The sequence below is a fragment of the Bubalus bubalis genome, chromosome 3 (genome assembly GCF_019923935.1).
Source record: "Bubalus bubalis isolate 160015118507 breed Murrah chromosome 3, NDDB_SH_1, whole genome shotgun sequence".
Lineage (NCBI taxonomy): Eukaryota > Metazoa > Chordata > Mammalia > Artiodactyla > Bovidae > Bubalus > Bubalus bubalis.
Window position 1 is genome coordinate 27,742,868 of NC_059159.1, and position 281,061 is coordinate 28,023,928.

Genomic DNA, 281,061 nt, shown 5'->3' on the forward strand with positions numbered 1-281,061 from the left:
CAGATTTTGCCTCCCTACACAGTCAAGGACTCAGGCCCCTGGCTGGCTGGGCTCTTCACAGACTTACACTTCTACCTGGCACCTCCATTCCCAGGTGCTTTTATCTGATGCTTGGACAGGGGTCTTCCCCAGGCGCCTTCAAGAAAGAAGGGGGAAACCTTGAAGGTGCTTTCCCCACTTTGACTTGGTACCCAGTATTTTTCCACTCCAAGCTCACCCCTTCACACCCACCTTGGGTCCCTAGAACCACCAGAGCCTTTTGCTGGGCCTACCCCACTGTGAGATGACCCGCCATATGCTCTGCCCCACCTAGCCTCAACAGGTACACGTTTCCCCAGGGGACAATGGAACAGCTGGAGATGCTTGCATCATTCAACCCAGGAAGTGATTAAAGCTTTCACGGCTCCATTCGGGGCCTGTGGCTCTACTCACCTACTCACACCTCTCAGCTCAGCTCCTGACAGATCGGACCTGCCCTTGTGCCCGTAACCAGAGAAGGCTGTGAGTTCGTAAGGACTTGTGTGATTAGATTAGGCCCACTGGGATCTTATCCTGCCAAAGGTCATTGATCAGTAACTTTCGTTCCATCTGCCAAGCCCCTTTGCTCAGTAAAATGACAAAATCACAGGAGTGGCAGTGGGGCAGACACCCTGGGAGGCAGCTGCCCACTGAGGTTGCTGTGCTTTGTCTGCTGGGCCTTCGGCAGCTCCTTATCCTGTGTCCCAGCTCTCACACCACCTGGGAACATGCTTGCTCACAGCGTGATCGTGATGGCCTGAACAAACAAGTAAATGTTGTGAGCAGTGTTGGATTGATGGGCTCAGCCAGCAGCCATGCTGCAGGGGCTATCCAGCTGGGTGAGCCCAGTCCAGCCGTGCCCCATGAAAGCCCCAGTCTCCTGCCAAGTGTCAGATGACCTAGGGCTCCACTCCTCTACTGAACTGAATGGTTGGTACCTGAGACTCTTAGTGGGATGAGATAGTTTGTGGGCCATCATTTTATACAAAGATTCCAGATGCTTCTCTGTACAGACTGACACTTCCATACCCCATATGCCCTGCCTATCTGTCCTGGTCAGTCTGTATGAACTGACCCCAGGTGGTACATCGGAGACGCCAGTTTGACAACTGTCCTGTCATGACCATTTGTATCCAGACCACATGTAGGTGATCATGCCGGTGAGCATCTTCCTACTCAGGTGAGCATCTTCCTCCAAAGGTAGGGGTGGCATGAAGGAAAATTTACTGGTCAAATCCATACCCATTGTAACATTACTATGTTCTGCCCAGTAGCTCCGTGTATATATTTACCCATGGTTTGACCACCCTGAATGTTACCAATCTTCTCAGTTGTTACCCACCAGACAGCTAACAAGAACAGCAAATAGATTTAGTTTACCTTTTCCAGGTTAGTAATCGTGTTGTCATTGTCCAAGTGGGGGAAAAAAACAAAACCATACCGATCAGTCTAACAGAGACCGGGGCAGCACGTAGAAAGCAGGAGACACACGCAGGGGGCACGCGAGACAAGAGAGGACACGTACGGGAAGCTGACACTCCCAGCAAGGCCGCACGAGCAAAGCACAGGGCTGAATTAGTGCAATATAACAACTTTGGAAAGAAAACTGCTTGGCAATATCTATACAGCTGAGCATACACACACACCCCATATGACACAGCCTGACAGGGATTATGGCTTATGTCCATGAGAAGATGTGCCAGTAGGAAAAAGCTAAAAGAATCAGAGAATTAGAAAGTTCACATCAGTAGTCGAACAGATACGTATATTTTGATATAGTTAAACAATAGTAGGACCTAGCAATGATGATAGGAATGGCTGTTATATGAAATAATGATATAATATGGATGAATTTCACAGACTTAATATGGACTGGAAAGGCTAGATATGAAGAAGTACCTAATGTGTGTTTGCACCGATTGGAGGTCCAGGAACCGCCAAGTCCAGAGACTTCAAGTGTGGTAGGTCCATAGGGTGAGGCTCACAGAGAGAGCACAGAGGGCTTCCTCTCCTTGGAGATGGATGTCTGCAGGCTGTCCTAGCTGGAGTCCTCCTGCCATCTCCTAACTCTCTGCACCCGTCAAGACTCCAGCAGACTACTGCCTCTAAGGGAATGTTGGTGGGAAAACTTGGGTCTCATAATTTCCGTGTTCAAAGAGGAACATGCTTGATCTTATTTATGTGGACCAGCCGATTCCCACTTGTTGCAAAATCATAAAAATTTAAGGATGCATCTGTAGTTGGAAACCACATTTGAGATGACAAGCGTTGAGGGTTGCCTGTAAATACTGATGAATACACAACTAATTGTTGTCAAAAGTTGGATGAAGAGACCACATTGCTGGGACAATGTCAATTGGTGTAAAGAGCTTAGACACACTTTGATTACTTACCTTCCAGAAGTCATTCTTTCTGAACAGCAAACATATTTCTGCGGATGCAGAATTTAGTAAATTATGCAATATAAAGGAAAATGAATAAGCTTAAAATTGTTAATTGCACTAAGATATTCATTTTGGATTGTTGTTTATTCTATCCAATATAATCCTCCTGGACCTCCCATAAAATTAATTTTGAGTGGATTTTTGTTGATTTTCCACCCCACTTCGAAGAACAGCTGTGTCCTCTAATACCTCATTGCTGAGAAAGAGCAGAAAGTCTGAATGCTATAGATACTGAAGACTCAGCACATTCATTAAGGGTGGATGAGTGTGTGCAGCTCTTGGAGTTAACCAAATGCTCAAGAAGCAACGACACAAGCAAACCTTGAGTTTACTTGTCCACAGACCGAGCAACACTAGCTAGTGACTAATGACTTCCTGCCCTCTGCTGGCTCCAATTGGAATCCCTCGTTTAGGTGTATTCCAGGAAAAAGACTTCAGGATGGAATTTTTATGGATTTTTCCTCTTAGACAGAAACAAGCAAAAACAAAATAAAAATATGACCATTCTTAATGTATGCTGCTGCTGCTGCTGCTAAGTCGCTTCAGTCGTGTCCGACTGTGGGACCCCATAGGCGGCAGCCCACCAGGCTCCGCCGTCCCTGGGATTCTCCAGGCAAGAACACTGGAGTGGGTTGCCATTTCTTTCTCCAGTGCGTGAAAGTGAAGCCGCTCAGTCGTGTCCGACTCTTCGCAACCCCATGGACTGCAGCCTACCAGGCTCCTCCGTCCATGGGATTTTCCAGGCAAGAGTACTGGAGTGGGGTGCCATTGCCTTCTCCGTTCTTAATGTATATCCTTAGTCAAATAATCATAGAGCAAGAAGCATTCTGATCCCATACGAGATGTCAGATCTACATTGTTTTGCCCTTCACGTCACTTGAAGTCACATGAATCCAAGGCTCATGATTGACAGGAGCTCATAATGGCATCTTAGGTGGCCATGACCTCCTCATGCCAATGTGCCCCACACAGAGGAACTCTATTCAAAGTCAGAGAAAAAAGACAGAAACAATGCTGTCTGCCTCTCTGTTCCACTGGCTCTGCCTCTCTCTCTGAACCTACATCTCTGTGTGTGTGTGTGTGTGTGTGACACTGTACCTACATCTGTGTGTGGGTGACTGTACCTACATCTGTGTGTGTGGCTGTACCTACAACTGTGTGCGGCTGTACCTACATCTGTGTGTGGGCGGCTGTACCTATATCCGTGTGTGTGTTAGAGACTGTACCTACATATACGTGTGTGGCTGTACCTACATATGTGTGTGTGGTTGTATGTACAGATGTGTGTTTGCATGCCTGCCTGTCTGGGTGTCTGCCTCACTTTCTGTTAGTTTGCCTGTACCTCTCTATCCATAATCCTGCCTGTCTTCTTCTCTGTGTTGTCCATATAGCTTTCTGTCTCTTGTTGATATGTCTGTGAATGTGTCCATCTTTCTGATTCTATCTCCTTGTCCATCTATCTATCAGGCTGCATGTTTTTTGGTCTGTCACTTTATCTGTCTCTGTCTGTCTTTTTTTTCCTCACTGAGCTCTCCCAGGTGTGTGCAATGCATATACTGATAAAGCCCCCTCTTTGATGGGCAGGACACGTGGACTGGAAACCTTTCCTTGTCAACTTGTTCCTCCAGAGCCAGGGACTCCTATTCTCTGAGCCCAAACCTACCAGGTCCTAACCCCTCACCTGCTCCCACAGGCAACCCATGCCCTGAGCTCTAGCCCCACAGACTCAGCATGTCCGCATGTGTGACTGTGAGGATCCTTCACGTTGGTGCATGCTTTGGGAGCGGCACATACTGTCGTGTGTGTATGTTCAGTGCACGTGTGTTTGTGTACATTTCAGGTGTCTGTGCGTGTGTATGTGTGGGTCTATGTGAATGTGGTTATGTGCGTGTGTTGGTAGGAGGCCTCGTCACCCTTTCGAGTATTTTCCAGGTAGTCAGTCAGTTCACAAAGAAAAGTTGTCCCTGTCTGCAGAAACAGCTCCCATCTTGGCCGGGGCGCCCCACACCACACCTTCCACATGTGCTGTGGACCCTCCCCACGGAGCCTGTGGGCAGTGAGGAGAGGCCAGAGATCTCGGAGGTTACCACTGCTGTGCACAGAGGAATAGGCCATGAATGGCCTCCTGGGGTGCGCAGTACACTGCCTGGGCAGCAGCACCGCTCCAGAGCCCAACCTGGGCTGCCCTGACCCAGGGCTGTAGTGCCCAAGCTCCCACCTCAGTAGAACAGCCCCAGCCTCAACGCTGAAGAAGCACTGACCCAAGAAGGGAAGGGAAGCGTCTTTCCACATCATTCCTCGTGTTCCAGAAAAAGAGGTTTCAGGGAGGGGCTGCGGCTGGCAGGTCACTCAGGGAGCACAGAGCCAGGATCCAGGTGACTGGCCCACTCTTCATACAGCCAAGCCTTCTGCCTGCTGGAGCAGGCTTCCTGCGGGCCCATCAGGGCCAGGGAGCCCAGGCCACCCAGACCCAAAGCCCAGGGGACTCTAAAGTCTTGCCCAGGTACAGAAGGGCAAGAGGCTCAGGGGACCAGGGAGGTGCTAACTATAATCGTCCAGGTCGGAGATGACAGTGGCCTGGACTGGGTGGAGGCAGTGCGATGGAGAAATGCACTGGGGCTCAAAACAAATTCTAAATATTTAAAAGGTCAGGGTGTTGCACCAGAGTGGAGTTGGGGTGGGGGGCGCAGGGGGGATCCAAAACAGTGCAGAGATCTGGCTTGAGCAGTGAGAGGCCAGTGCACTCCTGCTTGTCCTTGAACCTCAGCATCCTCATCTGTAAAGTGCTGTTGAAAGTCTGCATTCCAACCATCTTTGGAGTCACTCATCACTGAGTTCTCTCGTGTGTATGTGTGATATGTATACTGATAAACTTCTGCTTGTTTTTCCCTTATTCCTCTTTTATTAGTCCAATTTGCAGGATCCAAGCTGAAGAATGTGGGAAGATAGAGGGGAAAACCATCTTTTTCCTCTCCTACATCAGAGAGGGGCTACCTTGGCTTGGCACCTCTGTAGGGAACACCAGGCCACCTAATCTCACACTCAGGAAGGGTTATAACTGTGTGAGAGCCAGGGTGGGTGGTCAACTCACAAACATCTGGGGCTTCATCTCCCAGGCAGAAAAACAGTGGTTCTCAGGGTAAGGCAACCCAACAGCTTGACATCACCTGGGAACTTGTTAGAAATACACATTTGGGGACTGCCAAGGGCTGGATGGATCAGAACTCACAGTGGTATGAGCTTAAAGAAGTTCTGGGAGATTCTGATGTAGCCCACAGCCTGTTTTCATGGCCCTCCAGCCAAGAATAGTTTTGCATTTTTTAATAATGGTGGGGTGGGGGAGAGCAGGGAGTGGAGTCAAAGAGTAATAGTCTGTGCCATGTGAAAAATATATGGAATTCAGATATCAGTGCCCATACATGAGGCATTATTTGAACAGTAATAATAATGGCTTTGCTGTCAGGCTAACGGAGCCATGCTGCTCCCAGCGACCTCGTAGCCACGAAGCCTACAGTATATTCTCTCGGACCTCTGCAGGAGGAGTATCCTTGCCCTGCCCCACAGCAGCAAGCCTGCCTCCAAACCACTGGATCGCAGGGCTAGAAGCCAGGCCTGCACGCCCACCCAGGCTCAGGGACTGTACCTGGGTGAGAAGCATGGACAGCTCTGTGTTCTCACCTCTAATGAAAAGTGACCGCATCCTCTTCTTTTACATGGAGGCAATTCTGCCACCTGCAGAATGGTGGGGGTGGGGGATGTGGGGAGGTAGGGGTGGGGTTCTTTGCTGGTGACTTTCTGGAACCCCTGACAGTGAGGCTGTGCTCACCTCCAGGAAGCTGGCATCAACAGTTAGTGAGGAAACATGGTTACTGCGTGCAGGTTCAGTCGATAATTCGTATCTGACTCTTTGTGACCCCACGGACTGTAGCCCACCAGGCTCCTCTATCCGTTGGATTCTCCAGGTAAGAATACTGGAGTGGGTTGCCATGCCCTCCTCCAGGGGATCTTCCCGACCTAGGGATTGGGCCTGCATCTCATTGGCAGGCAGATCTTTACCACTAGCACCACCTGGGAAGCCTGTAGTTATTAACATCCCACAAATTTTTTCGTTTGTACTTTGGTAACTGTTCTGCATGAGGATGGGTTCCTTGGCAACCATAGGTTGTTTTATTTTGTGCGCTTCTGAGAAGGACACCACCACACACAAACTGTGCGAGCCTGCAGACACCTCGCAACTGGGCCAACATGGAGGAGGCCTCCTGGACCTACTCCTCAGCCAGCTCCATGGCAAGGCCCTGGGCCCCTCCCAGGACAGGTCAAGAACAACTTCCCGTGGTTCTTTTACATCTTGTGGGAGCAGCCCAAGCTGAGCACCTACAGGGAGCCAGGCACTGGTTACTCTGGGTGCTGGGGCTCCATCGTGAACAAGAGAGGACCAGAGCTCCTGCTCTGGGGAGGCTGTGGCTGCAAGGCCATCACGGAGGGCTGAGGAAGGCTGAGGTCTGGAGAAGGAGGTCCGGCCCCGCATGGGGCCCTGTGTGGTCTTCCCCACCCCAGCCAAACTGTTCCTTTTACTTCTTCCTACGCTCTCACCCCAGGGGCCTTTGCTGGTGCTGACCCCACTCTGGGAAGCCCCTTCCCATATACCTGGGAAACCTCTACTCATCCTTCTGAGCTCAGAGGAAATGCCTCTTCCTTGGACCCACTGGTCCCTCCAACAAGACCTCCCCTGCTTTGTCCTTGGGGCCTGAGCATCCCTCTCACTCAGGGACTGGGCCCCGTGGCAGCGGCTGCAGCAGAGGTGTATCTTGTGCACCACCAGACACCTGTACTGGGGTGAGCCTGGTGCCCCGCTTCTGGGCCGTTGCCCAGTGGATCTCAACTGCCCCTTCTCTGGAGAATCATTCAGGTTAACAGGAGCCACCTGGGCCCAAAGGTGCTGAGAGGCTGTGCCTCCCCATGCGGAGGGGCCACAGTTCACATGCCTGAACCCAGGATCAGGTGGCTGGCCCTCAGCTGCTCCCATGTCTGCCCTTCAGTTCCTCTCCTGTTTCTACTGCTTCCTTCTCCAACCCCCCAGGCCACCCCGCCCCCCCGCCACTGAGTCTCGGCTCATGGATCTATTGCAGGCTCACACCGTTGTCTGTCCCCTGAACCCCTAGAGGGATGTCAGAGGGATGTCAGGAGCTGGGCCTATCCTGCTTCCTCCCAGAGCTCCAATGCCTGGCTGCTGCTGCTGCTGCTAAGTCGCTTCAGTCGTGTCCGACTCTGTGCGACCCCATGGACTGCAGCCTACCAGGCTCCTCCGTCCATGGGATTTTCCAGGCAAGAGTACTGGAGTGGGTTGCCGTTGCCTTCTCCTCCAGTGCCTGGCAATTCATAACGGTGGCAATTCATAAATGCTACCGGAGGAATAGATGGGGCTCCCATTTCTCAAGCAGGGAAACTGAGGCCCAAAGATGGCTGATCATAAACATTTAGGAGGCAGAAGGCCTTTGAGACCCCAGCCCAGCCTTGGGTAAGGACGACTCGTCCTGTGCTGTCTCAGCAGCACTGACAAGAGGGGGCCCAGGGCCCTCAGTTGGCTCAGACTTCCTGGAGCGCCAAGCTCTCCACCCTCCCTACCCTCAGACTGAACTGGTCTCTTCCCAGCATGGCTGGTGGCTGGCCTCTGCCCACACGGGGTTAGGGGGAAGTTGGGAGCGGGGGCAGCAGGCTGGTGAGACTTGAAGGCCCCTCTCTGGGTGGGAAGCCCACAGGACCCGTCCTCCGCCCATCCATCTTCATCAGATGAACACACAAGGAGCACATCTTACTCTGCTCGGGGCACTAAGCCCTCAGCAGTGGGTCGAGATACACCACCCCTGCCCACGGGGAGCCTCTGCAGGGGGCCAGGAAGGACGGGGAGGTGAGTCTAGGGGAAGGGTGAGGGGGTGAGGGATAGGGCGGTCCAGGCAAAGGGAACAGCCCTTGCGCAGGCCCTGGAGTGGGGACAAAAACGTGCTTTCAAGGGACTAAAGGGGGACAGGGTGCCTGGAGCAGAGGAGGGGGATGAGGAGGGCAGGATGAAGGCAGGTTGGATAGACAGGATCCAGTGCAGAAGGAAGCCAGGGAGGGCTCACAGGCAGTGGGTGAAAGCCCAGACTCTGGTTTGGAGACCACTCTGGTCCTGGTGGAGACTGGCCTGTGGGAGGGGGAGGGGGTGTCCTTTGAGGACACTGCTGTGACCTTGATTCCTTGGCACTGAAGGGAAACCCATTTCCAACTTCCTCCTGAGTTGCAGGCCCCCTCAACAAAAGGTGGACTTGGGGAGACCCTCTGGCCAGGCTGTCGGTCCTGACTAGGAGGGCAGTGGCCTCTGTGTCCAATGACCAGACACGAAGGCCACATGGGGCGCTGGGGCTTGAGCCCTAGCTCTGACCCCAGATCAGATAACTACCCTCCCGGTGCCCTTGGGCAATACCCTCAATGACCCAGAACTAACCTCCTCCAGGACAGTAAGCCTGTCCCCTGATCTCAGATTCTCCCTACCCCTCCCTCCACCCATTTTTACCTGTTTCAGGGAAGATTCCAAGATGGACTCATTGCATCCTCTGGGAGGTGGGAAAGAGTAGAGGCAGCTAGTGGGCACAGCCACATATGGATGGGGGCCTGAGGACTTGTGTTCCAACCCAAGGGCACGGTTTCAAGGCTCTTGCTGAATTAACGGGCTCTCTCTTTCACTCTCCAACAGATCTGCAGGCTGGCCGCTGTTAGGAACGCCCTTCTGCACCGATGGGGAGACTGAGGCCAGAGGGGGAAAGGAAGCCACTCTTGACTGGTAAGCAGGTGTGTGGCCTGGGGTTTGACTGGGTCGGGACTGGCCTGAGGGACTCCTGAGTTCCGGCTGGAACCGGGTCCTCCTGCCCAGAGGCCTGGCCTGGCGGTGCTTTGGTGAGAGTTCTCGGGGGTGGGAGTGGGGGGTGGTTGGCAGGGAAGGCCACGACTGGCTTAGCTTCTGGCATTGGGACCCCAGGGAAAGCTCCAGGGCCAGAGGAGGAGAGCACCCGCCCCCCTCATCAAGCCAATCGCCTCTGGGTCCAACCCACGGGAACACGGGCCAAGAAGCCTTCACGGGACCACAGTCCCATCCCCACCCGGCTCCCTCTCCAGCGGCCCAGAATCATGGCGTGGATCTTCACTGACACAGAGGGGTCTCCACTCAGGGAAAGTTTGGGCAAAAGGAAGGATCCTTTCCTTGGGGGCTTCTTCCAACAGAGACCCTTGAGGTGATGATATTCTTAGCCCAGAACAGGCCAACGTGTCCACACTGCAGCCGCACGAGCCTGCCCTCTGCGGCCCTGCTGCCCCCACTTCAACCCCTCTCAGCTCCCCCACACCAGTGGGAGCCAGGCCTGCCTCATTCTGGGGGCTCAGCACACAACAGCCCTGCTCTCGCCAAACCCTTGCAGGAGAAAGGGAAAGGGAGGCACAGGCCTGGGGAGGACCCTGCAGGGGCCCAGGGCCCAGCTGTGGCGGCTGTCTGGCACACTTGGGCCAGGTCACAGCCTGAGGAGCACGCAGGGGTCTGCAAGGAGGCCGCTTCTGTCCTCTCTGTCCTCCTTCATCAGCCTCTGGGGAGCCCCGCGCAGGTCACGGGGTGTTGGGTGGGGGTCGGGGGCAACACGAGGGGCCGTGCGCACCACACCAGGCAGGGCCTCTCAACACACGTCTGCACATGGCGCCGCTCCAGGAGGCTGAGATGAGTGTAGTGTGGTCTAGTCTCATGGCCTACATCTCCAGACGCTCTGTGTTGAAAATAACATGAAAATTCTCCTCGTTTCACCATTTAAAATATATTTGACATCGATTTGACCTTTGCAGGGGCCTCCTTCCCACAAGGTCCCCAGCCCCCACTGGGACCCTATGGGGGCAGGGACTGGGCGGCACAGCACCAGCAGGTATGGCAGGCAGGGGCGCCGTGTTCTGAGAAACACACCTGGGCCTGAGCGGACACGAGCGGTCCGTAGACACACACACCACCCTCGGCGGACAGGCGCAGCTCTGCTGCCGGAGCCTGGCACGTGCATGTACGTGTGTTTGTGGACAGATGCACACAGGCCTCCTAACATGCAGTCACATGAAGATGCTCACCTTTGGAGGTGGCAGACTCATACCCGTGTGGCTGTCACCTTGTGCCAACATGCACAGAAGCCTCACCCTGTCACCCGTGCCCCTTACCTGCCCATGTGGACAGAGTCGGGGTAGAGGGCTGGTGGGACCACAGCTGGGGTCTGTCAGTGCTGTGTGCCCAGCCCCGCAGCCTGGAAACATAGTAACCAACAAACACACAAACAGACCCATGATACACACGGATCATCATACACAGACGCCACCTGCCCGGGTTCACACACATGTGGAGATGGTCGTGGGCACACATCTGCAGAACACTCCCATGCACAGACTCGAGCACTTCCAGGAAAAGCCGTCAGTGGACACACTTCACTGGCACATGGATGAGATGACTCAATATGGGAATTCACGCCTCGGCTCTCACACACTTGGCTCCAGGTCCCTCCCCACATAAGCAGCTTGCTTTCTCTGGGCAGAGGGCGCCTCGGGCAGCTCCAGCCCCCGCACCACCAGGCCCAGGCTGCCAGGAAGCTTCCTGGAAATACCACTGCCAGGGGCTGGGAGCTGAGCAAGTTTGTACCCCCACCTGTACAGCACACGGGCCACATATGACCTACACCTGTGTGCCCACAGACTCCCACACAACACACATGCTCCGCACACACACAGCACATGGCACACGGAACAATCCGTGAGTTCACAACTCCATACCCCACACACAGGCACACACGCCCCAGGCACCACCTGATCCTGCCTCTGCACACACAGCTGCTCCATCTGCCCTCCTGCTTCAAGGGCACTAAAGAGGGAGACTATTTTGGTCTTTAGCACAAGCAATAAATAAATAAATAAATAAACACAGAGGAGGCAAAAAGCAGATAGTGGAGTTTGAAAACACAGCATCTGCCTTTGGTGAGAGATGAAAGGCAGCTCGGAGTGGCCCTCCTGCAGAGTCTGTGACCTGAGCCGTCCAGTGTGAGCCTGGGAGGTGGGCAGGCCTGAGAGGAGGTGCCCCAGACCACTCCAGACAGTTGGGGCCTGGGTGCGGTGAGTGGAGGGCTGGCCCAGCAGGCCTGTGTGCCAGCCCCAAGCAACCAGGGCCATCTGCTACCCTCATGGCTCCCACGGGGACTCCACACCACCCCGCCCCGACTAAGGCTGAAGAAGCCCGGGGCTCAGGGCTGGGAAGGAGAGAGGCCCATCCAGTAGATCTTAAGCGGACGAGCAGCCTCCACCTGCCTGGGATTGACCCTTTTGACTGTTCCTGACTGAAAGTTAGGGTGCAGTGAGGCCAGGGCAGGGCTGTCTGGCTGGGAATGGACAGTTGGTGCCGGGACCCGCATGGCCCCTGACCTTGGGGCAAGCCTCCAGCTGCCTTGGGGTTGAAGGAGGGGAGGGGCTGGAGTCCTAGCACCTCCTGGTCGTGAGTTGTCCCACAGCACCTGGGCAGGTGGGCTGGGGAGATGCCAGCTCTCTAATGACTGAATAGCCCAGTCATATGTGAGCACAGTGCTCTCAGCAGTCCCAGGAAAGGCCCAGGCTCCATCCTGAGGCCTGGCCCCTGACAGCTGCTTTCTCCATCAAGAACAAGCCTGTGCTGGGCAGCTCTTGGGCTGGCAGAGCCAAAAGCCAGTGACAAACAAGGAACCCAAGCCTCTACCCGACCCAGAGGTGTATGCTGATAAGCTCACCTTTCCTAGGACACTCTTGTGTGTTTAGCATCAGGGCACAGCCCGGCTGGGCCCCGCCCGGGCACACCTGCACTGCTTGCCTTGGGAGGGTGGGGTGCCAGGTCAGCCCAACCTCTGCAGACAAAGGAGTATGGTGGAGTTGGGGGCTGCGGAGAGGACACGTGAGTCCAATAAAAACAGTGACAACTGGAGCCAAACTCCCAGGGTCTCTAAGGCACGACTCATGCTGGGGCCCCGTGGGGATGGGGCTGAAACACTTCCTTGGAGTTGGGGAGCCCAGCTCTCCTTCCCATGGAGCCATCCACCCCCACAGTTCTGGGGAAGGGTTAGAGGCCTCTGGGCAGAAAAGGAGAGAGAAGCAAACAGGAGAACCCGGCAGGTCAGGGTTGGGGGCGGTAGGCGGCAGGTCCCATCCCGGCCCTGAGATACGCCTCGCAGGAGGTACAGAGTCAAACTTGAAAGCTCTTCCCAGACTCTTCCTGGCCCTTACCCCCACCCCAGGAACACTGGAAAGCTTCCATTAGGATCATTAACATGGTCTCGGTATTGCCATCACAAATGAAATCCAATTCACTTTGTGAGCACAAAGAATGGGGGTGAGCCCCACGCCTACCCTGCAGGCGGCACCAGCAGGCACACGCGCCGTCTTCACGGAAGAGAGGCCTGCCCAGCATCGGGAACTTGCTGGAAACTCCACTCAGCTACTTGCATCCTAGCAGACTAACAGGATTCTAACTGTCCTTTCTCCCCCCCCAACAAATTATAAAAATCAATCACATGTTAATTTTTTTTTTTTTTTTTGTAAACAGTCTTACTCAAACTAAGATTGAGAAAGCCGAAACTGGTGTTTCTCCCCAAGGTAAAAACCAGTGAGGCACCCTACTGCCTGCTGGCCTTCGCCCTCAGAGGTCGGGTGGCTGGTCAGCCGTCTCTGGACAGGCTGCAGCTCGCTCCTCAGGCAGAAGGCCCTGGCTCCTGCAGCCCAGTGCCCGGAGGCCACCTCCCCACCCCTGGGCCTTCCCCAGCTCCGGAGGCAGCACAAGCCACCCACTCTCCCGCCAACATTCCCAGGCGTTGTAAAGAAACATAAAACATCTAAAACGCTACTGAGTCTGCAACCAGGGCCCAAGCTTATCCTGCTCAGACCCAGAGCCCTCGAGGGGCTCAGGCCTCTCCTTGGCGGGGCAGATGCTGCACCTCGGCCGACCGACGGCAGCTCAGATCTCAGACTCCCGTCTGTAAGGCCGCTGCTCAAGGGCTGTGCCGGCCTGCGGCCTGTCAAAGTCGCGCCTGGCCTGGGGGCCGAGGCTGTCTTGCTCTCCGTCCACCTCGTCCTCCTCGTCGCGGCTCAGGAAGGCCAGCTCATTCTCGTAGCAGAAGGAGTTGGTGCTTGGCAGCAGGAACTTGTTCTCCACTAGGTCCTTGGCACTGCAGCGGGGTGTGGATGGCACCTCGTACGTCTTGTGGAAATGCGAGTAGTCGATCTTGTACTGGTTTTTCTCCTCAAAGAGGACAGGCTCAAAGCGGTGGCCCCACAGGATCTCGTTGGCCAGGTAGGAGCTGCGGGCCTGCGTGGTCATGGCAGTGGCCTCCACCATGCCCTCCAAGATGACAACGATCTCGAAGTCATCCGTTTCCAGGTCCTGCCGGCTGATGCCAAACAGAGGGCTGGCCTCGTCGATCTCGTGCAGGATGGTGATGGGAGACACCAGGAAGATGCGGTCCAGGCCCTTGTCAAAGCCGACATCAATGTCGATCTGGTCCAGCGGGATGTACTCGCCCTCCTCCGTGACCCGGGGCTTGATGAGCTGGGCCCGCACGTGGGCCTCCACAATATGGCTCTTGCGTAGGTTGCCCACGCGCCACATGAGGCAGAGCTTGCCATCACGCAGCGCCACCACCGCATTGTGGCTGAATAGCAGCGTCTGTGCACGCTTCTTGGGCCGCGCCATCTTGGCCATGATGGCGCCAATCATGAAGGAGTCGATGATGCAGCCCACGATGGACTGCGCCACCACCATGAACACCGCCACCGGGCACTCCTCGGTCACGCAGCGCAGCCCGTAGCCAATGGTGGTCTGCGTCTCAATGGAGAAGAGGAAGGCCGCCATGAAGCCATGCACCTGCAGCACGCACGGCGTGCGGCCGTGGGCCTCGGCAGGCTCCAGGTCCCCATGGGCCACAGCAATGACCCAGAAGATGACCCCGAACAGCAACCAGGAGGCGAGGAAGGCCAGCGAGAAGATGAGCAGCATGTAGCGCCAGCGGATGTCCACGCACGTGGTGAACATGTCCGCCAGGTAGCGCTGCGACTTCTCATCCATGTTGGCGAACTCGATGTTGCACTGGCCGTTCTTCTTGACGAAGCGATTCCGGCACCTGCGCCGCGTGTGCACCTTGCCATTGCCGAAGCCGTTGGCGCCCGACATGGTGACCAGGTGCAGCCCGTCCTCCTCTGAAGACACGATGCTGTAGGGGTTTGTGCGGCCGGACGCAGTCATCCAGGAGGTGGGGGCAGCGGACCCCGCTTGACCCCAGACTGGCTCAGGGTTGGGCAGCTCCTGCAACAGAGAGGATGGCAGGGCTGATGGTGGTGCTGGAGCAGTAGCTGCCCCCCAACCTCCACGCCTCCACCCTGGTCCAGCCATGGTTGTGGAGACCCAGCCTCACCCACAACCAGTTCGTGGTCCTCCCTCCCATCTCAGCCAGCTCCCCGCCTGCCTCCAAACTCCCAGCTGCTCCAGACAAGAGCCCTGGGTTCTTCCTCAGTCCCCCCTTTTCCCACCAAGGGCTCTGCTTTCCAATATATTCAGGATTCAGGATCCAGCTCCTTCTTCTACCCTCCTGGCCTGAGTCCTTGAAATCACCCATGAAGACCAGCATGAAAGCCACCATGCTGGCCTTCCTGCTTGGTGCCAGTGCCCACGGCAGCCACCAGGAGTCAGTCCATCTCGTCTCCAGCCTCGCCCTTGCTCGCCCCTGGGCCCACCTGGACACCCTCCTCTAAGCCCTGGCTTTGATGCCTCGGGGGCATCTCCCAGGGCCTCCCTGCACCTGAGAAAACTGTACACCCCCCAGAACCCCCACTCGAATCCCACACGTCCCTCCCTGACCCCATAACACCAGTGACCACAACAACAGCTTGCTCGGGGCTGCACAAGCCATCCCACCACAAGAGCACCAGCTCCCTGAGTACAGGGGTTTGCTGTTTGTTCACGGCAGTTTCACTCTTGGGGCCTGGACCTGGGCCTGATGGACACCCAAAGCTGGACCCACCACCCTCCTGACACTCACACTCTCCCCCAGGTGCCTATTCTCACTGCCCATAAGCTAGGCCTGTGGCCTCCCCATCACCAAAGGTGGCTAGAAGGGGGCCCATGAGTCAGCCTCCAGAGGGGTCACTGACTGCTGACCTCAGCCTGGGGGCCTCTGCCACCCCTGCCTTCCTCAGCTCTAAATAAGAGCCCTCGTCCTCAGCCCACTCAGCACAGCACCTGGTTGGCACACACACTCACACACTGGGTGGTCGGTCCCAGGCCACACCCCACGGCACTGTTCCCATGGCCAGACAAATCCCATTCTAACTGCTGGGGGCAAGCATCCAGGCCCCAGATGCACAGGTAGCCACCCCTCCCCATGGCCCTGCTGGTTCTGGGGCAGCATCTGTAGACGGGAGATCCCAACTCCACTTGGGCCCATGGGTAGGCACAGAGGCCATGTGGCTTTCCGTGTCAGGCACCAAGCGGGAATGGCGTGGCAGGGCACTGATGGACCCCACGCCTCTCCAACTCCAAACCAGTCGCATCATGAGGTCAGAGCCAGATGAGCCTGGGAGCACTTGAATGCCCTGAGATGCTGAGGCCCCAGAGAAGGTCCCAGGGCAACCAAACCAGGAGAAAGGGAATGGAGGTGACAGCCAGGAGGTGGCTAAGTTGGGATCAGCCCTGGTCTGTGGGACGGGGTACAGCCAGAGCCGCAGAGAGGGCACCACCTCTGACCTCTGCTCCAAACACCTGGGAGAAGGTGAAGGTGGATCCCACTCAACCAGCCAGGCTGCAGACCCCTCCCAGGGGCCATCCGGTTGCCAGTGTCACTGGATCCCCAGGTCTGGCAAGTACACAATCCTCCCAGCTCATCCGTCCACAAGGAGAGCAGGCCAGACCTGTCAGCAAACACTCCTGGGTCACTCCTCAGCAGCCCAAGGAGGTAACTACTGTGGCTGTTTCTACTCTCTGGATGGAGTTCCAGAGAGGTCAAATGACTTTCCCAAAATCACATAAGTAGTAAGCAGGAGAGCTGAACTCAGAACTACTTCTGTCTGACACAGTGTCTCCCACCGTGGGGACCCCAGGCTCTGCGGCAGCTCTCCTCACACTGCGATTCTCCCCTACAGCTGCTGCAGCTGACTACCTCACCCTGGGTCTAAGGAGCTGAGGCCTGAGGCTATAATGGTGGGCACTGCTTCTGCCTGAGCCAGGAGGCAAGGAGCTGGCGGTGGGGGTACCCCAGGGACCATGCCTGGAAGACAGCCCAGCCCAAGATTCCTGGGCCTTCCAAGCAGAAGTGACCAGGATGGGGCACTCAGAAGCCGGCAGCATGCCACCGGATTGCAAGGGGCAGGTCTGTGTGGCCGGGAGAACTTGCGGGATGTCCAGCAGGTCACGGCTGCTCCGGGTAAGGTTCTGAGCAGCTTGAGGCCTGTAACGGGGACAGAATCAAAAGAATCAAAGGCCAGGAGAGCCCAGACTGGCACGACTGTTCCCAGCAGCTGGGCAGCCTCACATGGAGGTTGTGACTTGGCCAGCTCCCAGGCAGGTGGCGGGTATCACAGTGACCACTGGCATCTCTGCCTGGGCTGGGTGCCTATGCCCCACCCAGACCTATTTTATTGATGTTTCTCCTAAAACCATAGAGAAAATCCACATTCACAGCCCACTCCCCCACTATTCAGAGCTGGAAACTGGTACTTGGAGCAAAGTCACCCAGGCAAAGACCCCTGGAAGCTAAGGAGCAGAGACATAGCAGACAGCTCTGTGTGCACATGTGTGCATGTGTGTGTGTGCATGAGATGCCAGGGGTGTGGGGAGTCCTCACAGGCACTTGGTGAACACACCACCACCAAGAAAGGCTGAGAAAAAGTCCCACAGTAGGAGCCCTGGCACCACAAACTTGCCAAACATGCAGGGACCCTCCATACACAGAAGGCAAGGTTGCAGGGCTCTGTGGTCTTTAAGGACTCGGTTTAAGAAATGTGGGGGACATCCCTGGCGGTCTAGTGGTTAGGATTCTGCACTTCCACTGCAGGGGACCTAAGTTGGATCCCATCTCTAATCTGGGAACAAACATCCCGAAAGTTGCAGGGCATGGCCAAAAAAAAAAAAAAAAAAGAAAAGTGGGACAATATCCTCAACCAGGGATGTACAGGTCTATCTAGCTCCTGCTCAGCGGGTACATACGGTTAGATTAGACAGACAGGAAGCTAGATTCGCTTTGCTGGAAGAGGCCTTAGCAAGCAAGGCGGCTAGCTCTCCATTTTATAAATGGGAAAACTGAGGCTGAGACTTGTTCCAGGTCACAAAACACCTCATGGGCCAGGAGGAGATACATGATAAAGACAATAGTTAACACCACAGCAGTGGAAGCCCAGGTTGACTGGCAGGGGTCCCAGATGTGGCTAGGAGGGGAAGGGGAGACAGGCACTGGGATCTCCCACCTGAGCCAGGACAGGTAACTACAGTAGCAGAGGTGGAGTGTGAGGCACCCCCAGTGGGCTGGACCCAGAGAGCCCCAAGGGGTGGCAAACCTGTCCTGATGCCAGCGTCTCCAGAGCCGGCATGCCCGCCGGCCACAGCACCCACACACAGAGGCTCTGGTACCCAGCAGACTCATTGCCCCAGCAGGGACTGGGCTGGGAGCTTTTAAGCAGGCAGCTAACACATGACTACCGGTGGAGCCGAGTCATCAGGAGGTGCCTCCGGATGGAGTGGGCCACCCTCTGCCAGGTCCCCTGAGGCTCTGGGCCTCAGGTTTCTGCAGCATCCGAGAGGAGACCAGGGCAAAGCCAAGAAAGCACTGACTAGTTGGGTCAATAGAGGGGCCACTGAGGATGGGCTCAGTGTCCCCCTCCCTGGGAGGATTCCCAGGTGGCAGGACCCCTGCATAGGTGTGAACAGAGTGATCGGTATTTGTCAGGCACTTACTACCTTCAAGGCACTAACAGCTCAAATAGCTCATGTAATCCCTTCTTATGACTTTCTGGGTGAGGAAACTGAAGCTCAGAAAGCTTGAGTCACCTACCCAGGGTCACACAGCCTTTCATAAGTGAGCACCTAGTGTGGGAGGTTGAAGAGAACTCAACTTCCCATCTCCTTATCTCCTCCAAGCCCCAAGGCCAGATTGTGGACATGACACTGTATTCCTAGCCTCAGTCCTCAGGGTTCCTGCAATGCCACGTGGTGATAAGACACAAATAGCCCCTCTCTCAGCACACAAAAGCAGAGGCAAGACTCTTGCAAGCACCCCTGATCTATGGCCATTCAGGCCCCGCTTGGAACATCCAGGGAAGGGGCACTCACTACCTCACGGTCAAGTCCTTACAAGTCCATGGTCAACCGGAAGAATCCTTACAAAGCACTTGTCTCAGGGAAAGCCAGCATGTAACCTACAAACACCTCCTCCCCAGTCCCTGCCCAAGGCAGACATCATTAATCCATCACAGAGCACTTTCTCACTACAGCCTGTGGTGGCCACGCCCTCTTTTCTAATCCAGACAGTATCTATCAGACTCAGCACAAGGGCTTGAAAAATGCAACCCGTCATCCGCGGGTGGGGAGATGCAGGCTCTGAGAAGGATGCCTCACCCAGTCACACAGGGAGCAAGGGGTGTGGGCCAGTCTTGGAGGGTGCACCACAGGGAGAAAGGGCAGCTCAAGGTGCAAAGGTGGGAGAGGGGCATCCCTGGCATGGGGAGGGCAGGCTGGCACCTCAGGGTCCAGTAAGCAGGCTAAGGCTGGTTGGGGAGAGCCCAACACCTCTGCCCTCACAGTCTGCAGTGATGATGGCCATCTCCTGTGCCTGCCCACCTTTCCCAGACACAGTTCTTCCCCTTCCCCAGATGTCACCCCAGGCTACAAACATTTGGAGTCAACACTGTGCAGGCCTTCAGGGTGGGGCCCCTGCCAGGCCCATGTGAGGCCTGAGGAGAGCTGTGTGCTGGTGATGGGCCTGGCTGACGCTCAGCTGTCCCTGGGCCCTCCCCACTTCCAGGCCCACCTGCCCAGTTTCCAGCCACCAGCACCAGTCTTTCTGCCTGTGCAGTGGCAGGCCAGGGAGCAGCTCCCCACTACAAAGAGCACACTTGGGGCGCTTGCTCTACCAAGCTCGCATGGGCCTTCCTCAGGCCTCTGGGCTGCTCCGCAGCAGGGACTCCCAACCCTGAGCCCATCCCCCCCACGCCCTCCCAGCACCGCAGAGCCAACAGGCTCCTCCTCCTCTCCAAAGCTGACCCCCTTCCCCCTACCTACCCCCTCAGTCTCCTTCTTTCCTCACATCCCCCGCACCCTGTGAGGTCACTGGGCAGCCCAACCATTTCCCCAGTCACCCCAGTCAACAAGCCTGGCCTCCTCCCTCCTCTTCAGCCCCCAAATCCACTCCCTCCCCAGGTCCTGTGCATTTTATCTCCTGAATGATCAAAGCCATCCTCCCACTCCTTGCCCACAGACCCCTCCTGTCCAGGCATTGCTATCTGGACACTGCAACAGGCTCCTTATGGATGTTCCTGTGGTGACCCTCGCCCCACGTGGTCCAGTCTCCAAATCACAGCTAATGGGAATGCTGGAAATCCATCAGTTAGGAACCAGTGGAAGCCCACCACTTCCCTGAGGCCCTTTTAGATTCTCTGGCCCTGGGCTTCTTCTGTCAGGACCAGAAGGTGCTTTTCCACCTTGTGTGAGAGTTGGTTTTGCCTTGGCCCCATCTCTGGCCAATCTCAGAAGTCCAGAGAGATTGAGGAAGGCCTGGAACAGAGCAGGCATCCAGTAAATGTTTGCTGCTCAGACAGGACAAAAGAACAAGCTGCTGAACAGAGGCATGGATGAATCAATGAATGAGGAGACCGTTGCATGTACCGATAGGTGGTCAAGCGTGTAGATGGATAAACGGGGCTGACATGTGAATGGATGGATGGAGGATGACTAGAGGGGTGGGTCAGTTAGGTGGGTGAGAAAGGTCTGGATGAGTTGCGTGGATGGATGTTTGAGTGGATTGGTGGATGGACGGATGACTGAGCGGATGGATGGACGGATGGACAGAGTGGGTGGATGGATGTTTGAGTGGATGGATGAATGAGTGGAAGGACAGATGGACAGATGAATCTATGGATGGGTGGGTGGGTTGGTGGATAAATGGATGAATGGGTGACTGGATAGCTGGTAGGGGAGGTGAATGGATGGAAGGATGGCTGGATGGGTTGGGTAGGTGGATGAAGAGTTAGATGGATGGATGATGGATAGAGGGTGGATGAGAGGTCACATAGCTGGGTGGATGGGCAGGTGGGTAAAGAGATGAGTGTCTGGATGGAAGGTGACTGGGTGGACAGGTGCACACCCGTGCCCCAATCTTACCTCTGGAGCCCTATCTTCTAAGTAACGGTGCTCACCAAGCAAGTGACCGTCTTCAAGGCTGCATCAGCTGTGGCTGCCATTGCCCCACCAGCTGGAGAGGCCTCAGCGGCTGGAAGACCCTGAAGGTGACAGAGCACAGTTACCATTCTCCTTGCTGGGGGGAGCTCAACAGTCATAAACTCCCACACAAACCCCCATTTCTGCTTGCTTTCCCAGGATCCCGTGGAAGGTGGAGGACCCTGTGAGTCTGTTCATAACAACCCTTCAGAACCAGAGAAAGGCAGTACGATGCGGGCCCCCAGAGAAAGTGACCGCTGACAGTTACTGAATGCCCATTGCATGCCAGCCACTTGGTAGGCGCTTCACAGACACCAACTCAGGCAAGCCTCACGACGTCAGAAGCCTATGAAGTCGGAGCCGCTGCTGCTCCTGCGGCAGAGACGGGGCACCTCCTCAGTTCAGAGGCCCTCAGGGTGTGGCTTGCGCACCTGGCTCCCTGCAGAGCCTTCAGCACACAACCACAGGCCCCGCTGTGAGCGGACAGCCCCTGCCTTCCTCTTCAGCATGCCATGAGGTCTGGGCAGGGGGCAGGGGGAAGGGGGCATCAGGGAGTCTTTGGAGGCGAGTCCACCTGAGATGTCCTCTGGCCACAGTGCCCATGCAGGCCACTCTCTCGCAGCCACCATTGGCGGGCATCCACAGTCACGTTGGATCTTCCAGCTGGGATTAAAGGAACTGGTGGTGAGTCAGCCCCATATCACAAGCTTTCTCAGGCAACGCCAGTGGTGGGTTTAGAAGCATACAAACCCAGTTTCAGTTGCAACTCTGCCTCTCACCAGCTGTATGACCTTGGCTGAGTCACTTCCTGGCTCGGGGCACCTGCTCATGCTTTTAGGAGGTGGCCTGGCTGGTCTCCCTTCACTCCAGGCTCACCTCAAGACACCCAGCCCTCAGCCCCCTGCTTCCCCATCCTCATGGTTCCCAAAGCAGCAGCCAGGGGCCTTGCCATTGGCCCCTCTAAGAACGATGGAGGCTCGACCCCAGACTCCCAACAGGCAGCTGGACTTTTGAGAGAGGACTAGTTCCAGGGCTTCTGACCTCTTGTCCTTCTCCTGGAGTGGACACCCACTGTGTCTGGCCCTGGGTGCTGGGTTCCTGGCCTCACTGATACTCCAACCTTCACAGCCCACCCTGAGGGATAGATGGGAAAACTGAGGCTGAGCAGGGTGAGGTCACCGAGAGCTGGAACTCTGAGCAGGGGAGATGACATCTGGCCATGGGGAGGGCAGACGAAGGAGCGCCTGCCTCCCACTTGCTGGGGTCATTCGGCCTGCCTTCCCCAGGCTCTCAGCCTCTGCCTCCCTGCTCCCTAAAACGGGCGTTCTCCTGTGAGGGAAGCGAACCAGCTCCAGAAGGAGACAGAGCCTTTGAGCAGAGCAGGGACTTGCCCCGGGTCACAAAGACACAGGGTGAGTGGCAGCTCAGGGACAAAAGCCCAGCACTCCGTCTTCCCCTGCAGCGGCCACGGCCCATGAGACAGATGTGACCCCCAACCCTCGGAGGCTCACTACACATATTCCTGAGGGGGGGTCCACAGTCCTGAACAGGGAAGGTCAGAGCAGGGGCGGGTCTTCAGCTGACGGGGATGACCTGACCTGACAGCGAGACTGTCCCTCAGCCTCCCAGCAAGGGAGGGGAGCCCTCTGCTTTCCCCCCAGGACCATCCTGTCAGTCAGGGGCAGGACCCTTCCCCTTGCTGCTCAGCCTTGCTCCAATGCCATGGGGGAAGTGCCCTGGGCACCAGCCGGGCACCACACGTCTCCACCACCACAGTCACCGTCCTCACCAACGACAGCCTCCCCTGGAGGGTGGGGCTCGGGGACCAGCGAGCCTCAGCCCTGCATTCGAGGCCTGATCACCCCCTAGCTCCCAGTGGGAACTTCCCTGGGCCTCAGGCTTCTCATCTGCAAAATGGGGAGGCTACAAAGAGGGTGTCCAGCACAGCAGATGCACAGTAAGTGCCGGCCGTCCCAGTGTTCTAAGAGGACGACACCCTCCTGTGTGGCCCGGTCTGTTGCTCTCAGGACACACCCAACAGGCACTGAAGCAGGAGAGCCCTGAGCTCTGCAGGGGTTGGGTCTGGCCGCCCTGCCCCCACCCCCAGCTCTGTGCCCAGGGTGTCATCTCTGGCAAGGGTGCCCAGTAAGTGCCGGCTACAGGAACCACAGCGACCACAACCCCTCAGGCCCCTCAGATTCCATGGCCTGGAGACAGGGGCTGGATGCACTGACCACAAGGCTAGGCTGAACCAAGCGGCCAGGAGGGATAAATGTCCACTCTCTGAGCCCCAAGGTGAAGCCAGGGCAGGAAGTTCTGGCCCCCAGTGTGGAAGACAGGTCACGCCAGGCACCAGGAAATACTTCTGAGGGTATTTTTATCTTGAGAACATCCTTCCATGAGGAGTAGGAGCAGAAGGGAGACAGGGTGTCCTTGGCCCCGGGCCCCTGGAAACAGCAGAGGACAGAGACTCCTTGTGCCCTTTGCTAGAGTGGCCATTACAGACACTGCCCCATCCCTGGGCCTCCTTGGGTCCCGGGACCAAGTGGGGCCTGGGGGATCTTGGGATTACTCATGGGGCCCCCAGCTCTGCTCAAACTCACTGTGTGACCTAGGGCAGGCCCCCATCCCTCTCTGGACCTCCCTCTGGGAGGCAAATTTTCCTGAGCGCTCGCTCATTGCTGGACTCAGCTGGGCACGAGGGGCTCTGTGATGGATCAGCAGGGTTTGTCTACAAGGGGCACCTCATCAAGCAGGAAGACAGCGAGCTAGGTAGCAGCCACAACAGGCAGGGTCAGAGACACGGTCAGAACCTTTGGAGGCCAAGGGAGGAATATGACCCAGTCGGGGGCAGGGGACTCCCTGGAGAGGGCCCAGCTCAGACTGACCACGCACTGTCAGGAGCACTTGGGGTCCCAGAGAGCAGGGTGCACATTGGCTCTGCTCCTCACACACTAAGCCTTGGGCAAAGCTCGCCCAACTCTGAACTGTGTTCCTACTACACGTGAGGGGGCTGGCCCTTCCAGCACCTGCATTCAGGATCCTAAAGATCTGGGGCTGAGCAGGGTGGAGAAAGAGACCATAAAAGCAGGGAGACGAGGTGCTGAGTGCCTGTGCACTTCACACTGACGTGTAGAAGCAGAGGTGCCGAGAGGCCCTGCACGTTATTTTAATGAGTTTGGACTTGGCCCCAAGGGCAATGGGCGCCAGAGAAGAGTTTGAAAGTATAAAACCAGAGGCAGTATGGCTTGCATTCCAATCTTGTCTCTGTCCCTTCCTGGATGACCTTGAGCAAGTCATAACTCTCTGAGCCCAGTTTTCTCACCAGTGAGATGGGATGAATAATGTTATCTATTTCATGTGGTCATGATGGGTTTCATCAGGTTAGTACATGGAGCTGGAATACCAGGATATCCTGGTCCCCCTACACCTTCCCACCACCTCATCTCTGAGCCTCTGACTCACCTTGGGAGGGTCACAGGTCCCTCCATGGAGGGCCTGGACTGGACTTCACTCCAAGCAGGAAGGGGAGAGCAGATAGACAGGGTGGGAGGGACCATGTGGTGAGCAAAGGCACCGTGGTGTCTGTTTTCCTTACAGCTGTAATTTATCAATCTTCAACTTAAGTCTCAAACAGTTTCTAAGTGTGCACAGCAGAGCACAGACCTGAGACAAAGGAGCAAGGAATGCCCTGGGATGTGAAAAGCCACGAAACAAAAGGTTGGAAAATTGGCCACTGTAAAAATATTCGTGGTGTTGCTTATTAAAATGCATTATAAGCAAAATGGACGGTAAATAATACGTTTGCTATAGAAAGGGCTGATATACTTAGTGTATAAAGGGTTCTTATAAATCAACAAGAGAAAAGGACACAGTGGGAGTGTGAACCCCCCATCCTCAGTGGGGGGCGTCTCAGGAGTGTCCACACCCAGAGCCTCAGCCTGGGCGGGTCCTCACCTCGGAAAACCCTGCTCTGCGTTTCATCTTTCAAATTCCAAGGATGCCTCCTCTAGGAAGCCTTTCAAGATTTCCCTGGGTCCCCTGCTGCTCCCTGCCAGGTCCTGGCAGCACGTTTCTTAGAACCCTGGAATTGAATGCCTAGCTTCTGCTGAGTGCCCAGCATTGCACCCAAGAACAGTCCAGGTGAGATGGCCCACGTGTCTTTGAGCAAGAAGGAAGTAAGTTGCAGAGAGAAGCATTGTGTCCACCAACACCAGGCCCTGAGCAGCAGATCCAAGCCCTGCACCCATGACCTGGCCTCTGTCCCTCTTCATCCAGCCACCTCCTCCCTAAGGAACCCTCCTGACTGAGGGCCACCTTGTTTCACGGCAGGCTGGGCACAGTGTGAGGCCTTCCAGGCAAAGGTCAGGCAGGACACGGCCTGACTCCTGGCCTCAGTGCCCCGTGGACCTGGACGCTTGCTACGGGAGCAGAGGGACACTTGTTTTCTCAGCTTCCCTCTTCTCCCCATCCTCATCTTGTAAATCTGGCTTTATTTTGGGAACAGAAGATTCACTAGGAAGGCCTGACAGACCTCTGAGGTCCAGGGTTCACCCTGGGATGGGCCGGAAGCTGTGCTCGGAGATCAGGAGACCAGGAAAACAGGGTGGGCTTCTGGAAGACCCATCATTCCACCCAGGATCCTCTGGAGAGCTGGGCTCCAGGAGCACAGCCAAGGCCTTGGGCCTCCGCCTGCTCGACGGACAGGGCATTCACTCCCTCGGCAGACACTGCCTGGGCCTCCACTGTATGCAGACACGGTACTCAGGGCCAAGACTGCGTGTGGGCAAGGCAGACAAAAACCATGCTGGGGAGGAAAGAACCGAGTCATATCTGAAGCAGAGTGGGCACAGGAAGACCTCTCTGAGGGGGCGACACGTGACTTGAGGCCTGTAGGAGGAGACTGCAGTGTTCTTGGAAATATGCGCAAGGACAAAGACCTTGAGGCTGGGATGTTGCTCCATGTGCTCAAGGAACTGGAGGGAGGCAGCGGGGCTGGAGCTGTGTGTGCCGGGGCACCCGAGCCTCCTCTTTCTCATTTGCCAGCAGTAAGAACGATCCACGCCCTAGAAATGGCTTTTGGAGGAAATGCTCCCACATCCTGTCTTGCTCGAGGAGACTGAGGCTCAGGGTGGCAAGGCAGCAAGCTAGAGGGCGTCTGACCCTGTGACCTACACAGCCTCACACTGGCCTCCGCCACAGATGCTTTTCCAACCCTAACAACTGGAACTGTGCACGCACGTGGACACTGACACGTGCTACTTCCATTCACACTATGGTTCCTTCGGATAGTCACAACAGACTGGGGCTCAGAGAGGGTGAGCACCATGCCCAGGGTCACACAGCTGGTCCACCCAGAGCTGGGTAGGAATCACTGGAGTCCAGATTCAGGGCCACGGAAACCAAGACTCGGGCACTGACCACATGTCTGGCCCAGATGTCTCCAGGAAAAACCACAGTTTTCTCCAAAGGGCTCAGGACTGCCTCCTACAGGAAGCTTTCCCCGGCTGCCTCTCCTTCATGGCAAACCAGTACTGTGGGAGGCCAGGGGCTGCAGAGAGCCCAAGACTAGGGGGCAGGGGCCTGGCGTCTGGGCCATATTGGGCCCTGCTGTGCTGCGTGGCTTTGAGCCACTGGCCCTCTCTGAGCCCGTGCCCAGGAAGATGAGGTAGATTGTGGGGGCGGTTTCCCCAAGGGCAGGAAAGGTGGCCCCTGAGAGCCCCAGGAAAAGCTTTCTCCTACTTGGAACTTTTATTTAGCACCAACTGTGTGCACCTTTCAACAATCCTGAGACTCTGCCCCAAGAGGAAGCAACAGGGTCAGAGACAGAATACAGTGCCCCAAGGCTACAGGCTAGTCAGTGCCATCCTCAGGCCGGACATCCTGGAGAGGCCATGCGTACCCAGGGGCTGGGGCCCATGACCAGAAGCCAAGGATGGGGAGGCTGCTCCGCCTTCATCTGCACCGTCAGCGCTGCCAGCGGCCGGGGCTGGGGAGTCCTCCCGCACACGGTCCCGGCCTCGTTGGCTCCGGCCTGCCCTCCTCTACATCTGAGCTACGTGTTTATATGACTAATCTCTGTCTCATTTCCAGATCTGTGAAAGGGACCCAGTTCTGCTGCCTGCCTGGTAGTCTACGCACAGTGCCCAGACCCCAGCCAGCACACAAAGGTATGCACACACATGTGCACACATCCTGCGTGGACAGACGGCCTGGGGTGTGGGTGCGTGTGACTCCAGGAGCGTCAGAGTGTGCACGCACGTGGGCCCAGTTTGTTTCCCCATTAACAGATCTAGAGTGGAGGGTTTGGGAGCAGGCAGTTTACTTGGGAGGTGACCAGAGAAGGACAGCAGCTGGAAGCAGGTGCCGTGGGAGCTGGAGGCTGCAGTGGCCAGGAGACAGGGTGCTGTGGTTCATCACACAGCTGCGTGGCCAGAGGTGGCGCTCATGCAGAGACCAGGGCATGAGGAACAAAGCTCACACAATGACCGGTGCACGTCTACACACCCCTGCTCCTCTGGGAACATCAGCAAAGGGGCCTGGGCTGTGTCCTCACGAGGGCACATCTGTGCCTCCATCACATCAGGGCTGGACACCATGGGGTGAGTCTCCAAGTGTCTGTTCTTGCACACGTGTATCTGTATGTGTGAGCTGTGTGTACACACGTGTGTAGGCGGTGTGACATAGCCATGCACACATGTTCAGGCTACATGCATGTGCATGCACTGAAGTCCCTCACCTGACCCTGGCTGCAGCTGTGGGGTGAAGGATATGGCTGGCCTGGTCACCCTGGTAATGGGACAGGAGCTGGCTAAGCTGGGGCGCCTTGGTTCAAAAGAAGAGAAAAAAAAAATCAAACCACTGAACACAAAGAGGAGCAGGAGGGCTGAGAGGGCCAGGCTTGGCCCAGGCTCCAGTCGCAGCCTGGCCTGTCTGTCCTTGAGCCAGTGAGGGCTGCCAGAGCCAGGACACGAGTGCTCGACCCAGTGGGCAGACAGTCCGTGGTGTGGGGTCCCTTCGGAGACCGGGGAGTCCACCTGGGAAGGCAGCAGGCAGGGACGGGGACTGGGTGGGGCCGCCCTGCAGGTTCACCAGGCCCCAGAAGAGGGCGCTCCAGACGCCAGGCACATCAGGGCCGCTTGGCCAAGCCGCACGCGTCACCCTCTCCCGCCTGTTGAGGCGCTAACTGCACCGCCGCCTTGAGGCCGGGGCACTAACCCGGGTCGTGTGATGATTTATTCACGAGCTCCCGTCCCCTTCCCGTCCCCACGACCAGCTCGTCCGCCTCGCTGCCCTGCCGGCTGGGGAGGGAGGCGGATCCTTGCTCGCAAACATTGCCCGCTATTTATATCTCATCAGACGGAACCAGCCGGGCGCCGCTCCCCGCAGGCAGCCACCCGGCAGCGTCAGGCGGAGTCGAGGTGCGCACACTCCGCTCAGGAGCCTGGGCCAGACCTCCGCTCACAGCTACAGGGGCTTTGCCCTGCCTGCTCACTGCGTCCTGAGAAAGCCCTTTGAGGTAGGGTCTGCTGCTGTCTCCAGCGGGCAGATAAGGAAGCTGAGAGCTAAAGTGGCTTCTCCAAGGCCACACAGCCTATAAGACGGCGAGCTGGGGACGAACCCCCTGCCAGGCCGCCCCCAAACCTGGGCCTTCGCTGCACAGCACAGACCTCCCCAGTTGAGTCCCAGAGGTGGGAGACTCATTACGATTCCTGTTTTACAGAAGAGGAAACTAAGGCTTAGAGAGGTGAGGGGACTTGCCCACGGTCATGCAGCCAGGAAGGGAAGCCAGACATATGACCCTGCCTGGTAATGTGCCCCAGCCCATGCCCTGGTGACCCTCCGGTGCATGCAGGGAGCAACCCCCGGGGGGAGAGAATGGCTCAGCATAGCCAGTCCCCACTGCTACCTGAAGCAGAAGCCATGTGGGGGTCCTTCACCTTGCAAGGTGGCCCTGCCTCAACACCCAGCCCACCTTCCAAACAGCTGTGGAGGCCAGCTTGCCGGGCTCTGGTGCCTCCATGGGCCCAGCTGTCAGCACAGGGACAGTGTGAAGAGGCTTGGCATCCTACTGCTAACCTCTGACCATCACCCTCACAGACAAGGGGCCCCTCACTAGGCCACAGCGGCACTGGATGGGGGATTCCGGGAATCCCTTGCCCATCCCCTAGGCATCCCATAATCTCTGGCTTCTCCTGAGACCCTGGGAACTGAGCCAGCTAGAACTCTGGCTACCGAAAGGCAGTCCAGGCCCCTCTCAGAGCCTCAGTGTCTTCATCTGTAAGACAGGTGCAGACAGGCCCTCTAGAGGGGCTGTGCCCTCGAGACGTGGGGCCAAGTACTGGGCCTTCACAGTCACTGCTCAGCCTGTGGCCACAGAGTAGGCTTTCATGTTGACGTTTGCAAAGCGGGAAGCAGCCCACCTGCAACCCACAGAGCTGCATGGGCTTTGCAGTGTGCCAGTTCTGGGCTCAAATTCCATCTCTGACTACTTGGTTGCATGTCTAGGCACCTGGCAGCCCCTCTGAGCCATGGTCTCCCTGCCTTCCTGCAGGCCTGTCCAGGTGTGTGGCGGACTCCACTCCAGCTTCAGCAAGCGCCTGAGAGCCAAACAGCTCCTCATTCCACTCGACCCCAAAGCCAGGGCAGCAGACACCCGTGAGGGACACCTCCACCTGGGCCTCCCCTCGGGGGCCCATTGAGGGCCCGCAGTGCCCCGGACACAGGGCATAGCCCCTTCCTACTCTCCCCCAGCCAGTCCACAACCCTGCCTGAGTGCCGACTACGTGCAATCCTAGGGATGCAGGTCAGACGAGGCCAGGCCCTGGGCAGGTCACTGGCCTCTCAGGGCCTCGTTCCCCAACTGTACTGTGCGGGCATTCAGATGTGACTGCTTTGAGGACCGACAAGTTCATAAAGAGCCTAGAGAAGAGTGACCACCATCACCATCATGAGCAGCAGCAGCATTTCTGTGCCAGGCAACAGGGGGACAGCAGGAGGGGCCCACTCACTCCAGCACTGGCCATGCTGTGCCTTCATGGTCTGTTTCCAGGCCTGCCAGGCCCCAGGAGTCCTCGAGCATGTCCATGCAGCCCTTTTCTGTGGCCCTAGCACGGCCTAGAAAGAGTTTCTGGAAAGAAGATGAATGCACGTTTTCCGATGGTTTGCCTCTGGCAATGCTGAACCCCAGCAGCTTCCACTGGCAGGGTGCCAGCCACTGGCCAACTTCTGCCTCATCCCTTGGCCTGGGTCTGAGGTCACCCCCTGACCCTCCATGGCCCCTGGGTTTCTTTGTGTCATACAAACCCTGGCCACACTAGGTATACCGAGCTTCTGGATCTGATTCATCGCTGGAGTCACCCAGCAGAATGCTGGGCAGGAGCGAGGGCTGATGTCTGTGTGCAGAACTAGAAATGAGTGTGCACGCCCACCAGGACTTTATCTCGATGCTCTCCCTTAAGCCTCCCAAGAATCTTGCTTTGACATCAGAAGAAACTGAGGCACAGGAAGGTGGCCTCTGAACACTGAAGACCATGTGGGCTGTGATCAGCAATGGCAACAGCCCCCTTGAGCCCTGGTGGCACTCCCAGCCCTGAGCTTAGGGAAGCCACATTCTAGCCCCAAGGTAGGCCTTCAGTGGAGACGTGGAGGCTGGAAGGTGGAGCAGGAGGTATCTGGAGGCTGCATCAGGTCTCTGAGGCCTGCTCTGTATAATGGATTGTAGGGACAAGCCCAGCACCTGGCAGTGGGCACTCAGCCATCAGCTGTGGAAGGAAGGGCAGGGGGTCCTAACTGTCCAGGGTCCACCAGCCTCCTGCCACTCAGGCCTCCACCTCCTATTGATAGGTCACTGGTTCAGGGGTCTCAGGCCCCCAGAGGGGCATTAAAGGTCCTGACACCAGGTTAACAGCCAGCACAGTGATGGCCCCATAAGCAAAGAAGAGGCGCCAGGCCTGGCACAAAGGCAGGGAGTTGCAGAGACTCTGTGCCCATGAGCAAGGGCAGCATGGGGGCGAGGTGAGCAGGCCGGCCCTGAAAGTAGCCAGGGATGTGGGGACAGACCATTTGGGGCCCTGAAGCCGGGCTTCTGAAGGCTACTCTATCAGCCACAGCCAGACTTCTAGACAGAGGCTCAGAGGGGGCACCTCAGGCCCCATAAAGTCCCCAAACCCCTCTGAGCCTCATGCCTTCCTCTGTAAATGGGGTAAGAAGAGCACTGGCACCTGCCAAGGTCACCTCAGGGAAGCCATGCATCAACACCTACAAAAGCCCAAGGCAGCAGAAGCTTCCAGGAGCATGCTTTCCTGAGACCCAGGAGCCCGCCCTCCCTGCAGCTGGGGAGAGGGGTGGAGAGGTGACGGGGTCAGAAAACCCATGAGCTGGGGAGGTGCTGGGACAGAGTGCAGGACGGGGGACAGCAGAAGGCACTGGGACCTAAAAGTTATTGAGGGTCTGAGCACAACACGCAGGGGCCCAAAGCCTCAGGTGCTGCGTACTCGCAGTGGCACGGCTCTCCCTGACCTGCGCCACTGGCTAATCCGTGTCACTGTCACGGTGCACGAGCTCCTCACTCCTGCTTACACGTTCAGACACGTGCCCTCCACAGTCACGGCTCTGCGCAGCCACAGAACACACAGCCAAGCACCCTCCTGCTCACTGGCCATCCATTCACAGCCTGACCCTGTCTACAAGACTGGTCCCAAGCCTACCCTCTGAACCCACTTGCTTGGGCTCTACCCCCTGAGGATGCTGTATTGTAGGAATGGGGACACAGAAAGGAGGGTGGGGGTCCGTGAGACCCTGCACTCCCACAGCACCCGCACCCCAGGCCAAGGGGAGCCAGGTGGCTTGGACTCCCTCCAGATCCAGCCACCAGCATAGTGCTGATGGGAGCTCCTGCCAGCTCCTCAGTGCTGACAGGCTGATTAGGGGGTGGGGGGCCAGCTGGGCCCCTGCCTCCCACTGGAGCAGCTGCAGCCTTTGAGGGGTGCCACAGGAGGGGCTCCTGTCCCCTGCCTGCCTTTCTGCCCTCCCTGCAGCAGGCGGACCCACCCTTCCCTGGGGAGCCTACGCCTGGGGGACTGGGCACTGCAGGGCATACACATGTCCACAACTGTGCCCCTTAAGTGAGCACACACTGAGTGCCTACTGTGTGCCAGGCCTGTGGGACCCAGGGTTCCCATGGCTCCACTTGGGTCTGGAGTGGGCGATGTGACTCTATTGGACTCCCAGCAACACGGGCCTCAGGGGCTCCTCAGTTCACTGCAATCCACTCCTATGAAGGCACACACCAAAAAGACATGAACCCAATTGCAGCCTGACACACCTGACCCGGTGAGCAGCGTCCACCCCAGCCTCTCCCCTCAGGCCCCTACTTGGTTCCTCCCCAAGTCCACATGGATCTCTGCTCAGACGACCCTGCCCTCTCACAGGTTCTCTGGTCACTAACTCAGTCGCCCATGAACATGTGAGGGCCGGGATTCTCTTTTTGCTCAAGAGTGTTTCTTAGAGCAGTTTTAGGTTTACAACAAAATTGAGGGGAGGGAATAGAGAGCTCCATTTACCCCAACCCCGCACATGCACATCCTCCCCGTCATCAGTATTCCTCAATAGAGCAGGACCTTCACTATGACCCATGGCCCTGCCTGGGCCCGTCACCCAGAGTCCACAGGTTACATCAGGACCCGCTCGTGGTGCTGTACAGCCTGTGGGTGTGGACAAACGGACAAAGACTTGTATCTGCCACGACAGTATCACACAGAACAGTTCACTGCCCTAAAAACCCCGTGCTCTGCCTATCCATCTCCCCTTCTCCACCCCTGGCAACCACCAATCTGCCTGTTGTTTCCATAGGTCTGCCTTTTCCAGAACATTTGGTAGCTGGAATCACATGGCACAGCATGCAGCCCTTCAGGACTGGCTTTCATGCATATGGCTAAGTATGCATTTGGGTTCTTCCATCTCTTTTCATGGCTTCAAAGCTCGTTTCTTTTTAGCGCTAAAGGATACTGCACTGTCAGGGTAGACCACAGTTCATTTATCCATAACCTACTGAAGGACATCTTGGTTGCTTCCAGGTTTTAGCAATAACCAATAAGGCTGCTAGAAACATCTGCATGCAGGGTTTTGTATGGATATAAGTTTTCAGCTTCCTTGGGTAAATACCAAAGCGTATCACTGTTGGGTCATACAGTAAAGTATATTTAGTTTTATAAGAAATAGCCAAAGTGTCTTCCAAAGTGACTGTACCATTTGTATTCCATCAGCCGTGATGAGAGTTCCTGTTGCTCCTTCTAAAGGTATGGAGCGGTGTCTCACTGTTGTTTTGACTTACCCTTCCCTGCAGAAAAATGATATAGAGCATTTTTTCATATGTTTACTTGCCATCTGTGTATCTTCTTTTGCTGAGGCATCTGTCCAGGTCTCTGGTCCATTTTTTTCCTATTGTCTGTCATTTGTTCTCTATTGCTGAGTGTTAAAGAGTTTTTGGTTTATTTTGGATAACAGCCCTTGATCAGATGTGTCTTTTGCAAATATTTTCTCCCTGTCTGAAGCTTGCCCTCTCATTCTATTGACATCATCTTTCCCAGAGCATTTAATTTTAATGAAGTCCATCCAGCTTGTCAATTATTCCTTTCATGGATCATGCCTTTGATATTGCATCTGAAAAGCCGTTAACTATACCCAAGGTCATCTTAGTTTTCTCCTACACTGTCTTCTAGGAGTTCCGTAGCTTTGTGCCTTACATTTACATTTATGACCCAGTCTGGTGAAGGGTCATGTGGTCTGTGTCCCGATTACGTCCTTTGCATGTGGACATTCAGTGGTTCCAGCACGGTTTGTTGAAAGACTATCCTTGCTCCACTGTACTGCCTTCGCCCCACTGTCGATAATCTGTTGGCTATGTTTGTGCGTGTCTATTTCTGGGCTCTCTCTTTTGCACCATTGATCTATCTGTCTGTTCCATTGCCAATCCCACACTGTCTTGATTACTGTAGCTTTATAGTAAGTCTTTAAGGCAGTTAGCATCAGGCCTACAACTTTGCTCTTCTCCTTCAATAGTTGGCTGTTCTGGGTCCTTCACTTCTCCACATAAACTTTAGAATTAGTTTGCCGATACCTACTAAATAACTTTCTGGGATTTTGATTGGGATACATTGAACCTATAGATCAAGCTGGGAATAACTGACATCTAACAATATTGAGTCTTCCTATCCATGTACATGGAATATCTCTCCATTTATTTAGCTTTTCTTTGATTTCATTCATCAGAGTTTTGTTGGATTTATATCTAGGTAGTTTCTTTGAGGGCTTCCCCGGTAGCTCAGGTGGTAAAGAATCCACCTGCAATGCAGGAGACCCGGGTTTTATTCCTGGGTCAGGAAGATCCCCCGGAGAAGGGAAAGGCTACCCACTCCAGTATTCATGGGCTTCCCTGGTGGTTCAAAAGGTGAAAAATCAGCCCACAGTGCCGGAGACCCAGGTTCGATCCTGGGTCAGGAAGATTCCCTGGAGGACGGCATGGTAACCCACTCCAGTATTCTTGCCTGGAGAATCCCCATCAATAGAGGAGCCTGGCAGACATGACTGAGCGACTGAGCGCAGCACAGTTTTGTTGTGGGGGTGCTAATACAAATGGTATTGTGATTTTAATTTTAGATTTCACTTGTTTACTGCTGCTGCTGCTGCTGCTGCTGCTAAGTTGCTTCAGAAATGTCCGACTCTGTGCAACCCCAGAGACGGCTCCCCCGTCCCTGGGATTCTCCAGGCAAGAACACTGGAGTGGGTTGCCGTTTCCTTCTCCAATGCATGAAAGTGAAAAGTGAAAGGGAAGTTTCTCAGTCGTGTCTGACTCTTAATGACCCCATGGACTGCAGCCTACCAGGCTCCTCCATCCACGGGATTTTCCAGACAAGAGTACTGGAGTGGGTTGCCATTGATGAAAGTGATTGACTTTTGTACATTAATCTTGTATCCTGCAACCTTGCTTTGCTGCTAAGTCACTTCAGTCATGTCCGACTCTGTGCGACCCCATAGATGGCAGCCCATCAGGCTCCCCTGTCCCTGGGATTCTCCAGGCAAGAACACTGGAGTGGGTTGCCATTTCCTTCTCCAATGCATGAAAGTGAAAAGTGAAAGGAAAGTCGCTCAGTTGTGTCCGACTCTTCACGACCCCATGGACTGCAGCCCACGAGGCTCCTCCATCCATGGGATTCTCCAGGCAAGAGCACTGGAGTGGGGTGCCGTTGCTTTAACTGCTTATTATTAGGTTGGTGCAAAAGTAATTGCAGTTTTGCATTGTTAACCTTCGCCATCTGATATTGGAATACATTCTTAAATAAATGTGGTGATGTTATACATCATTTTAATGTGCATATTTTGCTTTATTTTTTTGCTAATGACTTATTACTTGCTATTTATTTTATATGTAGTTTAGACTATGGAAATGATGTTAGACAAAAAGCAAATTCAAGCAATTTTCTTATTTGAGTTCAAAATGGATGGTAAAGCAGTGGAGACAACTTGCAACATCAACAGTGCATTTGGCCCAGGAGCTGCTAGCAAAGGTACAATGCGGGGATGGTTCAAGAAGTTTTGCAAAGGAGGTGAGAGCCTTGAAGATGAGCATAGTGGCCTGCCATTGCAAGTTGACAACAATCAACTGAGAGCGATCATCAAAGCTGATTCTCTCACAACTGCATGAGAAGTTGCCGGAGAACTCAATGTCAACCATTAACAGTCATTCAGCATCTGAAGCAAATTGGAAAGATGAAAAGCTCAATAAGTGGGTGTCTCATGAGCTGACCAAAACCAAAAAAATTGTTTTGAAGTGCCATCTTCTCTTATTCCATGCAACAACAACAAACCATTTCTATATCAGATTATTGTGACATGTGACAAAAAGTGGATTTTATATGACAACTGGTGATGACCAGCTCAGTGGGTGGACCGATAAGAAGCTCCAAAGCACTTCCCAAAGCCAAATTTGCACTAAAAGAAGGTCACGGTCAGTGTTCGGTGGTCTGCTGCCCATCTGATCCACTACAGCTTTCTGAATCCTGGTGAAACCATTAAATCTGAGAAGTATGCTCAGCAAATCGATGAGATGCACTCAAAACTGCAATGCCTGCAGCCGTACTGGTCAACTGAATGGGCCCAGTTCTTCTCCATGACAATACGAGACTGAATGTCACACAACCAGCGCTTCAAAAGTTAAACAACTTGGGTTACAAAGTTTTGTCTCATCTGCCATATTCACCTGACCTCTTGCCAACCAACTACCACTTCTTAAAGCTTCTCGACAGCTTTCTGCAGGCAAAACACTTCTACAACCAGCAGGAGGCAGAAAATGCTTTCCAAGAGTTCATCTAATCCCAAAACACGGGTTTTTACGCTACAGGAATAAACATACTGATTTCCTTATTTCTCATTGGCAAAAATGTATTGATTGTAATGGTTCCTATTTTGAGTAATCAAGATGTGTTTGAACCTAGTTATAATGATTTAAAATTCACATCTGAAACTGCAATTACATTTGCACCAAATAGTTCCATGGGCTTCCCTGGTGGCTTGGTGGTAAAGAACCTGCCTGTCAGTGCAGGAGATGGAGGAGACAGGGTTCGATCCCTGGGTTGGGAAGATCCCCTGGAGAAGGAAATGACAACCCACTCCAGTAATCTTGCCTGGAGAATCCCATGGACAGAGAAGCCTGGTGGGCTACAGTCCATGGGATCGGGCGCAAAAAGTCGGACACGACCGAAGCAACTTAGCACGGAGCACGGAAATACTTCCTGGAGCTTTTGTGTCAATTTCTTCAGATTTTCTACATAGATGATCATGTCATTTGTGGGTAGAGACAGTTTTATGTCTTCCTTCCCAATCTGTATATCTTTTATTTCCTTTTCTTACCTCCTTAGCCAGGATTTCCAGTAAGATGTTGAAAAGCAGTCATGAGAGACAACTTCCTTGCCTTGTTCCTGATCCTAGTGGGAAGTTTCTCATCGTTCAGTAGGATGTCAGCTCTAGATTTCTGTAGGTGCCTTTAACAAGTTGAGAAAGTTTCCCTCGATTCCTAGTTCACTGAGAATTTGTATTACAAACGGATGTTGGCCGGGCTTTGTTTTCTCCCTTGGTATGTCCTGGTGCTTGGAGGAAGCGTCGGCCCATGGCAGGCCCTCAGTGGTCACCTCTGAATGGAATGGGTGCAGCATGTAGAAAAGGCTCTAGCAGGGAGAGGGAGACACCACAGCGCTGGCCTTGGGTGGGTGAGAGTGGAGGGGCCGAGTGGACATGGAGCACAACAATCCAGTCACAGGGAAGGGATGCAGGCTGGGTGAAGGGGTGCAGGTGGCGGGAGGTGGGAGTTGCAGTGGGAGCAAGTGGAAGACTCCGCTTTGATTTTCTCAGTAATGAGGCGGCCGCACTGTCAGCTGAGAGTCCAGGAGCCCAGAGGGGAGGCAGGGCCCCAGAACCAAGATAGCAGCTTCTGGATGGAGAGGGAGGAGGTGGGTCTGGGACCAGAGGAAGAGAGGGGTCCAGGCAGCACCAGAGCAGCAGAGGGTCATGCCCTTTAAATCTCATCTCCTGCATGTCCAGGAGGGACAGGGTGGGCTCAGGAAGCAGGCGGCAGGGGACCAGGGCACCAGGGATAATTCCGAAGGGCTCTCTAAGTTCCACTGGCTGCACACTCACCCTGCGGGGCACGGGCGCCACCACAGCCTTATGTGGGGCCAGGGCCAGATACCCCTCCCCTGAGGTACCTTCTTTGCTCCACCAGCCCCAGTCCCTGCCAAGGACCTCTACTCAGGCCACGTGAATTCATTTAACTTTGATCCAAAGTGAAGTGGATGGGGGATGGGTTGATGGGCAGCGCAGCACTGCTCCACCCCAAGCAGCTCTGCCGTGCCCTCGCATCCCAGCCTCTCAGCAGCACTCACAGGAAGGTCTGCGGAAAGTCCAACACACCCACCTATGCTGAAGCACAGAATTCAGCCCTGGGAGGGGTCGGGGCTCCTGGGACAAGGGGCTGATGGATAGATGGGAGCCTCATCTTTGCCTAAGGAAAGGATAAAGGAGGCCTGATCCCTACCCTGAGAGCTTTAGCAGGGCCCTGGCCTAAATCTTTCCGTTGCATGAGCCTCTCAGCACAGAGCAATTGCTCAAACAATGACCTGTCTTCCTATCCTAGTTTTGTGGGAGTAAAGATGAGGGAGATTGGACCAGCCCAGGTTCTGTGGCTGAGGTCTCGGGATGGAGGAGGGAAGGTCATTCAGCCCCTCCCCCTCTTGAGCTTCAATATTCCCACTGGTAAAATGGACAGGCCACTGAGAATCCTTCACCCTCTAGGCTTCTGAAATACTCCTAAAACCTGGCATGCAGAATCACATTTGAAAGGGCAGATTTGGCCCTATTTCTCAGAATAGTGAGGCTCAGAAGGGTGAAGCTGCTTGCCTGGAGCCACAAACAGGGCAAGGGGCAGCCCTACTTAAATCCAGGCCAACCTGGCTCATGCCCAACACTGCACCTGGATCCTCAGCCCAGGTCTCAGCCTTCCCTCAAGGGAGAGCCCAGCAGGACCTGTGGCCTTCCCACAGGACCTCATGTCTTTGGAAGGTCCTGGGGCCTCCAGCCTCGGCGCTTCTCCAGCTGGCCGCTTGCCTCCCTTGGTGCCTCATCTCTCAATCCCTGCCCCTCTCCCAGCCAGTACATTTGAGAATCAAATGAGACAAAGTTCGGGAGAGCACTGTGCGCAGTGCCTGGAACCAGAACACAGAGTAAACAGTCATCTTCATTATTATCTTTGGGCGCAGAGTCTCACTGAAACATCAGAGCACTTCCTGAGAAATAAAGGCACCCAGTGACACCATGGGTTGCTGAAGTCACCGCCAAGGCAGGCATTTTGCTGAAGCATCCAAAATATCCTGATGGTCACCAGGAGCCAAGGGAGGGGGCTGAGGACACCCAAGCTCCCGGGGCAGCAACCTCAGGCCAGCAGATCCCAGCAGCTCAACAGCACATCAACCATCTCCAAAGGGATTCTGCCTGGCAGCCTAGGAATGCAGCCAGGACGGGGACACAGGAAGATTGAAACCCAACTTTCTCCCTCCAGGGACAGCAGGCTTGCAGGGAAACCAAGACACCTGAGGAGGCCCTGCAGGCTGCAGGGACAGATGGACTATTAGAAACAAGAGAGGCTGGGCTGCTATGTGAGCTGAGCCTCAGTGTTGGCATCTGGAAATAGGGCAGCTGCTCATCATCCTTGGGTCTAACCATGAGGACCCACCAGGATGAGAAAGGGTGCCACATGTGGCAGGGGCACCGGGAAAGACCTCAACCTGGGGAAGGACAAAGTTTAAGGAAATAAGCACTCAGCAGGATCGAGCAGCAGCCAGGAAGGGAACCATAGAAAGGTATTTCAACAGGAAGAAAAACTCCACTGGCTCTAAAACAAGAAAGGTGCCCATGGAGGCGCTGCAAGGACAGAGTCTCGTCCTTTCTCCGAGGGGCAGGGCAGTGACCACCCTGGAGGGCACATCGCTAGCGGCTCTAAAAGTTGCTAAGGCACAGGCCCTCTGACCCAGCAGGGCTACACGCGAACTTCTTGCTTGCGTGGTCCTGGCACAGGGACCTCACGACCCAGGTGATCACAGCAGTGTTATGTGGGGTGATGAGGCTGCTCACAAACCAGAAATCCAGCCCAATGCACACAATGCAGGTGACTGTAAAACCATTCTGCTCATGGACATGCTGATCAAAGCTGCCAACTACTACACCTCTCCCGTGCATTTCCACTTAGAGTTCCCAGTAGTCTGATGAGGGGGAGGACCATCGATACCTCCCCTTGCAGATGAGCAAATAGAGACACAGAACAGTCAAGAAATCTGCCCAAGGACACACAGCTGGTAAGTAGCACAAGCCAAGCATACTGAATATGCTTCTCTCTCCAAGATACGTTGCTAAAAACTACATATTTTTCTTAAAGGAGAAAAAAATCAGGATGCAGGACAGCATACCCAGGTTGAATGATGGCTCTTCCAAACTACATGTTCACCCAGTACCTGTGAATGTGAGTTCATTTAGGTAAAGAGTCTTTTCAGATATAATTAAGCAAGGGATCTGGAGATGAGATCATCCTGGATCATACACGCTAAGTCACTTCAGTGATGTCTGACTTTGTGTGACCCCATGGACTGTAGCCTGCCAAGCTCCTCTGTCCACAGGATTCTCCAGGCAAGAATACTGGAGTGGACAGCCATGCCCTCCTCCAGGGGATCTTCCCAAGCCAGGGATCAAACCCATGTCTGTTAAGTCTCCTGCATTGATAGACGCGTTCTTTACCACTGAGTCATCAGGGAAAAATGGCCCTAAATCCAATGACAAGTGTCCTCTAGAGAGGAGAGAAGACTCAGGGAGCAGAAGGCCATATGAAGACACATGGCAGGGACATGTCTACCAGCCAAGGAACCCCAGGAGGGCTCAAGGAGGAAGCGACTCTGCCAACGTCTTGAATTCAGACTCTGGCCCTGGAACTGAGAGACAATAGCCTGCTCTGTTTTAAGCCCCCAGTCTGTTTTGACTTGTTACGGAAGAAAGTAGTACAGACTCCACCTGCTGCCCACCATCCCACTTCCATTTTCCCCTTGGGACCTAGCTGACTGATGTCCTCAGGACGGCAGCCCCACGCAGGGCAGTGCAGACATGTCAGCTGTGCAGATTTGTTCATGCCCTCATGTTCCCAGTTCCCAGATGAGCAGACTGAGACCATAGGCTCAGGTCACAGCTCCCAGGGGTGCTGCTCCCCCACCACCCCCTCCACCAGTGTCTGATCTAAGGCCCGCCAGGAGGGCAGCTGAGTCAGGACAGGACCCAGAGCTTGGCCACCTCGCTCTGTAGCCTCAGGGTCAGGGCATCTGCCGCAGGATTGGGGCAAAGCCCACAAGTGCCCCGAGGCTATAGCTGGCAGGGCCAGCAGAGGAAAGGAAGAGGGTGGCTGGGGTCTCCTCTGCTATGAAGCCCCCAGGGAGGGGACAGGCCATTCTGTGGCTGCCCCCAAGGACTTTTGAAGGCATCCCCTCCAATGGTCCTGAAGGCTCCTGGAGCCGGGGTGGGGGTTGGGGGAGACTTGGCCACCCTGGCCAGGCAGGTGCTGCTGACAGCTTGAGGCACAGCGGGCCAAGGTGATGGGCACAGTTAGCCTCCGGCCTGCATGGCAGAGGGGCTGGGGGCAGGGAGCGAGGAGGCTGCCCTGGCTGCCCTGACCGCAGAGCTGGAGCGGAAGGGGGATAAGAAAACAGATTCCCAGACGGAGGCATGATGCTCACATCCACTTCACAAGCAGGACTGCTGAGGCTTGGCGTGAGCACCTGGGCGGTCCTCTCAACTCAGCCTCTCAGACCCTTTCCACGGGGGCCCTCAGTGGGGCCAGGCGGGGACCGTCCTTCTGATTCCTCCAAACCAGGTGACAGGAGTGCTGGTGGCACCCAGCAGGAAACTCAGTGGCGGACTGAGGGTGACCGTCCCCAGCAGAAGCCTGTTTCCCCACCCCCACCACCTCCAGAGCCTCAGAAGAGCAACCTGGCCAGTGCTTCCCCTTCAGGGTCAGGCACGACACCGGCCTCAGCCTCGCATTTGTCCATGCTGGGCCACACAGTCCCTAAGACCCAGAAGGCATGGACAGCCCAGGTCTGCCTGCAGCAGGGTGACCTCCCAGCGGGTGCTAAGCCAGGGCTCCACCCCGGGTCCCTGGAACCAGGATTTCTGAGGGTGGAGCCAGATCTGGATTCTCCAACTGCTGCCCGAGGGAGCTGAGGAAGGAGGTGCCCCAGCAAAGGTCCGACACACCTCCCAGGGCCAAGATACAGCAACTCTGCAATTCCAGGTTCCCTGTCCCAAAGAGGCCATGACCACAACTCAGAGCCCACCGCCTGGGAACTCGGGTGGCTGTGCATTCCTAGATTCCACAGCTAAGATTCCATGGTCCCAAGAATCTGACTTAGCCCTCAAGCCAACACCATCGAAGGAGATAGGATGAAGCCCCAGGGGATGGGGCCCGGGGCACCAGCATGGACAGCAGGGTGGAAGATGAGAAACATGGAAACGGGGATGGGGAGAGAGACACAGGGCGCTGCCGACATGTACTGGTGAAGCACTCGGACAACCCAGAAAGTTCTCTAATGACAGTCACCTCGAGTGCATGTAGCTTCATGGTAGGGGTGAGGGGAAGACAAAGGTTGAGAAAAAGAAATTCATTTCTATCCTTAAAATTTTCTGATGCTTTACCATGAGCATGTAACACTCTTGTCATAAAAAGCTGTGATAATTAGCAGAAGAATATGACAAAGTCTATGCTTCCTTAAGTGTCTGTTCACTTGTTTCATTATCCCCTCAACCGAGACATCAGTTCCCAGGCCCCAGCCCCAGGCACAGGGCATAGCAATGATGCTTGCTGGAGACTTAATTGTCAGAAGAATGAATAATGCTGAATTCTGAGCTCCTCGAGGCCTGTGTCACTAAAACTCACCCATCGGAGACCTCCAGGGCTCTTTGAGAACAGAAAGAGAGCCCAGCAAGGATAGCGAGATCCAAGGGCCCATCACGAGGGTGTCATGTGAGAGGGGCTCCAGGGCCCTGCCTACACCCTGCCTCCACAAGGTCATGGCCCAGGCCCCTGGGAAGCCCCACCTCTGAGCCCTACCTGGCCCCAGATCCCAGCTCCCGCAGGATTCACCAGCATCCATCCTCCTCTGCCCTCCCAGTGACAGTGACCCAGAGAGGCACCTCTGCTCCTGGAAAGAGGCCAGATGAAGCCAGCTCCCCTTGGCACCCCTGGCCCAGCTTGGCCTGGAACCAAGAGCCCAGAGGCACAGGGTCGGGGCAGGGGATGGTGTGACTGCTACCACCCAGAATGCCAGCTGCTGGCAGAGATTTATTTTTACTTTAAGTGCTGGGGAATTGCAGGCTGGAGCAGCCAACTCAGGGGGCTTGGGTTGCAGCTGGAAGGAGAGGAGGTGGGCGGGGAGCCAGGGCACAGCCCCTCCTTGACCTCGGCCATCAGCTGTTCAAACACACACACAGAGCTCAGTACCTCGCTATCTCCACATTCACCCCACTCACCCACCCAGCCCAGCTCTCCAAGGGATGCCTCCAAGATGCTGTGAGGAGGTTTTAGAGGCAGGGGGTCTCAACTGCTGCCCCCAACTCTGCTCCTAGAGAGACCTGCCACCTCCAGCTGGGGCTGTCCCTCTCAGGCCACAGGCTGCCCACTCCCACAGTGAGCATGTCCCACTGTCCTCTCCCCCAGGATGCCCCCACAGTTGGGGACCATGGCCACAGTGAGCGGGTGGGACCAGGCTGTGTCCCAGAGGTGAGTTCAGGAGATGAGCACTCAAGGTACTAACACTCCAAGGGAGACCGACAGGAAACAAGATAAACATGAGGGACCGCTTTGCCCAGGGGAGCAGGAGAGGCAAGACCTGAAGGTGATGAGGGCGGAGTCAAGTGGACATCTGCAGGGGAGTGTTGGGGCAGGAGCTGGCCTGCGTGCTGGAGGTGCAGAGGGGACGGAGCAGGATGACCTGAGGGAAAGAGGAAGCGAAGGCACAAGGAGGACCAGTCTGCAGGGCCCGGTGGGCCAGGATGAGGAGGGTCCAGAGCCCAGACCCTAGGGGCCACGCAAAGAGAGCCACATGTGGTGCTGCCCGACTGAAGGCTAAGTGGGGGCCCAGGGCCCCCACAGCCTCATGCAGCCTTTGCAGCTGCCACTTCAGCAGCTGGGCAGGAAGACGGAGCAGCGGGACACAGGTGGGGTGAGTGGAGGCAGTGGAGTCGGGAGGTGACTCGGCTGCCCTCGCTGGGCCTCAGTTTCCCCACCTGTCCAAGGGGAGGAGGGTATCAGGAGAGGGGCAGTTGTGCCCAGTGTCACTCACAGCAAAAGCCCCAGCACCAGCCCACACCCTCTGCCACGGAGCCCCTCCACTCCACACCCCATTTGTTTTAGGAACCCCCAGAGGCACTCACAGAGGCTCACATTTCACTGTCCCGTCTTGGGCATCTCAGAAGCCTCCCTGCCTGATGCTTTGATCCCACTTCACAGATGACAGACTGAGGCCCAAGAGGAGAAGTGACTCGCCACAGTCAGACCACCGGCTGCGCTTGCCCCAGTTGTCCGCCCCAAAGTCTCTCCCGAAACAAGGAGATCCTTGAGGGCAAGGGCCGGGTCTGCATTTACTCAACACCCATTTATTAAGCACCTTCTGTATGCCAGACACTGCACTGGGGCCACAGCTCAGCAGAGAGCACCAGAGTCTCCACCCCAGGAGCACACTTCCGCTGAGGCTCTGCGGCAGAGAAAGCAGCCCAGACACAGACCCGCTGAACATTTACAGAGCTCCTACTGCATGCGAGGCCTTAAGCAGGCCCTGAGGACACAGCAACCTGGGAGCTGGGATGGCGGGCAGGCAGCAGGCCCTGTAGGGGGCCAGCCCTGGGTGCAGGAGCCGCCACGGTCAGCCTGGCGCAGAGACACATCTGGGCAGGGTATCTGGGGGATGCAGGAAGGTGGGCTCTGGGTCGGAGCCATGTTCCAGTCTCTCCAGGAGCCTCCCTGGGACTCAAAAGCTACTGCCACCCTCTGCACTGGCTGACCATTAGGAAATTAAATGGGCTGGCAGAGTGCTGGGCCCTCAGCCAGTGCCCAGTGAGGGCTCCAATTCTGCTCTCAGCCCCAGATCCTCTGGAAAACCCGCCTGCCTGAGCCTGGCCTCACCCCCACCCCCAACCCCATCCCCACCCCCATGGCTTCTCTGAAGCCTCTGAGCCTCCTGCCCTGCCCGCAGCCCAGTTTCAGGCTGGCTCTCTTTCATCTCTGGCCTTCCCCTGGCTGTCTCCCTACCACACGGCCAAATTCCTCTGGAGCAGCCATCCTGTGGACCAGGCCCACACCCACCACACCTTCCGAGTGGCCAGCCCAGCCTCCACCCCCTTGCTGTCCATGAGTTGCCTCCCCCAGCCCCTCCTCCAGGTCAGCGGTGGTAAGGCTCCAGCTACAGCCCCAGGGGAGGGGCAGGTGTGCCCAGTGTCCCTCACAGCAAAAGCCCCAGCAGGGGCCCAGCAACAGGCACCAGGTGAACCCAGTCAAAGGACAGCCAACCTGAGCTGGGAGCAGCAGGCTGAGTGGGATTCGGGTTGGCCCTGAGGGGGCTCCAGCAGCCTCCAGCCTGGAGCCAGACAATGGCCACAGAGGTTTCTGGGAGTGACAGTGCATTTGCTTCCACCCCAGACACTGTGCCAAGGCTCTGGGTGCCGTGCTTGGTGTTGCCAGCCATGGCCCAGGGCACCTGAGGCCTCGCCAGGCCAGAGGAATCTGCTCACAGCCAAGCCGGTGCCGGTGCTTCACAAGTACAGGGCGCTGCGCTCGCTGTGACCGCTGTTACTGTTACCTCTGCTGTCGCTACTACTTCACTGCCTCAGGGCCGCCAGTGTTCCCTTGTCCTGTTTGGGCAGACTCGAGAGGAGGGGCAGCATGGCCCTGAGACAGGAAACCCAACAGGGCAGCCCTCTGGCCTAGGGAGAGCAAGGTGGAGTTTTATGCTCAAACTCCTGACAAGCTGTGTGGCTCTGGGCAAGATCTTACCCCTCCCTGGGCACCTTTTCCTCCCAGTACAGCACAGTTCACTGAACATCCTTCCACCAGGTACATATCTCAGGGGGTCCCCTCCTGAGCAACCTGAAGCCCGATGAGGGTCTGACATGGCAGTCGGGCATGGGAAGAGGTCCAGGGAGAGACCAGCAAAGTCAGGCTCTGCCCCTTTCACCAAGGGATGGTCCATCCCATTCAGGGCTAGGGAAGGGGCTCTGCTCTACCCTCACCTGGACAGGGGGCACAAGGTAAGGTCCAGGACTGGGAATTCAGATGTGCCAGGTATGCCCCAATCACAGTGGTAAAGTATCTGCCTGCCAGGACAGAAGACCCAGGTTTGATCCCTGGGTTGGGAAGATCCCTTGGAGAAGGAAATGGCAACCCATGCCAGTATTCTTGCCTGGAGAATCCCATGGACAGAGGAACCTGGCAGGCTACAGCCCATGGGGTCACAAAGAGTTGGACATGACTGAGCACACAAACATATACACACACAGGTGTTTGTAAACACCCAGCATTTGTAGAATGCCCAGTGCATGTTCTTAGCGGTACATCAGTAGAGAAGAGGGACCTCCGCTGCTGTCCAGCATACTGGTGCCCCCTTCTTGTCCCCAAGAATGCTCAAACAGGCCCCTCCCCTTTGCACCCTGCTCTCCCTTGGGGTCTTGGCCCCACATGATGGAAGCCCCCTTTCTGGAGCTGCCAAAACCCGGCCGCCTACCTGGAAGGGAGGGGCTGTCCGAAAGTTGAGGGGCAGATTTTGCTGGGGAGTTTCTTTGGGATGGGAATCCAGCACGAGGTGGGGGTGCTCTTCTCACAACGGAGGAAGCATGCCACTGGAAGGCCAGAAAGCCCCACCACTCCATGGGTTGTCCCCTCCCTGGCCCTCCCTGGCCACATGGTGGCGGTCGGGACGGAGACCTGTGATGAGGCACTGCATAGGAGCAAACTAGCACAAGGGGAGGCTGGGGTCTAAGTCGGGCAGCAGCCAGGGCCTGACTGTCCTTTGCACCTAGGGAGAAGGTAAGGGGTAGGCCAGAGGCTACCACCTTCTGGGTTCACACCTTCGAGGAGGCGGCTGCTGATTTCAGCGGCGTGTGGGCGCCTCTGTGCTCCCAGGAAAGGAAGCCTGAAAACCCCAGGCTGTGGGACGGGACATGGATATGGGGGACAGGAGGTCCCCGGAACTTTATTCCAGGGCCCGTCCTGGGCACGGGGGAGCAGAGAAGAAGCGGGCAGTGGTCCCAGGCAGTGCAGTGCTCCGGGAGGATGAGCAGCCCAGGAAACGGGAAGCAGGGTGGCCAGGTCCTAGCAGATTCAGGCCATGGGGAGGCAGAACTAAAGACCACCTCCAAAGAGACACTTGCCTATGCTCTCTCGTTCTGAACACAGGTGTTTAAATATTCACAAGACATGTGCACACTCGTCAGAACAGGCCTCGAATCTCATCTGAAGCCCCACAGGAGCTCTGCACCCAGCTGCTCTCTCCGGGGCCCCTCCCCGCGCCCCAGGACGTCCAGAGCAGACCGCAGCACGGTGAGGGGACCCCGGCCCTGAATCCGCCGGGCTTCTCAGCCAAGCCCCCCCCCCGCCCCCCCGCACCGCGATCAAAGCCGATTTCTAAAAGCAAAGGAAAAAAAAAAAAAGGTGCCCCTGGACTCGCTGGCTAGCTCACTCGCCAGCGGAGAACACCGTTTCCAGAATGTTTTTGCTCCATTAGAGCACAGAAGATGAGAAAGAGAGCCGACTCCAAGGACCCGCAGCCCTTGGGCCTGGGGGCATTTTCCTGGCCGCCAGTAGTCCGCGCTCCCCTCCGCATCCCGACCTCAGTCGGGGGGTCTCCGGAGAAGGTCATGGGTAAGACTGACGCTGCCCACGAAAGTGCCTTCCCACGCTCCCTCCCGAATCTTTTCGTGCAAGTCGTCCAGAAGGGGACCGTGGGCGCCTCAAAGTTTCCCGGAGCGCCCCCAGGACGAAGGTTAGCAAGAAGCGAAGTTCCTTGGTGGCGGTGGCTGGAGACATGGCAGGGGAGAAAAGCTTGCAGTCAGCATTTCCTCCGATAGCTCACCAGGGAGGGGGAGAAAGGGGGGAAAAAGAAAAAAACAGAAAACGAGAGGACGAACCAAGCCCGCCGTCCCACCTGCCCTGCTGCGGCACCCTCTCTTGCTCAGTCGGCCCGGGAGGGGACCGGCGGGGAGCTGGAGCCGAGCCCCCGGGCGCTTACCTCGGTCAGTGCCCTGGACACTGCGCGCTCCGCGTCCTCCGAGCTCCGGGCGGCTGTTCCTGGCCCCGGCAGCCGCCGCGCTGCCTGCATCGCTGCCGCCGCCTCAGGGCAGCCCCCGGGGGCGCTCCATGCTGAGGGGCGCGTCGGTCTGGGCCGCCGATCGCCCCGGTCCAGCCGCGGGTCGGGGGCGCGCGCCTGGACGGCGCCCCCGGTCGCGGGGCGCACGCTCGGGTCGGCGCGGTTGGCTTCCGTCCCTCAGTCCGGCGGCTCGTGCGGCCGATCCAACCCCTCCCCCGCCTGCTGCTATCTGATCCCAGGCTGGGCCCGGCGCGCTCCCCTACGCCCAGGCGCCCCGCGCCTCCACGCCCGCTCCGGCCGCTCGCCCTCAGCTACGGTTCCCCGGGAGGCGGTGGCAGAGGCAAGGCCCGGAGAAGGCGGGGAGAGTGGAATGGAGGGCGAGGAGGCGGCAGGAGACTGAGGCTCGGCGCGCTCCCAGCTCCGCGCCCGGCTGTCACCAGAACCCAGCTCGGCAACAACTCTAACTCTCAGCCTAGAGCACTCCCGCTCTGCGCCGCTCCGCCGCCGCCCCCGCCCACCAGACCCAGGCCTGACCGGGCGTCCCTGGCCCCGGTCCCCCTCCACACACAGACACACCACCAGCCACTTGCGCACTGGAGCGCGCGCGCGAGCGTGCACACGCGCGCGCACACACACACACAGACACACACAGGCGGAGGCATGTCCTCCCAGGGACCCACACAGGTGCATGGCGAAGGCACACACAGCCAAGTACACGAGCTCAGGCGTCTGGATCCACACATGCAGAATGCATGCTGTGACATACATGACGGTTGCAGGTGCACAGGTGCGATAAACACTCATACTTCCACGTGCAGGCTGGTGGCTGCAGGAGGGCACCTGTGCACAGATCTCAACTTGCACATTCCCATGGACTCTTTTCCCGTTGCACACAGGCGTGCACACTCAGACACACATATTTCTCCCTCTTTAATAGAATTTTTCTCCTCATCTTGTGCTCTGCTTGACTCTTCCTGTCTCCTGCTTTCTCTCTGTGCTCCTCCTCCTGCCCTCTTTCTCAGAGGACCTGACCCCCATGTGACCCTCTTCTCTTGCCACCCCTGCCTCTGCCTCTTCCCAGCCTGTTCCCACAGGCCTGCCCTTCAAGCCTCCTGGGGCCTATTGTCTGGGCCTCAGATCTCTCAGCCATTGGCAGGGCCCAGGCCTTTCATCCCCGCACACAGACCTGCCCTGCTGGACCTTGGCCTAAAAGGGAGACCCCATTTTATCACCAGTCTGAACCCTTGCTCAGCTCAGGGGCCACAGATTTGGGCCAAGGAGGTAGGTCTGTGCCCAGAGCAGCAGCCTCAAAGAGCTCTCTGGCCCCCTCAGCCTCCAGCTTCCCCTTTAATGTGAAATATAATTATGTGTCTGCACAGCAGGGAGACTGGCTGCAGGATTCTAACCAAGGAGGATGGCTTTCTGGCCACCGCCCAGATTGCTGGCTGCTCAGACAGAGCGGTCTATAGGCCCCACCAGCCCCAGGCTCCCAGCCCCAGGCAGCTGGTGGTCTGGCCTGGCCAAGGCCACCCAGAAAACTCACCCCAGGCTGTCCAGAGTTGGAGCCACACCAGGTCTTCTGCCCAGCGGTGGCGACAGATCCCCTCACCTCCCCGTGCCTCACTCTCCTCGCCCAGGTCGTGCAGCTACAGTGAGGACTGAGGACCAAGCTCACCCAACACTCTCGGCAGGCTCACGGCGGAACGCTGACCGAGCGCTGGCTCACAACCACACTCCACTGTTACCACGACACTGGCCCTGTTTCACGAGTTCAAAAGTATATCTGCCCCCAGATTGAGCGCCCTTGCCTTGACAGCTTGCAGCGGAGAGAAGGGGCATCCCAGGAGATCCCAGCCACAGCCCCTCCCCCCCGCCCACTGGTACTTGGTGTCCTGGTTTTCTCCTGCTCGGAGACCAGCTCCCTGGGGACCAAAGGCTCTCAGGAAACTTTTCCTCCCTCTCCCTCACGGTGACCGAGGAGGGAAAAGGCTCAGTTCCCCATCCTCCTGTGCCCAGGTTCCCAGAAGACAGGACAGAGTACCACCCTAGGAGGAAGGGGCCCCAAGACATCCAGGGTCCCCAGAGGAGCCAAGACACCCCTCAGCTGGGAGACAGTTCCAGCAAACGGTCTCAGCTGGGGAATAGACAGGAATACCTTGGATCAACTCTGTGTCGAACTCAAGCAGGTCTTGGGACGAGGGCACCCTCAACCCCAAGTACAGAGCCCCCACCCAGAGGGCCAGTCTCAGAGCTACTCAGCTGGATCCCGGGGTCCCAGCCTCCCCCAAAACCTTTATCAGACCCATTTCCCAGAGAAGCTGGCATCTTCCCAAGGTCATCCAGCAGAGGTATAAGCCTGACTCCTCAGGCTCTGCAACTCCCTCCTGACCTGCCTGCCAGGTGGGAACTCAATTCCTAACCCTAATCACACCCACCAGCAGCCTATGGGCCCTTGGCTGGGCAACAAAGGTCACCAGCTTCCCTGGGGAGGCACTCCCATGTCCGGATGCAGGCACTGTCTACCTGTGAACAGAGAGCTCATGGCCCTTCCAGGGCACTGCCCACAGCAGTGGGGGGGCATCACACCTCCTTCTGATGTGGAGGGGGCCAAGCAGGGCCAGGTAGGGGAACTTCGACTCGCCCTGTGAGGCAGGTCACACTTCCTTCTCTGTGAAACAAACCCCCTCCCACAGCTGTGTGAGAAGCCAGTGAGATGAGCAGGAGCTTTGGCTACAGCCAGCCCTTCCCAGCACACCTTACTCTGAAATACTCTCTTCTACTCCAGGGTGGGGCCCAGGCCCTCCCAGCCTTGAGTGGGGCACACAGTAGCTGTTCAAGAAACATTTGCTGAGCCGGGCACTCTCAGAGCCACATACAGGCCAGAAGGGCAAAAAGCCCCTTGGCCCAATTGAGCCACTCCTTTATTTGAGAAGTGTGAGGCCCAGAGACTAGGGGCTGCTCCTGAGGCCACAGAGCCAGGAGGAGCAGGGGTGGGTGAGGAGGGGACCCCACAGGCTAGGGTTTACTGGGCTGAGTGGCCAGCAGGCTCAGAGCTGCCAGCTCCTGTAACACTGGCATCTTAATATGATAATACCAGCGTCAATTAACCAGTGACTGGGATGTGAAACCAGGCAGTGCCTCACTGGTACCTCGCCTGCAGGCTGCCGCCCTGAGGCTCCCAAGTTTCCTCTCAATGTCACAGCCCCAGGAACTGCCTCCTCCCAGGAACCTGCCCAGGTCTGTCCTTCCTCAGCAAGAAACCCTCAAAACATACAAGGGGCTCACGGCCTCCCAGGGCAGGATAGAGAACCAAAGTCCCAGTGCTCCCCACCCTCAACCTCCCTGTTCCCAACACACTGCCTGGCCATCCAGGCCTCAGATGCCACCAGCTTGGTTCTGCTGCTGAGCCCTCCTCCCAGGTTGTTCTTCCTTCAGGGGCACCTCAGGGCACCTCTTGGCGAGGCCCGCCCACAGCCTCCCTTCCCCTGTTTTGCTTTCCTCCCAGCAGGCCACTTTCTGCAGCATCTTGTTTACTGTCGGTCTCCTCCAAGGCATGTCAGCTGTATGAGGGCAGGGAGAACCTGCTCACAGCCCACAGCCCCAGAACAGTAGGAAGGGATTGCCTGGGGAGGATGTGACAGGTGTGCAGGCTGAGGCTAAGGTCCTATGTCAGGGCTGCTGTGGAGACATGACTGCAGGGAGAGGTCCAGAAAGAGACAGCTGGGAGCTCCTGGCCATGCATTCCCCCGTCTCCGGGCACCTGCAGGCCCTGAGCTGACCCTCAGCATCTATCTGATGAGAGCAGAACTCCAGGAACGGAGGGCAGCCCTGGAAACAGGACACTGAGTCCTGCCCAGCCGGTCAGGAAGCAAGGCATTGATCTCAGCCTGGAGCGGGCTGGCTGACGTCTCCCTCCCGCAGGCTCTGCACTCAGCCTCCTCCCCATGCTGCCCCGCGGCTGCAGCTGTCTGGAGGTCAGGGGGCAGCACCAGGGTGAAGGCCACTCCATCCAGTGTTTCCTGTCCGCTGGGCAGGTGCCGTACTGGCTGGGCCACTTGGGAGGCCTCGGTGGTCCACATCCTCCCACTGTTTGGGCCCCTCTGCTTAGAATCTTACCCAGGCCAACCCTGTGCCCTCTGCCACCTGCTTGCTGGAGGGATGGCTGGAACCACAGTGAGCCCAGAAGACAAGTGACCCACGCCTGGCTGTGAGCTTTACTGTGATTGGTTGGGGGTGGACATGTGATTGGAGCCAACCAATGAGAACCAGCCGCAAGACTTTAAATTAGCTGGGTGATGAACTCTGTCCCCAGGGGCAGCTAGGGACACGTTTGCCCCACTGTGGGCTCAGCCGACCTGAGAGGACCCCCTCTCAGAGGAATGCAGAGGTGAGAGTGCAAAAAAACGGACTCCAGACGTGGCCGTGGGAGCCCGTTTAGAGCAATCCCTGGGCTCTGCTCTTAGCATCAAGGGGTTGCTGAGGAGGTAAGCAGTCCAGCAAGGCCTCCACACCACCCCCAGACTTCCCGAACCTCTCTCTCCTCCTCCTTGGCAGAACCGTGGGGGTCCAAGACCTTCTTCCTTCCTCCGGAGGGGCTATGACCTGCAGGTCCAGGCCGACAGAAACAAAGGGCAACAGAGGAGGGGAGGGAAGTCGCTTCAGCTCTCACAGTTAAAAATTGCTTTCCCCAAGGAGGCCTCCCCCTGGGATAATCCACCCAGTGGGCACTGCCTGCGCCCATCGCAGTCTCCACAGGGGCCATCACCCACCTATGGAGCCTCTGCCCCAGGACCAGCCCCCCACCCCTCCCTCCTCAAAAGGGGGCGGGGCTGGAGCTCTCTGCCTCCATCTCCTCTCTTCTGAACTGGGCCTGACTCCGAAATAAAGGTAGATCTGTACGGCCAGACAACGGAGAGTGAATTGGCCAAGCCACCATCTCCGCTTCCTCACCAGCCCCCAGAGGATCAAGAAGCAGAACAGGGCCTATTACGTGATCCTATTTATGTTAAGAACAGCTACAGATAGATTTGCATCAGCCAAGCAAAAATTCTGGAGGTCTGGAGCCTTTTCCCCTCACTCACTTCTGTGTGGAGGCAAATGTCCACCCTGCTTCCTGAGTTCTCTGGGCTCAGGCCAGCCTGGAGGGTCCCTGCCCCTGTGCCACCCCCCACCAGACCCCTCAGCAGGAGCTCAGCCTCCACCCTGAGGAACCAGAGTGGTTTGCACAGTACAACAGGTGGGGTTCAGGGCTGGTCATTTTTGTTTGTTTTTTCTTTTTAATTTTGTGCAGAAAGCATTTATCACTTCAGCATTTTTTAAGTCAAGTTATCTTGTAAATGTAATAAAGTGACAGGGTGGACAAGGCTCCCTGGTGTCCTAAGGTCCCGTCTCAGGGATCAGCCTGGGTGGAAGCGCCTATATAAGGAGCACCCACAGCCTGGGCTCTTAACAGGGGCAGGGCTGGGGTGGAGGGAGGGAGGAGACTCGGCTCCTGCCCTCCCCTCCCATACATCTGTGTCCTCTGCTGTGGAGCAGGTGCGGTGAGACCCAGGTATAGCGCCCAGCACCTGGGTGGCCCTCAGATGCTTCACTGGAAGAGCAGACAGAAGACGCGGCTCTCCTAGCACAGTAGGGGCTTCCTCGGCCTTGCTGGTGCCCCGCCCTCCCAGGCTGGGTCCCATGCCTGCCCCAGGCACCCACAGCCTGCCAGCTGCCCACTCCACATCACTATCCTTCTCCAAGCCTGATTCTCCCTCAGACTGGGGGCTCCTCAAGAGCAGAGGGGACTTCCCCCCTCCCCTTCCCCAAACACATCCCCCTTCCAGCTTGGATATCTCCCTCTCCATTGCATCGGAACCACCTCCAGCCTGGGCCACCTCCCTGCCTGCAGCCAGGCCCTGACATTTCAACCATGGTCTGGCTACCACCGGCCAAGTTAAGAAGACACATCCCTTGATGCTGGGGATTCATCCCACACCCGGGGAGGTGAGGAGCACACAGTTTTGGGGAGTGAGGACCATGCTCTGGTCTGGAAGGACAAGGGTCTGGAAGTGCCAGAAGACGGCACTCAGTAGGTACTCGATAAATACTTGCTGAATGAACCTAATGGGGCAAATTCTTTAAGACACAGTGAAGAAGCACAATGCAGAAGAGACGGGATTGGGTGTCATTAGTGTATGTTGCTTAAGCAGGGTGTGTGCGCACACACAACCTAGACCTTCTGGAAAGACGCCAGGAACTGACTCCCCAGAGGAGGATCAGGAGGTTAGGGACAGGAGGGAGATGCACTGTTCTCTGTGGGTCAGTTGTGCCTTTACACCACCTTCAAGGGACTTCCCTGGTAGTCCAGTGGTTGGCAGTCTGCCTTAGAGTGCTGGGGACATGGGTTCAATCCCTGGTCCAGGAAGATTCCACATGCCGCAGGGCAACTAAGCCTGGGTCAAAACTACTGAAGCCCACATGCCCCGGAGCCCATACTCCACAGCAAAAAGAAGCCACTGCTATGAGAAACTGTGTGCCCACAATTAGAGAGTAGCCCCTGCTCCCTGCAAATAGAGAAAGCCCTCCCACAGCAAGGAAGACCCAGCATAGCCAAAAATAAATAAAATAAAAGCTGGAGGGGAGAAGAGGCTCCACGCTGCCCAGGAGGCTGGTCCAGAGAGCCATCCTGACCCGCCTTCCCCCCACCCCCCACCGCTCCTTCCTGTGAGCTCTCCTTCCGGCTCCAGATTCCCCGTGGAGCTGCCCAACCCCGTCCTGTCTGTGGTGATTAATAAACACTCTGTGATGACCTAAATCTCACAGAAGCTCCTTGGGGACAGCTTCGCCCTGTGCCAGGGGCCAGGCGGAGCTGCTGGCCTGAGGGACGGGAGCGCGTGGTTCCCCAGTGGTCTGTGGGAGCCTGCACACCTGTGCCTACCCTGTTCTCTTGGCCCACTGCTACCCCTACTGGCATCTTGGCCACAGGCTCAGAGCTGGAGGGAACCCTGCCCCCAGACTGGCTCATCCACAGCTGGGGACAGTTAGTACCGCCTCCATTTAAAATCCATTAGCCTAGGGATGGGGAGGACAAACACAGAATCAACTATACATCCTTAGAGCCCAGCCCAGTCCCAGGGAACATCCCTCTGTGAACAGAGGGTTCAGGAATGACTACAGGTTCTGGGGTTAGACAGGCTTGGATTAAAATCCTGATACCATCACTTACAAGCTGAGTAACCTTGGCTGAGTTACTTAACTTCTCTGTGCCTTAGTTTATTCCTCTGCACGATGGGGACCATACTAGTGCCTACCCTGCTGGCACTATGGTAAGAATGTGCTGTGTGTACTTAGTCGCTTCAGTTGTGTCTGACTCTTTGCGACTCTATGGACTGTAACCCACCAGGTTCCTCTATCCATGGAGATTCTCCAGGCAAGGATACTGGAGTGGGTTGCCATGCCCTCCTCCAGGGGATCTTCCCAGCCCCAGAATCAAACCCAGATCTCCCGCATTGCAGGCAGATTCTTTACTGTCTATGCCACCAGGGAAGTGGTAAGGATAAGACACAGAAAAATCACTCACCCAGTGTCTGGCACAGTGCAAGGCCTCCATAAAGACCAGTGATCGTCACTTGTCACCATCCATCACTGGATGTGGCATTATTATTGCTGCTGTTCTTCCTGGCAGAGAGGGTGGGAGCAGGCAAGATGTCAGGGATGGACTTGGGCCCACGTGTTTGAATGGGGAGACTATCACTGTTTTTACCAAGCACAGCTGAAATTTAGCATTTCCTTCAGCTGTAAATTGAAGCAGCAAACCCTGGTATCTGCAGTAGCAGTAGATGAAGTAGTAGTACTTCATCACCAAGAAGAGTCACAGAAGTGCTCATATCCCACTCTTGGGGCTGGGGTTATGGCATTTGTGTTCATCTCTGGCCCCAGAGTGTTGTTGAGATGAAACGTGCCGCTCAGCTTTATCATCGGTGTGCACACACAGCTCACATCTTGCCATATCACAGTGAGCTTTTTAACCTCTGTGATAACTGGCCCCGTGGGGATCCTGGATGTCAGGTGCATTCAGAACTAAGATTCTGAGGAGGTGTCTAAGGCACAGGAAAGGGCCAGAAAGCCCCAGAGAGGCAGCACCACAACTCTGGTCCTGGGCCTATGGCCACACACCTCAGAGCCCCAAGCTCACCCTTCCTTAAGCGCAGCTATCTGCATAAGCTCCAAGCTGAGAGGCACATTTCATCTCAACCACACTTTGGGGCCAGAGATGAACATAAATGCCATAACCCCAGCCCCAAGAGTGGGATATGAGCACTTCTGTGACTCTTCTTGGTGATGAAGTACTACTACTTCCTGCAGGGGGTCAGACCAGAAGGGGATTCTGTGCCCTGGGGTGGGGGCCGGGCAGGTGCTATCCTTGGGGGTGCCCTAAGAGACCTCGTGCTTTCACTGCTGGCCTTGCCATTTCCAAGTCCACCAGGGAGCCGTCTTCCCTAGGTGCAGCTCTCGGTCCCTCCCCAGCATCCGGGCTGAGGCTCCTGACACCCCTGGAAAGCCAGAATCTCCAGCACCCAAAACCAGCACTCAGAAGAGCAGCAAAAGAGATGAGAGGGCCCAGGTTGGGGAAGCTGGGAGGGTGCAGGCATTGTCCACAAGGGGCTCTGTAATGGGGCAGGTAGGTGGCCTGGAGAAAGCAGCCCCTCGTCCAATTCCCAAAGCAGGCAGCTCAGCTGAATATGGGGGCCCAGAACGTGGGCTTCTTGGGGAGGCCCCAAGACCTCAGGATATTTTCAACTCATCCCTGGGTTCAACACACTGAGTTCTCCAGGCAACCTCTCCACCCACATCCCCATTCTCCCTGTGAGAGCATCTTGGCCACTTTGTGTTGAGGGAAACCAAGGTACAGAGACCTCGAGTCTGATATCACACGGCCACGAAGTACTGACTCCAGACTTGAGGTTCACAACACCTGCTGCCCCTTTCCTGAAAGCGTCTCAGGGCTCAGTTTCCCCCCAGTCCTCAGGTGCCTAAAGGCCCAGCATTACAAAATGAATGGGAGCAAGGAGGGCCTTTGGGCAGAGAGAACAGAAAAAAGAAATGGCTGGTGGTGGGACCAGGAAGTAGGCGTGGAATCAAAGTCTCTTGGAGGCCAAAAGTCAGCCTCCTTCTGGCCCATTCTTCCTGCAGAAGAAAGCGCAACTTTTCCTACCGCCAGAGCAGCTCAAAGCTGGGCAGAGCTGCCATTGGAGTGAGTAGTCAGAGCCACATTACAAGAGGTGTGCAAGTAGCCAGGACTCTTCTGTCCTTGAGCAGCAGGCGGGGGCTGCTTCCGTCTGGGTGGGGCTCTGGTCATCGTGTCGTGTGTGTGTGTGTGTGTGTGTGTGTGTGTGTGTGTTCATCGGGACGGGGGCATGTCGAGTTGCGAAGGCAGTGCCCAGAGCTGGGGCACCATTGTCCGGGGATCCCTCCTGAGCCTTCCATCAAACCAGATCTTAGGCACAAAATGCGTGCAGTGAGGAATCCAGAGTTTTGTGTCAGCACATAGCTCACACCAGGTGAGGAGGCATTGCCCCTACCTGGGCCCCCCATCCCGGTTGGGGCCCCTTTCAGCCTTACTGGTCTCAGGGGCTCTGAAGGTTGTGCTCACATTCACCCCCAGCATCATTTGAGGAGGACAGAGGGAGGTTGAGAAAGGATTTTTGTCATTTGTTGTGAGCCCTTAGTAAGTCATTTCACATCTCAGACTCAGCTTTTTTCATCTCTGAAATGGGGGCATAAATGCCTCCCTCACCAAGTAGAAATGGGAATTTAATGAGATTGAGTATGTGAAATGCAGGCGGGGCACAAATGAATCCCTCTGTGCATCATCGCTGCTTCTTCTCATCATCGTTATAACTGTCCTTCTCCTAGCCATCTGTTCACCCACCCATCCTCTCATCGATTGATCCATCCATCCATCTGCCTGTCTATCCAGCCACCTATTGATCCATTCATCTATCCATTGACCCTCCATCTGTCCCTCAGTTCCCTTTCTTAATCATTTACAGCATCAGTTTTTTTAATTCACCTCTCACCTCCATCTAGCGGGGAGGTTGAAGTCAGATGGAGGTGAGAGGTGAATGAAAAAACTGATGCTGTAAATGAGGAAGAAAGGAAACTGAGGGATAGGTAGGTGAATGAGGACTCAGGAGGTGGAGGCTCAGGAGGGCCTCCTCTGGAGCCTGGAGAAATCTTGACCTTTGTCTCCACGGGAGGCGGAGCTGTTACCGCTACTGTCAATAACACTGAACCTCTCTAACACACTCAGTCCTCCATGGAGACCTGAGTGTTCCCATTTCACAGATGGGGAAGTGGAGGCCCATGGGGTGGCTCCTGGGAGCCCCCAGAAATGATTCTCCATCAGGTTCCCATTTCCCAGCCACTGTTCCATTCCCAGACATATTTGTGAAGGCAAATCATGATTTAAAAAATTAGTGTGAGGGGCTCCCCTGGTGGTCCAGTAGCTAAGACTCCACACTCCCAATGCTGGGGGCCCAGGTTCCATCCCTGGTCAGGGAACCAGATCCACATGCTTCAATTAAGAGTTCATCTGCTGCAACTAAGGATCCCGAGTGCCACAACTCCTGGTGCAGCCAAATACATTTCTTTTAATTAATTTGAAATTTAAAATTTAATTCTAAAATGGAATTCAAATGTTCAGCTTTTCGTCACTTACCCTGACTACTTGCCAAGGGCCAGGCTCTGCTGAGGGCTGAGCTCCTGGGGATGACTGATCTCTGGCCGACCACTGTGGAAACCTTCTCGAGGGCCTGTGGGTTGGAGACCCTGATCCTTCCCGGCACAGGTACTTCAAAATTCTGAAATTTCAGTCCAGCCTCCATCCCAGCTGAAGAGATGAGGTAACTGAGGGCCGAGGACATACCAGGGACTCCTGCCAGCAGGTGAGACACATGGGGTGATTTACTGAGGAGAAAAGTTGAACCAAACCAGGAAAAAAATGACATCAAGTTCTCCAGCTGTGAGCAAAAGGAAGATGGTGGTCCAGGGAGCAGGAACCTACCAGGCCTGGTTAAGAATCAAAGCGGCTCAGGGCAGGACCCGGCAGGGCCGGAGGGAGACCATGAGACAAGATGATGAGGACCACTCAGGCCAGGGAGTTGGTACCTTATCAGGAGGGCGAGGGCGGGTGGTGTGGAGAGGCATGGAGGGTGTGAAGCTGGTGGTGACCCAGACAGAGATAAATGTTGGTCTGTCCTTCCCAGGAGGCCCTCCTTTCCACTTAGCATGGTCAAGGAGAAAGGGTCTGTCTGCTTCTGGGATCCTCACCAAGGTGTCCCCCATAGCACGTGGAATTCCTCCATCATGAGTGTATGAGCTTGTGGGGTAAGAGGACCCTCCTGGCCTTGCAACTTTAAGAAACCTCCATTCCTCCCACCCCAGCACCAGCGCCCCCCTACACACATCAACTTTGCTGAGATTTGGGGTCTCTCCTCACCCTGATGGGCTTGATATAAAATAATTGAGCGTGTGTAACAGTTTTTATCCCGTGCTGCTCATTTGCGCCAGTCATGTCCAACTCTTTGTGACCCCATGGACTGTAGCCCACCGTGCTCCTCTGTCCATGGGGATTCTCTAGGTAAGAATACTGGGCTGGATTGCCGTGCCCTTCTCCAGAGGATCTTCCTGACCCAGGGATCGAACCCATATCTCCTGCAGCTCCTGCATTGCAGGCAGATTCTTCACCCACTGAACCACTTCCTGGAGTATCCCAATTACAACACCACTTGACATTCCTCCTCACTTGAAGACCGTCTTCCCCTCCCCCCACCACTCCCTTAGCAAGGCAGGCAGGCGGCCGCCCTCCCACCGCACCCACTCACACTCCTCTCCACCCTGTCCCCCGTGGTTGGCAAAGGCCGATCTGGACCCTTGCTGAACCTCAGCTCCTTCCTGCATGAAGCCCAAAGGGCAGCAGCCCGCATCTCATCAGGGCCTCGGGAGGAGCCGGAAAAGGAATATTACGAAGCACTCAGTGTGGACAGCCTGGGTCACTGGCCAGTCCTGCCACGAGGGACACAGGCAGAGCAGCCTTTCAGGGCCAGCCCTGCAGCCCGCCAACACACTGGGGCCCTGGAGCGGGTCAGACATGGTAGTTTCAGGGGCAGCTGAGTCAGAGTTGGGGGCAGGCTGTTTCAGGCAGAGGTGGAGGTTGACCCAGGGGGCTGAGGCCACAAGGCCAGGAGCCAGTTCTCCTGAGCTTCCTGTCAGTGTCTGAGGCCAAGTGCCCGGAGGCTTCTCATTCTGGTTCTAACTGGGAGCGTCTAATCCTCAGATTTGCAAGGCTTCTAACTCTTGATGACTCGGACTCCAAGCAAGTCCAAGTCTGTAGCCACCCTTCACCCCCACTGCCTGAGGATCACCAAGACACCGGCAAGAGCCACCTCTCAGGCCTCCTTGCTGGCCCCTCTGCAGCCACGTACAGCCAGACGAGACCTTGGAAACGAGCTGGATGGAGTCCAGCACTGCTCTGAGCTTGCCGGCAACTGTCCTGTGCGTAGCAAGAAACCAGACCCCCGGGGTCCTCAGTGCCCCCCATGCCCTCGCCCACCTCTTGCTGTGCTTCTCACTGGCTTCTGGGCTTCCTTCAGCACCCCAAGGCCTTGGCACTTGCTGTCCCTGCTGCCTGGAGCACTCCTCCCCCAGCGCTCCACTTGCCAGGCTCCTTCTTACCATCCGGGCCTCAGCTCAGTGGTGTCCTCCTCGACAGCCCCAGCCCAAGTCCTCAGACCACAGAGGCCCCCCCACTCTTGCTCACGGGAGACCGTGTTTTATATCCTGCACGACACTTTCTTTCAGAAATTGCCCCATTGGTTGCTTTACATGTTTATTTTCCACCCCGCCCTGGGAATATTTGTCCCTTTCACAGCTATGCTCAGGGCCTGGCATACAGTGGATGCTCAATAAATAGAATTACTCTCCCAGTTAGAAAGTATGAGAAGCGGGCAGGAAGCTCAGGAGACCTAGCGTTGGCGAATGAATGAATTCGGTAACTAGGGGAGTCTACGTCTTGTTCTCACACCAAAGGTCTGATAGAACATTACTGGCTGTGAGCTCGGTGGATATTTGTTGACTGCCTACCTGATCTGGCACAGCTGCTCCTGGGTAAAAGGCACTTCACGCACACTGGAGGGAGGACACAGAGGACAGCATACAACCCCTACTTGGTAAAGGGACAGAGGGCAGTTTTTGCTGAGTTGCTGGCCCCACAGCGCACCCCCTCCCTACCTGCCATCACCCCCTGCTCAGAGGTCCAGCCACCAGTTCACACCTGCCAGACTCTTCCTTGCCTTTGTCCTCCTCAGCCCTACACAGGCTAGCCAGCCCTTGAGCAGAGGTGGGGGCCTCTGAGCCTGCAGGGTTAGTGTGGGGGCAGAAGCTCTGCCAGGAAGTGCAGGTCCCCGGCTGGAGTGGGGGTTGGGACGGGGCTAATGGATTGTTAATGGCCAAGCCGCTGCTGCGACCCGACCCGGTGGCCCTCACTTCCCCGGGGGGCTGTTAACAGTGTTAATGGGGCTGACGGGCCCTCCAGAAGCAGCCCTCCCCTCTTGGCCCAAGGTCATCAGGGCTGTTAAGTGGATAAGTAGCAGACAGGGAGGGGAAGAGCAAGCCCTGCTCCTCCACTACCCTGGCACTCAGGGTAGCCTGGGGAGTCTAAAAACCAGCTTGAAACCTGGGGAGAGGACACTGCCCTCCATGCCCCCTCACAAGTGAGAAGACAGAGGCCAGTGCCTGAGTCTGCTTTTGTTCATCCCTCTCCTTTGCCCCTGTGAACATGGCTCATCCCTCCTCTCTGGGCTGCAGGAACCCAGCCACAGACCCTCAGGGACACTTCCAACCCAGGCCAGAGGGGCACCTGAGGGTGACTCAGCAGTGGGGCCCATGGGTTTTCAGGACCAACAGCAGGCGTAAAAGAGGAGAGCAGAGGGAACCTAGTGGGGCCACGAAGCCCAGCCACGCTTGAAGTTTGGGCTCCCACTGTCAGCAGTAGCGGGTGAGCAGGGGATCTCTGTGCTGGGAAGGTTGGAATCAGGTGCCAGAAAAATCCAGGTGCCATGTGAAGAGGAATTTAGGTGGACAAGTGTGACCCAGGGTGGCCACAAGGCAGCCACTGACCATGTCCAGCCAGGGATACTGGCAGTGGAGGTGGGGAGGAGGTTTGGAATTCAGGAGGTGGAACTGCAGAGATTATCAAGGGTCTGGGTATGGGGGAGGGGAAGCAAGGAAGTAAAAGCCCATCCCAGGGCCTTTGGACCTGCTGTTGCCTCTGCCAGGAATGCTCTTCCCCAAACGGATTCTCATTCAGTCCTTCACCTGCTAAGTCTTGGCTCAGCCATGACCTGCTCTGGGAGGCCTTCCCAGACCACTAGATGTTATCCTGCAGTTCCTCCTACCCAGCAGCATGAGCCCTTCTTGCCTGCCTTTTTCTTTTCAATGCACTATGTCCCCCCGATATTTATTAATCCCCAACTTGAATGTCAACTCCTTGAGGACAGGGCCACTGTTCTGCCACCACTGTGCCCCTAGCCCCTTGCACAGGGCCTGGCATTCAGTAGGTGCCCAGTAAGTGTCATAGAATCGGGAAGACTGACAGGGAAGGGGTTTGGGGGGCAGAAGTCAGAGAGCACAGAACTGGCAACCATTCATTCGACAGTATTTGCACAGCACCTACTGTGTGCCAGGCACGGCCCTGAGCACTGAGGGGTGAGCAGATTAGATGATGTGGAGGCAACACTCCCCAGGGAGACAAGAGGCAAACACGCCAGTGCAGCTGTGGGAAATGGGACGGCTCAGGTGTGCGTGGGGCCAGGAAGATGCAGGACATGGGTGTGGGCAGACTGCCCAGGGTTGGCACAGGGGGGACCCTGCCCATCTTCTGCCCGGTGACAGGTGGGGACAGCTCCAGCTTCCTGGCAGTCTTGACGCCCCATGTGATCTGGGGACATTGTCTACCACCTGAGGTCCTCCGGGCCCCTCCCCCCACCTGAAATGGGAGGAACAACCCCCATTCTGCCTTGCGGGCCTCGCACCTCTCGGAACCTCAGTTTGCTCAAGTGCTCGGTGGTGGTAGATGCATGGCTTCTGGCTGTCACCTCAAGCCAGGATACTCGTGCCCCCACCCCAGGAGGGGAGAGGGGCCTGGATGATGGGGGAGGAAGGCAGAGCCCAAGCCCAAAATAGCCTGAGATGGCAGAATGATGGAGGCGGCGCAGGCTGGGCAGCAGAGATGGATGGCTGTGTGCCGGCCATGAATAAAACATCGGGCTCCCTCCACCCTGTGCTCAGTGTTTGTAGGGTCGCCCTGCCCATCCTCCCTGGGTCCTGCCTTCTCCTTTGCCTGCTTGACTCTTCAGCACCAAGAGGGCAAATCGAGGCTCTCACAGGCCAGTTTTGTCCCCTCCTGCCAAGCCAACAGCCTTACTGCACCCTAAACCCACACTCACAGCCACACCTCCCTGACTGGCCTGCAGTGACTCACCTGCCAGGAGCCCCTGCCTCTTTCTCGCCTGCAGGGATAACTCCTCCATCTGGAGGGCCAGACGTCAATCTCTCAGGAAGACTTGCCTAGCCCTGACACAGAGGACCACCCCGTGTGACAGCCAACCGCCTCACCAGGGGTCCCTCCCTCTCCCTCCACCTCTACTCTGCCAGTGCACTCCAAACGCAGTTGACTGGAGGCACCATTTCACCAACAGATTTTCAAAGTCCCCACAAGGGCATGGGGAAGTGGGCATCACATTCATCACTGGCCAAATGGCCACCATGGGGGCCATTCAGACAAGCTTGCCAGAGACCGCTGACCCCCAGGCCTGATGAACACTTTGTTCTTGTTTAGTCACTCAGTCGTGTCCGATTCTTTGTGACCCCATAGACTGCAGCCCACCAGGCTCCTCTCTCCATGGGATTTCCCAGGCAGGAATACTGGAGTGGGTTGCCATTCCCTCCTCCAGGGGATATTCTCGACCCAGGGATCAAATCCATCTCTCCTGCATTGGTAGGAGCCACATGGGAATCCCACTGAAGACATCCTCAAACACATGTGGCACGCCCGATCAAGGACGCTTGCTGCACCGTTTCAGTTCAGTTCAGTTCAGTCATATCTGACTCTATGCAACCCCATGGACTGCAAACGCCAGGCCTCCCTGACCATCACCAACTCCTGAGCGTGCTCAAACTCATGTCCATCAAGTTGGTGATGCCACCCAACCATCTCATACTCTGCCGTCCCCTTCTCTTCCCACCTTCAATCTTGCCCAGCATCAGGGTCTTTTCCAATGAGTCAGCTCTTGGCATCTGGTGACCAAAGTATTGGAGCTTCAGCTTCAGCATCAGTCCTTCCAATGACTATTCAGGACTGATCTCCTTTAGGGTGGACTGGTTGGATCTCCTTGCAGTCCAAGGGACTCTCAAGAGTCTTCTCCAACATCACAGTTCAAAAGCATCAATTCTTCGCTGCACAGCCTTCTTTATGGTCCAACTCTCACATCCATACATGACTACTGGAAAAACCATAGCTTTGACTAGACAGACCTTTTTCAGCTAAGTAATCTTTCTGCTTTTTAATATGCTGTCTAGGTTGGTCATAGTTTTACTTCCAGGAGCAAGTGTCTTTTAATTTCATGGCTGCAGTCACCATCTGCAGTGATTTTGGAGCCCAGGAAAATAAAGTCTGTCACTGTTTCCATTGTTTCCCCATCTGTTTGCAATGAAGTGATGGGACTGGATGCCATGATCTTCATTTTTTGAATGTTGAGTTTTAAGCCAGCTTTTTCACTCTCGTCTTTCACTTTCATCAAGAGGCTCCTTAGTTCCTCTTTGCTTTCTGCCATAAGGGTGGTGTCATCTGCATATCTGAGGTTATTGATATTTCTCCCGGCAGTCTTGATTTCAGCTTGGGCTTCATCCAGCCCAGCATTTCACAAGATGTACTCTGCATAGAAGTTCAATAAGCAGGGTGACAGTATACAGCCTTGATGTACCTCTTTCCCAATTTAGAACCAGTCTATTGTTCCATGTCCAGTTCTAGCTGTTGCTTCTTGACCTGCATACAAATTTTTCAGGAGGCAGGTAAGGTGGTCTTGTATTCCCATCTCTTTAAGAATTTTCCACAGTTTGTTGTGATCCACACAGTCAAAGGCTTTGACGTAGTCAATGAAGCAGAAATAGATGTTTTTCTTGAGCACTCTTGCTTTTTCTATGATCCAACGAATGTTGGCAATTTGATCTCTGATTCCTCTGCCTCTTCTAAATCTAGCTTGAACATCTGGAAGTTCTCAGTTCACGGAATGGACTGTTGAAGCCTAGCTTGGAGAATTTTGAGCATTACTTTGCTAGCGTGTGAGATGAGTGCAATTGTGCAGTAGTTTGAACATTCTTTGGCATTGCCTTTCTTTGGGATTGGAATGAAAACTGACCTTTCCCAGTCCTGTGGCCACTGCTGAGTTTTCCAAATTTGCTGGCATATTGAGTGCAGCACTTTCACAGCATCATCTTTTAGGATTTGAAATGGCTCAGCTGGAATTACATCACCTCTACTAGCTTTGTTCATAGTGATGCTTCATAAGCCCCACTTGACCTCGCACTCCAGGATGTCTGGCTCTAGGTGAGTGATCACACCATCGTAGTTATCTGGGTCATAAAGATCTTTTTGTATAGTTCTTCTGTGCATTCTTGCCACCTCTTCTTAATATCTTCTGCTTCTGTTAAGTTCGTACCATTTCTGTCTTTTATTGTGCCCATCTTTGTATGAGATGTTAGCTTGGTATCTCTAAATTTTCTTGAAGACATCTCTAGTCCTTCCCAGTCTATTGTTTTCCTCTATTTCTTTACATTGATCACTTAGGAAGGCTTTCTTATCTCTCCTTGCTATTCTTTGGAACTCTGCATTCAGATGGATACATCTTTCCTTTTCTCCTTTGCCTTTTACTTCTTTTTTCTCAATCATTTGAAGACCTCCTCAGAAAACCATTTTGCCTTTTTGCATTTTTTTTTCTTGGAGATGGCTTTGATCATAGCCTCCTGTACAATGTCACAAACCTCCATCCATAGTTCTTCAGGAGCTCTGTCTATCAGATATAATCCCTTGAATCTATTTGTCACTTCCACTGTATAATCATAAGGGATTTGATTTAGGTCATACCTGAATAGTCTAGTGGTTTTCCCTACTTTCTTCAATTTAAGTTTGAATTTGCAATAAGGAGTTCATGATCTGGGCCACAGTCAGCTCCCGGTCTTGTTTTTGCTGACCGTATAGAGCTTCTCCATCTTTGGCTGCAAAGAATATAACCAATCTGATTTCAGTATTGACCATCTGGTGATATCGATGTGTAGAGTTGTCTCTTGTGTTGTTGGAAGCGGATGTTTGCTATGACCAGTGCATTCTCTTGGCAAAACTCTGTTAGCCTTTGCCCTGCTTCATTTTGTATTCCAAGGCCAAACTTGACTGTTACTCCAGGTATCTCTGGATACCTGGATACATTCCAGTCCCCTATGACGAAAAAGACTTTTTTTTTTTTTTTTTGGTGTTAGTTCTAGAAGGTCTTGTAGGTCTTCATAGATCCGTTCAATTTCAGCTTCTTCAGCATTACTGGTTGGGGCATAGACTTGGATAATTGTGATATGGTTTGCCTTGGAAATGAACAGAGATCATTCTGTTGTTTTTAAGATTGCACCCAAGTACTGCATTTCAGACTCTTTTGTTGAATGTGAGGGCTACTCCTTTTCTTATAAGGGATTCTTGCCCACAGCAGTAGATGTAATGGTCATCTGAATTAAATTCTCCCATTCTGGTCCATTTTAGCTCGCAGATTCCTAAAATGTCAGTGTTCACTCTTGCCATCTCCTGTTTGACCACTTCCAATTTACCTTGATTCATGGACCTAATATTCCAGGTTCCTATGCAGTATTGCTCTTTACAGCATCAGACTTTACTTCCATCACTAGTCACACCCACAACTGGGTGTTGTTTTTGCTTTGGCCCAGCCTCTTCATGCTTTCCTGAGATATTTCTCTGCTCTTCTCCAGTAGCATATTGAGGCCTGGCTCAGAGGTGGGAGTGACAGGCCCATGGAGGCTCCATGGTGTAATGGTGAGCCCCCTGGACTCTGAGATCCCAGAGGAAACACCATCAGCTGCTCACACCCAATCACACCCCACAGGGCGCCAGCAGCCTGGGTGCTCACAGTGGGATGCTTAAGATTCAAGAAGGTGGAGTAGAAGGATGTGCGCTCATCTTCTCCTGTGAGAACTCCAAGCTCGCACCTCGATGCTGAACAACCATCGACAGGAAAATGTTGGATCCCACCAAAAAAAGATACCCCATGTCCAAGGACAAAGGAGAAGCCCCAGCAAGATGGTAGGAAGGGCAAAAGTGCATTTAGAATCAAACCCCATATTCGCCAGGGGCGCTCGGAGAGCTCAAACAAAACTTTGTGAGCACCAGGGCCCAGAGACCCTACAGAGACTGAGCCAGACCCGCCTTTGAGTGCTTGAGTGTCTCTTGCAGAGGCATGGGTCAGCAGTGGCCTGTCACAGGGACAGGAGCTCTGGCTGCAGCAGACCTGGGAGGCACCGTGTGTGGCATAAATACTCATGGGGGAGGTGGCCATTAGCCCCACCATAGAGCCACCGAGCAGATGACCCACAAACTGGAGAACAATTACATGAAAGAAGTTCTCGCACTGTTGCAAAAGTTCTATGGGCCACAACAGATTCCCCAACCTGGGGATCTGGCAAAGGGAATGAGTACCCCCAGGGAATTTGACTTTGAAGCCCAGTGGATTTGATTACAGAACTTCCACAGGACTGGGAAACAGACTCCTGGAGGGCACAAACAAATCTTTGTGTGCACCAGGACCCAAGAGAAAGGAGCTGTGACCCTACAAAAGACTGAGCCAGACTGGCCTGTTGAGGGTCCAGGAGTCTCCAGCAGAGGTGTGGCTCGACAGTGGCCTGCCACGGGGTCAGGGGCACTGAATACAACAACAGTCCTGGGAGCCATTACCCCTACCATAGTTCAGCCTGAGGCCAAATTACAGGGAGGGAACACAGCCCCACCCATCAACAGAAAATTGGATTAAAGATTTACTGAAAATGGCTCTGCCCATCAGAGCAAGACCCAGATTTCCCCACAGCCAGTCCCTCCCATCAGGAAGCTTCCACAAGCCTCTTATCCTTATCCATCAGAGGGCAGACAGAATGAAAACCACAATCACAGAAAACCAAAGTGATCACATGGATCACAGCCTTATCTAACTCAATGAAACTATGAACCATGTCGTGTAGGGCCACCCACGATGGACGGATCATGGTGGAGAGTTCTGACAAAACGTGGTCCACTGGAGAAGGGAATGGCAAACCACTTCAGCATTCCTGCCTTGAGAACCCCATGAACAGTATGAAAGGGCAAAAAGATATGACACTGAAAGATTACTTCCCCAGGTCAACAGGGGCCCAACATGCCACTGGTGAAGAGCAGCCTGTGTGCAGAACAAAAGGTTGGACAGTCAGGACACCCACCACGGGGCGCTGACGCAAGGGACATCGGCGCACTCAGAGCGTCACAGAGCTGAGACCGTGAGCACGGTGGCTCGATAGCTCTGGCCAGGAAACACTTCTGGAGGTGACACATGAGAGAAAGGCAAGGTGCGGGGCAGCATTCACACATGCTGCCTTTTTCTGTTCAAAATAACCAAAAAACAATTTTGTGTCAATGCTGTGTGTACACAGCAAGGACACATAAGGAACCCAGTGGTCGCCTCTAGAAGGGGCACAAGAAGGGCTGGAGGAGGCTGCTCCCTCAGACTCCGTCCCCATGTGTCTGTTAGGTAGGTAGAATAGGGAAAAGGAGTCCAAAATGGCGGTGGCTAAAGAAGGTCCGAGGACCAGAGTGAAAACTTCAGGCAGAACAAATAGCACTCCTGGCTAAGCCCAATTTGCATAGGGCAGGCCCAGGTAGAGGAAAAAAACATAAAAGGAGGAGCCAAAGCGCTCTCTCATGGACTCTCTCTCCCGCGTGCGTGCTCTCTTCTCTCTCTCTCTCTCTCTCTCTCTCTCTCACTCTCCTGCTATCGTCTAAATAAAATAGAGCTATAACACTGATTTGCCTAAGAGCTGTAGCACGGTTTGTCCAAGACCCAAGAGCTGTGACGTGCCGAGGGCTTTAATGTCCGTCGTTCCAAATCTTTGTTGTGACGAGACAAAGAACCGAGGAACATACACTCCCGTGACATCTATGGTGCCGTGACTTGGATATAACCTGGCTGAAACAACCTCCGCGTGGAAGAGGCCAAGCACAGCAGGAGCCCAACTTGGCGAAGCTCCCATGCTAGAAACGAAGAAACCCAGCGCAGGGGAAGGCCCATCGTGCTAGAAACCGGGACAGCGAAAAACGAACTCGGCAGAAAGCTCACGCGGCCCAGTCTCAGATTCCAGAAGACCTCCGGTTAAGGTAAGAGGTCCTCGCTCCTATGGTTGGACGGACCTTTACAATCTCTCGTTTCTTGTTTCCTCTAACCTCCCGCAAACAGGCGGGCAGCAGGGGGCACAATTGAGGGACTCTGGAGAGGCTGCTCCTCAGTATGTCCCAAAGGCGCTATCTGCTGAGACCCAGTAGCTGTTACACAAGCCGGTGGGGGTTCTTCTGTCCTTTTTCTTCTCTGTGCCAAGGATCAGACCAATGAAACTGTGAGCACCGGTCAGATATTTAGCAAATTTTCCGGCGGGCTATGAAGGGGATTCCTTCGCATGTTTTTCCCACTGCTTTTTCCTCCTGTCCTTCAGCTCTCTCCGGGGACTCAAGCCCGGCCATAACTAATGAAACTCAGGCTCTGATGTCTCATTGCAAAAATTCATTGAGAGACAAAGCGATAAGAGGTAGATTTGTTAGGATCCAGAGAGAAGGCACCCTTCAGGGTGTGAACCATTGCCGAGGGCAAGGGCTGCGGCCATGGTATTAGGCCTGGCTAGGTTTTGTGAGGGGATGGAATTCATATGCTAATGAGTGAGAGGATCATCCCAGCCATTTGGGGAACCACCCACTCCTCCCTCTTTTGACCTTGTGCCTTGGAGCTGTCCTGACACCTCTGGGTCGGTCTGTTGGCTTCTGCCCCCTTCCCTCCTGTTTCATGCTCTTTTCCTGAGCCCCATCCAGACCCATAAGACTGCCTCTACAATCTTCTGGAGAGACAACCAGAAAATAGCTGGCCTTGGGAGGGAAATACTCTATAATATCCAACCCCCTAATCCTACCCAATACTGGTCACACTGGAGATCTTGGGGACGCCCAAACTCCAGTCCGGGGGGTCCCAGGAGGTCATCATGCCTTGACCTGCCTAGGGATCGGTCTTTGAAAGGTTGTCACGTCTCAACCTGTTCAGGGATCCTCTAGTTCCAGGGGTCCCAGGAGGTCATCATGCCTCGACCTGCCCGGGGATTCGATCTCTAGGAGGCTGTCACACCTCAGCCTGCCTAGGGATCTGCACCCTGACCCAGGGACGACTGGCTCTCAGGTTCCAACAGTTCTGGGTAGGATAAGCTTCAGAAAGACTCACCCCTAAGGAAGTCCACCCATGATTACTTGTGGGACTGTGCCCAGTCTCAGCAATAACTCAGGAGCCCAATGAGAACCCCATTGCCTTTCTGGAGAGGCTAAAAGAGGCACTCCAAAAGTTTACAAACCTGGGCTTAGACTCTTAAGTTACAGCAGCTACAACAGCAGGACCCTGCTGCCTCTTTAGATGAGATGGTCCAGACAGCCACCAATACCTTTTATAACAGAGAACAGGAGAAGGAGGCCAAGGCCCAGGAGGAGAGAAAGAAAGAGACAAGGCATGCCCAGATGCTGGCCGCCCTCCAGAGAAGCCCTATGGCAAACCCCGAGTCCTTGAGGGACAAGGCACGAGACAGATGCCTGATCTGTAGACAGGCGGGGCATTGGGCCAAAGAATGTCCAATCTGTGACAAGTCTCCTAGAATGGCTTGCCACAAATGCCATCAACTGGGACATTGGGCGGCACTCTGCCCTCGGGACCCAAGAGTCTCAAGGTCAAGCACCAAGCCTACCCTCACGATGGTTCAAGAGAACTGAAGCGGCCCGCTCCAGCCAGCCCACCTGTCACAGATAAGCATCACGGGGCTGGAGCCAAGGGTGCAACTGGATGTGGCAGGTAGGTCCGAGAATTTCTTGGTTGACACAGGGGCTACCTACTCTGTCTTGATCTCCTACTTTGGAGCCTTCTCTTCCCAAACCTGTACCATTTTGGGTGCTACAGGAAAAGCAACTAGTAAAAGATTCACCCAAGCACTTCTTTGTTGCTGGGATGGGCAAATATTTTCCCACCAGTATCTGGTGGTCCCTGAGTGTCCTACCCCCTTATTCGAAAGAGATATACTCACTAAACTGGGGACCACCCTTGTGATGGGAAGTTTTTCAGCCCCTAGAGCTCTACAGCTCCTGGTTACTACTGAAGAACCGATTACACCTTCAATAGAGAGGGACCAAAAACTATGGGAAGACAAAATTAACCCCCAGGTGTGGGACCAGGGGATTCCTGGACGAGCCCACCAAGCTGAACCGGTCATCATTGTCCTCTGAGATCCCACTCGGTTTCCTAATCGGAAACAATATCCTCTCAAAAGAGAGGCTCGGGAGGGACTATAGCCTTTAATAAATAAATTACTTGCTTGTGGGCTATTGATCCCCACCAGTTCGCCATGTAACACCCCAGTTCTCTCAGTAAAGAAAAAAGACGGAACCTAGCGGCTGGTTCAAGATCTCCGGATCATAAATGAAGTTGTAGTCCCCCTCCATCCCACCCAATCCCTATGTAATCTTGGGAGAAATCCTACCCAGTGCCAAGTGGTTTACAGTCTTGGATCTCATAGATGCATTTTTTTGCATACCACTGGCTAAAGAATCCCAATACCTTTTTGCCTTTGAGTGGGAGGCCCCAGGAGAAAAACACCAACAGATGACTTGGACAGTATTACCTCAGGGGTTCAGAGATAGCCCCCACCTGTTTGGACAGGCCCTTAGCCGGGATCTCCTAGATCTGGACCTGGGACCTAATGGGAAAATATTACAATACGTAGATGACCTACTAATCTGCTCTCCAGGTGAGAAAAGTGCTCAACAACATGCAATTCAGGTTCTAAACTTCTTGGCAGAAAGGGGATATAAAGTCTCCCAAGCTAAGGCACAGATGGTCGAGACAAAGGTCACTTACCTGGGAGTTCAGATTACACACGGGTCCAGGAGGCTGTCCTCTGATCGGGTACAAGGAATCCTCCAGTTGCCCTCCCCCCACGACTCGAAAACAATTGCAAGCTTTCCTGGGGCTAACTGGTTATTGTAGAATCTGGATACCCAATTATGGTCTAATTGCCCAGCCCTTATATGAAAGCTTAAAGGGACGAGATGATTCAATCCCACTGATGGGGGGAACTCCTCAAAAGGAGGCAGAGGCTACACTAAAACAGGCCTTAACTCAGGCACCTGCCTTGAGGTTGCCAGACCCAGAAAAAGCATTCCAACTTTATGTCCATGAAAGTGAGGGAATAGCCTTGGGAGTGTTAACTCAAAGGTTGGGATCTGAGCCCCAGCCTGTAGCTTACTTATCCAAGAGGCTCGATCCAATTTCCCGAGGTTGGCCCCCCTGCCTTCGAAATCTTGCAGCTATTGCAATCATGATAGAAGATGCTTTAAAACTCTCCTTTGGGGGCAAACTAACTATTTTTACCAGCCACCAAGTAAACCAACTCCTAAATGGGAGAGGCCATTTATGGATGTCTGATCAAAGAATCCTTAGATATCAAGTAATGCTGATGGAAAATCCAGGCCTCACTATATCTCCTTGTGAGGTTCTTAACCCAGCCACCCTCCTATATACCCCCGAGGGCTCTCTGCCCTTTCACTCTTGTCTAGAAACCTTGGACCACTGGACAAAACCCCGAGAGGGATTGTCAAAAGATCCTCTGACCAATCCTGAGGAAATCCAGTACACTGATGGAAGCAGCTTTGTCTTGGATGGAAAAAGAAGAGCTGGGTATGCAGTAGTCTCCAATTTTGAGACCATAGAGGCTAAGCCTCTGCCACCAGGTACTTCAGCCCAATTAGCTGAGCTCGTAGCCCTGACTCGAGCTTTAGAGCTGGGAAAAGGAAAAAGAATAGCCATTTACACTGACTCCAAGTATGCCTTTCTGGTGCTACATGCACATGTGGCTGTTTGGAAAGAAAGGGGCCACTTGACCACCCGAGGGCCCCCAATCAAATATGGTGATCAGATTCTTCGACTCTCGGAGGCAGTCCATCTGCCCACTGAGGTTTCAGTCTCCCACTGTAAAGGACACCAAAAAGGGAGCACAGAAGTGGCATGAGGGAACCAAGCAGCTGATCAGGCAGCTAGGAGAGCAGCATTACAGAACCATGACCTAATAGGGATTGCCACCTTAGTTCCACAGACTAATTTGCCAGAAACTCCTTCATATACTGAAGGTGAGACTCTTAAAGCTAAGAGCGAGGGCTTTCAAGAAGATCATATGGGGTGGTTCCAAAAGGAGGGACTCCTTTTTCTGCCTGGAAACCTCCAATGGAAGTTGGTTAACTCCTTACATGCCACTACTCATTTAGGAGAAAAGGCCCTCCACAGATTACTAGAAAGTTCCTTCAGAGGAACAGGCTTCCAAACAACTATAAGACAGGTGGTCTCCTCTTGTCCCACTTGCCAATTAAACAACCCCCAAGGAGCTCGAAAACCCCAGCTGGCCCAGCCCGTCCAACGACATGGGGCCTACCCCAGAGAGGACTGGCAGATGGACTTCACCCAGATGCCAGTTTCTCAAGGGTATTTGTACCTATTAGTTATGATAAATACTAATAGGTATTTATACCTATTAGTTATGATAGATACATTCACAGGATGGATTGAAGGCTTTCCCACCTGGACCGAGAAGGCTGAGAAGGTAGTTAAAAAACTGCTCCATGAAATCATCCCAAGATTTGGTCTGTCCAGGTCATTACAAAGTGACAATGGGACATCATTTACTTCTAAGGTCACCCAAGGGGTCTCGAAAGCATTGGGCATTACTTATTATCTCCATTGTGCCTGGAGGCCTCAATCTTCAGGAAAAGTAGAAAGAGCCAATCAATTCTTAAAATCAGCGATAAAAAAAGATAACCCAGGAGACCTCCCTGGGATGGAAGGAGGCTTTACCAATAGCTCTCCTCTGCACCCGCATTGCCCCTAAGGAATAGGTTGGTCTTAGTCCTTATGAGATGCTATATGGGAGACCTTTTGTTTATGTCAATGACCTCTTCCTAGATCCAGAGGTTCAGACCCTTCAGTCTTATACCATGGCCACTGGGCAATTCCAACAGGATATACGTTTGTGGGGTATGAACCAAGACCCAAAAGATTCTAAAGAGTCACCACTATATGCTCCAGGGACTCAAGTCCTAATTAAAGTCTGAAAAGATGGGTTCCCAAAGGCTCAACTCCAGCCCACATGGAAGGGCCCCTACCCTGTAATACTTTCTACCCCCACAGCAGTCAAGGTACCAGGACATGACTCCTGGATTCACTACTCATGAGTCAAGCCATGGAAGAAAACAGAAGAGGACACTCAATACACCTGTGAACCCCTGGGAGAGCTCAGATACCTATTCAGGACTACCAATGAGTGTCATTCTAATGAACACCCCCAAAATCTGGTTTCTGGGGATAAGATTTCTCAGGATAACTCTAAAGAGCCAACACAGCTTGACAGAAACTGTACTCCAAAACAGACAGGAGATAGATCTTCTGATCCCTGAACAAGGAGGGACTTGAGCCATCCTGGCGATGTGAATTTAAAATTGGCTAATGCCCCTACTAGTCCTTGTTATGCTTTATTGATGATGCTTATGATTATTCCATGTACTGTCAATTGTCTAACCTGTTTTGTCTCTGCCCAGGTCAACAAGCTACAACATGCAGTGCCAATTCAACAAAGATATAAAACTACAGCCGACCACGGAAAATATCACACACCCTTAGACGGACACGGCTATAAGGACTCTGAGGCTTGAGACTAGCAAGAGAGGGGGGCCCAATACCCCTCGCCATCCCAGTTCAGCAGGAAGTAGCTAGAAAGATCTCGACGCCACTATTCCCAAAGAATTGGGCCTCCCATCTCTTGAAGGGGGAATGTTAGGTAGGTAGAATAGGGAAAAGGAGTCCAAAATGGAATGTCACGCAAGTGTATGTTCCTCGGTTTTTTGTCTCGTCACAACAAAGATTTGGAGCAACGGACATTAAAGCCCTCAGCGCGTCACAGCTCTTGGGTCTTGGACAAACCGTGTTACAGCTCTTAGGTAAATCAGTGTTACAGCTCTATTTTATTTAGAAGATAGCAGGAGAGTGAGAGAGAGAGAGAGAGAGAGAGAGACAAAAGAGCGCACGCACGTGGGAGAGAGAGTCCGTGAGAGAGCGCTTTGGCTCCTCCTTTTATATGTTTTTTTCCTCCACCTGGGCCTGCCCTATGCAACTTGGGCTTAGCCAGGAGTGCTGTTTGTTCTGCCTGAAGTTTTCACTCTGGTCCTCGGACCTTCCTTGTCTTTTAGCCACCGCCATTTTGGACTCCTTTTCCCTATTCCACCTACCTAACATGTCCGTTACAAGTTCAACATAGAAATGAAACCCGCTGACCCACTGACCCAGGGACTTTACAACAGCCAGCAAACCCTCCAGAGATAATGAAGATATGTGAAGTTGTGACCTCAGGGCCTGTTTTAGTAGCTAAAAGAGGTGAAATGGCCCAATGTCCAGCAGGAGGGGACAATGTCTAGCACGTGTGAGGCAGGGCTGTGGACCACTACCCACACAGAAGGGCCCAGTGGCACAGCCTGGGATTCCTGACAGGGGCCATCAGCAGCACCAAGCTCCACCCTGTGTGTGCCCACCACCAGTCCTTCCTGCTGGCTCCTCCAGGACATCTGACCGTCACTGTCCCCACCACAGGGCTGGGCACCAGGGAAGGACCCGGCTCAGGCCCCACGACTGGCCCGTCTCCAGGCTGCCGTTCAAGTCACATTAGCTGCCCCCTCTCTGGGCTCAGAGATGGCGCCCTCCATCCCCACATGACCAAACTGGCCCCACAGAAACACACTCCCACCACACCTCCTGGGCTCACACCCACAGGGAGAAACTGGTGAGGGGGACAGACTGGGCCGCGAGGAGCTCCGAAAGGCTAGTCACCCCCACACAACACACCGCACCCCTCCTTCCACAGACAGGGTCCTGTCGGTGCCCTCAGAGGACTCGTAGTCAGTGGCCCCTCGGTTCCTGGGGCCCCACTTTGCGTCTTGCTAGGTGGCCCCAGGCACAATGGACACATTCTATCTGAGTGCTTGGGACTCATTTGGCCCCCGGTTCCAAGCTTCTAGAAAAAGAGCAGAAGAGGAAAGGAACGAGGGGCTGGGAGGGGCTGGGATGGGTTGGAGGCAGAGCACAGCAAGTGCAGGTGCTGTGCGACCCCAGGCCAGTAGCTCAGCCTCCCTGGAAAGCCTCGCTCAGGGAGTGTAATGGGACCTTATGTGCCCAACAGGGCCAGCCCTTTGAGATTCCCAGAGCTTCTGAGCTAAGTCCCTTCCAGTGAGGGCTGGCCTCAGCTACAAGCCCCGGGATGCAGAGTTGAGGCCACAGAACGGGGCCCCACGCACCGGGCCCTAGAAACGGGTGAGCCTAGGGAGTAAACCAGGCCTGAGCGCTGCAAGGCTCTGGGTCCACCGGAGCAAGAATGAGGAGGGCCCTGGGTCCGTCCAGGGCTGGAGCCCCACACAGCTGCTTCCGAGGGACAGGAAAAAGAAGTTAAGGCAGGAAGGGTGGCTGGGCCAGTCCTCTTGCCAAGAAACTGGAGGGCCAGGGTCCCCCTGCCAGCCGCCCTTGCTGCTGTGTGGACGGCACCCAGTCCTGGACGCTGGACCTCAACAGGTATCTGCTGGAGCTGCGGGAGGTCCCTCCCACACAGAGGGGAGGCGCCACTGAGGGACCTCACGGGAGGTGGAGGCATGCTCAGGGCAGGGGGTGGTGCTCAGGCAGGGCGTTCCTCATGACAGCCTTGAGCCCACCCACCGAACTTGCCCTGTCCCCGCCCTCTCCAGGAGGGACAGAAAGTGGTATCATCTGGTGTCTAACACCACCAGACATCATCAGAGGTCTGGCAGCTAGTGTCTGCAGCCTTGACCCCTCACCTGTGGCCTCGAGAGAGCGAGTGTCCTCCAGGAAGCTGGGTCCCATCCTCTCTAAGAGGGGGTCACCCCCGGAATGCCAGCATCATCGAAGTGGGCCGTGAGGCATGGGTGCACCAAGCCCCTCTCTGCCCCACTGGCAGAGCTCTGATGTCCACCAGATGAAGGATACCAACAGGCGGACTCCAGGCTGGGAAGTGGGGCCCCAGAGCACCTGGAGTCCTCGTTCTCATCTCCCTGCAACAGGGCCAGGTCTGAGGCAGCTTCCTCCACCGTGCCCCATCAGGGCTTTTGACTTACTCCACCCCACCCCACCTTGGAAATCTCTTCCTCCAGGCCCCTCGCCCTGTCCAGGTGTCCACTCAGGTGGTGCCTCCTCCGAGAGGCCTTCCCCGACCTTCACTGTCCCATTTCTCTGTGTTATTTTCCCCGACAGTGTTCGTCTCCACCTGGCGTTTGACTAGATCTTTTTCCCCAGCGAGAACATTGCCTCAAGGGCTTCCGAGTGCAGAAGGGGAGCAACCCTTGCCTGCAATCCTGAGCTGCTCACGAGGCCCAAACCTGCCTCTCGGCCCTAGTGGGCAACCCACGTGCACAATGAACTGAAAGTCGCTTAGTCGTGTCTGACTCTTTACAACCCTGTGGACTATACAGTCCATGAAATTCTCCAGGTAAGAATACTGGAGTGGGTAGCTGTTCCCTTCTCCAGGGGATCTTCCCAAGCCAGGAATCGAACCCAGGTCTCCCCATTGCGGGCAGATTCTCTATCAACTGAGCCACCAGGGAAGCGTGCACAGTGAGAGCAGTGGTAAATACAGCCCCTCAGGGGCATCCTCGGCCAGGGCAGGAAGACAGATGCGCTGTTCACCTCGATGTCCACCGAGGGTCCACAGCTGCTCAGAAGGGGTGGGGGTGGTGTGGCCAGCCGCATGGGGCTGGGGCTGTGGAAGGAGGAGAGCCAGGGCCGCAGCCCCACCCATGCTGGCGCCAGGGTCGGGGCAGGGGTCCCTGCGGCTGTGCCGGCAGTCTCCTCCCCCTCTGCCCTGGGGCTTCAGGAGTCTGGGCGAACTCGGCCGGCTGCCAGGGATGCAGAGACCCTGCCTCACACACAGTGGGAGCCTGTCCGGAGTACCAGTCACACCCTGGCCATTGAGCAGCCAGGGTCCCATCCCCAACAAGTGTTGACCCATCCGAGCCGTGCTGCCTCTTGGATGCCTCCTGTTAAGGACAGAAAATGTACGTGAGGTTGGCATCTGCTGCAGACTCTGCCCGAGGTTTGCTCTCATGGGAAGTGTCATGTCCTGCCCCGGATTTTTGAGGAAAACCAATGCCCCAAGAAGAGGGACCATGAATGCCCCACAGCTTGGCTTTCTCCGGAGTGAGCCCCCACCCCTGACCTGGAGACACAGTGAGAGTGTGAGAGCCAGGGCTCAGGGGCCGGGTGGGCCTTGGTGAAATCCCAGCTCAGCCCCTTGTGTCCGGGCCACACTCTGTCTCCCTGTGGGCCTTGACCTCCCTGTCTGTGACCTGGTTCCTCCGAGCCCTGGGCCCCAGGCTACAGCCTCCGGGGTTAAGGGAGGGAAGGAGCAACATACAGCCTGGTGGGAGGACAGAAGGAGGTTAAACCCTCCAAACACCAGGGACTGTAACTCAGAAGTGCCTCTCCAAGGTCTCTGGCCAAAGAAACTGAATCCAGGATTCACACAAAACCATCTATGAAGGTTGAGAACATCACTGCCCACAACAGCCAAAGCGGGGAACAAACCAGGTGACCATACAAAAGGTGGTCCATGCAGTCAAATAGTACTCCACCCCAGGAGGACGACCCTGGAGGTAATTATGCCAAGTGAAACAAAGGACAAAGACCATGACTCCACCTACACAAAGTGTCCAGAACAGGCACATTCACAGACGAGGGCTGCAGGGGTGCTGGGTGCCCACTGACACACACAGGGTGCTGCTTCTGGGGGTGAAGACGCCCTGCAACTAGAGCGTAGAGCCGACCACAGAGCACCGTGAGTATACACAGCACCCCTGAGCTGTGCACTTTGGCTAATTCTAGGTCACATGGCTTTTACCTCAATAAAAAGAGGGGAGTCACCAGGGCCAGGGCAGGACCACAAGCAGCCACAACAGGTGACAGTGAGCAGAGAGGGTCTGGGCACGTGTGCCTCCAGCCACCTGCCAGCAGTGTGACCTTGGCCACATCCCTTCTCTGAGCCCCCGTGTCTCCACCTGGCAGAGGAGGAGAACGCACCAGCTCGGGGGCCGTGAGGAGGGCCGGTGGCACGTCTGGAGTGGGCCTGCTGCCCCATGACCACCACCAGCAAGGGCCACAGGCACCCTCCCCATTGGCGGAGAGCTGAGCCACGCAGCCGTCCCTCTGTGTCCCTGGTCAGCTGGTGTCTCGTCCCTGGGCCTTGCCCACCCATCTCTGAAGGGACTGGACACCAGCCGTCTATGGAGCCCCAGCCCTAGGACCTTTCTGTTCCTGGAACTCCACAGGGTGGGCAGTGGGGATTAGGCAACAGGGGGTTCAGATCCCAGCTCCCCGCTGCCCAGCCCTCCACCCTCAGGATCACGGTCTGAGGCTCCATGCCTATATCTCCCCATCTGTAAATGTGGGGTAACTATAAACACTCTGTGGGATGCAGGGAGACTTGACTGAGTCCTGCCTCAAGGCACAGGCTCTGCAGGAGTGAGTCAGGCACCCGGGCTTAGGGCCCTCATTCTTCAGGTGAAGAGACAGAGGGTCAAGCTGGAGCGTGGAGAGGGGGCTACAGACTGGGCTGCTCCACACTAGGTGGGCTAAGCCCAGGTTCCCCAAGAGTAGACACTCAGGCTGGCTGTGCCAAGAGGGGCGGCCAGGAAGGAAGGGGGCTGAACGGGGTGGCAGGGGTGGGTGGGGGAGCCGGCTCTCATATGTGCACTTGGACGCACACACGCACGCACACACACACACACACACACACACACACACACATACAGGCAGGAAGAGCTGCCCAGAGGGACGGGTAGGTGGCCTGTGTCGGGTGGATTCAGCCCTACCAACCACGCTTTATAAATTTTGCATCATCTCAGCTATGAATAGATTCCTCCACAGCAAGACAGACAGTTCAAAGGGAAGAGAAGGGCCTGTGGCGGGTTAGAGGGGTGGCAAGACGCACTGAACCCCTGCCTCGAGCTCTGGAGCTGTGGCTGGCGGGAGTGGGGGAGGACCGGAGGAGGGGTACAAGGGAGCCGGAGGACAGAAAGGGCCAGGTGTGTCGGGCCCAGGAGGACACGACTCAGGTGGGCACGCTGAGGCCTGGGCCTGGGGTGAGCTGGGCCCGTGGTGAGTGTGGGAAGGGGCCCAGTGAGCTGATAGGGTCAGGTGAGTGGACCCCAGGGCGTGGGGTCTGGGAGTGTGGGTGGGGTGGCTTCAACAGCCACTTCAGGGCTGGAGGACTTGGGGAAAGAGGCAAGACTTCTCTGTGCCAGTTTCCCAGTAATAAATGTGTGATAACACCGCAGCTGGTGGGGAAGGTGCACCCTCTGGGCCCCTGCCCAGGGCTCAAGCCCAGCCCTACCGCCCACCAGCCATGGAAGTGGCTCCCTGCAGAGTGGCCCTGTGTGCTTGGAGAACCACCCTGGCACAGAGTCACAGCAGCACCCGTTTACCACCACAGTATTCTGGTTGTTGAAACGTGAGGGGCCCATCACCCGTAAAGTAACTGCTGGGCAGTCCCACCGGCCACAAGGGTGTCACTCCAATATGTCTGGGGCCCCTGTCTGGTTCCCACTGGGCCATCGCCAGCTGAGACCAGGGGACTTAGTGAGGGGAGGCTCGCCGCTGGCAGGCCACACCCCATGGGGCTCTGTGGGCAGCACGGCCTCATTCACTGCCCACGTTCCCAGTTCAGGGACCTCAGGCCATCGTTTGACCCTGCACTGGGGAGCAGGCTTATAAACTGAGGAGTGTAGCCCACCTCATGGGGCTTCTGTGGGAACCGACACCCCGAACCTCATCCGGGCCAGTTACGAACATGACTCTGACAGCCGGCTTCACCCAGACACACGCACGCCAGGTGCTGTCAAACGCTCACTCCCCACTTCGAACGGCTCCTCACCCGAGGCAGATGCTGAGAGTGTCCCATCTGACTGACGGGAAACAGAGGCCGTGGGAAGCGAGCGGCCTGCCTCAGACATGGACTCATCCTCAACGCTCCATCACAACGCTCAGTCCTGGCTCTTCACTTAGGCCCTAGGATGCCCATCCTCTCCCCATGCCCTTGGCAGTTGATGGGTCTGAGGCCAGCAGAGTGAGGCCTGGTCCAGCTGGCCCTCTGTCCGCCGGCTGGGGAGGTGAGTCCCAGGCCTCCTCCTTCCTCCACAGAGTAGCACTCATGCTCCAGCACTGAGCAAGGCGAAGTGCAGGAAGTCCTGGGCAAGAGCCACCTGAGACTCCTCCTTGCCTGAGACCGACGGGATGATGAGGCTCCAGAGAGCCAGGGCCCACGAGGCCTGTGGGCGGCCAAGGCCCCGCTGAGCAGGGGAGTCTGGGGCTGGTTGTCCCCACAGCCTCCCATCTGCCAGAGCCCTGCCAGCCAAGCAGAGGAGTCCCCAAGGAAGCAGATTGGGGAGTTGACCTTCCCCGAGGAGAAATATGGCTTCACCAGGCCCTCAAAGTCCCCCTCCCAGAGCACCCACCAGCTAAAGGCCCTGGGCCTGGATGGCTCCCCTCCTGGTAGCTTGGACCCCAGACTCTTCAGAGTCTCAGTCACCCAGGACCCCCCTGGCTCCCCACTTCCAGCAACATGTCCCATCACCCAGATGTTGGGTGGCATGGCCCCACGGCCCTGAGGTCAGTGGCTCACCTACTGAATCACTGGGGTCAAAGCCCGTTGGCCGAGGACCAATCTCGAGCTAAGTGACCTCAGCTGCCCGGGCGTCACCTAATAGTCCAGAGCCAACAAGACCATCACGAGTACCTGTGGTGAACAACAAGCCCCAAATCAGCACTTTTGAGCCAAATAAGCCCATTAGAGCTTGTGCCCCAGACCCACCTCCATGACCTCATTTCTGCATTGGATCAGAACTTCCCTTGACTTCTCACACCTTTTGCATCCTCGTCTGACCATGTCTGCCTCTTCAGCAATCAGAGCTTCTGAGAGCAGAAACTGAGTTTGATTTCTCTCTGTGGACCCAGAAACACCTGACATGGGGCCTGGGAGCTCAGAACTTGTTTACTGATTGAATGCATGATGGCTTTTGACCACATGTAAATTGCAACTAAGGTCACAGATACCCCGTGGTGACCTCTATCGAGAGACGAACTCTATTCCCTGTCACTTTGCATCTTGAGCTTGGCAGCAGTAGGAGGACAGGCAGAGGTGATGCCAAGACCAAGACCAGGTCTCTAACAAGTTTGTAGACTTCTGCCTGGGCTGGCCTGCTGACAGGTACAGGGCCTCTTGGAAGTGAGGCCCAGTCATCCCACCTGAGTTGGCTAACAGTGAGCAAGCCCGCTGGAGAACAGCTGAGTTCAACCCAAATCACCAACCCAAAGATGGTGAGCAAAATAAAAGTGTCATTTTGTAGCCTGCATTTAGGGGATGTTTGTTACAGGGCAATAGTTAACTGATACACATCATATCCCCACTTCACAGATGAGGAGATTTGAGGTTGCAGTGGGCCAAAGCTCCAGGCCTCATCTCCATCTGCAAAGGGGCATCCTACCCACCATCCGTCACTAGGAAGTCAGGGGACACAGGCAGAGGGGACAAAAAGTGCACACCTTCAGGATGGACGACTGTGACAGTCCCGCCAGCACTCTGACAGCTCATTGATTCAGATGCGTCGTTACACACAAACTCACACCAAGGGCGCCTTCTCACTCCTCCTGACATTTTGCGCCAACAGCTCATGGGTTGAGGGGCAGCTTGGCCCCACCAGAAAAGAGTACAAGGACCAGCATCAGCCCCCTCTGCACTGACTCTGGGCCCACAAGGATGGGTCTTCTCCTCCATCTGAGAGTTGGCTGTGGCCTGCGTGGGGGCAAAGGGAAGGTGAGGAGGGGACTCAGAGCTCCCTTGTTTCCTGCAGGCATGCACCTGCAGCCCCAACCACACCAGGCTGACCAGCACTCTCTGCACTTGCCACATCTTCTGCCTGATGCAGCCTTTCCTCCTTCCTTGCCAGCCCATGGCCAACTCCTGGACAACCTGCAGAGCCCAGCCACATTAATCTCCTCCTGGCCCTGCTCACTGTCCCTGATTCTAAGAAGGATCCATCTCTCTGTGTTCAGCCCAGCCCCGGGCCCTGAGTTAAAATGGTCAGTGAGACACATCTTTTCTACCAGCATCCCTCCAGCCATGCTGCCCACTCCCTGTCCTCCAGCCCTACACGGGCCAGGTCCCAGCAGAGACTTGACCCCAATTAAGATAAAAATTAGAGGAGATAAAACTCAGGCACCAGCTCTGACAACACTTCTCCGGGAAAATGCATTTCCCAGGTACCATGTCCATTGCAGGCATCTCAAACCCAGTCAGCCACGGTTCTGAGTCACTGCATGAGGACTAGTGATGGGGTGGGGGTGCAGTTGGGGGAAGGGGATGGGAAGGGTGGGGCGAGGGAAGGGTGGCGGGGGAGGGGGGGCAGGGGTTCCACCTCAGACTGCAAATCAAATGCTATGTGGATGGGGCTCTGGAATTTGCATTTTAACAAACTTTGCCCTCTCTGGCACATGACTCCTACCCATGGGAAGGAAACAGGGGTTTATACTGGGTCCCAGAGCCCCCTAGGATTCACAGGTGACCTGGCACAAGAGGTACAGGGTCCCCCACTGTGAACCAGTTTCTATCCTGTTTTACATAGTGGGGCTTGTGAGTATGTTCCATTTTTTTCCTCAATGGGTTTGTTAACTCCTCCCATACTGTGTGGGTGGGAGTGTAATTAGGACAAGCCCCATGGAAGCTGTCTGGCAGCATCTGCACAGCATCTGGCAGCATAGCCTGTGACCCAGCGGTGCACTCTTGGGTGTGAACCCCCAGGAAACGAATCCACTGGAAGATACACTACGGCATTCTTGCCGCTTCGTTCAGAATCGCCCTAAACTGAAGCGACCCATCAAGAGGAGGAAGGGTAAACACATCATGCATATCCACACGGAGGCACGCAGCACAGCAGCCATGGAGACCTGCCACGGGGACCAGCCATGGGGAGCTGCCACGGGGAGCTGCCACGGGGACCTTTACTCAGAGAGAAGGGATCCAAACACAGAGCCACACACATGCCTCCAAATGAACCAGACGGTTCTGGGCAATGCTGTCGGAGCAGGGCTGCTTGTGGGGTGCCGGGCCTGACCAGTGGCCACATGGCAGATGCATAAACACACTCAGGAATTTTATTTAAGGGGAATCATGAAGAACGGAGAAGGCAATGGCAGCCCACTCCAGTACTCTTGCCTGGAAAATTCCATGGACGGAGGAGCCTGGTAGGCTGCAGTCCATGGGGTCGCTAAGAGTCGGACACGACTGAGCGACTTCACTTTCACTTTTCACTTTCATTCATTGGAGAAGGAAATGGCAACCCACTCCAGTGTTCTTGCCTGGAGAATCCCAGGGATGGGGGAGCCTGGTGGGCTGCCGTCTCTGGGGTTGCACAGAGTCGGACACGACTGAAGCGACTTAGCAGCAGCAGCAGCATGAAGAAAGGTTGACAAAATGAGCCTACTTAACCCTGCCACCGAGGGACACCTGCCCCAGGGGCCTTCGGATCCAGGCTTGCTCTAGTTCAGCCCCTCACCGGCCTCACGGCTTTGGACCTCCTGCTCACCCCACAGAGCTCGCAGACCCACGTCAGGCCGAGTCAGCCACTGGAAAGGGACACCACTGTCCTCCGAGGGGACCCCAGGCCCTGCTGCTGCCCTCCAGCCACAGCTACCCCCAGCCCTGCTGGTCTGGACACCCAGCGAGCTGCTCTTTCCATTCCTCACCATGGGCCCCTTGCACCTGCCCAGCCAGGACCGCTGTCCCCAGCCTCATCGACTTCACATCACCTCCGGGTGGGGGAGGGCCCGGCCCTAGGAAAGCTCCCCCGCCTCATTCCTCTCATGACTGGTTAGGGTGGTTGTGTCTCTGGTGTCTGTTCACCACCCCCACCCACCCAGCCGACTCCCTGGGGCAGGTCAGGTTTGGGGCCATGTCCATAGACAGCCTGCTCACTGTGGGTCTGGTGGACATGCGCTGGATGAGTGACTGAGTGAATCAGTGGATGCACAGCCCCCCTCTGTGCCTGAAACAGGGCGGGAAGGCAGGCAGGCAGGGAATGGGGAGGGTCCTGGAGCAGAGGCAGCGATGGCAGGGCGAGGGTATGGGGCCAGGCCTCAGACTGGGATCCATGGACTTAGGGCCCCGGAACCAGCCTCACCCTCAGGGTCTTGGCAAGGAGCATGGCCCGGCGCTGCCCACCTAAGCTCAGAACTCTGCACTGCACCCTCCAGAAGGGAGCCGCCCTGAGGGGGTGCTCACTGCAAGTGGCACAAAAGTGCTCAGAACAGAGCTGGCTGCACAAGTGTCAGTGCTTCTGAGTACTTGCTGTGACCTGGCCGTGGTCATGCTGGCGTCCACCCCTGAGGCAACACTGTGGTGCCATTTCGCAGATGAGGAAACTGAGGCACAGGGAGGTAACGTGACTCCCAAGGAGGAGCCTGTATTGCAGCTGAGTCCTCATTCCAGAGCCCAGGGCTCCATTCCCAGGCCCTTCAGCCCCCAGCTCTGCACCACACACAGTGTGACCTTGGCCATGTCACCACCCTCTGGGCTCATCCTCTCCACCACCACTCTCTCAGGAGGCCCGGCAGCCCTTTCATCCTCCCTGATGGCAGACCAATGCTGACTTCCAGCTCCGGCCAGCAAGGCTGAAAATATACCCACATGACGTTTCCATTGAGTTTCTCTTACGTATGGGCTAAGGCCTGCCCGGGCTGCTTCAAACTCTGACTCCAGAGACCTCAGAGAAGGTGCAGGCTCTGGTGGAGCCAGGCCAGGAGACACCGCCCCCTGCAGCCCAGTGGGACCACCTCACCTTCTCCCCACCCAGAGTCCCCTGCACGTTTCCCTGGGCACATGTGCACCGGGCCCCTCCAGCCCCCACCCCGTGGCCTACGGGCACCACACACTCGGAGTGTCAGTCGGTGATGGCGAGGGTGCAGGGCCGTGCGCTGCTGTGTCCGAATTTGTGCTCTGGGCGGGGCCTCCGTGGAGACACCAGTTGAGTGGTCAGCACGCTCACCAGAAGCTGGATATCTGAGTCAGAGGTCTTCAGAGGTGCCCAGGCCAGGAGCTGCGCTTTCTACAGTGTTAGAGGTGGGACCAAAGTTTCTGGAAGGGATGCATCCAGTGCACCTGCCGACCCACCCCCAGGTGAGTTCTCCCCAGGGTCCTGCCTGGGGCAAAACAGAAGTGCTGTGGCCATGGGGGCCCTACCCTCTGCACACACACACACTCACCTGATCTGCATCTACTTACAGGGAGGTCCCCGGCAAACCCATGCTGACCCTCTCTGAGCCAGCTCCCTCCTCCCCAGTATCTGAACCCAGACCTTATTCCAGCCATGCTCTCTGATACAGGAGCCTCTCACCACATCTAGCTATTTAAATTTAAATTAATTAAAAGTTAAATAAAAATTCAGTTCTGCAGTCTCACTAGCTGCATGCAAGAGCTCGGTAGGAATAGCTTGGTAGGGACATGAGGCCAGTGGCCTCCATGCTGGGCAGCACAGATCCAGAACATTTCCATCTTTGCAGAAGGTTGTCAGCTCTAGAGGATGAATCTAGATGGGGCTAACCTGGTCACAGAGTCCCAGTGCCAGTGGCTGAACAGGGAGACATAAAGGAAGGCTGAGAAAGATGATCCTCCTGGCACAAAGGAACAGACCTGGGAGGAGTGGACACTTTACACACTGGTTACCCGCTTCTCTGCAGCTTTTGAAGGTCATGGTGAAAGGATGTGAAGGCTGGAGCTGAGGCAGCCTTTTTGTAGCTATAAGGCTACAGTCACCAGTCACTAGCAGAGCGAGGATAGGGTCACTGTCCTCATGGAGCTGTACCCCAGACCCAAAAAGTACCTGGCAAGTTGCAGACACTCAATATTTGGCAAAAAAAAAAAAAAAAAAAAGAATAGCTGCTTCATTTATCTCCCCATCTTGTCCTGCACGTGGTGCAGGTTTAGCTCCTCCCCTTGCCCTGCACGTGGTGCACGCTTACACCAAAGCTTGTGAAAAAGTGGAGAAATTCAAATGTCCACCCCTACCTCACACCATCCACCCACATACAGTCCTAGTCAATTAAAGGATCAAATACAAAAGCAAAGCATTCACATTTTTATTTCTTTCTTTAAAATTCCATGTGGATGGTCTATGCATGCAACAGAATGTTATTCAGCCTTAAAAAGGAAGCAAATCCTGACACTTGCTGCAACATGAGCGAATCTTGAGGACGTTATGCTAAGTGGAATTAAGCCAGTCACAAAAATACAAATAATACTCTATGCACAGGAGGCACCTGGAATTGTCAAGTTCATAGGGAGAGAAAGCAGAATGGCAGATGCCAGGGCCTGGGGGCAGAGTGGGGAGTTGTTTTTGTTCAGGACAGAGTTCAACATGAAGAGTTCTGGGGACTGGCTGCACAACAACATGGCTGTACTTAACAGGAATGAACTGTGCACATAAAAACGGCTAAGACAGTAGTATTATCTAACATGCCTTTTGCCACAGTTTTAAAACTTTTGAATGACATGTGGGATAGATACAGACAGAATGGAGATACAAGATGACTGTCCAATTGAAGCCAGAACACTTGGATGGGCCCCAGAGGGCCCACAGCCATCTGAAGAAATAGAGCTTCACAGTCCCTCTGAAGCCCTGAACGCTCCTGTCCAGCTTCACCCCGTCCCTTAGAGGAAACTGCCCTGCAGACGCCGGGATCACTATGTTGCTCACCTTTACACTTTCGCCAGATGTGTTCCTAAACAAAAGGTAGTTCAGTTTTGTTCAGTTATAACATCTACATAAATAAAAATAAATAAAGCACATGTATATCTCTTCTGAGACTTCTTTTTCTCTTGGTTCTTTTTGGGGTGGGCATTTTTATTCCTATTATTTGTTAAACTTGCATTTGTGTAACAGACTCTTTAGTATGTCTTACAGGCTTCATGGTTAAAAATAAATAGATACAGTGCTAAATGTAAAGAATGAAGCTCTTTTTTGGAAAGTGGGGGGGTGGGGATCTTGGTGACTCTTTTTATCATCTTCAGCTGAGGAGGGACTCTCTAAGCATCACACAGAGACAGTCACAAAGGAATAGGCGGACGTGTTGGATGACAAAACAGCTCAAAAACGTCTGTGGATTTTAAAAAATGCCTGAAGCAGAGCTAAAAGGCAAAATGAAAACTGTGAAAAGTATTCACAGCATAAGGCAGGAGAGATTAACATCACCACTTTATGAAGGGCTCTTCCAAATCTGCCAAGAAGAAATGAACATGCTCCCACATGCTGGTCCTGATACAAGCTGGTGCACGGTTTCAGAACGTAATATGTATTGATACATATCAAAAATCAGAAAAAATGTTTATACCCTTTAACCTAGTAATCCCATGTTTAGGACACAACCAGAGAGGTGTACCACCATCACATAGACGATGTCCTTCACAATCTTATCCGTAATTAGGAAAAAATGCAAAGGCCCTAAATGCTAACCAACTGGGATGCTTTGAATTATCAAAACCACTGAAATCCTGTTTCAGAAAAATGTTTCCTTCAGCAGGGAAATATGAATGATACACGAGTTAACTGTAAAGGCAGGTTATACTCTGATGGGTGGCTTATCAGGACACGAAAATGGTACAGTCACTTGAGAACACAGCTTGGCAGCTTCTTCTGGGGTCAAATATACATTTGCACACAACCCAGAAATTCTACTCTAAGGGATTTACCCAAGAGAAAGGAAAACATGACCACAAAAATTTGGGCACAAATGTTCATAACAGCTTCACTCACAGCAGCCCAAACCTGGAAAGAACCCAAAATGTCCCTCCACGGGGAGGCAGAGCCACACACACTGTGGAGGGCTGTTCAGCAACAAAAACAGCAGAGTCTCGGGAAAACCTCAAAAGCATCATGTTAAGTGAATGAAGCCAGACACAACAGGCTACGTACAGTGGGATTCCATTTATACAGCTTTCTGGAAAAGGCAAAGCCATCATGTCAAGAAGCAACTAGCCTTTGCCAGGAGCCGGTTGCAGGACTGGAGGCTGACTACCAAGCAGCCAGAGAGGATTTGAGAAGAAGGAAGTGCTGTTTGTTGCTTTGGTGGAGGTCATGGTTACACAGCTGGCAATCTTTCTCAAACTCATCAAGCTGTAACTTAAAATTGGGAGATTTTATTTTCTATAAACTGTGCTTCAGTGAAGCTGATTGTTAGCTTTAAAAAAGAATGTTCTAAAAGAATATGGTTGGCAAGGCCTCAGTGTTGTGTAAAAATGCAGTAAGCACTTGCGTTGGTTAAGACAGACCAGGATATGCCAGGAAGACAAAACCCCACAATCTTGGGGGTTTACGCACACTCATGTCCCGGCCTAGACCAAGCAGGACGATGGCCACGCCACTCTCTCCCGCATGCTGACCCCAGCAGCACTGGCAGCCTCCACCCTTCACTCAGAACCTGCAGAGTTTCTGTCCAGAAGGAAACGAATCAAGGGGCTCCAGCTCCCACCGTGTCATTCTGAAGTCAATATACATTACTTCCCCTTCTAGCCCATGGCTGAGACAAGTCACATGGCCCCAGCCCAATGGCAAGGGGGGCTGGAGTCACGGACCTCCAGCGAGCAGGCACTGCCTCTGTCCAAATCCTCCAAACGGCCTTCCTCCATCCTCCCTGCATGGAGAGCACACGCCTCGTCCCATCCTGCACGGCCTCCAGCTCAGGGCAGGGGTCTCCAGGGATGGAAAGTAGCTGCTGTCTGGTGGCTCCTCTCACTCCAGAGCCTCATGAACTAAAACAGTGCGTTATCCACCCTCTCCACACACTCGCGATGCAGGTGTCAGACAAGAGCAAGGTTCTGTCTGGAGCCCACCAGGAACACTGTGCAGCCTCATCTCAAGGGCAAGAAGGCTCTCTCTGTGAGTCGTGTCCTTGGGGCCCTCACTCTGCCTTTTGAGGGTGTCCCTCCATCTTTCCTGTCTCATCTTCCTGGCTACATCTGGAGTGACTGCTCTCAGTGCTCGGCACACTCCCTGTCTGTCCCCCAGGAGGGTGAAGGCCCCAAAGCCATCTCATCCCCTTTCAAACAGTGACCAGCAGGGGGGTGGCTACACACACTAGGTGTGTGTGACTGTAACGGGGCAACATGTGAAGAGGCTGCAGAAGACTTGCAACTCTTAACATGAATAACTAAACTCCCCTCCAGGGCAGGGCCCCATATTGAGAAGGAGGTGCTGAGAACAGAAGCCAAAATGAGCAGAAGAGGCACAGGAGGGGCCAAAAACTAGAAATGAAAGGGGTGGGAGAAGCGAGGGAAGAAAGGGAGGGAAGGAGGAAATACAAGACCATTTTTTTTTTAACATGTCATGAAAACAGCAGGAAAGAGTACTAAAGATTGTGAAGCCGCCCCAGTCCTCCTCTCCAAAGTTCTGAAAGTCATTTCAGATAAAAATGAACAACAGAGAAGATTATAGTCAAGTCCCATGCGAAGTTACGGGAGAAATGAGGAAACGAAACAGATAATGAAGGCATTCCAGAAACACAGGCCACAGGACCACAGCCAGAATTTTTTTTTAATGTACCCTAAAACTCTTGCATGTGTCAATAAAAAGTAAGACAGTAATAAAAGATACAAAAGAATAACAAATCAAAATGAGAAGACCTAAGAAAAGATGTGCTAGCATTGAGGAAAGAATTGGGAAGAAAAGATAAAACTCAATTCAGAATGACAACTATTAGTAAACCAGAAGGAACACAACACAGCTAAACACAAGAGATGATGCCTAAGAGAATCAGAAGTTAGAACAGAATAGAAAATTTTAAGCAATAAAAAAGTGGAAGAGATAAACAGGATTCGAGAGAAAGTGACTACGTGGCGAACAGGCAGAAGATAGAACGTGTATAACACAAGTCGCTGAAGAAGGAAACCAAGTGTTTAGTCGAAGACTAAATACTGTAATTTAAAAAAAATGTCCCTGAAATATGTAACAACTGAACATCGTTGAGTATCTGGAAAAACGGATCCAGAACAGCCAACAGAGAGACATGTTGTCCAACATATTCTATGGCTGCCTTTGGGAATTCAAGCAAAAAAAGATGAAGTCGGTTCCCAGGAAATCAGGCTATTGTCAGAGTCTCCAACACAAGCCTTCCTGCCAGCAGCCTCAGAGAGGGGCAGATCCAGCCAAACTGACCTGGAAGTACGACGGTCATAAACAGATCAACAGGCAAGAACTTCAGGACTGTTACTTCCACCTGCCTCCTAAGGACCTGCCAGTAAAGAAGCCTCAAACAACCAAGACCACCAGAGAAACAGCCCTGAGGTCTGACTGTGAGAACTGAACGTGCAAACACGTGAGAATCTACACAGTTAAGACCAATGATGGTTACACTGTGCATGCTGCTCAGTCGTGTCCGACTCTTCGCAACCCCATGGACTAGCCTGCCAGGCTCCTCTGTCCATGGGATTTCACTTGCAAGAACACTGGAGTGGGTTGTCATTTCCTTCTCAAGGGAACCTTCCTGACCCAGGATTCGAATGCGTATCTCTATGTCTCTTGCATTGACAGACGGATTCTTTACCACTTACCACTGTGCCACCTGGGAAGCCCAACGGTTACACCAGATATAGTATATTTGAGGGAAAGTGGGAAGAGCATGTAAAAAATAGAATAAGCTTACTAACTGCCTAGTTAATGTCTGAGTGTAAAAGGCGTGCGTGCGTGCTAAGTTGCTTCAGTCATGTCCAACTCTGTGTGACCCTATGGACTGCAGCCCTCCAGGTTTCTCTGTTCATGGGGATTCTCCAGGCAAGAAACTGGAGTGTGTTGCCATGCCCTCCTCCAGAGGATCTTCCCAACCCAGGGATCAAACCCACATCTCTTACGTCTCCTGCACTGGCAAGCAGGTTCTTTACCCCTACTGCCACCTGGGAAACCCAAGAGTAAAAGGATATTAATTCAAATCAGATACTGTGGAAGACAACTGTAGCAAGTTTCAGTATGGCTCATAGGAGGAAACCAATAACAAAAAAAAGAGAGGACCAAGTGTCACTTACATATATTACTATAAAAGTAACAGCTGGAACAAAAATAGGAACCCTTCTTAAGTACCAAAAAATAAAGTCTGAGTGAGAGAGAAAATAAAAACCACAGTGAAAGACACATTGTTTAAAAGACTTGCACAGGTAGGTGTGAATGTAACATAAAACACCACGCAGAGCTGAAGTTAAACATATTGATCGTTCCATCTTAACTCACCTATTAATAGAAAACATATTTTCAGGTTGGCTTAGAAAGGAAACTCCAGTGCTGGAGGGACAGCCAGAGCCTACAGTCCAGGGAAACCAGGGGAGGGGGCCAGGGCTGTGCACTCAGGTCACCGCGGCTCCTGCTCAAAGCGCGAGTGGAAGAGAGGGTTCTGAAGACCTGCTGCCCCATGACCGCCCCACGGCTGACTGTGTAAACGATTCTGTGAAGACGAGTCCATGCAGGACCCAGCTCGTGGAGGCTTCTTTTCCTCGTGGTGCTGATGGCAGCCCCTTGCTTACATCCAGAGGGAGGACGGGCTGGCCGGGAGGCTCCCCAGCTCAGGGCCTCTGAGGAGCCAGGCTCTGCGGCACGGTTCCCTCAGCACCTCGGGCCCCTCACGCCCATCTGCCACACTCTGCCAGTAGCTGAAGAAGGCCCAGTTCCCCAGAGTCAAGGTGGGAAACGTGAGTTCAAGAATTCGTAGCTGTGTTCACAACTGCAAAGGCCACCAATGGTAAGCCGTTTTCTTAATGATTACATACAAGGGAGAGACCCTCAGTTCAGTTCAGTTCAGTTCAGTCGCTCAGTCATGTCCGACTCTTTGCGACCCCATGAATTGCAGCCAGACCTTCCTGTCCATCACCAATTCCTGGAGTTCACCCAAACTCATGTCCATCAAGTTGGTGTTGCCATCTAGCCATCTCATCCTCTCTCCAGTATCAGGAAGGGTAATTATCATAATCAATTGAAACACATAGAAGATCTTTGGGGTTTCAGGGTTTTTTAATATTTATTTTTATTTATTTATTTATTTGACTAAGCTTGGTCTTAATTGCATCATGTGGGATCTAGTTCCCTGACCAGGGATTGAACCCAGGCCCCCTGTATTGGGAGCATGGAGTCTTCACCACCCAAGCACCAGGGAAATCCCCCCAAAATATCTTTGAATCCATGTGTTTCTAAATGTTGTTTTCATCCCTACTTGATCACCATTGGCAAACTTAACTCAGAAAACTGTTACAGGGACAGGCAAGCATACATCCATGTTGTTGTTCAGTCACTAGGTTGAGTACGACTCTTTTGTGACCCCATGGACTATAGCCTGCCAGGCTCCTCTGTCCATGGGATTTCCCAGGCAAGAATACTGGAGTGGGCTGTCGTTTCCTCTTCCAGGGCATATTCCCAACCCAGGGATCAAACCCGGGTCTCCTGCATTGACAGGTGATTCTTTACCACTGAGCCCCCAGGGAAGCCCAAGCGTACATCCTGCCTTTCCTTTAGAACCCACACCACCAGTGCAAACACTGGGGGAGGGCAACTTTCCCTCCACGAAAGCGTTCAGCTAACAAATGAAGCAGGAATGATAGAATTAGGATGTCACTAGTTTGCAACCTCTAATAAATTAGCGAATCCAGGCGCTGCAAATCAGCAGCTGCTAACACAGCAGAGATGGCAGGACGCTGTACCTCTCCCTGGGGGGAATACAGAGCCCCCGACCTAATGTTCTTGTCCAGTAAATAAATAAAGTCCCAGCTGAATCTGATCAAGTCTCCAGACCTGGCTCCCAACTTACAGGAAATAGAGAGACTGCGGGAAACTCTACGAGTCTAACAACCTGGTTTTCCCAACTAGTTACAAGGAAGAAAAGACGGGGTGAGCCTTTAGAGGAAAGGTATTTAGGAGATACATCAGGCAGAGTGACATGGGGACCTTATTCAGATGCAGATTCAAACCATATTTTGTTCATTCTGACATTGAGGAGACGACTGTAGACTGAGACTGGATATTTGCTGATATTAAGGAATGGCTGTGACGCATGAAGATCTAAACAATGACGCTGTAATTGTCTTTTAAGTCATAACCTTCAGAAATATATTTTGAAACACTTATGGATGAAATTACACAATGTCTGAGATGAACAGGACGACCGCTTGGGAGGGGAAGAAGTGGCAAGGGCAGAGATGAGACCATTCTGGTGTGTGCTGACCACTGCTGAAACTGGGAGCTGGGTGCCTGAAGCCTCATGACCCAACCTAGCATTGTATATGTTTGAACCTGTTGTAATAAAAGGTTTATGCATGTGAATTTTTGCACGATAGAAACTTTTATATATGGGGAAAAAAAGACTGGAAGGATATAAATCAAAATGCTAGCTGCACACTTTAAGCTCATACAATGTTCTATGTCAATTTTATCTCAATGAAAATGAATTCTAAAAAAGTGCTATCTATAAATATTTCTGGCAGATGGGATAATAGATAAATTTGCTCTTTGAATTGCTCAGTATCTTCTAAACTTTCTACAGCGAACACATAGCACTTCAAAAATCTTTGAAAGAAAGACTAAACGAAAGTGGTCCCCCTCCCCCTCCCTGCCCCGGGCTCTGCAGGCAGGTGGGCCACTCAGCACAACCCAGCCAGGAAGCTATTTGGCTCCAAAAGCCGTGGCCTCACGGGCAAATGTGCTTCCCTCTGCCCCAGTCCTCTTCTGGGAATCGTGCCCAGGGAAATCACCTAAATCTGAAATGCCAGCTGACCTGCTACTCAAGGATGTCCACATTACTGGGGTGAAAGCTTGGTATGTATTGGAGGCCACATCCAGCTAGGGGGTACATGGTGAAGAAGGGACCTCATGGCGATGGACCACTAGGCAGCCACCAAAATGGAAACTCATGGACTTGGTGCTGTATGAACCAAGAAAGTACATCTGTATTCCTGGCAGGATTCCGGTTTTGCAAACATATGTGGAAAATGAGTGGAGCCCTCATCAGCCCACGGGACATCCTGTGTGTATTTTAGTTAAGATGCCGTGATCCTGGCCCTTCATGGGGGAATTGGGTTTCTCTGAGATCCTTCAGGGCCCCTCAAACCCAGCCTGGTCTGGCCTGTGTCTCTCATATTCCCTGGTCAGCTCTGTCTTTTGCAACTATCCCCGCTGCTCTTAGACAGCCCTCACCCAGACTGAAGTGGGTCACATGTCCACTCAAAAGTGGACGCGGATAGGTTTCACAGGAGGGGCTCCTTCCACAGACCACTCCTCCTGGCCCATTCCTGTCCCTGCCTTACCAGCCCCCACTGCACTATACAAGCCCTAACCTCCCCTGCACCCCACGGGCTTTCCCTTACAGGAGCGCATTTACTGCTACGGACCCTAAGCATATTTTCTTAAATAGAGACCATTATCTCTGAAGGAAGAATATGGTTGCAGCTTCACAGTAATATTCTGTCCTCCCTGTGTGTCATAGCATGAACAGATTTCCCCTGTTTCTGTCCCCCTCCTCCCAGACCACAGGGCCCCTGGGGTTTAGGTGGGCACTGAGCTGCGTGTGTGGACTACATTTCCCAGCCCCCCTTGCAGTGTGGTGACTATTTGACTAAACTGTTCAACCTGAGGTGAGCCAATAATGCGCATGCCCTTCAAGGGGAGGGAGGTGCCGCTTCTCCCTCTACCTGCTGCTCAGAACAGGGGCTGGTGTCAGGGACCACCTGGAATGGTGCTAACAAAGGCCTCAGACACCCAGGATGGAAGGAACCTAGGCCCTGGGCCATGAAACTGCCCTTTTGCTACAGACCGCTGACCCTCAAACTGTACGAGAGAGAGATGGTTGTCTATCTGCTTTAAACCATCCTTAGTGTGATTTTGTTGGTGTTTTTAATAAGCCGCCATACCTTGATCCTGACCAGTAGACTCATCTGATTAAAATACACCCAAGATACCTAGTGCCAGCAGGTGGTCTAGTCAGATTCTCTCAGAAGCAGAGTCTGAGGCAAGGATTCAGGTTGCACAACCTCGGAAAGGATGCTCTCCCTGCTGAAACCATCGCGGAGCAGGAGCAAGGGGAGTGGGAGAGAGGCCGAGCAGCCCACGAAGGGGGCGTTTCTGTCCTGGCCGCGGCTGGATCCCAGGGAGCTCTGGCCTGTAGATCACGCCTCTGAATCTGCGCTGCTCCAGGCGAGGAGCTACACCCCTGCAGCAGCAGATGGGCGGGGTTGCCCCAGGATGCAGGAGTCGGCTCCCGGGAGCTCGGACTGCGCTCTCAGGGCAGTGCGGGCCCCAAGGCCCGAGGGCCACTCTCTGAAGCAAGTATCAGAAGCAGGTCTCAGCCAGCAGCCAAGCCCAGAACAGCGCAGGGACCAGCATGAGGTCCCTGTAAGGAGGTCTGCAGGCTCTGGCGAGATACCAGCGCTCCACACGCAGGAGGAAGCCCCCCAGGTCTGTTGCAGTTCCCATCCTCTCAGCCTCTACACTCCCCTCATACCGAGGCCCCAGACACTTCTCCGAGACCCTCAGCCAGCCACGACACCTGGGATTCGTTTGCCCAGTGAGCCATGCTGGCACTGGCCCTGAGGAGGCAACAAGTCCCAGCACAGAGCGAGTAAGAAGTGCAGTCACTTGCCCAAGGCCACACAGCTAAAGCGGAGCGACTGAGGGGGTGCGCCAAGAGAGCAGTGTTATGAAAAAGCCCTGAGGGAACCCGGGAGAAGTAGAGTCCAGATTCTGCGGAGAGCCCGGGGCGTCGACGGAGAGGGAGCAGCGGGGCGGGAGGGTCCCTGTGACGACTGCAGGCGTCACTTACCTAGCACATGTACGGACTGAAAACCTGACCTCGGTTAGCGCCTGCATCCCCACCCTTTTTCACAGTGGTACTCCGTGTAGCAGACACAGAGAAGGGTTTAGGTGCAAGGGAATCCTGGACAGTGCCTACTGGGAAGCGAGACAGCGCGTGTTCCCACACAGATCCCCCGGTGCCTGGAGCCGCACCCAGCTGAAGCAGCCAGAGGCAGCGCGGAGGCAGGAAACCTCCCGGGCAGGGATAGCGCGGCACCGGGGCGGGGAGAGGGACCTGTGGGCGGGGTATGGGGGCGTGTCCCGGTTTTTGCGTCATGGTGGGGGCGGGGCTGGATTGGTGGGGTGAGGCTGGTGGGGTAGAGTGGGCGTGGGCGGGGGCGGGGGCGGGGGCGGGGCAGGAAGCCGACTCTGGAAGGATGGAGGGAAGCAGGGAGCTGGGGGGGAACCCTGCAAAGGAGATGACCAATACCTGTGGAAGTGACTTTTGAGGGCTGAATAGGAGTAGGAATTCACCAGCAAAAAGAGGGTGTAGGGAATATGTGTTTTAGGATGGGGTTGACTGTTCAGTACCCAAACCCCTTCTTAGTGGGGAGGAGTCCCTCTGTTCGATTTCCCACTACAGAAGCTGAAAGGACCAGACTTTGGTCTGGTCACTAGACTACTCTTGCCTGGGACTTAGAAGCTTACTATCTGGGGCAATGATGACAACACAGTCCTGACAATATTGGCCTTGATGCCCAGGCCCTTGTAGCCCCTTTGGTACCTGAAAGTTCTCTTGTCTACTCTGTAAGCCCTGAGATTGATCCAAGAAATGCCCCCTTTACTTATGGTGGACAGGCACTTTGTGTTGCTTGCAACCAAGAACTCTGAAGGGAATTCCTGGAGAAAAGACTAAAATGAGCAAGAAAGGAAAGGGAGCAACAGCATGAGTCATCCTGGCCCCCAGGCCCTGCACCTGAGTCCTGCCCTCCTCCCCAAAGCTTTCCTCTCTGAGACCATTGCGATCACACAGGGAGCAGCCTGACCAATCCATTTCACAACAAACAAGTCTGAGCCTTGAGAAAAGTCATGACTTGCCCATAGACAGAGGGGACCAGTCAGCTCCGACAGAGGGTCAGACACCAGCTAGGCTCTGTCCTGGCTCCAGTCAGAGCCTCCAGCGCCCCGAGATGCACAAGCCCATCCCTACCTGTCATAGCAGCCTGTGAAATCTTAACAGTTCCAAGGGCAGACCTTGAAAACAAGATTTAAAAGTCAAGCCCAGGACTTCCCTGGTGGTACAGTGGATTAAGAATCTGCTTCCCAACACAGGGCATGCAGGTTCAATCCCTGGTCCAGAAAGATTCCACACGCCACAGAGCAACCAAAGCCTGTGTGGTGCAGCTACTGAGGCCCATGGGCCTAGAATTGGTGCTCCGCAATGAGAGAAGCCACCGCCATGAGAAGCCCAGAAAAGTAGCCCCTGCTCACTGCAACTAGAGAAAGCCCACGTGCAGCAACAAAGACCCAGCACAACCAATAAATAAATAATTAAAAATTAAAAAAAAAAAGGCAAGCCCATCTCAGCCACAAACATGCATCCCATGGTACCACAAATAATGAGGCTTTGTTTTAAAGGCAACTGTGAGATGGAAAATGAATTTGGAGTCACTGAATACCATGCCTGAGACCCATAATTCACGCTCTGGGCCCAGCCCAAGAGCATTAACTGCATACCTACTGGGTGCCAGGATCGTGATGGACCTTGCGCTCTCCAGCATTTCCTGGAAGCCACCTGCAATCCTGTAAGATCAGCATTACTAGTCAATTTGCAAAGAGGAAACTGAGTCTGAGAGATACTATGCCATCTTCAAGGTCACTGTGCAGGGTGACAGAGTCAAACTCAGTGTATCTGAACCAAGAGCTGAGGGTGGGAAGCCTGGAGCAGAGCTTTGAGGGCAAAAAGGCATGAGAACATTTCAGAAAGGTGCTCCTCTCACTGCTGTTGTTCTTCCCGCTCTGGCTCCAGGGCCTTTGCACAGGCTAGCCCTGGCATGCTCTCTCCACTCCTCACCTATGAGATGCCCAGGCCTCCTGCTGCTGCCTACCCTGTCGGGTGGAGTATTCTGAGGCTGTGGGCTGCCCCCCATGACAAGCACTCAATAAAGGTCCCCCCTCACATGTCCCCTTTTCACTCCACTGAGTAGATTATAATCCTCTAAACTAAATCATGCATTTTCTTTTCTTTTTTTTTAAACCATGCATTTTCAAGGGAAGCAAAAATTGGTTCTTGGAGGACTGAAAAAATAGATGTTACAATTATTTGCAGCCCCATATGACAAAATCTTTTTCATTAGTATTGCATCTCTCATCAGAGAGAAATTAAATAATTTACTTAATTAAAGTGAGTTACTTGTCATTAAGCTTAATTAATTTAAATGATTTAATAATTCAATGCTTCTCCTTAGAGAATGACAATGGGAAGAGAGTGTGAAATGCAGCTTTAAGCTTTTATAAGTCTCCTTATGCTCCGTCTGATGCCTTCTGACCTCAAAGAGGGCAGGCCAGGTCTGTCTAGGTCCACCTATAGCTCCAGTCCTAGAACATTGCTGGCACACAGTAGGTGCTCAGGTGACACCTTCCATGTGCCAAACCCTGCAGAGAATAATCCAGACAAGGCTCTGCTGTAGAAATATGGTGCTGGGCCTCCGTTCCCTGAATCCCGTGGGCAACAGGGAGCCATAGAGGGTTTGGGAGCCAGGAAAAGAAGAACTTCTTGGGCTGGAGCATCCACAACCAGAGATGGCAGCTGCTGCTGTCTCCCAAGCATCTCCTTATCCAAGTCCCGCCATTAAGCCAGTGCAGGACAGAAACAGAGCAGCCCACGACTTCTGCAAGGCTGGAGGGGGTGAATGCAGCTAAACCCAGCTTGGCAGGTGGCTTGATCAGAGTGGGGGGTGGACAGGACTCCTGGGTTACTGAGCTCACTGTCTGGAGGGCCTCAGGCAAGCCTGGACCCTTGCTGAGGCTTTGTGATCTCCAGGAGAACTTGACTGCCCTGGGCCTGAGGATAAACGAGCTGCGATAAACATAGCACAGCTGATGTATATATAGACCCTCCCACCTGGTTTCCAAAAGTATTCAAAACGGCTTTCACAAGAGGCAAAGAAATGAACATTTAGAGTGTGCCAGAGTCTACACATGAGGCTCTGGCATCACAAGCCTCAGGGAGTGGAACCAGGACAAGAAGAATCTGAGATCCCTCCAAGAAGCACGTCTGAATGAGACCGAGCTCCCCATCAGGGGAGGTGTGCAAGCAGAGGTCTCAGCCCCTGGTGAGGGTGTGACTAGGGAGGGATCCCTGCACTGGACAAAGGTTTGGCCAGATGCTCTTAAGTCCCTACTGGGAGAGGAAATGACCCCGGCCCAGCTTTCTCATCCACTGTCTTTACCCTCAAAGCACTCAAGGACACAGCGAATGCAGGGCTGATGGCGGGAGCCACATGCTGGCCCCTTCCCTTTTTCCTGAGCCAGAGCCATCCTGACAGGCTTAAAAACTGGAGGAGGTGGGAGGATAAACCTTACTCACTGCCCTGGGACCACCGTGCTGACAACCGCAGTGATGCAGGCAGCCCCGTCCCCAGACCTTGCCAAGATCCCAGCCCTGGTGTTGCTCCCTGTGTGACCGTGAGCCCATCACATCCCTGCTCTGAGCCCCCCGTCAGTACAACCAGGGATGGCCTTGGTTCTAAGCGTCCTCCCAGGACCCACAGCCTCAAAGAAATAGAAGGGCAGTCCCCAGCCCACCCCTGAGCTGTGGCACAGAACTGGCCGAGCCTGGCTCTCTGGGCCCCACTGCATTGGTTCTGGCATCATTCTGGCACCAGAGGGCAGCTTCCCTGCACCTGCCTCCTCCCTCTGTCATTGCCTGGCCCTCTCCATGCCAGGCTCTGAGCAAGACAGACCCAGCTGGCAAGACAACTCCCAGTGTAGTTGGAGAGCTGCTCAGCAGGCAAGAGTGTGAAGAAAACACAGCAGTGCAAGGGGACACAGCGGCAAGGTGGCCAGGGAGGCCGCTCTGAGAGGACGGCATCTCTGAGGCGAAAAGAGATGTCCAAGTCCAGCCAGGACTGACGGGGCAGAGTGGCACGTTCTGGGCACAGAGAACAGCGAGTTCAAAGGCCCTGAGGCAGGTCTGAGCATGGCGTGGCTGAAGCACAGGGAGCAAGGAGGAGTATGGGGTGTGGGGGCTGGCTGGCATGGGCCACCGGAAGGCGGGGGCCACCGCGAGGCATGGACTGGAGGAGGTGGGAGCCACAGCAGGGCTCTGAGAAGAAGCCAAGCTGATGTCTAAGGAGCAAAGCTGCCTTCCCTCACCTCCAGAAAGGAAGTCACCAAATCCTCCCACAGGGGCCACCTCCTGCTCCCAGCCAGGCCCAGATGCTGGCTTTCAGTGCTGCCTCGTGAGGAGGCTCTCACTGCTGCACCTGAGGCAGACAGTTCATGTGGCTCCACCGTCTGTCTGTCAATCCCCAAGAGACTCATTCATCCCAGGTCTGGGAAGGCCCCTGAGCACCCGGTCTGGTTCCTGTGCCCATGGGCCCCACCCACATGGACAGTGGAAGGAGCCTCCACCTGGCGTGTTCATGGCTGAATAAACCGTCATGTGCTTTGTGAATGTCAGTGACCTGCACGCAGGCTTCTCCCAGCTAGATACGTGGACGCCCTTTGTGAAAGCTGCAGGGTCCCCTCCATAGTATCCGAACCTGTAAACAACCATGTTCAAACCAACGTGAAGAGGAATCTAGGAACTTTGCTTGGCAAACTGTGAACCACTTGCTGGGTAAAAAGTGCTTTGCAACCCTGCGGAGGGCCTTGTTATCGGTCAATTATTACTTTGTAAGCTGTGTTTTATGAACAGCTCTGGGCTTTGTAAACGGCAAAGTCCTTTGGACACTGCAGATGATTTACCAGCTGTAGAGCGCAGTGGAGGACAGGGGAGCCTGGCGCGCTGCAGTCCATGGGGTCGCTAAAGGTCGGACACGACTGAGCGACTGAACAAGAGCGCTGTGAACCCAGAATAGGGGGCACCCCTCCGGGCCTCCGCGTGGGGGACCGGCGCTTGGGCACTCCGGGGCCGAGGGGTAGAAGCCGGGGCTGTGCCGCGCCGCCTGGTGGCTGCGGAGGGAGGAGCACCCCGGGCTGCGCCCGGGGCTCGGGTCGGCTGGACCTGCGCGCGCGCGCGCGCGGTCGTGTGTGTGTGCGCGCGCGGTCGTGTGTGTGCGCGCGCTTGGGGGGGCGCGCGCGCGCACGGAGCCACATTCGCACGCTGGCCGATCCGTCTATGCAGGTATCCACGGGCGCACCTGCAGGACCACGCCCTCAGGCCTTTCTCACGTGTTCATTCATTAGTGTTTCCACTGATCACAGGTGGGGCGCTCCCCGCTCCGCAGCTTCCGGCACTGAGCACACGATAGTGGCGGGTCTAACTAGCCCAGATTAGTACATCGATGGGGCCATGTGCAGGCTGGCCTCCCTGGGGAAGTCACAGGAGTCAGGAGCTGGTAAGCAGAGACCCACAGAAGGTGGGAAGGGGCGTTCTAGGCACAGGGTACAGTCACAAAGACCCCCTCAGGTGAGAACGGCCTCCCCGCCCAGATGGAGCTTGAGGCTGTTAAATGCTGCATCCAGGAGGACTACCCGCAGAGGCTGTCCCAGGCTGAGGCCAACCTTGGGCATGAAAGTCACACTTTGCCTCTGGCTGAACTGAAGATGGGAGGACTGGTGGATAGAGGCAGAGGAAAGAGGGACCCCAGGAGGATCCGTGTCTCCTGTGGGAACATGCCATTTCCCCTAGAGGGCCAGCGAGGCCCTGCTCTCAGATCTTGGTGTGCAGGCCAGAGAAGTCTCCTGAGCAGGATCCTTGCTGCCCAAGATGGGCATGAGGATGAGCCTGTGACCCTTCCCAGCCGAGAAGAGCCAGTCCTTGGGCTTCAGCAGTTCTGGAACACTTTGCTAAGCTGGCAGCAGCTACTGAGTCCTGACATGGCCCCAAGTGGGGAGTACAAAACTGAGACAGAGAAAACAAGTAAGGTGGATTTAAGTTCCACAGGAGATTAACCTGGCTCCCGGATTCCACGGTGCCTGAAGCCAGGCACACTTCCGCTTATGTGAGCAAGTAAATTCCCTTCTACTTCAGTCTGAAGGAAGAGAGTTTCAGCCCAGGCCTCAAGCATCACAGAGTGCGAACCCTGCCAAGGGGGCCATCCTCCAGCTGCCCCACTCCCTCTGCCCCAGAGCCTAGTTCTCCAATCATGAGCTGTGTGATTCTGGACAAGTTACTTCACCTCTCTGGACTCATCTGTGAGCTGGGGATAATGAAATTACCCTCAGTGAGGTGGCCACCCAGCCCAGGTGCAGCACCTGACAATGCACTCGTCAATGCCCCTGGTGACCAGGCCTAAGTCTGCGCTCTGTCCAGCGTCCAGCAAGGGCCTGGAGCCTCGTCACAGTCCGGAGGCAGCCTTGTGTCCTCACATGTGGAAGCGCACAGCCCTGGAAGGTCAGAGGCCCCCCTGACCATGCTGCCTGTCCCTGTCCCTCAGAGCCACCAGCCACCACTGCGCAGCAGGAGGGCTCACAGCTCCAACACACAGTCACACAACTTTTGCCCCACTTTTTTTTTTTTTTTAATTAAAACAGCAATCAGCCAACTGCCCCAATCCATCAGGGACAGGACCCTGGACAGGCAGTCCTTTCTTCAAAAAAAAAAATATATATATATATATATATTTTTTTTTTTTTTTTTAACAATACCAAAAGCAAATCCACAGCCCCTTTCGAGCCGGTCCCCAAGGAGAATGAGCTGGATGGCTCCCCTAGCACCTCTCTGAGTGGAGACCTTAGGCCCATCTCCCAAGACCCTAGCCTGAGCAGACAGGGCAGGTCTTAGCCTGCTGGTCCCCTAGCAGGTGACAGAAAAGTGATCGGCTCCAAACCATGCAAGAAAAACCAGCCAAACCCACAAAGCGAAAGAAAAAATCAGGAAGATAAATTAAAAAAATAAAGGTGAAACTACACCCCTAGAGGCGGCAGGCAAGGGCAAGGTGACCCCGGTGCCCTTAGCGCCCCGTCTGCCAGTGCTGGGGTGAAGGCCTCGGCGGCTCTGGCACCTGCCTTGTGGGGGCTCCAGGGAATTCACGTGGCTCATCCCCATGCTGGGTCCCCTCACCAATGCCAGGAGAGAGGTGTGGCCAGCCTAGGCCAAGTGTGCAAAGTCCATTCAGTCGAGAGATAAAAAAATATACAACTTGGGTGGCATCCAGGGCTGAGCCAAGGCAGTGGCCTGCACAAGGCAGGGTTGCCTTCTCTGTGAGGGGCATCAGGCCCCTCCAAGTCCAGAGTCTTGGGGTCCTTGGAGCAGCAGGGGCAGAGGCACTGGGGGTCCCCGATGGTCTGGTTCTTTGGCACTTGGGACCTTGCCTGTCAGGCAGGAGCAGCCCCCTGGATTCCTCTTGGGTGCCCAGGCCAGGGCGGCAGTAGCTTATGGGTGTGGGCAAGCACTGCCCCAACAGACAGTTGGAGAAGGTCCAAGCCCTGCCCCTATGAGTCCTCTCCCAGGATCTCCTTCACGAAGGCAGCGATGTCAGTCTTCTTGGTTTTGTGCGAGGTGAAGAAAGGGTGCTCCTGAGGGTACAGAAGGCAGTCACCTTGGAGGGCAACCAGCCAACTCCTAGTCCTAACCTGCACCCTGATCCTTCCAGCACCCCTGCCCTTGGAGGCCCTCCAGGTAGAGAGTGTTCAGGCTTCCTCCTCAGCTCTCTCACTGCCACCCTCAACTTGCTCTTGCCTGCACACGCCAGGACTCTGTCCACAATGGGCATACCAAGTGGAGTGCCCTCTCCATTGGCGAGGAGATCCTCATTCATCCTTCGAGGCCCACTTCCCCTGCAAAACCTCCCGACACCTCCAAATAAAATGGCCCGGCTGCCCTGCTGGCCCTCTGCCCCACTCCAAGAGCCTGGCATGAAGGGTGAAAGAGGGAGCCAGAGTACACAAGTGAATGAGAGAATGAGCGACAAAGTTCCTCAAATAATTCTGAATGCAGAGGCAAGCCAGAGGAGCTGCCCACTGCTGTGCATAGAGGCAGCCCTCTCCCAGAGAGCCCCACCCACACTCACCATCAGCTCCAGGTAGCTCATGCGTTCCGCGGGGTTCTTTCTCAGGCTAGGAGAGAACAGGGTAGGCTGGGGCCAGGATGGCAGGGAAGCGAGTCCAGCCCATCCAGGCCAGTCAAGTCAGGCTGGGCTTGGCCCTGCCCAAGCAGCAAGGAGACACACATGCTCCCGAGGCTCAGAAAAGAAAGGACTGACCTGTCCTGGGGGCTTCCAAGGGCAGAGTGGGATTATGGTACCCACCACAGAGACTGGACCAAGTTTCTTTGCCTCCTGGGCTGTGAGCTTTCTTATCTCTATAGTGACCTAGGAGATTTCCAATGATCCCAGTACTAAAATGCTACCATTAACCATCATATGCTTGGTGTCCTTAATCGAGAGAGGAAGTTCCTTACCATGGGTCCTGGGAGAGAATGACCCTGTCTGCCAGGCACACCTGTTTTCAGACTTTCTTATTTTCCAGTGAAAGAAAGAAAGGCTGTGAATTCTCCCCTGAGGTCTCTCTGGCCACAGCACAAAGCTGTTGGTATGTTATACTCTCAGTCTTCACTTCTCACTACTTTATAATTTTATGTTTTAGATCTCCTTATAACCCAAGAGTATATTAGAAGAATTTACTTTTAATTTCCTTGTAGCTTTTTTCTCCATAGTTTGTATTTTCTGTTCCATCTAATTATAGTCAAGAGAATATGGCCTATACGACTTTACCTCCTGCCTTTTCCCTTATTTCCTCTGTAATCGCAAACATAATTAATCTTTATAAGGATCTTGTGGGCATTCTTTAATGTGATACAAAGTTCTAAACATCAACAAAAGCATATTTACTGTGCATTTAAATCCTCCATATACTCTTCATTTTTTTTTGATCTATGTGATCTGTCCATTTCTAGAGGAACTGTATTAAAAACTCCTCCCAGGACCATAGTTTGTCAAATTATCCTTATACTCTATTTCTGCCTACTATCTTCATGCTGTTATTGGGGTTTATCTGCTCAAAAAGGAGACCGGGCCCAGGGAGGATGGGATCTGGCCAGGGCAGGGAGGGGTACTGACTGGGCTCAGGGAGGCCCTCAGGTCTGAGCAGGGCTGAGACTCACCACTGTGCAGTAAAGTCCACAAACTCAGGGGAGAAACGGTCAGCTGGGAGCTGGGGGGACGGCTCCTCTACCACCTGCTTCAGCTGCTGGAAGGGGGTCCCCCAGGACTCGTAAGGAAATCGCAGAATGGCCATCTCAATCTGCAGTGGAGATAGTACTGCCGGGTCAGAGACACCCACGCTCTCACACGGAAGCAAAGCCTTCAAAGATCCTGCCTGTCCTGGTCCAGCATCCAGAGCTGGACTGTGAGGCAGGTTAAGGGGCTGACAGGTGACATCAGTCCAAAGATGAAAGCCAAGGCGACAGAGGAGTCAGTTCTTCTGTCCCAGCCAGCAAAGACTATAGCTCATGGTACAACTTCAACCCTGAGTTTTGACTGGCTTGGCTATCAGGTTTTCAAACAATCTGAATTCAGAAGGTTTTGCATTAAAACCCAGGTTCCAGCTAACCTGGAAAAATCAGAGGGCTGGCAGCCTGGGGTGCTCCCCACAAAGCCGCTGTCAGCAAAGCGCCTTAGAAGAGCGATCGGCTTCGAAGTTCCCCACAAACCACTCCCTCCTCCCTAATGTCTCAGCAACACCTTAGCATCTGCTGCCATTTATGTGGGCTGTTGTTATTACTGAAAAGGCAAGCAGGAAATGAAATGATTCTCATGAGCTTGCAGGAGGAATGTTAGACTGAGAGGTTCATCTTTGGGCTGTGCAGCAATCCACCAGTCCCCATTAGGAAATGAAGTCTGCAGCCCTTTCTCCTCCACAAAGCCCCCACCACCCAGCCACCAATGCCTGGGAACCCCACCTCCAACGCTTCCCCCTCCAGGAAGCCTTTCTACTCTGATCCTGCCACTGTTTCTCCCCGACTCCCTGGACACAAGGCTGCCATGGCCTCATCGCTTCTACTAGACCCAGATCTCCCTGTGCCCCATGCCTCGCCTGCAGGAGTCATTTGTAGGAAAGAATGGCTGGCTCACAACAAACTCTGCTTCCAATTTTGACTGCTGACATGAAAACTCAGGTCCACCTCCCTGACAAGCGATCACCGTAATAAACAGGAGAGACCTCAACTCAAGCAGACGCACCCCAACAGGTCACTAGTTGTGCTCAGAAAGCACCTTCTCATCAGGCTCCAGGCTCCCCTCCAACCAAGACACAAACAGGCCCACAGATGGAGGTGACGCAGTGTGGCAGGAATGGCTATGACCCTGGATTTTCATAGGGCAAAGACAGCCTTTTTTCCCTATAGTTTCCACTGACTCCAGCACACGGGAGTGAGGACCCTGCCTGGGCTGCAGAGGAGGATGCAGTGGCCACCAGAGCTTAAGGACGAAAACAGCTTAAGGACAAAAACCTTGGACCTAGTCGTTTCTCTCCTGGTAATTTTTTCTAAAAGAGCTCAAAAAATGAAAACATAAGCAGCCTCTGGGCATAGAGACACATAGTATGGCATTATTTGTGGGAGTAAACGTGGAGAAGCAGCAAAAATGAGCAGGGCAGGTCGCTGAGCCTCGCCACTGTCCTGAAGCCCTCATGCACAGGGAGCCAGTTGGTCTGGGGCTGGCTGTGCATTCTCAGTGAGCACTGCGAGCCCTGAGGAAGTCCAACAGGAAGTCGTCACAGACGAGAGCGGCATAACGCTGCCCTAATCCAGGGAGGGCGTGAGGCATCTGCGGACACGCCACTGAGGACACCATAATCTTTGATGGCACTGTCTCTTCTCACATCGTGAAGCCAACCAACCCTTCTGTCCAGGCTAGGCTATCTGGCCCCCAGAAGCCCACAGACCTGGCACAGCCCCCACCTGTGCTCCACCCGACCAGCAAGGGTGCCCCAGGCCGTACCATGGTGATGCCGAGGCTCCAGACATCAGACTTGACATTGTAGCCTTTCTGGTTCAGTTCTGGGTTGATTCTCTCAGGCTGGAAGAGGAGCCAGAGGAGGGTCACCCAGTCCCCCTCAGCTGGGTCTGGTTGCCCCCCACAAAACTTAGGGGCCAGTGCTCACCCATCCTACCTCCCCCAGAGCAAGTGTGGAAGCTGAGGCTGGTGAGGGCCAGGGTCTCGAGGTGGAAGCCTAAGTCTTGCCACACAGCTGCCACATCTGGGGGTCCCACCTTGGGGTATTGGCAACTCTCGCAGGCCCCACCAGCCACCCCCCTGAGGTGAAACCTATCATCCAAAAGGACGCCGTGGGGCCAGTCAGAAAGGGGTGGAGAGGGTTGAGCAGGAGACTCCCTCTAGAAGGAAATTCGGGGTCTGGGGAGGCCTCATTCCTGATGGAGCAGGAGGACACAGCTAGGTGCCTAAGACTGGCTGCTTCCTCTGGGCATGACCTGGGAACCACTTACGGCCATGTAGGGTTTGCAGCCAGCATCCATTGTCTTGGCCACGGAATCCACCAAGTAACCACTGATCCCAAAGTCACACATCTTCACGTGGCCCTCCTTGTTGATAAGGACATTGGACGGCTTCACATCTGCCAGAAGTAGGACACGCCTTTCAGCTACTGGTTGTTGGCCCCCACTGCCCAGGTCAGAGCTGGTAGCCACACAGTCAGGAGCCCTGGCCTCCAGCCACAGGTGGGGAGAGAAGTTGGCTCCACCAGGGCTTCCCCCAGGACCATGTCTTTGCAGCTTCACAGTTGGGACTCAGCCTCCACTTACCAGTGCAACCTCTGGCTCTGGGGTCCACCCAGATGCAGGGAACGCATCACTAACAGTATGAGTGCTGTAAACCACCCAATATCCACCCTGAGGGGCCAGCAGTCTTGGCTAGGAAGCACAAGGCAGCTGCTCAAACACAGGAGGCGGGTCTGTGGGAAAACCCAGAGCCCCAGGACTCAAGGTGGGCACGGAGCGGGCACAGAGTGGACACGGAGTGAGCTAGGGGGCACAGCGGGGCCATCCAGCAAGCACACGCACAGGATACACGCGCATCCCTCCTGCCTTTTACGAGGACGTCTGCAGGGGCTCAGAGAGATGCCCAAAGGGTCCACGAAAACCTGCCAATAGCAGTGACCCGGGGACCACTGAGTGGTCAAAGGGCTGAGCCTAATGAACTCCATGTGGAAAAGCAGACCCCTCAGAACACAGAGGGAGGGGACAAGCAGGACACACACAGCCCCACCGAGTCTCAGAATCACTGGCCCAGTTGGGAGGCTGAGAACAAGCAAAACCAACCCCCTTGAGAAAATCAGAGGAGTCGGGGGCTGGGGCGTTACAGGGCAAGAAAGGGAGGGGAGGGTGGGCGTGACCCAGTGTAAACGATGATCGGATTCGTGCAGCACACTCCTCAACACGTAAACAACACGTCAAGACAAGATGCGCTGGCTTTCCCAGGATGAAGGTCCACCCTGTCCACGCTCTGAGCGCCAGGGAACAAAACTGGGACGGGCCTGGGGACTGACGGGAATGGCTGAGAGGAGTGGACAGCGGCCCGGACCCAACGGGCACATCACAGCCTGTCGCCTCCCAGAGCCTCAGCATCGCAGGCCCGGCAGGACCGCGGGAATGTGTGTGTGAGGCCAGGCCCCTCCTCACCAGCCGGCCCAGGCACTGACCTCTGTGGATCACGGACAGCTTGCTGTGCAGGTGTTCCAGGGCCCTCACAATCTGGTGTTTGGGATAGGAAGTGGGGAGAAACAGGTCGCATCAACAGTGACAGAGCCATAAGACTCCCCACCCAGGGCTGTCTGTCGCCCTCCCCCAGGTCACACCCAGCCCCTCACCACCTGAGGCTCCCGCCCACATCCCAGCCTTTGCTGTGGTGTCCTGGTCACCCTGATACTGATACACCTGGTTCCTACACTGCTCTGAATGGGCCAGGGTCTCAGGTGATGTGACCAAGACCCTGGGGAGTCTGACTTATGAACCCCCAGAGTGCTGTCCCTCCCTCCACCAGACTCCTGGGTAGAATCTGGCCCTTCTGCAGCCTCCTTGCATCCACCCCTCTCCCCTACTAGCAGTCACTGGGCTACATGCTCAGAGCCACTCCCCACAGGATTCACCCGGAAGATTCTGACTCAGCGCCCTGGGGGTAAGTTTACACGTTCACAGCTGCAGTCAGGGGTGAGGACCACGGGTACACAGACCCCATGCCCCTTCTGCTTCAGCTGCTGGGTGCTCATGCCCAGGGAGCCGCCGCCCTAGGACATGCAAGCTCAAGAGGCAGACCCGTGGTTTTCTCCACTGACGGCGTGCCTCTGAGAGCTGCCTCTGAGCATCTTCAGGATAAGGAAGCTGTGAGCACTAAGTCCTCTTCTGTGGCCTCAAAACTCAGGAGCTGCACAGGAAGGCCCAGAGATCCTGGCTCTGCCAAATCTCTGTTGCTCCAGGGCCCCCAGGGTCTCCTGAGCAGGCTCCGCTCCAGGGTGGGGGCACCTGGGGCTTCCAAGGGCAGCTGCCCAGCTGCAGGACCACAGCTGGAGGCCACACGGGGGGCCCAGCTCTGCCCAAGACACTACCATTGGGACCCCCTCAACCCCACTTACAGACACAGCGATCTCCCCGAGAATGTCTTCTGGGATTGTCAAGCCCTTGTCTAGCACCTTCCGATAGAACTTGTCCAGGGACATGTCCATGAGCTCCATGCAGATCCACACGTCTCCCTGCAGGTGGACAGCCACAGCTCAGCCACATCCGCCCTGGGCTACCTGGCCCAGCATCCTCCCATGCCCATCCCCATGGAGCCGGCCAGCCCCCGACACTTCCACCCCTCAGCCCTCAGGGGTTCTCTGACCTCCCAGCCCCTCCCTGACAAGGCTCGCCTACACTGCTGGGTCCACATGGCAGCCTCCCCCAACTGTCACCTTGGCTCTCCCCCGTCAGACTCCTCCTTCCACGGCTCATCCCAGCTCTGACCCTGGCCGATGGGTCCCTTCACTGGCAACATACTGTCCCCCACCCCCACGCCCCATCCAGGATAGCCTTCTGAGAAGGCTGGGTGCAGCATTCCCTGGGGTAACCCCAAGCTCCTGGGCTCCCTGTCAGCTGACTCGGCCAGCAGGGAGGCTGGCCGTGTTTCCTCACCTCTCTAAAGAGGGCCCCGTAGAAGGTGACGGTGTAGAAACAGTCCACCGTGCGCATGTTGACATCCAGGTCCATGAGCAGGCGCTTCTGCTCCTGAGAGTTCACGGTGGCCCGGATGCGCTGTGGGGGGAGGGGCTGCGGTCAGAGCCCGAGCGGCAGAGGTGCAGCCCCAGGTGCCCCCGGTTCTGACGGCCCTGGGTCGGGGACAGTGCTCACCTTCACAGCCATGATGGTGCCGCTCTGGGCATGCCGCACCTTCTCCACCACCCCATAGGCACCTCGGCCCAGCTCTGAAATGGTCACCAGGTCATCCGCCTCCACCTCAAAGTTCTTAGGAGACAGAAAGGAGAGAGGGTTCAGGGGGGCCAAGTCAGGCACCAGTGGAGATGCTGGGGCAGCAGAAAGAGAATCGCCAGCCAGTCAGACTTGTGCTCAAGTCTTGCACCAGCCACTTCTGCTGTGTGTCCTGGGGTAAGTCACGTAACCTCTCTGAGCTTCCCTTCACCTTCTCTAAAACAGGCACAGCACCTACATCGGAAGGCTACTACAGGGTGTCAGCACATCAGCCTGGGAAATGCTCCCAGCGGTGCTGGGCCCTAAAGAGATGCCCTTTTCCTCTCGCCCTACCCTCTCAGGTGGCCAGACTCACTCATTCATCACCTATGGCGTGTAAGTCCCTGTTTCAGGCTCTGGGAACACAGATAGGATAAAAGAACGGCTTTGCCTCCCAGGGAGCAGCAGGGCCCTGGTCATCTACCCTCCCTCTTGACCTGCTGCCAGAAGAAGCAAGCAGGCGGATGAACAAGACTCCTCAGCATGTCCTGTGGGCAGCACACGGCCCCCAAGCCCGGCTTCCCAAGGGAACCACTGGCCTCAGGAGGTGCCAGTGAAACGCAGGCCCTTTGGGCAGAGCCAGGGATCTGCACACTCAGCACCGTGACTCCAGCTCCCCAGGGCCCAGGAGGTAGCCACCAGATGGGCCACCTGGTCAGCATGGAGAAGCCAGGCCCCCTCTACAGCCCAGCTCTGTCTCCACCCACAGACACCTCCTAGGGTCTGTTGACACCTACCCTGTCTCCGATGGTGATGAACGCCCGGGAGTCCAGGTTCCGGGGGAGCCTGCAGGGGAGAGCGGAGGCGTGAGCCCCAGAGAGCTCTGCCCTCTCAAGGGGGTCCCACCCCCCCACAGTCACCAAGCATCTGTGGGGCAGCACATGGCCTGTCACATGGACACGCCCTCAGATGGGCAAGGAGGGCTCCGAGAGCACATGCGAGGCACATGGCCCCCGCAGCTGCTTAGAGGAGATGCCGCCCGCACAGGCGACCTGGCCCCCAACACTGGCCCCTGCAGGAGGCCTTCTAGGCAGTGCCAGAGGAACTGAGGCCAACTCACGTGGGGCTGGGCGCCGGCGGCTTGGACATGCAGGAGATTCGTAAATCCTTTTTCCTCCTGGACTTTCCTAAAAGGGAAAGAAGGGAGCGTGCAGTCAATCACTGGTCAACCAACATCCCCAGGGACAGAGAGGGACAGGTCCCAGGGGCCCAGCACAGACACAGATGCCAAGGGCCACTGTGGTCAGTGCCAGGATGGGACCCCAAGGCCTCCAGGCACCCTGAGGACATGTCCAGCCCAGGCTAGAGGGTCCAAGCCCCGCCGGTCATCCTGAAACAGTCACTCCATGGTCATCTGAGAAAAGACAGCACCCCCAAGGAAGATGAGCCTGCTCCCCAACCCCCATGAGGCCCCTGCACTCCCAGGCCTGAAGAGTGAACACTGAAGTCCCAACACCCAGTACCTCTGAGCATGATCCTACTTGAGATTTACAGAAATGACCAGGTCACAGTGAGGTCACAAAGTGGAGCCCTGATCCAACACAACAGGCTCCTTAAAAAGGAGAAGCTTGGACATAGAGACAAGACATGCATCAGGGAGGAAGACAACCATCTGCGGCCGCAGCAGGACCAGCCCTGTGAAACCTAGATGGGGCTCTAGCCACCAGACAGGAAGTCCAGTATTGAAGCCACCCAGCAAGTGGGGCTTTGTCTAATAGGCATTACCCACAGCCAGGCCCATGGGCCAGGACCCTGTGTCCAGGCACCCATGTGCAGGCCCTGTATGTGTGCAGGTGCCCGTGTGCAGGCCCCGTGTGTGCAGGCACCCCGGCCCTCTGTGTGCAGGCGCCCATGTGCAGGCCCCCTGTGTGCAGGCGCCCCGTGTGCAGGCCCCCTGTGTGCAGGCACCCCGTGTGCAGGCCCCCTGTGTGCAGGCCCTGTGTGTGCAGGTGCCCGTGTGCAGGCCCCGTGTGTGCAGGCACCCCGTGTGCAGGCCCCCTGTGTGCAGGCCCTGTGTGTGCAGGCACCCGTGTGCAGGCCCCATGTGTGCAGGCCCCCTGTGTGCAGGCCCTGTATGTGTGCAGGTGCCCGTGTGCAGGCCCCGTGTGTGCAGGCCCCCTGTGTGCAGGCCCTGTATGTGTGCAGGTGCCCGTGTGCAGGCCCCGTGTGTGCAGGCCCCCTGTGTGCAGGCCCTGTATGTGTGCAGGTGCCCGTGTGCAGGCCCCGTGTGTGCAGGCACCCCGGCCCTCTGTGTGCAGGCCCCCTGTGTGCAGGCACCCCGTGTGCAGGCCCCGTGTGTGCAGGCACCTCGTGTGCAGGCCCCCTGTGTGCAGGCACCCCGTGTGCAGGCCCCCTGTGTGCAGGCCCTGTATGTGTGCAGGTGCCCGTGTGCAGGCCCCGTGTGTGCAGGCATCCCGGCCCTCTGTGTGCAGGCCCCCGTGTGCAGGCCCCCCGTGTGCAGGCCCTATGTGTGCCAGCGCCCGTGTGCAGGCCCCCTGTGTGCAGGCGCCCCGTGTGCAGGCCCCCTGTGTGCAGGCACCCCGTGTGCAGGCCCCCTGTGTGCAGGCCCTGTGTGTGCAGGTGCCCGTGTGCAGGCCCCGTGTGTGCAGGCCCCCCGTCTGCAGGCCCCCCGTGTGTGCAGGCCCCGTGTGTGCAGGCCCCGTGTGTGCAGGCCCCGTGTGTGCAGGCCCCCGTGTGCAGGCCCCGTGTGTGCAGGCCCTGTGTGTGCAGGCCCCATGTGTGCAGGTCCCCCGTGTGCAGGCCCCGTGTGTGCAGGTACCCCGTGTGCAGGCCCCCTGTGCATGCACCCTGGCCTCTCTCAGCCTCAGCTGCCCCAGAAAGGGCCCAGGTGGAGAAGCATGAGGACCCACAGTCACACCTGACACCATCAGCACTTCACCCCAACTCACTCCCGGCTGACTGGGGGTGCGGAGGGGGCGGGGGCTGGCGGGGGAGATAAGCCCAGCAGGCCTACAGGGGTCAAGGCAGGGCGGACTCAGGCCTGAAGCTGGACCCAAGGCCTCATCTCACCCCTGCCTACTGCCCCAGGCAGGCTTCATGCCTCTGGGCCTCAGATTCCCCATCTGGGAGGAGCCCTGTCCCCAGCTCCAGCTAGGAGGGCGTGAGGTAAGAGGGGACCAGCAGGGTCCAACCTTACCGGGAGTAGGCCCAGGCCCCTGGACAGGACTCCCTGAGGCACAAGCAGGGCCAGCTCTGGCCAGGCCCACTCTCTCCACACCTGCACAGTTTGTTCCTTTGCTGTTTCAAGTTTGCCAACATCAAGGGCCCCAGGAAGCCCGCTCCCCTCCCCAAGGAGCTGGATGGGCCTGAGCCCCAAGGCAACACCTCCTCAGCCCACACCTCCTGGGGACCGACAAGGGGTCACCTCTCCAAGCAGTCGTGTCCCCGGCTCTCGGCCAGCTGAGAATGTGGTCTGGTGCCCGGCCTGCAGTTGGTGCTGAAGAATGGGCATTGCAAGCACTGGGCAGCCCTGGAGCTAGACCACCCAGAGCAGAAACAGTGACCACACGCCTCTCCTGCGGCCCAGTGCCTCCTCCAGGCTCCCGCCCAAGGCCTGCACCCCTTGCCACGGTGTGCACACCCTCTTGAAGCCACCTCTGGACCGGGTTTGGATCGAGCCTCCAGCACACCCTGCTGTATGGCCTCAGCACCTCATCTATGAACCCAGATGGGCCCCTGAGCTTGGGTCCAGTGGTGGGGGGGCTGGCACTGGCGTCCAGTGACAGGCAGAAGCATCAGTGCCCCTGGGGAGACAAGGCCCAGGCCCAGCTGTACTTAGAGCAGGGTGAACCACCCACCTCTGGGAGGGGCTCCAGCATCTGCCTGGGTGGGTGGGCAGACACCTGCAGCCTCTCCTCAGAGGGGCCCCAGGCCCCCTTCATCTGTGGGCCTGTCTCCCCAGGCTGGGCGTCCTGTGCTGGAACATCCTGGCTTGTGGGGCGGCACCTCTACCCCACAGATGCCAGTAGCACCCCAAGTTGCCGAATGTCTTCAGACCTGGCCTCAGGGCCTGCCTACTCAGTGCTGAGGGGACAGAGGCTGTGAGCTGGATGGCTTGGGGCCCTCCCATGGACTCTGCAGATGAGAAGGGCCGCAGGAGGTGGGGGCACAAGGGAGGTGGGGTCCCGGGGCTTAGGAAGCCAGCATGTGGCCAAGTGGCCACCTCACCACTGTGGGGTGGTGGGCAGGAGGGGAGCCGGGCAGAGCTGTTGGGCTGAGCGGCCCCGGCCCAGCCTGGTGCTCCCTGTGGGCTCAGTACTGGGGGCGCTGTGGCAGATGTGGGCCTGGCTGTGGAGGCTCCTTGGAGTGGAGAGCCCTGGTTTCCCTAAGTGAGGTGAAGCGAAGAGCTTCTCCTCCAGGGGCATTGTGACTCCTAGAGGAGACAGGAAAGGCCTGCATGTGAGTGGAAGGCTGCTGCTATCATGGACAAGAGGGCGTTAGAGTGAGGCCCCCACCTCCGACAACCAGCCATGTTGCCTTGTCTGTAAAACGGGATGAAATCACTTCACACTGAGGTCATGGCTGGGCAGTTGGCACACCCCTGTGCTAGGGGCAGGCTCCAGGTGCCCAGTCAGGTCCTGAGCAGGCCTGGGCTGGAGGTACAGAGGTGGGGACATAGCTCAATGCAGGCTGGGCGCTGCTCTAAGTGCTGTATCTGACAACTCGACAGGCAGGTGCTTTTTTTCATCCCCACTGTATGAATGAGGATACTGAGGCTCAGAGAGAGGGGAGGGACTTACCCAGGACCACCCAGCCTGTAAGGCACAAAGGTAGGATTTGAACTTGTCGCAGAGAGAGCCTTGCTTTTGGCAACAGGTTTGCACAAGAGCCAAGGCAAGTGTGGAGTGAGTGGAGACTCGGCTCTGGGGCTGCGGGCTGTGCTGTCAGGGTACATGCTCAGCAGTGGGCCCAGGGCTGCCTGGGTCAGGCCCTTTGGCCAGGACTGAGCCTCCGCTGCTGGCCCCCAGACACCGGGCTCAAAGTGCCTCCCTTTACACTCCCTGATGGCGCCCAAACACCTCTGCTGACACGCGAGGCCCTTCACTTGTCCCCTTGCACCATTCGCTTGTGAAAATCTTAAGAGAAACCCTGGAAGCTACACAATGATGCAGTCAATGAAAGTCAGGGCTGGTGGTACAGCTGCCCAGGGGGAACACTGTACCACTGGGAACTTGAGATTCACTTGAAGCAATAACAGCTGGAGACGCTGAGACACGCTCAGTGCTTCCACATGTTAACACGCTGACCCTCAACAGAGGCCCCAGTATCACCCCCATGGTGCAGTTCCTCACTGCCGGCCAGTTCCAGCCTCTCCCCACCCCCCACCCCCGACCAGCGCTGGCCCCACAGACCATGGTGTGGATGCTGGCCCAGGACTCCTGCAGGTCAGTGAACCTAAATATACCACATGTTCCTTAGGGCTCGATTTAAAACAATACAGAAATGATGAGCACAAAAGTCAGGACAGTTATCAGGAAGAGGCGACACTGAAGGGCTTCAGGGGCACAGAAATGTGAGATATTTTTCAGCTGAGTGTCAGGAGCACAGAATTCCCTTTTCTTTATTCCTTAAAATGCAGAGGTACATTCTATACAATCTTGTGGTGTCTGCGAGATACGTGTAGTTAAAACACACAAAAAGAACGGATGCCCACCTGCTGGGAGGCATCAGCAGCGGCTGCAGGCCCAGCCCCCACACCGCAGGAGGACAGTTCAGGGTTGCCTGGAGGGGCACCAGGGGGGAAGGGTGACTGGACACAGCCTCCCAGAGAGCCAGGACAACCCCTGGGTTGTCCGTTCAGCCTGCAGTGACACCCCAGAGAGGGGTCCTCAGGACATGGGGAGGGTGACAGGCACCTGTCCCCATCAGGGTGAGTCTGGTGACCCTTTCTTGGGGGGCAGGGGTCCCCAGAGCCACTGAGGCAGAAGCAACCACAAAAGCATCTGGGCAAGAAGCCTGACTCACGTGGACAATGCTGTGGGCACCTCCGAGAGGCACCGCCAAGGGGAGGCAGATACAGTCCCTAGAGACGATGAGCTCCACCATGCAGAGCTGAGCTCCGGGCAGGCCCACCCCATCTCCCCCATCCAGCTGGCACGGGGCTCTCTGTGTGTTGTTCTCTTCTGCAGCCCAACAGTGACCCCTTCCAAGACACTGACAATGTTCCCCACGGCCACCAAGGCCCTGCCTCCCAGCTGCTCCCCATCAGCTCAGTGGCGAACCTTGAAGCTGGACCCTCAGAATCACTCCTCCACCGCCTCCTTTTCTCCAGCCAGGATGCTCCCTGGTCAAGACAGTCCTCACCCAACCCTGCATACCCACAGCAAGTGCCCTGCCTGGCCCTGAAGGGGCTCTGCCCACTGAGCAGCTGGCCTAGGAGGCTCCCACTCTCCTGACTCCTGGTGCCACATGCCCTACACCGTGGGGGAGGCAACCATCCCATTCTCTCTGCTCCCCACAAGCCCTCCCCAGGAAGGCCCAAGAGGCCATGAAGCTCCCGGCTCCAGTGTGGGCACCAGAGCCTGGCAGGTGCCAGCTGCAGCCAAAGTAGTGTCATAGGGCTTCAAGTCCACCATCAAGGTCCCCGTTCTGTTTGTTCATCCACCAACGAACAACCGCCACCACCATAACACAAGAAAATAACAGACGACATTTGTTTGACAAACACTATCTCCCACCTTTACCACCACTCTGAGATGGGGGGTTGGTTACTCTCACTTTACAGAAGAGGAGACTAAGGGTCAGAGAGGGCACCTGAGAAAGCTGGGAAGCAGTGGAGCGAGTCAGAATTTGAACACAGGCCCACCCACCCCTGAGCCCAGGCTCTGCCCACTTCCTGTCTCACTGAGGTTCCTCGTAGGCAGAGGGCAGTCTCTACTGTTCCGGTACCTGGTACTAGCAAGGGGGATGAGGCTGTCTACACACATCCTCACAGCTGCCAGCATGCAGGGTTCCCATACCCATTCTGCAGGTGAAGAAGCTGAGGCCTGCATCTGAGAGCTGGGCAATGCCAGGGGACTGAAAGCATTACAGTGGGCAGTGGACGTCCAACGTTACAGTGGAGGGGCTGGGCTGGGATCTGACCAGAGTCTTCGCCTCTGTGGGAGTTCAGGGCACCTCTGCTCCTCTGCAGCCGGGAGCCCCCAGCTGCACATCTGAGCAGGAGGAGCCCCTGGGCCGAGGGCAGTGAACAGTCACCACCACCTGCTCCAGCTCCATGAGCAAGAGGAAGTTCCTGGGAGGATGGGCGAGGGGCCAGGAGCAGGGGTCTGGAGCCACCCCGTACCAGGTCCAGGGAGGGGGCCGCCTCCACGCCCAACCCAGGACCAGAGGCCAGCCCATGAGGCGGGGACTCAGCCCCCCTCCCACCCACCAGCAGCCAGGCATTGGCTCTTTAAGCTGCAGCCGGCAGGCTGGCATGCCCCAAGAGTGAGTCAGTGCCCGGTGCCCGCTGACTCACCCGCCGGAAGCCTCCTGCTGCCCCGGCCCTCTCCCCGCACAAGTGACTGAGAACTTTGCTCCCTTCAGGCTCTGAGCCACAGGCTGGCTGATAGACAGTTTCCTGTGCGTCATGCCAGGGGTGGGGGAAGTCCCCAAGATGCCACCTTCCAATCTTTCCAAGAGCCAGGGACAGGACGGGTAGGGGAGGGCAGCCACATGGCAGGAAGGGCCAGGACACTGTGCGCCTGCAGCCTCAGTGTGCCCAGGGGGCAGCAGGAGGCACAGGAGGATCAACCAGGAAGTGCCCATGGGGGCAGCACTCACAGGGCACCCCAAGGACAAAAGTGGCTGGAGGCAGCAGACCCAGACTGTCTATCCAAACGTGCCCCTGCCCTCTGACCCTGGCTGCTCTCAGCCTCTGACCCCAGGCAGAGATGGCCTGTGGGCAAGGGGGCTGGGAAAATATCAGGGCTATGGGGCCTGGGGCCTCATGCACTCTTGGAAACTGCCCGGGCCAGTGGCAGGGAAGGCAGGACAGGGCACCCCTGCAGGGCAGGAAGCTCAGAGGTAAAGCTCTCTAAGGTCAGGTGCCAACCACACCCTGCTTGGTCCAAATTCCTCAAGAAGGCGTGAAGAAAGACATCACTATGGGAAAGGCTAGGTCAAGACACTCCTCCTGTCTGACCTCAGTTTTGTCACCTGTCAAATGGGCTTCACTGCAGTGAGCATAAAGTGTGCCAGCTGTAAAGGGCTGTGTACACATAAGGCACCATCTCTGGCTCAGGCCATCCTCCAGGTCAGGCATGGACTCAAGAAGATGCTTCTGGACAGAGGTGTGATGGGGGAAGGGGAAGTGTCCCACCAGCTCAGCCCAAGCACCCAGCACAGAAAAGGGACACAGGGGAGCACTGGGCACTGAGTCCTAGAACCCCACCTCCATCTGTCACAGCTGTGTGACCTCAGGCACAGCGCTGAACACTTCTGAGCCTCAGCTTCCTTGTCTGTGAATGAGGCTGTGAACTATAAATGGGTGAATGCATGGCACACAGGAAAAGTTTGGGATTTTGGGGGTGGGGGGGCATTGTGGCTTCCCTGCCACGTGTTGCCACAAACTCCAAAGAGGTTAAGGGTGTCCCTGGGCCTTGAGTAGACCCCTGACCCTCCATCCAACCCACTAAACATCATCTGTTATCCAGACCCACAAACTGGAAACTCATTCTGGCCCTCTCTCTGCTGAGAGGCTCAGAGAAGACAATACCAGGGCTCAAGTCACACAGCATATAAGTGTTGCCCCAAAGTACTTTATTCCTTCATACGCCTGACTCCTCTCCCTTCCCAACCTTGCAACTTTAATTTTTATTTTGATGAGGCGTCCCCTGCCTGGAACAGCAGAAAGGGACTTCAAAAACTAACACTGCTTCCAATCTCTTCTTTCTGCCCACGAAAACCCTGTGGCCCAGAGAGGTTGATGGACCTGCCTGAGGTCTCACAGCCTGGCCAGGCTAGGCCTACACCTGGAGCTGGAGAAGAGAAATGTCTGATTTCCCGGTTCCCAAGCTCCACGAGGTCGGCGCGGTGCAAGTCCCTGCTGGGTACTCACAGTAGCTAGGCAGCGGTCAGGGACCCAGCCTCCCACTTAGGTTAAGACTTAATTACCCTCCACCTGGCCGGCTGGGCTCGGGTCCACAGCCACTGCAGCCACCAGGAACAGCAGCAGGGAAGGAGGACCCACACCCTCCCTGGGATCCCATAAGCGCTCCAGCTGCCACCCCGGCCCCACCCAGAGAGAGAGAGGCAGGGGTAACCCCTGATTAGGGCCCCTAAGGGCCAGCTGTTACCTTTCTCCTCCTCACTCTGCAGCTACAACCCAGGAGAGGCAAGGCCTGGATCCCACATGGCTGGGGCCTTTCCAGCAAGAAAAATGGTAACAGTAACACAGTCAGACTGTCTGCTAAGCGCTTCTCATCGTCATCACCCACAATTGCCTAGAACTCTTTAGTATTCACTATCTCACATCCTACGCCTGAAGTCCACGGAAGGTAGGTGTGATAAGGACACTCCTGCTGCTGGCGTGAAGCAGCAGGTTAGGGAGGCGGGGGCAGCTCATTCATTACGGATGCGTCCGGTTTGGAAATCTCTCACACAGTCCAGCCCTCTGAGACACTGACATGCCAAAAACATCCTATCCTTTTCCTGCCAAAAAAAAATCCCCCTTTCACCCTCCAAGTCTCGTCCTCCCCCTCTGCATGACAAATCCTGCTGCCGCAGCCGCCACCTCACAAAAATTTCCAAGAAGGCCGGCTGCTTGGAGAAGACAAAAGCAAGACCATTGCATAGCCAGCAACCGCCTGGCAGTTGGCCCTGGACCCACAGACAGCGGGGACAGACCTGGTAGCAATCAACCCTGCACAAGAGGAGATGAGCTCCCCCAGTGCAGAGAGAAGCCTGCAAGTCCAGATGAGCAGAGCCAGTGGAGAGGCCATGCAGTAAGGTGTGATGGGAGGCCAAGAGAGGTTCCCCCTCACCGAGACAGGGCTGAAGGACGGCCAGGAATGGGGCCATGTGGGGCCTACTAGGATGGAGAGCCTTGGGGGAGAGTTAGGGGAGATCTGAGCTGGACTGTAGACAGGACACCCACATGGGAGGGGGCGTTTACAGAGAGATCCCCAGAAGGGCAGTTAAACCCCAGCCAGGATACAGCCCTGGGACGCAGGAGTGGAGGGGGGCTGGGTGCAAGATGGGAGTGAATCCCACCTGGGTCCCAACTGAGGGACCCAGACTGGGAGCGTTCGTTCCTGTCCATGCTACAGTTAAGGCCCAAATGGGGAGGTCCAAGCAAGGTTTCTGACCTGGTGGGGGGTGATCAGAACGAAACCTTCGTCAGAGTTCGGGCTGGGCCCGAACCGATCAGGGAGGGTTTCCAGGCCGAGAAGCTGCCCGGGTGCGGGCCCGGCCGGGAGACCGCGCAGAGGTCGGGTCCGCAGCCCGGGCGTTCCTACCTTTGGACGTGGGCACGCCGGCGGGCGGGCTCGGGGCAGGGGACTCCATGGTGCGGGCGGGTCCGGGCGGCGGCAGAACTAGTCCAGGGGGCGGCGGGCTCGGCCCGGGCGGAGCGCGCTCATGGCTACGGGCGGGCGGGTGGCCCGGGCGGCGGGCAGGGCGGCAACAGGGACGTGTCCGCGGCAGGCGGCGGGGCCAGACTGGGCAGTGCGGCAGGGCCCCCGGAGGGACGGCGCCGACATAGGCCCCGCCCCGCGGACCCATTGGCCCTCCAGTCTCTGGGCCCGGCCCCTGCCTATCAAACGGCGTCGGGGGCCTGCCCGTCAAACTCAAGCCTCACCTTCCATTGGCCCAGGGCGTGGCTCCTCCCACAGACTGTCAAGCCTGCCCCTCACCGGGAAACCTGTCAGGCCCCCCCCTCCTCGGAGCCCGGGTGGGTCCTTCCCGCTGCCGGTCAGGAAACCAGCCCAGCCCACTCCCGGGCCCGCCCCGCTCGCGCAGGCTGGAGTGCCCAGAAACCCTGGGTACCCCAGGCCCGCCCAGCTGCGGCCCGGGAAGGAAAAGTGGGTGCTGCGGGCGTCAAAGTGCGCCCGCCCCCTGGTGGGGCCGAGATCACATCCCGCTTTGACTACTTCCTGGCCAGGCTGACCTGGGCAAGTCATGTCACCCCGGAGCCTGTTTCCGCGTCCCCGCTTCCAGGCGCTGCTGAAAGGAAGGGACCCAGGCTTCCGCAGACACTCAGAAGGTGTTTGTTGACTATTCATTACGGACGGATCAGCCCTCTCTCCTGCTCCCATGTGGAGCCTGGGGGATTTCAAGAGCCACTCACCAATCTGGCATTGGGACCAGGTCACTAGAATGAACAGTCTAGCAGAGGTCACGGGGTCAGTCCCTCGCTTCACGTGGGCATGAGTGTGTCACCTGCCAGGCGCCTCACGTGAGGGAAGCAGATTCCACCACCTCCTAGAAAGGCTTGAAGCCTTTTCGTTTGTAAGATGAGGTGGCCACAGGGCCCACCCTCACAGTGATGAGGAGGCCCGATGAGATAAGGTCAGGCCTCCTTATTATCATTATTTCCTCCTGCACCCAGGGCGTGGGCAGAAAGACAGGAGCTATGGACTCAGCAGGTTATGAGTTCAAATGCCAACTGTGCCACTCAGAGGTGGGTGCTGAGCATCTCCATGCCTGCTGACATACCTGTGCTACAGGGACAGGGCAACCTCTCTGAAATGGGTTCATGAATGTGAGCTCACAAGTGCCTGGCTTAGGGCCTGGCACTTACTAGACGCCCAGCAAGTGTTTGTGAACTTCCTATGGGAAACTGACCCGGGCTTACCACTCCTGGGTGTCTGGAGTGGCCCAGAGTACTTGGTCCCAAATGGGTCTTGTGACCTCGGGACCTGCTGCTTACCCACCTGCAAAATGGGCAACAGCACAGACACCTCCCCACCAGGACTGCAAGCCTGGTCCGGTGGGTTTTCTGGGTTCAGGCCCCTGCCAACCGCTGGGACTTGTGCTCCCTCCGCACTGTTAGCGGGTTCTCAGTGCTGCCCCTTGTGCACACGAATACCCGTCCTACCGTGCGGCCTGCGCCTCTGCTGTTCCCTCAGCCTGGTACATCTTTTCCCCTCCAACCTTCCACCATGATTCCTGGAGCTGGTCCCTTTCATCCCATAGGCCTCCTCTTTTTTTTTTTTTTTTTAAGATTTTTTGATGTGGACCAAGTCTTTATTGTATTTGTTACAATATTGCTTCTGTTTTACCTGTTGGTTTTTTGGCTGGGAGGCATATGGGATCTTAGCACCTCAACCAAGGGTTGAACACTTGACTCCCTGCAGTGGAAGGTGAAGTCTTAACCACTGGGCCACCGGGGAAGTCCCCTGCAGGTATCCTCTTAAATGAACTACCTTCAGAGGCCTTCTGGCCATGCACCCAAATCAGTGGTATTCCTCTGCACAGCACTCACGCCACCAATGCCTTTCCTATTTCCTCTGCTTTTAATATGACTCTCACTCTGGACCATCAGACCATCCTGGACAGGAATCTTGCCAACTTGCTCTCTGCAGCACTCCTGTTGCACAGCCTAGGGTTGTGGACATGTTATGCTATGTTGCACAACCCTGTTCCACATAGTAGGTGCCTAAAAAATATGTGAGGAATGAACAAAGGAAGCATGGAAAGCATGCCGCAGACACTGGAAGCAACTCCTGTCCCAACCCAGCCTGCTCCTATGGCACCTATGACTCAGACGAGGCCTGCCATTGCAGGAGGTGACGCTTAGTCAGGGAGCCTGACAGACAGCCGGAGAATCACAAACCTCCATGTGGGCTGCTATAAATAGACACGTGAACAAGGTGCCAGCCTCCACCTGGGTGAGGTCAGGAAGGCTCCTCAGAGGAGGTGACTTTGAGACGGGCCTTTAAAAACCAGGAGGAGCTCATCAGGCAGAGAAGCCAGAAACAGAGGGTTGGAGCTGCGCAGGGGACCGCCTGTGAGAGCCCAGCTTGGACACAGAACTCCCTGGTTGCAGCCATGTCTGTTGGCCTCCCTCTGCCTCTAAACAGCACAGTGAAGTTGGGTTTCCCCGACCACTCAGAAGCCAGGAGGGACTTTGGACAGGGTGCCTGTAACAGAAAATAAGTCCCCAACACCCTTCCATGTGGACTCAGGGAAAGGGGTGTAGCCAAATCAGGATGTGGGCCCGGAGGTGGGTTCAGGGTGGGGGGGTGGGGCTGGAGAGAGGATGGCTGAACCCAGGGTGGCGGCCCTCCGGGAGGTGACTCTTGAGCGAACCTCACAAGCGAAATGGCCAAATTAAATTACAGTCGCCAGGGGATGTGTTCCCGGTAAAGGAGGGAGGGGACTGGCGGGCGTCTAGGGGCGGGGCTGTGATTTTAGAGAAGGAGGAAGAGCCTCACTGCAGCCTCAGGAGGGGAGGGAGGGGAGGGAAGAGCACCCCAGGGAAGGGAACAGCGTGTGCAAAGGCCTAGAGGCAGGCGCCCTGCACATGCTCACTCACGCCCTCGGCCCCCTTCCACTCGCAAGTGCACACGCCCCAGATACACATGCAGACAGGCGTGAGCACAGCGGGATGCACAAGCGTCTACCTGTCCGCGGAGCGGCCACTCAGGCTCAGGCACGTTCACAGACACCATCCACACGCACATCTGGGCACACTCGCATACACACTCACACACACATACACACGCACGCACGCACACACAGCCCTGATGCCGCAGGGCATCCTCAGTTTGCGCCCACAGTGCCCTCTGGTGGCAAGTCCTGGCATGGTGGCTGGACCTCAGCTGGTCACTCTGTGGAGCCCTGGACACTGCCAGGACCTCCTCTGCCCCCCTCCCTGTGCTTCCTGTCCCCAGTTCCTCCGCAGCAGCCAGAGAGCCTTACAAAACAGGGCTGACCAAGCCCAGACGCTCAGCAGAGAACGTCCCCAGGGGTCTCCCAGCCCCAGCCATTCCCAGCCCCAGCTCTCCTCCCTGAACCTTCCTTTCCAAAGGCTGTTCCCTCAGCTGGGAATGCCCTTCCCTGCCTTTTCCACCTGACTCATTCCTACCCCTCAAGGCCCAGTTCTGAAACAGGGAGGGAAGGCTCTCCCTGACACTGCCCCCGAGGGACCCCAGCTCTGCCAGTGGCTGCAACCCCACCTGCATCTCCAGCAGAATTGAGCTGGTCCAAGGTGGGGGCTGAGTTCTTTCTGGCTAGAGATGGTGCTTTAGGGCTGGAAGTAGTTACCCTTGAGCCTGGAAGGAGATGGGAGCCTCTTACTCAGGGTCAGGCCTGGATGCTGCAGTCTACACAGGAGGAAAGGTCATGGGCGGGGGTGCAGGAGCTCACCTGCTCTATCTAAGCTGTCATCACTCTTGAGTATCAATGGTGAATTCACACCAGTTAGGTGGCTCTATGAGAAAAACAGCAAGTCTTACTACGGGCTAATCCCTCGAAGCGCACCATTATGTGGACTCACCATAATCAAGCTGCATGGAGGCATGACTGCTCTGGTCACTGCAGTGTCCCCATCACACCACAGGTGCGCCGTAAACTCATGTGGAAGAGGAAGGCCCACAGTACTGCAGCAAGGTGCACGCTGCCACCATCATCTCTGTGTATCAGACGAGAAACAGAGGCTCAGCGAGGGGCGGAGGCTGCTAGTAGTGCCAGAGCTGCTGTTGCAACGGCCAGAGGGAGCTAGAGTTTTCCCTGCCCAAGCCCCCATTAAAGCAGTGTGCGACACCCTTCTGGGCAAATCACATCAACCCAAACTCCTGCCACGGCTTTCTGGGAAGATGCCAAGCACTTTGCTTCTGACTGAGCCCTGTGGTCTGTTCTGACCAGGACCCTGCAGGGCTTCACAGATACCCAAGGCATCCCCCCAGGAACCTTCCAGGTGCCAGGGGCCTCTGAGCATCCCGGGAGCCCTGGCCTGGAGCCTGTCTGTCCCCAAGTCCTCATGTGTAGCACTTCATGCCCAGGAGGCAGGGACAAAGTTTCACAGACAGGCATTGCACTCGAAGTCCAAGATTTCACGTGACCTGGCAAGGCCAGTGTGGACAGACCTTCATCCCACAGAAGAGGAAACTGAGGTTCAAGGCTTCAAGCATCTGGCCCAGGTCTCACCACCAGGAAGGATGAAGTCAGGCATTTAGCCTTGACCAGGAACAACCTGCTATGTACCAGGCATTTTACTAGCAGGCTCAACATAGAACCCATAACCTGAGAGCTGTTCTTATCCCATGGTTGGGGGGAGAAGGACAGCAAACAGAGTCAAGCCACATGCCCAAGATCACAGGACCAGGGGGAAGAGAGAAAGAACTGTGTCCAGACTGGGCTGATGCCACTACCAGACATATCCCAGTATCTGTCTGCAAAGGGCTGTTTTCTGATCTGAGGGGAGTCCTGGCTCCACCAGGAAGTAGCTGAGTGACCCTACGCCAATCACCGGTCTCAGTCAGGCCTTGGAAGTGATCACATCCTTCTTGTGTCCCCTGTCAGCCATCCCCAGGCCTGACCTCACCCCCCACCTCCATGAGGGTCTCACCTTCTCACTGGCAGTATCTTCCAAGCCCAGCAAACTGTGACCATTACCAGCTTCTTCCTTAAGTTATGCTGAAGTTGCTTCTTGGAGATCCCAGGCTCAACTCCATCGATCTGTCCTACACATATTTCCTGAGCATCTATTTGTGCCTGATACTATGTTAGGTGCTGAAGGAGCAGTGGACAACAAGACAGAAAGGGCCCCTGCCTTCATGGAGCAAGCCTTCTGGAGGAGATTGAAAAAAAAAAACAAATACAACAGTGAAAGTAAATCTATAAAATAATTTAAATAGTGATAAGAACTAAAAATGAAGTAAGCAGGACAACATGACAGGGTGGCTTCATTAGATGGGTGGCCAAGGAGGCCTTCTTGGAGGAGGTGTCTTCTGAGCTCAAACTTGGGTGACCAAAAAAAGTTATGTGAAACTGGATGTAGGGGCCAACTTAAGTTATTCCATGGCACACAGCGGATGCTCAGAGACAAGATGAGGGGACTCCTACTTAGTTAACCATGAACTGAACCAGGATATTTTTCTCCCTTCCCTCCTAAATCCCCACTAAAATAATAGTAAACTAAGAAAACTTTAAGGTACAAACTAAAAAGCCTCTTGATGAGAGTGAAAGAAGAGAGTGCAAAAGCTAGCTTGAAACTCAACATTTGAAGGAAAAAAAAAACCAAAAACAAGGATCATGGCATCCGGTCCCATAACTTCATGGCAAATAGAAAGGGAAAAAGTGGAAGTAATGACATATTATTTTCTTTGGCTCCAAAATCACTGTGGATGGTGACTGTAGCCATGAAATTAAAAGATGCTTGCTCCTTAGAAGGAAAGCTATGACAAACCTAGACAGCATATTAAAAAGCAGAGACATCACTTTGCTGACAAAGGTCTGTATAGTCAAACCTATGTTTTTTTCCAGTAGTCATCTGTGGATGTGAGAGTTGGACCATTGTAAAGAAGGCTGAGCACCAAAGAAGTGATGCTTTTGAACTGTGGTGTTGGAGAAGACTATTGAGAGTCCCTTGGACTGCACAGAGATCAAACCAGTCTATCATAAAGGAAATCAGTCCTGAATATTAATTGGAAGGACCAATGCTGAAGCTGAAGTTCCAATACTTGGACCACCTGATGCGAAGAGCTGACTCATTAGAAAAGACCCTGATGCTGAGAAAGATTGAATGCAGGAAGAGAAGGGGACAGCAGAGGATAAGATGGTTGGAAAGCATCACCGACTCAACGGACATGAGTTTAAGCAAACTCTGGGAGATAGTGGAGGGAAGAGGAGCCTGGCATGCTACAGTCCATGGAGTCGCAAAAAGTCAAACAGGACTTAGCAACTTAACAACTATAAAACACAAACTCACAAGAGCAAAGAGAACAGGAAAGTCAATGACAGGGACAGAATCTACAAAATTTTTGAAGCTGTCAAATGAATAGAAAAATGGTAACCAACTTAGTAGAGTGGAGGAAGGTGAAATTAATGTCTGCAGGGGAGGAAGCCAATCTGAGGCCAGACACCAATACAATATGAACACCAATACCAATACACCAATACAGATGTCCCCTTGGACACGGCAGCCTGGGAGACACCAGGTCCCACTGAGGGTGGGTATACAGGTGAGGATGAAAACAAAATAAGCTAAGAGTTTGTAAAAGAGCAGTTATGCCCTCCAACTTCCCAGAACTGAAGGCCATGAGTCCCAGGTTGAAAGGACCCCGTGAGTACCCAGAGGGATATAAGAAGAAAACAAGTCAATGATTAATTCCCAGAAAAACAACACAAAATAGAAAGTGTAGTCATAAACTACCACACAGCTCAGCTGTGAACAATATTTACATAATCACAATATGTAAACCAAAGCACCAAATGCTAATGTATCTGAAAAGAGAGTGGGCACGGGGTGGGGGGGGGGGGGGAGGGGAAGTGCAGGGATCCGTGTGTAAGGGACTAAGTCTTTGTCTGCAGTAGGAAGCGTCAGACACTGTCTCACACTTAAAACAAGCATGTGACTGAGAAGTAAGGGGGCTATGAGGGTTGGAAGCAGTCCCACAAGAATGTCAGCTGAGGGAGCATGTGTTGAGGTCTCTGCTGCACCCCCAGCACCTAGAGCCCAGTATACAGTAGGTGCTCAAACAGTTCCTGTTTGTCCATAGATATTCCTGCTCTCCAGATGGTTCTTGCAATGCCGTCTGACTTCTATGTGCCTGGATGGCTTCTAGGAGAATTGGAAATCAACTCGAAGCAGCACTTAAAGGCCAGCGTGTCTGGAGCAGAGCTTGAGCAGGAGAGGAGGATAGAGGAGTGAGAGCCTGAGGCTCGGAGGTCAGCAGGCCTAGGTCATGGAAAGCCAAAAATGGCATATTTTTAGAATATCTGGACTGTCCAGCCTGCCAGCCTCACCTCAGGAACAAAGATACAAGTCTCCCCAGAGCCCTGCAGACCAGACGCCCTCCCACAGCCTCTGTGGTGCTGGCCCTGCGGCCACGCCTGGCGCCGCCCTTCTGCCCACAGCCTGGTTTCCAGTGGAGCCTGAGTGGGGCGCGGGTCAGGTGGGCACAAGGCCAGCGAGTAGTCTGCGGGGGCTGGTGGGGGGAGGAATCCAGGCCAAGCGGCCATCAGACTCCCAGTCAAGCCCCAGATCTGTCCAGCATGGTGCTCCACGGGGCATTGTGACAAGTGTGCTCTGCAGCGGAAAATGCTATAAATGTCAACTTTTTTCCACCAGCACACTCCCCTCCGGCTGCCCAGGCCCTGCACTTGGACTGTTTCTAATGCCCTTGAGATGCCCAGCTTCTCGGACAAGCCCTCCTTAGCAATGACTCCCACCAACCTGGGTCTGGAGGCTACTATGCTTGGGGCAAGCCCAGAGGTTGTGGGAGGGGTACTGGAGCTGGCACCCTTGGGCTGCTCTGTGATGACCAGGGCACCAACTGCGTGATGACCTTGCTGTTGGCAGCTCTGCAGCATCAGGGGAGGAGGGCAGCACAGCAGCACCTCCTCAGGGACCACATGCCCCATGCCTGGCCTCCTCCGGCTGGTGAGAATGCCTGCTTCTGCCAGCTGGTTTGCGCCTTGTTTGAACCACGGGGAGCATTTGCCCAAAGTTGCAGCCTGGTCCGAGTTGCAAGGTGGGAAGGTAGGAAGTACTCCAGGCCAGCCATAGTGATTTCTGGGCCTAATTTCACAAGGAATGTGATTATTTTCTTTATGCTTTTCTTGTCTAACACTGCTGCAGGAATTATGTACTTTTGAAAGTATGAAAGTGTTAGTCGGTCAGTGGTGTCTGACTCATTGCCATCCCATGGTCTGTAGCCCGCCAGGCTCCTCTGTCCATGGAATTCTCCAGGCAAGAATACTGGAGTGGGTTGCCATTTCCTACTCCAGGGGATCTTCCCTACCTAGGGATTGAATCCAGGTTTTCTGCTTTGCAGGCAGATGCTTTACCATCTGAGCCACAGCAATTACCCTCCGCCATGTTACTTTTAATCTAAATTAAATATATAGTATTTTAATATGCTGCTGCTGCTGCTAAGTCACATCGGTCGTGTCTGACTCTGTGTGACCCCATAGACAGCAGCCCACCAGGCCCCCCCGTCCCTGGGATTCTCAAGGCAAGAACACTGGAGTGGGTTGCCATTTCCTTCTCCAATGCATGAAAGTGAAAAGTGAAAGTGAAGTCTCTCAGTTGTGTCCGACTCGTAGCGACCCCGTGGACTGCAGCCTACCAGGCTCCTCTGCCCATGGGATTTTCCCGGTAAGAGTACTAGAGCGGGGTGCCATTGCCTTCTCCTTTAATATGTTAATAAAGTCAATTCTTATATTACTTTGATATTTTAATGTAACCAAGCAAAATGGCATGATTATTTTTAACTCTGGCTATTCTTTGCAACCAAATCCTGCCTCTTACATGCAGCCTTCCTGGATTACCCAAACTGATCCTCAAAAGACTTGATCAAACCTAGTGACTCAAGACTCTACTCCAGTGATATCAGGGGTTGAGTATATGTAGTGGTTTGGGTGGGGGGTGGGGGGAAGATGGTCATGGCCAGTGTCCCCTGATTCTAATCCAGTCCCATAGTTTTACAGGGAAAGGGTAAACAGTAGCTCTAGGATTTGACCCTGGGCTTGTTGTGGAATCCGGAGTCCCAAAACGCACCTCGGAGGATACTCAGGACAGTGGAGTACAGTTTATTACGCCAGCAGGTCCAAGGGGAATCAGTTCCCAACAAAGACCCTAGTGTTTCCGAGAGGCCCAGTTTTATACCCCCCTCCCCCACTACATGACTGGTTACATGTTAGCAACCTCTGTGTTGTATATGATTGAGTTTTACAAGTAGGTGCTAGAACAAACAATTAAGGTTAAAGGCGGGGAACAATGATTATACATCAAGGCGGGGGGCATGGTTAATCTAACAGGGGCAGCCTGATCTCAACTATCTCCGTTTGTCGACTGTAGGGAGGGAAGTCTCCAGGAGACCTGGTTTTTATTAGCATCGGTTTCCTCACTCTTGGGCAGGGTTCAGGCCCAGTTCACATCCTGTCTTTAAGAGGGATGACAGACAAGATGGAGTCTCTCCTGCTTTCCTCACATTGGCCCCAACAGGCTGAGTTCCAAGCCAGTGCCACTTTGGCAGGCCCCAGCCTCTCACAGGTCCTAGCAGAAACAGGTTGAGAAAGGAACGACATCAGAGATGGGGAGAGTCACAAAATCCCCCTATGCTTGTGTCCTGCTGCCTGACAATCCTAAACCATTGGTGTGGAATAACTGTTTTCTGACGCTGTCTCTGTCCCACCATATCTGGGGCCTCTGCTGGATTCCTTCAGAGAGTCTTTGTTTCCGTTCATTTCCAAGTCTGGCCCCTGGGCCAGGAGGACTCCAGGGCTGGGCCCTGCGGGAATGCAGTGGGTTGGAGCCCCTCCACACAGCCTCTGCCCCTGTTCAGGGCTTCTGCTCAGGGAGTGGACAGAGGCTGGAAGCTGCGTAGCCCTTCCTGCTGGTGGTGCGTCTGCCTGACTCTACTGGCCAAAGCAACCGGCCTGGTTTTAAGGGGCTGAGACACTGAGGCTGCCCTACAGTGAGTGGAATGAGAATTGCAGCCATTTTTCAAAACCTCCTTTCAAAACCCCTTCTGCAGCTTGCCAAGGGCAGCGGCCATTCACAGAGCTACCTACCATACTTCCCAGGGTGTCAGGAAGACCCCAGAAGGGACTTCCTCCTCCAGGGAGGAGGCAGGAGCAAGTCCAGGAGGGGCAGAAAGGTGGGGACGGGGTCTGAGAAAGATTCAGAGGCCTGAGTGGCTAGTGGGAAGAAGGGAGAGGATGAGGCAGGAGGCCGCCTCCAGGCCCTGGAGGAGGGTGCCAATCAAGAGATAAAACGGGGCAGGGCAGTAGGTGTGGGAAGAGAAGATAGTGAGCTTGGTAGGGAACGCGCTGGACTGAAGATCTGATGGCTACCTCATCCTCCCAGGCTGAGTGCCAGCACCACCTCCCCCAGGAAGCCCTCCCAGCTGCTCCAGGTGGAATTACTGCTCCCTCCCCTGGCCTCCTGAAAGGGCTGTGCTGCCCTCATCCCACGAGGTCGGAGCCCTCAGTCCCAGGCCGGGGCATCTTTGGGGCCCAAGTCACCCAGGACAGGAGAAAGACACCTCCAAGCTGAGGGGCTTCTGCTGCCCCACGGGGAGGAGCCGCACCCTCTAATAGCTGCCAGGAGCCGCACAGACAGGACTCCTGCTCCTCTGCCTCCGGCTAATTAAAGGACTTCAGAACTGCTTTGAGCTTCAGTCTCATCCTCTGTAAAGTGGGGGTTTTAATGGTCTTCACTTTTATAAGTCAGGGTGAGGATCAGAGGTGCCTGGCACATAGTCAGAGCTCAGTGAGGCTGGGCTGTGAAACCAGCCCCCTCCTGAGGCCAGGGAGGGGCAGGCCAGGCATCAACTCAGTGGCTGTCTAGGGTTTTGAGCTGGACACCAGGCCCCTCCCTCAGGGGTGCCCAAGGCCACAAGGGAAGGACTGGTGGGAGGTGCTGCCCTAGAACTTATGGGGAGCAAGTTTAGAAAAGGGCGCCCTCCCCCAACCCCCAGGTTATTCAAAATAGACATTTCAGGGGATGGAACCAGAGGCAGCCTCTGGAGGAGGGAGAAATTTCAGTTTGAAATTCAAGCAGTGATAAGATGTGGAGTGAAAAGTGTCCCCAGCTCTGTTCCTCACCCCCAGAAGCATGGCCAGTGTGCACCTTCAGGCCAGGCAGCCTCTGTTCTCCGCACACTGTCCCTTTGTGACTCAGAGGCCACGGGTGTCCTTCCAGCTCAGCCTGGGGACAGCAGCCATCCTCATCACAGCTGCCAACAGTGTCCACCGGGTGACTCTCCCACAAGGCACTCAGTGGTCCCTGCTGAAGGCATTTGGGTGCCTCCCAGTCTTTTGCACTGTTTGCCGTGTAAACACCATGTCCCACCCACATGAGTGTTTCAAGGAAGACAGTCCCAAGGGGGCCAGAAAAAGGAACATGCTCCTCCATGTAGCCAGATCTGACCACATGACCCTCCACACCTCGGGGCCAGCAAAGGCTGTGAGTCAGCCACGTCCACTGGAGGCTCTGCTGAATGGGGTCAGGGGGGTCCTTGGGTGGGAAGGGAGCAGGGAAGCAGCCCCGCACAGATAAGGGTGCAAAGACAGGGATGTCACAATGAGCTTGAAGGCAGAAGGGAAGTGGGGGAGTCATGGGTGAAGTGGGGGTGCCATAGCCGACTTCCAGTGGGTATCATCAGTGAGGTGCGTGCCACCCCCACCCAGTTGGGGCAGGCCCCACGGAGGGGACAGAGGCCACAGGTTCAGCCTGGCCCAGCAGGCAAGCACTCAGGTTACAGGGACACTGATTTCTTCAGTGAGTCACCTGGGCTCCCTCAGCCTCAGTTTCCTCATCTGTAAAATGGGACCATAACAGCTACTCCCTGGAGGGAGATCGTCCACGCAGAGCCCTGTGCTCAGGAGCCCCTGTCTGCCTCCACTCGTCCTCAGCCTGAGGGGCATCTGCTGAGTGCCAGTGCTGCAGACCACCCAGTCGGGCACTAGAGCCAGGATCTTCTAGGTGGTGGGTGGTGGGCTCTGGGTGGCCACACCGCCGCCTCTAGCCTCAGCTGTCTGGCAGACAGGGCTTGGATTCTGGGTGCCACCATGAAGCACGAACGAGGGGACATGTCTGTGCAGGCCCACCTGGCACTAGGAGCATGCACTGGGGGTGGCAGGGACGTGGCTGTGTCCTGCGGGCACACCAGGAGGGCGAGGCCACCTCTGGGGCCTCTTCTGGGCCCAGCTGGGCAGCCAGGGCCAGCTGGGTGGTTTTGATAAGTGAACATGTAAACAACAAACAACCCAGATGTCCTGGGCTCCAGCAGAGGCTGCCCCCACCCAGGGGAGTTCCAGCAATGGGGACCTGAGGGCGGGTGTGGGCAGCCTCAGTGCAGGTGCCATGGGGAGCTCCGGGTGCAGACACGTGAGGTCTTGTTCTGTTGAGGGACAAAACAGAATGATACGCAGCAGTAGTAAAAAGACTCATAATGGTAAGACTACCCACTGACTTGGGCTTCCCAGGTAGCTCCATGGTAACGAATCTCCCTGCCCGGAAGGAGATGCGGGTCGATCCTGGGTCAGGAAGATCCCTTGGAGGAGGAAATGGCAACCCACTCCAGTATTCTTTCCTAGGAAATCCCACTGACAGAGAAGTCTGGTGGGCTACAATGGGGTCGCCAAAGAGTGGGACGCAACTCAGCAGCTAAACAACAACCCACTGACTTAGTGTTTATGATGTCATTTAATCCTCAAAACAGCCCTGGGAGAAAATATTTTCAAAACACATCTCTGATAAAGGGCTTGTACCCCGAATATACAAAGAATTCTTACGACTCAATCATAAGAAAACAAACAACCCAATAAAAAGTGTGCAAAAGACCTGAGCAGACACCTCAGAAGGAAGCTATCCAGACAGCAAACAAGCCCATGGAGCGACGTTCTCATCACCAGTCACCAGGGCTTGCAAGCTGAGACCATGGAGAGTGTCCACTGTGCACCTGTTAGGATGGCTAAGGGTTTTCTTATACATAGATTTTTAAGAATTGAAGTGCAGTTGATTTACAGTGTTGTGTTCATTACTGCTGTACAGCAAGGTGATTCAGTTGTACATGTATATGTATTATTTTTCTCATATTCTTCTCATATTGTGCATACATGCTCTGTTGTATCCAATTCTGTGAGACCCCATGGACTATGGTATAGCACAGATTTTTAAAATAATTTTTTTTTAATATTTATTTATTTGTTTACTTGGCTGCCTTGAGTCTTAGTTGCAGCTAAGATCTTCCTTTGCGGCACATGGATTCTCTAGTCGCTGCTTATGGGCTTAGTTGCTCTGTGGCATGTGGGATCTTAGTTCTCTGACCAGGGATCAAACCCAAGTCCCCTGCATAGCAAGGCAAATTCTTAACCAACGGACCCTCAGAGCAGTCCCATATCATAGAATATTGAATATAGTTCCCTGTGCTCTACAGTAGAGCCTAGTTGCTTACCCATCCTGTATATAAAAGCTTACATCTGCTACAAACAGGTTGGCAGTCTCCTATAAAATCAAACCTATACCTGCCTACGACCCAGCTGTTCTACTCCCAAGACATGTGAAAACCTACATTGACACACATGAGAAACCTGTGTGCAAGTACTAAGAGCAGCTTTATTCAACTAAATCCTGGAAAGGCCCCAAATGCCCATGGACTTGCAAATGGACAGACAAAGGCGGTCGATCTGTCAATGGGAGGCTGCTCAGAGACCAAGGAGCAGGAACAAGACGATGCACCCCAAGGTGGTTGAGTCCAAGGTGCCGGACCTAAAAGGTGACTCCGTAGGATCCCACTGTTTCCTGAGGGTCACTGGCATAACCTTCTTCTCCTACCCGTCAGCATGTGTCCCCAGAGAACAGAAACCTTCTCCTCGCAAGCACAAGACAATTATCCCATCTGGGACAAAAGCCATCATTCCACAGGCAGCTGACACTCAGGCCAAATTCAAATACCCCATTAGCCCCACGTGCCTTTTACAGCTGATTTTTTTCAAACCAGGATCTGACCAATATTCCCATATTCTATTTGATTTTATCTCTTCTGCCCCACGTTTTTTTTTTTGCATTTTTTTTGCCACACAGCATGTGGGGTCTACGCCCCCTGATGAAGGTCAAACCCACACCTCTGCCTCAGAAGCACACAGTCTTAACGGCTGGACCACCAGGGAAGTCCTTCTGCAATTTTTTATTTTTTAAAAATTTATATCTCCAGAAAAATGTCTAGAATCCTGCAATGAACATGCTGATGGACTTTATCTGCCAGATCCTCTGTCTCTCTCCCCAGTAAGAGTAGCAGCAGCTACGTGTAACTGTGTATTTAATCACTTGCCATCATTTAAGCCACAGGAGACCTCACTTTATTTTTGTTTCCAGCTCCTACTGGAAAATCAGATCTGGGACAGGTTTCCTACATGACCCATCAGATGGAGGGGGCAGGACAGGACACCCCACTCCACCTCAATCCACACTGCCCCCTCCTACCTGGCACCTGGCCCACCTCCCTGTGCCCACTGCACCCTCCACCCCCATCTTCCACAGAGGATCTCAGGGCCTTGAGTGGTCTCGGTTCTTCCTTCACCTGCAAGTTCAGCTTTGGACTCAGCCTCACCCTGTTTGAGTCCTGGATCTGCCACCTCCCACCCAGGAGAAGCTCAGGCTGCCTAGTGTCCTCCCCCGAGGGACCCCGGCTCCTCAGGCAGGAGGGAGAGGAACTGAGACCCTGCCCAGGGGCACTCAGTGCAGTGAGAGCCTTGGCACCCACTGCGACGGCCCAGCGCGGGGCGTCAGAGGGTTATTGTCTCCTTAAGGAAGTCTCAGCCGCGACAGAGGCTGTATTTAGAAATGACTCAGGAGCCCGGGGTTGTGGGGGTGGGGAGGGCGGGGGCACTGCCAGGGCCTCGTCATCTGCTAATGTCGTCATGGTGTCCACCTACCGTGCACCGGGCACTGACTGTCACTGGGTCCCCGTGGCTCAGTGATAGGCTTCACTTTGGGGTTAAATGGCAAGGGGAAGAAAGAATATACATTTGCATTTAGTGGGTTTATGTATGGAAAACCAGGAAAATCCACAAAGTGAGAATGTTTTCCTCTGGGAGATGGGAAAGGACCGGGAAAGTGGGAGAAGGAGGTGGAGTGGGCCCTGGGGCTTATTTTACTTTTGGAAACATCAAATATTACATAATCAAAACTTAACCATAGGAATATCCTTAAAGAATGATTCTGTGGGACTTCCCTGGTGGTCCAGTGGGTGGGAATCCACAATGCAGGGAACACGCGTCTGATCCCTGTCCGAGAAGATCCCACATGTCTCTGTGCAACTAAGCACGGGTGCCACAACTATGAAGTCTGTGCTCTGGAGACCAGGAGCTGAAGGCCCCCCGCTGCAGAGCCCGCCATGCTCCACAACAAGAGAAGGCACTGCAATGAGAAGCCCGCGCCCAGTAGCTAGAGAGTAGCCCCCTTGAAGCATCGAAGACGCTGCGCAGCCAAAATAAATAAATAAATAAAATTAAATACGGGGAAAAAAAAACTCAAAGCATAAAAAAAGAATGATTCTGTGGTTTCCTAAGGAACTTGCTCATAGTATTTTATTAAATTGGTAGAACGAGTACAAAACCGTGAACATGAGCCCATCTGTGTTGAAAGAGAACACTCTTCCTGTGTAAAGAACTCATGCCAACAGGTTCAGTGCCTTGTTTGCCAAGTTCTGGGTGGGTCTGTGGAACCGTTCTTGTTGGGTTTCTGTGAGAACTGGCAGCTCAGGCTGGTCCTCAGCCGTCTGAAGCTTCCCAAGGTACCTACTCACCCCTCCCCACACTGAGGCTCCAAACCCTTAGTCTCTGTTTCCTTCTTGGCTTGGTGTCTCCCTCCCCTAGAATGTCCCTCCTGAAGAGCAAGGAGTTCGATCTGTTTGTTCACTGGGTACCCCTAGGACAGTGACCCACACACAGTGGCTGTTCACATACTTGGGACCCAGTCTCAGCGTGGCCCTGCTCAGCCTTGGTCGTTAGGGCTTTCAGGACCCGGAGCCCATCCACCCAAGACTTCTGGGACCCAATTCTGCTTTCTAACTTTGGGCTGGGGTCACAGATTCATTCAGTAGCCCCTCCCAGACGCTCCTCCCAGACGCTCCTCCACGACCAGTATGCTTTGAGGTCGAAAGATAGACAAGCCTTTCAACTCTGTAAACACCAATTTCTTGCCTCATTCTTTTATTGATCCACTGCCTTGTTCCACAAAGGATTTCTGCAATGAGGAGGCCATGGCACCCCACTCCAGTACTCTTGCCTGGAAACTCCCATGGATGGAGGAGCCTGGTGGGCTGCAGTCCATGGGGTCGTTAAGACTCGGACATAACTGAGTGACTTCACTTTCACTTTCATGCATTGGAGAAGGAAATGGCAAGCCACTCCAGTGTTCTTGCCTGGAGAATCCCAGGGACGGGGGAGCCTGGTGGGCTGCCGTCTATGGGGTCGCACAGAGTCGGACGTGACTGAAGTGACTTAGCATAGCATAAAGACTCCAACAAGATAACAGACATTTAAAATCACAGAAGAAAGAAAGGAATCAAAAACAGGGAGGATCTTGGGCTCTCACGGTGGACCTGGTGTGCACTTGGCCCTGCCTGGAATTTCCCCTGGACCCGGGCTGGCAGGGGAGCTTCGCCGAGGACTTTCCAAGGGAAGTGCACATGCAAAGGCCCAGAGTGGAAAATGGCACAGCCGCGTGATGGGATTTCCAGAAGCCTGTATGGCTTCCACACACCACTCAAGTTCTTTGGAGACAAAGAAGTCGCCTGAGATATATACAAGGTTACATCTCCTTCAGGATTGCAGTCAGCCCTGATTCAGCTCAAGTCAAAGCCCTCTCTGATCTCAAGATCCTTTTCTATTTCCTTGTAAATGATGACTCATTCTTCAACCCTGTTTTGTTTCCAAACTCTGTGATACAATACACATGTTTTTCTTTAAAACAAAAAAATGCACTTGGCCCCAAAAGGGCCAAGAAGTAGATGAAGAAGGTTCAGCATCACGGGTCATCAGGGAAAGGTATACTGATGCCTGTGAGCCACCACTTCACGTGCACCAGAACGGCTAGAACTAGAGACTGGTGACACCAAAGGAACACTCAGAATTGTTGGCAGGAGTGTAAAATGAGGTAGCCACTTTGGAAAAGGTCTGGCTAGTCCTCATAAAACTCACGGTCCTAAGACTCAGCCACCTTTGAAAAGTGCCATGTTCAGGAATGCTCACCGCATGTGTAATCATAACAGTCAAAATCCAAAATCAACCCAAACGCCCATCAACGGTAGGCAGATAAGTACATTGTGGAATATGCATCCGGTGGACTACTACTCGGTCATGAAAAAGATACACTCAACAACGTGGATTAATCTCACACAAAATGTTTTATAAAAAAAAAAACAACACTGAATTCTGAAAGGGCATACTATATGATATTGTTTATATGAAGTTTTAGGAAAAGCAAATTAGTCACGGGGTAGGGCAATGGCTGGAGGGGGAAACACAAATGATGGGCATCTTACATTGGGCGGTGGTAACGTGGGAATTACGTCATACTCACGCCTTCACCAGCAAACTAATAAAACCTGTAGTCACGTGACTCGGTGGGTCCGAGCACTTGGTGCGGGGGTCGGGGGGAGGTGTTGTCCCGTCCCTTTCAAAAATGTAGTCTGTTCCCCACTCACCCACCCAGAGTCCTGTGCGTCCTCAAGCAAGTCCCTGGCCCTCTTGGGACTCAGTTTCCCCCCTCCCAGTGAGTGGGTCCAGGGACCTCCAAGGCGCTTCCCGCATTTGTTTCTGGAGTTAGAGGTGGCATTTCACCAGATCCCAAGCCAGACTTCTCGGGACAATGGTTCCAGCGGTGTGTGACCCTCGCAGGTCTCCCCCAGGCGCCTGGGTCAAGCGCACCTATTTCCCGGCTTCATGAGCGCTTCCTGCAGCTTCCGGGGCTTTGCTGCGCGCAGGCACACAGCAAGCGCTGAGTAAGTGGTGGCTGCGAGGGGACGGTTAGAACTGCCCTACAGGTCGAAACGTGTGTTTGAGACGGGGTCCGTGGGGGTGCCTCAGAGTCTCCTGCAGGTCGGGGCCAGAGGCCCAAGGGCCCTGGCACGGAGCTGTGCGCGACGCTGCGCCTTTAAGAGGCGAACGGAATGTATCAAAACAGAGCGGCTGCGCGCCCACTGGTCGCGCGCCGCACGTGACCGCACAGCTGATTTCCTGCTCCCCCCTTTTTGTTGCTGCGGCCGCCGCCGAGTGTCAATTTCCGCGCCGCCGCCTGCGGTCGACCCCAGTGCGGCTCCGCGCGCCGCCCACCGAGCCCGCCGCGCGCCCCTGGCCCGGGTCCGAGCGCCCATGGCGCAGTCGCCGGCAGCAGCGTCGCCGGGCGCGCCGGAGCAGGGCTGCCCCATCCGCGTGGAGCACGACCGTCGGCGCCGCCAGTTCACCGTCCGGCTCAACGGTAACGCCGGGCCCGCCCGCCCCCGCCTTTTGTCTGCGCGCCGCGGGGCCGGGGGCGCACTCGCGGGCCAGGTGGGGGCGGGCGCCCGGGGCGGCGCGAGCCCGGGGGCGGCGGAGGCAGGCACGGGCGGCTCCTGTCCCGCCTCGGCCTGGGGGAACCCGCACCTGCTTGGCCCGGCTGTTTTCCGGGATCCTGCCGAGGTCCCGGGGAGCGGGTGTCCCGCCATTTCCCCATTCCCGGTGTTGAGTGGCTTCTGGCTGCCCCTGAGAACCTTCGCTTTTTTGCGCAGAGGGGGCTGGAAGACCCTGCTAGACCGACCGGGGGCTGACGGACTGAGGGGCTTCGGCCCGTCAGGGGCGGGGCGGGGCGGGGACGGGGAGGGACGGTGTCTCCTTCAGACCCCGGCGGCTTCGGGGCTTGGCCAACTTGCCTCATCTCTGTGCGCCCGTTTCTCGCCTCTACAGTGGGATTAACTCCTGGCTGGTGGGAAGAACTGGATGCCCAGTAAGTGTGAGGTTCAGAACAGCGCCTGCGGCAGGTAGTCAGTACTGGAGGACACGGACTGGGCATTACTGATTTTTTCTTTTTCTTTTTTTTTGCTGGCAGGATCTTAGTTGCAGCATGCGAACTCTTAGTCGCGGCATTTTTGATTTTTTAGTTGTGGCCTGTGGGATCTAGTTCCTTGACCAACCGGGAGCCTTGCATTGGGATCGCACTGGAACACCAGGGAAATCATTGGGCATTACTTTTTAAACCAGAGCGAAGACAAGCTCCACCGCTTACTAGTCCACGCCCCCTCCGCCTGATTGTGAAATGGAGGGTTGAATTCCTTGCATCCCACCCATCTCTGTTAATAACTTTTTCCTCCCTCCCAGCTGGGCCTTTTGTGGTAGTGCCCAAGCTGGATGGGCCCGTATGGGCCACTGTGCCCTTGTCTGAGGAGGGAAGGGCGAGGCTTCCTGAGGTCAGGCAGTGGGGGGAGGGGCAGAACTCGAATAGGGTCTTGTCTGGGCTGACTCCTCCCACCTGCGCTTGGAGGGTCTGGCTGGGACCTTCTCAGATCCCATTTGGCTGTGTTCGTCTTTGAACCCGGCCCCAACACACGTCTGTTACAACAGTCTCATGACGTGGCCATCACCACCCTGTGTTTAGAAGAGTAAGCTGAGGCCAGGCCAGAACTCAAACACCTTTTCCTTCCTCTTCTCTGTTATGGTGCCCACCCTGGCGCACCTGGCCTTGACTCTCAGGGCTCCCCCGCTACTCTCATTCCAAGAGGCCCCCTGGCTTTTCAAGGCTCCTGAGAGGCCTCTGATTTCCTTGTGGGTGCTCAGGAGACCCTCAACACTCAGAGAAAGAAGAAAAAGGGGACCCTTGGGGTGTTCCTTCTTTCTTTTCCTAATGAGTACAGCCATTAGGGACACCCTCTTGAGGTGGCTGGGGTCAGGACTGGATGAGCCCAGCTGCCTTTGTAAACTTGCCCCGTCTGTCGCCTCCTGCTCAGATGGCTGACTCTGAAGTGGACCAGGATCCCTGGGCAATTTCTCACCAGTCTGCAAGACCGGGCTGTGCATCCAGGCCCAAAATGGTCTGGGTGTGTATAGGGGTGGGCCGAGGGCTCCTCTGTGCCCAGGCCCCCACCCTGCCTCAGCTGGGGAGGGGACTGGCCTGCCATGGTGACTTGCAGCCAGGCCCTGGAAGCCAGCTCACTGTGCCCATTGAGAGAGGTGGACACTGAGGCTGAAAGGTGGAGCAGCCCTGTGGCTCCTAGCGAAGGTGTGTGCCACCCATCCCCTGGCAGAGCTAGGCTGGTGAGTCCCCAGCACGTTCCAGGTCTGGGGAGGAAAGAGCAGCTGTGTGCATTCAGTCCTTGGGTTCCCGGCATGCCCCTCGCACTGGAGTCAGTTATTTTATCTGCTGGCAGTGTTGGTCGAGGGGCTGCTCTGCCCATTTTACAGAGGAGGAGACTGAGGCAAGGCGAGTTACCAACATGCCTGCAGTCTTGCACCTTGGAGGTAGAAGAACTAGGATTCATGCCACAAGTGCTTCTCAAGTGCTTACTGTGTGCCACACATTGTTGTAAGTGCTGGGGGCTCAACCATCTGAGGGTCAGTGGACAATAAAGCATAGACTGTCCTGAAGAACAAGACCTGTGAGAAGTAAGGTTGGGGTGTTGGGAAAATGCCGGTGCTTTTTGTTTTTGTTTTTTTGGCCATACTGCATGGCATGTGGGATCTCAGTTCCCCAACCAGGGATCAAACCCTGCCCCCTGCAGTGGAAGCATAGAGTCTTAACCACTGGACCACCAGGGAAGTCCCAAGGGCTGTTGTTTAGAGTCAGGTGTCCAGGAGGGCTACCCAAGAAGGAGGCCAAGAAGGGAGCTACAGTGGCAAGAATGCTCCTTGTGGAAGTGGCGGCAAATGCAAAGGCCCTGGGGTGCCTGGTGTGTACCGGGAGCAGCAGAGAGGGGAGAAACAGAGCCAGGCCACAGGACAGGGGACATCAAGAGGCATGGAGGCAGGTGATGTGGGGCTGTGGAAGGCATTATGAGAACTTGGCCTTGATTCTGGGTGAGGTGGGTGCCTGGGAGGGTCCGGAGCAGAGGGTGGATCAGATGTCATGGGCTCCCTCAGGCTGCCTGGGGGCAGGCAGTATAAGCAGATGGGGCCGAAAGCCCAGTTCCTCGGTGCTTGCTGAAGGAAGCGTGGACGGGTCTTGCTGACGTGGGGTATGAGAGGACATGGGTGCTCAGGCTTTTGCCTGACCCCCAGATCCAGGGCCTGAAATGCTGGGGTGACACGTGGGCTAACCTCAAATAGTGAGGACCCAGCCCTGGGGACTCTGGGGGAGGTGCCAGGAAGAGGGAGCAGCTGGCTGAGGCAGGTGGACCTGAGGGGCCGCAGGGAGGCCGCTGAGCTGAGGATGGGCGGGGTCTGACTCTGCTTCCACGGCGGGTGCAGGGGCTGGTGGATGTGTGAACAGTGGTCAGATTCCAGGAAGATATTGAAAGTTCTGCCCACGGGCCTGCCAAAGGCTCAGACTGGCATCCGAGAGACGTGCGAGAAGGACCCCAAGCACCTTGGCCTGGCTTGTTCGTGGCCATGTCCCCAGCTCCTGAGAAGTGCCACGGATGGGCTCAGTGAACTTTTGTAAAGGGGGCAGAAGGGTGGGTGAACACGTGGTTGGATGGACAGACACACTGGCTGAGAGGCTGGAGTGTTTCTCCAGCAGGGGACTGGGGCAGACTGGTGCACCAGGCCTGAGAGGGTGTGAAGGTCAGTTGCCTGTGCCTCCTGGGCCTGGTCACTTTCCTGCGGATGCTGTTCTGCTGCTTCTGACCTTCCCCAGGGTCTAGCGGGTGGTCCAGCTCTCTGGTCTGTTCAGGCTCTGGTCTAGTTGGCAACTTGCTGAGTCCTGCTCTACATCCAATATTGGGCCTGGGGCTCCCATAACACTGGGCAGGTGCTCCAGTGGGGGTGCAGAGAGCTGGGCCTTGGAGGGCACTGGGAGCCCTGGGATGCTAAGCTTGATGGTAGCAGAAAAGGCCCACATGGGGCTCAGTGTGTTCTGGACGCTGTTCTAAGCACGCTAACCCTCCAGACACTGTCCTGAGGAGTGCTCTGTTATATCCATGCTTTGTGGATGAGGAACTGAGGCACGGAGAGGTGATTCTAGACCCAGCACTGCAGCCCAGCACCGAACCCCTGACCCTCCCCACGGCCTCCCTGCTGGTTCAGGGCCTCACCCGCCCACCCCCTCCCCACAGGATGTCACGACCGGGCAGTCCTGCTCTATGAATATGTGGGCAAGCGGATCGTGGACCTACAGCACACAGAGGTCCCTGACGCCTACCGCGGGCGCGGCATCGCCAAGCACCTGGCCAAGGTAGGGCACGGAGGCCGGCCCCGCTCAGAGGAGACCAGGCCCAGTGGTGGCCAGGCCCCGCCCTCCCATGGGCTGCAGCTGCCACCTTTCCCCTTTCACCTCTACGCCCCACCTCCCAGGCCGGGCCCCCAGGGACCCGGATGCCTGCTTTATGTGGGGAGCTCACTGCTGGGACCCAGTGTGCATGGATGGTAGGTGCCCAGTGAACTCTGCGGGGGGCCGAGCCTGGCACCAAGGGTGAGGGTGGCCGTGAGTCCCCTAAAAGCTGTTCGGGGCCCCGCCCTGCAGTCTCCACTGCCCCTCTCCCCTTTTCAGGAGCAGCTCTGTGCTGGTCTGTGGGGCCATCCTGTTACCAATAAGGAGCCCTGGGTAACAGGAGCGGGGTGGGAATCTGTTGGGCATGAGGGCGCTTAACCTGCAGCCCCCAGTTCATCCGCAGAATGGGAGAAGAGATTGGAATCCTGTCACCAGAGGGTCTCAGGCTGAAACCGGGGGTCAGGTGTGTAGGGTACTGAGTGATCAGGCGGTTCCAGACCCACTGGGTCGACAACTGCAGGCTGACCGCTCCTACTGCTGGCCTTGGGATCCCTGTGAACACTGGGCGACCTCTGCTGGGAGCAGAGGGAGCCCCAGGTGCCCTGATCCAGCCCACAGGGGTGGCTTCCTGGAGGAGGCATCCGGTGAAGAATGAGTGGAGAAGAGGGTTCTCCTGGGGCCGGTCTGACCCTGGCCCCCTCGCTTCCCTGCCATGTCCCTCAGGCAGTTTATCAGTCTGTCCGGGTTTGCCAGCTGTAACGGGAGTGGTGACGGCACCTCTGCCTCCATCGCAGACCCAAGGGAAAGCCTGGAGTGTGAGGGACTGGGGCTCTGACCACTCTTCTCTCTGCCTGGCTGCCAGGCCGCTCTGGACTTTGTGGTGGAGGAGGACCTGAAAGCCCATGTCACGTGCTGGTACATCCAGAAGTTCGTCAAGGAGAACCCTCTACCGCAGTACCTGGAGCGCCTGCAGCCATAGCCCTGGCTCCACAGGGCTCCAGCCCGCCTATTGGACCCCCAGGCTTTGCCCTGGCCTCCGTGTGCTCTCAGGAATCCTGGTCCCCACGGGGGACAGACTCAGAGTTATTTTTGTAAGGACACTCGTCTGTGGCCCTGGAAGGCGGCTGGCCAAGGATGGGCCGTGGTCCAGCTGCCATGGCGAAGCGGGGCCCAGCTGTTGCCGCTCTGCAGACGGCGTGAGGGCCTGCAGTCGAGATCAGAACATGTGGATGGGGGCGTCCCTCTGGCCATGCCGGGTCCCCCCTGCTGCTCCGTGCTCTGTGAGGGGCAGCAGGGGGTCTGCTCCCCAGATGAGGAGCAATAAGGAACTATGTGTGCCAACTTCCAGGGCCATTGGGCCAAGCGAGGTGGCCCCCATGCTGCCCCTACTCTTGACTGTGTGCCTGGTGCAGGAGATGGCTGCAACCACGGGAGCCCTCCCTGATGAACAGGGCCAGGAGTGGGCTGGGCGCCAGTCCAGGCTCAGGCTCACACACACACGGCTGGTGTCTCCTTTACATACGCACATGCACGCGCGCGTGGCTGGTGTCTCCTTGGCAACCCACCCTGCAGGATAGTGGTCCTCTCCCTCCACCCCACCCCCATGCCCGCCCTCCCCTTTGCATCTGAGTGTCTTGGGGATCCCTGCCCCTCATTGTGGGTGAGCTTTCTCAAAGAGGACCCTTGAGCTGGGGTGGGGAAGCTGTCCTTCACAGACCACCACCCAGAGGAAGAAGCAGTTCGGAGGGATTTTCTGTGCAAATGCCACACGTCAGAGCATCCTTCCCTTCCTGCAAGCCGTGGCCCATCAGGAGTCTGAGGCCCCTCCCAGACTGCCTTCCTGGGAACAGCTTGGGGAGCACCCCAGCACCTTTGTTCTGTGGGGCCTGCCTTTTTGGGGACTTCCTTTTGGGGGCTGGTTGAGGCTCAGAGTACAGCCTCCTGTGTCCTGCTCCCCACAAGGGCCGAATTCATGCCTGCTCCCCTGTGGGGCCAGAGGGCAGCTCAGGAGTCCCGTTCCTTGGGCTGAGATGTGAGTTAACAGTGAACCCCTGGGCTGACACGGCCCCTCCAGGCCACTGGCTGGGGTGGACTGCTTGCCCCAGTGAGCCCTCCCTGTCTGACCTCGGCAGTCCTCTCCAGGGTGCTCCCACCTATATACGTCTCACCCAGCCGTGGGGACAGCTCCATCTACGTGTGTCCAAAGGCCTGGCAGCCCTGAGTCACTGTCCTCGGCCCCCACAGCCCTCCCAGCACCCAGCCTCCCTCTGGCCTCCAGGAATTCCTTAGAGGTTGCAGGACACCCTCCCCTTCCCTCTGTGCCCCTGGCTGTGTTTGCAAAGAGCTTTGGGGGAAGCCCCTCCGAGGCCACACATGTGCCCTCCTGGTGCAGCATAAGACAGAGTAGGTAGTAGGCATGAGGGTGGACTGTTGGGCAGCCCAGGCTCTGGGCCATTTCCCTCTCCAGCATCACCCCCTCCCCATCCACACTCCCCATGTTCAAGCACAGACTCCATCATGAAAACTCTCCAGTAGCTCAGAGAGCTGGTGCTGATGCCTTTGCGGCCTTCTGGGCGAGGCGACCTGGTTCCAGGAGGCACTGTCGGTGGGAGGGTGTCCTGCAACAGTGGCACAGGGGACCCCAGGGCAAGTTGCATGTGGAGGGACCGGAGGGCTGGGTGGCACAAGGGGTGCCACCATGCCCCAGCCTGCACCTGTGTTCTCCCAGCGGGTGACTCTGGCTACCCGGCTGGCACACACAGCACTTAGTACTTGAACCAGGGATGTACAGGGTCCCCAGGGCCCTGCGGCACTGGGCCAGGGACAGCTCATCCCCAGTTTCTGCAGGTGCAACCTGGGCCCCCTTGCCTCAGGCTGCCTTACAAAATGCCGCTGCTCTCACTACGGCCCTTGACAGCAGCAACGGCCAACTCCCCCAGTTGGGTGGGTGTGCTGCAGACCCAACCCCAGAAGCCCAGTCCCCTCCACCAGCACTCCCAATCCTGACACTGCCGGTGCTAGCCCGACGGTGTGACGTCTCAGCCTCGCCCTCCCACCCCACCCATCCCAGGAAACTTGGGGAACCCTCACTCAGGAGGCAGGTCATGTGGGCCAGTTTGTGTGCCGCCAGCAGGGAACAGGAAAGCTCAGAGACCTATCAGGCCCCCAGCAGATGGCCCCATGGTCACATGCTCTCCTGCCAGGGCCGTTTGGTAGGTCTCACCCAGTTGAGACAGGCGGCCACCCATGTGCCTTTCCCACTCAGGACCTGCTGCAGGTGGCGTCTGGGCCAGGGCTGGTCTCCAGACGGAGTGCATGACATTTCAATAAAAGGTGTGACCCAGCGTGGCTCTAGGACTGCTTCTGGAAGGGCAGGGGAGCTCGCCTCCCTCACCTCTGCTCCACTCCCAGGGCAGCCAGGCTCCCGGGGTGGGAAGCCCTCGGGAGTGGGAGGAGCAAGAAGGGCAGACTTAGCAGGTGTCTGGACTCATGCATCCTCACTGGCAGGGAAGCGAGGCCCTGAGAGGTGCAGGTGGCATCAGGATCCAGAGGTCTGCTGGCTGCGCCTGTGCCTCCTCCCAGGCTCGGGCCCCTCTGACCGAGGTTACGGTCAGGCCTCCAGCACCAGGCTCCCCTCGCTGGGAGCAGCTGGACAGGGGGGCCAGGAGGAGAATGTCATGTCATGTCATCTGCCCCTCTTCCCCCAGGAACCCTCTCCGGGCTTCTGTCCAGCGGGGGAGGCAGAGCACTCAGGCAGGCCAGGGCCAGCAGCACTTAGGACACACAGGATGGAGAGCTGCCTGCATGGAGCCTGGAGCCCGAGGACTCCAGGGTGAAGCATGTTCCTCTAGGTCCCCTGGGGGGCCCTCTATGGTCATGACCAGCTTGGCTTCCATAGCAGCTCCGTGAGAAACCAGGTATTGGGAACTAGAGGCTGGGGGTGGGGGGTCAGGAGGCTACAGAAAGGTGAGGCCAACAGGATCCATACCCGGTTCCTGCCTCCCCATGTCCATGTCCTGTGGTGGGGACCTTGCAGGGTGATACCTAGGGACATGCCCAGCAACTGCCCTACAGCAGCCTGGGGTCTAGAAGTAAAACCCATGTTACTTTCCACCCTGAACCTGAATGAAAACGGAGGGGCAGGGACAGGACAGGTTCAGCAAAGTCCCAGTGGGAGAAGGGAGGGCAGGAGCCAGCAGCCAGGTGGCTCTGGGATGGGTGGGTGTTGGGTGCTGCATGCCCCCGCTTGACTGGTCCTCCCCCTCTGGTGTCCCCACAGCCACCTCTTGGGAGTCTGCTCACTTTCCTGCCCACATACGTGTCAGCAGGATTTCCTCCAAGCAGCAGCTCAGGGGCCTGAGGCCCCTCTAGCCTGCAGAGCTGCCATCCCCACAGCTGACTGTGTCTATCTGTGGCACAGGTGGGATGGGACCTGCTGTGGAGGAGGCTGGGGACAGGTTCTAGGCATACAAACAAGGAGCCTGCGTGCTGAGGCCTGGATGGGAAGAAGACAGCACAAGCCCGCTGCGATCTGGACTTGGGGAGGGCTCTTTGCTCACAGCATGAGGCAGGGTCCCCTCAAGGCAGCCTGGCTGGCAAGGTGAACCTGGGTGGTTCAAAGCCCGGAGTTAGATGGCAGGAAAGACCAGCACACACAGCTCTTGGTCTCTGGGTAAAAGAAAGCAATTTTGTTTTTTTAAACTGAGGTATAGTTACTATACAATTAAATAAGTTTCAGGTGTTCAAGATAGTGATTCAGTTGGCCTGCCCAACACTTCCACAAACAATGCCCTGTATTAAATCCATTCTGTTTAAAATACCAAGGGTGGGTTTTTTCCCCCTAATTAGACACTGACTGTTCCATTTACAGTTGAGAAAGGTGATATTCAGAGAGGAAATGACTAACCAAAGGCAAACCCAGTATCTCTCCTGTCACCCTAGTCACGTTACTGGGTCACAACGCTTTGTCCCCAGCTCTTCCTTGCACACTCCTCCTCCAGGCCCATGCAAATGCCATCTCTTGAAAAGACCCCTAACTACCTGTAACCTCCAAGTCATCTATTACATCATTCTGCTTAATTTATTATCACTCTGGAAATAGTTGTTAATCCCATTGGACTGGAAACTCTTGAGACCAACTACAGGGCATGAGGAATCTTAGTTCCCTGACCAGGGATCAAAACCCTGCATTAGAATTGCAGAGTATTAACCACTGGCCCACCAGGGAAGTCCCAGACCAGGAAGTGTTTGTCTTACTAATGTGACTCTAGTGCCTAAGAGTACCTGGCACTGAGCGTGCACATGGTGATTACTTGCTATAAGAATGAATGGCTCACTGGTAAAGAATCTGCCACCAATGCAGGAGATACAGGTTCGATCCCTGATCCAGGAAGATCCCACATGCTGTGGAGCAGCGAAGTCCATGTGCCACAGCTAGAGCCCAAGAACCATAACTACTTAAGCCCATGTGCCCTATAGCCTGTGCTCTGCAGCGAGAAGCCATCACAATGAGAAGCTCGCACTGCAACTAGAGAGTAGCTGCCACTCGCCACAACTAGAAAAAGTCCTCACAGCAATGAAGACCCAGCACAGCCAAAAATAAACAAAATTATATATATGTATGTATATATTGTTGTTGTTACTCAGTTGCTCAGTCATGTCTGACTCTGCAACCCCATGAACTGCAGCACACCAGGCTTCCCTGTCCTTCACCATCTCCTGGAGCTTGCTCAATCTTATGTCCATCAAGTTGGTGATGCCATCCAACCATCTCATCCTGTGTCATCCCCTTCTCCTCCTGACTTCAATCTTTCCCAGCATCAGGGTCGTTTCCAATGAGTCACATCAGGTGGTCAAAGTATTGGAGCTTCAGCTTCAGCATCAGTCCTTCCAATGAATATTCAGGACTGATTTCCTTTATGATAGACTGGTTCAATCTCTTTGCAGTCTAAGGGACTCTCAAGTCTTTTCCAACACCACAGTTTAAAAGCATCACTTCTTTGGCGCTCAGGCTTCTTTGTGGTCCAACTCTCACATCCATACATGACTACTGGAAAAGCCATAGCTTTGAATAGACAGACCTTTGTTGGCAAAGTAATGTCTCTTCTTTTTAAAACGTTGTCTAGGTTTGTCACCAAAGAGCAAACATCTTTTAATTTCACTCACCATCTGCAGTGATTTTGGAGCCCAAGAAAATAGTCTCTCACTGTTTCCATTGTTTCCTCATCTATTTGCCATGAAGTGATGGGACCGGATGCCATGATCTTCATTTTCTCAATGTTGAGCTTTAAGCCAGTTTTTTACTCTTTAACCTTCATCAACTGGCTCTTTAGTTCCTCTTCACTTTCTTCCATAAGTGTGGTATCACCTGCATATCTGAGGTTACTGATATTTCTCCCAGCAATCCTGATTCCAGCTTGTGCTTCATCCAGCCCAGCATTTCTCATGATGTACTCTACATAGAAGTTAAATAAGCAAGGTGACAATATATAGCCTTGATGTACTCCTTTCCCAATTTGGAATCAGCCCATCAGTCTGTTGTTCCATGTACAGTTCTAACTATTGCTTCTTGACCTGCATACAGATTTCTCAGGGGGCCGGTAAGGTGGTCTGGTATTCCCATCTCTCAAAGAATTCTCCAGTTTGTTGTGATCCACACAGTCAAAGGCTTCAGCCGTAGTCCATTAAGCAGATATTTTTCTGGAATTCTCTTGCTTTTTATGTGATCATAGGGATGTTGGCAATTTGATCTGTGGTTCCTCTGCCTTTTTAAAATCCAGCTTGAACATATGGAATTTCTCTGTTCATGTACTATTGAAGCCTAGCTTGCAGAATTTTGAGCATTACTTTGCTAGTGTGTGAGATGAATGCACTTGTGCGGTAGTTTGAACATTCTGTGGCATTTCTTTGGGACTGGAATGAAAACTTACCTTTTCCAGTTATATATAAAGAAATACATCCTTTAAAAAATGAAGAATGAAAAAAAAAATGAAGAAAAGGGTGGTAAGGGAAGTGGCACATGATTTCTGAGTGCCAGACCATCTAGAACCCATCTGCCCTGTAGGCTACCTCTTTGCCACCAGTCAGTGGTCCCTGGGGGCCTACAGGAATTCCAACTTCAGCCATTCAGATTGCGCCCTCAGTGGGAGCTGTGACTGAGGGAAACCTGACTGTGATGCTTCCGGGTAGCTGTGCGTTAGCAGTGAACCAGAGGTGACATTCTGAGGAGTCTCTGCTCAAGTTAGCAGGCTGGGGCAAATGGCCTGTTAGAAGTTAAGTGCAAGTGCAGGGAGAGGATCCCAGGTCCACAGCTTCTGAGCACTTTCCTCTGTGCACTAGACCCCAGCTTGACTCTTCCCGAGTGGTACCATAAGGAGCAACATCTCAGCAACCAGACAGCTTGGGCTCAAATCCTGGCACATGAGGTCAGAGAGTGAATCAGGTAGGTTTTCCTCATTTTCAAAATGAGAATGTTGATAATAACAGTATCACTTTGATCGGGCTGATGTGAAGATAATTCACTCAATTTTTTAGAACAGGGCTTGTCCTGACTTAAGTCAGTTGATTGTTACTTGTGTGCTGAGTTCCTCAGGTGTCACCTTATGTAATACTCATATTGGTCTTAGGAGAGGTGCTAGCTAGTGTCACTCCAAGGTTACAAACCAGGAGGCAAGGAAACAGCGGTTAAATACGTAGTCCCAGATGGAGATCCACACTTCAAACCCAGCTGTTCTAGAACCCCAGGAAACCCTCTGAATCAGCAAACTAGAGAAAACAGACTAACCACAAGACAATGTGGTCATCGTTCATCTGTCTCTAGTAGTGCTGGCATCTGGAGGTGGAGCTGTGACCCAACTGAAGAGCAGGTATTGCTGAGGGGCGGTTGGTGGGGAGAGAGAGGCATTTTAGGCACAGCACGGACCGTCTGTGGTTCAACTCGCACTCTCTGTATCTGCTAACCTGGCCAGCTTTAGGCAGGAAAGGGAGGTAGCTGAAGCTGGAGTGGGGTGCGATCTCTATATTTTGGCGGGGCTTCTGGGTTGCCCTAAGGAGCCTGAGTTGCATCTTGTACGTACTGAGAGCTTGTAAGAGGATTTGACATTTAAGACGATTGTAGATTGTGAACCGGAAGGAAATCCTGGGGAATCCTCAACGACAGGAGCTGCACCTACACCAAAGAGCCCTCCTGCCCGAAGGCTGAGAGCAGGCGCCGTGGTTCTTCCGTCTCTGAACTCGTAGCAAATTTCGACAGGAGAGTTGCTCAAATTCTCATAGGTCTAATTAATATGTCTAGCAAGGCTGTCGGTCGGAAGCAAGAGAGGGACTATACGTTCCAGAGCTGCGAGGGGCCCCCAGATCAGCCCCCACTCGGAAGGGACAGCAGGCAGGAGTCGCTGGGCTCCGTCTGCACTCCCGACTCGGCAGCGTCCAGGCAGGACTCCCGCCGTGGGGGTGAGGAGCCAGCAACCGCCTTCGAAGACGCCCTAGAGTGGGGCTGTGTCCCCGCTACCGCGGCCGGACGCGGCTGGGACATGCGCGCGGCCGTCTCTGCAGCCATCGCACTTTACGTTCCCCCCCTTCTCCGCTTCCAGACCCACTCGGCCAACAGTCTGGCAGCAGGGACTCCGCGGCGGCGGGGACCTCGTCTCTTTTGCCTCCCGAGTATTTGGGGGATGAGTGGCAGTGGCCCTTCGGTGACCTCAGCGGTCGAAGATCTCGAAGCACAGGCGGCCGGGCGAAGTCTAGTCCGGAAGTGGACCCTCAGCACCGCCTGTCTGAGCCCTCGTTCCCAGGCGGCCGCGGGGCGGGCTTTCCGGAGCGCTGTGCATTGTGGACTTTGTAGTCTCGCGGGGCCGGGCCTTCGCCTTGAGCGCCGTCCGGGAAGGCAGCTGGACTACATCTCCCTCCCGCCCGTGCGGTGTCGCGAGGCCGCCCGGCGCGAGGCGTTCGCGAGCGGAGAGTCTCCAAGATGGCCGCGTGGGGAAGGAGGCGTCTCGGCCCGGGCAGCGGCGGTGGCGGCGCTCGAGAGAGGTGAGGCGCGGGCTGCTCCCCGCGAGCGGTTTAGGGCGGGAAACCGGCGGGGCTCTTTGGACTGCAGCGCAGTCCCCGCCTCCGCCCCGGGGTTCGCCCCGGTCCGCCCCCTGGCGCGTGGGGTCTCAGTTCCGGTCGACGCGGTCTCAGCGGGCCGCTCGGGGAGGGGTGATGGCTGGCTGGGCACTGCCGGGCCGCGGCGGGACCCGCCTGCATGCAGCGAGCCGAGCGGCGCTGGAGCCCCCGCCCGCCTGGCCGCGCGCGTGGTCTTCTCCAAGCCGCAGCGAGGAGTGGTTCTCGGGACGGAGAAGGGGAAGCTTTCTCAGGGAGCCGGTGCGGGGCGGACGGGACGGACTGCACGGGTACCGAGGGGCCTCAGCTTTCCGCGCTGTTGCTCTGGGCGGGGAGCTGACCGCTTTCCCCCAGGGGTGATCCTTGGGACTTTGGAGGCGTCTCCGTGAGCGCCCCTGCTGTGGAAGTCCTTTGCAGTGACCTTCCCTAACAAATGTGCGTGAGTAGGAAACCGGGGGCTTGATTCTTCCGAGGTGGATCTGGATGTAAAAGGACTCATTTCTAGATGAGATTGGAGTAGTTCTCGTTTCGTGTTGAATTTACAGTTTTTGCTTCTGGAAAACAGTTTCAGCTTAGAAGAAGCTGTTGAGGCACCAGAAGTTTGGGAAAGGAGAGGTACTGGTGGAGTCACACGCTTTGTACTGTCCTGACCCTTCTGTTACTAGTGGGCTGGTGCGGCAGAAATCGGCAGGATTTCCGTGGTGTTTTGTTTTTCCCCCCAATGAGGATTGTTAAACAGAAAAGTTCTATTTCCCACCCCCCACCCCCCCCGCCCCCCGCGCCTTTTCTCCCAACTATTCTGCGTTATTCTTTTTCTTTGATCGTTTGCACCACCTACTCTTTGCGGTCGCCTTCTCTTTGGTTGTGGTTTAGTTCGCTAAGTCGTGTCCCACTGTTGCGACCCCATGGACTGTAGCCTGCCAGGCTCCTTTGTCCATGGGATTTTTCCAGGCAAGAATACTGGAGTAGGTTGCCATTTCCTTCCCCGATCCAGGGATCGAACCCGGGTCTCCTGCATTGCAGGCAGATTCTTTACCAGCTGAGGTTAGTTGTGTTGATAGAACCCTCTAGCTTGCATTTTATTCTTGAGCCCAGAGTTATCCAGCCTTGTCTCTTCTGCACTTCCTCTTCCTTGAAGCAGCAGTAAATGGCCAGCAGGTACTTTTGTTTTTCCAACTCCCACCCGGCGTTTCTTAGATCGTACCATAAAAAGGTAAGGAGGTGATCGCCTTACTGGATGGAAACAACAGAAAGGACCAAATGGGGAGACTTAGACTTCATACAGGGCTGTGCCAGCAAAACAGAAGCCTTTACTGATCGAAGAAATTAGATATGGGGCGGGGGGAGTTCTCTTTGGTTTAAGACAAGTGTTAATTCAAAATTGAGTTTGCAAACCAGGATCCCAAAGGCTGAATCTAGTCCTTGACTGTGACCCTCAGTTTTTAAGAGAATTTAAGTTATCAGTGCTTGTAAATGGAAAGACTTTACATTAAAGTTCCCTTGGAAAGCTCTCATTGGCTCTCTTTGGTCAGAGCAGGTGCTCATCATTCCTACCTGACAGCTTGACTCATCGCAGTTACATGCCTGGTCTCCTTAAGTGTTCCCACTACACCCTTCGGCCTGAACAGCAGGCTCTGCTTGTACGTGCATATGTTGTGTGTCAGCCAAGAATGGGGCGTCTAGTTTTGTGGTTTGGGTGGCACCATCTGCCCTCCTCCTAGATAACGTGGTGTGGCTGTGGGACCCCTCTGTTTGCTCTGCTGGAGGAGCATTTGCCTGGGCCTCGTTTCCCTGAGCTGCACACTGAGCAGGGGTGGAAACCTAACCCGCCCAGGCACACCTCCATTCCTGCTCAGTGGGTGGGAGGACTTTGGGGTGGGGCAGGCGGATTAACTGCCCACAGCATAGACTGAAGCCCAGGCAGACTGGAGGCTCTGTGGCTACAGTAGGCTGTTCATGGCGCTCTTAAATGACTTCGTTCCATGTCACATTCGTGTTGACTCACATTTCAGCTCCACACTGTAAGACCACTTTCCCAAGTTGTCTCACACCCTTCGTTGGAATCTGGTTTATGCTGACACTCTAGGAAACATGGTCTGGTTTGGGGCATTGGCTGGAGCAGAGCAATGCTTTGGGCAGGCGTTCCAGATTTGCCTGTGGCTGCAAACTCCAAAGCCTGCCTTGTGCTTGAAGGCCCTGCTTGGTGCCCGACGGTTGGCAGGAGTTGCTGCTGTCATCTGTGTGTTAGTGGCTGTCCAGTTTAGAAGGCACAGTGTGTGGGTTCTCGCTTTACCTGGTTCTTGAGTCTAGAGCTGTGTTAATTCAGTGCCCACTTGTCATTTGCAGCAATTAGATCTAAATTAAAGTGAAAACTTCAGCTCCTCAGCCACAGTACTCACATTGCAAATGCTCAGTAGCCAACCAAGGCTTGTGGCTCATATACTGGATGGTGAAGATAGAGAACAGAAAAGTCAGCAATGGTCTAGACCAGGATACGAGAGGGATGGAAAGAAAGAATGAGAGCCGCTTGCGTGTTTTAAAAGTTTGTTTTATTGAAGTATAGTTGATTTACAATGTTGTGTTAATTTTTTTTTTTTTTTTTTTAAGAGCATCCCTAGGCTTCCAGTAGAAGCTGTTGATCTGGACCATTTTAAAGTCTTTATTGAATTTATTACAAAATTGCTTCTGTTTTATGTTTTGTTTTCTTGGCCATGAGGCATGCGGGATCTTAGTTCCCCTACCAGGGATCAAACCCAGATTGCCTGCATTGGAAGGCAAAGTCTTAACCACTGGACTACCAGAGAAGCCCCCCCTCCCTTTTTTTCTTTTTTTTTTAGTATTTATTTTTGATCGCATCAGGCCTTGGTTGTGAAACACAGACTCTTTCCTTGAGTTATGTGGGCTGCCTCTCTCTAGTTGAGGCACATGGGCTCAGTCGCTGCAGTTCATTGGCCTCCTTTGCCCTTCTAACTGTTGTGATTGATTCTGCTGTGAACATGGGTGCAAAAATATGTTTGAGTTTGAGTCCTGCTTTTAATTATTTTGGATCTATACCTAGAAGCAGGATTGCTGGATCATATGGTAGCTCTGTTTTTTGAGGAACTTCCACACATTTGCCACAGTGGCGGCTCCAATTTACATTCCCATCAACAATGCATATGTGGGATCTTCCCAAACCAGGACTTAAACCTGTGTGGCCTGTATTGGGAGGTGGATACTTAACCACTGGACCACCTGGGAAGTCCCTAACTGGCCTTTGAGTCCACAGCATAGGATTTTACTGATTTCCTTGGCTCCTGAGGCAGTGATTTGGGATTTGCCAAAAGTGGGTTTTCCTAGACCCCAGGGAGGTGGGGGAGGGGAGGGTTGGTAAAGGCCACCGCCTGGTGTGGTCACATGACCCCATACTTCCTGGGTGGGAAGCAACTTCCTTAATAGTTTTTAACAATATATTAGTTTAATTTTTGCAATAATTTTAAGTTTTTCAGCCACAGGTGCGCTAATTACTGTAATTTTTCCCCTTGTCACTCTTTTTTTTTGCTGTGCTGGGTCTTCATTGCTGCACGCTGGCTTTCTCTAGTTGCTTCTCGTGGTCTTCTCATTGTGGTGGCATCTCTTGCTGGGGAGCATAGGTTCCAGCGCAGGCTCAGTAGTTGGTGCACCAGCTTAGTTGCCCCACGCATGTGGGATCCTCCCAGACCAGGACCTTGCATTAAGAGGTAGATTCCTAATCACTGACCACCCAGGAAGCCCTCGTCACTCCCTTCCAAAGTACTTTCCCTAAGTCTGTTGGGAACCTGGCACTTTCGGGCCCTGGGGCGGGGGCAGAGGGTGACTGTGATGAAGATAGTCACAGCCCTCGAGGAGCTTTGTGTCACCTCCTTCTGTGTTTGAGCTGAGTACAGGGGCCCAGGGTCACTCCAGAAAAGGTCCCTAATGCAGTTCCCTGTCCTGGTTCGGTTCACCTGGCTCCAGCATGACCAGAAAAGATGGGTTTCAGGGCCAGTGCCCACTTTAGTGGAACAGGGACACAGACCACAAGACTGTGAGACCACCTTGGCCCCGGGAGTGGAGGCCTCTTTGTGGGGCCCAGGAAGTTGCTGGAGCAGGAGGGGTTCCTTCCCCTCAGCTGGAGGCCTCGGCCTATCTGGTCTCCTCTACCCCAAGAGATACAAAGCTACTGGTTTAAGAAAAACTTTATAAAACTTTCTCATTATAAAAGAAATGTGTATTTATTTTTTGTTTTTGAAAAGTATAGAAAACTATGATGAAAAATAAAATTTTTAAAAATACCTGTTGTGCCACCATCCAAAGAAAGGCCATGATTGGCCTTTTTCGTACATCATCCTTAATGCTTTCCAGCAGGTATCTTGTCTTGGAGTTATAAAAATTGTATGTTAAATCCATCAAAAGTACCTCTCTAACATGTGAAAAGTTACAAATTTGTGGGGCCCTGGAGGCATGAGGCTGAAGGAAGAAAGCAGCCCCAGCACATGTGCCCTGCGATGCCTTCCTACCAAACGCCCAGAAGAGGCAGTTATGGAGTTGGGAAGTCGGCTGGTGATTGCCAGGATTGGTTGGTAATTGCCAGGAACGGGGATCGTGGGGGATGGGGAGCAGTGGGGTTACTCTCTGAGATGAGGAAGAGGCTCTAAAACTGATTGTGTGTTAACTCAGGGACAGTGTCGAGGCACTGACTTGTGCGGTGGAAGTTGGTGAACCTATTTCAGTAAAAGCTGTCGTGTAGGAAGCACAAATCAGAACTACCATGAGATGCCACCTCACACCCACTGTAGGGCTGTTATTGAAAAAAACAGAAAACAAAAGTGTTGGCAGGGATGCAGAGAAAAGAGAACTCTTGTGCAATGTTGATGGGAGTGTAAATTGGTGCGGCCACTATGGCAGTGTGGAAGTTTCTCAGAAAATTAAAAATAGAGCTACCATATGATCCAGCAATTCCATTTCTAAGTATATATCCACAATAATTAAAAGCAGGGACTCAGACATATTTTTACACCTATGTTCACGGCAGCTAGAAGGTGAAACCTACCCGTCAACCATGGATCGGTAACAGAATGTGGTCAACCATGGATCGGTAACAGAATGCGGTCTCTACATACAAGGGAAAATGAAGGAAATCCTGACACATGCTGCGATGTGGATGAGCCGCAAGGATATGCCAAGTGGAATAAGCCAGCTGCTAAAAGAAGTATCACGTGGTTCCACCTATACGAGGCCCTGGAGCAGTCAGATTCATGGAGAGACAGCAGAAGGGCAGCGTGGGAGTTGTGGTTTAATGGGGACAGAGTTTTAGTTTTGCAGGACAAAAAAGTTCTGGAGATTGGTTGCCCAACAGTGTGAGTGTACTTAACCTTAGTGAACTATATACTTAAACTGGGTAAGAGACTAAATTTCCTGTTAATGTATTTTACCATAATTTAGAAAAGATCAATAAACCAAATGCTAGCATTTCCCTGGCCACACGTCCCTCCCTGCAGACAGCAACCACCTCACTCCTAAATCCTCCATCATCTCCATGACGACGTGTGTGTGTGTGTGTAAGACATTTGCTTGGCTCTGTGTGTTTCTGATTGTGTGTGTGTGTGTGTCTCTTTCTCTGCTCTTGTAAGGGGTCTTCTGCTCTCACCAGACAGTACTGCTTTGAACATTGTTGTACAACCCTGACTTTGGGAGGAGTCTCCAGACTTTGGGGGTTCCATGCCTGAGGTTCCTATAATCCCAGGTTCCTTTGAAACTGGCTTTGTGATGGTGTGGGGTCTGTCCTATGGGTTCTTCGTGGGGGCCCCAGGATGCCTTTGATGACTGTTTCATGGGTGCTGCCGGGGCTGATTCAGATGAGGAGAGGGGAGACCGACTGGCTGGAAGCAAGATGATCAGCCCCTGACCCCGCAGCAGCAGGCGCCGGGCAGGCCGTGCTGTGCACTGGCCAATCCCATTAGTTCCACAAAACCTACTGGATTCAGAGGGTTCCGAATCAGGTAGTAAAATTGGCTCCTTTTCTTCCTGGAGCCACTCTGCTCCCTCCCCAGGGACAGTCTTAAGTCTCAGGTCTTGCATCTGCTCAGAAGCGTTCTGTGCATGTAGAAGCAAGTGTTTAACTCTTACAGAAATGCACTGAAGATGGCCAGCTGCAAACACTGTTCTATGCTTGACTTTTTCACTTTACTTTGAAGGCTTTTCCATTATCAGCCTGCTCTCAGTTTTGTTTTTTAATATGGACTCCTTTTACTGTGTTCTCTTACTGTTCATTTCTCACCTTCAACAAAATGAAAAAATATAGTCCCTTAGTAAGGCTCAAAGGACCCCAGTTAGCTATTGTTGTCATTTTTAATCTGCCTTTGTGTACAGGGTTCAAGTTGGCTGGTGATGCTGAGATGATTCAAGGTAACCCTCTAAGTGGGTTCTTTCCTTAGTTGGGTTACTTTTGACCCAGAAACACAGCAGGCTGCCTGCAGTGGGCACTGGGGTAACCAGGCTTGGTGGCCATGGCCCCTGGCTTCTGAAGCAGTAGTCTCTGTCAGCTGGGGGACTAGCTGGATCTGGGGGTCTAGGCAGGGTGGAGGGCACCCCAGCTGAGGGTGTGGGTGCTGACCACAGGGTGGGTCCTCTGAGTGAGCGGCTCCTGTGGGTCTGTGTGGATCTTGCACTTGTCCCCATCCCTGCACTGGACCTGTTTCTCTGGGTGTTGCAGTCTGTCCTCTCCTGAGGGTAAAGAGGTTTGGCTTCTGAAGCAGAAGTAGTGGTGAGCCCAGGATGGCATGCCTGCGGGGCTGGCTCCCAGCCTGCTGTGTGAGAGGGCCCCTGGGAGGGTTGGTTCGTGATGATGGACAGGAGTCCACAGGAAGACCTAGGGGCTCCAGGCGGCCACAGCGGGTGATTGCCTGGTCCACACCCCCTCAACCAGGCGGTCCTGACTGCCCCTGTCCACTGACTGTTGCTCTCTGTCCTGTCTGGGCTGAGCCAGGAGCCTGGAGGGACCTGTGGCACACGCACCAGTCAGTGGGGATGGCCTTGCCCAGCATGTCTGTGGGAGGAGCCAGGGAAGCCTTCCTCCAGGGTGGGTGCTAGCTCAGCCAGAGAGGTGAAGGCCAGGGAGCTGGGAAGGGCTGGGTGAGCAATCAGGTGAGGGTGGGGCCTGCCCACTGACATGCCCCCGAGATGGAACAATCTGTTCAACTGATGCTTTCCTGTTGGGCCTGTCTTGTCACTGCACTTGGGGTGGTCACAGTCTGCCAGGCAAGCAAAGCACTGCACTCAGGTAGATCAGGGTTTGGGCAAGAATGCTCTGTAATCCTGACCTTGTCCCTGCGTCTTGCTCTCAGTGCTCCAGAGGGACTCAGTGGCCAGAAAGCTCCACTTGGATTCCGACAGCAAGGCCTTACCCCCAGAACCCCCTCTGTGGGTCACCAGGGTGTACAGACCCCGCCCTGCCCTCCACGAGCTCCTCTCCCACTGCTTGGCTGACTGGCTCGATTATGAACTTGAGAGCACAAAGGAGATCCCAAGCCAGGATGGCTCCTCTGAGATTGAGGTCTTGCCTCATAGGTTTGCTTGTCTGCTAAGGAGCTGAGTCCCACCTGGAGCCTGTCTCCTTTCTGAGTTAAAAAACCAAATGGGGAGACTCCAGCAATGCCCCAGAGGAAGACCGTCTCTTCCAGGTTCATTGATTTCGGTGGTTCAGCTCATTAACTGCCTAGAAAGGCTGCCCTGCTAACTGGACCCTGTAGCCAGTGCCTGGGAGTGCGCCATCCCCAGGGGACAGCTTCTTCCCACACACACAGTTTAATGGGGGCCTGTGACTTAATTGAGGGGCTTCCCCGAGCCCAGCTTAGTTACAGTTAACTATTCCAGGATAAAGAGCCCCCCTGCCTAACTCCCGGAGCCTGGTGGTGCCTCTTCACCCTCCCCCTGCAGCCTCAGGAGAGTATCAGGCCCACTGTCCATCCACCTGGAAGGAAGCTCTGCCTCCTGAGTGTGCGCACTTGTTTGCTTGGGTAGCTTTTCCCACCAAGTCCCTGGGGAGCATGACCAGAAGGGCACCAGCAGTCAGCTCCCCATTGCCCCTCCATCCTCCCAGAGCTCTGTCCGACAGTCGGCCTCTGCTGCCCTGAACACACAACTATTTCCCGCTTCAAAGGAAACACTGACCATGGAGATTCTGGGGTGACCTCACTCCACACGCCTTCCCTGGTCCCGATGTGCACGGTCGCTGACTGGGAAGCTCTGAGCCCTGCTCCCAGTGGCCTTTGGGTATGTGTGGGGTGGTGGGAGGCTTGCCTCTGTATCTCTGGGCCACAGAGCAGCCACCAGTGCCTAACTGTCCCCTTTTTCTCCTCATCTCTCCTTCCTAAGGGTGAGCCTGTCGGCCACAGACTGTTACATCGTGCACGAGATCTACAACGGGGAGAATGCCCAAGACCAGTTTGAGTATGAGCTGGAGCAGGCCCTGGAAGCCCAGTACAAGTACATCGTGATCGAGCCCACCCGCATCGGCGACGAGACGGCCCGCTGGATCACCGTGGGCAACTGCCTGCACAAGACCACCGTGCTGGCGGGCACCGCCTGCCTCTTCACCCCGCTGGCGCTGCCCCTGGATTACTCCCACTACATCTCCCTGCCCGCAGGCGTGCTGAGCCTGGCCTGCTGCACCCTCTACGGCATCTCCTGGCAGTTCGACCCCTGCTGCAAGTACCAGGTGGAGTACGACGCCTACAGACTGTCCCGCCTGCCCCTGCACACACTCACCTCGTCCACCCCGGTGGTGCTGGTCCGGAAGGACGACTTGCACAGAAAGAGACTGCACAACACGATAGCGCTGGCGGCCCTGGTGTACTGTGTCAAGAAGATCTACGAGCTCTGCGCGGTATGACCGCGCCGCGCTGCGCGGCAGCCAGGCTGGGGAGGCATCTGGCGTCACGGCTGTTATTTTAAAGAAATAACAGGTGACAAGCGCACCAAGGGTTTTCTCAGCTCGTCACACTAAGACGTGGATTTCCACCACCAAGGGGCCTGCGGCTGTGGAAGTCCCACTGGGCAGCAGGATGTGATGGAAGCGAGGCTCCGGAGGGGGTGTGGATGCGCTTGGGGGTCGTTAAGTGTGTCATTTAACTGTACCATCCAGAGCCAGCCAGAGGCTAGTGACCATTAAAATGATGAGAATTTCAGCTCCAGGTGTCTGCTCTCTCGTGACGGCCCTGGTGGGAGCATGCAGGCAGCAGCAAGGAGTGGGCACCACTTGCAGCAGGAATAAGCCTCTCACCCGGCAGGCCCAGCCCCTCCCGGAGAGCCTCATGTCTCACCTGGGCCTTGGTTCAAGGAGCACTGCCCGGGGCTGCTCGGGTGGGGTGGGGCAAGGCCAGGCCTGCCAGTCTCTGAGTCTCTGCTGAGTTTGCCCAGAGAGCTGGGGCCTGGGGTCTCTTGTCCAGGTTCTGATTTAGGAGAACAAACTAATGCCTATGTTTTTTTTTAAGCATCAAGGCTGTCCTGCTGTGGACCCTGAGTTCAACCTGCTGCCCCAGGCTGAGGGAAGACCCCTCGTCTTCCACCAGAGGGGGCCCTGCCAGCCCAAGACTCCGCTCAGGCCCCATTGAGGGCACATGTGTGAGTGACACCTGAAGTTTCAGAGGGTTCCTCGGGAAGGTCAGATACCAGAGTGAGAAGGGGTGCGTGGAGCGACGGGGCCATTTGTTTACTGGGGGAGAGCCAAAGATTTTAGAACAGTTAGAGAAACTCTGACTTAATTCCAAGAGGCCTCGGAGAGCTGGGTGGCATATGGTCCACAGGTAACCTGGCAGTGATCTGGACCTCGTGTCCACCATGCAGTGCCCACCACCCTCCTGAGCCTGTGGGGTTGGAACGGGGTGGGGGCCAGATCTGGAAAGGGAGCCTGGCTCTGCCTGCAGACCAGACTGGGGGGAGGTGGCCAGAGGCAGACAAACAGTAGCCACCCAGGGCAGCTGAGCAGAAGCTGTCACTGAAACAAGCCTGGTGCAGGAGGGCAGCTCCCATGCACTGAATAACGGGGAGGCCAGTCACATGCTGACCATTTGCTGCGTTGACCAAGACAGTGGGGATCCCGTAAACAGTGTGAAGGCCGCTGCCTCCTCCCTGAGAACCAGGTTCAGGTGACGTGAGGGTGTCTTTTGACCCTAAGATGCAGGGGCTGAGGTACGAAAGAGGCGTGGTTCTGCCTGCCCTCAGGGACCACAGATCCCAGGCTCCTTCCTTTATTTCATGTCCCTCCGCCTGGAGGAAGCTGTCCTTCACCCTTCCTGGTTCCCAGACGTCCTCCTAGTTCCCGTCCCCTACCAGCAGACCTGGCCAGGGATCTGCAGGGGAAGCGTGTCTCCCTCCTTCCCTACCCATGAGGCAGAAGTCCAACACAGTCCCCATGGAGCAGCGACTGCCCCACCTGCCCACCAGGACAGGCACTAGCTATGCTTGGACTTCCGCTCCTTCCTGGCCCGGGAGGCCATGAGTCTGAAGAAGAGCCCAGGAGCCAGAGTTCGAAGGTAAACAGCCAGGGAAGGCATCGGGTCGGCCAGCACCACATCCTTCTTCTTCCTCCCCAGAGCAGCCAGGATGTCTTGGGCCACCTGCACAGGACTTCGGCCCTGGGCCGTGGTCTCATCCATCACTGAAATGGAACAGGAAACTCACTGAGTTTGGGGGCAGAAGCCTGAGCCAGCTCTGGACACTTGGTCCCCCAGGGAGCTCTCCCAGGGGCTTGGCCAGCAGGTGTAGTGACTGTCCTTGCAGTCCAAGGAGGAGGTGGGCAGCTCAGAACTACGGTCCATAGCCAGGGGGTGCCCAGCAGATGCGCCCTCACTCCCTGACCTGGGCATTTCAGCCAGTTGGGGCAACCAGTGACTAAGGGTGCTGTGCCAGGGCAGTGGGCCATGCAGGGGGCCAGGTGGGTGGGAGGCTGCAGAGCACGCTGGCTGGAGAGGAGCGAGGCAGGTGGCAGGGCCCTTGTCTTGGGTGTATCAGGGTGACAGGCAGGAAGGAAGCCTTGGTTTGTTTTGTGGACCAGAGGTCAATGCAGGGGCACAGGATGTTACTTTTTCCCTTGTCACTGGCAAACTGTGCCCACAAAGCAGGAACAGCAGGCAGAGGGGAGGCCACCCGCAGCCACAGTGGTGCCTGGCTTCCTCTCCACCATCAACACAGAACAGTAGGTTTCTGGTGGCTGCTCGTTTTTAAATGCCACAGAGGGAATTTTTTAAAAAGATGCTTGGGACTTCCCTGGTGGTGCAGTGGTTAAGACTGTATTTCCAATGCTGAAGGCATGGGTGCAATCCCTGGTCAGGGAACTAGATGCCACAAGTCATGGGGTGTGGCCGCCATCCTGGGAATAAATGCCTATGAACCTACCCAGCCCCGTGCCTCTGTACGGCTTCTGCTGCCTTGCTGAGTGAGAGGGCTGCTGTCCTGGGCATGGGTGGTCTTGGTTCAGGCTTGGCCAGGAGGCCCCTGCTGAACACCCAGCATACTCCCAGGAGCATGTCCCAGGAGGCAGGCCCCAAGCAAGCGCAGGAAGGCAGCTCATGTGGGTCCACCAGCTGGGGAGGCAAAAGCCAGCTGGTCCTGGTTGGCCCCACCTGCTCGCTGGGCCTTGCCGATCGGGCCACTAGTGACTGCAGGTCAGCTCTGTGTTGTCTTTGGCCTCTGCCTACCCCTGAAGTCTTGTCCCCCCAACAGCAGGGGAACCTCACGGGAAGAGACCCGGCCTGGTCACTTTAGCACTAACAACGGGCTAGCAGGAGTCCTGTCAGCATCTCGGCAGAGGGCTCCCCCCAGCCCTGTTGTGGGCCTGTTCCCACAACTTCCTCCAGCCTGCAGGGTTCAGGGTAGAGATGGTTGGTGCTGAGGTCAGTCATCAGTATATATGACCGACCTCACAACGTCAGGTGGTTTAAACTGATACTCTGAATGAAAACTGCAAGATCACCAGGGAGCTTTCACAGAGGAACGCACGCTGGGGCCTCACCTCCATACTTGGACCCGTCGGCTGTGACTGCATTAAGGGACAGATTGGTGTGGATGTAGCCAGGACTGATGACCGTCACCTCGATGTCATGCTGCTCCACCTCAGCCCGCAGACAGTCGAAGAAGGCCTGGGTTGCGTGCTTGGAGGCCGCGTCTGCAAAGGTTGGTGACCAGGGAGGGTAGGATGATGCCGGTCAGGACCCTGAACGGGGGCATCAGGTCTCCCACTCCAGTTCAGGGAATACTCTGTGCGTCTTATGTACATGCACTCACTCACACAGAACACAACACAGCACGTATGGTCAAAGGTTCATGGGCATTCTTGTTCCTGCAAGTTCTAAGTGTGAATTTAATTTATAAAGTTAAAAAAGTCTACTGTGTAAAACATTCAGATAGTTCAGAAGAAACTAAGAAAGTGAAAGTCCTCCTCACACCTTCCAGCGCAGTTCCTCAGAGGGGACAGGCCACTGGTGTCTCACGTCGGCCACGTCCCTGCACAGATGAGGACATGGCCACAGGTTGCTCCTATGGTCCGTGTTACTCATGCTCAGGCTTCTCTCTGTGTGGAAGGCTAGCTGGGTGCCTGCCGTGTGACTCGGGGTCAGAGCCACAGAATGGGCTCAGCGTTGTTTCAACTTTCATCACTGAAAATGTCCAGGGATGCTCCCTGGCTGCACGGCAGCATGTGTGCAAACCCACGCCAGGCCTCACGTCTGTCTGTCAGTTCCCACGGGGCAGTCTCTAGTGTGGAAGAGTCCCCAGAGCTCCATGTGCTAGAGCTTCACGTGCTCACCTCCTGGATCCTCCCACGTGGCCTCACAACAGCCCGGAGGGGACAAAGCCCCGCCCACCCCCCACTTCACGACTGGGGAGCCCGTTGCCTGTGGGTTGGCCAGTGCGCCCAGGAGGCACCACCTTGTCCAGCCTGGGGGTTATGAAACTTGCAGACCAAGTGTGACCTACGCAGTCACAGCTAAGAGGAGGATAAAATTCAGAAAGATCAAATCCAGTGATGTCTAGAAGCAACTCAGTACAAAGAGCACTGTGCACCGCCCCCCACCCCCGAATGCCTAGTGTGGCCCCTGCTGTCAGCTGTGACGCTCGAATGTTTCCTGAGGAAGCCACCCACCAGCCCAGGACAAGTGTGGGCACGGCATCCCTGGGCGTGTCAGGGCATCCTGAGTGTGGCCGCAGGGGTGAGGGAGCTGGTGTGGACTCATGAGCCCCACAGCTGACCTGGACACACGCTTGCACCGGAAGGAGCGCTGGGCTGCATCCAGTTCTGACGGGCTCCCCATCCAGCTGAGGGTGCCATGTGGCTGTCCTTGCCAGGCTTTGTCCCTCCCCTCCACATGCCCTCTCCCCTCCATGCCTCCTCTCCTCCACATACCCCCTCCTTGCAGCTGCCTCAGGCATCTGGGGGTGGGAGGCTCGGTTACAACAGAGTGTTTCCTTGCAGATGGTGAACCAAAGAACACAGTTACCAGGACAGTTTAGAGGTAATTGTGACATTACTTCTAACATTTTTAAACAAAAGAAGAATCTGCCGGCTGGTGCCCTGTGATGGTGCAGTCCCACCATCCTGGCACAGCTGTGCACACTGGAGGTGAGTCTAAACTGAGGTTGAGCTGGCAGCATTTCCACTTTCTGGAACTAATCTTACTGAAACCCTCACAGCGAGTGAGTGCCCAGAGAGAAAAACACTGAAGGACGCGGCACGCAGCACATCCCTGCTGCTGGCCACTGAGGAAGGCAGTTCCCTCAGGCATCAAGTCAACCCCTGAGTTACGTGACGCCCATCCATTCAGCAAGTAGGGAGCCGAGTGGAAAGATACTGTCAAGCGGGATGATGGAAGCACAGCTGCATATAAGGGCCCCAGCGCTGCACGTCTCATCACATGCAGGAGAACTCTGGAGGCGTGTGCAGTAACCGGACGGAGGGGCAGCACCTGTGGGCTGATGGTGGTGGCGGCACTGGGGGGGGCCTGGTACGCGGTCACACATGGCGTGAGGAGCGTGGCTGGGACTGAGCCCAGGCTTCTGCTCAGGCACACGCCTCTCAGGTCCCCACACACTCTGTGCTGAGCGCCCCTCTCATGTCTGAATTCAGGACCGGGAGCCTGCTGTCTTCACAACAAGAGTAAACAATGGGCATGCGGGCAGGAGGAGTCTAGGCAGAAGCGCCTGACCGGGGTGAGGGAGCACTCACACGCGGATCGGAAAGGCAGGCTGATCTTGCCCTGGATGCTGCTGATTGCAACCACGTGGCCCTGGCGCCTTCTGATCATGGCAGGCAGGAGCGCTGTGGGGAGAGGGCAGAGGTCACCGTCGCTCACGTGGAGAACCCGGGGAGGGCCACGTCTGAGAGTGCTCGGCCCCCTGTGCCCTGCTGTGAGAACCGTGGCAGGATGTCACTGCCTCTGCTGTGCCCTGCCTGCACCTGGTAGGTCGCCAAACAGTGGGACATGGAGGCAACGACACAGCGCAGGCCCAGGCCCAGAAAAGCCAACCCCGAGTCGCAAGGGCAGCACTGACGCCAGGGTGGAGTGGATAAGACAGCACGTCCACAGGAAATGAAAACCATGCCAACCTGCCCGGCACTTCTCCTTTCTGACCCAAGGCCTTACCCTTTGTCAGAGCTACTGGGCCAAAGTAGTTTGTCTCCATCACTCTCTTGTCCACGTCTGGGCTGGTGTCCACAATGGCGCCTCGGTAGCTGATCCCGGCATTATTGATGAGCACGTCCACATGGCCAAAGCACTGCAGGATCTCGGAGGCAGCCCCTGCTATGGCCCCAGGGTCTGCGAGGTCGAAGGTCACCGTGTAAGGCTTGTGTGTCTGCACCTGGTCAAGTGCGACAGAAGCCAAACGCACCTTCAGAGTGATGGTCTGGCCTGCTCCTCATCGTGGGGGCAGCCTAGCGTGAAGGACAGGCTGCAGCGCTTCCCTGAAGAATGTGGCCTGCCCGTCATGCTCACACCTGACCTGGGCAGCACTGTGGGCAGGGGTCACAGACGAGGTGAGCAGTGCCCCCTCCGCCCTGGGCCAGCAGGACGCTGTACACTGTCCCATGTTACAGAGCTGCTATGCCTCTCAGGCCAAGTCAGTTTATTCACAAAACATTTTTATGCACTCCTATGTGTCCAAAAAAGCAAAATAGCTGTCTGAGGAGGCCTTACAAATAGCTGTGAAAAGAAGCGAAAAGCAAAGGTGAAAAGGAAGGATATAAGCATCTGAATGCAGAGTGCCAAAGAATAGCAAGGAGAGATAAGAAAGCATTCCTTGCGATCAATGCAAAGAAATAGAGGAAAACAACAGAATGGGAAAGACTAGGGATCTCTTCAAGAAAATCAGAGATACCAAAGGAACATTTCATGCAAAGATGGGCTCGATAAAGGACAGAAATGGTATGGACCTAACAGAAGCAGAAAATATTAAGAGGTGGCAAGAATACACAGAAGAACTATACAAAAAAGAGCTTCATGACCCAGATAATCACGATGGTATGACCACTCACCTAGAGCCAGACATCCTGGAATGTGAAGTCAAGTGGGCCTTAGAAAGCATCAGTACAAACAAAGCTAGTGGAGGTGATGGAATTCCAGTAGAGCTATTTCAAATCCTGAAAGGTGATGCTGTGAAAGTGCTGCACTCAATATGCCAGCAAATTTGGAAAACTCAGCAGTGGCCACAGGACTGGAAAAGGTCAGTTTTCATTCCAGTCCCAAAGAAAGGCAATGCCAAAGAATGCTCAAACTACTGCACAATTGCACGCATCTCACATGCTAGTAAAGTAATGCTCAAAATTCTCCAAGCCAGGCTTCAGCAGTACGTGAACCCTGAACTTCCTGATGTTCAAGTTGGTTTTAGAAAAGGCAGAGGAACCAGAGATCAAATTGCCAACATCGGCTGGATCATCGAAAAAGCAAGAGAGTCCCCAAAAAACATCTATTTCTGCTTTATTGACTATGTCAAAGCCTTTGACTATGTGGATCACAATAAACTGGAAAATTCTGAAAGAGATGGGAATACCAGACCACCTGACCTGCCTCTTGAGAAATCTGTATGCAGGTCAGGAAGCAACAGTTAGAACTGGACATGGAACAACAGACTGGTTCCAAATAGGAAAAGGAGTTCGTCAAGGCTGTGTATCGTCACCCTGCTTATTTAACTTATATGCAGAGTACACCATGCGAAACGCTGGGCTGGAAGAAGCACAAGCTGGAATCAAGATTGCATTGCCGGGAGAAATATCAATAACCTCAGATATGCAGATGACACCACCCTTATGGCAGAAAGTGAAGAGGAACTCAAAAGCCTCTTGATGAAAGTGAAAGAGGAGAGTGAAAAAGTCTTAAAGCTCAAGATTCAGAAAACGAAGATCATGGCATCTGGTCCCATCACTTCATGGCAGATAGATGGGGAAACAGTGGCAACAGTCTCAGACTTTATTTTTTTGGGCTCCAAAATCACTGCAGATGGTGACTGCAGCCATGAAATTAAAAGACACTTACTCCTTGGAAGGAAAGTTATGACCAACCTAGATAGCATATTCAAAAGCAGAGATATTACTTTGCAAACAAAGGTCCGTCTAGTGAAGGCTATGGTTTTTCCAGTGGTCATGTATGGATGTGAGAGTTGGACTGTGAAGAAAGCTGAGCGCTGAAGAATTGATGCTTTTGAACTGTGGTGTTGGAGAAGACTCTTGAGAATCCCTTGGACTGCAAGGAGATCCAACCAGTCCATCCTAAAGGAGATCAGTCCTGGGTGTTCATTGGAAGGACTGATGCTGAAGCTGAAACTCCAATACTTTGGCCACCTCATGCAAAGAGTTGACTCATTGGAAAAGACCCTGATGCTGGGAGGGACTGAAGGGGACGACAGAAGATGAGATGGCTGGATGGCATCACCGACTCGATGGACATGAGTTTGAGTGAACTCTGGGAGTTGGTGATGGACAGGGAGGCCTGGTGTGCTGCGATTCATGGGGTTGCAAAGAGTCGGACACGACTGAGCGACTGAACTGAACTGATGGGCCCGATGCTGGAGATGGTAAAAGCAAGGCAGACACGTTTCTGTCCTAGAGCATATGGTCTCATGGGGAAGACTGACACACTATGGCTGTAAAGAACGTCGCGAGAAGAAAACGACTGGTGGACATTCTGACTCAGGATGCCCTGAGCCTAAGCAGATGAGGGAGGGGTGTGGAGTCGGAGAGGTTGTGCAGGAGTTGCCCTCTGCCTGGACAGCTCAATGGCAGCGACTCAGCTCTGAGGTCAAACTCTCTGAACACTTGCAGTTTCTAGGGGGCCTGCTCAGCCACCAAAGTATAGAAAATGTTGCTTGATTTCAACCATTAGCTCCGTGGTGACCACGCCCCTGTGATGAGAAGCTGTGAGAAAGGCAACCCACATTTCTCATGCAGCTTCAGGAGCCAAGGAAGACCCTGTCTCCCAAGCACTGGGGCTGTGTTCCAATAGTGGATGCTGTTCTGATGGCCGACCTGCGTCGTCTTGTCCTGGCTACAGGATACAAGATAAATACAAAACACCCAGCTGTGTTTCTACATACCAACAATGAATAATCTGAACAGGATATTAGGCGAGCAAGACCATTTATAATAGCAGCTAAGAGAATTAAATCCTTAGGAATAAATCTAAAGAGGTGAAAGGTTTGTACATAGAAGGCAGTAAGACACATGATAAAAATGAAAATTTAAACACATGGAAAGACATCCCATGTTCATGGATTGGAAGACTTAACACTGTTAAGGTGACAATACTATCCAAAGTGATCTGGACTCAACACAATTCCTATCAAAATCTCAATGCCATTTTTGTCAGGAAAAAAAAAAAATCCTAAAATCCATATAGAAGTGCAGTGGCTATTCAGGAATAGCAGAACAATTTTGGAGACAAGAGCAAAGTTGGAAGATTCGCACTTTCAGTCTTTGAAACTTACTACTGAACTATGCGGATTAAAACAGTTGGTACTGACATAAGGACAGGCATATAGATCAGTGGAACAAAATAAAGTGTCCAGAAAGAAACCCTCAGATTTAGATTTTTGACAAGGTTGCCAAGGCCATTCAAGAGGGAAAGGAACTCTGGGCAAACTAGATATCCACATGCAAAAGAATGAAGCTGGAATCTTATCTATCACCATGTACAAACATGGCCTCAAGGGCTTCTCTGGTGGTCCAAGGGTTAAGAACCCGCCTGCCAATGCAGGAGACAGGAGACTCAGTTTTGATTCCTAAGTCAGGAAGATCCCGTGAAGGAAATAGCAACCCACTCCAGTATTCTTGCCTGGAAAATTCCATGGATAGAGGAGCCTGGCGGGCTACAGTCCATGGCATCACAGAGTCAGACATGACTGAGCACATACACTTCAGTATCTAGAATATACACAGAACTCCTCCACAACAAACAACCTGATTAAAAATCAGGAAAAGGACTTGAATTGACATTTCCCCAATTGAGATATATAAATAAGCACATGAAAAGATGCTCAGCACCACCTGTAGTTAGGGAAATGCAAGTCCAAACCACAGTGAGATTGCACTTAGATCTCCTAGGACAGTAAAATTAAGAAACAGAAAACAACACGTGCTGGCTGGATGTGAAGTCAGAGCCCTTGTGCAGTGCTGCTGGGACTGTAACTTGGTGCAGCTGCAGTGGAAAACAGTTTGCAGTTCCTCAAAAGGTCAAACTAAACCTGCCACAAACCCTGCCATTCCACTCCCGGGGTGTCCAAAACAGCTGAAAGCAGGGACTGGAGCGGACACATGTCCACCTGTGTCCACGTCGGCATCATTCACAATAGCCCACAGGTGGAGATGCCTTGCAGTATGTCAAGAAAATGGACAGACCAAGTGAGGAACATCTGTATACACAATGGAATACCAGTCCATCAGAAAGAGGAAAGAAGTTCGGACACATCTGTAACGTAGATGAACCCTTAAGACATTATGTTTAGAGAAACAGCTACTCATAGACAAATAGTTTAATTTTATGAGGCATCTAGAACAGGCAAATTCACAGAAAGACATTTCCAGGGACTGGAAAGCGGAGGAAAAAGTGGATTGTTTAAGTGGGAACACAATTTTTGTTGGGACAGACAGGTGATCATTACAAACATGGTGAATGCACTTACTATCACTGAACTACAAGCTTGTAAGAGGTTAAAATGATAAATATGTGTATTCCCCCACAAATAAAATGTTAAAAGTTATTGCCAACCTCCCACCACCAAAAAGAGATGAATAGGTACTGGGGGTGACGGGGAGAACTTGCAGAGAGACCTCTCTAAGCACTGTGAAGACCCGCAGAGGACAGGCTGCGCCTCTTCCCCAGGCAAGTCCCCCAGGCTCACTCACCTCCGGAGCCCGGGAAGCAGCAAGTTCTTGGCTGAGCTCCTCCAGGGCCTCAGCATTCCGGCCACAGAGCACCAGCCTAGCACCAGCAGCGTGAAAAACTCTGGCACATTCTAGGGGACAAGAAAGCAGCCTATTGTCTGGAGAGACCCAGGCCTTTGGCCCCGTCAGCTCAGCTCCCAGCTCCCTAGCCTCAAACCGCAGGCCATTTCTTCCCCAGGCATCGGTACTAGCCCCACCGTGGAGGGGTATGGGGCTGGAGTCAGGGCCCTCGCAGAGCCGTGTTCAGGGCTGTGACACATCCATGGGCAGGAGGGAGGCTCAAGCTGGGGGACAGACTGTTGGGTACCAGGCTCAGGATTTTCCAACACAGTCTTCAGCTCTGACCCCCGCTGTAAGCAGGATCCCCACTGTCACTGCAGAGAAGCTCCGTGAGGCAAGGGACGTGCCCAACAGTCAGCAGCGCCAGAACACCTCCCCCGCACCCCTGCACCGAGGCCTGTGGTTGCTGTCACCTCAGTACAACAGGCACGTATCTGCCAGGGGCACTTGTGTGGACACATAGGACTCTGGTGAGAGGGGGTGGGGAGACCCCCCCCCAGACCTGAAGCCTGTAGGGCTGTTCCTCCTGAGATTGCCCAGGCCCAAGGGCTCGTAGACACACATGCCCTCTGCACACTACGTTGCTCAGTTGTGTCTAACTCTCTGCGACCCCACGAACCGTAGCCTGCCAGGCTCCTCTGTCCATGGGATTCTCCAGGTAAGAATACCACAGTGGGTTGCCATTTCCTCTCCACACAGTGAGGACAAAGTGCGGAGGCTGGCAGCCTTGTAAGGAGGTTAAAGAACAGCAGGGGGACAATAAGGGGGACATCATTTTAAAATGATCGGGGGCAGGGGGGTGAGACCAGGCTCCTCTGAGTCACTAGAGCATCCAGGTGACAACTAAGACCGTGGCAGGGCAGAGTCCAAAACTGCCTGGGCACCTGTCTTCGTCAGCATTCTTTGGAGGCAAAGCAAAAAGCGGGCTTGTCAGGAGGGTTCCAGGCAGCTCAGGAATTCAGACAAGGAGCTGAGCGGTCCAGACGGGGTTACAGGAGGCTGCACAGGGTCCCAGGCAGCAGGAGCCCAGCTCTCTGAATGCTGGCAGGTCCCTTCCCCACTTCATCCCCCAGCCTCTCCACAGAGGGGATGGGGCTGCAAACAACTCTGGGTTCCCACAGACACCACTCCCCAGCCACACAAGGGGGCCTCTGACCTGTTCCCTCCAAGCTCTGGTGTCAGAATTCAAGGGAAGGGCCAGATTGGCCATGCTGGGGGGCAGAATCACCAGGACTGGGCCGGTCAGGGTCACCTGGGAACCCTAAGACCACAACGGGAAGGGCGGCGGGAGCAAGGAGTGATTTCCCAAACACGGCTGAGGGGTGACTGCCGCCAAGCTCAAAGCCCCTAGGTCAAGAGGACGGACGTGACGAGACTTCCTGTGATGGACTCCGTCTCCTTGGGAGGCCGCCTCATCCCCACGTCCCTCTTGTGAGGACTGAGCGTGTCACAGCAGCCTCAGGCAGACAGACAGTGCCAGCCAGGGCTAAGTGTGTCTCTAAGCCGCCTTTTTAGACTGCTCAAGGGACATCTCGGGTGGTCCATTGATTAGGACTCCCCACTTCTACTGCAGGGGGCGACCGTTCAATCCCTGGGTGGGGAATTAAGATCCCCCATGCCATGCTGCAAGGCCAAAAAATAAATTTAAAAACTGGATGTTGGCAAAAATGGAAACGTGGGGTTTAAAGGGCCACAGCCTTTCCTCACTGGAGGCCTGGCCTCACTCAGGTGCCCACGAGCAGGTCTGTGCAGCCCCCACAGCCTCAGCTGACCATGCAGCCACCCTAGGTATCAGACTGAGTCTCGGGCCCAGCGGTCAAGTGGAGTCTTGGTGCTATGAGCTCACAGGAGGGGCACGGATCCAGGGATGGAAGAGGCTCTGGGGTCCAGGCGACATCCTTCCCCGGCCAAAGTGAGGGCGTAATGCCAGCGTCCCTCAGGAAAGGATGGAGGAGGTTCCGGGTGACAATGCCCTCTTTCCAGACACAGCTTCTCATGCAGTCTCACTCGCTCCCCTGATCCAGGTGGACCTTTCTGGAAGGAGGTTCAGGTCGTGTGGTGTCATCTTCCCTGAACCCCATCCTGACCAAGGGCTCAAACCCAGACTGAGTCAAGCCCCTGCTCTGGCCCTGGGTGGGCTGCTTGGGTCACAGCCCAGCTGAGTCTCCTTGGGTGGAGTTGGGTAGGGGTGGGGGGTGCTCTCACAGAGACCCTCAGCGTTCCTGAGGCCAGTTTCCTACCATTCCCAAAGCCCTGCTGGCTTCCTCATCCCGTTTCATCCTGACCTGACCGCCATAGTGGACATTCTTTGAGCTGCCTCCAAGACGTAAGGTGGGGGACACAGGGGTCCACACGGCTCTGGAGACTGTCATCCACTTTGCAGCGAAACAAAGGGAGGAAATTAGAGCTTGTACAGGAGTGACGGGGATGCAAACAATAGACTGGGGAGAAAAGCTGATACAGTGAGGCAGAAGGGTGGAGGGAGAAGGAGCACACTTATCTCGGCTGCTAGCCCGTCCCCAGACCTCTAGCCCTCCTGGCTTATAGCCCCCCAGCTGCTCACAGCTGCAGAACCAGGATGTGTCCCTTCACCCAGCGTCCTGTGATCCACAGAACAAGCCAGGAGACACAGCAGGAGGAACACGGAGGGCCGTCTGGAACACCTGGCATGTCTGCCAGGCCTCCAGGTGGCCGACGGCATAGCCACGAGGGTGGGTGAGGTCTCCTCCCCACAACCCATGGGCAGTGGCCAAGGGGGGTCTGTACTGAGGCCAGAGGGGAGGAGACACACGGCCTCCTGGCCCTCTGATGGGACCCAGGAAATAGCAGGAAGAGCAGTCACACAAGGACACACAGGCCCCAGTGCTGCAGGAGGAAACGGGGTGAAGAGAGGACGGCCTCTCCCCTGTGCATCCGCATGCTGGCCCCGCAGTCAGCCTCTCCCGCACAGCCAACCCTCAGGCGCTCTTCAAGGACGTTAAAAAACGCTTCTCTCTGCTGCGAAGCAGAGGCCACTAAGAATCTATATTTAGAGCTGAGTAAGGTCAGAGGCTTGGCTGTGGCTTGGGGCCGGGAGATCTGATGACAGACCTCAGGTCACCCCCAAGACCTCACCTGAACACCATGCTGGCGCACGCTCCCCAAAGCCTGCTGGCACCCTGGCCACCAGCAGTCCAGTCCTCCTGCTCCCCCATGTTCCTGCAGCCCCCGCACAGCCCTGCTACTCTGGGCCTGTCCTGCCCACCTCACCGCCTCCCCAGGGAGAGGAGACGTGGGCTTCCATTTGGCTTCGGGTTTCTGCCTACAGATCCCAGGAGGAGTCACGCCTTCTCTGAGCGTGTGGAGGACTCGGGAGATGAGCCCGATCCAGCACACACCGGGGCGCCGTGCCTGCCGGTTGCGGGGAACACAAGGGGTACACACGGGCAGAAGTCCCTCATCTCTGAAGGACCCGGGCTCCCCGAGGGGAGGACCGTGCCTCCCATCATCTGTCCCAGCACGTGGCGGGAGACACAAAGGTGCCGGGTGTACCCCACTGCAGGACGCCTCTTGGCCTCGTTCCATGGAACTGAGCACCAGCGTGGGGAATATGTAGGGTGGCATGGCACACATGCGGATTCCGACACACCTGCACTGGTACACTGTCCTGAGGGCAGCCTGGGACCCAGAAGCTCCATGTGGACCTAGAACCAGACTAGAACCAAGCTTAACTGGAGACCGGCTGAGGAACAGCTGATGCCTCATTGATGCTGTCCTGATCTGCCCGGATACAGCTGGAGGCCCCGTAAAGAGCAGCGAGGAGGTGACCCCAGAGCCTTAAACCAGGGATGTGGATGAATCCAGTAAAGACCCTCAGAGAAGCAAAAACATTCTTCAATTCAACAGACATGAGTTTGAGCAAACTGGAAGACGGTGAAGGACAGGGAAGCCTGGTGTGCTGCAGTCCATCTCTGGGGACCTCTTTGGGGTTGCAAAGAGTTGGACACAATGGAGTGACTGAACAACAACTGGGAAGCTGGGTGCCACCACATACAGACGCCCGTCTCCACGCTGACCGGCACTGAGGCTGCCCCAGACACGTGTGTGGCCTTCTCCCTGGCTGCCACCTCCAGCCCTGATGCTCCCACGGCCTTTTCCTCCTGGACCAGGGACAGGGAGACCCTTGCTGCCCAGTCACCAACGGACCTCATGTGACTGCACCCACGTCCCCAGCCCCTCCCCAACAGCACTGCCCCACGACCCACCTCGGCCCAGGCCCGACGTGGCGCCAGTGATGACCACCACGGCGTTCCGGACGTAGGCCCTCATGCGCAGCCACTGAAGCACCTTGAAGAGGCTGAAGAGGCCCACGCAGCCCAGGAGCAGGGGCAGAATGGCCGTGGAGGTGATGAAGTCCATGACCCGCGCCCTCAGCAGACTCTTCCTGGAAGGACAAAGCACATAAATTAGTGACGAGCTGGGGGGACACCAGGACTTGGCCACCCTCTGCCCCTGAGTCTGACACAGACCCCAGGTCCCACGTCAGGGTCTCAGTTCTGAGCCCAGCAGGAACTCCCCAGGCCCCGCGCCCTGTGTGGACTGTTCAGCGTGGTAGAACCAGTTTCCTCTCTGTAGGGACACAAGCTGGCATCACAGACTGAGCTGGGTGGCGGAGGACCCACTCCTGGAGCGCATCAGCACCTACCAGAGTCTCCCTCAGAAACCTGTTTCGGGGAAATTGATACCACCCAATATTATTTCCCATTCCTGGTATTTGTGAAATGAGAAAAGTTTTTCTGTAAAAAAGGAAAAAGGAAGCCATACAATCCTTACACTCCTCTCAGAAGAGACATCCCCTGGATGGTGTCCTCAGTGGCCATGGGCCTCAGGATGCCCCAAGGGACTCACAGCATGGTGAGCACCCTCTGAGATGCGGGCGCAGACTCAGGCCTGGAGCGGAGGCCCCGCACACTGTGGCCTGTGCCCGCCCAGTGTCACTGGTGAGCCACGTCCCCCCAAAAATCAGGAAGCCCTGGCAGTGGGCACACAGCTGTGCATGGTCCACACTTCAGAAATGTCCACTCCTTCCAGGACTTACCCCCCCCCCACTCCCCACGCCCCCATGCCCAGAGGGGAGACACGGGGCTAAAGGCACGTTGAGGGGAGCAGTACCGTGCATGCTGCCCAGAGAAGGTGGCCCCAGGCCCTCCAGGACCATGAGATTAGGGGCTCGGGGAAGAAGGGCTGCAAATCAGAAGGGACTTCAATCATTCGTCAGACTGAATGACTTCAGTGTCCTTGCCCAATCCCAAGCCTTCAGTTCAGTTCAGGCGCTCAGTCGTGTCCGATTCTTTGCAACCCCAAGGACTGCAACATACCAGGCTTCCCTGTCCATCACAAACTCCTGGAGCTTGCTTAAACTCATGTCCATCAAGTCAGTGATACCATCCAACCATCTCATCCTCTGTTGTCCCCTTCTCCTCCTGCCTTCAATCTTTCCCAGCATCAGGGTCTTTTCCAATGAGTCAGTTCTTCACATCAGGTGACCAAAGTATTGGAGTTTCAGCTTCAGCATCAGTCCTTCCAATGAATATTCAGGACTGATTTCCTTTAGGATTGACTGGGTTGATCTCCTTGCAGTCCAAAGGACTCTCAAGAGTTTTCTCCAACACCACAGTTGAAAAGCATCAATTCTTCAGCACTCAGCCCCACATATATAAGGATGTGCTTCCCCCCTTCCCATGACACACCCACTCTGGTGCCTCCAAGGCGGGAACACATGGAGCCCTCACAGGCCACCTGTATGCCTGCGCTGCGCTGACCCTGACATCCAGGTTTGCGAGGGCCATCCCGATCTAAGCTACAGGCTCTGTTCCAATCGGAACTGTCAACAAAGCTATTTCAGTGTTCAGATTAACTTTTCACCTGCCTTTCCCATACACCTAAAATTCTTAATCAGCATAAAAAATTAACATCCATGGACAAACATCTGCAAAAATGACTCTTTCCTATCAACCTCCACTTAATCTACTTAATCTACTTCTGAAACACCCCAGCTACTGTGTGCTAAGTGGGCACATTCCCATCTTACCTGACACTGTGCCAAGCCCACACATGGATGTCCTGGCAATCCAAGTGGCTTCCAAAGCACCTAGCTCTTTACCTGGGTACGACTGGCACCAATGCCTGCCCTCAACTGAACGTTCAGGTGGGGCTGAGCCCCAGAAGCAAGGCGAGGACCTACAGGTCCTTTGTTTGGCACCCAGGAAGTTCTCAGAGAGGTTCAGAGCAGGCAGGAGCGCCTCTGGCACCCGTGGATCTGTGGGTGCTGCCTGGGGGCCGTCACAGGGCCCAGCCCCGAAGACTGTGGGTACACTTCAACCCAGCAGGTCGGCTGTGCGGGAAGAGCTTTATCCCCATGGCAACCCAAGATCCTCATACCAGGTAGGTCCCAAGAAGGAGCACGCTGCTTGGCTCAAATAACCCAGGCCCAGCCACTGCCCAGGAAGCCCAGGAGGTGGGGACACTGCTTATGGAAGGATAACAGGCTCAGCTTTCCAGAGACCACAGCCCTGTGGAGTCTGCCCATCTCAGGCTTTACTGAAGGCTAAAAGTAAGGCACCAAGCACCAACACGCAGCCCTGTTGCCTCCCAAATTCAGAGTTTCCGAGACCATCTGGAGAACACGAACACACGGCAGTGGCAGCACAGGGGCTCAAAGACGAGCCCTCGCCCTGCTGGCACAACCGGCTTTGGCCTCTTACCAGCCTGAGTGGGGGCCACTCCGCTGGGGTCTTGGCACCCGAGTTTGTAATGCGAGGTCTGTAAAACAGGTTTGTTGCGAAGGATGAATGAACACATAGAAGTATGAGTACGGTCCCTGGCCAAGGGTAAGAGCTCAGTGAACACGGCTGGCACCAGCAGCAGCATCATCACCCATCACTAACTAAAGCCCAGGAATCGGTTTCACAGCAATCAGATCTCCAAGGTTGTCTGAAGGGCTCTCTGGTTTATGAAATAAAGGAAACTCATCAAATACGGCTATAATTTAATGTTTATGACTCATAAACCTCCTGGTTTAATTCAAGTAACAAACAGGAAGAAAGAGACAGAATCCCATATCCCAGACTTCGCTAGTGGTACAGTGGATAGGAATCTGCCTGCCAATACAGGGACACAGGTTCAATCCCTGGTCCAGGAAGATTCCACATGCCATGGAGCAACTCAGTCCACGCACCACAACTGCTGAGCCTGTGCTCTAGAGCCTGGGAGCTGCACCTCCTGAGCCCACGTGCCCTAACTACTGAACCCCAAGCTCCCCGGAGCCTGTGCTCCACAAGAGAGAAGCCACTGCAATGAGAAGCTCACATACTGCAACTAGACCGCAGCCCCAGCTCACCGCAACTAGACAAAAGCCTGCACCACAATGAAGACCCAGCACAGCCAAAAATTTAGAAATAAACAAATACTACTAAATATTAACATACAGAAATTGGTTGCATCACTTTACACTAACAATGAAATACCAGAAATGAACAAGCAATCCCTTTAAAAATAGCATGAAACAATTAAAATACTCAGGAACAAACCTGACCAAGGAGGTAGAAGACATATGCTGAGAACCATAAAACATTAATAAAGGAAATAGAAGGTAATTCATAGAAATGGAAAGATATCCTATGTTCTTCAATTGGAAGAATATTGTTAAAATGGCCATGCTACCCAAACTAATATACAGACTTAATGGGAGAGATCTGACAGAATGTGGTCCAATGGAGAAGGGAATGGCAAACCACTTCAGTATTCTTGCCTTGAGAACCCCATGAACAGTATGAAAAGGCAAAATGATAGGATACTGAAAGAGGAACTCCCCAGGTCAGTAGGTGCCCAATATGCTACTGGAGATCAGTGGAAAAATAACTCCAGAAAGAATGAAGGGATGGAGCCAAAGCAAAAACAATACCCAGCTGTGGATGTGACTGGTGATAGAAACAAGGTCCGATGCTGTAAAGAGCAATATTGCATAGGAACCTGGAATGTCAGGTCCATGAATCAAGGCAAATTGGAAGTGGTCAAACAAGAGATGGCAAGAGTGAATGTCGACATTCTAGGAATCAGCGAACTGAAATGGACTGGAATGGGTGAATTTAACTCAGATGACCATTATATCTACTACTGCAGGCAGGAATCCCTCAGAAGAAATGGAGTAGCCATCATGGTCAACAAAAGAGTGCGAAATGCAGTACTTGGATGTAATCTCAAAAACGACAAAATGATCTCTGTCCGTTTCCAAGGCAAACCATTCAATATCACAGTAATCCAAGTCTATGCCCCAACCAGTAACGCTGAAGCAGCTGAAGTTGAACGGTTCTATAAAGACCTACAAGACCTTTTAGAACTAACACCCAAAAAAGATGTTCTTTTCATTATAGGGGACTGGAATGCAAAAGTAGGAAGTCAAGAAACACCTAGAGTAAAAGGCAAATTTGGCCTTGGAATACAGAATGAAGCAGGGCAAAGACTAATAGAGTTTTGCCAAGAAAATGCACTGATCATAACAAACACCCTCTTCCAACAACACAAGAGAAGACTCTACACATGGACATCACCAGATGGTCAACACCGAAATCAGATTGATTATATTCTTTGCAGCCAAAGATGTAGAGCCAAAGCTCTACACAGTCAGCAAAAACAAGACCAGGAGCTGACTGTGGCTCAGATCATGAACTCCTTATTGCCAAATTCAGACTTAAATTGAAGAAAGTAGGGAAAACCACTAGACCATACAGATATGACCTAAATCAAATCCGTATGATTATACAGTGGAAGTGAGAAATAGATTTAAGGGCCTAGATCTGATAGATAGGGTGCCTGATGAACTATGGAATGAGGTTTGTGACATTGTACAGGAGACAGGGATCAAGACCATCCCCATGGAAAAGAAATGCAAAAAAGCAAAATGGCTGTCTGGGGAGGCCTTACAAATAGCTGTGAAAAGAAGAGAAGCGAAAAGCAAAGGAGAAAAGGAAAGATATAAGCATCTGAATGCAGAGTTCCAAAGAATAGCAAAAAGAGATAAGAAAGCCTTCCTCAGTGATCAATGCAAAGAAATAGAGGAAAACAACAGAATGGGAAAGACTAGGGATCCCTTCAAGAAAATTAGAGATACCAAGGGAACATTTCATGCAAAGATGGGCTTGATAAAGGACAGAAATGGTATGGACCTAACAGAAGCAAAAGATATTAAGAAGAGATGGCAAGAATACACAGAACTGTACAAAAAAGATTTTCACGACCCAGATAATCACGATGGTGTGATCACTGACCTACAGCCAGACATCCTGGAATGTGAAGTCAAGTGGGCCTTAGAAAGCATCACTACGAACAAAGCTAGTGGAGGTGATGGAATTCCAGTAGAGCTATTTCAAATCCTGAAAGATGATGCTGTGAAAGTGCTGCACTCAATATGCCAGCAAATTTGGAAAACTCAGCAGTGGCCACAGGACTGGAAAAGGTCAGTTTTCATTCCAATCCCAAAGAAAGGCAATGCCAAAGAATGCTCAAACTACTTCACAATTGCACTCATCTCACACGCTAGTAAAGTAATGCTCAAAATTCTCCAAGCCAGGCTTCAGCAATATGTGAACCATGAACTTCCTGATATTCAAGCTGGTTTTAGAAAAGGCAGAGGAACCAGAGATCAAATTGCCAACATCCGCTGGATCATGGAAAAAGCAAGAGAGTTCCAGAAAAACATCTATTTCTGCTGTATTGACTATGCCAAAGCCTTTGACTGTGTGGATCACAATAAACTGTGGAAAATTCTGAAAGAGATGGGAATACCAGACCACCTGACCTGCCTCTTGAGAAATCTGTATGCAGGTCAGGAAGCAACAGTTAGAACTGGACATGGAACAACAGACTGGTTCCAAATAGGAAAAGGAGTTCGTCAAGGCTGTATATTGTCACCCTGCTTATTTAACTTCTATGCAGAGTACATCATGAGAAACGCTGGACTGGAAGAAGCACAAGCTGGAATCAAGATTGCTGGGAGAAATATCAATAACCTCAGATATGCAGATGACACAACCCTTATGGCAAAAGTGGAGAGGAACTAAAAAGCCTCTTGATGAAAGTGAAAGTGGAGAGTGAAAAAGTTGGCTTAAAGCTCAAGATTCAGAAAACGAAGATCATGGCATCTGGTTCCATCACTTCATGGGAAATAGATGGGGAAACAGTGGAAACAGTGTCAGACTTTATTTTTGGGGGCTCGAAAATCACTGCAGATGGTGACTGCAGCCATGAAATTAAAAGACACTTACTTCTTGGAAGGAAAGTTATGACCAACATAGATAGCATATTCAAAAGCAGAGACATTACTTTGCCAACAAAGGTCCGTCTAGTCAAGGCTATGGTTTTTCCTGTGGTCATGTATGGATGTGAGAGTTGGACTGTGAAGAAGGCTGAGCACTGAAGAATTGATGCTTTTGAACTGTGGTGTTGGAGAAGACTCTTGAGAGTCCCTTGGACTGCAAGAAGATCCAACCAGTCCATTCTGAAGGAGATCAGCCCTGGGATTTCTTTGGAAGGAATGATGCTAAAGCTGAAACTCCAGTACTTTGGCCACCTCATGCGAATAGTTGACTCATTGGAAAAGACTGTGATGCTGGGAGGGATGGGGGCAGGAGGAGAAGGGGACGACAGAGGATGAAATGGCTGGATGGCATCACTGACTCGATGGACGTGAGTCTGAGTGAACTCCAGGAGTTGATGATGGACAGGGAGGCCTGGCGTGCTGCGATTCATGGGGTCGCAAAGAGTCGGACAGGACTGAGCAACTGCACTGAACTGAATGTGACTCCTATCAATTTACCTATGACATTTTTCACAGAACTATAACAAATAATCCTAAATCTTATATGGAACCATTAAAGACCCAGAATTGCCAAAGCAATCCTGAAGAAAAAGAACACAGCAGGACACATAAGATAATACTTCCAGCCTTCGGATAATACTACAAAGCTACAGTCATCGAAACAGCATGGTACTGGCACAGAAATAGACACGTGGATCACAGGAAAAGAGCACAGAGCTCAGAAATAAATTCAAAGACCTACAGACCCTTTTCGAGTAAGCAGCCTGAGGTGACCCCTAAAAATGGTGCACTATTCACTCGACCCAGAAAACCCCACAAAATCATCCAAATCAAGAGGCTCAAATCTTCGTGTTCACTTTAAGAGCATTTGTGAAAACTGCCCAGGCCATAAAGGGTATGCATATCCGAAAAGCCACTAAGTATCTGAAGGATGTCACTTTTAAGAAGCAGTGTGTGCCGTTGCGTCGCTACAACGGTGGAGCTGCTAGGTGTGCACAGGCCAAACAGTGGGGCTGGACGCAGGGTCGGTGGCCCAAAAAGAGTGCTGAATTTTTACTGCACATGCTCAGAAATGCAGAGAGTAATGCTGAACTTAAGGGCTTAGATGTAGATTCTCTGGTCATTGAGCACATCCAGGTGAACAAAGCCCCCACGATGCGGCACAGGACTTACAGAGCTCACGGTCGGATCAACCCCTACATGAGCTCTCCCTGCCACATTGAGATGATCCTTCCTGAAAAAGAACAGATTGTTCCTAAACCAGAAGAGGAGGTTGCACAGAAGAAAAAGATATCCCAGAAGAAACTGAAGAAACAAAAACATATGGCTCGGGAATTAATGCCACAAAAAATAAATGCAAATAAAAGTAAAAAAAAAAAGACCTATGGACAGTTAATCTTCAACACAGGAGGCAAGAACATACAATATGGGGGAAAAAAGTATGTTCAGCAAGTGGTGCTGGAAAACCTGAACAGCCACATGTAAATCAATGAAGTTAGAACACATCCCTCACACCATACACAAAAATAAACTCAAAATGACTTATAGATGTGTCTGACTCTTTGTGACCCCATGGACTGTCCATGGAATTCTCCAGGCCAGAATACTGGAGTGGGTAGCTTTTCCTTTCTCCAGGGGATCTTCCCAACCCAGGGACTGTACCAGGTCTCCTGCATTGCAGGTGGATTCTTTACCAGCTGAGCTACAGGGAAGCCCAAGAATACGGACTGGGTAGCCTATCCCTTCTCCAGCGGCTCTTCCTTACCCAGGAATAGAACTGGAGTCTCCTGCATTGCAGGTGGGTTCTTTACCAATTGAGCTATCAGGGAAGCCCAAATATAAGACAGGACACCATAAAACACCTTGAAGAAAACACAGGCAAAACATTCTCTGACATAAATGGTACCAATGTTTTCTTAGGTTAGTCTCCCACAGAAATAAAAATAAAAGCAAAAATAAACAAATGGGACCTAATCAAACTTACAAGCTTTTGCACAGCAAAGGAAATGAAAAGACTGAAAAAAAAAAAAGTGAAAAGACTGGGAGAAAATATTTGCAAATGATGTGACCAACAAGGCTTAATTTCCAAAATATATAAACAGCTCACAGAAGTAAATAATAAAACAAACAAACAACCCAACCGAAAAATGGGGAGAAGACCTAAATAGACATTTCTCTGAAGAAGACGTTCAAGGGTAACAGGCCCATGGAAAGATGGTCATTACCATTAATCATGAGAGAAATGCCAATGAAAACCACAGTGAGGGGCCAACTCTCTCCAGTCAGACGACTAACAGTAAATGTTGGAGAGGGTCTGGCAAATAGGGAGCCCTCTTATACTGTTGGTGGGAATGTAAGTTAGTACAGCCTGTATGGAAAACGGTATGGAGGTTCCTCAAAAAACTAAAACTAGAGTTGCCATGTGATCCAGCAATCCCAGTCCTGGGCATACACCCAGACAAAACTATAATTTGGAAAGATACGTGCATCGTTAGGTTCAGAGCAACACTGTTTACAAGACCTGGAAATAGCCTCGATGTCCATCAACAGATGAATGGATACAGAAGATGTGGTGTATATACATACACACACAAACACACATGCAATGGAATACTATTCAGCCACATAAAGAATGAAATAATGCCATTTGCAACAACATGGATGGACTTAGAGATTATCATACTGAGTGAAGTAAGTCAGAAAGAGAAAGACAAATACCATATGATATCACTCATGTAGAATCTAAAACACGACACAAGCAAACACATCCGTAAAACAGAAACGACTGAGACATAGAGAACAGACTCTTGGTTGCTGAAGGGGAGAGAGGGTGGAGGAGGGGAGGGTTGGGAGTTTGGAAAGAGCAGATGCAAACCACTATATATAGAATGAATGAGCAACAAGGTCCTACTTGTATGGCACAGGAAACTATGTTCAATATCCTGTGATAAACCATGATGGAAAAGCATATGAAGAAGTATATATACAACTGAGTCACTCTGTTGTACAGCAGAAGTTAACACAACACCAAATCAAAGTTTAAAAACAAAAAAAAGAAAATGTGGCTGCCACAACAGTCACGGAGGCTGACACAGCAAGGAGAGAGCAGACGGGGACTGCAGTGTCCCGTCCACCTGCTTCTCACGGCCCGGGAGGAGCAGGATGAAGATAAACCCACCCAGCAAAGCACACCACCGACACAAACGCAGCTCCATGCACCTGCTCAAGCCCAAGGCAGCACCTCGGACATAAAGAGAAGAGGAGCCACACACCGTCTCGGACACATCTGGTGTTCCTGGAGCACCTGACACATCGCCCGCCAGCCCAGGTCTTCCGGCCCTGGGGACCACTCTGCCCGAGGCAAATACGGCACCAGGACAAGGGGGTCCATTCTCGGCCCGCTTTCTGTAAGGAGAGTGCACCTGCATTCAGTCTGGCAAGGTCTCAAAATCAGAACGTAAAGTAAACTAGAAACCAGCACCCACTCCGCCCAGCAGCTCAGGACGATGGTGGGAAAAGGGACACCCCAGAGCAAGCCACTTATTTTAGAGTCAGGTTCAATTTCAGCATCACTTCCCTGAACAGGTGAAGCTGCAAACATTGACAATCACACCTCTTTCTGGGAGTTTCTCAAATTCTTAAAGATCTCCCAACTTTCATTCTGCTCTGCCATGCACACGGCCACACGAATGGGCCCCTGGGTCTCCCAGACTCTCAGAGGCAGCTGTGCCGACTCCTTTCTGTCTCACTCCCACCGGTGCGGGCGGCCAAGAGAGCAAGACACAGAAGTAACTCAGCCCCGCTGCCTTGGTGCGGTGTCTGGGCCTTTTCTGAGCAAAAGGGCAGAAAAGAACTGAGTTTCTGCTGGCCATATTTCCTGATCAGGAAAGAAATCTCCTATATAAACCAAAGGGTGTGTATTGGCGGGGAGGGGGGCAGTTTAACATGGCACATGTGTTTATATGTTTTGCATTTTATATCCAAATGCTTAACTGCTAGTTGTAGATATAAATGGAATATAAGACTGGAGGTTAAAAAAAAAAGGGGGGAGTGGGGAAAAAAATCTTGTTCACGATTCCCAGCATTTGGAGATGAGCTTATAGCACGAGGTGCAGTCAGACAGGATGGGAAGCACGTGGAGAGAGGGAGGCGGGGACGCACCAGCCAGGTGTCCCCTGGACTGGAAGCAATGGAAGCAGGACCACACACTGGGAGCCACGCCCACGCTCTCCAGGACGAGGCAGGAGCCCAGGATCGGCCGGTGTTTTCAGGCCCAAGTCAAGCGTATGAAAGTGGAAGAGCCCCTGCGGGTGGCAGGAAGGTCGTGGGTGTGCACTGCTCTCCTGCTCTCTATGAGGCTCTTCAGACAGGCCTTCAGAACCTCAATCTGGAGCGCCGAGGAATCAACTTGAAGTAGGCTTGTCACCGCTTATGCCATCTGTTCCATTTTCTATCCTTCAGTCAAAATCCTACACTGCATTTCACAGATGGAATCTGCTCCTAAGATCCCCTTCTTCTCTCAAACAATCACAAAACTAAAATAAACGGAAACTTCAATAAAAACAGGTTGTTAGAATACACTCAAAAACCACACACAGAAATTGAACCGTTAACAGCCACATCTGAAAATCAAAGAACCCTCCAAAGTCAAAGATAATGATGAGTTCAGGTCTGTCAGGGTCAGTCATGAAATAATGTGCCATGTTAAGCACAAGAAAATGGAGCGAAAGGGTAGAGAGGAGTTCCAACTGGGCGGCAGGACACGGAGGCCACACGGCAAGGAGGGGCCTGGCAGCGACAGGAGTCAGGCTCCCGTTCCCACAGCCCACATTTAGTTCCACACAGCTGTTCTGCTAAAGGTGACCTAAGCTACAGGTCATGCTTGTGACCCATATCTGAAAATACATATCTAATTTCAGAAAGTAAGAACAGAGTGAAGCCACTCTTTTGTGGTCCTAAGCGTACAAGAAGCAGCAGTGAAGGCCATCTTCGACAGGAAAGACAAAACAGAACCTACCTCAGGCGGCAGACACTTCACCAGTGGCAGGTCCCGACACCGAATCTTCTCTGGTCTTTTGACCTGAAGCTGAGTGACTCAGACCGGAGGCCAGAGGAAACCTTCAGGTCAGCAGGCCCTCCCCGGAATGCTGGAACGAGCCACGGACGGGTGGCTTGTGGGGTGTATTTTAAGATGCCAGCCTTAGGGCCCCCAGTTTAAAGGAATGCAGGCCAGCATTAGTGAAGACAGAACCAAGAGGAAGGCCTGAGTGTATTTCAGACCAGCTCTGGGGCGTCCCGTCCTAGAAAAGCAACCATGCTGAAGCAGGCACTGCTCTGCAGTAAGACGCTGAGCACCGACTGCCCACAGTCCGGCAGGGAAGGTGGCAAGAGGGGTGCCAGACACAGCTCCAGACCCTGCAGGGGGGACGGCCGACACAAGCACAGGATGCTGGAGGCTAACTGTTTATTACGAGCCAAAGTCTGCCTTCGGTTTTTAAAAACCACACTTAACGATAACTGCCCAGACACCATGTCACTAAAAACAATTTTGGTTTCCAATGTGCTTTATAAAATGAATTTAGTATTACTAGAAGATGCCCACGTGACCTTGCCCTCTTCCTAGAACACACACCAGACCTGTTCCATCACCCCAAAAGAAACCACACAAGGCAGTCACTGCAGTGGTAAAGCAGAAAAAGTACCAAGTTGGCACTGGGGAGGGAAGTTCAAGTTCACCTGTTGTGTCCCTGACACGCGAGCAGATTTACTCTCTGCAACTAACTTGTGCTAACTTACAAAATGGGGCTGACTACTCCAATGAGAAACCACATGGGCAGCACTCTGTAAACACTAACGTCCTGCTGATTCATAAAGTGACTGAAAAAAAGCACTTCCCGGGAGGATTTCGGACAGGAACTTCACACAGGCAGCCATCTTGAAGGGCATTCAGCAAAAAGACTAAGCTCTCTATTTTCCATCCACATGTCACGTGCAGAGCCTCTCAGCTCAGCTCAGCTCCAGGATGGCTCTGGCCCACCCATTCATCAATGGCACATCAGCTGCCATTTGCACCAGGAGCTGGGCGGGCCAGGGCTGTAAGGCAATGGACCCGTGAGACACTGGTTCTGACTTCATGGCGCTCACAGCCCAGACAGACAGACTGATGATAAAAAAAGAAACAAAAGTTAAATGACTAGACTTGTGATAAGGTAGCTTGTCTAGAGGACAAGCCTCACCTGAAGCTTTGATTCAAAGTTAAAACCACCCAAACAGGCATGCTGGCCACACAGCACACAGCCCACCCCAGGGCAGCTGCCAGCTGCAACTCCCGAGTTTTAGGAGAGAACACTTTCTAACTCATTCCATGAGACCAGCAAGAAAAAACACTGTAAGAAAACTACAGACCAGTATCCCTTTTGAACAGTGACACAAAAATCCTCAACAAAAAAAACCTAACAAACCGAATTTAGCAGTATAGTAAAAGGATTATACATCCCAACCATGTGGGGTTTGTTCCTGGGATGCAAGATTGGCTCAACATATGAAGGTAAGCAATGTAATACACCACATCAACTGAAGGAAATAAAAACATATGACTGTCTCAATCGATGCAGAAAAAGCATCTGATTAAGAAATAAGCATCTGATAAAATTTAACACTGTTTCATGATACAAGCACTCAACAAATAGGAATAGAAGGAAACTACTCAACACAATTAAGAGTCATATACTAATAAACCTCCATCAAACATCAGACAATGATAAAAGAATGAAAGCTTCTCTTCTAAGATCAGGAACAAAGCAAGGATGCTGACTTTCACCACCTCTACTCAACACAGACTGAAAATTCTAGCCAGAGCAATTAGCCAGGAGAAAGAAAGAAAAGACATCTAAACTGGAAAGGATGAAGTAAAATTATTTGTTTGCAGATGATATGATCTTGTTTGTGGAAAATCCTAAGGATTATAACACACACACACACACAAAATGTGTTTTAAAATGTGTTAGGCTTCCCTGGTGGTCCAGTGGCTAAGACTCCATGCTCCCAATGCAGGGAGCCTGGATTCCTGAACAGGGACTCCTGTTCAGGGAGCTAGATCCTACATCAGTTCACTCGCTCAGTTGTGTCTGACTCTGTGACCATATGGACTGTAGCACGCCAGGCTTCCCTGTCCCTCACCAACTCCCGGAGCTTACTCAAACTCATGTCCATTGAGTTGGTGATGCCATCCAACCATCTCATCCTCTGTCGTCCCCTTCTCCTCCTGCCTTCAATCTTTCCCAGCATCAGGATCTTTTCCAATGAGTCAGTTCTTCACATCAGGTGGCCAAAGTATTGTCCACATGTAGAGTCATCTCTTGTGTTGTTGGAAGAGGGTGTTTGCTATGATCAGTGCATCCTCTTGGCAAAACTGTTAGACTTGCCCTGCTTCATATTGTACTCCAAGGCCAAACTTGCCTGTTACTCCAGGTATCTCTTAACTTCCTGCTTTTGGTGTGAGTTCTAGAAGGTCTTGTAGGTCATCATAGAACCATTCAACTTCAGCTTCTTCAGCATCAGTGGTTGGGGCATAGACTTGGATTACTGTGATATTGAATGGTTTGTCTTGGAAATGAACAGGGATCATTCTGTCATTTTTGAGACTGCACCCAAGTACTGCATTTCAGACTCTCTTGTTGACTATGAGGGCTACTCCATTTCTTCTAAGGGATTCTTGCCCACAGTAGTAGATATAATGGTCATCTGAATTTAATTCACCCATTCCAGTCCATTCTAGTTCACTGATTCCTAAAATGTTGATGTTTACTCTTGCCATCTCCCGTGTGACTTCCAATTTACCTTGATTCATGGACCTAACATTCCAGGTTCCTATGCAATATTGTTCTTTACAGCATCAGACTTTACTTTCACCACCAGATACATCCACAACTGGGCCTTGTTTACACTTTGGCTCAGCCTCTTCATTTCTTCTGGAGCTATTTCTCCACTTTTTTCCAGTAGCATACTGAGCACCTACCAACCTGGGGAGGTCATCTTTCAGTGTCATCTTTTTGCCTTTTCATACTGTTCATGGGGTTCTCAAGGCAAGAATGCTGAAGTGGTTTGTCATTCCCTTCTCCAGTGGACCACGTTTTGTCAGAACTCTCCACCATGACCCATCTGTCTTGGGTGGCCCTACAGGGCACGGCTCCTAGTTTCATCGAGTTAGACAAGGCTGTGGTCCATGTGATGAGTCTGGTTAGTTTTCTGTGATTATGGTTTTCATTCTGTCTGCCCTCTGACGGTTAAGGATAAGAGGCTTGTGGAAGCTTCCTGATGGGAGAGACTAGCTGTGGGGGAATCTGGGTCTTGTTGTGATGGGTGGGGCCATGCTCGGTAAATCTTTAATCCATTTCCTGTTGCTGGGAGGGCTGTGTGCCTTTCCTGTGGTTTGGCCTGAGGCCAAGCATGGTAGGGGTCAAAGGGCTTCTGCCAGCACTGTTGTAGCCAGTGCCCCGACCCCGTGGCAGGCCACTGCTGACCCACGCCTCTGCTGGAGACTCCTGGATGCTCACGGCAAGTCTGGCTCAGTCTCTTGTGGGTCACTGCTCCTTTCTCCTGGGTCCTGGTGCACACAAGGTTTTGTTTGTGCCCTCCAAGAGTCTGTTTCCCCAGTCCTGTGAAAGTTCTGTCATCAAATCCCACTGCCTCCAAAGTCAAATTCCTTGGGGGTACTCAGTCCCTTTGCCCGATCCATAGACTGGGGAATCTGTTGTGTGTCCTAGAACTTTCACAACAGTGCAAGAACTTCTTTCATATAATTGTTCTCCAGTTTGTGGGTCATCTGCTCAGTGGCTCTATGGTGCGGCTAATGGCCACCTCCTCCAAAAGGATTTATGTCACATGCAGTGCCTCCCAGGTCTACTGCAGCCAGAGCCCCTGTCCCCGCGACAGGCCACTGCTGACCCATGCCTCCTCAGAAGACGCTCAGAGGCAGGTCTGGCTCAGTCTCTGTGGGGTCTCTGGGTCCTGGTGCACACAAGGTTTTTTGTTTGAGACCTCCAAACACCTCTGGCGAGTATGGGGTTTGATTCTAAATGTGATTTCACTCCTCCTACTCCTTGTTGGGGCTTCTCCTTTGCCCGTGGATGAGAAATATCTTTTTTTGGTGGAATCCAACATTTTCCTGTCGATGGGTGTTCAGCAGTGAGTCGTAATTTTGAGTTTTCGCAGGAGAAGAGGAGTGCACGTCCTTCTACTGCGTCATCTTCCTACATGTTGCAACTAAAAAGTCCCACTTGCTGAAGGAGGAAACAGACAGAACAGGCTCTATCTTGAAAGCAGGACTCCATCTTGGGCCAGACTGTGGACTTTGAGCTCCATGCCCGATATCTATGGAAACGACATACCAACTGGAAAACCAGACCCCCCTCCCCAATGGAAGAGCCCCAGGGCTTGTACCTAGACTCTCCATCGCCTAAAAGAATACCCTAATTATCTGTGTAACCAAATAGAATCATAGATTCTATTATGCTTATTGGGGTATGACCACAGGCCTATTGATAATTGTCCACTGTTAACTACCTAGGCTTAAGGCATATGAATCACAGGTTTAAGGCATACGAATAACGGGTTAACTTTGATTTTATCTTTCTTTTCCTTTGTTCAGACTAGTTTCAGAGAATTTGGGGAGGTGGGTTTGAGCATGTACACTTAGGGTATATAAGGTTTTCACAAAAACTGGTTGGGGTCCTTGGCTAAGAGAAGACTCTGCCTTGGGCCCACCAGTGTAATAAACTGCCTTCCACTATCTGCATTGTCCTCCTGAGTGAGTTTGTTTCCCAGAACCCGTGGCTACAACATTGCCACAACTAAAGATCCCGCATGCCACAACTGGTGCAGCCAAATAAATCCATAAAAATTTTAAGTAAAATAAAATGTGTTAGAATAAATCAATTCAGCAGCAGGACACAAAGCCAACACACACACACAAAATCAGTTGTATTTGTATACATGAAAAATGAACAGTCTGAAAAAATTCACAAAAACAATTTCACTTACTATAACAACTAAAAGAATGAAATACTTAAGAACACATCAGGGAGGTGAAGACTTATACAATGAAAACTATAATATATTGCTGGAAGAAATTAGACAAGACAGAAGTAAATGGAAACATATCCCATGTGCATGAAGTGGAGCGCTTATTACTATTAAAATGTCAATCCTAATCAAAACAATCTGCAGATTCAATTCAGTCCCTATCAAAATCCCTACTGTGTCTTTTGCAGAAAAAGAAGAACTCATCCCAGAATTCACATGGAGTCTCAAAGGAACCGAACAGTCAAAAGAATCTTGGAAAAGAGCAAAAAAGCTGGAAGAACCACTTTCTAGTATCAAAACTTAGTACAGAGCTAGAGTAATCAAAGCAGTGTGTTGGCACAAAGACAGACATAGACCAATGGAATAGAGAGCCCAGAAATAAACCTTCGCATATACGGGCAAATAATTTTTGATAGGGATGTCATGACAATTCAATGGGAAAAGGACAGTCTTTTAAGCAAATGACGCTGAGAAAACTGGATATCCAAGGACTTCCCTGGTGGTCCAGTGGTTTAAGACCTCATGCTTCTACTGCAGGCAGCAAAGCTCAATCTCATGCCCTCTTCATGCTGTGTGGCACAGCCAAAAACAAAAAATTAAATTAAAAAAAAAAAAAAACCCTGTATATCCACATGCAAAAGTTCAAATTTGGACCCTTGTACAAAAATAAACTCAAGATGGATCAGAGACCTCAATGTAAGACCTAAAGCATATTTCTTAGAAGAAAACAGGCAAAAGCTGATTTTACATTGCACTTGGTAATGATTTCCTGGATAAGACTCCAAAGGCAGAGGTAACAAAAGAAAAACTAGATACACTGGTTCATGAAAATGTATGTGTTGTGCATTAAAAGACACTATTCACAGAGTAAAAAGGTAACCCACAGGGTGGCAGAAAATATTTTCAAACCATATATCTGATAAGACAGCAAATATCTAATATGGGGAACTCCTAAACTTTGAAACAAAACAACCTGATTCAAAAATGGGCAAAGGACTTGAATAGACATTTCTCTAAAGAAGATATAAAAACAGCCAGTAAGTATACGAAAAGATGTTTAATATCACTAGTCATTAGTAAAATGCAAATAATAACTATGAATACAATGAGATACAACCTCACACCCATTAGAATGACTTCTTTCAGAAAACCAAAAAGTGCAAAGTGGGAGGATATGGAGAAATTAGAACCTTATGCACCGTGGGTGAGAATGTAAAATGGTATTGCCACTGAAAAAAAAAACACTATGGAGCGTCCTCAAAACAATTAAAAATAGAATTATCATATGATCCAGCAATTCTACTGCTGGATACACGTGCAAAAGAACTGAAAGCAGGGTCTTGAAAAAATACCTGTGCCCCCATGTTCACAGCAGCATTATGCACAACAGAGAAAACACAGACCACCCAAGCAACATGATAGGTGAACACAACCGGATATATACACACAATTCAGCTTGAAAAGGAAGCAAATTCTGACACATGCTACAACACGGATGAACCTTATAGACGTTTATGCTAAGTACAATAAGCCAGACACAAAAGCAAATACTATATGAGTCCACTTACATGAGCTACTTAGAGTCATCAAATCCTTAGGGGCAGAAAATTGGGGGTTGCCGGGTGCTGGGGGCAGGGAAGGAAATGGGGAGCTGTGTTTTAATGGGTACAAAGTTTCCATTTTACAAGATGAAAATTCTGGAGATAGATGGTGGGGATAGCGGTTCATTATAAACATATTTAGCACCTCTGAACTATACCTTTAAAAATGGTTAACGATGTAAATTTAAATTATGTGTATTTTACTACAATAAAACATATTTAAGTATGTCACTCATAAAGGATAAAACATTAAATGCTATCTAATTTCAAGTAGGTTCATGGCTGAAATCAGATAATTTAAAAATTCTAACATTAATTTCCTCATGGATTTGGATAGATTTGCCTTGCTCCACTGTTTTCTCTTAGACAATTTACTTAGGATGATGGTTCACTCTGATTTCCAACTCCAAGTTATTTTTAGAACTGAAAACATAATTGTGAAATGTAACTATGAAAGGCCCTTTACTCTGAGGCAGTTTTTATAATGCTTCCACTTGAAGCATCCTCACTTTAATGCCAGAAAATATGTGGAAAGGACCCTCCATCCTGGAAGGACTAAAGAAGCAGAGTAACCAGAGAGGGTTTTCCAGAGCCAGGCGCTAAGCTTTCACTTAAAAATAGCCTTGCTGGGCCCTGTCACTATTTCCAGCACCCCACCAATCAGCCACCAAGGACACAGCCCTGTCGCCAAAGGTCAGGGCCGCAGCGGCCATCAGTCAAGCTGTTTATCTGAACAAACACTGTTGGCAGCTTTACTTTTCCCCACGCTGATTTCCCCCCGTATTTCTCACTCAGAGCCTTTTCAGGCTTGGAAAAAATTACTTGGCAAAGTCCAGAGCTTATATTAAAAGAAAAAACAAAACCTTAAATCAAAAATGTCATTTATGCTTTCACCACATTTATTGTTAGAGTATGTAACAACAAAAAGGCTATCTTTTTAAACTGCATTTAAACCAGAAAGTCAATATATACTGTTAAATAACAAATTTTTTCTGGTCATGTTAGCATTAATAAGCTTAGCCACAGAATAAGGTGAAAACAAAACCATTTTAAAATCAAACTAATGAACCAGGAAATGCAAGATCTAAGTTTCTTTGCTCCCAGTGTAACAAAATGCCGATGCCTTTGACACCGGGATTGACACCCGGTGGGTATATGGGAGTTTGCTGTGTGTTTCTCTTCAAGCGTTTCTATAATTTCTCCTTCATGCTCCACTTTGCTAAAATTAGGTTAGAAAAGTGAATAATTAGCTACACTCTAAGTATCAACCTGGTAAAGTAAAGCTAGCTAAAAAATACCACCAAATAGAACATCAAGAGGAACAAACTGGCCAATGTCAAGTGGCAGTGGCATCTTCATGGGCAGCAAGGTGGGTGGGCCTTGATTTGGACCTTTGATGGTACCGGAGACCAGGTTACTGCAGAGCGAGTCACCTGACTGTCCCAGGCCCACTCGAGTTTCTATAATTTTTTTTTTGCATACTTTGGATTTAATTTGCTCTTTTGCTAGTTTCCTAAAGTGGAAGTTTAAAGTGCTGATTCAGATCTTCTTGTTTAATCCGTGTATTCAATGCTATACAGTTCTAAGCACTGCTTTCACTACTTCCTCCACGTTGTGTATAAGCTGTGTTTTCATCTCTATTTAGTTCCCCCCTCCCAAATTTTTTTCACCACTCTGTGCAGCCCTGTGAGATCTTAGTTCCCCAACCAGGGACTGAAACTGGGGCACGGCAGTAAAAGCACCGAGGCCTAACCACTGGACTGCCAGGGAGCTCCCTGAGTTCAAAATATTGTTAAGTTTCTCTAAAGATTTCTTTGTTGACATGTGTTATTTAGACATGTACTGTTTAATCTGCAAGTATTTGGGGATTTTCCAGCTTTCTGTTACTGATTTCTACTTTAGTCCCATTGTGGTCTCAGAGCAGACAGTCTGTTTTCTATTCTTTTAAATCTGTTAAGGTGTGTTTTTATGGCCCAGAACACGGTCCAGCTTCAGAAGAATATATGATGTACTGTTGTGGGATGAAGCAGACTCAGATGTCAGTGATACTCAGGTGACTGATGGTACTATCGAGTTTGAAGACATCCTTACTGCTTTTCTGCCTGCTGGATCTTTCCGTTTCCAATAAGTGGTATATTGAGGTCTCCAGTGACGCTAATTCATCTATGTCTCTTTGGAGTCCTATCGGTTTTTGCCTCGTGTAGCTTGACGCTTTGATGTTAGGTACACACATATTCATGAATGTCATGTCACCTTAGAGTACTGACCCCTTTATCATTATGCCACGTCCTTCTTTATTCCTGATCACTGTCCTTACTCAGGAGTCTTCTCTAAAATTAATATAGCTACTCCTATTTCATTAGTGCTGGCATGGCTCTCTCAATCCCTTCACTCTCCATCCATATGTGTCTTTATATTTAACGTGGGCTTCTTGGATGTGTATATTAATGTGTATAGTAACCTGAATAATACACCCCAAAGATGGGTGGATTCCATATGCGGGCCTCCATAACCAGTGAGTATGTTACCCAACTGATGCGGTAAAAGGGACTTTCAGATGTAGTGAAATTAAGGACCTTGAGATGGGGAGATTATCCTGAATATATCTGGCCCAGTATAATTACAGGAGTCCTCACACAGGGAGGGGGGACGATTGAGTCATAGAGTAGATACGACAAATGCTGAGCAACAAGAGGTTGAAGTGATGTGAGGAGGCCCTGGGCCAACGGATGCCGGTGGCCTGGAGACGGGGGGAGGCCAGTGGACAGACCGTCTTCCAGAGCCTACACAAGGAACATGGCCTGCTGACACCTTGATTTTAGGGCTTCTGACCACCAAGACCATAATAGAATAGCTTTGTGGGGTTTTAAGCTACTGTGTTTGTGGTAACTTATTACAGCAACAATAGGAAACTAATACAACATTTTTCATCAGATTTGGAGATATTAGGAGATTATTTCTTCAAATACTTTTTTCCTACCCCATTCTCTCTCTCCTGTTCTTCTGGCACTCCCAAAGCCTGATATCCTGTGGACATCCTGTGGACATATCCTGTGGATATCCTTGATATCCTGTGGGCATCTGCAGCTCTCTTAATTTGCCTTCCACCTTTGTTCTGCTCTTTAGATTGAATGATTTCTACTGATCTTTCTCAAGTTTGACTGCCATCTCAAATCTGCTACTCAGATCAGATCAGATCAGTCGCTCAGTTGTGTCCGACTCTTTGAGACCCCATGAATCGCAGCACGCCAGGCCTCCCTGTCCATCACCAACTCCCGGAGTTCACTGAGACGCACGTCCATCGAGTCAGTGATGCCATCCAGCCATCTCATCCTCTGTCGTCCCCTTCTCCTCCTGCCCCCAATCCCTCCCAGCATCAGAGTCTTTTCCAATGAGTCAACTCTTCGCATGAGGTGGCCAAGGTACTGGAGTTTCAGCTTCAGCATCATTCCTTCCAAAGAAATCCCAGGGCTGATCTCCTTCAGAATGGACTGGTTGGATCTCCTTGCAGTCCAAGGGACTCTCAAGAGTCTTCTCCAACACCACAGTTCAAAAGCATCTGAGTCCCTCTAAAGCATTCTTCATTTCAGTTATTGTGCCTTTCAGCTCCAGAGTTGGTACCTGGCTCTCTTTTATATGCTCTCTTTATTCAGATTATGTATTTGTAGGATCAATGTCATCATATTTCCATTTAACTCTTTAAACATGGTTTCCTTTAGTTATCTGAACATATTTATAAGAGCTGTTTTGGAGTCTCTGTCCTCTAAGTCCAACATTTGGGCCAACTCAGGGTCAGCTTCCATGGAATGCTTTTACCCCCTGAGTTCAAGTCACACTTTCTGGTTTTTTTCAATCTTATAACTTTTTTTTGAACAACTGATACTACATTGATACTACAACTGATACTACTACATCAGTGTCATTCTGATACTACGTTGCAGCAACTCTAGATACTGATTTTCCCTTTTGGAGACTGGTATAGTTACTGGTGGTTTTTTTTTTTTTTTGATTGTTTGTTTAATAACCTGCCTATTCTAAACCTATGGATTTTGTAGTTCAAACCCATGTTATTCAAGGGTCAACTGTAGTTAAAATTTCCTTATCTCTTTTCATTCACCAATGAACAATGAATCAACCTTCTCTTTTTTCATTAACTGAGACCCTTCTACAACATGCAACACACCAATGAATATAACAGACATTTTCCTACAAAGTTATATTAAAAAAAAAAATTCTAAACAAACTTTTTGAAGAGTAACCATTTGAGAAACACTGTCTGAAAAAAAATTACCATAATTTAAAAATTATTCATTGAGGACTTTCCTGGCGGTCCCGTGGTTGGGGCTCTGCACTTCCACTGCAGGGGTGCAGGTTCAGTCCCTGATGAGAGAACTGGAATATGACTCAGCCAAAAAAAAAAAAGAGCTGATTACAGCAAATGAATTCAAACTACTGGTAAGCAATACTCAATCACTTCAGCTGCCATCAACAGATCTGAACCTCCAGTAAGCAGTTTAGGAGCCAAGTCTCAGGTTACCCTGAACTTCAGAAGACGGGAGGGACAGCTCAGGTAGAATCTAAAAGAGAGGCCACTGAATTTCCTTAGCTTCCGAGCAGAATTTACAATGCCATTCAGTATCACTTTCCATCCCCATATTTACAAGCTTGCGGAGCAGACAAATGGAGGGTTTATTTCCGCATAAAATCATAACATTACCTACCAAAGGTCTCATGCTTTGAGACTGGTGTTAAAGAAGAACTGGTGTTAAAACAAGAAAGTATGCTCAAAATGGAGTCATTGATGCTGAGGCCCATGTGACCAAACTTCACCTAATTAGTTTCAGCCTCTTCCAGAAATGAACTTCCCTCATGGTTCAGTGGCTAAGAGTCCGCCTGCCTGTGTAGGGGACACAGGTTTGATCCCTGGTCTGGGATGATTCCACATGCCATGGAGCAACTGAGCCCATGGGCCACGACTGCTAAGCCTGTGCTCTAGAGCCCACGAACCCAACTACTGCAGCCAGCGTACCACAGCTAGAGAGTCGCTCTCGCCCGCCACAACTGGAGAAAGCGCATGCACAGCAATGGAGACCCAGTGCAGCCAAATAAATAAATAAGAAACTAAGGATGCTTTATTTTTCCTTCCGAAACATAGCACAGACGGCCACCCCAATCACCAGGTGAATTTAGGATGAAAGCACAGACAGGAAATGGTGCTGTCTCACCTTTTTACAAGAAGACAAACCATCATTAACCTTGAGACTATGTATGCAATGGTCCATAAATGGTAAGAGTTTGTTTTCTGTTTCGTAGTCTCATTAGCAGACTACCTATATTGCATCCCACTTTCGGTTAGTGCCTGTTCAATAATAGAACACTTCCTTCTCCACATTTGTGGACAGTATTTTCCAGGGTGGCAGGAGATCTTATTTTTATCTTTCCTCAACATAAATGTAGCAAAACTGTACTCTCATTAGACCACTTCATTGGTCCCACTTTGACAGCTCTCTCAATAAGGAAAAGGTGGGGACTTACTTCCCTGGCAGTCCAGGGGTTAGGACTTCACGTTTCCACTGCAGTGGGTAGAGGTTCCATCCCTGGCTGGGGAGCTAAGATTCCACATGCTGTGTGACACCCCACCTAGATTACTGCAAAGACATCTTACTCAACACTGAACTTAAGTCCTTCCTCTGGGTTCTGATCTCAGGCACACAGGTCAGAAAACAAATCAGCCCTGAACTTCCCTCTTCTGTCTCAGCCCAGAATGAACGTATTACCACTGATCCTACCTTTTAAATAGCTCTCATACCCATGACTTCCACCTCCACCAAAGGAGGAGCTAGAGTGATCTTTCATAAATACACCTGCTGGTTCTATTCTCCTGACTGAGATTCTTCAGTGGCCTCCCACCATTCTGAGCAGAAGCCCTGGACAACTGTGACGACCTGTGAGGCCTGCAAGGCCTGACCCCTGCCTACCTGTCCAGCCCCATCTCCCTGACTCACTCCCCCTGCCTCTCTGTCCTCCAGCCCCAAGTGGGGCCTTAAACTCCAGGAGGACAGAGACCATGTCTGTTCGCTCATGCTATGTCCCTAGCACAATGCCCAGCACACAGCAGGTGGTAAATAAACACATCTGAAGAGTAATATTGATAGAACAACTGTAGCCTCTTAAATGGAAGGCAAATAAATGTATGTTTGTACCCTAGGTAGCTTACATAGGACTTGGACCATCATGAGACTAAAAAATGTTAAATAATTTTGCAAACCAGAGACAAACAGGATGAAATACAACACTGGCAACACCTGTTTATCGGTTCTGCCACACAAGTTACCGACACTGAGGTCTCTGCTCCTCCAGACACCCGTCCCCAGCCAAGGCAACCAGAGGCCTAACCATGTCTGAAGAAGGAGACCAGGAGCTGGAATACCGACACGGTCTGTGGAGTTGATTATATGAAAGTGAAAGTTGCTCAGTTGTGTCCAAATCTTTGCGACCCCATGGACTATACAGTTTACTCCAGGCCAGAATACTGGAGTGGGTAGCCTTTCCCTTCTCCAACAGATCTTTCCAACCCAGGAATCAAACCCAGGTCTCCCACATTGCAGGTGGATTCTTTACCAGCTGAGCCACAAGGGAAGCCCAAGAATACTGGAGGGGGTAGCCTATCCCTTCTCCAGTGGATCTTCCCAACCCAGGAATCGAACCAGGGTCTCCTGCATTGCAGGCAGATTCTTTACCAACTGAGCTACCAGGGAAACAAATACACCCTGGGGCGCAGCATTGCTCAAATGAGCTCCAAGCTGCATCCGCGTCTGCCTTGGAAGCACTCTCTACTGCTGGCCCATAAGGACCAGACATGGCCCCTCTGACCCTTGGGGTCTCACGTGGGACCTCCTTCTCTTCACTCTTTGCTCAACTGAACTCCAAGTCTGTCCTTAAGGTCTCAGCTGAACACTACCTGCTCAGGAAAGCTGACCCTGTCCTTCCTCACCTCAGCTGCTGCTAGTGGCCCCATTATACATCCTCACAGCCCCCTCTACTGTCCCCACGGTGGGTACCACCACCACCGTCAATATTTAGTTGATCATTTTCTATTTCCGTTCTGTCTCCCACGCTAGACTCATTGCTGATGAGTTGCTACTTCAACCCAAGTTGCTGTTTGAGGACAGGGGTGTATTTGCTTTGGACATCATTGTATCCCCAATATACAGCAACTGCTGGTACAAACCAGCTGTTCCTTAAATATCTGTGAGTGAAGGGATGAATGAAATATACAGATAAGCACTAGCTTTTGGAGTGACATGAAACTGACTCTGCCCTTACTACCTCAGAGATGAATTTCTTCCCATCCCTGAGTTCACTTCTTCCACTATAAATAAAGATAAATATTCCTACTTTACAGGATTATTGTAGGGACTGAATAATCCAATAATCCAATAACCGCTTAGCATAGTGCTAAGACTCTCGGTGACTAGTAAATATTATTTTCTTAGAAAATGGAGAAAAAGAGGAGTGTATGTGGTAGGGAAGACACATTCCATGCTCTAGACTCAGGCACAACTATAGCTCCCTAATGCAAATATATAGTTGCAAATCTGAGTAAAAAATACTTTAAAAAATATTTATTTATTTTTATTTATTTGGCTGCACCAGGTCTTAGTTGCAGCTCGCAGGACCTTCGATCTTCCATTGCTGCAAGCAGAATTCTTAGTTGCAGTGTGAGAACTTAGTTGCAGCATGTGGGATCTAGTTCCCTGACTAGGGGTTGAACCTGGGCCCCCTGCACTGGAAGTGCAGAGTCAGCCACTGGACCACCAGGGAAGTTACAGAATAAAAAAATATTTTTAGATGATACTACAGGAATGTATCATCTAAAAGAATCATGAAATAGATCTATCTGACGAACTACAGGCCATGGGGTCTCAAAGAGTCCAACACAACTTAGCAACTAAACGGCAACAGCATAGAACCAAGCCTCTTGGAGGATGTGAGGTGATCACATATTTACTTCCTGGACTCTGTGCACAGCATCAGGTTCTCTCAAAGCAAAGCACGTGAGGAATCCATTATTTCAGGGAAGGAAATTCCAAACCTGGGCTTCAAAACCTAAAGGACCTTGGTCCAGCAGTGCTGACCTCAGTCCAGGACATGTAGTTAGAACAACAGGTTTTCGCCTTTAGGACAACTGCTCTTCCTTTCTAGTAGGAAACTCCATACCTTAATGACAAAATGGCCCTTTGCTCTAGTGTCCTCCAGCATCCCGGGGTCACCTGCTTCCCCCTTCCTGTGGCATTCCACATCCCCCAGAACTCCCCATTTAACTTTGTTTCCATCTTCGCTTAGATCTTCCTTTTTTAGACACACCATTTAACTTCCCCAAGTCTCAATTTCTTCATCTGTAAAAACGGAACTAAAAACGTACTTTCTTTTTGACTACATGGCATGGTATATGCCACACATTCAGTTCAGTTCAGCTCAGTTCAGTCGCTCAATCGTGTCTGACTCTTTGCGGCCCCATGAATCGAAGCACGCCAGGCCTCCCTGTCCATCACCAACTCCCGGAGTTTACTCAAACTCACGTCCATAGAGTCGGTGATGCCATCCAGCCATCTCATCCTTTGTCGTCCCCTTCTCCTCTTGCCCCCGATCCCTCCCAGCATCAGAGTCTTTTCCAATGAGTCAACTCTTCGCATGAGGTGGCCAAGGTACTGGAGTTTCAGCTTCAGCATCATTCCTTCCAAAGAAATCCCGGGGCTGATCTCCTTCAGAATGGACTGGTTGGATCTCCTTGCAGTCCAAGGGACTCTCAAGAGTCTTCTCCAACACCACAGTTCAAAAGCATCAATTCTTCAGCGCTCAGCTTTCTTCACAGTCCAACTCTCACATCCATACATGACCACTGGAAAAACCATAGCCTTGACTAGACGGACCTTTGTTAGCAAAGTAATGTCTCTGCTTTTTAATATGCTATCTAGGTTGGTCATAACTTTCCTTCCAAGAAGTAAGCGTCTTTTAATTTCATGGCTGCAATCACCATCTGCAGTGATTTTGGAGCCCCCAAAAATAAAGTCTGACACTGCTTCCACTGTTTCCCCATCTATTTCCCATGAAGTGATGGGACCAGATGCCATGATCTTAGATCCCTAATCTATCTACAACCTAGAAAAAAATCACAACAAAGATCCTTGCCAATGGTTTAAATGTTTTTTTTTTTCCCCAGAGTCTGTGTTTTTTACAATAAAAAACCCCCACCCACCCTATTAATTAATGTACTGGAATAAAGATGATGCTGTTAAAGTGCTGCACTCAATATGCCAGCAAATTTGGAAAACTCAGCAGTGGCCACAGAACTAGAAAAGGTGATTTCATTCCAATCCTCAAGAAAGGCAATGCCAAAGAATGTTCAAACTACTGCACAATTGTACTCACACACCAGCAAAGTAATGCTAAAATTCTCCAAGCCAGGCTTCAACAGTACATGAACCGTGAACTTCCAGATGTTCAAGCTGGATTTAGAAAAGGCAGAGGAACCAGAAATCAAATTGCTAGCATCCACTGGATCCTCAAAAAAAGCAAGAAAATTCCAGTAAAACATCTACTTCTGCTTTATTGACTACCCCAAAGCCTCTGACTGTGTGGATCACAACAAACTGTGGAAAATTCTTCAAGAGATGGGAATACCAGACCACCTGACCTGCCTCCTGAGAAATCTATATACAGGTCAAGAAGCAACAGTTAGAACTGAACATGGAACAACAGACTGGTTCCAAATAGGAAAAGGAGTACGTCAAGGCTGTATACTGTCACCCTGCTTATTTAACTTATATGCAGAGTACATCATGCAAAATGCTGGGCTGGATGAAGCACAAGCTGGAATCAAGATTGCCGGGAGAAATATCAATAACCTCAGATATGCAGATGACACAACCCTTATAGCAGAAAGCAAAGAACTAAAGAGCTTCTTGATGAAAGTGAAAGACGAGAGTGAAAAAGCTGGCTTAAAACTCAACATTCAGGAAACTAAGATAGGGCATCTGGTCCCATTGCTTCATGGGAAATAGATGGGGAAACAATGGAAACAGTGATACTTTATTTTGGGGGGCTCCAAAATCACTGCAGATGGTGATTGCAGCCTTGAAATTAAAAGACGCTTACTCCCTGAAGAGAAGCTATGACCAACCTGACAGCATATTAAAAAGCAGAAACATTATTCTGCCAACAAAGGTCCATCTAGTCAAACTATGGTTTTTCCAGTAGTCATGTATGGATGTAAGAGTTGAACCATAAAGAAAGCTGAGCACCAAAGAATTGATGCTTTTGAACTGTGGTGTTGAAAACTCTTGAGAGTCCCTTGGACTGCAAGGAGATCCAACCAGTCCACCCTAAAGGAGATCGGTCCTGAATATTCATTGGAAGGACTGATGCTGAAGCTGAAACTCTGGCCACCTGATGCGAAGAACTGACTTATTGGAAAAGACCCTGATGCTGGGAGAGATTGATAGCAGGAGGAGAAGGGGACAACAGAGGATGAGATGGTTGGATGGCATCACCCACTCGATGGACATGAGTTTGAGTAAGCTCCAAGAGTTGGTGATAGACAGAGAAGCCGGGCATGCTGCAGTCCATGGGGTTGCAAAGAATTGGACATAACTGAGCAACTGAACTGAACTAGAATAAAATATATGATCCCAAAGAATCTCCAAATGTTGCAAAGAAAAATGATTAAACTAAATGGTCCTCTAATTCCATGTATACCCATTTTTAGGATGCCTTCCTTTAAAGCAGCCCTATTAGGAATGACATATACTTCAGTTAATCTGGAAATCTCACCATGTTGCTTCAGGGCATAGCAAAATGCCACCAAGAGAATCCCAGCAAGAAGCAGCACTCAGTGTCGCTGGTCACCTTTACCAAGGCCTAATCACAACCCTACCCCTTCCTTCCATCTCACTCCCGCCCAACATAAGCCAGAGGAGAAAATGGAAGCCTCATTACCTTAGGAAAAAGTTGGGAACCTCCATCTGGCTGGTAAGATGTATTATGGCAACAATTCAGATTACCTTTAAATACAAATTCTTGAGCAAAGACCTCTTCAAAAGCAATGCCTATACTGGAATGATTATGTTTTATATAAAAGCCTAGTCTTATTTTTTAATTATTTATTTATTTTTGGCTGTGCTGGGTCTTTGTTGCTGTGTGCAGACTTTCTCTAGTTGCCACAAGCAGGGGCCACTCTCTAGTTGTGGTATGTGGGTTTCTCATTTTGCTGGCTTCTCCAGTTGGGGTGCATGGGCTCTAGAATTCGGGCTCAGCAGCTGTGGCGAAGGGGCTTAATTGTGGCTCACAGACTTAGATGCTCTGCAGCATGTGCAGTCTTCCTGGACCAGGGATTGAACCCGAGTCTCCTACATTGGCAGGTGGATTCTTAACCACTGGACCACCAGGTAAGTCCAGAAGCCTAGCTTTAAAAGCCTCATTTATTGGCTGTGGGTGCTCTAAGCACCCAAAACGGTCTGGAGTACAGTTATGCCACTCACTACACTCTTCTGCATTAGGAGTAAGAGATATCCACACAGTCATTCTGGTGGGCTCTCAAAAAAGTTAGTTCCCTGCCTATCCTTCTTAAGAATTAGATCATTTTTGCTGATTCTATCCCTAAATCATGGCTTCCCTGGTGGTCAGTGGCAAAGAATCCACCTGCCATGCAGGAGGCAAAATGTGTTCTATTCCTGTGTCCATAAGAACCCCTGGAGAAGGAAATGGAAACCCATTCCAGTATTCTTGCCTGGGCAATTCCATGGACAGAGGAGCCTGGCCAGTTGCACTTCATGGGGTCACAAAGAGTTGGACACGACTTAGCAATCCCTGTATCACCATGTTGAGGATCCTTTTTTCTATCTGCCACTTTTCTAACAACTGACTTTCTCTGTTTTCCCCACACACAGGTTGGAAGATGTGAAAAGCACTTCCTGGTAATTCCATTAAGAGAACCAAGTATTATTTTCACTAAACACACGCGTATATGAAGGTCAAAAGTTATTTCAAAAGTAACTTGTCAACTCAAACCACTATAGCAAAGCAAACTAAAAATAGGGTTCTATGGGTACCATTTGTTGAGCCTGTTCTGTGCCACATGTAGTTGGAACAACTGGCTTTCACCTTTAGGACAACTGCCGTTCCTTCCTAGTAGGAAACTCCATGCCTTAATGACAAAATGTCCCTTTGGTCTGGTGTCCTCCAGTTCTAGAGCCCAGGGTCACCAGCTTCACCCTTCCTGTGGCATTCCACTTTCCTCAGTACACCCCATTTAACTTTGTTTCTGTCCTTCCTCAAATCTAAAAACTAACTTTCTCTGTTTTCCACACACAAGGGTTGGTGATATCAAAAGCACTTCCTGGATCGTGTACCATCCACGTGCAATCTCATCACGCTTCTCGACAAACTCATAGGTGGGCATTCTGCACATCAGAACACAAGTCCAAGCCGCACAACTTGGGGACTGCAGAGAAAGGGCCGCAAGAGCCAGAGACGCCGTGGCCATCCCGCGGGCGCGCAGCAGGCACCACCCCGCTCCGCCTCCGAACAAGGGTACCTGCTGCCCTAACTCTGCACGGGCCATGTGCCTCAAGCCCCGGCCATGCCTGGCGCGGAATCGGGGAAACCTGGGTAACCGGATCAGCCGCCCGCCTACACCCACTTGTGGCCAAGCCAATCGAGGCTCCTTTGCGGCTCAGTGGTAAAGAAGCCGCCTGCAATGCGGGAGACCGAGGTTCGATCCCTGGGTTGGGAAGATCCCTTGGAGAAGGGAAAGGCTACCCACCCCAGTATTCAGGCCTGGAGAATTCCGTGGACTGTATAGTCCATGGGGTCGCAAAGACTCTGACTGAGTGACTTTCACTTTCAAACCGAGGCTCAGAGAGTAGCGAAGGCGAGGCTCTGCACCAAAAAACCGCCGAGCCCGAACTCCGGCGCGGGCGCCCCTCCGGGTCCGCTCAGCCTCCACATCGCTTCGTTCCCCTCAAGAGGGCGGGACGCGCCCGAACGGGGATCTGCCGCGCGCCTCAGTTTAGAGCGGGACCCCAGTAGCCACCGAAGTTCCCCCACTTGCAGCCCTACCTGGTTGCTGCGGAGACCATGACGCATCAACGCCAACAGCCCGCCAGTGACGTATTTTTCCCTCGCCTGGTGGTACGGCTCCGTCCAATCACGGCCGTGAGACTGCGCGTGCGCCCCTCAAGCCACAGGGAGGCGCTGCGGGATGGGGGCGGTCTGAACATTGTCCTCTGGTGTACAGGCCCTACTTCCATATTCCGGAGGGAAATTAAGAAAGTCACGGTGTGAGTTTCGTGCACTCTGCTGGTGTGGGGGGAAGGGAGGGCAGGGAACACAGAGTTGGGGAATGTGTGTGCTCAGTCGGCTTACTCGTGTCCGACTCTTTGCGACCCTATGGACTGTAGAGCGCCCAGGCTCCTCTGTCCTTGGGATTCTCCAGGCAAGAATACTGCAGCGGGTTGCCAGTTCCTTCTCCAGGGGATCTTCCCGACCCAGGGATGGAGTCGTCTCTCTTGCGTCTCCCGCATTGGCAGGTGTATTCTTTACCACTAGCGCCACCTGGGAAGTTTTGAGAATGTATGCTGCTGCTAAGCTGCTAAGTCGTCAGTCGTGTTCGACTCTATGCGACCCCATAGACGGCAGCCCACCAGGCTCCCGTCCCTGGGATTCTCCAGGCAAGCATACTGGAGTGGGTTACCATTTCCTTCTCCAGTGCATGAAAATGAAAAGTGAAAGTGAAGTTGCTCAGTCCTGTCTAATTCTTCGTGACCCCATGGACTGTAGCCTACCAGGCTCCTCCGTCCATGGGATTTCCCAGGCAAGAGTACTGGAGTGGGTTGCCATTGCCTTCTCCGGAGAATGTATGCTAAGTAGTATAAACCCTTAGTGATTAAAGCCGTGTCATATTGGCTGAAAGATAAATAAAAAGATCAATGGGAAAGAAGAGAGAGGCCAGAAACAGACCCTGGGGTATGTAGTCACGTGTTTTCTCACAAAAGAGTCACAGTAATGCAATAGGAAAGTTCTTAGCAAGAAAAAGAGCTTGATATGTTGAATGTGGTTGTCAGGGTTGGGGGATGAACCGTAACCCCTACTTCATGCAAGAAAATAAATCCAAAATGGGTTGTGTCATGGTCTGTGCAAGGGTTGGAAAATAATTTCCAGACATGAGACAGAATGAGAGTAGAATAGAGTTTATTAGAGCAGGAGACCTGTTAGAACAGTGGGCCAACATCCTGACAGATCTGGGAGAGAAGACCCTTTTCATGGGTTAGTAGTGCTTAGTCGCGTCCAACTCTAGGGGGCCCCAAGGACTGTAGCCCACCAGCCTTCTCTGTCCATGGAATTTTCCAGGCTAGAATACTGAAGTGGGGTGCCCTTTCCTCCTCCAAGGTATCTTCCCAACCCAGGGAATGAACCTGCATCTCCTGCGTCTCCTACATTGGTAGACAGATTCTTTACCACTGAGCTTGGGAAACCCCTTTTATGGGTTTGTAGCCAATTTTTATAGTCTCAAGAGAAAAATTCCTGCTGGAAGGGTGGCATTAGGTGATTGGTTAAGGCACTATAGAGTGAGTACCTGGGTGGGTATTTTTACCAAATATGGGGTCAGGAAGGTGGCCAGTAAAGCCTAGGGGGGTTCTGGGCAACAGTTACAGTGGGACTTAGTCAGTTCCGGAGATGACCTCGGCATGGAGCTCTGCATCTGTGGCCTTGGTACAAGACCTCGCACGTGGTACAGGGCACCACAGATTGTAGACCTAGATGTGAAAGATACAACTATGGATAGTAACAGCTAACTGCAGAATATAAGGAGCACGGGCCTTAGGCACATGGTCTTCAGTAGTCGAGGCACATGGGCTCTGTAGTTGCAGCTCATGGGCTTTAGACCTTGGGCTCAATAGTTGTGACTCACAGGCTTAGTTGCTCCATGGCATGTGGAATTTTCCTGGATCAGTGATCAAACCCATTTCCCTTCCCACGTTGGTGGGTGGATTCTTAACCATTGGACCAGCAGGGAAGTCCAACTGGCAGGTTCTTGAGGACAGGAACTGTGTTTCTCTACCTTACCCTTTTGGGCACAAATTAAGTGTTAAAAACCTTTTTAATGACTTTTAAAAATTGCAGTTTGGGAAGGTAGATTTCCCATACGCTTCCTGCCCCTACACATGCATTGCGTGCTCAGTGGCTCAGTCATGGTCAACTCTTTGTGACCCCGTGGACTGTAGCCCACAAGGCTTCTCTGACCATGGGATTTCCCAGGCAAGAATAATGGAGTGGGTTGCCATTTCCTCTTCCAGGGGATCTTCCCAACCCAGGGATCGAACCCGCATCTCCTCCATCTCCTGCATTGGCAGGTGGATTCTTTACCACTAAGCCACCTGGGAACCCACACATTCATTTCCTCCCCCATTATCAACATCACTTATCAGATGGTACACTTTCTACCAAGGATGAAACAACACTGACACATCATAATCACCCCAAGAGCTCACTTTACTTGAGGGTCCACTCTTGTTCTATATTCTGAGTGTTTGGACAAATGTATAATGATGTATATCCATGATTATAGTGTATTTTTACTGCCTTAAAATTTCTCTGTGCTCTGCCTATTTATCCTTTCTCCCCCTCCTATTAATAACCTTTTATTGAGGAAAGTTTATGATATAAAGCTTTATTTTTTAATATATTTATTTGGCTGCACTGGGTCTTGTGGCACACAAGATCTTCACTGCAACATGTGGATTCTTTAGTTGTAGCATGTGGGATCTAGTTCCCTGAGCAGGGATGGAACCCAGGCACCCTGCATTGGGAGCATGGAGTCTTAGCCACTGAAACACCAGTGAAGTCCTAAGACATGAAACCTGAAAGCATCATCATAAATTTGTGGTTATGAATACTTAATTTCCCCCCTTGTAATTCAGGTTCTGATTTATGAAATCATAAGACTGATCTCGGAGAAGGCAATGACGACTCTTAGCGACCCCATGGACTGCAGCCTATCAGGCTCCTCCGTCCATGGGATTTTCCAGGCAAGAGTACTGGAGTGGGTAGGCTGCAGTCCATGCTAAAGGTCGGACACGACTGAGCGACTTCACTTTCACTTTTCACTTTCATGCATTGGAGAAGGAAATGGCAACCCACTCCAGTGTTCTTGCCTGGAGAATTCCAGGGACGGGGGAGCCTGGTGGGCTGCCGTCTATGGGGTCACACAGAGTCAGACACAACTGAAGTGACTTAGCAGCAAGACTGATCTTGGGTGGCCTCAGCCTGCAAGGGCTTGGAGTGAAGATTGAGTTCCCAACCAGAAATTGGGCTGGGTAATGTCGGTGAAAGCCCCAGATCCTAGCCACTAGACCAGTGATCAGGGACAAGTGCCCTGGCCCTTTGGTTTTGCAGAAAAGAATTTCCACAAAGACAGAAAGTAGTGAAGCAAGTAAAGTGTTTACTAAGAGGAAAAAAGTACAGTACGTGTGCATAGGCAAGGGGAAGACTCAGAAGGAGAATCCCTGAGTTGTGCCCTCTTGGCAGTTTGCGTCACTTATATGGGACATTTCTTCCAGTTTTCCTTTGGCCAATAATTTTGATTTGCCTGGTTCACAGTCTGTATTTGATATATCTCAGGATCCTTCCATGTGAGTACACATATCTCTTAGCCAAAATGGATCCTACCACAAACATATCTCGGTATTCCCTGATATTGCTCCCCCTTTGGCCTGTAGTCCGGAGGCTTTCTGTCCACTTGTAGTTGGGGAGGTCTCTGGATTTCAGTAATGAGAGATACAAGTTCTGGGCATGGCCCAGCCTCCTCCCTTAATTGTCCTGCTATTCCTGTCTTAGAGTTTCAGTCCAGAGGGAATGAATCTCCAGTTGCTTTACCCTGGGAGTTCATCTGCCTCCTGCCTCAGGACTACTAATCTACAAAGGGAATATGGACAGTAGTTAGTTATTTTGAGGTTGTAAGGCACTTTGGGGTCCAAATGTTAACTGGTGTATTACTGAATGCAGAGTGAGGGTGGCAAGCCTCATAACTGAGGGACCAGAAAATGCTTGCAGCCTGGAATCCTCTTAAATTCTGATTTCCTTTCCTCCCTCTGGGTTTCTGATTCTGTGTGAAATGGATTCCGTCCTCCTGGTAATTGTTGGGGAATGGGATGTCACTGTTATTTTTCTTTTTTGTTTTGTTCTTAATTTTTTAAGTTGTATAAAGTGAAAGTGTTAGTTGCTCAATCATGTCTGATTTTTTGCAACCCCATGGACTGTAGCCCACCAGGCTCCTCTGTCCATGGTTTTGTCCAGGCACGAACACTGGAGTGGGTTGCCATTTCCTCCTCCAGAGGATCTTCCCAACCCAGGGATCGAACCCCCATTTCCCACATTGCAGGCAGATTCCTTATGGTCTGAGCCACCAGGATATAGACTATTTAAAATGTTGTGTTAATTACTGCTGCACTGCAAAGTGACTCAGTGATACACATACACATTTTTTAACATTCTGTTCCAATATGATTAGTCCCAGGATACTGAATATAGCTCCCTATGCAATACAGTTTTCTGCTATTGTTGCTCAGATGTCGCATTTTTTATTCCCACAAGTTACTCACTTTTCTTTTTCAACTGACATTGAAAGCCGGGAGATTCAAAGCCTGCCCCCCAACTAAAGAGGGAGGCCCTCCGGGCGGGCACTCGCAAGGGTTCTAGCACCAGAGACCTAAACTAGAGTGGGAGGTTGGGGAAGCACCGTAGGACTGGGCAAAGGCCCGGATCCACCGATGGCCCTCAGGAATGGCCCTTCTGTCAGGGCTCTCAACTGTCAATCAAGAAGTCTCCTTGCGACCGGGTCAAATCAGGCTCCGAGGCCAGGGCTCCGAAAGCGCTAAGGAGGGCAGTTGGCTGACCCTCCCAGCACTGGGTGCCATGATGATGCTGCTTTCTTCCTGCTGCTTCATCCCCACAAAACCCCTTTCCCTCACTGTAGGGGAAAGAAACATCGCCCTTCTCAGCCGGCATCGCTGAGAGACCACCCGTCCCTCTAGGTCACTCTGCCCAACAGGAGACTGCACTTCCAGAATGCTTCGCAGGTAGGCGGGCCAGTAGGACGTAAGCAGCCTGCGACCACTTCCGGCGTCCCCTGCTGGCACGTCGGCTGGGGGCTGTGACAGACAGGAGGTCCCGACCCACGAGGTGGGACAATGGGTCCCTGAAACCAGGGAAGGGCCCGGCTTTTGGGGGGTCGGTGTCTCGCGCCCGTTTTCTATGGGCAAGTCTCAGGATTTGGTGCTAAAGGGGTATCCTGCCCTGTAACCCACCAACAGAAGTGCCGCTACGTGCCTGCACACCCCACTCATAATCGCCCAAACCCAGGAACGGCCCAAATCATTCACCAATAGGCAGCTGAGGTATAATCTTTCAATGGGCTGTCAGGAAATCGACGGAAAGGGCGGATGGCTCCGTTGGCGGTTTATAAGGAACTGTTACCGGACCAAGATGGCGGCAGTCAGGCGCCACCTCATTTCCTGTTGTTGTTGTTCAGTCGCACAATTATGTCCGACTCTTTGCGACCCCATGGACTGCAGCACGCCAGGCTTATCTTTCACCATCTCCCAGAGTGTGCTCAAACTCACGTCCATTGAGTCTCTGATGCCATCCAACTGCTGTGACCCAAGGACAAAAGAGCAGATAAAACCAAGTAGGGTCTTGGAATGTAGGAACAGAAAAACCAGACCCTCCCCCATGTTGTAACAATTAATGGAACTGTATAATTTGTCTCTCCTCCGACCCCATAGGGAGAAAGTATTTGCCCTACTCTTCCCCAACCCAGTATACATGCCTCATCCAATCAGCAAATGACCCACAAGACCCCTATCCCACTCCTTGTACCCTGGGTATAAAGGTGGGCTAAGGACCCCTGTTCAACGTTGTTCTCCCTTGAGCTGGCCCACTGTTCTAACAGCCTCTCCCAGTCTAATAAACTTTATTTCCCTCTCATTCTGTCTCATGTCTGGAAATTCTTTTCCAACCTGCACGCAGACAACAACACCAACCATCTCATCCTCTGTCATGCCCTTCTCCTCCTGTCTTCAATCTTTCCCAGCATCAGGGTCTTTTCTAATGACTGGCCTCTTCACATCAGGTGGCCAAAGTATCGGAGCTTCAGTTTCACCACCAGTCTTCCCAATGAATATTCAGAACTGGCTTCCTTTAGGATTGACTGGTTTTGAAACCGTTTATCTCAGAGTGGGACTTGAACCCATGTGCTGGGACTCAAACCTATCCAAAATCTAGTTTGGGACCCCGAACCCAGCCAAAGTCTGCTTGGGACTTGCACCCATGGCTAGGACTTGAACCCAGCCCAAACCCACAGTACCTGGTTTCAGGGCCTAATAATAGTCAAGGCCATGGTTTTTCCAGTGGTCATGTATGGAAGTGAGAGTTGGCCTATAAAGAAAGCTAAGCGCTAAAGAATTGATGCTTTTGAACTACGGTGTTGGAGAAGACTCTTGAGAGTCCCTTGGACTGCAAGGAGACCCAACCAGTCCATCCTAAAGGAGATCAGTCCTGGGTGTTCATTGGAAGGACTGATGTTGAAGCTGAAACTCCAATACTTTGGCCACCTGATGTGAAGATTCTGGGAAAGATTGAGGACAGGAGAAGGGGACAACAGAGTATGAGATGGTTGGATGGCATCACTGACTCGATGGACATGGGTTTGGGTGGACTCTGGGAGTTTGTGATGGACAGGGAGGCCTGGCATGCTGTGGCTCATGGGGTCGCAAGGAGTCAGACACGACTGAGCAACTGAACTGAACTGAATGCTCAGGTTCTTGATGTCTCATCACAGAAAGAATATAGTGAGAGACAAAGGTAAGAAGTGGATTTATTCAGATTCACAGAGAAGCACACTCAACAGACACTGTGGGCCATCACAGAGGACTAGTGCAGCCACCAAATATAGCATGGTTAGTTCTTATAGGCTGGGTAACTTCATATGCTAATGAGTGGGAGGATTATTCCAACTATTTTTAGGAAGATGTGGGGATTTCCAGGATTTGGGCCACTCCTTGGTCTTTTGACAGTGCTTTGGAACTGTCAGGGCACCTCTGGGTGTGTCATTTCACTTGCTGATTGAAGATCAAGGTCTAATCTTGTCTGCCATCTTGGTCCCATTTGATTCTAATTGGTTTATTGGTTCTAATTTTATTTTATTGGTTCTAATTCTAATTGTGTCCTTCGGCTATGTCATTCTTTCAAAAGTTGTGCCCTGTTTCTCTCCCTCCGGTTACAGTTTGACCTCCTTGCAGTCCAAGGAATTTTTAAGTGTCTTCTCTAAACCACTGTTCAAAAGCATCTATCCTTCAGTGCTCAGCCTTCTTTATGGTCTAACTCACATCCATACATGACTACTAGAAAAACCATAGCTTTGACAATATGGACATTTCTTGGCAAAGTAATGTTTCTGCTTTTTAATATGCTGTCTAGGTTTGTCATAGCTTTTCTTCCAAGGAGCAAGCATCTCTTAATTTCATGGCTGCAGTCATCATCTGTGATTTTAGAGCCAAAGAAAATAAAGTTTGTCACTGTTTCCATTGTTCCCCCATCTATTTGCCATGAAGTGATGGGACTGGATGCCATGATCTTAGTTTTTTGAATGTTGAGTTTGAAGCCAGCTTTTTCACTCTCCTCTTTCATCTTCATCAAGAGGCTCCTTAGTTCCTCTTCACTTTCTGCCATAAGGGTGGTGTCATCTGTATATCTGAGGTTATTGATATTTCTCCCCGCAGTCTTGATTCCAGCTTGTGCTTCATCCAGCCCAACATTTCACATGATGTACTCTGAATATAAGTTAAATAAGCAGGGTGACAATATGCAGCCTTGACCTACTCCTTTCCCAATTTGGAACCATTCCATCATTCCATGTCCAGTTCTGTTATTTCTTGACTTGCATACAGATTTCTCAGGCAGGTAAGGTGGTCTGGTATTCCCATCTCTTTCAGAATTTTCCACAGTTTGTTGTGATCCACACAATCAAGGCTTTGGCATAGTCAATAAAGCAGAAGTAGATTTTTTTCTGGAATTTTCTTGTTTTTTCTATGATCCAACAGATATTGACAATTTGATTTCTGGTTCCTCTGCTTTGTAAATCCAGCTTGAATATCTGAAAGTTCTCAGTTCACATACTGTTGAAGCCTATCTTGGAGAATTCTGAGCATTACTTTGTTAGCATGTGAGAGTGCAATTGTATGGTAGTTTGAAAATTCCTTGGCATGGCTTTTCTTTGGGACTGGAATGAAAACTGACCTTTTCCAGTCCTGGCCAGTGCTGAGTTTTCCAAATTTGCTTGCATATTGAGTGCAGCACTTTCACAGCATCATTTTTAGGATCTGAAAAAAGCTCACCTGGAATTCCATCACCTCCACTAACTTTGTTCATAGTGATGCTTCCTAAGGCCCACTTGACTTTACACTCCAGGATGTCTGGCTCTAGGTGGATGATCATACCACCATAGTTATCTAGGTCTTTAAGATCTTTTTTGTATAGTTCTGTGTATTCTTGCCACCTGTTCTTAATATCTTCTGCTTCTGTTAGGTCGATACTGTTTCTATCCTTTATTGTGCCCATCTTTGTATGAAATATTCACGTGGTATCTCTAATTTTCTTGAAGAGATCTCTAGTCTTTCCCATTCTGTTGTTTTCTTCTATTTATTTGCATTGATCACTGAGGGAGGCTTTCTTATTTCTCCTTGCTATTTGGAAATCTGCATTCAGATGAGTATATCTTTCTTTTTCTCCTTTGCCTTTCATTTCTCTTCTTTTCTCAGCTATTTGTAAGGCCTCCTCAGATAACCATTTTGCCTTTTTGCATTTCTTTTTCTTGGGCATGGCTTTGATCACCACCTCCCGTACAATGTTACAAACCTCTGTCCATAGTTCTTCAGTCACTCTGTCTATCAGGTCTAGTCCCTTGAATCTATTTGTCAATTTCACTGTATAATCATAAGGGATTTGATTTAGGTCATACTTGAATGGCCTAGTGGTTTTCCATACTTTTCTAAATTTAAATCTGAATTTTGCTATAAGGAGTTCATGATCTGAGCCACAGTCAGCTCCTGGTCTTGTTCTGGATTAAAGGAGTAATTGGATTAAAGATTTACTGAGCATGGCCCTGCCCACCAGAGCAAGACTCAGTTTTCCCCACAGCCAGTCCTTCCCATCAGGAAGTTTCCATAAGCTTATCCTCTTCCATCAGAAGGCAGACAGAATGAAAACCACAATCACAGAAAACTAAACAAACTAATCACATGGAACATAACCTTGTCTAACTCAATGAAACTATAAGCCATGCCTCTGACAAAATGTGGTCCACTGGAGAAGGGAATGACAAACCACTTTAGCATCCTTGCCTTGAGAATCCTGTGCTGCTGCTGCTAAGTCGCTTCAGTCGTGTCTGACTCTGTGCGACCCTAGAGACAGCAGCCCACCAGGGCCCCCGTCCCTGGGATTCTCCAGGCAAGAACACTGGAGTGGCTTGCCATTTCCTTCTCCAATGCATGAAAGTGAAGAGTGAAAGTGAAGTCGCTCAGTCGCGTCCGACTCCTAGCGACCTCATGGACTGCAGCCTACCAGGCTCCTCTGTCCATGGGATTTTCCAGGCAAGAGTACTGGAGTGGGGTGCCATTATCTTCTCCGAGAGAACCCTGTGAACAGTATGAAAAGGCAAAAATATCTGACACTGAAAGATGACCTCCCCAGTTGGTAGGTTTCCAATATGCTACTGGAAAAGAGTGGAGAAATAGCTTCAGAAGGAATGAAGAAGCTGAGCCAAAGTGGAAATAATGCCCAGTTGTGGATGTGTCTGGTGGTGAAAGTAAAGTCCAGTGCTGTAAAGAACAATATTGCATAGGAACCTGGAATGTTAGGTCCATGAATCAAGGTAAATTGGAAGTGGTCAAACAGGAGATGGTAAGAGTGAACATCAACATTTTAGAAATTAGTGAACTAAAGTGGACCGGAATGGGCAAATTAAATTCAGATGACCATCATATTTACTACTGTTGGCAAAAACCCCTTAGAAGAAATCCCTCATAGTTAACAAAAAGTCTGAAATGCAGTACTTGTGTGCAGTCTCAAAAATGACACAATGATCTCTGTTCATTTCCAAGGCAAACCATTCAACATCACAGTAATCCAAGCCTATGCCCCAACCACTAATGCTGAAGAAGCTGATGTTGGACGGTTCTATGATGACCTACAAGACCTTCTAGAGATAACACCAAAAAAAGATGTCCTTTTCATCATAAGGGACTGGAACACAAAAGTAGGAAGTCAAGAGATATCTGGAGTAACAGGCAAGTTTGTTCTTGGAGTACAAAATGAAGCAGGACAAAGGCTAACAGATTTTTGCCAACAGAATGCATGGGTCATAGCAAACACCCTCTTCCGATAACACAAGAGACAACTCTACACATGGACATTACCAGATAGTCAATACCGAAATCAGATTGATTATATTCTTTGCAGCCCAAGATGGAGAAGGTCTATACAATCAGCAAAAACAAGACTGGGAGCTGACTGTGGCTCAGATCATGAACTCCTTATTGCAAAATTCATTTCCTGTAGGCAATGACTCAACACACTTAAGTAACAAATGAGCTCGTGCAGATTACGACTCATGCACACCATTATATCACCCTTTGGAGAGCCGCCACTTTTGTTCTCAGAGCTATATAAGACCAGGCTCCTCCGTCCATGGGATTTTCCAGGCAAGAGTACTGGAGTGGGGTGCCATTATCTTCTTGTATACAGGAAATCCCTGGCTGCTGTACCAGCCATCCACAAATAAAGCATATCTGAAGTCTTCTTCCAGCCTCCCAACTCACACTTTACCTACCTGAGGTTCAGTGATCAGCATGACAGTTGGTATAGTTGGCAGGATTCCCAGCAGGTAGGGGAGCCAGAGGCTTCAATGGATGGAGGAAGCCAGTGGCCACCACTCAGCATGTGGTACCAGGTGGCCATGGTCCTCCTGGCATGGGCCCTATTAGAAGGCTGGGAGGCAGAGGATGGGGCGCCTACTACCCTTGAAAAAGTGTTGCAGGCCGTGAGTTCCCATCTACTTGATACAGCGGCAGGTACTGCCGCTGGCACCTTGGGCTGGATATTCTTGACTGCCTTGAAGGTGAATATGGATAATGCCCTACGTGATGCTGCACAGGTTTTGAGTTGCAGAGACAGGCGGAAGAGCTAGAACAGTGTATACGAAGTTTTGCTGGAGCAAAAGATGTGTGGCCTTGATGAACCCAGCACCTCAGACAGCAAGGTACAGCAGAAGATGAAACATAAACAACCTTTGGCTCAAGGGGAATCATCCCAGGGGGCCCCTAATATGACTGAATTTATGACCTATCAGCCATTACTCAAGCAGAGTTGTTCTATTTGGGTGAAGCATTCGACAGATGCAGGGGGGGCATCTAGTGTCATGGCTCCTATAATTCTGGGACACTGGGGTAGACAGTATTATCTGCACAGGGGATGAAATAGAGTGTTTGGCATCTATGACTACTCACCCCTTGTTGTAGCAGAGATTGAATAACATGAGGCAGCATATGCAGGGGCCTCTCAACCAAACACACTCCCTGATGGAATGGATCAACCATCCAAACAGTTCGGACTAATGTGGGAATTCCCAGATACTGGTTAAGTAAATGGCATACATTTGCCAAATTGACTCAGGTCATAATGGAATTAGGCATGAAACAGTCTAACCTGAACCTGCGTGTTTAACCTGAACACAAAGAGCTCGGATGGTGAACAATTTACAAGCGGCATGCAAAATGCCATTTTGAACAATGCCCTGTCCACCTCTTTTGGATCCCTGACTTCAGTTCTTGTGCCCTCTGTGGGGTGCCCCCTCTGTGAAGTGGCCTCAATTGTAGCAAGTCTAGGAAAGGTGGAGGGGAGAGGGAGAGTGTCAGGCAAAAGGTACCAGTGATGTGAAGACCCCTAAAGCGGCCCCATCTGGGTCATACGGATGCACATGTGGGCTGATTTGTTTGCAGTGGGAGTTGACAGAAATAAAATTGATAAGCAGCCCAATGCTGTGCTCCTAGAATTATGGAGGCAACTGAGACCAGAACAGCAGTTCACCAAGTGTGGGACATGGCCATGCAAGAGACATGGGCAGTACAGTTAGATTACATGGCACCCAAGGACGCCTCTTTGGATGCCCGTTACCAATTTGAATAGGGCTTAGGCCAAGGTTCTTGCCCAAAAGGAGTAAGCAGGGACTGGAGGCGCCATGTAGAACTTGCAATTCACTGGTCTTAGACCAACATACAGAGAGAGTAATGGCCTTGGTTGAAACCAGTGCTGAATGTAGCCTCATCTATGGTAAATCTGAACAGTTTCCAGGCCCTAGTGCAGGAACTAATGGATATGGCAACCAGACAGTTGAGGTTAAGGCTGTGTCCTTACCTTTGGAAATTGGGAAAATTCCTGCAAGGGTATATACTGTGTATATGTCCCTGATGCCAGGAACTGTTCTCTCCCAGGATAAGAAACTTGCGTGTGTCTGACTAAATAATCGAGTTACCTGTGTTGGTACTCTTAATGTCTTTGTCCCTTGTCCAAAGGTGTGTCATGGCAATCCAGTCATAGATTGGATCCACACTTAGGCAGAAGTACAAAATCTGTCAGCTTTTTGGGGCCACCATGGGATTTTCCAGGCAGATCCAACCCATGACACTCACAAATTGGGCTTGGAAGTTAACCTTCTTTCAACCAGACTCAATGACTGAATGGAATGGAATGACACAAGGTGCTCTTTCGTGCAGGATGTGAAGAAGTGGCAGAATATATCCCACCCCGGGGGGATCATGTGACGTGGGACGGGTTCTCCTGGCTACCTGCTGTAAGTGTTGAAGTACAGACCGTAGTCTCCTTTGTGTGGAAAGGAGAGACAGGTTGGCCCAGCAGGTTGGACCTCCCCTAACCCTCTGTGTTAACATCAGCGTCGTCCAAGGGCATCATTCGGGTAATAGTGTTGTTCCTGTTCCCCATGGGACCTTGTGGATATGTGAGCCATATGGATGACCATACTTGCCTAGGAACTAAACAGGGTGATGTACATGAGGCCAACTGTACCTGCCTGCCTTGGTGTATACAACCTTTCCATACCACACCACCAACTGGGACACGGTCTGTACACGATTTAGGGTGAAATGGACACCATGGTGGTATTACCCACTGGCCTTATTTGTACACCAAGGAGTGGCCATAGTATATTGCACATTGCCTGTGCTTTGAATTACATGCATCAAGCACTAACACTGTCAGATGAAGAAGTATATCAAATGAGGAAAATGGTTTTACAGAACTAAATGGCCCTAGATTTTCTAGCAGTCGCTCAAGGCAGAGGATGTGCACTGTTGGTGCTGAGTGTTGTGTGTATGTGCCAGGTAACTGTAAGAACGTGCAAATGGGCCCGCAAGGAATGACGCAGGAAATGGAGAGAGTACAGCAGCTCCCTGGAGGTGCCCTGCAGGAGCTGTGCACCGGATCATCCAGCACCTGGTGTTGACTTTAGTATGCGTTGGTGGAAGAGCCGGCATCCCAGTAGTGGGCTGCTGCAGCCTCTCCTGTTGTTGTGGGGTGCAGGCCCAGGGGCTGGTGTGACTCACCAAGGGGGTATCGTGGAAGACGGACTGCAGGTGGATTGTGAGGCGAGAGACCCTGAAGGGGTGGAATGTAGAGAAGTGTCACTACACCAAGATTGCGGCGGTAGGTGGCAGGTTCCCACCTCATTTCCTGTAGAGAATGACTTAGCATGCTATTGTATCAAATGAACTTGTAGAGAGTATGGCACCTGCGCACCATCATATAACTCTTCAAAGAGCTGCCACTTTTGTTTGCAGAGCTGTATAAGGTCGTGCGGAAGTCCCTGGCTGCTGCCCCAGCCACCCACAAATAAAGCACATCAGAAATCTTCAAGCTCCCCAGCTCACTCCTTACCTACTCAGGGTTCAGTGATGGGCACAACACAGGTCATGGGTGAACAGCCGACTTGGTGACAGGGGTCTTTCACAGACACACAGGGCGTCACTTCATGAAGTCCAGGAGCATGTGATGGAGGCGACAAGGGCCACAGAAGTGGGGAGGGTCTTGAGAGAGCCTTGTGAGTAGGAGTTCCTTTCCAGCTTGATGGGGGGCTGGTTGTACAAGTGAACGCATATGGAAAAGTCCTTCCAGCTGTACTTTAAGTTTAGTGCACTTCATTGTTTGTGTATTACAACTGTGTACATTACACTCCAAAAAAGTGAAAGATGGAACGTTTCTTCTTTGAGTCAGTCTTCCCATATCCTCCAAAACTAGGCCAGGAGGTTTCAGTGTAAATTTTCTGCTTTTGTTATAATCAAGTCTCATTTTTCAATAAATTATTCCCTATCATTTTCAGTCTGAAGTGCAAATTCCGTTGGTTAGTGATATAATATTGTGGTTAAAGGAGCAGGTTCTGGGACTTCCCTGGTGGTCTAGTGGCTAAGACTCTGTGCTCCCAGTGCAGGAGGCTGGGAATCCCTGGTCAGGGAACTAGATCCCACATGCCACAACTAAAGATCCTACAGTTCAGTTCAGTTCAGTCACTCAGTTGTGTCCGGCTGTTTTCAACCCCATGAACCACAGCATGCCGGGCCTCCCTGTCCATCACAAACTCCCAGAGTTTACCCAAACTCATGTCCATTGAGTCGGTGATGCCATCCAACCATCTCATCCTCTGTTGTCCCCTTCTCCTCCTGCCTTCAATCTTTCCCAGCATCAGGGTCTTTTCAAATGAGTCAGCTCTTCACATCAGGTGGCCAAAGTATTAGAGTTTCAGCTTCAACATCAGTCCTTCCAATGAACACTCAGGACTAATCTCCTTTAGGATGGACTGGTTGGATCTCCTTGCAGTCCAAGGGACTCTCAAGAGTCTTCTCCAATACCACAGTTCAAAAGCTTCAATTCTTCTGCGCTCAGCTTTCTTTATAGTCTAGCTCTCACATCCATATATGACTACTGGAAAAACTATAGCTTTGACTAGATGGACCTTTGTTGGCAGAATAATGTCTCTGCTTTTTAGTATGCTGTCTAGGTTGGTTATAACTTTCCTTCCAAGAAGTAAGCGTCTTTTAATTTCATGGCTGCAGTCACCATCTGCAGTGATTTTGGAGCCCCAAAAATAAAGTGAGCCACTGTTTCCCATCTATTTGCCATGAATTGATGGGACTGGATGCCATGATCTTAGTTTTCTGAATCTTGAGCTTTAAGCCAATTTTTTCACTCTCCTTTTTCACTTTCATCAAGAGGCTCTTTAGCTCTTCACTTTCTGCCATAAGGGTGTGTCATCTGCATATCTGAGGTTATTGATATTTCTCCTGGCAATCTTGATTCCAGCTTGTGCTTCTTCCAGCCCAGTGTTTCTCATGATGTACTCTACATATAAGTTAAATAAGCAGGGTGACAATATACAGCCTTGACGTACTCCTTTTCCTATTTGGAACCAGTCTGTTGTTCCATGTCCAGTTCTAACTGTTGCTTCCTGACCTGCATACAGGTTTCTCAGGAGGCAGGTCAGGTGGTCTGGTATTCCCATCTCTTTCAGAATTTTCCACAGTTTATTGTGATCCACACAGTCAAAGATCCTACGTGCTGCAGCTAAAAGATCCTGTACACCACACTGAAGACCGAAGATCCAACTACAAGTAAGACCTGGTGCAGCCAAATAAATAAATATATTGTATTAAAAGGCGCAGGTTCTGGGGCCCAACTTCCTAGGTTTAAATCATATTTCTGCCTCCAACTAGTGGTATAGGCCTGAAGAAATTGTTTAACCAGTTTCCTCATTTGTAAGATGAAATATTCATATAACATACCTCACAGGAATGTTGACTTAAATGAGTTACTGTATGAAAAGTGCTCAGGATGTCAAGAATAGAGGAGTGCATGCTGCTGTCATTGGTGCTCCAGGCCCTCATCATCTGCCCCTTCTCAGCCTCCCACCATCACCTCTCCCCCTTCACCTTCCAGTCTCCACCCGCTCAAGTGAGCTTACCCATGCTCTTTTACTTGTTGTCTTTTCCTGTGCCCCTCCTTCTACCTGGAATACTGTTCCCCCACACTGGAGCACTTAACATGTAGTTTGAGCACCAGCAAAGCAGGGATCCCCCCAAAAAAAGAAAGTGAGGGGAAAAAATACATAAGGTGTTTGATGATTGATATCCATCCCCCCAACCCCCAGGATGGAGTAGGAGTTATTATGGGAAAGCCAATACTTTACTGAACCGCAATGCACCTGTATTGTGGCCTAGAGTTGTATCTGGGTTACATTTCAGTGGTGGGAGGAGACACAGCATAGTCTCTCCAGTACTTGGGCCTCTTACAGACCTTCTGAGCAGATTGTATTTTCCAAAATAGCCACAAAGATATTGCCCATCCTACATCCTCTGATGAACTGACATCGATATAACCACCACTGAGAAGCAGACTCTTCACCTTGGCAGGTTCATGTTGATTCATGTTTGACAGAAAACAACAAAATTCTGTAAAGCAATTATCCTTCAATTAAAAAAAGAGAGAGAGAAGCAGACTCTTCCCTCAAACCTGGGAGGACATGTGACTGGCAAAATGAGGTCATTCACTTCCAGGTGAAGGTGGGATAGCTTTGTCCTGGTTCATTCGGGATGCTTACTCTTGGAATCCAGCTGAGGACATCCAGGCTGCATGAAAGTTCCTGGTAACCCTATTTGTGGCTCCAGCTGGTGTCAACTATCTGATGTTTCAAGGATGATCCCAGTGCCAGCCACCTCTGTGAAACCATGAGAGATCCTGAGAGAGGACATGCTGGCCAGCCCCGCTAACCATGAGAATTTGTCGTACAGAAATAGATAACTGGAATGGCTTTCATGGGTGCTCCTCCCACCCTGTCTTTCCCTATCTGGATAATCCTATTTGTTTTTGAAGACTTGGTCCCAGGGACCCACCCTGACCTCTGTGACTGGGTGAGCTGCCCATCACCTGGACCTGTTTGGCCTCTGTGCACCCCTCTGTCACGTCTCCACCAGACCTGATAACCCCTGTCGAATTATTGGATGCCCCCACTTAAAACTAAACTTCTATGGACAGTGACTGCATTTTTTATTCTCTGTGTTCCCAGTGGCTAGGACAGAGCTAGAAAAAAAAAAGTAGGAGCGAGGGACTTCCCTGGCTTCCTAGTGGTTAGGACTCTGCGCTTCCACTGCATGGGTTCCATCCCTCGTTGGGGAACTAAGATCCTCCAAGCCTCATGGAGCAACCAAAAAATAAAAGCAGGGGCTTACCAGTCAAGCAATGGCTGGAATGTGGCAGAGAGGGTCTGAGTGGGCTTAGAGAAAAGATTGCCTAGTTCCCTGTTCCAGCTGGGCAACCCCAGAAAGTTACCTAGCTGTTCTGTGTTCAGTTTCTGGGACTATGATAATGGTTGAAGGAAAAAACCCTGTGTATGAGGTAGTTTTTTTGGCCGATGTGGGAAATGCAAGATCTTAGTTCCCTGACCAGGAATCAAACCTGCGCTGCTCCCTGCAAAGGAAGTGTGGAGTCAACCACTGGATCACCGGGGGAAGTCTCCTTGTGTACAAATTTGAGCAGTGAGGGAAAGTAATGCATATATTACTTTCATGTAATGCATACAAAGTCTGGTTTCCAGAAAAACTGACTAGCAGATGAACAGGGATACTGTATAGAGTTCAGATTATTATATACAATCAAATCTAATGGGGTAGTGTAGTCTTTTTTATGAAAACCAGATATTCCTGTCTTATTCAGTAAAATCAGGACATGGTTTGTCTGAGATGCCAGGTTTTTGGTGTTTGTGCTTCAAGGATTTGGGGAGGCTTCTTTATCTTGGCCTGTGTCAGAATCCAAGCTTTTTAGAAATGTAAACCTTTTTACTTTTTGTAGTATAAACATCTTTTGGTGCGGCAGGCTTAAGAGTGGTGCATCAGTATTAAGATAGAGCTAGTTTCCGTAACCACTTCATTGATCTGTCAGGAGGGTGTTTATATTAATGGAACACTGCTTGGTACAGAGTGTGTGCTAAGTTGCTTCAGTTGTGTCCAACTCTTTGCGACCCTATGGACTGTACCCCGGCAGGCTCCTCTGTCCATGGGATTCTCCAGGCAAGAATACCAGAGTGGGTTGCCATGCCCTACTCCAGGGGATCTTCCCTACCCAGGGATCGAACCTGTGTCTCTTGTGTCTCCTGCATTGGCAGGCGGGTTCTTTACCACTAGACCCACCTGGGAAGCCCAGGTACAGAGTAAGTATGCAATAAACATTAGTTGTTGCCATTACTGTTTGTATCACTGCGTCCTCAAAGGCTGACAAAACCAGACTGCCAATCCTTGTTCTGCCACAAAAGCTCTGAGCCTAAACAGGGCCCCTCACGGGAAATTAATGCCTATTTCACAGGGCTGTTGTGACAATGACACGAAAGTATGGATGGTAAAGTGGTTGTATCAAGAAATATAAGAGGTTATTACTATCGTGTATGTTTTCCCAAAGAAAGGTAAATGCAGGATAGCTTAATTTCAAAGAAGAAAAATGCAATACACTCCTCAGTTTCATGTCAGTATTAAGTAAGATCCATATTCAGTCTTTGCTCCATTTCTGCCAGCAAAAAGGCACTTTATAGATATGTTCTTTGCATGTGATGTTGAGTAGGAGACTATTTCAGAGCCAGGCCTTAAAAACTGGAAGTCTTACATATTAACAAAGGGAGCTTCAGAAAGAATTGAAGATGTAAGTGTTAAAGAGAATGTTCTGCACCATAAAGTATTTAAATTAATCTACTTAGGGACTTCCCTGGTGATCCTATGGCTAGAACTCCATGCTTCCAGTGCAGGTGGCCTTGGTCAGGGAACTAGATCCCACATGCTGCCTGTAAGTGTTCTCATGCTGCAATTAAAGATCTTGCAAGCCACAATGGTGTTCAAAGATCCTGCATGCTGCAACCAAGACCTGGCACAGCCAAATAAATAATAAAATATTTAAAAAACAATCTATTTAAAATAACTGATCTTAAATAATGTAGTCTTTAAACAGTTTGTTATAATCACAATTTAAAATAATTAGTTTGATAGGATGGTGAGTTGAGAGTGGTCATAAGATCCCATCCTCTGATGCAAAATTGGGACTGGAGTGACTATGACTTGTTTGTGATTAAAATAAATTTTTCTTGCAAGTGTTATTTGAACACAGAATCTTTAGAAATTGTTGCCACATTCTGCAAAAGCAAAAAAAAAAAAAAAAAAAAAACCTACAGAAAGGATGTTATTTCTACAGGGTTATATTAGTTGCTAGTTTGTGGCTCTGGGGGAGTCTTGTAATTGAAATCTGTGTATTCTTAATAGGATTTATCTGTTATATCTGACCACAAGGATTATTGGCCACTTTCCTTTTCCCACATGCATGACAGAAAATGTCCAGCTCTCCTAGGATTATTATTTAACAATGGGTTTGAGAGTTTAGATGAAGAGTATGAACTCTGCTGATTAAGAAATTGTGATCGTTCAAACTGCTCAGGACAGAAGCTGACAGAAGCATCTAGAAAAACTTTTCCCCTGACACCACAGTTTTAGTGTTTGAATATAGTGGGAAGTACTAATTTCAAACTGAAAACCAAATAATACTTTTGGAATGACTTTATTAACACAATTATGGTTAGAAACTCATAACATAATTTGGAGAAATTTTAACATTTCAAGATATTAATCACCACCACTTTTTCTATCTAAAATAGCTGAGGAAAAGAGCAACCAAGAAAACCAAAATTGATTTAATATACACAAATGTGATAAAAAAATGCATATTTATTAGTTTACATTCTAAAAATAAATGCCTTAAATTATTAAAAAATATTTATTTGGCAGGATCTTTCAGTTGCAGGCATGTGAGATCTAGTTCCCTAACAACACATGGACCTCAGTCCTCTGCATTGGAAGCAGAGTCAGCCACTGGACCATCAGGGAAGCCCCATTAGTGATTTTTAAGTATGAAATAATATATAATTAATTCTAATTATGCTGAGTCACTTCAGTCGTGTCCGACTCTGTGCGACCCCAGAGACGGCAGCCCATCAGGCTCCCCCATCCCTGGGATTCTCCAGGCAAGAACACTGGAGTGGGTTGCCATTTCCTTCTCCAATGCATGAAAGTGAAAAGTGAAAGTGAAGTCGCTCATTCGTATCCGACTCTTAGCGACTCCATGGACTGCAGCCTACCAGGCTCCTCCATCCATGGGATTTTCCAGGCAAGAGTACTGGAGTGGGGTGCCATTGCCTTCTCCAATTCTTATTATAAAATAACTCAAATATTACAGGTGAAGTTCTCCCTCACCAGATATTAACTATGACTGATGGGTTTGTTTGTTTCTTCCAGCCCTTTAATATACACCTACATACAGTCTTATTTTTCAATAAATATTACCATACTACTTGTATTTTTCTGCAGCTTGCTTTATTCATATATCTTATATAATTTCCGTATTAGTGTTATTATCAGCTTCCCAGACGGCTCAGTGGTAAAGAACCTGCCTGCCAGTGCAGCAGACGCAGGTTCCATCTAAGGGGTGAAGATCCTCTGGAGAAGGAAATGGCAATCCCCTTCACTATTCTTGCCTGGGAACTCCCATGGCCAGAGAAGCCTGGCGCACTGCAGTCATTGGGGTCGCAGGGCCAGAGGCGTCTGACGGACCGAGCACAGCACAGCTTTGATACTAGGCACTTAGAGACCTACGTCATCCATTTTAACAGCTGCAAAGCGTTCCCTACAAAGTCAACAGTTTACTGAATCATTCATTTGCCTGTTAATGGTCAGTTAGCATGGCACCCCACTCCAGTACCCTTGCCTGGAAAATCCCATGGACGGAGGAGCCTGGTGGGCTGCAGTCCATGGGGTCGCTGAGAGTCGGGCACGACTGAGCGACTTCATTTCACTTTTCACTTTCCTGCATTGGAGAAGGAAATGGCAACCCACTCCAGCGTTCTTACCTGGAGAATCCCAGGGACGGCGGAACCTGGTGTGCTGCCGCCTATGGTGTCACACAGAATTGGACACGACTGAAGCGACTTAGCAGTAGTAGCAGCATCTTCTCAGCTTTTTTCCCATTAGAAAAAAAACAAGTGTTAAAACAATGTCAACCGTGACTCAGTTGGGAACTGCTTTCCAAGGATATTTATTGTGCTTTACTTTTATTTATGTATAAGGCTGTTCTGATTACAGGGCATTTGAAATCATTACTTACAATTCAAGTAGAGAGCATAGAAATTCTTCCATGTTTGGATGACAAATTCATAAAAAATGTGCTTGATACTGGGGGCCTGAATTCTAAGGGCACATTCTTGAAACCGAGTCATATTTGTAAGAACAACAATACTGGAATACTCATCATACATAACATCAATAGAGATGGATCCCATAGAATTTGTAATTCTTAACTTAAAATGTCAGAGTTCACTTTTTTTAGACTGACACTCCTTTAACATATCCGTAATATGCCTTCACTCGTGTTTTAGTCTGAGGATGACTGCATTAGATTCTCCTATAAAAGTTTCTTTGGGTTAATTAGCTAATTAAACATTTATTTTTGAAGACCTGCATATAACCAGTGGGCACTGCTGGATACAGACTTTAATAAAACAATAAAATAATTACCATCATGGAGTTTTCGTGCTACTGAGGAAAATAGTTAATTTTTTAAAAAAGTAAGTTCTTTGGGTAAAAGGAGATGAAGGATTGCGGCGTCGGAGGTCGGGGCGGGGGGTGGGGGTGGGGGTGTCGTAATGTCCAACAGGCTGGAAGAAAGGACGCCGAGCAGGAGGCGGGCAGGTGGCCCATGCCGCCGGGCCCCGAGTTCCAGCTGCCAGACAGCATCTTTTATTTCTGTCTTTTCTCTCGGGATGCGGGCCGGCGCGGGGCGCCATTTGACCGGCCCCAAGAAACCCGCACCTGCCCTCACGGAACTCCCGTACCAGCGGGGCCGGCCCGCAGGTGGACAGGATCGCTCGGAGGTCGCGGGACTCGCGATCCCCCGGGCTGCCCGGCGGGATGGCGACGCGTGGGCCGAACCGGACCGACTCCGCTTGTGTGTGATGCTCTGCTTCCTACCCGGAAGCCCTGACTATATGGCGCTCTAGTCCGAACTCACCGGATCCGGCTCAGCGGACCGCTACCGGGCGCCGCCCAGCAACCGCCCTCCCCTGCCCGCCAGTCCCTGCGGCAGCCCAGCCGGCGCAAACCAGCCCCGTCTCCCCTGCGCCCGCACCCCTCCTCAGACGGCGGAAAGTCACCAATTCCCGTCAGAAGTCTCCTCCGCCGACCAATGGCTGGGGGACGGGGCGGGGCCTCCGCAGCCCCACCCCGCCGGGCCAGCCCGTGGGGGAGGGGCGCGCCTAGCGCACGCGCGCCGGCCGCGATGACGTAGCACCGCCCCGGCCTCGGCGACCCGCAAACGCCTCGCGGGCGGTGCCCGCCAGTCTCTCTGCTCCGCTTTGTCCCGGGCCCGTCCGTCAGCCGGGCCGCCTGCAGCCTCGCGCCGCGCTGGCGTCGTCCTCGTCCCCGCCGGCGCCCCGGCCCGAGCCGGACGGCGAGGCCATGGACGCGGAGCTCGTGGTGACGCCGCCGGGTTGCGCGCACCTGGGCAGCTTCAAGGTGGACAACTGGAAGCAGAACCTGCGCGCCATCTACCAGTGCTTCGTGTGGAGCGGCTCGGCGGAGGCCCGCAAGCGGAAGGTGCGCCCCGGCGGCGCGGCTCCGAGGCGGGGGTCGCGCCTCCGCCGTCCCCTCCCCCACCGCCTGCGCCCGGCGGGGGCGGCGTGGGCGCGGGCGGGCGTCGGGGGCGGTCTTTCCCGGGGCTGCCGGGTGGGAGGGGGAGGGTCTCAGACGTCGCCGCTCGGGGCGTGTCCTGGGGACCCTCCGGTGGGGGCGGGCGGGGACGCAGCCGCGGAGGGTGCGGCCTGTGCCGCCCACGCTGTGCTAATTCTCAGCGGTCCTGGCGGGTACTTGGGGGTCGCTAGGCCGGGGACTGGCGGTCGGGCGGGGTCCCGGGGACTTGAGTACAGCCGCCACGCGCCTGGCGTGTGCAGAGACGCGCGCCACTCATTTCAGCTCTGGGCGCAGAGTCCACAAGGACGCCCTCCCCCCATTTCAGCGCGGGGCTGAGAGTCCACAAGGACGCCCGGCGCCCCCCTCCCATTTCAACGCCAGGCGCCCTCGGGACGCAGGGTCCACCACACGCACCCCCCCCCCCCCCCATTTCAGCGCGGGGCTCAGAGTCCACAAGGACGCCGGGCCCCCCCCCTTCCCATTTCAACGCCGGGCGCCCTCGGGACGCAGGGTCCACAACACGCCCCCCTCCCGCCCCCCCCATTTCAGCGCGGGGCGCCCCGGGCCCAGGTCCGCAGGGATGTTCCAGGATGCGGCCCCTCTCTCCAGGTGTGCGCGAGCGCGGATGCGGAGCGCCGCCGGCTCTGCGCTTCGAGTCGCGTCGCTCTAGGCATGAAGGGATTTGCAGGTCACCTGTCGCTGCGCAGGAGCGGTGTAAAGGGGGCCTGTCCGACGGCACGGGGGGCCGACGTGCTTCCTATCTGACGCGGGCGCCTCCCCGAGGGAGCTGTACTCAGTGTCCTGCCTTTGGGCTTGTTAGCTATTTGGAAATTAGAAAATGGCGTTATTCCCTCTTCCTACCTGAAGAAAGGATGTTGTTTCGTGTACGGCGATTTTGCAGTTCGCAGCCCGAGGGCAGGCGCTGTTAGGCAATGTCCACCTTGAATACCATTTTTTAATGGTAAAACTAACATCTGCTGAGCACGTAGGGAATGTTAAGCACCAGTTTTCTTTATTTTTATCAGTGTGGGTGTTGGGAAGAACTGGCTCTTGGGATGAACCGAAATCAGAGATAAAACAGGCTTTTACTAGGATGGGAGTGCTAGGAGGTTCTTACTTATGGAGTTGTGTGCCCTTAAAATAAATCACTTGGTTGATTCTGTTCTAAAGGCGATAATCTTCTTACTTACTGCTCCATGTTGGTTAAGATGTGTAATTTTTAAATACCGCTTCAAGGAGTCAAGTTTAACCCCTCGTTAACTTTGCCGAATTTCCTGAGGAAAGATTCACTTTTTTTGTTATTGTTACATGTGACTTGGATTAATCTTCTAATGTTAATTGCTTAGTTTGAAAATTGTTGACACACGTCTGTATTACTCGATAGTGAGAACTTGAGCTGCAGAGAGACAGGAAGTGTTATTCTCTTTCAGAACTCGGGTCTGTTGTGCTGCCTTGCATTATGGTCATATCCTGCCAGTGAATCCTTGTGTCCTCCATCCATTATTCCCTGAATGTTGGGGACTCCGTGCACTTCTAGAATCCTGGTGGCCCTGCCAAGGCGGAGTTTGGTTTGAGAAACAGTAATGTACGTTTGGTAATTTGCAAAGGTTTCTCAGAAGAGGTGCAGGCTTAGTAGTTTGGTTTTAACATTGAAAAGTTGCCTATAAAATACTTCAATCTAAGTTAAACTTCATTGAAGTTGCTCAAAGAAGCTACAGTGAAGTCTCAGCTATAGTGTAACTACAGGAGTTCAAACCCTCCTTTAAGTAGAGGTGGGTTATGACTTCTGTATCCAAACTCTGCTGCTTCTCCTGGTGGGCTCGATCAGGTTTGAGAATTGAGGACTCCGTGCTGCTGTGCTTTTCTGGCGTGGTTCTTGCTGCTTGAGGAATCGTATGTGAAGACGGAAGCCAGCAATGAGGACAGCAGGGATTTTCAGTTCCCCTGGTGGTTATGAGTTAGTCCAGTCTGTTTTATATTTAAACATATAGACATTGGGGGTGGGGGGGGGACAGGTAATGTGTTTTAAGCCATCATTTCTCTCTTTTTGAACTGTTTCTGCGATTCTGAAGTTTTCCAGAAACTTGTCCTCAAAAAACACAGACCTTTCTGTAGTCGTAATAAGTGTTTTTACTGAAATACTTCACCACAGGTGAGGAAGCATCAGCACTCTTGGGCCATTACTGATTCTGGTGTAGTTGGGCAGTAATCTGGAGGATGACAAACCACTTTTGAAGTCTTCTCAGTACAACGTTTGCTGACAGGATTCCTAATCATTTGGGTTGGAAATCTCTGAGAGGTTTTTTGAGAAAAGGGGCTGGAGACGTTGTCTTTTTGTTTCTGGGTAGTCAATATTTTAGAAGCATGGTTCAAGCCTTTGGTTGAGGGAGGCATTTCAGATGGAAAATGGTCTTATTTATCTTGAGTCAGTGTTACTTTACCGTGTATTTTAGGAAAAGGTTTACTCTAGGGTTCTTACTGGTCACCTCTTTTAATCAGTGTTGCTTCAATTCTAGAGTCTGAGATCTGAATGAATCTCTTATGTTTGAACTTTTTAGTAGAAATCATCTTTGGAAAATAACAGTTGTGCTGTCACTGGCTTAGACAGAATACCTGGAGTGACAGCTTACAGCGTCTGGTAGATAGATGGTAGACTTAGCTGTTAAACATCCAGTGTTACTGACTGCAGTGACTAGTCTTTTTTGACCAGGCACTTGGATGATGGTGAGAATGCTGCAGACAGCTGTCTCCTGTCCCTTCAGTTTTTTTAGTTCATTTTTTGGATATGTCCATTCTTTTAGGTACAAGGTTTTCTTTTTCAGAACTTCTTGCTTTGAGGAATTAACTTGTGCTTTATTTATTGATGAATTAGTTCTTTCAGGTTATTACACCTGAGCATTGCAGCACTCACAGGGAGCAGGAGACAGGCTGCTGCTGCTAAGTCGCTTCAGTCGTGTCCGACTCTGTGCAGCGCCATAGACGGCAGCCCACCAGGCTCCGCCGTCCCTGGGATTCTCCAGGCAAGAACACTGGAGTGGGTTTGTGCTACAACTACTGAAGCCCAAGTGCCTGGAGCCTGGGCTCAGCAACAAGAGAAGTCACCGCATTGAGAAGCCTGCGTACCTCAGTGAAGAGTAGCCCCATCCCTGGGCTTCTCCAGGCAAGAACACTGGAGTGGGTTGCCATTTCCTTCTCCAATGCATGAAAGTGAAAAGGGAAAGAAGTCGCTCAGTCGTGTCCGACTCTTCGCGACTCCATGGACTGCATGCAGCCTACCGGGCTCCTCCGGCCATGGGAGTTTCTAGGCAAGAGTACTGGAGGGGGGTGCCAGTGCCTTCTCCGAGGAGACAGGCGGTTCCAAGTAAAAGATCTAAAATGAAAACATTGTTCCTTTTGAAGTAATGCAGATTAACCTGCTGTTGTGAAAAATAGAGAACCTTTGGGGTTTATCCATATGGTAACATCTAGCAAGACTAACTCATTGTTAAAATCACTTGCCCATGTGGATACAACCACAGCTTTATTCCTGATTTTCCTGTTTTCCACTTTTGCTCATTTGTGTGTGTGTGTGTGTGTTTAGTTCTATGCAGATTAATAACAGTAGTTTTAGATTCAGATTTTAGATTTACAGAAAAGTTACCAGAAATAATACAGATGGAGAAGGAAATGGCAACTCCAGTATTCATTCTTGCCTGGGAAATCCCATGGACAGAGGAGCCTGGTGGGCCCCAGTCCAGGGGGTTGCAGAGTTGGACACGACTTAGCAACTAAATAACAGTAGTGACAATGGAAGTTCTAGACGATATATGAGAACAAAGAATTGGGAGTTGGGGCTGAAACAGACATCCTATTGTTTACAGATATGATTATCTATTTAGGAAAACCAAAATGTAGGCGAATATTTTTTAAAAAATGATAATACAGAGAGGTCCTGTAACAATCCCTAACATCTTGCTGATGGTGAAGTTTTTACATTTCTGTGGTACATTTTGTTATAACTAATGCACAAGCTTGATATATCATTATTAACTAAAGATCGTACTTTATTCAGATCTGATTAGTTTTTCTCTTGTCCTGTCTCAGGAGATATTTAGTCCATGTCTCCTCAGGCTCCTCTGTCACCTCTGCTTGTGGGATCGTAGTTCCCACAAGCACCTCCTGCAGTGGAGTCCTAATTGCTGGGCCACCAGGGAAGTCCTTTTGTCTTTCCTCTCCCGTATTTTCCGCCCTCAGCTCCTCTGGATCGTGATGGTTTTTCAGGTTTGCCTTTTGTTTGCTTTTAACGACCACAGTGGTTTTGAGGAGTATTGGAGTATTAATCAGGTATTTTGTAGGATGTGTCTCAACTTGGATTTGTCTGATGTGTTCTCAGGGTTCACAGCTGTGGTTCCAGGTTTGGGGGGAATCCTGAGCCCTGTTTGTGAAGGTCCGCGCTTTGTGCAGCAGGTGCAGGGTCAGAGCGCCGCCCCCGCCAGCCCATCCTCCCTGGGTGCTGTCCCGGCGTGGCTGTTGTGTCTCGGTCTCCTCGCCCCTCTCATTCCCACAGGGACCTGCTGAAGAGCTCCAGGCTTTGCCAGGATCATTCCTGGGTCTGGATTTGCTGGCTGCAGGCTTAGGTTTCATGTTTTGTTCTATTTCCTGTAAGCTGGCAGCCAAATCAGAGGCTCCATCAGACCTGAGTTTGGTCCTCTGGCAAGATCTGGAGTGGTGCTGTGTCTTTCCTGAAGGTTCTACTGTCTTGAGCACCCTACTTAAGGGGGCAGGTGTCCAGCAGATGTTGAGAGGTGAGGTACAAATAAGGGAACTTGGTTTCTAGGTACTGAGCTGACCTGCCTCATCTTAACCTTGGCAGCTCCTGCGGCAGTGGGCCTGTCAGTCACTTTCATCACCTGTTTCAAGTTCTAGGGAATGAAGTGGGACAGGCAGGTTACATGAGGTCCTAGGAGAATCCGAAGGCTCCCTAGCTGCTGCTGCTACTAAGTCGCTTCAGTCGTGTCCGACTCCGTGTGACCCCATAGACGGCACCCCACCAGGCTCCCCCGTCCCTGGGATTCTCCAGGCAGGAACACTGGAGTGGGTTGCCATTTCCTTCTCCACTGCATGAAAGTGAAAGTGAAGTCGCTCAGTCGTGTCCGACTCTTCGAGACCCCATGAACTGCAGCCTACCAGGCTCCTCTTATCCATGGGATTTTCCGGGCAGGAGTACTGGAGTGGGGTGCCATTGCCTTCTCCGAATTGACAGTGGGGAAGGTGATTGAAATGTGAATTAAGGACTGATTGAGGTGGTCAGTACTGAGGTGGGGGGGTGGGTGTTTGCCTGAGTCTTGTTTCTGCCCAGATGTGTGGCCTTTGACCTTATGTGGTCCCACATCTCTTGGGTTCACAGATTTGTTATTTATAATACTACTACTTTGTATTTACACAGTGTTTTTCATCTTATAAAACATCTCTCACAGTATTACATTTTGATTTTGGAACTCGGGTTACACTTTTTAGGTGGCCTTGGCAGTTAAGTCTCCTGACCTGTTCAAGGTTGCAGATTAAATGCCAAGTTTGGGCCTTGAAATTAAGTCAGTCTGACTCTTAAGTTTGTGATTCCACTAAATTATTTGGGCTGCTTTCCAACACCACCAAGTAATTGTCCAGTCTGCACCAGCACCAACTGGGTGTCACACAAACCTTGGCCTAGTCTGACTGTGTCCACCTGAAGTTAGTGTCTGATTCTGCAGGTTCCAGCGGACACCCCCACTTGAGTCTCCAGTCATAAGACTCTGCTCCCCTCCTGTGGCTCACAAAGCTCAGGGAAACATTTACTCAGTTTTACTTGTTTATTGTAAAGGTGATTATGAAGAACACAGATGAGCAGCCGCATGAAGAGATACTTGGAGATCTGGGGGACCCAGAGCAGAGGAGCTTGTGTCCCAGTGGGTTTGGGGTGCATCCCCCAGCACAGCGATCCATTCACCTCCCCAGAAGGGCTCCGAACACCATTATTTAGGGGTTTTTTATGGAAGTTTTATGGAGGCTTTATTATGTAGTCACGATTAACAGGCAGTGATCAAATCATTACACAGGTGTGGCTGATTAAATTATAGGCTGATGGGGGGGTGGAACTGGACATCAAAAATGAAAAGATAACGAGCAGAAGAGGTTCTTGTTTACTGGTGTAGCAGTTCTGTATTGGTAACAAAGAAGCAGCAATTGGTTGTCCTACAGTAGCCAAGTAGCCTAGCCTGTGCACTAAAGAATGAACCATTGTGAAATGTTGATGGCCCCCAGCTGTTGCAGTCCTGTTCAGATCCTGGTGTTAGAAACATTGTTACATTTATGTAACACCATGAAAAGATTGTGCAGTGTGTGTATTGGTATAATTTCAGAGTGGACTTGGGTGTTTTTTGTTGTTGGGTGTATAATCCATTCCTTTTGTTACTCATTTTTATGCTCAAATCGGGCCAGAATTTCCTCAGGGAATTCCAAAAGCAGCTCCCATTCCTTCTCAGGCCCATCAGCGTCGGCTGGAGTCAGTGGCTTGTAAGAGGTGCGGTTTGTGTTTGTTTTTATTTGCAGAGCACCAATTAATCCAAGAGTTGTTTACTCTGGGGTATGTGGCAAATCCTTGGTGTTTACGGAAAATGGATTCGTGCTTGGGGCTGCCTGCCAGTGGAGCCCTAGTTGTAAAATCTGAATCAGGGCCTTAAAATGAGTCCTGAGCACGGGCTTTTTTTGCGTGAAAGACTTAGTCAATTGTATTTGTGTTACCTCAGGCTTTCTTTCCCTGATCTTGATACCTTAAGGATGTGACCAGTTTCTTTCCAGTTGTAGCCCATCTGCCTGTGTTTAATTCTTGTGGTTCCCTGTTTGTAGCTAAAATTCTTGATGCCTTTTTTCTTTCAGCAGATTTTTCTTTGGGGAGGTGCTGCAAAAGAACAGGTGACACAGATTTGGATTTAAAATTCAGGAGTTAAATTTTTATCTGTTTTTAAAACTTTTGTGTGTTTTAAGGGGAGATAATGAGTTAAAGTTATGTACTTAACCTGATATGTTTATATTTTAAGAGTCATGCTGGTCTTGAGTTTTTTCTTGAATTTTTTGAGTCTCGTCTTGAGTTTTTTCTTGGATTTTTTGTTTATTAAGGTCATAGAAGAGGTTTTTGTTTTTTTTTTTTAATAAAACCATGGTCATGCATTTAATGTATCCAGAGTGATAAAAACAAGGAACACCTTTTAATCTTTTCTTTACATTTGTAGCTATAGGGAGCAGTAAACAGATTCCAGGAGTCTGTTCCTAAGGGTATTTTTATAAAAGGAAAACTTACAGGTTACTGGGAACCATTCGCTGTTACACATCCAAGTAACCATTATATAACTTAAAACTTCCCTTGTGTTACTGAGAACAATTAGAATTAGTTAATTCCTTAGATTGATCATTGGCAGAATAAATAGGTGATACAATTACTGTTTCTTGTATTGCCACATTTCAGAAGTCTTTCCCTTGAATCTCCTACTCCTGTGGAATTGCCCTGGAGCAGGGCTTCCTGCTGGGAGGGGAGAGGTACTTGGGAGGTTTGGGTGGAAGAGAATTGTTTACCATGGTGCTCATGATTGCTGAGGTTATAAAACTTTAGGTTTCTGTGGTATAGTTCTCACCCACAAACCATTCTTGTTTCTGTGTATTGCTTTGATTCATATCCATCTTGATTGATTATAGATTTGCTGTGGTCTCGGAACCTGGAATATCAAACTTGAAACGGTGTGCTGGTTACGGGTGCCCTGGGGGTGGAGGGGCCCTCGGATGCAGAAGGACCTTTTCTGCTCCTGAAGCTTCACACACTTGGTCTGAGTGGCTTCGGGTTGGTAGTTGAGACTGGCCTGAGTCCTCTTTGGAGGAGCCAGTCTGAGCTAAGTGACCTACGTGCCTTTTGGGTCAATTGACAAAATTAAGGAAAAGATCTTTTAGGTGGGGAGACCTTGAGAGAAAACCCAGGCTTCCACTTACTGTACCTGTTGGAATTACCTTGCTCCGGTGACTCTGAGAATCCCAGGTTCCCAATTCTCTTTTCTGACTTGTAGGCGAAGTCGTGCGTCTGTCATGTGTGTGGCCTCCACCTGAATCGGCTGCACTCCTGCCTCCATTGTGTCTTCTTCGGCTGTTTCACGAAGAAGCACATTCACGAGCACGCCAAGTCCAAGAGGCACAACCTGGGTAAGACCCTCCTGATGCACACCTCCGGGGCTTTGAGGTCATCTTCCCAACTCGCCTCTGACTTTGACCTTCCGCTGTCCCAAGAGTCTGGCCTTATCTGAAGTGGTCTGTGCTCTCCTTGGAACTCCTGTGGGGAGGGGAGAGAAACTGAGGCCACAGGTGTTACTGTCCCGCTTGCTTGAGGTCACATAGAGTGTGACCCTAAAGGACGACTTTCTCTCAAGAGTGCATTTCCTGCAATGGAACATCGGAGACTTGTTTTTCCCTCTGAAAAGCATGGTTAGGTGTTACATTAGGCAGAAATCTGCAAAGGCCTTCCATGCAGCTTTAGGTTATTGGTGTCATTATGGGGTTGGGGGCACCGGGTGAGTTCAGTGCTGTCTGTTAGGGGTTGGCTTGTTGTTTGTTCTTGGAGAGGCTGGAGGTGCTGGCATCAAGGTGGGGTTACATGAAGCTGAGTTTTGCTCTAGTCTTTACTTTCTGACTGCTGTCACTAGGTTTTTCTCTCCTTGAGGATTGTGTTTTCTGTCAAACGATGGTGAGGTGGTGAGGATTCCTGTAAGGAACTCGCTTTCACAAGGTCCAGGCCACAGGCCCTTTCCTGCAACACAGCTTCCTGTGACCCAGTCTTCCTGTGTGGAGATGGCGTCCGAACTCAGTCGTTTCCAGAGGTCATGCTTCATCTCTAGCTGACAGCCTGAACCAGGCAGGGGAGGGGCCAGCCCAGGACGAGGCGTTAACTGGGCTTTTCGGAAGGAGAGCGGATGACACTGATTGTGCTTCACAGGCTGTGGGTGGGTGGCCGCCCAGTGGGGCCAGCAGTCAGCAGTGGGATCTCACCCGGAGGCACCAGAGAGGAGGGCTGATGGTCACGGTGGGGGTGGGATCCTCCAGTGTGTGGTAGAAAACTTAGTGCTTCATTCCATCTGACTCTCAGACGAGACCATGTAGGGTCTCACATGTGGGCTGCAAGTCTCTGTGGTTACAGGGGTTGTGTAATCTGACTCTCAGACCAGACCCACGTAGGGCTCTCACATGTGGGCTGGGAGTCTCTGTGGTTAGGAGGGCTGTGCAGAAGTGGGAACACTTTTACACTTAAAAGACTTTGTGAAGAATCTTACTGAAACCCAGTGTCGTCTACAAAAGTCACTTTAGAAACGTGGTATTTGTTCGCGTTATCAGCCTGCTTGATAAGCTCTGCCTCTACTTTTGCCAGAATGAGCCAGTTTTAGGAAGTTTGCTTCAAGAGACAAAAGCACAGAACAGGAGCAAGATCCTGGCCATTGCTGGGTTAGAACGTGGTTTACGGAAGAGTGTGTGTGTGTGTGTGTGTGTGTGTGTGTGTGTGTGCGTGCTCTTTGGGTGCTTCAGGTTTACATGTTTACAGAAGAGGGAGAGAGTGAGTGTGTGTGTGTGTGTGCATGCACCTCAGATGCTCCAGGTTTACATGTTTATGGGGGGGAGAGAGAGAGAGAGAGTGCGTGTGTGTGTGTGTGTGTGTGCGCGCGCGCGCGCGCGTGCGTGTCCACTTAAGGTGCTCCAGGTTTGTGTGTTCACAGGGGAGAGAGAGAGAGAGAGAGTGTGTGTGTGTGCCAGGTTTACGTTTTTACGGAAGAGAGAGAGTGTGTGTGTGTGTGTGTGTGTGTGTGTGTGTGTGTTCGGAAGCCCTGGGCACAGGTCCAGGTTGTTTGCTTGGCGGCTGTGCTGCCTGCATCCTGGCACAGTGAGGGCTGCTGGGCGCCCGGGTCACAGAGCTCTGGTCCCGGGAGTCTCTGTGGGCTGATAGGAATGCAAGTTTCCCTTGTTTCACAGGAAAGGCAGAGGGTCCTGGTACCGAGGGGTTGGGTCCTTTGTAGAGTACAGACGTGGCACCTCTTTGTCCTTCAGATTGCTCAACCCTTGAGGGAGCTTCCAGGGAGAATTCACGTGCCTCACCTGCTTTGGACACACGTCTGAAGCGGGGGCACAGCCTTTGGTAATAGTGGGATTTTCTGGTTAGAGAAATGCTACCTAGAAAGCTTACATGTGTGTTTGTGTCTTGAAGCATTACCTTTCTATCTTTAAGTTTTGTTTCTTCTCTCTTTTTCAGCCATCGAGCTCATGTACGGAGGTATCTACTGCTTTTTGTGTCAGGACTACATTTATGACAAAGACATAGAAATCATTGCCAAAGAGGAGCAGCGGAAAGCTTGGAAGATGCAAGGTTTGGTTTTCCGGAGCTCTGTGAGCCTGGTTGTGTCTTCACCTGCATCCCCTGCCCCTTGTCTGTCAGGGGGAGGGGGGAGGAGCCCCCATACCTGCCTGCTACCTCCTGCAAGCTCTGGGGGGCCCAGGGAGGCAGGTGCGGAGCCCACAGTTTCTGGACCTGTGCTTTTGCCTGGGTCTTCACAGGCCTGCGACTGCCACGAGGGGTTCAGCCCTGATCCCTCTACTCAGGGATTAAGGCCGAGGAGATGCTGGTCTCTGGACCGCTGACACCACTCTGAACAGGTCCTGCTCTCCTCTCCTCCGGGAACGTGGCTTACTCATGACACATTCCCTGAAGGAAGCTCCTTTAGGTGTCTGGAACAGGGTCTTAGAAGGACCCCACATTGCCCCGTCTTTGAAACAGCCTAATAAACTGCCACCACCACACTGGTTCACACACACAGTGTAGCTAACCGCACCCTCCACCGCTTAGGTGTCGGGGAGAAGTTTTCAACGTGGGAGCCGACCAAACGGGAGCTCGAGCTGCTGAAACACAACCCCAAGCGGCGGAAGATCACATCCAACTGCACTATCGGTGGGTGGGCGCGTGCCCGGTGGGGCCTTAGGGGTGTGCCCGGCAGGGCAGAGCCCGCGGGTGGGACTCTTCAGGAAGCGGGTGTGAGCAGTCTCCCTGGCCCTGCCGAGACTGCAGGGGACGCAGCATGGCAGCCAGCTTGTCGGGGAGACTTCTCTCTAACCTGTTCCCTCGTTACCGGAGGCCTTCAGGCAATTCTGCCAGATGGTTGATGCTGAAGTTAGGGGCCAAATGCTGGGGGTCAGCACCCCTCGGGGCCTTTTCCTATAAGAGGAGCACAAGCCTTGGACACAGGCTCCGTTCTTCTCACATGAGCGGGGCTGTGGGCTGGCAGGGTCCTAATGCTAGCTGACCCAGCCCTCCGCCGCCAGGTCTGCGCGGCCTCATCAACCTGGGGAACACATGCTTCATGAACTGCATCGTGCAGGCACTCACGCACACGCCCCTGCTGCGCGACTTCTTCCTGTCCGACCGGCACCGCTGTGAGATGCAGAGCCCCAGCTCCTGCCTGGTCTGCGAGATGTCCTCCCTGTTCCAGGAGGTGCGGGGCTGGGAAAGGGCGGAGGGGGGTTCTGTCACCTCCCCTGCGGTGGGCATCTAGTATACGCCCCTGTTGTGAAACCATGTGTTCTTCCCAAGAGGGTCTCCAGCCAAGAGACTCGGCGTCATTTTCAGGCTCACTGCTGCCATAGATGGGGTTTGAGCAGCGGATGCTGGCCCCCTTGCCCCCCCCCCCAGCCCCCATCCGTCACCTGCCGCTTTGTCCACAGGGTGGTGGGTCTCGTTGCCAGCCTTGCTGACTGTGTCACCAGAGGTCCCTGTCCCTGATGGGCTCGTAAGCTGACCCTCCAGGCTCAGGGCCCGACTGCAGGACAGGGTCCTGCAAGGACCCAGGTGTCTTCAGGTGATGGCCCCAGGCCTTTGATGGCATTCTCTCATTTCCTTGGTGCACCCCGGCTGCCTGGAGCCTGCCTGACTGCGGTGCTGGAGTTATTCCCCGTCTGGCCCTTTTCAGAAGTCTCCCAATCCCTGGCCCATTCAGTGCCCATGTTCCTGCAGCCTGCCAGCAGTGGCTGGCGTTACAGGAGTGAACAAGCTCAGTGGTATCGTTGGGCCGGAACAGTCTGGTGGGGGTCTCATTCAGGCACTGGTGGTGGTCAGTTCATCTTGTCAGGTTGCTCTTTTTTTTTTTTTTTTTTTAGCCCTCATAGAAAAACTTTATTGGAAAGCAGGGAAAACTACCAAGATATGAATGAGGACAAAAAATAAAAAAAGTTCAGACATAAAGTGTATGACCTTGGTTTAAGTGGAAATGGAATCGTTTGGTGGTTTGTAGTTAGTGACCTATATTTTCACTTTGTGGCACTGCTGCTGCTACAGCTAAGCCGCTTCAGTCGTGTCTGACTCTGTGCAACCCCATAGACGGCAGCCCACCAGGCTCCTCTGTCCCTGGGATTCTCCAGACAAGAACACTGGAATGGGTTGCTATTACCTTCTCCAAGGCATGCATGCTAAGTCGCTTCCGTTGTGTCCGATTCTGTGCAACCCTATGGACAGCAGCCCACCAGGCTCCTCTGTCCACAGGATTCTCTAGGCAAGAATACTGGAGTGGGTTGCCATTTCCTTCTCCCAGGTTGCTCTTCAGGCTCCGTTTTATGGGGGTACACTTTACACAGAACAAAAGTCACCTTTTAGTGTATATGTGTGAGTGTGTGTTTCAAAAAAGCTTTTTATTCACATTTGACCAAAGTAAAAGTGTTATTGGCTTCATTGTGTCTAACTTTTTGCGGACCCATGGACTGTAGCCCACCAGGCTCCTGTGCCAGTGGAATTCCCAGGCGAGAGTATTGGAGTGGGTTGCCATGCCCTCCTCTGTTTCGATGAAAGTTTGCCACAGTTCATCACTTTGATGTATTTCTAGAAAACGGATGGTGGGAATGGAGAAAACTTACGTGCAGACTCCAAGTAAAAACACAGTTTGCACGAGAAGGAGAGGAGATGGCCACCGGCCCACTCATTGTCGGGTGTGCACGTAGGGGCTCTGTGTTGCTCCTGACGAGGCTGCCGCTCCTTCTCTCTGCACAGTTCTACTCGGGGCACCGTTCCCCCCATATCCCGTACAAACTGCTGCATCTCGTGTGGACTCACGCCCGGCACCTGGCAGGCTACGAGCAGCAGGACGCACACGAGTTCCTCATCGCGGCCCTGGACGTCCTGCACCGGCACTGCAAAGGTGGGGCTGCGGGGTGCACCTTCCAGGGTGGGGCTGCGGGGTGCACCTTCCAGGGTGGGGCTGCGGGGTGCACCTTCCAGGGTGGGGCTGCGGGGTGCACCTTCCAGGGTGGGGCTGCGGGGTGCACCTTCCAGGGTGGGGCTGTGGGGGTGCACCTTCCAGGGTGGGCTCTGCAGGGGTGCACCTTCCAGGGTGGGGCTGCGGGGGTGCACCTTCCAGGGTGGGCTCTGCAGGGGTGCACCTTCCAGGGTGGGCTCTGCAGGGGTGTGGGCTGCAAAAGTAAGGGCCCAGCAGGGGTGAGGACAGGGCTGCTCCTGGACCAGTTACTGGACATGAGATACATTTAGTGTCGGATAGACGGCAGGAAGGTCTTAGGGAGAAACAAGGGGAGAAAACGGAACATACGGCGGGTCCACCGAGGCCCTCCTGCTGCAGCCTGCCCTAGGGGACCAGCCTTGTCCCTAGGCTCAGCGGCTTGATGGCAAGCTGCCTTGGGGCCCAGGGTCACAGAGCCGTGGTCTCCCCAGGTGATGATAACGGAAAGAAGGCCAACAACCCCAACCACTGCAACTGTATCATAGACCAGATTTTCACAGGAGGGCTGCAGTCTGACGTCACCTGCCAGGTGTGCCAGTAAGTGCTTCCCCCCGCCCAAGGATTCCGGGGCCTTGTCGCTCTGCTGCCCACAGAGCCGTCCTTGCTCACATGTGCCCCTGCTTGCTCCTAGTGGGGTTTCCACCACCATCGACCCCTTCTGGGACATCAGCCTGGACCTCCCTGGCTCTTCCACGCCCTTCTGGCCACTGAGCCCTGGAAGCGAGAGCAGTGTGGTAAATGGGGAGAGCCACGTGTCAGGAACCACGACCCTCACCGACTGCCTGCGGAGGTGAGGTGGCCACGCCTCATGGGCAGGGGGGCCCTCCTTGTGGCTGCTTGGGGAGCGTCCTGAGAAAGCCAGACCTCCCTGGGCCCCACGTTCCCACATAGGAGCTAAGGGGGCACATTTTAAGAATGTTGTATCAGTGGAATTGTAATCTCTCAGGGTTGACTTTTCCACTCAACCCTAATTCTCTGGAGGCTTATCCAGGTTGCGTGTATCACCAGTTGCTTCCTTTTAATTGCTCAGTAGTATACTGCAGTGTGCATGCATTAACCACTCTTTTGCTGAAGGACATCTGTGTTGTTTCCAGGTTTTTCTTGGCCCTTACAAATAAAGCTGCAGTTAGTAACTACTCACATACAGTTTTGTGTGAATGCTGGTTTTCACTTTTCAGGGAGTAATTTGACTGCTGTGTCTTACAGTAGTTAGAAAATCATTACTTAGGATGAGAATTCTTTATGATAGAGAAGAGGAAGAAGTAGCGTTTTTCTTTTTTCATTGTAACATCATAAGCGTCCGTAATTGTGCATGTGTTTAGGAACAAAATGAACCCACTGAAAGTGATAAAAAAAACTTTTCTCTCTTTCTTTTCGTAGTGTTCTCATTTTCTTTTTTAACTAAAAGTGCACGTTTCTGACGTGTTGCAGATTTACCAGACCGGAGCACTTAGGAAGCAGTGCCAAGATCAAATGCAGCGGTTGCCATAGCTACCAGGAGTCCACCAAGCAGCTCACCATGAAGAAGCTGCCCATTGTGGCCTGCTTCCACCTCAAAGTGAGTTCCCTGAGCACGCCCCGGGCCTGAGGTGGCTGTGCAGTGCCCACCTTGCCTCTGGAGCACATAGGCCAGCGCCTCCTGTAAGTGACTGTTCTGTCTGTTGTCGGGAGGTTTGCTGTGAATCAAAAAGGAGTTACTTTAACTGAAACAGGGCACGTTACTCTGGGTAGGGGTGGCTAGGGGTTTACTCCTCCCCTCCAAATTCTTCCATCCTCACCCCAAGTTTTTTGATTTACTTAAAAGCAAGGACCCTTTGCACTGAGGTCTAATCCTGGGGTCAGGATGCCTTCTGTGAAGGGCTAGTAATAAGCGCGAGTCCTGAGTGACGAGCTGAGAAAGAATAGCAGCAGGGCTGCTGTGTTTGCTCTTCTTGGGCATTCCTTTATGGTCTCTGTTGCTTACTCTTCTGCTTTGTGACCCTTTAAAGGTGTAAGACAACCCAGAACCCCAGCCCTGCCTTGGTACTGGTCCAGTGTTCCGTTTTATGGGGAAGCGTCCTATCTAGCAGGGGGCACAGGGCATGAAGCGTGGGCCCTGTTTTTCCTGCCAGACACTATGTCATGTCCACACCTGCCATCAGGCCCATTGTTTCAGGGGTGGGGGGCTAAGCCCCATGGGGTTTGTGCTGTGGATTCTGAGCTTTGGCTCTGGGCAAAAGCAGGGCACTTAAGAAAACACAGGAAGGCATGTTAGAAGCCCCAGAGACACAGTGGGAGGAGCCCTAACCCGTCTCCCCCATCCCTCTGTTCCTGCAGCGGTTTGAACACTCAGCCAAACTCCGGCGTAAGATCACCACCTACGTGTCCTTCCCCCTGGAGCTGGACATGACCCCCTTCATGGCCTCCAGGTTTGTTCTCTGTCCACGGGCGGGCGGGGGTGGTGCCAGGTCCCTGATGCGGTCCCAGTGAGCCCTGGTGTCATAGAAGCCCCTGACCCCTCCCCGTGTGAGGGAGGCTGGCCCCCAGCTAGCTGTTGTAGCGCTGGCTCAGACTTGGGCTGTGTGCCCGCGGCAGCACTTCAGCCGCAGGCACTGGGTGGAGTACAGATCAGCAGGGTGCTTCTGCAGCTGCAGATGTCACTTGCTTTGTTTTCAAGCCTTTGTTTTCTGGACCACTTAAAATTTACCTTCACAAAACACCCGGACACTTACTAGTATGTCAGACGAGGGCTGCTGTGGTGGACGACTGCGGGGGGTGTCGAAGCAGCAGAGACCTGAGCCCGTGTAGGCCGCAGGAGGGTCCAGTGAGGCTGACCCCTGGCCAGGGGTGGAGTGGGGAGACAGGATGGGTTGGGGGAACCGTGGGTCCTGGCTGACTCCAGCTCTGTGCCTTGGTGTGGATGGTCCCCTTGGCCAGCCTGGGCCTCAGTTTCCTCACTGTAATCCGGAGGCTGTCTCTGCCTGAGGCAGAGTTTTTGGGAGAACCAGACGCGTGGAAGCCACATAGTCATGGCTCGCAAGTCCCTGGTGAGGGTGATCAGTTAACATTTTGATCAAGGCTGAGTGTCCCGCTGTCCTTACAGCAAAGAGAGCAGGATGAATGGACAGTACCAGCAGCCGACAGACAGTCTCAACAATGACAACAAGTGAGTGGCTCCACCTGGCGGGCGGGCCAGCGTCTTGAGTGAGAGTGGGCCCTGGGCCTTAGGGAGGCCCCACCTGCATTGCCCGGGAGTGTGTGTGTGTGTGTGTGTGTGTGTGTGTGTGTGTGTGTCTGTCCATGGGGAGGGTGTGTGTGTGTGTGTGGCCATGGGGAGGGGGTGGCCAGGCTGTGTGTCTTCTGGTCTCTGGCTGGCTTCCTATGGTGCTCCGACCACTCCTCTGTCAGGGCCAGGCCTCCCCCCACCTGCATCTAACCTGGCCTCCTTTTGCAGGAGCCTGACCTTCCCGGCACCTTGACTAGGCCCTGTCCTCCTTTCCCGTCCTTCCTACTGGTGGCCGAGGGGAGGCTGCAGCTGCTCCAGTGTCTCCCAGGCGGCCTGTGACCCTTACCCTTCCCTGTCAGCGTTCATTCTTGGGCTGCTGCTGTGGGGATGTGGTCCCAGGTGGTGACAGGGTTGAGTGATCTCCGTGTCCCTGCTGCCATCCCATCAGGTACTCGTTGTTTGCGGTGGTCAACCACCAGGGGACCCTGGAGAGCGGCCACTACACCAGCTTCATCCGACAGCACAAGGACCAGTGGTTCAAATGTGATGACGCCATCATCACCAAGGCCAGCATCGCGGACGTGCTGGACAGCGAGGGGTGCGTCCCGCAGGGCCAAGGTCCCCTGACTGCAGCTCCCCCTGTGCGCATCTGGGAGGCTCCTGCCCCAGATGACCTGCTGTGACCCTGACAGCGTTTGGGCTTGGAGTTCCAGGCAGCGGGGCAGCCTTGAGATTCTGTGGTGGCCCTGAGAGGGCTGGGTGGGTGGAACCTGGGGCAGGCATCCTTCAGAGAGGGACCCCCAGCTAAGGGAGGGCGGTCTCAGGCTGGGGCATGGGCTGGGGGCCTCGGCTCTGCGGGGACAGGTGCCCCACAGCCACCCTGGGTGGGAGGTGAGCTTGCCTTCTCCTCCACAGGTACTTGCTGTTCTACCACAAGCAGTTCCTGGAGTACGAGTAGCCCCGCGGGAGCCCCCGCACGCCCGGGGCCACGCTGTGCAGACGCTTGGCAGGAGGTGGGCCCAGGGCTTGGGGGCAAAGGAGACAGTGCCCGCGTGTCTCCCATGCCCCTTGGAGTGCCAGCGGCTCCAGGCTGGAGGCTCCAGAGCGGGCCGAGAGGAGACGCGGGCCTCGCGATCTCTTTCTTGGTGAATTTGGGGTCTTGAGTGCGCGTAGCGTGGATCCAGGCCCCGGAGCCTGCGGAGCTGACAGCCCTGCGCGGCCTCCAGCTTGTCTGTCCTGCAGACGCCAGCGTTGTCCTGCATGCGGAAGGACCTCCCCGTTTTCTAGAAATAGGTGTTTTCTTATTCTCTCTCTTTCTCTCTTCTCCATGATCGTGAATTTCATGAATGCAGTGATAGTAATGTGAATGAATTACCGAGTTCAGACTGAACCTTAGATCGTTTTCCCTTGATTCTGGAGAGTGGGTCTTGCTTCTTCACTGGTGCTGCTCTTGTTGCCCCCACCCCTCGTCCCCAGGGACCTCCGTGTCTGTGTCAGAGCCGCGGGTGATGAGCGGGCTGGGCAGGGTACGGTCTCTGTCTTTAAGTAACTCAAGTGTGTCTAGTGGTTTCACTGCTTCTCTCCTGTGTCTCCTTCCTGGCCATCTGGCCCACGAGCTCTCCCAGTCGCTGCTGGGCAGTGGACGTGTTGGATGGCGTTGGGGGGGCCTTGCAGGGTTTGGGGGGTGTTGCTGCGTTCTACGCTGGGGGTCTCTGCTTTCCATTCTGCTTGTTTCTGTTGCAGCAGGAAAGACTGCCGGGACAGAGCCAGTGGGACGGGCTGAAGGAGCAGATGCACCCGTCTATCCACACCCTGACTTAGATTGTCCATTCTGAGAGAGTCCAACCTGGAGACGGGGACAAGCCCATCTGTCCTGAACTGTGAGGGCTACTTCCTGGAGAGGAACACATCCCCCTGCAGCTAGGTCCACGGACTTTCCGCAGAGGGCCAGGTGGTCGGTGCTCCCAGCTTGTAGGCCCTGTGGTTTCTTTCACAGCTGACACATAGACGGATGTAGCTGTGTTCTGGAGAACTTTATAGGAGCATGGAAATATGAGTATCACATACTTTTCCCATGTTACAGGGTGTTAACTTTTTTCACTCTGTAAAGGTGTGCGCATAGTTCTCAGCCAACGGGCAGTGGACTGGGTCCAGCTCATCAGCTGCTTAGGTCCAGGAGCGGCGTGGTTGCTGTGCAAGGTGGAAGGTGCTGGCTGGGGTTCCTAGGCCGGGTCATCATACCTGGTGGATACAGCCCAAGTGCCTGCCAGGGGCACTCAGTTGTGTTTCTGTGTTTCAGGAACACAAGTTGTTAAGCTTATTTTGAAACAGCCGTGAGCATCATCAGACATGCAGGTGGGCGCCCGCTCTCAGAAACTACCCTGCATGGCCCGTGCACTGTGCCGCCTCTGAGGGCTCTGGGCAGAGGCCTCGCGGGCCGGGCCCTGGGCTGGAGGTGACTGTGGAGCTCTGGGCCCAGGGCCTCTGTGTTAAGTGGGGGCAGAGTGGATGTTCTGGCTTTGGGATTCTGTTGGGTCACTCTGTCCCTCCCTGCACCCTTTCTGGGCCCTGCACTCACATCCATAGCTCCTGGATGGGGAGACAGTGAAGCCAGGTTTCTCTTTTCTAAATGTTATTTTTGAATTTTTATATCCGGATTAATGCTCTTTACTCCCTCTGGCCTGCTGTTCTGAGCACTTAGCTCTGTGTCTGCTGATGAGATCGCCCTCTGACTGTTAGAGCCACGTGGGGTGGAGGCAGGGTGGGTGTGGCGCTTCGGCTGTGCCGAGGTCCTGCCGGGATGTCAGGAACAGAGGCTGCGTTTGGGAGTCCTTTCTCTCAGCTCCCGATGCAGCTGCTGGAAACAGTTTCCCGTTTCTTAAAACCACTCGTGTCGATGTCCTGACCACGGAGGACTCCTGGGCGACCCCTCCCCCTGCACTCGTGTATCAAAGTGACTGTGTCTCTGAGACATCGGCTGCTGTGTCAACACGTTGCGGGGAGGCGGTGGCTCGCTCTCTGGGGTGTCCTGAGTTGGGGAGTGGGGGCCCTCCTGCCTGCACCAGAGCGCCTGGGACTCGCCCTTCTGCAGTGTGTACACTCATGCTGTCGTAGCTTGCTCGGTGTAGATGCTCCCATCGTATCAAATTGCCGTTCTTTTGACAGTTCAGGTAACTGATTTACTATAACTTTGACAACAAAATCATAAGATGCCAGTGATTGTGCTGTGGATTTTATCATGGGGCTGTCTCCATGTCCCTTTCCTTGCCGTTCTGAGGGACTGTTAGGCTCCTCTCCTCCCTAATGGCTTGTAGTCTTTCCTGTGTCGTAATAAAGCTACATTTTATTCTGAAAACTGGTGGTCTCCCGTTTCTGCAGCCGAGGCCCTCCTGAGCCCCTCCTGAGCCCCTTTGCTCCAGCCCCAACCTGCTTTGGGCCAGGAAGCCCGTGTCGTTTGCATCTCCTCATCCTGGCCATGATGATGACTTGAGGAGCCTGGGGCTCAGGGCCGTGTGGTCTGTCAGATTTTGAATTTAATGTCACCTGAGGGGCTTTAAATGCAGGAATCCTTGGAGACTTTGAGCACAGGACCTGGGATGTGGGGAAGGCCGCCCTGCTGTTGAGCAGGGGGCAGGTGTGAGTCAGCAGAGAAGGGCCCTAGCCTGGTCAGCGCTGTTTGACTCTGCGCTTGTCATGGGCTCTGGCCCCTCCAGCCCGTCCACCCTTCATTTCTGAAGCGTCCCTTTCAAGATGCCTGAGGTGCAGTCTTCTTGAGTTCCCTCACGCAGAAATAGCAGGAAGTGCCAGCAAGTCCGCGGGGCTCCAGAGTAGCCGTCCGGCCTTACCCACAGTCTTTCCACGTTAACCAGGACCACTGCTGTATCCCTGCAGAAAGGCACCCCCCACCCCAAACTGCCCCCAGGGTCTTAGACCTTCAATCCAGCGTTGTCCAGGCTGGGAATGAAGACCTACAATGGGGTGGTTGGTACAAAGCTGTAGTGTCCCAGTCCTGCCCCAGCTTTCGCTCTCCGTCCCAGGACCTGTGCGCTCTGACCATGGTCTGGTTAAAAGTGTTAAGTTGTCCTGGAAGTTGTGCCTTCAGCGGTCGGACTCGTGGAGCATCGTGACCTGGGGAGTGTGGACAGGCAGGGCAGGCGGAGCCGAGTCCAGAAGATGGGTCCATCCCACGAAGATAGATGCTGACCCCCCATGTAGTCAGCCAGCCAGCAGGTGGCCACCTGCTGCTGTGATATGGGAAGTGACCTCCAGGCTTCAGAGCTGGTTTGGGAGCTGGGCTGGGCAGGCATCCCACAGGAGTGACTGGTGAGCTGGGCCCGGGGCCTGACGTGGACCCTGTTGCAGTATCTCCCCGCTACCCCATTTTGATGGCCCCTTTGTCTGTGGGCCCTTGGAGCAATGGCGTGGGGGCAGTGAACCATTGGCACCCAGAACAGGCGGCTTCATCCACCTGGTGAGCGTCCTCGGTCAGGCTTCTTGGTGAGCACAACCTGTTCCTGACCTGAGAGGTCTGTCCCCACCCACATCTTCTGTCACTGGCCTTCTAATCCTGTTCCTTCTGAGTCTTTAACTGTCCAGCGAGCTGTTGGCGCTGCCCCAGGAGTCCACATAGGTCAGTACTTGTGGCCAGTCTCGTTCCTGACAAGGTGGGTAACCAGGTACAGTACTCAAGAGTTCTGCTTGGAGCGAGGACTTCCCTTTGTTGCTGTCTTTCGGGATGCCCCTCAGTCCCTGGTCACAGGGTGTGTGTGGATGCTGGAGCCACCACGCCCGCCGCCCGTGCGTGTCCACTGCCGCGCACACACCCTCGTGTGTGCAGGGCGCTCGGGCCATGTGGTTCTGTGTCCGTGTCAGGCGCTTGGCCCGAGCAGCGGTCTTCCTGTGGCGGAGGATGGACCCTCAGTGGGATGAGGTCAGTGTGCTCACGGCGCCCGTGCTGGTGCCCCAGGGTCCCTGCTGGGCTCCTGATGCGTCCTCAGGCTCAGTGGTGGTGCAGCACGCTTGTGCTCCTGCAGGTCCTGCTTTCACTGGGAGCCATGTGCTGCCAGTGTAGACAGGTGGACTTAACGCCCGAACGTGTCAGTAGGGCTGCCGGTTCACACGGGAGGTGTGGGGGTGCGGCACCTTGTCTTCCTGCTTCAGACTGTGGAAGCCCCGGAAATGCCACCAAATTGGGGGGCCTGTGAGTATGGGGGTTTCTCATGTGTTTATAATTGCTTAAATTCTTATTTGCTGTTTTATTGGAATATGGCTGATTTACAGGGTCATGCTGGTTTCTCCTGTACAGCAAAATGAATCAGTTATACATACACATATACCCACTCTTCTTAGATTACCTTTCCATGTAGGCCATTGCAGAGTATTGAGTAGAGTTCCCTGTGCTGTATTCACAGTAGGTCCTTATCAGTTGTCTAGGAGTGTGTATGTCAGTCCCAGTCTCCTAGTTTATCCTTGTTTTCTACATCTGTGACTCTCATTTCTGTTTTGTAAATAAGTTCACTTGTACATTTTTTCCAACATCGTGCTTTATTTAGTTCATTGTTACTCAAGTAGCAACTAGTCAAAACCAGTCTGCAGAACGTTGTCAGCTTGGGGGTCAGTGTGGCCCTGAGGCTCCAGCAGGCGGGACGCTGAGGGCTCCTGCTCTGGGGGTGTGGGGTGGCGAGCAGCCGAGACAGGACCCCACAGGGGGAAGCGCTGAGTGACAGTGTGTGCTGTTGAGGGAGGCCGGAAGGGGCACAGCACCTGGGGAGCCGCTCCCCCCGAGGGCGTGACCCCGAGGGCGGGTGAAGCCAGGGGCCCCAGGGTGATCACAGCAGCAACCACCCGGCCAGCTCAGCCAGTGACTCAGCGACTCGGCCCCTCCCCGAGGGCCGGGCAGAGAAAGGCTGGCCAGTTCCAGGCATGGAAACTTCATATCTCAGTCTCTGGCGTTGTATATAGACCTGGTGTTTGGTAAGAAAAGCACAGGACTCACAAAAGAGCAAGTAAAAACAGCTTCCTGCCAAGAGACAGAGCAGCAGAGCCAGAGTCCGATGACCTGAATGTTGAAACTGTCAGGCGGAGATTCTGAGTCATTAGGGTTTATGTGTTGAAGGCCCTCGGAAACCGTGTGGAACAGATGGGCCCTCAGTGGAGTGGGGCGAGCTGCTTGGAAGGACCGTCTAGGAGACCCGATCATGGTGACAAGGACACCCTTGACAAACGTGACGGCACTGCGTGACAAGGGCCTCAGCCAAGGGAGGCGGCGCTGGGACCACCCAGAGAGAGGGATGGGGCAAAAACCCAAAGAACAGGGTACCTGCGGTGTGGGGCAGCACCCAGCAGTTTGAAGGGATGACAGTATAATGAAAAACAAAAAAACTGCAGATGCAAGCTTTCTCAGAGAACCCCAAGCAGGGTAAGTAACAAACCTGCCCACAGCAGAAAACTCCAGAACACATTTTCAAACTGCTAAAAAACAAAAGAATTTATAGGCACACGTTGCAAAGAAACAAAAGTGGGAATTCTAGCAGCTGTCTCATCAGAAACTGGGAACCAGAGAGAGTGGAGCAATGTCTCTGAGGTGCTCAAAGGAAGAAACTGGCTTCCCAGAATCTACCCAGAAGAAATCTCAGAAATGAAAGAGACTTTCAAACTGAATAAATTCATCACCTACAGACTCGCACAAGAAGTGCTGAAGGAAGCTCTTCTGACAGACCTGGGTCTGCACACAGAAAATGATTTCTAGACTTGAAGGTAAATATACATGGTGTCGTTTTTCTTATTTTTAATCACTGTTAAGGTACTGAGTTTCTAAAGCAAAAATAATACTGATGGATCATGGGCTTCAGGACAGCGACACGAAGATGGGGCAGCCAAATGAAGTGAGTCTGTGGGTTAACTGACATCAAGTAAAGGTGTGTGTTGCAAATAGCTCTTGCAAAAATGTAGAGAGGGGTAAGCATAGAGACCAGTGTTTAGAGAAAGTACAGAGTGGTGGTCACCTGGGGCTGGAATTGGGGAAGGGGGTGATGCTGGCTAAAGGCATGAACTCTCAGGTGAGACTGACACGCTGTGACGCTGTATCACGAGAGATCATCTCGGGTTGGGAGGGTTGTGGTCGGGGGTCCAGGTGTTCCTGACGCCATGTAGAGCATATCCCAATGTATAAATGTGTCATGTATCAACTTGCACAGTGTTACCTGTTAGTTACATCTCAGTAAAAAGATGGTGGACCTAAAGACAGTGAAATGGGGCGGGCAGGCAGAGCTGGATCCCTGGAGCCCAGGCTGACCCACTGCCTCATCCTGGCCTGCTGGGTATAGCCACAGTGGGTGAGTGCTGAGTAGTCGCTGCAGACTCTGTCATCCCTACCTTCTCAGAAGCGCTTGCTGACCTCTGGGCCTGGGAGGCAGGGTGGCCTCAGGGAGGCCAGTGGGGACTGGTATCCCGGGAACTGGGCGGGAGCTGCAGCAAGCAGCAGGAATCAGATCCATCCAACAGAAAACATGGATAAAAGGGTACTTAAAGTTTCAGATTTTCTTTCCAGCAAGGAAACTCAGTCTTAAAAAGGCGAGGGGGAGAGGATGCCAAAAAACCCCACGTAAACTTATACAAAAGACCAGTAGAAAAAATGACCAAAAGATTATTTTTGTCTGTGGAAAGCTATATAGTCAGGTGAGACATGCATGTCCCTGTGTTTTCAGCAGCTCCCACTCCTCCCCTACCCCCTGCTTCAGACAGGGTTCAGAGAGCTGCAGAGGGAAGGAGAGTCTGCATACCTTTGGAACAAGCCTACCTTCATGTCACGAGCACATTGGTGCAGCTCAGAGCTGTGCCAGGACTCTGCCGGCATCCAGCAGGGCTGCCCAGAGATGCTGCACCAGGCCGTCCCCATTGCCACAGGGGGCCCCCTGAACAGCAGGTCAGAGCTCTGCCTTCAGACAGCTGAAGCAGAGCCGGGCTCTGGAAGAACCATGTTTTGGGCAGGATGTATTGATCCCCCACTCTCAAGGGTTGAGGTCCAACCCTGAGAACCTCTAAGCGCGACACTATTTGCAGGTTGACAGACATGATCAAGTTCAAGTGAGGTCATGAGGGTGACTGGTGGCCTTATAAAGGGAAATTTGGACAGAGACACACATTGGCTGTTTGTACCCCAGGATGAGGGCGGGGCAGCCCCTCCCATCACTGCTGTGGCAGGAACAGCCCTGCAATACCTAGGTGGGAGGCAGGAGGGTCCAGAGCTGAAACCGCCCAGTCTGGGAAGCAGACAAGGCCTGTTAAAGGGATGGGGAAAGAGGGAGTGTCTTGCCTGTCTGCACCTCCAGGAATGGGTGTGTGAACCTTTAGTGCATGTAGGTGTGCCAGGCAGTTTGGGGAGATACAGGATGAATGGTTTGCATAATCTTGTGTTTATCTATGTAGCTGCTTGGAATAGTTTTGTATTTTCAGGTTTAAATGCTACTAAAATATAGGTTTTGTTGCTCATATAGATATGGATATAAAATACATGTATAATATATATAAATATACAAAGAATATATATATCATATAGATATTGGTATAAATATATGGGCTTCCCCGGTGGTTCAGAGGGTAAAGAATCAGCCTGCAGTGCAGGAGACCTGGGTTCGATCCCTGGGTTGGAATGATCTCCTGGAGAAGGGAAAGGCTACCCACCCCAGTATTCTTGCCTGGAGAATCCCCATGAACAGAGGAGCCTGGTGGGCTACAGTCCATGGACTCACAAAGAGTCGGACATGACTGAGCGACTACGCACACACATAAAATACATGTAACATCAAAAATTTGTGAATGCTCAGATACAGTGTTACCAGTCAAAATCCATAAAATTTACCAAGTAGGTCTGAAAGAAAAGTTGATGTAAAGAAAAATATTAAACAGTAGTGCAGGTTGGTGTCTAAATGAGCACACTCCTGCCTGTGAACCCATGGCATGGTCCCAGGCTTTCCAAGCAGCTTGATGCCTGGGCTGAAGCTTCTGTCCACCCCACGGCCCTGACTGGTGGGAGCAGCGCTGCACATACACACGTACAGGGCACACACAGGCACGCTGCTTCATGCCTTCCCGAGGAGACACGGAAGGAAATGGGTTTTGTGAGACTGATGCAAGCTGGCACAGCCCTAGTGCCCCATGTGTCGGCCACGTGCAGAGCCCGCCACCTCTGTCCACATGTGATCTCAGATCCGCGGAGACCAGGCTTGGAACCCTGGGGCAGCAGGAGCCGTGAAACTGGGTGGTCACCACAGGGAGACACGACCCAAACCAGGACAGTGAGGAACGGGCAGTGTGGGAGGTTTTATTTCCGCGAAGGGGCCCCGGGGCTGAGTCCAGCAGGCGCGGTGCCTTTACCGCAGGTGCGTTGAGGTGACGGTGACCTACAGTGGAGACCTGGGGTCAAGAACGGGGTCCCTGGCCCTTTTCCCCAGCTCTTCTCCCCTCCGCCCCCATCACCTCTTCCTCCCCTTCTGCCCACCCCCGTCCCCCACTTCTCTCCCCCCTCACCATTTCCCCAGGTTCACGTGGCCAGGCCTCCTTCCTGCGCGGGCGTGTACACCACCTCGATCCCGCCGTTCACAGCGCGCACGCAGGGTTGCCCGGTTACGCTCTGGCCCTGGCGCGCCCTCCTCCCTGTGCACTCGGACCCAGGTGTCGGGGGCGCGCCTGCGCTCTCCTGGGTGGGCGCCCTGCACTCCGGGAAGCAGAAGCTACATGTCTCCACCGGCTCGGGCGGCGTCCCTGCCACGCAGCCGGCTTCCATCCAATGATCTGTGCAGGGAGGAGAGGGCGTTGGCCTCGGCGCGGACCCCTCCTCCTCCACCCTCTCCCACAGACAGCCCGGCCACTCCCTCCCCTTCCGCAGGGGCGGATGTGCAGGTGCGGGCCTTACAGTCCCAAAGCGCCAGGGGACCCACCACCTCCAGTTTTAGCGCTGTGGGCCCCGCACCCCCAACCCCACCCCATGCGTCCACCCACCCTTCCTCAAGCCCCTGCTCTTCTCACCTTGATGTTTGACCTGGTTCATCTAGTCTGAGTGGGTGCTGCACCGACCAGCCCCAGGCCTCCCCAGGAGGAGCTGCCTGGCGCTGTCCACTTAGAAACGGGGCAGGGCCAGGACAGAGAGATGCCTGGGACCCCAGTGAACACTCACCCTTGGAAGTCTTGGCCTGCGTGGGACACGGCCCTGGGCGGGTCGGGAAGGAGACCTGGACCCCCCTCCTCTTGAGGAAGCAGGCCACGGCCAGCAGGAAGCAACAGACGATGGCACAGAGACATAGGCCCAGCGTGCTGTAGACCAGGGCCAGCTGGTCAGCGCTCAGCTTCAGCCCTGCAGGCGCTGCCGGACAAGGCCAGGGTGAGAATGAGAAGGGCCTCCCTGAGGCAGCTCTCCTCAGGGAGCAGCCCCTCCTCCTCCATGCTCGCTCTTGCCCTGTCTGCCCAACGCAAGCTCTGTGGTTACCCTTCACCCCCTTGGAGGGTCAGGCTCAGCCTGCTCCCACCCTGGCCTGGAGCAGCCTCTGAGATGGTGGAGCTGGACACCGTTTTTGTTGTCTCGTCTCCTTTGGCGTGTGACTTGCAGCAGTACCAGAGGTGGCTGGGTGAACAGGGAGATAGCTATCCAGGGAGGGTGTGTGTCTGATCTGGGGGCACAAGCTTCGAGAGAGAGACAGTGCAATTGCTTCTGAGTTTGGGGGGCAGGGGTAAAGCCAGGGGCCCTCCCTGAGCTGGGAGACTCAGGGGTAGTCCATGGCTACATAGCTGTAAAGTGGAGGAGGCAGAGGTTCAGTGTGTTCGCAGGGTTGTGCAGCCGCTGCCTGTGTGCCTGGGGGTGGGCCCAGCACCGCACCCATCGTGGTGACCCCCCTCTCCCAGGCTCCACTAGGCTGTCTCTGCACCAGTTCTGGCCACCAACAGACCGTTGCAGCACGGGGCCTTTGTGTCAGCCCCTCAGTGTGTTTCCAAAGCTCAGGCCTGTGGTCACCTGTGTCATTTGTCTGTCCACAGGGAACACTGACATGGTGTCAGGCTTGCAGGTTTCCATGTGGACCTTGTGTTCACTCTCATGGACGCATCCCGGGGGTGGAGTGTGGGGCAGATGGCAGCTCTGTGTTGAGCTGTTTGAGGAGCCTAACGGTTTTCAACAGTGGTTGCACCGTCTTACGGTCCATCTTGCAGGAAACAAAACTGAGCCTCAGAATCCCAATTGCAGAGCTGCAGTCAGTGACAGACCTGATGGATGCCAGGCCAGGGCCGGGCCAGCCACACACATACATGATGAGCGTGGACACTGGTCCTCTTCCTTACACACACTCCCGAGAGCTGTATAAAGTGACTGCTGGCCTGTGCTGCCTTGATGTTTACAGAGCTCTGAGCAGGCTGGTGTCGCCACCTCAGGCCAGCGGTGCTGACCAGAGCTCAGAGAGGCCGTGGGTGGGGAAGGGAAAGCAAAGACCCTGAGTGAGGCTACAGATCTGGAGGCCGAGATCCTGAGAGGTGAGAGGATCCAGGGAGAGGTCACAGGGTGTGCAGAACCAGGTGACACCATGTTTCCCAGCTCCCAGGTCTCCCCGTCTGCTCCTACGCACCCCAGGATAAAGGGAAACCATCAGGCCAGCTGGACAAGCCTTCCCGTCAGAGGCAGAATTACCAGCCACCAGCGTCTATTCTCTGACGCTGCTCAGTACACAGGACCGCCAGGTCAATTCACAACCACACGTCTGCATATTTCAGGTGTTTTCAGCGTGAATTCCAACACTCAGACTGACTGGAGACTGGCTGCTGGCATTCAGAGATGGTTCCTGATTTCCGCCCTCAGGTCAGGCTGGGCTGGGCCCCCCGTTGCACCCAGCAGAACATAGCCAGGGTGACACAGGGCCTGGCTTGTGCCCCGAGGAGGCCTGTCATCTGCTGCTCTGCTTTCTTGTGTGCCCTGAGCCTCCACGTGAGAAGCCAGCTGAAGAAGCCCCATAGAGAGTGTCCCCCTTGAACTAGAACGAGGAGTGTGGTTCAGTCACCGCAGCATCAGGGCCAAGCCTCTAGGTGACTGACTCCATCCACAGCACCGTCCACTTGCCATGTGACCCTCAGCGCCATCAGCAGGGACCTGCCCCCCGAGCTCCCCGAGCCCCTTCCTCTCCCTGCCCACACCCCCAGAACCAGAAGTGAGAACAGGGGTGGTCTCCTGCTATCTGAGAGTTCAGCTCCTTTCAGGTGCCACACTAGACAACCTGAGCAGGGACTCTGCTTCTGAAAGGCAGGTTCGGCCTTCTCTCTGTCCCTTGGCCCAGACCGAGATCTGGGGCTTCCCAGGGAAATGGAACTAGTTCCTGCCTGGCCCCCCTGGCCCCCCTGGCCCCTGCACATGCCTCTCAGAGGCCCTGGCCCGAAGAAGAAGTGCAGTTAAAACCACAGAACATGTCACCTTCCAGCTGCACCCAGGCTGGAGGCGCGGGCATGCTTTCAGAGTCTCCCAGACTCTGCACTATCACTTCCGGTGACGTGGATGCAGTCCTTGACTGAGGACCAGCTGCATGATGGATACGGAGAAGGGCCGGACCTCAGGGGCAGGGAGTGAGGAGGGAGGGGAATGCGGGCACTTGGGGTACAGCCTGGGACGACATGTGCTTGGATGGGAACACCTGGGAATTGACAACCCCGCCTCCAGCAGGCGTTGCTTCTGGGGAGAGTGCCCTAAACCTCAGTCTTAATGCCTTTTCTCTCCCATTACAACTCATGCATGTCACCCCTTCCAGACAGGAAAGAGGGGGGAGCCTGCTGGCTGCCAGATGGGAGGACAGGGTCCCTGCCTCTGCTCTGCTTCCTGTGCTCAGTCACCAAACCATTCAGGTCTGCAGCTTGGTTGCTGCCCTGTCTCGGCCCTAGTGACCTGGCCCTGGGATGGAGCGGTCTGGCCCGGTGCCTCGCTGTCTGCTGACCCCAGGCCCAGGGACTTCTGTCTGGAAAGGACGTGACCTCCGTGCTTGCCTGAGAACCAGGCCGGCAGGCGCAGTTCTGAGCACTGCCACCAGGGGCAGTGCTGGGTTCATTTCCAAGCAGGTTTTCCAGGAATCAATGCAAAGAAATAGAGGAAAACAATAGAATGGGAAAGACTAGAGATCTCTTCAAGAAAATTAGAGATACCACGGGAATATTTCATGCAAAGATGGGCACAATAAAAGACAGAAACAGTATAGATGTAACAGAAGCAAAAGATAATAAGAGGTGGCAAGAATACACAGAACTATACAAAAAAATCTTAATGACCCAGACAACCATGATGGTGTGATCACTCACCTAGAGCCAGACATCCTGGAGTGTGAAGTCAAGTGGGCCTTAGGAAGCATCACTATGAACAAAGTTAGTGGAGGTGATGAAATTCCAGCTGAGCAATTTCAGATCTTAAAATATGATGCTGTGAAAGTGCTGCACTCAATATGCAAATTTGGAAAACTCAGCAAACTTGGAAAACTCAGCAGTGGCCACAGGACTGGAAAAGGTCAGTTTTCATTCCAGTCCCAAAGAAAAGCAAAGCCAAAGAATGTTCAAACTACCACACAATTGCACTCATCTCACACGCTAGCAAAGTAATGCTCAAAATGCTCCAGGCTAGGCTTCAACAGCACGTGAACCAAGAAATTTCAGATGTTCAATCTGGATTTAGAAAAGGCAGAGGAACCAGAGATAAAATTGCCAACATCCGTTAGATCATCGAAAAGGCAAGAGAATTCTAGAAAAACATCTGCTTTATTGACTACGCCAAAGCCTTTGACTGTATGGATTACAACAAACTGTGGAAAATTCTTAAAGAGGTGGGAATACCAGACCACTTGACCTATCTCCTGAGAAATCTGTATGCAAGTCAAGAAGCAACAGTTAGAAATGGACATGGAACAACAGACTGGTTCCAAATCGGGAAAGGAGTACATCAAGGTTGCATATTGTCACCCTGCTTATTTAACTTATATGCAGAGTACCTCATGTGAATTGCCAGGTTGGAATCAAGATTGTTGGGAGAAATATCAATAACCTCAGATATGCGGGTGACACCACCCTTGTGGCAGAAAGCAAAGCAGAACTAAAGAACCTCTTGATGAAAGTGAAAGAGGTGAAAAAGTTGGCTTAAAACTCAACATTCAGAAAACTAAGATCATGGCATCCGGTCCCATCACTTCATGGCAAATAGATGGGGAAACAATGGAAACAGTGAGAGACTTTATTTTTGGGGCTCCAAAATCACTGCAGATGGTGACTGCAGCCATGGAATTAAAAGATGCTTGCTCCTTGGAAGAAAAGCTATGACCAACCTAAACAGCATATTAAAAAGCAGAGACATTACTTTACCAACAAAGGTCCATAGTCAAAGCTCTGGTTTTTCCAGTAGTCATGTATGGATGTGAGAGTTGGACTATAAGGAAAGCTGAGCGCAGAATTGATGCTTTTGAACTGTGGTATTGGAGAAGACTCTTGAGAGTCCCTTGGACTGCAAGGAGATCAAACCAGTCAGTCCTAAAGGAAATCAGTCCTGGATATTCATTGGAAGGACTGATGCTAAAGCTGAAACTCCAATACTTTGGCCACCTGATGCAAAGAACCGACTCACTGGAAAAGACCCTGATGCTGAGAAAGATTGAAGGCGGGAGGAGAAGGGGACAACAGAGGATGAGACGGTTGGATGGCATCACTGACGCAATGGACATGAGTTTCTGTAGGTTCCGGGAGTTGGTGATGGACAGGGAAGCCTGGCGTGCTGCAGTCCATGGGATTGCCAAGAGTCGAACGCAACTGAACTGAACTTTCCATTTGATTTGTTCAACCCTTTACACTGTTTTCAGATCCAGTCTCGCCTGGAAACTGCTGCTGCTGGGCTGGAACTCTGGCCGGCTAGACTGGCAGCGCTGTGACCATCCTGAGGGCCCTAGTGGCTTTGGCTCGCCGGCTGGTGGCCAAGGGAGGACAGGATTTGAGCCTGGGCCCAGGGCCACTGGTGCTCATGATCAGGTCTGCCTTCTGGGGGAATGGAGCAGACACTTCGCCTCCATGCTATTGGCTGCCGCCGGACCCAGTGGAATGTTTGGCCAGCATCCCTGCGGCCCTGGCCCAGCAAGCGGGCAGGCTGGGGAGGAGTGAGGTAGGTGCACAAGGCTGTCTGCACCTCTTCCCTGGCTCAGGCCTGGGGGCAGCCCTCACAGTGGTGACATCGCATGTGGCAGTGGCGGGGATAGGAAGAGAAAACTCCATGCCCCAAGATAAGCAAAAAGCCAGGGACAAGACCGACCACCAGGCTACCATGCCAGTGTGCCCCCAAGGAGCCCCGTAGGCGGGCACCCCCCACACACATGTGACCTGATTTGTGAGAAAGGAGCCTTTGTGGATGTGACCAAGTTAAGGGTCTGGGGAACTTCCCTGCTGGTCCAGTGGTTAAGAATCTGCTTTGCAGTGCAGGGGACAGGGGTTCGATCCCTGGGCCAGGAAGTTCTCACATGCCATGGAGCGCCTAAGCCCATGTGCCACAACTACTGAAGCCCGTGCACCACAGCTAGAGAGCCACCCACAAGTCACCACGAGAGAAAACCTGCTGGCAGCAGCAGAGACCTAGTGCAGCTGAAAATAAATAAATAAAGTTGGGGAAAAAAGAATCCATCTTATAATGCAGGGGGCGGGGGTTCAGTCCCTGTTTGAGGAACTAAGATCCCACGTGCCACAGAGCTGTTAAGCCTGAGAGCTGCAGCTACTGAGCCCTGAAAGAGCCTGCATGAGGCAGGGAAGATCCCGTGTGCCACAACTGAGACCCGATGCAGCCAAAACAAAACTTTTTTTAAAAAAATGTAAGGATCTGGAGGTGAGGCCACCTTGGATGAGGGTGGTCCTGAATTCAATGACAAGTGTCCTTAGAAAGAGGAAGACAGACCCACAGAGAAGCCCCATGAAGACAGAGACAGGAGGGAAGTGGCCAAAGGTGTGGACGCCTGGAGACCCAGCCCAGCTAAGCTTGTACTGTTCCCATCAAACAAAGGAAAGGCTTTTCCCAGAGATGTGGAATGGGCTGAGGTGGCGGTTGGCAGGGTGCGGAGTGAGTTGGGGGGCAGGATGTGGGGAGCAGGAGGGGATGGAAAGAGGTCAGCTCCGCTGTGTGACCATCCTCCACGCCCCACCCCCACCCTCAGGACCCGGGGCCTGGACTCAGCACCTTCTGTTTACAGTCCTTGCCACGCCCAGCTCTGGCCTCACCTACACACACACATGTCGTGACACAGTGGGACACGTGTAAGTCCCAGACCTCCGGAGGGACATGGTGTAGGGCAGACATGGCCTGTAGGCCCTGATGAGTCTTCGTTTCTCTGAATGGGACTGGGGGTCTTGCTCACAAGTTGGCTATGCTGGTCACTCGTGGCCCTGTGTTCTGAGAGCTCATTCAGGGCTGTCAGGAGACTCCCAACTGTCTGGTCTTTTTTTCTTCTGCTTCTTTCTTCTTGCCCACAGCCTTCTGTAAACTTTGCCTAGTTTTTCTTCCTGTGATGACCACCCCACAGTCTGGCTTCTGGTTATTTGCATGGACTGGACTCCTGCTTCGCAGCCCCTCCTTATTGAGGCCTGGTGCCTGCCTTCCACCCACTTGGACCTTAAACAAAGCGCAGGCCAAACACAGCAGGTGGCTTACCTGGACCTGCATCCAAGCCTCTGTGCTCTGGCACCTGGTGCCTCCCCAGGGTGTCTGCTCGGGTCGGGGCCTCTCCGGCCCGCTGTCTCCTGACCTCTGGTAGGAGGCTCACTTGGCTCCTCAGCGTCTTCTCACAATAGTGTGTGCACTGCTTGGGGTGACGCCCGCAGATGGAGGCACAGCTGACGCAGTCCCTCAGGAGCAGGTCATAGTACCTGCCTTGCTCTTGGCGGCAACTGAGTGACTCTGGGAGACAGAGATCAATGATGTTACTGGGGGACAGACACACACAGGACCTGAAGGTCTGGCCTCAAAGGGCATCCCAGTGAAAAAAAACTCCTAGTCCAGTTCCCCAAAAGCAATTCCAGAGTAATCCCAGTCCTTTTCCATGATGCAAACACTAGATGGTACCTTGTCCACTGTGTACTGTTAAGCTGCACTGCATGTGTTTTGATGTGTAGTATTTTTTTCTATATCTAGTTTAAAATGTTCTTATTTTTCATTAGTATTTGTTCTTTGCTCTACATATTATTTAAAAGTGCATTTCCTAGTACTAACCATATAAGGATTTTCTGGTTATATTTTACCATTGATATCTACGTTATTACATTGTCACAGGAGTTCTTGGTTGGATTTTTCAAATCTCATAAAAGAGAAGCATATCTCTTATAAATACTAGGAATGGAGAAGGAAGCCAGCATACCCTTTGGTGAGTTGGGGAGGGGCCTGGACAGGAGGTGGGAAAGCTTGAACGACAGTGTTCTTCCTGTCCTAATAATAAATGAGAGTCACAGGAGCTCAAACATGGCTCACTATCAGGGGCAGAAGCGAAGCAAAACGAAGGCCATCCACACTTGCTCAGAGAGCGGTTCTGAGTGCATTACAGACCTGCCTTTTTGCAGGGCGGGTCTCCTTTGTCTCTAAGGAGGATTCTGTTCCTATGGAACTGTGACCTGGACGCAGGTTTGCAGGCAGCACACGACAGAGGCCCAGAAGCCAGACTTTGAAGCTACTCAGGCTTGGGGCACCCTCATCCCCACTTCACGTGGCACCTGGGCCTCTCTGTGACTCAGTCTCCTGTTTTCCAGGAGAGGGATAATCACAATATAATATGGTCATTTCTTACAGTTGCTATGAGGATTTGAAGTCCCCAACACAGTGCCTGACACATAGTGAATAATGCTCAAGGTTTAAGTAGAATATTCAACACGCCTCTTTGCAATGCAGACATGCCAGCCCTTGTGTCCTTTTCAAAGTAGAGAACAAGACCAGGGAGGCATAGATCTGGGACCTCCCGTTCCCCTGTCCTGGCCCTGGCCCCCCAACCCCAGCACAGGGGGAGTTAGCCTAGTGGTGGCCTTGGCTCAGGGTTGCCATGACCTCCTAGCCTCCTCGGGTCCCCCATATGCCTGTGTAGATGACAGCTCCGCAGGCTACCACCCTCACTGCCAGACCTCACAGACTCCCCACTGGGCCTCAGCGCTTCTGCTGTATTTTCCGGGTCTCGTGCCTTTGTCCACACTGGTCCCTTCTCAGGGGGCGCCCTTGCCCCTCATCCGGCCTCCACATCCTCAGCCTTCAGTGATCAATCTCAGGTGGTGCGTCCTGCAAGGAAACCTCCACGCTCCTCAGCCCATCAGCCACGGTGCTTTATGGTTCATCTTTTACCCATGAAATGTAGTCATTTCCGTTCCTCTTTCCACGGTTTGTCGGTCGACATAATGAATGACCACCTCACTAAAGGATAGTGGCCCAGAGTCATGGTGTTGGTGTCAGAGAGTCATTTTCCAAATCCTATCTCTTCCACTGTTATGCTGTGTGTTCTTGGGCAAGTCACTTAGCCTCTCTGATCCCCACTCTGCCAGTATTTATATGAAGCCCTGTGTGTCAGGCACTGTGCTAGGCTTAAGAAAGGAATTGAGCCCACAGTCTAGTGCTTGAGACACATGTAAAACAAACCCACAGGAAAGAACATGATACAAGTCATGATGAGTTCCATCAGGCAAGCAAAATACACTTGTCAAGACAATCAGAATATGGCATGAGTATAGACGATGTTAAAGAATTACTTCTGGGAGTGATAAAATGTTGAGTTTGTATTTTGAAGGCCTATGTATTAAGGATTCATGATTCACTATTCACAGGTAAAACGATACAAGTTCTTGGATTTACTTTAAAATACACAAGTTAAAACAATGATTGAGGACCGAAAAAGCAGTATTTCTAAAGCTGCTGATGGGTAGACGGGTTTGTTACACTGTTCTCTCTCAGTTTGATAACTTCTATAGTAAAAAGACTCAGAAAGAAGTGCAAGCAGAGAACGGAGAAGGAGGGCCCACTCTCCATCTGGCAGTCAGAGAAGAGCTCTGACTTGGTGCTGAGACCTCAAGGTCAGGCAGGAGGAAGCCCTGGTTAAATATCCCTGTGCAAAGGCCCTGAGGCAGGAAGGAACAGGGCATCCCGGGGAAGCTGCAAGCTGGCAGGAGGGTCGAGAGGCAGAGGGTCCCACACTGTCTGTCCTCCTCCACCCCCCCAGGCCCCATGTGTGAGGAGTAGAGGCTGCTCGCCTGCAGCGAGGGCCTGGGCCCCAGAACTCACTGCAGAAGGCCGCACAGGTGCGCGGAATCTGGCTGCTGCAGATGGGTTTGCAGGAGACGCAGGTGTTCAGCAGCGAGTCCCAGTACTGCTCTTCTGGGCAGGGCTCCATGGCCACCCCCCGCCGCGGGCCCTGTGGGGCTGAGAGGCGGAAGCGTGAGGGCAGCTGGAGGCCAGAGCCCAGGCAGCCTCCCACTCTGTGAGTGGAGGGGGAACAGACGAAGCTGGCCTCCTCCCCAGCAACGCTCGCTGGGCAGCCGGGACCCGCCACACTGAGCCTCGGTTTCCCAGCCGGGACTCGCTGGTTCGGAGGCCCCTCCCGAGACAGTGCGCCCTGCTAGGCCCTGTTCAGTGCGCTTGCGGGCGCGCGCCTTCACGGGGTCCTTGCGTGCGCTGGTCCCTCCGCGATGCTCTTCCTGCTCCGCGGCTGCTCACTTCCTCCTGACCCGTCGGATCTGTTTCAACTTCGTTCCCACGGGGAAGCCTTTCTGACACCCTGTCCTCGCCCCCCCTCTGCATGTACTCCCGTCACTGACCTCACCTCCCTGATGTCTTCCGGGTAACCAGCAGTGCCTGGCAGGCACAGGTGCTACTTGTTTGCTGCTGGGTCCCCAGGATCTCAGTGGTGCCTCGTACATCACTAGGTGCTCATTAAATGAATGAATTAAAAAGAAAAGCAGACCGAGCCAGTGCCTAGCAAACAGCAGGCACTCAATAAATGTCCTTTTGTGTCCCTTCTGCTGAGACACACGGTGACACATCTGAAAAGCACAGCCTGACAAACCTATCCATGTGTGCACACCTATGCCACAGCCACCGTGTCAAGGTGGTGAATGTTTCTTGCCCCCTGGTGACTCTCGTGGGCCCCCCACCCAACACCTGCTCCCAGTGGTGACTCCTGGTCTGAGCTTGAGAACTACAGGCCTGCAGGATGCTGGCACTGCCCAGTCTTGAACTTCTGTGTCTGGTTCTTTGGCTCCACAAGGCGCCTGGGACTTATCCCAGCTGGTCCTGTGTTGCTGAGTCTTTTCTAAATTGCTGTCTGATTTCATGGCATTTGCATCGCCAACAACTTCTCTTAAACATGTCGTGAGGTTTTTGCTTATTCTTTAATGAAAAACCACCAAGAAAAGACCAATGGCTCCCACTTGACTTGGCAGCTTAAGCACGTGGGCTTATCTTCCTTCCCTCCTGAAACCAAACTGAAAGGACAGGGAAAGAGAGTTGTCCTCGGGCTCTTCCCTGGTGACTGTGGTAAAGAATCCACTTGCCAACGCAATAGAGGTTCGATCCCTGATCCAGGAGGGTCCTACATGCTGCGGAGTAGCTAAGCCCGTGCACCACAACTATTGAGCCTGCGCTGTAGAGTCCGGGAGCCACAACTGCCGAAGCCCGAGTGTCTTTGAGCCTGTGGTCCACTTGAGCTCATTCTCCATGATGAGAAGCCCAAGCACCACAACTAGGAAGTAGCCCCCGCTCAACGCAACTAGAGAAAAGGCTATACAGCAATGAAGACCCAGCACAGCCAAATAAAAGAATAAATAAATAATTTTTTTTAAATATAGTCATCCTCAAGAGTAGAATGAAGAAGTAGCTGCAGCAGGGGACAAATGACAGCAACATCTTGGAAGACGGAAAGCAGGTGGCCTGGGGTGACTGGCTTCAGGTGATGTCTCTCTCTTTTGAAGTTCACAGGGGAGGAAGCAGAACTGGGTCACCGAACCTTAGGAGCTCTTAGAGCTGGAGGCTCTGGTGCCTCTGACAGCGGGGATGGAGTGCAGAACCATGGAATAGGGTTGGGGGAAATTTACACAAAGAGGGCTTGACCCCAGGCAGGTGATGGCCCCTCACCCACCCAAGCAGGAGGTTGGGGGTCACCTCAGACACAACTGAGGGTAGCTTTGAGGTCCACTCTTCCCCTAGCCATACCTTAGAAGTGTCATGGCTAGGCCTGTAAAAATGCATCCTTCCCCATTCTGCAAGTGGCAGAAAACCAGCAGACTTGGCTCTGGAAAAACTGACCCAAAGGAAAAGGCCTGGAGGCACTGCCTCGAGATTCTCTCAAGAAAATGACCATGCTGCTGCCTGACCATTTGGAGCAAAACGTCTACATAAAAACCCCGTCTGTTTACCTACAACTTCCAATCAGCTGTCAGTACCACAGTCTGAATTGTAAACCACAGCCAGGAGTCAGCCAATACTGGAAAACCAACTCTACATGAAAGAGACCTGGGACAAAGCAAGCACAAGAAACCCACCCCAAGCCAATAGAGACAATGCAGGGAACAGAGGAAAACTAAGAGACGATCAGCAGACATCCTCAGAAAGAGAACTTATGCATCCATGAAAAAGATAATGTGCTACTTTTATTTTAGTTAGGATCTTAGTTCCCTGACCAGGAATCAAACCCAGGCCCTTGGGAGTGAAAACACGGACTCTTAACCATGGATGCCAAGGAGTTCTCAATAATGTGCTACTTTTAAAGAATAATATGCATAGAACAAATAAGAATGACTAGAAGTTTAAAAATATAATAGCTAGAATCAAAACATCTATAGAAGTGTTATAAGATGTAATTAAAGAAACATCCCAGAAAATAGAGAAAAGATATGAAAATATGGAATTATTTCAGGAGATATAAATGTTGACCAATGGCAGTTTCAGAGACATGTTTGAAAGACATTAGCCTCCAGATTCAAAGAACCAATCAGGTCTCCTGCACAATAAGTTCTCTCAAACCGAGACCCATCATCATGAAATTCAGGAGCAACAGAGACTTGGGGAAAATCTTTGTCGGGTCACTGGCTGACTGCAGAGATGAACAGAAACTTTGGTGACCACACACAAGGAATACATACTTTACAAAAATAGTTTGGAAAAGTCACAGACTCCAGCTCTCAACAACAACAGCAAAATCAGCAATCCCTGAGGAATGAGGGAATTAAATTTCCAGAGTTACCACAACATAATGCTCAACATATTCAGTTCTCCAAAAAAGTACAGAACATGCAAAGAAACCGGAAAATATGGCACATTCACAGAGGAGAAAAAAAAAAAAGGATTTGACAGAAACCATCCCTGGGAAAACCTAGACATTGTAAATACTATTCAAAGATCTTAGATCCACTGTCTTAAACGTGTTCCATGAGCTAAAGGAAACTATGGACAGAGAACTTAAGGAAATCAGCAAAAGGATGTATGAACAAAATGAGGATATGAATAAACATAGCAATTGTAAAAAAGGAACCAAAATGCCCTTCAGTAGATGACCTGATAGATAAACTGTGGCTCATCCAAACAATGGAATTTATTCAGCACTAGTAAGAAGTGAGCTCTCAAGCTATGAAAAGACATGGAGGAACCTTAAATGAATATGACTAAGTGAGAAAAGCCAAGCTAAAAAGTCTACACACTGTGATTCAGCCATATTACATCCTGGAAACAGAAGACAAATCAGTGATTGTCAGGGGTTGAGGGAGGGAGAGAGAAAGTTGGAGCAGAGGGTCTATACAGAGCCATGAGACTCTTCTGGGTGATACTGTCATGGTGGGTGCAAGTCCTTCCTTATACATTGGTCAGCAGCACCGAGAGTGAACTCTGATGTAAACTGTGGAGTTTGGGTGAAAACGATGTGTTAATGTAGCCATGTGCCACTGTAGTGCAGGATGCTGGTAGTGAGGGAGGCTGTGCTTGTGTGGGGGTAAGGAGTATATGGGACGTCTCTGTAATTTCCACTCAACTTTCCTGTGAACCCCAAACCATTCTCAACATTCCATTAAAAGATGGAAATGAATTCTGGAACTGGGAAGTCCAATACCTGAAATGTAAAGACTCCCCAGAGAGGTTCAGTAGCAGATCAGCCAGAAGAAAGGATCAGTGAGCCTAGAGATAAGACTATTGAACTATTTAGAATGAGAAGCAGAAACAAAGAATGATGAAAAGTAAACAGAACCTGAGGGACTCATGATGCTGCTGCTAAGTCACTTCAGTCGTGTCTGACTCTGTGCGACCCCATAGACGGCAGCCCACTAGGCTTCTCCGACCCTGGGATTCTCCAGGCAAGAACACTGGAGTGGGTTGCCATGTCCTTCTCCAATGCCTGAAAGTGGAAAGTGAAAGTGAAGTCGCTCAGTCATGTCCGACTCTTAGTGACCCCATGGACTGCAGCCTACCAGGCTCCTCCATCCATGCGAGTTTCCAGGCAAGAGTACTGGAGTAGGTCGCCAGTGGGGTCCATCAAATATACCACTGTATGGAATCATTTGGAATTCCAAACCCCAGAGGGAAGAAATAATGGCTTGAGACTTCCCAAAACTTAGGAAAGACACGTATATACATGTTTGAGAATCTCAGTGGACTCCAAACAGGATAAACTTAGAGACCCACATTGAGACACACTGTAATGAAATCGTGGAGATCCAAAGACAAGGAGAGAATTGTGAACTATGAAAACAACAGCAAAGAAACGAATTCCTCCTCCCTTATTCAAGGAGTCAGACATTTAAGGAAACCTTAGCTGGATTGACTAAGAAAGAAATAGAGGAAACCCAAATTACCAAAATCAGAAATGAAAGTGGGACATTGGTATACATTTTCTAGATTTTAAGAGAGTACCATGAACCGTTGTGCACCAACTGATTGGGTAATCTAAGTAAGTAGACAATTCCTAGAAACATGCATGTTTAGATCTGAATGTATAGATGTATAGATCTGAATAGACCTATAACAAGTAAGCAGGGTGAATCAGTGATCAGAAACCTTCCGGCAAAAAGCGCAGGACTAGACGGCTTCGCTGGAGAATTCTACCAAACACTTAAAGAAGAGTTAAAACTAATCCTTCCTGTACTCTTGCAAAAAAGTTGAAGAGAGAGCACTTCCCGAGAATGAGGGACCAGTGAATAGGCCAGCATTATACTGATGACAAAGTCTAATAAAGACATTGTCAGAAAAGAAAATTGCAGACCAATATGCCTTATGAATATAGATGTAAAAATTCTCAACAAAATATTAGCCAGTCAAATCCAACAGCATGTTAAAAAAAATTATACATTATTACCAAGTAGGACTTATTCCTTCCCAGAATGCAGTGCTATGTTCAACATATGAAAATCAATTGATGTACATTACTACATTTACAAGAATGAAGGAAAAAACTACAGGGACATCTCGATGCAGAAAAACCATTTAACAAAATTCAGCACCTTTTCACGATGAAAGCATTCATTAAAGTGTGAATAGATGAGAACCTCCTCTACATGATAACAGCCACATATGACAAACCCATAGTTGACATCACACTCAATGATGAAAGATGGAAAGCTTCTCTCCTATGACTGTTAACAAAATAAGAATGCCTACTCTTATTACATCAATTCAACATAGTACTGGAAGTTTCAGCTAGAGCAATTAGGCAAGAAAAAGAAATAAATGTATTCAAATTGGAGAGGAGAAAGTAAAATTATCTGTTCATAGATGACATGATCTTATATATAAAATCTCTAATAATTTCAAACACTGAAAACTGTTAAAGATGAAAGCTCAGCAAGGTTGCAAATACAAATCAACACACAAAAATCAGTTGCATATACATATATTTGCAGTGAATGATCCTAAAAGGAAATTAAGAAAACAAATCTATATACAGAAGCCTGAGAATGAGTTAAATACTTAGGAGTAGGAAGGACTTCCCTAGTGGTCCAGTGGCTAAGACACCGTGTTCCCAATGCAGGGGACCCAGGTTTGATCCTTGGTCAGGGAACTAGATCCCAGATGCTGCAACTAAGACCTGGCACAGCCAAATACATATATAAATAAACAGGTAAAACATACTTAGGAGTGAATTTAACCAAGGTGACGAAAGAAGTATACCCTGAGAACCAGAAAACACTGCTGAAATTAGAGACGATCCAAAAAAAGACATCCCATGTTCATGGGTTAGGAGAGTTAATGTCAAAATGTCAGTACCACCCAAAGTGATCACAGATGCAATATAATCCCTAAGAAAATCCCAATGACATTTTTACACAAATAAAAAAACTCTCCTCCTAAAAATTGCTTTTGACCCTGAATAGTCAAAACCACTTTGAATCCACCACGGGTGTACATGTGTTCCCCATCCTGAACCCCCCTCCCACCTCCCATCTCCCTCCCCATTCCATCCCTCTGGGCCATCCCAGTGCACCATCCCCGAGCACCCTATCTCATGCATTGAACCTGGACTGGCGATTCGTTTCACATATGATAATATACATGTTTCAATATGTACACCCGTGGTGGATTCATGTCAATGTATGGCAAAACCACTACAATAAAAAAAAGAGAAAAAAATTTAAAAAACACCTTGAAGAAGAACAAAGTTGGAGGACTCATATGTCCTGATTTCAAAACTTACTAAAAAGCTAAACTAAGCACTGTGATGATGAAATAAAGACAGATGCTCAGACCTGTGAATAGAAGGCATGCATGCATGCTAAGTTGCTTCAGTCGTGTCCGACTCTTTGCGACTCCATGAACTGTAGCCTGACATTCTCTGCTGTCCATAGGTTTGTCCAGGCAAGAATACTGGAGTGGGTTGCCATGTCCTCCTCCAGGGAATCTTCCCAACCCTGGGATTGAACCCATCTTATGTCTCCTGCATTGATAGACAGGTTCTTTACCATTAGTGCCACCTGGGAACCCCAGTGAATAGAACAGAACCCGGAAGTAAGCTCTCCATCTGCGAACAGTCAATTGATTTTCAACAAATGGATGAGAGGGGAAAGCAGGTCCATTGCTCCCAAGAGGTGCAGGTAGAAATTCTGAGAGTGGTGGTGGAGAAAGTCCTGGGACTTAGCAGGAGGCCTAGCGGGAGCTGTAGCTCAGCTAAAATAGGTGGGAAGCGGGAGGAACATCTCCAGTGGAAATGCAACTGCAGATAAGGGAGTCTGGTTGCCCAGTTGAGAGGCTGGATCTACCGCGGATCTGGGGGTGAGTTACTGAGGTGAGCTGCACGTGGCTTAGCTACGAACACAGTTTACATCATCATAACGATTGAACACCAGTCAGGGAATAACTCAGACTTTGAATCGTGTCTACTGTAGAACAGTCACTCACCCGTGACCGGGGACACCCTTCGACCACTGTTGTAAACAGGGCAATGACAGGACTTAAGTGACAGGAAGGAAGGAGGGAGAAAAACTGCAGAGGGTTTTGCATCTGGGGCAAATGGCTTAGCTGGCAGCAAAGTGGGCGGTCTATCCTTGAGCATCTGGTGGGCTGGGGGATCCGAGAGAATTTGAGCAGTTTCATCATTTGGGGCGACACGTGGGAGAATGACAGTGTTTACAATCTCTTTTATGAATCAGGAAGAAGGAGGAAGAGGAGGGGGGAGGATAAGAAGGAAGAGAGAAAGGTGGGGATGACCGTTCCTCCCCGTTCCTCCTGTTGTTAGTTTCGGCCTCCTGTTGGCTCATTCTGAAACCTGATTTGCCGTGTTTCAGCGACAGAATGTGTGTGGGGGCTGGGGGGCGATGCAGCTGAGTCACCACAGTCAGCCTGGGAAAGCTGGTCAGCACCGCCCTGGTTCTCCTACTCTGTAAATTGGACTGTGTACGCTCCTTTGCAGAGGAGGTTTCCTTAAGGACACGCATGTGACGTGCATAGAGTTGACCCAAGACACAGTTGCCAAGTGGTAGTTATTATTTGGATAAAGTGGTTTAAAAACATAATGGATTAATTACAATCATTTCATAATCACCAAACTCAGGCTCCGGACCTGAGAACTGCCCCCAGAACCTCAGCTTGTGGCCAAAACACTGTAACTTCCCAAAGACATCTGTCCCTGCAGCTGCCATGTCGCCTGAGGCCTCTGAGATGTCTCAGGTATGCCTTCCTGGATGGCCATGTAGTCTGAGCACCCTCTACCTGGTGGCATTTCTTTCTTTTTAATATTTATTTATTTGGCTGCGCCCAGTCATTGTGGCACTTGGTATCCTTAGCTGCAGCCTGCAGACTGTTAGTTGTGGAGTATGAGATCAAGTTCCCTAACGAGGGATGGAGCCTGGGCCCCCTGCACTGGAAGTGCAGAGTCTTAGCCACTGGACCACCAGGGATGTCTCAACCTGCTGATGTTTCTTATTTTGAATTGGATATTTGGGGGTGTAGCCGTCTGCCTCCTTACACTGTCTCATCTGTCTCTGAGCCCACTATAGTGGGCATCCATAGTACCAGGCCCAAGTAGGTCCTGAGCAAGTGCTCACAGAGCCATCCTCAGGGAGGATGGGTGGAGTGGGAAGCAGTCCTCGTTCCTGCACTGTGCGTCCATTGATGCACTATTTGTGATGCTGCTGAAGAAGAGGAGTGAGGACGCTCTCCCTCTATTGCTCTGGAAAGAATTCTAAGATATATTAAGCGGAAAAACAAACAAAAACCAAGTTCCATAACAGCATGGCTTATAGAGTCCCTTCTCTTTCTTTTTGCGAAAAGGGAGAAAGTTCTAATCTACACTTATGTGTACATACATAAAGAAACACTGTAAGGAAACATAGAAAACCAAAAACAGTGTTTTAAATAAAATACTTAAGAATACATTGAATGAAAGAAGTACAAAATTTGTACATTGAAAAACTACAAAACATTCCTGAAGACCTAGATAAATGGAAAGATATCCCACATTCATAGATGGAAAGACTTAATAGTGGTAAGATAGCAATATTCTTGAAATTATTCTACAGATTCAATGCAATCCCAATCGAATTCCCAGATAGCTTTTCTGCAAAACATGACAAGCTGATCCCCTAAAATCATATGGAAATGCAGGAGACTCAGAAGAGCTGAAACACTCTTCAAAGAAAGCAAATTGGGAGGACTCACACTTCCCAATTTCAAAATGTACTACAAACTCACACAATGTGGCACTGGCCTAAGGACAGACACGGGTCAATTAAATAGAATTTAGAGTCCAAAACTTAAGCCTAGCATTTACAGTCAGTTGGTTTTCAACAAGGGTACCAAGAAGATTCAACAGGAAAAAGTATAGTTTTCAACAGTGCTGAGACAGCTGGATAGCCACTTTCATAGGAGTGAATGTGGACCTCTGGCTCACACCAGAAAGTAACTCACAGTGGATCATAGACCTAAATGTAACTAGACAACTTTTAGAAGAAAACAGGAGTAAGTCTTCATGCTTTGCGGCTAGGCAGTGAGACCAGATGCACAAATGATTAAAGAGAAGATTGAGAGATAGGGCTTAATAAAAATTTTAAACTTTTGTGTTTCACAGAACACCATCAAGAAAATAAAAAATAGTTCATGGACTTGGAGGAAATATTTGCAAATTGAGTATCTGATAAGGGATTTGTATCCAGATTATAGGCAAAAACTTTTGCAACTGAATAATGAAAAGACAAACAACCCAGTTTGAAAATGGGTTTGGGAGTTAACGAGACATTTTTTCCAAAAAGCTGTCTGAAGGGCTAATAAGCACATGGGAAGATGCTGAACAGCATTTGTCGTCAGGGAAACAATCAAACGGACAACAAGTGTTAGGGAAGGTAGGCAGGAACGGAACCCTTGTGTGTTCAGCAGGATCTCGAAAACAGTACAGCCACTTTGGAAGACAGTCTGGCAGTTGCTCAGAATGTTAAACACAGAACTGCCATAGTAATGTAGGAGTGTGTGCTGTCATGTCAGACACTTGATGACTCCATGGACTGTAGCCCACCGGGCTCCTCTGTCCATGGAGTTTTCCAGGCAAGATACTGACGTGGGTTGCCATTCCTCCTCCAGGGGATCTTCCTGACCCAGGGATCGGCCCTGTGTCCATTGCATCTCCTGCGTTGCAGGCGGATTCTTTACCACTGGTGCCACCAGGAGCCATAAGAGATGCGCTCCATCCATACAACGGGATGTGACTTGGCCATAAAAAGGTGTGAAGTACTGACACCCTGCCACATGGATGAACCTCAAAATCACTGTGCTTGTGGAAGAAGCCAGTCATCAAACAACGCATTCCATTTTTAGAAAATGTCCAAAATAGGCGAATCTAGAGACAGTGGCAGCCTGGGGCTGGGGGTGGGGAGGACTCAGGCGCGATGAAAATGCTCTAAAATTAGATTGCAGAAATGTTGCACAACTCTGTAAATATACTGAAAACACTGAGTTGTAGATTTTAAACTGGTGAACTTTATGTCATGTAAATTCTCTTAACAAAGCTGTGTATTGCAGAAGAGACAGGAAAACTGGGCAGATGGAGGACCTGAAGGAGAGGAAGGCTGTGTTCTGTACCTTTTATACTTTCTGGGCTCCCAACCTGGGACTGGCATCTATTCATGAAGCAAAGGACCTAAATTAGGGGTTTGGGGTTAGCAGATACACACTGCTGCTGCTGCTGCTAAGTCACTTCAGTCGTGTCCGACTCTGTGCGACCCCATAGACGGCAGCCCACCAGGCTTCCCCGTCCCTGGGATTCTCCAGGCAAGAACACTGGAGTGGGTTTCCATTTCCTTCTCCAATACGCTACTTCAGATACAACTAATGAGACAGCAAAAAAACCCAAGATACACACTACTATGTATAAAATAGATAAACAACAAGATCCTACTCTGTAGCACAGGGAACTATATTCAGTATCCTGTAATATCCATGGTCGTTTTCTATACAGCAGTAATTAACACAAACATTGTAAATCAATTATACATTAGTTAAAAAAAAAAGCCAAAGGGCCAAACAGAATTGAAGGCAGACTCCTGATGGTCATTCCTTCGTTTGGGGAGAAGGGAGGGGACACCAGCTACCCCCCAGCCCTCTGGGAGGTGATGGCTGGAGGACAGAGGTAGATGGGAGCCACCTAGACCCACTCACGGTCGAGAGGCACTGAGCCACTGGGCCAGATGACATCCACCCGGCTGACCAAAGGGCGTTGTCCCTGCCCCCCCTCCTCCACCCCCGGGACCTACGTAAGGTTCCAGAACTATCCTCAGCCCCAAAGAAGGGCAGGAGACACCCGAGATTGATCCTGGCCGGCGGGATAGGGAAGGAGGGAGGGCTCTTGCAGGCCTGGGCTCCCCTGCGCCCCAGCCGTCTGCCATCTCCCTCACTTGCCTGGCCTTGTAGGCATTGGACGGAGAAAGGCCCCTGTGGTCAACTTAGTTTGAAAAATGCTGGGCTAAGGAAAGTCAGAGTTTAGTTTTGTTGTTTCCAACTGCAGTCCTTCTCAGAGCCTTCACCTATGGCCCTTCAGATGGGGCTCTGGTGGGTTCAGGGCCCTGCTGCGTTTTCTCAGGGATATCTGGTAGGGCAGAGGCAGACCTTTGTTTTACAACCGAGGGAGAGGAGCCCAGAGAGGTGAAGGGGCTCCTCCAGGGTGAGAATCTTAACCCCCGGCCAGGCATCAAACCCGATCCCCTGCATTGGGAGGGGAAGTCTTAACCACGGGACCACCTGGGAAGTCCCAGCCCTTACTCTTGTAGAATCTCTCTACTGTCTTCAATGTCCTTTGGGGTTTTACCACTTCTCAAACAGGTGGGTTAGATCATTTAAAATGTTTTTTTCCCAGGCAAATACACAGGCTTTCCTAAGGAGTCATAATTAGCAACACAGCGAGTCAGTGGACTAGGGAAGCCAGGCCCGACTCTGCTGCTCCTGCGGGCTCTGGCAGTGCCAGGCCCAGGTCTGGCAGGCGCCTGACTTGTGGACCTGAGGGGTCCACCCTGTGTCGAAGCGACCCCTGGTCCCCGCCTGGTCCAGCTCTCTCAGAAGTCTTGTATATTCGCGCCCGTAGCTGGGGACACGTCTTGGGATGTGGCTGCTCCCCACAAAGAGAATCACAGAAGGGCTGTGCTCCTTGCCTGGCATGTGAGGATGGAACAACCTGGCCCTGCACAGCGAGGGACCTGGGTGCTGCCTTCTGCTTTGGCCTTTGAACAAAGCTTCAAAACCTCCCCTGATAAAAATTCTACAGGATAAATGATCTGGTTTCTTCGATTAAAGAAAAGCAGCAAGGGAAAACATGAGGCATGATAGGAATGTTCTAGATTATAACATGTAACCAGAAGGATGGCGACTAGGTCCTGACTTGAACAAACCAGCTGGAAAAGACCCAAGACAGCCAGGAAGTGTGAACACAGGCATTTGGTGACACTGAGGAACCATTCTTTGCAGAAGTCGTCCTGGCATGAGGGCCTTTGGGGTTTTGTTTTTAAGAGAGAGATCCGGAGGTATTTACAGATCAAAACTGTGATGATCTTTGAAGGCCCCGGCAGGGCCCAGCGGTCCTGGAAAGCACATGCTGGGCCATGTCTGTGGGAGGCTCCTTAAGCTCTCCTACTTTTGCATGTGTCGACTTCAACAGAATAGAATTCTATGTCAATAGAATGTCTTAAAAATGTCCTGGCCCACCCGGCTCTGGGTCCTGGGCACTAGAGGGACTTCCTGCCCATGTGGCTGACCCTCCGGCCTCGTGGCTGCTCCCCTGGAAAGCAAGGCCAGCCCCCACCCTGGGCCCCCAGTCTCTGGGCACTCCACGTGCAGGGGAGTAGGAAGCCCCAGGGGGCCCCGAGCTCATCCATCTGCCATAGGTGCCATTCCCTCTGCACCCCCAAGGCCACACAGAGCCCCCAGTCAAACCCCCTCGTGCCCCTCCCCTCCCCGCACCGCCTTCCCGGCTACTTACTTGGCTCCTCCTGGCCCGCCAGGCTACGGCCACCTTGCCCTCTCCGGCCCAGGCCACTCATTACTCAGGACGTTTATTCTTAGCCCAGATTTGGTTAGTGCCCGGCTGCACTTCTGGGTTTTCCCCCCACCTATAGGATGTAAATCAGCGGCTCCCTCCTGCCGCACCTGCGCCGTCTGTCTCGGCCAAGGGGGTGGACTCGCCTGACGCTCCAGGAGCCCTGAGTGCTCTCTGCCGAGCCCCTGGGTGCACTGCACATGCCAGGCTGCAGCAGGTGGCCCAGCCCTCTTTCTCAGCAACCTCGTTCTCTTTCATTGCTCGGTCATCTCCTCCTCTTCCTTCTTCAGGCCCACCTCCTTCAGGAAGTCATCCCTGACTGCCCCCAGGCCAGGTGAATTATGATTCTCTGTGCTTCCCGACCCCTGACCTGACTCCCAGCAGAGCAGTCGTGAGGCTGAACTAGAGGTGGACAGACTGGGCTGGGGTCTTGGCTCAGCCACATCCCAGCAGGAAGCCATGGTGGCAATTTAGTACTTAACTTATCTGTGCCTCCATTTCCCCTTCTGTGAAGTGTGTGTAAAGGCAGCCCCTGGTTCACAGGTCACAGGTGGTGATGAGAAGGGGCTGAGTGCACCGTCAGGCCTCAGGGTGGTTCTCAGGGCTCAACGTCTGGGACGAGCACTGCAGCCCCTGTCAGCATCACTTTTCAGCCCCCCGGATGACAAAGTCTTAAATGTGCTGACATGGAGAGTGGAGGAAATCTGGGGAGGCACGAGCCCTGGCCCGTGGGAGAGAGTGTGTTGGTACCTCTGTGTGGATGGCAACTCAGTTGGTACCTCTGATGTGGATGTCCACATCAGGTAACATGGAGAACCTACGCCTGACCCATGAGCCAGGAGCTCTTCTCCAGGGGCCACAGGCACCCATGGAGCGTGCCCAGCAGAGCACGGTTGTTGTGGAAACAGTGCCAGTACCCACGAGGCAGCGATGGCCAAGCACACAAGGCTCACAGGCACAGCCTGGAACACAACACAGCCATCATGAACAGCGAGACAAGTCTACCCGGGGATGTGGACAGATTGTTAAGACTGATGGTTAAATAAAAAAAAGTAGTTTGCAGCATGATTCTTGCAGTAAGAGACCTTTCAATGAAACAAAGACAAGCAGGCCTCCTCACCCACTTGCACACCCCCAGGGCTGGGGCTCTCACCACC

At 52.6% G+C, this 281,061-nt stretch overlaps 9 protein-coding genes and 1 long non-coding RNA gene across 22 annotated transcripts; 6 read left to right on the top strand and 4 right to left on the bottom strand.

Annotated features, from left to right (window-relative positions):
* Positions 1–10,277: 10,277 nt before the first annotated feature.
* KCNJ12 (potassium inwardly rectifying channel subfamily J member 12) lies at positions 10,278–48,476 on the bottom strand. Of its 5 annotated transcripts, XM_025278935.3 has the most exons (5): positions 47,805–48,476; positions 27,683–27,768; positions 20,887–21,005; positions 16,784–16,963; positions 10,278–14,826 (listed from the first exon to the last, which is right to left on the bottom strand). In XM_025278935.3, exon 5 carries the CDS (start codon positions 14,764–14,766, stop codon positions 13,483–13,485), a length of 1,284 nt encoding a protein of 427 aa, XP_025134720.1. In that variant the 5' UTR covers positions 14,767–14,826; positions 16,784–16,963; positions 20,887–21,005; positions 27,683–27,768; positions 47,805–48,476; the 3' UTR covers positions 10,278–13,482.
* Positions 48,477–69,169: 20,693 nt separating this feature from the next.
* Positions 69,170–74,909, top strand: LOC123465509. Its single transcript, XR_006640727.1, has 2 exons — positions 69,170–69,375; positions 74,878–74,909. It is a non-coding gene; the product is annotated as an uncharacterized LOC123465509 (long non-coding RNA).
* Positions 74,910–87,498: 12,589 nt separating this feature from the next.
* MAP2K3 (mitogen-activated protein kinase kinase 3) lies at positions 87,499–122,481 on the bottom strand. 2 transcript variants are annotated; one of them, XM_006070188.4, is made up of 12 exons: positions 122,275–122,480; positions 112,875–112,941; positions 112,552–112,600; positions 111,698–111,811; positions 111,482–111,601; positions 110,944–111,060; positions 110,014–110,065; positions 108,803–108,930; positions 108,297–108,374; positions 106,460–106,599; positions 105,369–105,414; positions 87,499–104,874 (listed from the first exon to the last, which is right to left on the bottom strand). In XM_006070188.4, exons 1-12 carry the CDS (start codon positions 122,321–122,323, stop codon positions 104,791–104,793), a joined length of 1,044 nt encoding a protein of 347 aa, XP_006070250.1. In that variant the 5' UTR covers positions 122,324–122,480; the 3' UTR covers positions 87,499–104,790. The 2 variants fall into 2 exon arrangements, with proteins under 2 accessions (XP_006070250.1, XP_006070248.2); XM_006070186.4 differs by having other exon boundaries at positions 104,847–104,874; positions 105,369–105,434; positions 122,275–122,481.
* Positions 122,482–140,663: 18,182 nt separating this feature from the next.
* Positions 140,664–148,177, top strand: NATD1 (N-acetyltransferase domain containing 1). The gene is made up of 3 exons (XM_025280387.3): positions 140,664–140,915; positions 144,679–144,797; positions 145,696–148,177. The coding sequence occupies exons 1-3, from the start codon at positions 140,810–140,812 to the stop codon at positions 145,810–145,812; spliced, it is 342 nt and encodes a 113-aa protein (XP_025136172.1). The 5' UTR covers positions 140,664–140,809; the 3' UTR covers positions 145,813–148,177.
* LOC123332627 lies at positions 147,617–149,917 on the top strand. Its single transcript, XM_044939125.2, has 2 exons — positions 147,617–148,750; positions 149,113–149,917. Exon 1 carries the CDS (start codon positions 147,617–147,619, stop codon positions 148,667–148,669), a length of 1,053 nt encoding a protein of 350 aa, XP_044795060.2. The 3' UTR covers positions 148,670–148,750; positions 149,113–149,917.
* Positions 149,918–151,706: 1,789 nt separating this feature from the next.
* Positions 151,707–163,120, top strand: TMEM11 (transmembrane protein 11). 5 transcript variants are annotated; one of them, XM_044939129.2, is made up of 4 exons: positions 151,707–153,863; positions 160,305–160,340; positions 162,034–162,206; positions 162,309–162,450. In XM_044939129.2, exons 1-4 carry the CDS (start codon positions 153,119–153,121, stop codon positions 162,381–162,383), a joined length of 1,029 nt encoding a protein of 342 aa, XP_044795064.1. In that variant the 5' UTR covers positions 151,707–153,118; the 3' UTR covers positions 162,384–162,450. The 5 variants fall into 5 exon arrangements, 4 of the variants coding, with proteins under 4 accessions (XP_044795064.1, XP_044795065.1, XP_044795066.1 ...); XM_044939130.2 differs by lacking the exon at positions 160,305–160,340; XM_044939131.2 differs by lacking the exon at positions 162,034–162,206 and having other exon boundaries at positions 162,309–162,444.
* Positions 163,121–164,140: 1,020 nt separating this feature from the next.
* DHRS7B (dehydrogenase/reductase 7B) lies at positions 164,141–208,693 on the bottom strand. 3 transcript variants are annotated; one of them, XM_006070192.3, is made up of 7 exons: positions 208,579–208,693; positions 177,666–177,844; positions 173,323–173,432; positions 168,572–168,788; positions 168,154–168,246; positions 165,946–166,098; positions 164,141–164,592 (listed from the first exon to the last, which is right to left on the bottom strand). In XM_006070192.3, the coding sequence occupies exons 1-7, from the start codon at positions 208,596–208,598 to the stop codon at positions 164,387–164,389; spliced, it is 978 nt and encodes a 325-aa protein (XP_006070254.1). In that variant the 5' UTR covers positions 208,599–208,693; the 3' UTR covers positions 164,141–164,386. The 3 variants fall into 3 exon arrangements, with proteins under 3 accessions (XP_006070254.1, XP_044795062.1, XP_044795061.1); XM_044939127.1 differs by lacking the exons at positions 173,323–173,432; positions 208,579–208,693 and having other exon boundaries at positions 168,572–168,745; XM_044939126.1 differs by lacking the exons at positions 168,154–168,246; positions 208,579–208,693.
* LOC112583899 (60S ribosomal protein L17-like) lies at positions 184,611–188,192 on the top strand. Its single transcript, XM_044940579.2, has 2 exons — positions 184,611–185,186; positions 188,146–188,192. The coding sequence occupies exons 1-2, from the start codon at positions 184,673–184,675 to the stop codon at positions 188,190–188,192; spliced, it is 561 nt and encodes a 186-aa protein (XP_044796514.1). The 5' UTR covers positions 184,611–184,672.
* A 22,304-nt stretch (positions 208,694–230,997) lies between the features above and the next one.
* USP22 (ubiquitin specific peptidase 22) lies at positions 230,998–251,277 on the top strand. Its single transcript, XM_025280389.3, has 13 exons — positions 230,998–231,311; positions 239,474–239,606; positions 241,696–241,809; positions 242,287–242,388; positions 242,760–242,929; positions 244,474–244,621; positions 245,149–245,254; positions 245,349–245,507; positions 246,149–246,275; positions 247,034–247,125; positions 247,800–247,862; positions 248,371–248,520; positions 248,838–251,277. The coding sequence occupies exons 1-13, from the start codon at positions 231,174–231,176 to the stop codon at positions 248,878–248,880; spliced, it is 1,545 nt and encodes a 514-aa protein (XP_025136174.1). The 5' UTR covers positions 230,998–231,173; the 3' UTR covers positions 248,881–251,277.
* A 5,945-nt stretch (positions 251,278–257,222) lies between these two features.
* On the bottom strand, positions 257,223–279,984 carry TNFRSF13B (TNF receptor superfamily member 13B). 2 transcript variants are annotated; one of them, XM_006070194.4, is made up of 6 exons: positions 279,848–279,972; positions 267,202–267,339; positions 264,604–264,849; positions 258,097–258,282; positions 257,451–257,714; positions 257,223–257,323 (listed from the first exon to the last, which is right to left on the bottom strand). In XM_006070194.4, exons 1-5 carry the CDS (start codon positions 279,906–279,908, stop codon positions 257,464–257,466), a joined length of 882 nt encoding a protein of 293 aa, XP_006070256.3. In that variant the 5' UTR covers positions 279,909–279,972; the 3' UTR covers positions 257,223–257,323; positions 257,451–257,463. The 2 variants fall into 2 exon arrangements, with proteins under 2 accessions (XP_006070256.3, XP_044795067.2); XM_044939132.2 differs by lacking the exon at positions 267,202–267,339 and having other exon boundaries at positions 279,848–279,984.
* Positions 279,985–281,061: the final 1,077 nt, after the last annotated feature.

What these genes read in the sequence shown, in the direction of transcription:
- USP22 (XM_025280389.3), top strand. Translation starts at nt 231,174, where the DNA reads ATGGACGCGGAGCTCGTGGTGACGCCGCCGGGTTGCGCGCACCTGGGC. An exon ending in CCTGCACCGGCACTGCAAAG is followed by an intron (nt 244,622 to 245,148) that starts GTGGGGCTGCGG and finishes TGGTCTCCCCAG; the next exon opens with GTGATGATAACGGAAAGAAG. An exon ending in TGGCCTGCTTCCACCTCAAA is followed by an intron (nt 246,276 to 247,033) that starts GTGAGTTCCCTG and finishes CTGTTCCTGCAG; the next exon opens with CGGTTTGAACACTCAGCCAA.
- TNFRSF13B (XM_006070194.4), bottom strand. Translation starts at nt 279,908, where the DNA reads ATGAGTGGCCTGGGCCGGAGAGGGCAAGGTGGCCGTAGCCTGGCGGGC. An exon ending in CACCTGTGCGGCCTTCTGCA is followed by an intron (nt 264,850 to 267,201) that starts GTGAGTTCTGGG and finishes TCTGTCTCCCAG; the next exon opens with AGTCACTCAGTTGCCGCCAA. An exon ending in AGGCTTGGATGCAGGTCCAG is followed by an intron (nt 258,283 to 264,603) that starts GTAAGCCACCTG and finishes CTTGTCCGGCAG; the next exon opens with CGCCTGCAGGGCTGAAGCTG.
- NATD1 (XM_025280387.3), top strand. Translation starts at nt 140,810, where the DNA reads ATGGCGCAGTCGCCGGCAGCAGCGTCGCCGGGCGCGCCGGAGCAGGGC. An exon ending in GTTCACCGTCCGGCTCAACG is followed by an intron (nt 140,916 to 144,678) that starts GTAACGCCGGGC and finishes CCCTCCCCACAG; the next exon opens with GATGTCACGACCGGGCAGTC. An exon ending in TCGCCAAGCACCTGGCCAAG is followed by an intron (nt 144,798 to 145,695) that starts GTAGGGCACGGA and finishes CCTGGCTGCCAG; the next exon opens with GCCGCTCTGGACTTTGTGGT.
- LOC123332627 (XM_044939125.2), top strand. Translation starts at nt 147,617, where the DNA reads ATGTACAGGGTCCCCAGGGCCCTGCGGCACTGGGCCAGGGACAGCTCA.
- LOC112583899 (XM_044940579.2), top strand. Translation starts at nt 184,673, where the DNA reads ATGCATATCCGAAAAGCCACTAAGTATCTGAAGGATGTCACTTTTAAG. An exon ending in GTTAATCTTCAACACAGGAG is followed by an intron (nt 185,187 to 188,145) that starts GCAAGAACATAC and finishes CTCTTCAGACAG; the next exon opens with GCCTTCAGAACCTCAATCTG.
- KCNJ12 (XM_044938375.2), bottom strand. Translation starts at nt 14,766, where the DNA reads ATGACTGCGTCCGGCCGCACAAACCCCTACAGCATCGTGTCTTCAGAG.
- DHRS7B (XM_006070192.3), bottom strand. Translation starts at nt 208,598, where the DNA reads ATGGTCTCCGCAGCAACCAG. An exon ending in CTGCTTCCCGGGCTCCGGAG is followed by an intron (nt 168,789 to 173,322) that starts GTGAGTGAGCCT and finishes GCACTTGACCAG; the next exon opens with GTGCAGACACACAAGCCTTA. An exon ending in CCTGCCTTTCCGATCCGCGT is followed by an intron (nt 166,099 to 168,153) that starts GTGAGTGCTCCC and finishes CAACCTTTGCAG; the next exon opens with ACGCGGCCTCCAAGCACGCA.
- MAP2K3 (XM_006070188.4), bottom strand. Translation starts at nt 122,323, where the DNA reads ATGGAGTCCCCTGCCCCGAGCCCGCCCGCCGGCGTGCCCACGTCCAAA. An exon ending in CGGCGTGCCCACGTCCAAAG is followed by an intron (nt 112,942 to 122,274) that starts GTAGGAACGCCC and finishes TTTCCCTTTTAG; the next exon opens with GAAAGTCCAGGAGGAAAAAG. An exon ending in TGAGCTACCTGGAGCTGATG is followed by an intron (nt 104,875 to 105,368) that starts GTGAGTGTGGGT and finishes CTGTACCCTCAG; the next exon opens with GAGCACCCTTTCTTCACCTC.
- TMEM11 (XM_044939129.2), top strand. Translation starts at nt 153,119, where the DNA reads ATGTCTAGCAAGGCTGTCGGTCGGAAGCAAGAGAGGGACTATACGTTC. An exon ending in TGATGCTGAGATGATTCAAG is followed by an intron (nt 160,341 to 162,033) that starts GTAACCCTCTAA and finishes CCATCCTCCCAG; the next exon opens with AGCTCTGTCCGACAGTCGGC. An exon ending in CTGCTCCCAGTGGCCTTTGG is followed by an intron (nt 162,207 to 162,308) that starts GTATGTGTGGGG and finishes CTCCTTCCTAAG; the next exon opens with GGTGAGCCTGTCGGCCACAG.